Here is a 288358-nt window from a genome sequence, read left to right on the forward strand (position 1 = left end):
CTCCTGTGACTCCTGCTGATGCTGATCTGTGAGCAGATGGGCGCTCACACGTTTCTGATGAAGCCAGGCCCCGACAGCACCAGGAGCACAGCGTTGGCATCTCTCCCCTTCCCTCAGCCTGGTTGTATCCAACTGAACTGCAAACTCTGAGCAGCATCTTTGGAGAACCTTTCTCTTTGTATCTTGACAGCTTTCCTATTTGCCAAGAGGAAGATCATAGGGGAGCTGCCTAAATGACAACTCGGTTTGATACCTGAGCAGTAAATGAAGGGAGAAGGGAAGCCTCAGCCTGGCCCACGGGAGTGTGGGTGTGAGCAGCTGCTGGGGCTGTGGCAGGCGGTGTGATGGGGGCAGGAGGGAGATGGGGCCTGGTACCCGACGGTGGAGGTGGCGTTCACCAGCGGGAGACCATTTTTGTAGATGTGAGCCCCGTGCTGCCTAGCGTCACTTTGCAGGTTGATGTTGGTTGGCTTTTCTTTCTTTGCAGCAGGGGCTCAGACCGTATCTCTCAAAAGGCGCGTTAACAATGAGCAGGAGGACCGACGCCTAGGCTTTATTCCTTAACTACAACACAACCCGCGTGTTTGGATGCAGAACTCCTGCTTTACAGATGCTGGGGTCAGGAGGCACAGGCTGCTGGAAGCGCGAGAACGGCACTCGGCAGGCGCGCGGCCGGAGCTCCGACCCTCAGCCCGACCTGCGGCCCTCGGCCCCGCTCCTCCGGGCCGGAAGCGGGCGCGCGGGGACGGGAGGAGGGCGGCCGGGGGGAGCGCGCGCATGCGCAGGAGCAGCCGCCGGCCGCGCCCCGCCCCCGGCGCGGAGGGGGTCTGGCGCGCTCCCTGCCCGCGGCGCGAGGCCGGGCCCGGCGGCGGGGAGCGGCGCGGAGGAGCGGCGCGGCGGGAGGGCGTGAGGGAGGGCGGGCGTGCGGCGGACGGTCGGACGGTCGGGGTGAGAGGATGTGAAGATGGCGGAGCTGCAAATGCTGCTGGAGGAGGAGATCCCGGGGGGGCGCCGGGCCCTGTTCGACAGCTACACGAACCTGGAGCGGGTGGCCGAGTACTGCGAGACCAACTACATCCAGGTGCGGCGGGGCGGGGTGCATAACGGTCTCCGTCCGCGCGACGCGGTGCTGAGGCGGCGGGCGGGCAGCCGAGTGTCCTCCCCCGCTCGGCGCCGCAGCGGGCCCGGGGAGTCTGAGGGCGGGGGAGCGGGCGCTGAGGGAGCGGGCCGTGCCGCCTCGTGCCCCTCGGCCGCGTGCGGCTGCTAAGGCGGCTGACGGCTAACGCGAGGCGCCGCGACGAGCCCAGGAGGCAGCTCTGTGCTTTATGTTCGGCGGCTGCGCTCCTTAGCGCTCGGCACGGCGACACGCGCTCGGGTCGCGATCGCGTGGCCGAATGGAAGAGCGTCCCCCGATGCAAAACGGGATCAGTAACGGCCGAGGGTCGTAACGTCGTGGATTTGCGGTGTTGGTGCTGAGCCGAGTGCGAGGGCTCCCGGCGTTTGTGCATTCCGTCCCCGAGAGCGCTCGTGTGGCGGCTGGGGGCGGGGGGAGCGGCCGTGCCTGGGTGGGCGAGACGAGGGGAAGAGGTGTGCGTGTGGGGAGCACCGGCGGTGTGCCGGGCGGGCTGCTGGGGCGCCGACCGACCGCTAGTGATCTGGGGTCATTCACCAAACACAGGGATGCAATTAATAACGTTTCAGCGTGACTTAGCTTGACTTACGTTCTGTAAGAGAAACGCAGTGAAGTATTATTGTCATAAACGGACATACGTGCGTTTAAATTTGTGCTGTTTTAAGAAAAAGGAAAGGGATCTTTTTCTGGAAGCGGAGCATAAAAGGCAGAACTGGATAGGAAGAGGTGGATTTAGCTTGTTGATTTGCTCTTCCCGTGACCTTTTTTATTCCCTTCTTGTAAACCAAAGACTATAAAATCTGTATTGAACAGCTCCACTTTCATTGTTTCAGTAAAAACTGCAGAGCAAGATTCCGTGGTGTTTTATGCAGAGAATGAAAAGAGAGGGTTCTTCCCACAGCCGGCATACAGCCCATAAGGACAGCCTGAGCTGAGGGCAGCCAGTTGGTGAGGGAAAGCAGGGAGTGAGGCTTGGTTGGTCAGCCCACTGGGTTCTGGCTGCTGTACAGCACTCCGCGGTTGTTGGCAATTTGTCCAAGCATCACTGCAACACAGAGCTGTAAGAGGGAGATGAGAATGGACGGCAGAAACTGTGCTGTGGTGCTGACTGTGAGGTGCTGTATGGGATCACAGATTGGAAAAATAAAGATTTTAAACAAATGGGAAGCGGATGATCGTAGCTAGGTGATGGCATTGGCCTTTGGAGTTGGCAGAGACTGCAAGGTGACGTTGTTGCAGAGGAGTCCAACTTGAGGGATTTAGTGACATGAGCGTCCTTGTAACAAATCTGATGGAGAACTCACCCCACATTCTCCGTGCTGGAACTGCATAAACTCTTCATTGGGATAAATATCCAAAGCTGTTTTGTTTTTCTTCTGCAAGAGTAGAAATAGGTAATACAATTAACATCACTGGGGATTTTGTTTCTGATAATAGTAATTCCAAAAATCAATGTACCCAATTAAGTCTAAATTATATATTTTTAAAAAGCTTGGATTTAGTGAAGATGTGCAGGTAATTGCTTGGAGATGCGTGGGAGGAGTAATGTTCCAGAAAGTCAGAAAATCTTCCAGAAGATTGACTAGTTCTACTGTAATCTGTTAATGTTCCATTGTTGACAGAAGGTCTTATCGTGGATATTCTTGAGGCCTCCTGGCAGGGGCTCAGCGTATGACTGAGATCTGAGTTTGATCTGCTAGATGATAGGCAGCGCAGCAATCAGGGCTTGCAGGAATTGCATTGGCCTGTATTTGTCAGTAGACAAATCCATTTGGTGCTTTGAGGTTATTTTATTGTCAGGTACATAAATTGTTGCAAAAAGCAGAGGCGTGGGTCAGTTTTTTAGAGAATTTGAAGTTCAGCACTAGGGTAAATGTGTTTTATCTCTGCCTCCATTAACAATGACATAGCAGCTTCAGAATAATGGAACAGGTAATCTCTTACATGTTGGGACTGACAGGCCATAGTCAGAGAGCTGTGGTGGTCACAACTCATCTGATTTCTACTTATGAAGTGAAAAATGTTCCTTAAATATTGGTGGTTTATTGTAGAAATTGTGATTGATACTTAGAGAGCTCAGTTACTTTAGCAACAGAAAATGTTCAATGAATTGTTATGGCTCTCTAAAGTCTGTGATACAACAGCATATCAGTGCACATCAGCTTAAAATTTTGTGATTAGTCACTAGGAAATATAGCAAATATGTAGTAAACAGAACTGCAGCAGTGAAAGATGAAAAGCTACTTGTTTGGATCAAAAAAAAAAAAAAAAAAAAGCTTTTTCATTCAATATTTTTCAACCATGATTGTTCCTTTTAAAGTTTCTCTTGGGGTAATTCTGTCTCCCAGCTCCCCAGTCAGCCAGCTGCCCTGTGATGTATTTATCAACAGGCACTATCCAGAAATAGGAAAATAATTTGCAAGAAGAAACCCTAAAAGAATGATTGTCACCTGCATAGTACAACAGTTAGTTCAATACCTTTTCTGTGATTACTTTACTTTCAATAAGAATATCAGTATATATCTTTGGAAAGTTTTAAGTGCACAAATCAGACAGTTCAATCTGCTTCTGTTACTACTAATATCAAATAACGTTGCTTACCAGGTAGCTCTTCTCATTGCTGTAGAAATCACAGTTACTTCTCTGTGTACTTCTTAAGGAGGTGGTAAATATGCATTTTTATTTCAGAAGAGATTTTTGTGGGATTTGATACAATGTTAATCATAGGTTAAATTGTATACTGTTTGTATTTGTGTACTAATGCTGTATTCTGATACTGAGTTCTCAGTGTAAACTGCAACAAAGTAGTTCTATAAAATCTGATTATTTGATGCGCTTGTTGCTATAAAAACATGTTTACAGTCTGTATCGATTCACGTGTCTTCCATGCAAAGCAGGAATGACTTAACGGGACAGTGCTCTGTGCTTACAAGATTTTCATATTCCTGCATTATTTTTGATCAGGACTGTCCTAAAGAAAGTGTCTGGTTATGATGAAGTAAACGACGAATACCCTTTTAAGCACTGGTGTGACTTACTTGGTTTATAACTGGTAAACCAGTGTAAGTTCCAGCACTGCATTGGCCTTTCCACTTTCTTGAAGCTTGTTCTGAGCAAGTCTATTTTGGGCTTATCTCTACCTTGTTTCTAATGATCAGAACTCTTGAAAATGAAATCAGTTTTCAACTTAATGCATTGAACTTTCTAGAGTAATGGAATGCTTGTGCCTGAACCCACTGTTTTGAAAGAGTCAGGAGGAATTCCCAGATGACTGTTTTCTGGCCACTGGATATCTGGCAGAACCAGATTCAGGGTGGTGGGAAGGCCCAAGAGAGCAGAGCAGCATGCAGAGCTGGGTGAAAAGCTGTGCCCTGTCCAGCTTGCAGAAGGTGTGTGTGCTGTGTTCTCCACATTCTTCAAACAGGATCTGCATTTCTTAGTCTTTCAAGACTATTATGCTTTGTCTTCTGAAGAGGAAGAAGGAACTTCCCGTTTCCCCTCACTTCATGGCCCTCAGGTTGCTGTGGATATTGAGTCTTGTACATAGAAATACCTTTCTCATATTTGGAGGGGAAAGACTAGGAAAAGTATTTTTATTCCTGTTCTGAAGTATTCCATCCTTCTAGTATTGGAACTACCTGCTTTCAGACCTGCAGATAGCTGTATTTAAATAAACATAATGGTGAGAATTACCTGTTTCTCAGTAGCTTTATTATAGTCCACAGGTTGGTTGGTTTCTTTGTTGTTTTCCACGTGTCTGTTTATTTTACCTGGTCCTGTAAAGCCAAACCAAGTCATTGTGTCTTTAACAGCGTCTTCTAGTAGGGCAAAGAGGAGAATGGAACATCCATTAACATAGAAGTTGCAATTTCTGTAATTATGACAGCTTGAGTCCCGAAACAGGAAACTTCTGTTTCTGTGAACTGTCAATACTTTATATACTTATTGAAGTTCTAGAATGATCTGTGCTCTCTTGACTTGAGATACATATCACCTTAACAAAAGGTCACTATGCTGAAAGTATTAAAAAGTAACAGAAGAGCACTGCTTATGCATCTTGAAGCTGAATTTTCTCAAATAAAATTGTCAGGCAGTAGTTTGGCACACACTGTACCTTCCTGGGTTGCAACTATATGAAATGGTTGCATAAACTTCTACAGCACCTCTCTGTGCTCAAGGCTTATGAAGTACTTGCTAGGAGGTTGGTGTGTTTTGTGGGTTAATCAAAGCATGGGATCAATCCTCTGAGTTTTCTTCTGAGAGTCAGAGTAGCTGCTAAGGTTGGTGAAGGATTTATGTCACTACTTCCATCTGCTTTAACTGCACTGTGTTTTGCCGAGAAAGCAAATTTAATTCATTTAATAGGGTCACGAGTTCAAACAGGGGCTCGGAAAGAGTGGAATTGATTTTTTATTGAGTAGTCGTGGTAATAGGGTGAGCCATTTTATCAGCGGTAACACGAGTTATAACAGTAACACTGCATGTAGACAGAGTAAAACTTATGAAACACAAGTTGCCATTAAGTAGTAAGTCTTGTATCACCGTTAGTTACAAGTTGTGTTTTTGTAGTTCCCTCCTACAGCTTGTTTTCTGATAGTAGTAATTGAATGCCATTAAATAAGATCAAATAAGAATTGTAATTCAGGGTAACAGTCTCCTGCATCTTGCTGCTAATAAGTTTGCTGACACTTGTTTTCTACTGCTTGTGTTTGATTGGAGTTTGCAGCCATTAATCTTTGTGGCTTAGCACTGTAGTTGTTAAGGAGGAAGTGGTGTACCACTGTGGGGATGTACAGCAAGACCTCCAGTCAGTACTTGAACAAATGAAGTCTTACCCACTTATATTCAGCACATTATTTCATTGGAGAAGAAAACAGATGAGTTTTATTTGCCGTGCTTTGTAACAAACATTCAGTAGAAAGTACATGCCAAACCCTCATGGCCTGTTTTAGTGGGCTTTTTTTTCCCCACACATTCTGTTTTTCCCTTTAACTGTGCACCTGAAATTAACACATTGGTTAGTAAGCAAAGTTCTGTAAGTTCTGTTCAATACCCTTGTTCTGCTCCCCTCCAATCCCCCCCCCCGAAAAAAAAAAAAAAAAGCCCCAAAAAATCCAATTGCTTCTAATAGGCTTTTGGTGACACTAGGGAAAGTATTTACAGGTAGAGCAATAGCCCTGTTCAGAAAGAATAACGGCACTCACCCAGCTGGTGAAGGGGCTCCTGGCTGTGCAGCACTCCTTAGCAACAGCCCAGGTCCAAGAAACGCTCTCCCTTCATCCCAGTGGCTGGCTCTTATATGAGCCCAGGGGCTCCACCTGTGCCACCCCTCCTGGTCAGCTGGGGAGCACAGATGCAAACCATCTGCCTGTGCTCCCTGGGCCAGACACAGCCCTGCACCAGGTGCTCCATCACCACTTCAAGTCCTGCCCAAACCGGTCCCCTGCAGCTCTTATCTGGAATTTTCAGTTCTTGAACTTCTCGTGCTTTGTGAAGCAAAGCTGTGGATTGGGTAATGGCACATGAAGGACTGAATATTGAACTTGGGTACGTTTCTTCCCATAAGGGCTTTCAAAGGTTAGTCTAGCAATTTTTTATTTTTTTTTTCTTGAAGTGACTAAACTAATGTGTTCTTGCAAATGAATTTTGCCTGTTTTGATAAGAAATTTTGATTTTCTGGTTTTTAAATACAACTGACAAGTTCTATCAAATTTACAGCGATATGCTCTAAACATAATTCTACATGTGTTCACTTTTTTGTATCTTATTTCCTAGTGGGTGTCATTGTAATATCTACTCTTAATGACCTTTCAGTTTGAAATACACGTGTTTGTCTTTTTCGTACTGTTGGCCTGCTGTTACCATTGTGAAGGTGCGTTATGTTCAGTGAATTTCAGGGTGAAGGATGGAAGTTATTAGATTTGGGGCTTTGTTAGCCTGTGTGTCTTGGTTATGTATATTGTCAAAGCTGGTTTTGTGCTGAACTCATAAATCAAGCATGTGTTTTTCCCTTAAAGTTAAAAAGTGTTATAAGTAGTTATGAATGTTGGTATTAGGATACTTTGTAATGTAGTTATGAATTTACTGCTTGAATTTTTGTGAACTCTGTGGGAGTTCTTGGAAATAACTCTTGGGCTTTCTATCTGTTCTTGAGCTGGCTGCTAGTTTAGCAAAGTTGATTTATACTGCAGGTTGTACCAGGTGTTTAAAGCTGTACATTTAGAAGATCAAACCGTGGCCATTAAATTGCTGTTGCAACAGATTTTAGGGAAAGCTGAGATGGTTTTGTTTGAAGATGCTAATTTCAGTCTGCGTGCCGTGATTATCAAAGTGCTTTGAGTTTGTTCCTTTCAATTTTCAAACTGATATTTACATAAATACTATTTCCTGTATTGTGAAGTACTGTTCTTTTGTATCTGTATGCCATCTGTCATATTACGTTGGGATTATGTTGGAAAATAGCAATAAGCAAGCTGATGGCCCTCTCCTTTTTTTATGTGTTTTTTGAAAGAAAATTGTTAGGCAACTTACTGGGAGGTCGATACGATTAATTAGATATTACATTACTAGATGCTATTTTCTGTTGTTTTGGCCAATCTTTTTGGTGAAGTATTAGGATAAACGTTGCAAAAATTTCTGTGAGGTTTTGTATTTTGATGTTAGTATAAATAGATTCACTGTATTCAGTGAAGAAGAAAGTGGTTTCAATTTGCACTTCAGAGTTGAAGAAGTCCTTACTACCTAGAATGAAGTAAATTTTGCTTCAGAGTGGCTTAGGAGAGAGAAGTTTGGGAAATGTATTTACTTGCTTGTTGGTGTTGGATTCCAAGTTTCCCTGATGGAATTGAGGGTTTGAGACTGACTGCCCCGATCTGTCCAGCAGTGGAGGGCAGATAGCAGTTCTCTGCATTAGCAGCTGGTGGTGGCCCTGCATTTTGTGGTGGGGGCAGGAATACTAAGAGGCTGAGGTTTGTGGTGTGCCCTAGGCTTGTCCAGTTCTGAAGTGTTGGGGTTAAATAGGCTGCCTGTTGGATCATCGTCATGAAAACTGAGTAGCTGGGGCTGAACCTGTTAAACACGGAAGGATCATGACGGATAGCCTTTAGGTTATGTGTGACTTTTGAAAGCAGAATGAGGGCTTGTCCTTGTGTACCAACTGTGTGATAGAGCAATCTCAGTCTTCTTGAGGTACTGAATTTGTATTCTCGAGTCAATTTCCGAAGAGAAAATTTTAGTCTCTTTCCCAAACAGAGTATGCAAAGCCATTTACTAGTGAGCAGCCTACTGTCAATTCAAGGCACACTAGTTTGTTTTGATTTGAGTGAAGAACTTATAAATATTGTGTGTTTACTGAATGTACAGTGCCGATTCTCAGAATGACTTTGGAATGTGTCCTTTCAATGTTGTGAGTCTGAGAGATAGTGGATATTGCCATCTTTGCAATTTGTGCTGATTTTTGTAACTAGGTGGTAAGTTTGTGTGTTAGTACGAGAAGTGGAGCGGTTTGTCTTTTGCCTGAGCAGAAAAGCCGTAGGCCTCTGCATCTTGTGGGAAAGGTAAGTATGTGAAATATCCCTAACTGAATAGCTCTCTTCTATCAGTTACTGTACGTGTATCTGTCTGGAGAATGAGTTGAGGGGGACACGAGTGCAAAGTGCTTAGCCAAAAATACCTCTTATATAACATATTACTAAAGATACCGTGCCATTATGGAAATTGTACAGTGTTGGTGGTTGTAAATATATCTAAAAGGAGAAGTGGTTAAAACAAAAACCAACCTCTTATTCCCCACGCTGGTAGCAGCAAAACAAGAGGCTGAGGTGGGTGACAGACATCAGAGATGTTGAAAAACATCTGTGTGAATAGCACCTGGAAAACAGGGCAGTTATTTTTGACATATAATAAATCAAGGAGTCTGATTATAGTAATATGCAAATAAGCTTGTGAAGAGTATGAATAACGTACACTGGTTTTCCACTTTTCTTGAGTAAAGTCTGGGCTTGCGGCTTGGTTTGATAGGTAGTGAGTGCTGCTCAGTGTAAGCTGTGGAATTACTGCTATGGCTGAGGCGTGGTGTTTAATGGGATTCCAAAAAAATGGTAAGACATCTTAAATTATAAATAATAGATCAGAATAAAAGCAGTTTTATCTTTTGCTTCTGTATGTTTTTACTTTGTATTTGCTCTGAGTTTGTCCACAATGGAGCTTTATGCCCATTATATGAAGTGTTTGCTGTCCACTGTAATCTCTCTGTATCTGATGCCCATCTGTAAGCAAACAAGTCTGGGTAGCAGAAGGTAGGAAGGTATCTGTGGACTGTGTACCTCTGTTACAGTTGTCTGCTGGTAGTGAAAGTTACTTTAAACCATCTCCAACTTGGGAGCACTTCTCAAATCCCTAAGAGACTTCATGGAGTGAGTTAATAGAACTGTTGTGATCTGCTTAAAATTTTAATGTTGCATGTCTTTTATGGATATTATTTACATTGATTTTAGTAAAACATTTTAGAGAGACCTTGAGGTTTGAGGGGTGTGCCTGTGTAAACCTCATGAAGCCCATCTGTGGCATATTTTGAAATGGTACTATGTCTTACTGTGGCATTTCTTGAGCAGATTTGACATCAGCGTTGGGCCTTCTTGGCACTAGCTCATGATAAATGCTATGTTAAATGAAACTCACACGGCTAAAATTCTGTAAATGACACCTGTCATATAGATAGATGTAGGGTGAAAGCTGTGGAGATTGAAATGTGAGGAGCTGATTTTTATTTCTGATGAATGCTTAGAGTCTTTTGTGATGCCGTTTCATTCCTTACATGCCTCCTCATGCCAAATCACAACTTGCACAGCCATAACTTGAGCAGTCTACTTTTTATTTATTTATTTTCCCCCCCCTCCACCACCTCCCCCCCACCAGCTTTTTAGACTGGATCTCATATGCACTTGTGGCTGTGTTTGAACACAGTCCTTTAAGGATTGTTTTCATGTTTCTTCTAGGGAATGGGCTGGGGGGGAGGGGGGAAAGAATGATATTTCCTGTGTTTTAGGGACAAGCTGTTGAGTAAGATGGTTGGAAAACGGCGAGTGTTACAGAAAATCAGTTGTCAGTGTCAGGGAGGTGAAGAATTAGACCTCATGCAGTTGGCTGGGCATCCTGCAACATGAATAAGAAAATTGCTTGACTAAAAGCAGCTTGGAAATTCCTTCTACTTCTGTGCCTCTTTCTGTCTGAGTCTCCCTGTCATTTATAACATGAAACTCTTCTTTCCAGGATAGTTTCATTTATTGGTACAACTAGGTAGGTGTGGAGGTGATTTTATTTAAACATATCTTGTCAAGTTAAAAGGTCATTTGTGCAGCTGTCTGATTCAGCAGGTTTTAGGGACAAGCTGTGTTTTTGTGATGGTAGTAGAAGTTGCTGATGATAGTGTTGTAACAGCCTATTTGGATAACTTGATAACAAGTGAATTAACATCCAGAGAATGACAGAATGTGAAGCAAGAGAACCTTTTGTGAAATAAGGAAATCATTCAGCATTTGAAACGTTATCTCTTGTGTGGTTGCATCTCCCTGCTGTTTCTGTTTTTGTACTAAACGAAAGCTCAGAGCTACCCAAACAATAATGTTGGAATTGGATGAGTAAGCAAGTTTGAGACTTTATGTCAGAACTATGGTGAATGTAAAATCAAAGCTGGGGATTCTTCTGAACTGTAGTAAAACTGCTGAGAGAAATCTTGTATTCTTTTGCTAGTTGGCAGTGTCACTGTTTGAAGTTATAGAAATGAAAGACTATGGGATGCCATGTCGTGCTGCAATACAATGATGTTAATTAATAACTACATTAAAATACAGTGGGAAGAGCCTCATGATTTTATATCTTCTTCTAAACCAAGACATTGCTGGAAGACCGGTAGCAGTAATGAACAAACCAGCAGTGATGCATGGATTCCTATCTATGACTTGATATTTGAGTGTGGCTTCTTACTTTTGTGGGTTGGCTTTGGCACATCCCTGTGTGCAGCTGGGCTGTGCTGCTGGCTGCCACGTGGTCCTTCACTTTGGCATGCAGGGCATCTGTTTTGCTGTCTCAGATGCGGTAGCTCATTCTGCAGAGGTTTCTACTGGACTGCCTTTGCAGTGCTGTGAGTCACAGAATAAAAGGTGTTGAGGTTGAAGACTGCGTTCTCCTTAAGCCCAGATTCATTCGAGCAGAGATAGCAGTCCTGCAGGAAAAAGATTCTGGTGGCTACGTGAATGCCTGTTTTGTGTTACTGTGCTTTTGTGTTAGACTTTGGGCAGCTTGTTTCTTTACCTCTGCAGAGGTGTCAGAGCACTCTGGCTTTTACTGTTTGCCCCCTTCCTTTTGATGATTACTGTTTCCTTAGCTCTACAAAAGATATGGAACCATTTGCCTGGGTTTAAAACAAATATATAAATCTAAGATGGTAGTGCTTCTGAATGCAGTCCTCACACTTGTTTACCATACTTAATTTATTTGGCTAGTTCATGAGTCAGAGACAGCTGTCCTTGGATTTTGAGCTTGTGGGAGAAAAGTAGGCGCACATGCTTGTAAGTTGCAGGTGTGCTGGGGTACAGTTCAAGTAGGCTGGCTTGAAGGCTGCTCATAATCCTTAGCAATGTGTTTTGTGGCTGAGATCTCACGGTTGTGAGAGTTTCCTGAATGCGTAAAAATATCTGATATTGCTGCTGTGATTGAGTATGATGAAATTTGGCCTGTATGGGCAAAAAGGTAGTAGTTCTTATCTATAGGATTAATGCTGTTCTTTTACTGAGGTATTTGTGACCTGATTTAGAACGTATAGTGGGAAGGAATTGTTTTCCTTTATTTGAGGCAACCATAATCTGTATCTGATTCTTCTTTGAAAATTGTATGTAAAAAAAAGTATTGATTTTTGGGAGGAATATTGCGTATGAAAGAATTCATTAGTAGGAACTTAGGTGAAGAAGATAATAATGGATTTATTTATTTTGTGGAAATTCTGAATTGAAGTTTTATTGGACTGAGGATGTTCTGAGGGAAAAATAACTGTACATTTCTAGCTTCTGCTGAGATGCATGTGACAGATGGTGTCTCATCTGCCCAGTATGAGTTCTTTCTGCTATATAAATATTGATTGGAGGAGGAAAAAAGGTGCTCCATAGCTTTGAAAAATGTATCTTTGTTGATGCAAGAGCAAGTAGGGGATATCTGTACAGGACTTGGGCAGAACAGCACTGGTACACGCAGAAATCACTATTTGAACAAGTCGAAAAGGCTTTGTGAAAGTCTGTCTCTTTAGTAGAGAAAGAGAAGAAAAAGAAATGTTTTTGGGAAATAAAGTAAACGTGGTCCCTGCAATGGCATTTGTTGTTTAAAAAGAAATTCTTCAGTAGAGTGTTGGTCTAGAACGTGCTTAGTTGCTTTGTAGAGAGATGGTCAGCTGCTCATCTTTGGCAGTGCAGGAGCTTTATGCTGCGTTTGGAGAGGCTTGGTGATAACCATCTGCTTTTGTGACAGAATTGGTAGAAGCTCAGAGCCTTGTGCTGATCCTAAATAGCTTGATCGTGTCATGCTTTTTGTAAGGTAGGTTGATAGAACCATGTTCTGTGGTTGCTCTTTTTACAAGGTCCTGCAGAGAGATTTTTCTTCTGGATGTTGTCTGGTGTGTTGTTGAAATTGTATTTTTTCAACTCCATGCATATTAATTTTTTTAGCCTCCTGTGCTCTTGGTATTTGGTACATAACTCACACACTTTGGGTGCAAGAATAGGACCAGCCATGTAGAATTCATAGGACTTCCACTGAAGTGTCTGTTTCTGTTATTTTGACCATCAGTTAATGCCAGTGCTGTGGTTTTTTTGAGCACTTCATTGATGTTGCTGTTCTGTTACGTTTTTCCTTTGAATACAGAGTTGAATTTGTACCTTGGGTCTGTCATGTGCACCTTGCAACATAGAATTGCTGTCAGTTATTATCACTTAGGTACGGCTTTTGGAGATCTGCTCCAGATAGGTTTTCTTGGAGTAGCAAGCCTGTACCAATAAAAGCACTCGGTTACAAAGCATCTCCTCATGAAAAGCACTAACATGAAGTCTGCTGCTGTTTCTTTGGTCTAAGTCTGTCCTCTTTTCCTTCTGCAGGGATTAGTGAAATATTTTGATAGAAGAGAGATCATGTATTGACCTGATTTTTTTTATTTTCTTCTATAGAAATTGGGTAAATTTGGCTAATGCATTTTATCTTCAAATGGGTTTGAATTGTTTTGTGTGCTCAAACATAGAAAAATAGGTGGGTGGGGATCAGGCATTTCTAAATATCATAAACACTGAGTAACTACTAATAAATTGGCAGCAGTCGTATTAAAAATTCATTATCTGAAATCCTTGGTATTATTCTGAATGAACATTCGGAAAAGTGTAATCCCTTCAGGCTCATCCGACTTGGTGTTCTGAACCATGGTTCTTGGTAGCTGAGCAAGAAGCCCCTTGCTGCTGTTACATTTACATCTCTCAAGATCTGGCTTTTCTATGGCAGAGAAAAAATACTCTATGTTGCTAGAGAGAAATTCTGAAATGACTCCGTGACCTGCAAGAGAATCTTTGTGTTTTCCAGTTTAGGAAATGTAAAAGTTACTGTATGTGGAGAATTGCTGCCCAAGTTACATTTGTTTACCAAGTGTATGGTTTTTATATACTGCAGCGTGACACTTGTTAATTCCTAAAAGAAGTAATGGTGTCTAATTTGCAGATGGAACTAGTATTTAAATTGTGTGGAGGCGACTGCATTACAGGTATGCTGTAATTAATATGGGAGTTTAAATGCTCTTTGTTTGATGCCTGTAAAAGGCCCTTACACTACATTGGAAAATGGAGTTATTGCTGGCATGAAACAATCTCTGGGCAAGAAGCAATGTAATTAGTGTGAAAGTAGGTCATGCTTAGGAAAATCTGTGTAAAATACAGATCTCAGTGGAAATAATTACAGAAAACTTGATGCTGTGGTGTGAAGTTACATACTGCAGGTTGAATAAAGTCTCTGCTTGCTGTTCTGGAGCTACATACTGACAGAAGGCTTACTTCTAATTATGGAGCACATGGACCAAAGGTGCTGGTTAAATTCAGGGGAAAAAAAGAGAATAGCAGCTTGTTATAGTGCCTGCAAAAATGAGGGGTTGTTTGTGTGTTTCCTTCTTATCTTCCCAGATACTGAAATTGTAGAAGCATAGCAAAATTTGAATCTGGTTAAAATGGAAACTCTCCTGTGATTTTCTGTGTTGGCTTTGTGTGTGTGTGTGTGTGTGTGTGTGTGTGTTGATAATAAACACAAATAAAATGGAAGGAATTTTGAAAACTGCTTATTTCTAGGAATCTACCCTTGAGTATTAAGCTGGGGCTCCTCTCTTGCAGAGATGACTTAGTTTATCAGTTGCTCACTCAAGGACTGTAGAACAGATGCAGAGCTTGGCCCCTCTGCAAAAGGGACTTGAATCCCACTCTCACTCTGCCAATATTGTGTTTTTTCCAATGCTATGGTAACAGGAGCAAAAGGTTGTGAAAACATTCTCTGCCAGAAGAGTGAGCAGATACAGCGCTGGGGGCACGCAGAGAACAAATCTGTTGAATAGGAGGGAGTGCTTTTGTTCAGCACTTTTTAGAGTGAACTTTTACTGACTTTGTGCCACTTCTTTTCGTTGAGGCTGGTGGTTAGTTTAGTTAGATGTGATGCTTGACTCTTTGATGGCTGCCTGTCACTGAGTGTCACTGCCAGCTGTGGCAGAGCAGTAGTGCAACAGAGGTTGGCTTTACGCAGTTGGCTGTAGGCATTGTAGACAAGTTGTTTGGCCTGTGTGCTACATCTGCTCCCAGTCTGGTAAACCCTTCCAGTGGAAGAGAGGAAAAAGGCCTGCTGGTTGTGTGCACTGCTGTGATTTTTCAGTTGGACAACAGCGTATTTGTGTCTGGTCATACCTCAATAGGTACAGGTGTGTGTTTTCAGTCGTAAGGCTTGGCACACATGACAGTGTAGCATTGGAGGAGATGGGGGCTTCAGCCTTTGGAAAGTTCTGCAGTAAGCAGTAGAGGCTTTCTGTCATTTTAAGACAGAGGAGATTGGGGAGCTTTTTGTGGGTAGACGTAGGGAAGCCTCTTGTTTTCTGAGTTCTCTTGTTTGTGTTCAGCTGCAGCTCTCCGAGGCTCTGGTAGTCCAAGCATATATTTTTGGGTGCTGTCAGTGCCTCTGCTGCCTTAGAGAGGAACATTGTATGCTTGTAATGTTGTGTGAGGGTTTCTTATTTTGATTTCTATTTTATTTTGTGAAGTTTTTTTTTTTTTTTTTTGTTATTCTGCCAGCCTATGTATCTGATAAATTTATTCTTTTCTGTATGTTCAGGTCGGTAGCAGCTTTAAAATGTAACAAATAATCATTTCAAATTATTTTCAAGTTTAGAGTTAAACCTTTCCACAATGATCAGTTGTGTAATCGAAGCACACTTATTTACTGGAAATGGAAGAGCACTCATGCAGATTCTGGCCCATGGTTAGTTTAAGGCCTGTCTTTCCAAAATGGCAAACTTCTGTCACTGCCTTATTTCTCTTATGGCACTTTTTAGCCACAGACACAAAGGTGGTTAATTTAAAATATGATAACTTCTGCACTGAAAACAGTGTGGGGCCTGTTAATGTGACGAGGAAGTAGACAGGGACCATGGAAGCCAACTGAGGGACTGTGTTCCTGGCTTGGCCGTGTGAGCAGTTGTGAGCTCATTTGTTGTGAGCAGGCAGCAGCGGCTTCCAGCAGCCTGCTCCTGGGGCTGCTTGCATCTTATACAGTGCCCAAACACGTGGCACTCTGCAGCACAGCTCGATGGCAGCTGGATGTAAGCTGTGGTAACTGATGTGGTTGTCATCTCCACCTGCCTCTTTTTTGGGATCTGCTGGCTGAATAGTGTGTATATCTTACCCTTACATGCTGCAATTACACTCTGGCAATTACAGGCTGTCCTGCCATCTGACTAATTACATAGGCTGTAAAGTATGATGGTGGATGACGTGGCTGTGTCCTACTTAGCTTTTCTTGCTATGAGATTGTAATGTCTGGCAGTGGACACTTGGAAGCAGAACCTGCTTCTACTGCCACATCTCTCTGCTTGTGATTAAAAATTAAAGCTGTTAGTTGACCTCAGTCATCGCCATGTACTGAACCGATGTCAGAATTTAGTGTTGAGTGGAGAAACTGGCAAAGCTGGGAAATAACTGAAACGTTACATAAACCCTTATGTGTTGGATGTAGTTTTGGGAAATAGGCGTCCTTTCTTAGAAATGGTTGATTTTTGTCAAATTTCTTGAAAGAGGGGAAAAAAACCTGCTTTGCTGATAGTGCTAAGAAGGAAATGGTATGAATAACGTTTTCTGCATAGTGGAGTGGGATTGTGGTCTGACTCTTAGTTTGTTACAAATTCTAGGGCCACTTTGATTCTGAAAAGTGATCTTTGCAAATGTTGCAATGATGTCATTATCAAGTAGCTGAAAAATCAAGTTTGAGCTGAATTGAATCAATCAGTGATTTTTTTTTTACCTGTACACTCATTGAAAATTAAAGCTTCCTCAGTGAGTGAACAGCTGTAGGACAGCAGGTGCAGGAAACAGAGGCAAGTCTACAGAGCTTTGCTCTTTTTTTTGAAGATCTTCACTCAACACATCTGTGTTGGAGTACTCTCTGATGGCAACAAATATGATGAGCTTGTACTGATACTAAAGCTGAAATTGGCCTTGTATTTGCAACTCTGATAAGTATGTTGCCTTATGAAATAGAAAATTATCCACTTCTTTCAGCTGTGTTATTGCTGGAGGGCTAACAGAGTAAGAGAAAGGATTCACTGATGAACAAAAAGAGCAGTGACAACTTCAAATACACATGGAGAATAGGTTTCTGTTGTTGCTGTTGCTTCTCAAGGAAGAGCTATGTTTGATGCTGTAAGGCAGTTATGAGTAACTATTAATATAACTTTATTAACTGTATTTCAGATGCAAATGCATTTGGATGCTAGCATGCTGTTCAATTTCTACCAATAAGTCATTTTAAATATATTATTTCTGTGTTGAACAACCTTGTCCCCTAGATTTGTATGAATGCAGCATACTGAGGTTGTTTGTTGATTTGTTTGGCACAAACAGGACTTTGGCTCTACTTACAAAGAATAGGAAGTTGCGAGTTTTGATGGGAGCAGGATATTTGCATGTGAAAAGCTTGCTTGTGACTGTGGGAAAATAAATTCTAAATTTGATCCTGGTGTCATTTAAGGGGAGCAGAGGACATTTCTTGCGGTGGTGCTGGTGGCGTAGAAACAGTGGTGCAAGTGATTAGATGTGAGGGAAGCTGTGCTTGTTCGCGGCTGTCATTTGTTACCATCTTTTCTGGATGCGGCAGACTGATAGTCTTGTCAGAAATTTCAAACTAGTGGCTTAGTTTTTGTCCTTCCTGGTAGCCTTGAATGCAGTACATATTTTAAAATCTGTTTTCTCATCTCAGGGGCTAGTTAGGATTGGAGTATCGTTTCTTCCTAGCTACTAACCAAACCTGTGTTTTGGGGCTTAATACCAAACAATTCAACTGCAATAGAACCAGAAGATTTTACCATAATGAGAATGACCTGATACTGACTACAACAGCTGTCTGATTCTGAGTTTCAACTACCTTAAAAGTTAGGGAGTCATGTTTTTGATCAAGAAATTCTAGTAATGCTTAGTGTATTATTAAATGTTTCATTAACCTGAAAAATGGAGCAGCTTGATATCAGAGACTTTATGAATGTATAAGTAGTAAATTTCTCAGCTGGCATGTTTTTATTGGCGTTCAGATAAGTTAAACTAAATTATCATCATTTAAATATAAAAATGGAAATATGTTTGTATTTATAATCATATCGGTAAAATGACCTTGCATTTGGAAATGGCTTTTTTTTTTTTTAACATTGCATTTATCGCTTCCTTTCTGAATGTTGTTTGAATGATAAAATCTAACGATGGGTTTTATTATATTCTTAATTATAAAAGCAGTAGCTATGGTAATTACTAAGTTTAGCCTAGATGCCAAAGTTCCTTATACAGCCTTTTAATGTACTTGATGTACTCTAAATTACTGTGTGATCTCAGATCAGAAGGTAATATGTTTGATTAGATTTAGAATATTCCCAGTTCACAGTGCAATGGCAGTGCTTTTGTGGAAGTGTGTGCATTAGCAAGAGCTTCCCATTTGCTTATGTTTAACATTTGCTTGATTCAATGGGTGTACAGTATGACAGTAAATGAGCAAGGTGGCTGTCACCTTGTTTTTAAACTAAAATGTAGATATTTCAGTAGACTCTTTGCTAAAATAATGGTAACAGTGATATTTAATCAAAATGAGTAAATCTGTAGAGAAAAGTGTGTATGTGTAGAGAGGAATAATTCGGAGATTACAGGATTACAATTGGCAGAAAGGAAAGAAGTTCCCCAAGCTCCAAGTACTTTAGCAGTCTGGGTATACTGAAAAATAGGTGAACTGGATTTCCTTCTGTGTTCAGTGTATTAATAGAGCGTATGGTTCCTCCAGAACATCTGAAAAGGAGATACTGAAGTTTTCTATTTGTTCTACATTATTAATTTTTTTAAGAGTTCTGGAAGATCTTATTTTGTTTTGTCTGTTGTGCCTCTTCTGCTTTTTCATACCCTTTTCACCTTGCAGACCAACTACTTACAAATTGTGAGATACATGCATTTTGTATAGGAAATAGGCAGATCTAGTAATGGAAGGGTAAGGGATGTTCTTTATCAACTATGTGTTTATTGAGGTATTTTGTTAAAACAAAGCTATTGTATTTTTCACTGGCAGTTACATAACTTTTTGGCATGACTCTGTGTTGTTATTGGATTAATGATGCTCAGTTTTCTCCTCCATCATTTTTTCTCACATAACGAAGGTCCTTGGAAAGCATTTAGATAGACTAAGCAAATACCATCTGGGCAGTTGAATAAACATGTGTAAAATACTTAATTACTTGTAGGGCACATTTTGTTCTGAATAACAAAAACTTGCTGAATGAACTCTGTGTCCTGCAGCTTTTGTTTTTGGGGCTTCTTGAAGCTGCTACAACCTAGAGAGAAACCTGAGGAGTTTTGACTGCTGGTCACAGGCAGATGTCCCTTTTGGGTTTTAATCAAGGGAAACCACAGCTGTCATATTGATTAAATGCAAAGTCTTATTCTTAACATGTATGAAGTATGAATGAAGTCTTTCACTAGCCAGTCCTATTTTGAATGATATCAAGGGATGCTGTGTATATCAGAGAAATGATTATGAGATTGTGGGCATACTTCAGTGTAGTTAGTCCCATATTACAATACAGAGCCTCAGCTTTCCTTTTGACACTGAAGTACTGCTGCGTAAAGCGTTACACTGAAGAGAGTCTCCCTACCTTTAATTTAAAAATAAAAAATATTAAGCTCAGAACAAGAAGTTGAAAAAAATTGTCACATCGATATTAATGGCAACAACTGGTGTTCTGAGAATTGACCAGTTTATCAACTCGTAGGTCTAAACTTTTGGGCTCTAATAACAGAATTTGTTATGTAAGTGTTGTTAGCCCAGCTGAAAATTTTGCAGTCCCAAGCTGATGATGGCCAGTGGTTGGATAGCCAGAAATGTTCGGTAGTAGGGGAGAAAAGGTAGCTGCATTGGCCAAATAAGCTACCCATGTCTTTTAGTACTTCTTGTGATACACCGCTTTCAGACCTCTCTGAATTAGCTTTTTGTTGCTGTCTTTCTAAATTTTCTCCTGGTAGCATTTCTTGTTTTATCTAGTTAGGTTGATACTGAGTAAATCTTACTATAGTGCTCATGCTGCCTCCATCGTTAGTTTCCTTCTAGTACTTCTTTCTGCATTAGAGGCTGCCTTTATGCACAGAACATTCAGGTTCTTGCAGTGGCCTGGCGGATTTCATCACTGCTCTGGCTGATCACACTTCAGGCTGGGAGGATGCAGTAAATTCTCAGGTGTTTTCTGGTCTTTCTTTTTTGAGGTCTGTAGGCATTTAGACTTTCTTTTAGCTTTCATATAGCTTAATTATGTTGACATTTTCCATACATACTGTAATTTTTTTTCTCACCTGTCTCATGCTTTCTGTTCAGTGTTATTTTTTTCTTCTTTGCAATTGTTATACTATTGCTTCTATAGCATAAACGTTGTATTTCTCTAGGCAGGAAAAAGGCCATGGAGAGGTTTAATTCCTGAAGGAAAAGGATATCTTGTATAGTTAGCAGTTCAGGCCATTTTGTGTTCAAATCTGCTAATGTGATTGTGCTATGTAAATGGAAATTTCAGGGTGGCTCAAAAAAGTGACGCATCGGCACTGCATCCTGCAGTGAAAAACGGTCAGCTTTGCTCTTGCTGCTGGTTGAATTTTACATCCTTTCTACTGTTGTGCACTCTGTTGTACACTCTGGTATGGAGGAAAAAAAAAAAAAAAAAAAATATTTTCTGGTGAAGATTTGCACTGTCATTCCTGAAGAGTGTTAGGCTTAGTTTGGACTTGCATATTGAAGTGGTAACTAGTAATGACTTTTTCCAAGCATGTACTGTTGCACCTTTGCTGACTGAATTTGTAGTCTAGGTTGTAGCTCTAAGGCAATTCATCTCATGTAATATATCAAGCTTATAATTTTGTTTTGTTTTTCAAGGAAGCCAAGCAGTGTATTAGTAGTGGGTGCTTCCTACAAACTGGAAACTTTTTCCACGGATTACTGGGCAGTGTTATGGCTGGGGCTTCGGTGCTGGATCCTGCTCCTGCTGCAGTGGGGCCGGTGGCTCTTGCCAGCAGGTGGCACATCCTTCTTGGAGAGCTCTGTGCTGAGGGAAAGCAAAGCTCTCAGGGCTGAGAGCTGGAGGGAGGTACACTGTGCTATGGCTCAGGGGGGACTGCCTGGGGTGGGGTTTGTGGGGGAGAAGAATGCTACCAGGATGGATGCTAAGCTGCTGCTTGCAGATTGGTGATGGCACAGCAAACATAGATGATCCAGAGGTGGTATCTCCTGAAGGCTGTATCTCCTGGTGATCCAGCTGTGATGCTCAGATATCTTCTTAGTACTGCTTGTGAGGTGGAGCTGGAAGTTCAAGGAAAGTTCAAACTTTGTGTCGGATAACTGGGGACTCTGTATAATGGCATGCGGAGCAAATCATATTTGTTCAGGTTATCAACCAAACACCCAAACGTGGCTCTCAATAAGAAGGGATTTTGTGTGTATAATGGATCCAGATGTGTTTGTAGGTTTTCTTTTGAGAAACCATTTCCTTGTTGAAAGGGTGTAAATGGAAGTGACTTGAATTTGAGTATTGGGTGTACATCAGTGGAAGAACTAGGTTGGAACTTGGATTTATGTTTGAACCTCCTGAAGCAGTAAAACCATAGCAGAGGCTCATAATTTCTAAAACGATAGATTGCTTTCTTTTTGTTCTCAAACACTTTGGCTATTAATGAAGTAAATTGTGCTTGCTGGCTTCTACTCAGCTATTCTGGATGTAGAGTGTACTAATGTAAATCAGCAGTTTTTGCTTCTATAAATAGGCTTCAGTAGCAGCTGCAGAGCAAAACTGACACTCTTCTGGTCATTTTTATTATTGCCATTCAGAAGTTGTTTGAATAGCTGTGAAAATGTCCTGTGGTGTGTGTGCTCACTGATGTGGTATTAGCAGGCTGAGCTGAGGTTACGAGTGGGAAGGGAGCACGTTTTAGATGCTGATGGTGTGAGAGTTGATGCAGAGAGTTCTGTATTCCTCTGTTTGGGAGTTCCTAAGCTAAGTTTGGAGTTCTTTTAGATAAGATATATGTTACCCAGATGGCTGAAAGTCAGCAATTCTTAAATGGGGTTTGAAGACTGTACTTTTCTAAGGGCTTTATGGCTAGGTGTGAGCCATTACATGCATCCTTGCTTGGAGATCATCATCATATTGTGCCCTGAGAAGGCATGATATGATGATGACTGCCCCTTCTGCAGCCCATAGGAGCTCTGCTGCTGTCCTCATTTTGGGAAGCAGAATGGAAAGTGGTACTAGTGGGTCCGGCAAGGAGGAGGAATGTTAGCAGGCTGACCATTGCCATGACTGGTTTGTGAAGAGTACTGAACATTTTTGGGCATTTAATTGAAGTCCTATGCTTGTGTTTGTGTTGTGGTGTTGGTATTTATTTATTTATTTATTTATTCCTTGAAATCTTGCTTTTAAGGATCTTAGTGCAAGGTCTGATGAAATACTTCGTACTACAAGAATGACTTTCCTGTAATAAGGGTAGGGTTGCTTTCTGTGCCACCTTAAAGCACATGTTGTCAAATGGATGGTAGATTCAGCTTGTGCTGAAGCATGCAGAATTACTTTAATTTCCCTCTCTAATAAAAGCATGTTTCTTGAACCTTGGTACTCAATGTTTGTGAAAAATATATAAAGGAAAAGAAATTGTAGATGGAGTATTACAATGGCACGTGGGTGTAGAGAGCACTTGTTACCTGCTACTTCAGCAACAGTATCATTGGCCTGTAAGGAGGATAAAGATGACTGAAGTGAAATTCACTGTATCCCTAGCCCTAGCAAACCAGGAACTGAATTTTATTAGTGTCTCATTTGGTGTGTTTTAGCATTGGATTAAGCTGTATTCTTTATGCTGAGTTAGCTTCTACTGATGTTAACTAATTCTAGGAGAAATGCTTTGAGGACTAGGCTTTTAGCTCATTAATTCTCATGGTATTTGAAATTAAATTTGTTTTTATATATGGATCCTCTGGTTTGACAGATTATATATTTTAAGTGCTCTTCTACTAGAATCGTAGGTCATACAAATTCTTTGCAGAAGAAAATACAAAGTGAAAATGATCAAAACATTTAGGAGAACAACAAGAACTTATGTGATTCCATTCATGTTTGAATTCAGCTACCACATCAAGGGAATAGTAGTAATTAATTTACAGTGGCTGAGTGCCTCCATTTTTAATGACCGTTTGTGGCAATAGTGGGGTCAGTATGATTGAGAGAGATGAGGAATATGTACAAAGTTTAAAAGGGAGCCTGAATTCTGTAATAGGAATGTTTTCTTGTCTCATTGGAGAAACAAACCAAATTGCAACTATGATGAGCATTAAGTATTTTGGAGTGATTTTAAATTTTTTATGGAAGTGTGATATAAGAAGTTGTGCTTTAAAATATGAAAATGTTCCTAGAAAAGATCAGCATGTTGTATACTATCCTAATTCCTTTTATAAAGTCCTGAAACTGTTAACATACAAAGTTAATGTCTTTTGTGTAGTGGAAAAAAATGTAAAGGAGGAAAAATGGTAGCTTTTATGTACAGTTAGTTTGAATTCTGTAATTCATTGTCCTTTAAAGAAAGGCAAAATGAATTAATTCCATGAATCTTTGTGCGAGAGGCTTACTGAATAAACCTTTTATTTCTGCTTTCAGTCAGCAGATAAGCAGCGAGCCCTAGAAGAAACCAAAGCCTACACAACCCAGTCATTAGCAAGCGTAGCCTATCTGATCAACACTTTGGCAAACAATGTTCTTCAAATGCTGGATATCCAGGCATCTCAACTTCGACGCATGGAATCTTCGATCAACCATATTTCACAAGTGAGACTTCTTTCCTGATTTTTCTTGTTGTCTTTTCTTGAAATTATACAGCAAGTAAAAACTCACAGTGTGCAACTTACCTGACATTTTGTGAAGAAGAAAAATGGTTAGATTTACAACTGGGGGATGCATTTCTCTTAGTATAAAACCTAGGAATGGTGTCTGTGTGATTTTATTATTATTATTATTTTTTTTTTTTTTTTTATGCTTGTATTATTGTGAATATTTTACATAGGATATGTAGCTGAGGCCAGTTTATTGTTTGGAAATGGGTTTGTTTGTTCTGTGTATAAAGTGAAAAGCACAGGTAAACAGCTAATGGGAAATTCAGAAAACTATGCTAAGAGATGGATTATCCTTTCCAACTCTTGTATTCCTGTATGGGGTATTGAATAGCGGCAGATTTTTAGAATAAATTTTAAAAAGTGAAATAGATGGTGGAAAACAATACTTGTCATCTTTTCCCTTTACCTGTTGCTGTCATACTGGTGGCATCTGATGGTAAAAGCATATGTGGCTTTTCATAATTTGTAATGGAGCAAATAGATGGCAAAGTTAACGTCTCAAGTTTCTGTACGGCTACAAAATGCCTGTCACTGCAGTTTAACAGAGCAACAGTAAAGTGGTTTACTGTTATCAAGAAGCCATGTGTGACCACAACACTGATGAGGGAGTTTTGATAACAAATCTGTAATTCCTTCTCAGTTTATTCTTGTTGGAGGTTTACGTGTCCAAGATGGGTTAAAAGGAGAAAGAGTAATGATGCAGAACTTTCTGTTTTTCTACTAGTGTACAGTTACTTGGTTTCCTTACTGAACTGTATAAAAAAAGAAAAACAAAAACACACCCAACAGATGAGTGAAGTTTATTTTTATCAGTAGGTCAGTGAGAGTGGGTGGATGCAATCTATTAACAAGAAAATGTTGTAGCTGGCTGCCTTGTTCCTTTATGGTTACGTTTTCTCCACCTGAGATTCATCTTCTCTCTTGTGGATGATCTCTCTTATAGTTCTCCAAAAGTTGAAACTCTGTCTGTAAAGTGGATTGAGATCTGTTAACTTGCTTGTGCTGGAAGGGCTGCTAAACTGGTGGAGGACTAGACCAGCAACATTTTGTGCTCTCTTAATGAGCCGAGTTGATTTACTGAGGGGTCAGATGAATTCCAAGCAGGTGCAAAGAAAGGGGCAGCCTGAATTTTCCCTCCTGCTGGTGGCACGCTACTTGATGGCTTCAGCCATCTCATGTGGCTGCATCTTTAGAAAAAACCTCAGAAGTTTCATTTCTTCTGCTGCATAGTTCTTGTAATCCTTAACTCAATATATTTTTTTTTTCTCCAGAAAATATCACAAGTTACTCTGCGTGACTGTATATATATGGGCCGTGTACATGCTGTGTCTGACATTGCTGTGTATTTCTGTTAGGATGTCAGGAAGAAGTTTTTTACTGAGAGAGAGATGAGGTGCTGGAACAGACTGCCCAGAGAGGCAGTGGATGCCCCATCCCTGGAGATGTTCAAGACCAGGTTGGATGGGGCTGTGGGCAGCCTGGTCTAGTGCCAGATCTGGAGTTGGTGGCCCTGCCTCTGGCGGGGGGGGTTGGAACTTGGTGATCCCTGAGGTCCCTTCCAACACAAGTCATTCTGTGATTTGGATGTGTGTATATACTTCTGCGTGTGTGTGAGGTCAGTGAGCCTGGGTGCATGTATACAGTTCTTAGGAGGCTAGTGCCAGCTGACAGGTATTTTGGCTATTTGAGAACCTAGCATGGAATACAGAATAAAACTACTTGAACTCAGTGGATTTTCTATTTTAGAGATACATGAAATATATTTGTCACACAGTTTCTGTAAAGCAATTCTGGGGAAAGGTTCGTGGCATTTTTAACTTTTTCCTTCTGAGAACCTGGATTTTATGCAGGTTGAGATGTTTAGATCGCATGTTTTTGTCTCTTGCACAAAAGGCATGGTTACTAAAAATGGAATACTAAGTTATCAGTACCTGTTACAGTCTGCATTTGTACAACTAAGCAAAATTAAATCTTTCTGATTTGTTTTTTAAATATCTCTGTAGAATTGAAAACAGAAGGTTGTTTTTATTGCCTTTTTTGTTTGTTTACTTTATTATCCATATATAGGATGCTCCCCAAATCTTCATGGAAGAAGTGATATCAGAACAGACACTTATATGAAGTGTGCTGGTCCTAGGAACTTAAGACTAAGTTGTATTTAATGCCCTCAGAAATGGGTCCTTCTGACAATACTGATGTTGTGTTATATTCTCTCTTCAGTAGTTACTTTTCTTTAGGAAACTTATTTTTGTCACAGTTGCTATGTAATAAATAATTTCAGTTCAGTAACTTTGACTGTACTCCTGGAACAAGTCAAACCTGTGGGAAAATTTCTGCCATCTTTTTTTTGTTGTTTGTCAAGTGACATTAAACATTTCAGGGTATAATAATACCTCATGGCCAAATTATCATTTCTCTCTGACTTGAAATGATATCAGTAACATAGAACAGATTGGTGACTACCATCTGCTCGCATTTGGCAGCGCATTACTGCACTAATACTTTGGTCAGTACACAGTGAGATTTAAATTTAGAAAACACTAGTTCAGGTTATGATATGTAGTTGTGTAGCCCTGCTTTTGATTCTCATTCAAAATCCTGCAGGTGCTCCAAAGAGGGGAGCAAAACCCAAGTCTTTGGTGTTTTGCTAAAAGTGTTTGGGTTTTAGTAAAAAAAAAAAAAAAAAAAACCCAAAACTTTTTCAGAAGTGCTTGTTTTGCTTAAATGTAGCTCCAACTCAGAGTCGCAATAACTTCAGAGGATAAAGCATTCTAGTTCTCTGCTCGTACATAGAATGCAAATTTATGTCACTTTTTGTGTTTCCTTATAAATGTCAACATAATCAAAGAACCGAGACAGAAACTGATGACCATTTGTGGATGTTCAAATTGCATATAGGTCCTCCATAAGGAAATCATTTTAATGAAAGTGATTAAATCCTGTTAGTCTAAAATCTAGATTACTTTGTTTTGGTTTAAAGCCTGATGAATCTATCTGTTCTTACTTGCTTTCTTGATCTTTGTCCAGTAATAGATAATATGCATTGTTTTATATTTGAATAATTTCAATCCTAAATACAGATCATCTGTATAAATATTTATACTCATTAGAAAAATTCTGTTAAAATTTTTTCAAGTTAGCAGATGCTGTGAAACATCATCTCCAAATTCTTTAAAGTAACTTTGCAGATTTTCAGGTTTTACTATTCATATGATTTGGTCAGATTTAGTTATAAAATACTCTTAGTGAGAAAGTTGAGCTTTAAAGCTATTCTCTGCAGGTAATTATATAAACAAGTGTTCTGTCACAAAGAGTTCAAATAAAGTAAGAGTGATGTGTTGTCCCCAGTGGTGCTGTAGGATGGAGAAACCTGCTTCATCCTCTTCTTGTAGAATTTGTCTCCCATGGTGCTGCCAGTCATGAGCAGCGAATGGATCACAGGCTGAACTCTTCTGTAGTCAGCACATGGTGCTTGGTTGAACTGCAGCAGTGTGCGTGAGCCAGGTGGTCTCTGCATGGAAGTTCCCTTGGATCTTCCACTGAGCTGTCGGTGAAGGCTGGTAACTGTTTTCAGTTGTCTTTTTCTTGTGAATTATGTATAGCCAGACATTTCTAAAAGTGGCAAGTTCTAAGAATAGACAGACTTGTCTGAAAATGGCATTGCAAGTCTAATTTTGCACAGTAGATTTTACCACTTAATTGGGTAGGTAGCTCTTCAGCATCTTAATGTCATTATGATCTCCTACTGTACAGAACGCATTGAAATATGTTGAAGCAACAAAGATGTCACATTTCTGATGTCAGTTCTTCATTTTAAAGTAATAGTCCACTTTTCAAGCTAATTTGAAATAAGACAGTTATATTAAAAAAAAAAACAAAAACAAAAAACAAAACTCACCAAACAACTTAGCATCATTGTGCTTAAGCAGCCTTTTCTCAGAAGGTGTTTTTAAAGTGCATTTTAAAAGCCCAAACAGACTGACAGTATATTGATAATTGAAAATTAGAATGTTTTGAGTAGTGGAAAAATTGAAGGCTGTGGAGACTTTTGTTTCTGAAATTTGACAGCAGATTGGGCTTCCAGTGTGCTAGCTTAGTATTCTGGGAAATTTCATTCACAGCAATAAATATTTTTTTTAAACTCTGACTTCTAAGTAAAGTGGTGAATAATATTAGTTTTGTTTTTCTCCTTTAGCCATTGATTGCCCTTTGCAGATGTTATGGAGGGTATTTGGAAAAAATGGTAATGATGAGTCTAGCCTTTAATGAACTTTCTATTACATAAGTGCTTTTGCCTACTGGAGTGATGGGGGGAAAAATGCATAACACTGTCAGGAGTTAGAAAGTTTTTATCAGACAATAATATTTTAAATTATGGAAGTACAGAGTGTATCCCATCTGCTGCTCCTGCTGGACTTCACAAGTTCAGTGTTCTGCTAATCCAGCTATAACCCCCAACGATGAAACACACTTTGTCATATTCTTGGAGATTTTCTGAAGAGAATCATTTGAAATTGATGCTTCTCAATAGAAGTTTCTATATCAGTGAATATTCTTTTGACATTTTTCTTAAGGGATTTATGCTAGTATTGGAGACAATAATTATCTGTGCTGTAGATAAATATTTTGATTTTTAGTAGCAGGTTAATCTTTGTTGTTTTTTCCACTAATTAAATAGCTTAATGTTCTTTTCTGCTATTATACAAATGTCTTAAGATCTTATAATTCCAGTAGTCAACTAATCAAGAAAATGAAATTTTTTGAAAAAACCTTCTGACACAATACAATTTGGGTACATATTTGAAGTAGATGCTATTTTAATGAGCTTAGTCATCCCATTGCTGCTAAAGATAAAGGAGATGTTCTGAATCATAATGCAAGAGAACCCCTGTTAGATGAGCTTCACATTGTAATCAGGTTTGATGCTTTTTGTTGCTTGTTACTGAAGTCGTGCCTCGTTTATCACAGTAGTCCTTAAGGAAACTGAATGTCCTTACAATTCCTACTTAATTATTAATAAAACCCTCTCATAATTCATGGAAACAAGTTTCCACAGTGCCAAGATGCTATCTCTACAGTAACACGTGCATTAAATATCTTCATTCACCTTATGTTTGTAGATAATTGTGTAATATAATACTAAAAGTGCATGATTAAGTTTGCTGAAGAGATGCACTTGAAATGCAGGGTAAGAAAAACTTCCCAACGCTGTGCTGAATTACTTTCTCTGTTTTGTAGATTGAAGCCAAAGCTCTAAGAACATAGCATCTGAGGTAGAAATAAACTTCTGATTCAGAGCTGCAGGACTGTGATGTTGCTGTACATCTGAAACATTATATAGCAATTGAGAGGCAGTTGCTCCGGCAGCTGGGGTTGTTTAACTTTTCAGCAAATGTGGTCAGAGGCCCATGAGACAAAGAACATAAAATGTTTCTGCGCTTCTCTAGTGTCACGTCTAGATCACAGATGAAGTCTGAGATAGCAGTAAAGAATGGAATTCTTCTGTGGTATTAAACGTAAAACTGTCTTTCAAGTTGTTACAGATGCATGCAGTTAGATTATAAAAACCAAGATGAACAAAACAAACAGATGAAACAATTTGTGCCAAGTCCCCAGCTGCTGAGGCAAAGTTTTTGTAGACCACCTCTTGGGGATAATGGTGATGTGAACCTCTCCCTCTGCTGAACTGTCAAAGTGAAGGTTTGGCACAGGGTAGGGACTAAAATACGTCAGAAGATGAATAGTAGATTTTACTGTGATGCAAAATGGTACTTTTTTCCTGTGTCGGATTGGAACATATGCATGTGCTGTTTGCTCTGGTGCCATAAGCACTGTATGAGACATGAAGAATCTGACTCGCACTGTTCCCTTGGGGGATAGTATCTAGACCTGGTCATCCCAGGAAACTTCAGAAGGGACTTCGGCAAAATCAGTTGTGGAGCAGCTTAATTCTTAAATTAAGCTTGCACAAACTGAATTTCTGCAAAGGTTCATGTGTTGACCAGATTTGGGTGGGTTTTCGTAAGGGTGGTGGAGAATGTATCCCAAGTAGTTTAACTGCCCTAATAGATTTCCAGTCGTTACCCAATGAACTTGAGCTTTTCCAAAGACAGGATTGCCAACATATTCCAAGATTAAATAATCTGTTTACTTGGTAGCTTTGTTTGAAGAAATAGCTGTGTAGCTTTGGTAGAAGCTTTATTGCTGTAGGCAGGTGGTACCAGAAGTGGCAGAAATGGACAGGACAAAGCTGTAGTAATTGATTCAGTTTAGCTAAGGTGCAAGATGTTGAAAATAAGTTGCTGGGAAATAATAGGTAATCTTGATAGATTGTAGTTTAAACTTGCACGTTGTACCCTGAACATTTGGGGAAATTCTTCTCTGGAAAGAGTTTGAAGAAACGGCTTTTAGGAATTGTTGTTTGTTTATTTTGGTGGGAGTTCTGTATGTTTATTTTGTTTGCATGCTTTTGTTTGTGGTTTTTTTGTTCATTTGTTTCATGTTTTAGAATTACTTTCATAGATAATACAGACATACAAGGTTGTTTTTGCTGCTTCTGTTATCGTTGGCTCAAGCAGAAGTGTAAAACATTGTAGCCAACCCTGCTGTTCCAGTGCCTGCCCACAGAAAAGTAAAATTCAGAAAACTTTTGTTATGAAAATAATTTCTCATTTGTACCTGTTCCTTCATAATTGCTACAGAGCGTTTGTGTTGGCTACAAGAAGTCTCTCTGGTACTGTTCGCAATCAGAAGAAATTTTATGAATAACAATATTAATGATGGTAGTTCTGAGTGTTTTCTTACTTTAACCTGTCACTAAAATGTTCACATCTGTGAAGTTTTTTGTAGGCAAAGTTGTTCTGTCAACAAATGATGATGATGATGATCTTTTTGGTTAATGCTGCATGCAACTCTGTGCACCTTGCTTTAAGAGGGTCGTTTTTCTCCCTGCAAGAGATGGGTTGTTTTTTTTGATAATGTTCTCTTTTTTCCTTCTCCTATTAAAATAAATAAATAAAATTCAAGTACATGTTTTCAAAGAATGAATTTTCAGTAGGACCTTGTTTCTGAGGTAGATATTCTCTGGTGGTACTCATGGTATGATTTTTGTGTTATGGGAGGGATGGCTTTTCTGTGCAAGCCTTACCCATTCTAAATGAAGGCACTGGGCTTAACGACCTAAAATTTCACCATTGCTTTTTGATAATGAGTTTGTAATGATTGAAGCACCTTGTCTGATTTGTCTGAGAGAAGCTGTGTTCTGCTGTATAGCTATCAGTGCTAGCTTAGCAAACTCTCTTAGTGTGAGAAAAGCAGCTTACAGTTTGTTTTTCAGGTTGTAGAAGTTCAGGTTTGGGAAGATATCCTTACGCTTCATCTCAATGGAGGGTATTTCAAAGACCAGCTGAGGAAGCAGTTGTAGAATTTAAAAAGATAATTAATAGAATTGTATAAATCAGTGTCAGTAAATTCATAGGAAATAAAAAATATTTTGCTCAATTGTTAAGAATGAGAGTAATAGAAAATCCAAAGGACTTGTGGCCGTTAGTGTAGGTTTGGAGGTGACAAATTCAACAGTAAATCAAAGATGATGTAAGCAAGTATATATAGTGATATGTTTAGCTCAGTATCAAAACATTGGAACTGATTTAGAGGTTTTTTTTTTTGTCTACTGACTCTGTATTCAAATGCATACCACTGTTAGTAAATACACTGCGTCTTTTGTAGACGGTGGACATTCACAAAGAGAAAGTTGCTAGAAGAGAAATTGGTATCTTGACTACAAACAAAAACACCTCAAGAACTCACAAAATCATTGCACCAGCTAACTTGGAGCGACCAGTTCGCTACATCAGGAAACCTATTGATTATACAATTCTAGATGATATTGGACATGGAGTGAAGGTAGGTGATATTGTTAAAACAGCCAAACTGCAAATACTTTGTTTATGTGTATTTACAAAATAACCTGATGTTTTTCATGGTAATATACCAGTTTCTTCTTGCCTGGCCAGTGTGTCTATAGGTGTAAGAGGAGTTCTGCAAGACTGCAGTTACTCTTTCCCCTTCCCTTTCTCCTTGAACCTCACAGCTCACTGAATCTTATTTCTGAGGATATTTGGGACTGTACATCTCAGCTTTTACAATGCTTCTGAATGTGTTCTTGTGTGATGCTGCTCTTACTATTTGGGTCAGTTGTCAGGATATACCTGAGTAATGAAAGGTTAATGACTGTCTCTCACTTTTCTCTCTGAATTAGCAACACAGAATATGATCCAGCTTTAATTGGAAGCTCATCTGAAGAAAGTGTTTGCATAAGTAGTACTAGTTGCTCTCTTCTCTAACTTGTGTCAATCTGTCGTACCCATATCTTGTAATGTGCTTTGCTAAAGTGAGCTCTCTACAACTTTTTTGACACATAGGGTTTCAGAATAGTGGTGCCAGACTCAAAGCTGGCTGATCCTGGTCTTTTAAGACTAGGATAAGTGAATTTCGGGGTAAAGATCAGAACAAGACACAATTGGTGGCTGTTCTGTACAACTCTTAGAACAGCACAACAGCAGTCATGTCAAGTGTGGGATTACATGTATGTAGATTTTCTTGAAGCATTTCCTGAATGCAAGCAGAGTCTTAGCAGGCATGTCATTGTCTTGTTGTTAAACTGTGCTGCCAGGAAAACAAATATGGAAATGAGAACACTGGCTGAGTTAAAGTTCCAGGAGAAGAAAGGTAAATAACACAAAGCTGTGTCATTTGTATGTGACAAACCTACGAATCTATAAGCCTCTGCATTAGCGGTACAGTAAGATGTTTCTTCCAGTCAAACTACACAAGAATTTCTTTTTGTTTGATACCTACCTGCATTGGATTGTCTGTGATGTTCAGTTCAAACTGTCACCTTGGATTTAGGTGACAGCAAGTTGCTTAACCTGACTTTTAAAATTCAAATTCTTAACAGTCCTGTTTAAGTATTTCTTCAGAACAATTTTACTTAAAGTCTTCTTCACATCCTGTTAGTCAACTGAAAAGATTTTTCACCATTTCTTACCAAAACGTTCAACTTCAGTTTGTGACCTTAATCAGATTCTCAACAGACAATTAACTCCTTAATTTAGAGAAAAAATATGAACAAACAAAGAAAACCATAACAACTCCTGCAATATCAATAACAGCTCCTATTTTATAATTCTTGTGTTTAAGATCTACTACCTATTCAAATTCTGAATATCTGCAGGTCGACAAAACTCTGTCTGGATATTGTTCTTGATAATATATATGTAATTATGATCACTTTAATGAAATTATTTTAGAACTCATTAAAAAAAGTTTTAATTGCTCTACAACACAATGTTACTTCCCACTGGCTTTAAACCCTTATAGTTGCTATTCTACTTACCTCAGTGTAGCAGAATCAGACCCACTGTGATGCAGTGGCTGATGAGTCAAATGTGTATTGGCATCCATTTGTTCTGCTTGTGATATACTTGAAACAGCATCCAAATGTACTGTTTGCAATGTACTGTATTTATCTAGAAAAGAATGTGAAAAGCCTTGGAAAAGCATTGTGTGGTTAGTGAAACATTAAGCAAACATTAAGATATGGATCCAATCCTGTGTTCAGTACTGAAGAAGGAACCACCCTCTTGTTGGTAGGGCGAAAGTGTCCAGTTGTGTTATTATGAGCTTCTTAATTTTGTTCTGCTTGAGTAACTGCAGAGTAGTTTACTAGATCTCCTGCTGGACAAGAAAGAGAAAAAAGATGAAAGTTAGCTTTAAGTGTGCTTATTTATAGTCATTTATTGCTTGAGCTTAAAAGCAATTTTGCAATTGAGCATTTTCCCTTAAAATGAGTACTTGACAAGTTAGTGAATAAATAGTGTTGAAGTTCTAGTTATCATTAATCCTCTGTCTACTTTCCTGCTGTAGGGCTTTCCCTCTAGCACTGGGACACAAAGTTATTTATTATCAAGACAATGGAAAAAGTAGTGTAGCATGCATTCATTGCAGTCCCTGAAAATGATTGTGAACTGGACTGAGAGTAAAATAAAGGGAAACAGGAAACAGGAAACAGGAGCATCGTTGGCCAAGAAATCCAGCATGCCAAGTTGAAGTAAATAGTTTAACCAGTTTATTAACTAGCTATGTCACTTTCGGAAGTTCAAAACGTTGGTGGGTGATTTCTTTGGGAGAAGGTGCTTTACAGAATGATGGGAGAGAATTTAAATATCATTCTAAGTGGTCCCTCATCATCTTGCTTCTCTGAAGCAACAGTGCTGCAAAAATACAAAGAACTTCTTATCTGAAAGGGACTTGCTTTATTCTTTTTGAATGTTTCTTGGGTTACGGAGTCTTCTGCTTTTCCTTCCATGAGGTTTTCTAATCAGGAGGATGGAAAAGAAAAAAGTTTGATCCATTTGAAGTGATGTGTAGTTGTATTAAGGTTCTGCAATTACCAAGCAGTACTGCTGAGGAGAGGATCACCCCCTCCTGGGCCCTTTCATGGAATTGACAATCTTTTTGGCCACTACAAGGACACCTGGCTTTCCTGTGAAGCAGTGATTTTTTTTTTTTTTGTTAATATCAACACGGAATTTTGAACTTGAAGGCTGCTTTCTAGTAAATCAGATTATGCTTTCTTTGCTACATTAGGTTCTTGTTATAAGCTAAGTGAATGAACCAGATTGGTCCCGGCTGTTGAGATTCTGCCCTGTTTTACATTTGGTGTTACAAGAAATTGAAGTAATGTGATGTGCAATGTGTTCAGATCAGCTGAACTGAAAACAGATCAGAAGATATTAAAATGGGAGGATTACTTGTACTGATATTTTTATTATGGGGAAAGAAAATATATGGTATTATGCCAGTGAGATATTGTGTGACTTCATGCCAAAAGCACAAGGCATGATGATTTACTCTTGGTCTTTGTTCAGGAGATTTCTCATTGGACCAGATTAAGAGTTAACTACTAGCATTGTCTAGGAAGCAGCATGTATTAGATCATTATTTAGAGGCTTTTTTTCAGCTGGTTGTGAGTATGCTAATGCAGGTAACTGAATTCAGTTGAGCTCAGGGTATTGATATGTCCATTCTTTGATAGCTCCAAAAAATAATCTCTGAAATTAATCCATCAAGGTCTTATTTTTCATTCTGAAGGATGGTGACTTACAGTTAGTACTGTAAGAACTCGAGTAAACAGTGTACTGACAACTGAGCTTTAATTTTGAAGTGTTAATGTAAGGGCTTTGTGATCAACATATACTGAAAGTTTCAGCTTGAAAATCTTTTATTCATGACACATTCTGCTTTAGCCACTCTTTCTATGATCTACTGATACATTATTTTGTTGATGCTGAATGCTTAACTTTTTTCTTTCTTTTTCCTTTCTCTTCATATCCTGAAGTTCCAACTAACCTTTCAATGCTTTTTTTCCTTACCTCTTTTATTTGCTCCATTTATGCATTAAGTGGTTGCTTAGATTTAAGGTAAGAAATCCCAGGGCTGGATTCCCATTCTTATTCTTCTGAGACTATTACACACGGGGAAATGGTTATGTGAATATTACAGATTGTTTAAAACAACATTGCTCTCCTTCCTGTGTATCAGACAATCTGTTGAATGATTTCATTGCAGATAAACATTTTGTGATGGAGATTGACATATTTGCATAAGGAAGCTAGCAGTTCATTTTAAAAGCTTTGTGGCAAAATATTGAGTATCTTAAATGTATCCACCAGATCATTTATAGAGGAGGAATATTGTGCTAACTGCATTTTAAAAAAGTAGTGACGACCTAGCAGCTGGACATGAGCCTCCCCCTGTGTAATATTCTTTTTATCCTATATACGGTATGAGTTATTATTTGATTGGGATTAATGTTTCAGCTTAAGCATTGCTCCAATAAGGGGGCTCTAAAGGTGTGTAAAATAAAAGAATAGTAATGATTGAAATCTGTACGTATTTTTTAAAGTTGCAGTATCCTTAATTTTTTCAGAAACTGGTAGCAGTATTTAAATATGAAGAGCCACTCGGTGACTGGTAGGCTATTAATTGACTAATGTATCAGAAATTCAGACTGGAGTATGGCAAGTTGCTGAGGATCTCAGAGATATTCAAACTGTAGTGTTAGTGGTTGCAGTACTAACAGCAAAAAGCCTTAAAATTTGACGAGAAGTGGATGAAGTTGCATGATCCAGCATTGGGATGCATTAAGTAGTAAATAGGCTGTAGCCTTTATTGAGCATTTTGGCATTGTTGTCTTGAAGTGCATCTGGTTTGTGGATTTGGGTTAGAGGGAGTGAAATTTCTTTAGTGGCAGTCATGGTTTTAAAGAGGGAACTGCATTTGAAAGCGTAAAATACTAAGACATCACGTGGAAAATATTAATTAAATGAAGTTCCAAGTTGATGTGAAATGTTTTTCATTACTAAGTATTTCCTGTGACTAAAAAGTTAAAAGAAAACCCTGCACATTCCTGTTAAATAGCTGCTAGTGTAGATATCCTAATGATGCCCCTGTGGGGTTGACCAGCTGATACCTGTGGTAAGGTATTGCTGTGTATGTGGCACATCTGACTGCAATGAACATTTTTTAATAAATAAAAGGAGACTTCTCACGTCAGTGTAAGGTGTAGAGTCGTGTAGTGTTTAATTGTTTTTTGAGGGTTATAAAATAGATCTCCTCCCTGTCTGTTACTGTCTGTCTGTATGAAATGGATACTTCTGGTGCTGATCAGGCCTTATTCTGCATGCAGCCCATGCTAGATGATGCTTTTAGAATGGGAATGGGCAAACTGTGGGTTCCCTTTGTTGCCTTCTGCAGTTATGAACCAGTAATGACCATCCTAGAAAAGTAACTACAGACATGCGTGAACTGCCATTATCTGTGCATTGTCTGCCGTGGTGGAAAATCTCTTCTACTTTTCAGATTTTCTTAAAAATTCTTTTTATGGGTTTAGAATGAAAGTAACATTATTCGTTATAACACCAGTTGAAGTATTTATCCATTTTATTGGTATGAACCTGATCATAAATTCCATTTGGCAGCTAAAATGTCAGGCATCTCCTCATTACCAAAACTGTGAGGGTTTAAAAAGAACCCCATTAGTGGATGTATGTTACTCTTCAGGAGTCCTTATAGTCGCAGTGCATCAGCCTGAAAGGAGAAAACTGAAAGAAGGCCACTAACTGTAGTTCCATGTGGATATGAATTTTACTTCACTTGAGAGACTTCATATGAAATGTTTGGTCTGTATTTATTTTTTATGGCTACAAAGAAACCTTAGTCTTGGCTGAGAGCTCCAGCATTAAACTGACTGATGAGGCAAACCTTGCTTCTGTCTGCATAGCTTGCTTTTAAATTTAAGAGACACTTTTAAGAAAACTACAGCTACCAGTCAGAGGAGTAGTATCTGCACCATCTCCTGTCAGCACATGAATTTAGAACAACATTGTTGAAGCCTTTTTGTTCTTACTGGACTTGGTTCTTCAATTACTTTATGTAAGTAAACATAGTATAAGCAGGTAAACTTGTTTGCTGAAGCTTTTACTTGTGGCTGTTAGCTAAGACAAGGTTGAAATATAGACTTTCTCTTCCATATCAACTTGTTTATCAACTGATGGATGTACAGCTTAATTAGATTTCTAGAATAACTACTCAAGTAGCCAAGCCCAACCTGGCAAAGCGTTTACTCTGAGGGAGCAGATGATAGGCAAAAAAGTGTAGTCTGTCCTCTCTGGACCTTTCACAGGATGAAGTGAGGCATGGGAAGTTTTTGTTCAGCATCAGGTGGTTTTTGCAGTGCCAGGTATTGAATTGCTCAGGAAGGCTGGATAGCTGCTTGGGTCATCGGAATGTAGTCTGTGGAGCATCACTATGAGGACTCTTTATTAGATTTGCCAAATCTTTTGCTGACCTGAAAGATCTAGAAAATTTGGTTTGACAGTAAAGCAGCTCTTACAAAATTTTGGGCAGAGTCCAACTTTAGGTTTAGTTCTTCCTGAGGTTTGGAATATATGCTCTTCAGTCTTTAGGGGGAAATCATTTTATCTTGGTAATGAATCTAACAATGAGATGCTTGGCCGAAAAGTGAATGTGTTCTGGATTTGAATCTTTGTTGCAGTGAAGTTTTTTGAAGCTGTGCGGATCAGCCATATATCTCTGCAGTTCTTGTTCAAGCAATAGTGCCTTTTTTTTTTTTTTTTTTTTTTTTTTTTTTTATAACAGAATGGTCTGTTTCAGGCACTTGGGGACCTTTTGTTTCTTTAAAGTTTGTTTTACTGCTGTTACTGTGGAGCTGAGTCTCAGGGCATCCTCCAGGATGTGTTGCTAGCAAGGAGCTGCTTGTTTTAGGTTGTTTATGCAGTTTCTTCCTCAGCAAAGCATCACATTTTAGATCCAGCACTGCCAGACTTACAGCTCTGGTCCTTAGAACTTTTTGGTTGTAGCCCTGTAGCATGCTACTGCATGTTAAAAAAAATAATAATTTAAAAAAAAAAAAAAAAAAAAAAGCTTCTGTAAGGTACCCAGTCAAAGAAATGCTTTCTGAGAGTACTTGTGTCCTCTCCCTAGAATTATTTGGAGTCCTTCCATGTAATTCCAATGGATGATGTTTTCTGTGTTTTTGCCTCCTTGGAAAGAGGCAAAACATTGAAAAAATCCCTTCATCCATTCTGTGTAGACCACGTGCAGTGCTGCTCTGGGTTCACAGGCTTGTCTTTCACCACAGTCAGTGTTTTTTTCCAACACTTTGTGCCTCGGTCATTATTGCCTCTCTTAATTTTTTCTCATTCTTAGCCCAACAGTGAGCTGCTTTGTGATTTTGGTTGCAGGCTCTGTTTTGCCATGCAGTTTCCTAAAAGAATTTGCAAGCTCTTAGATCTGTGGTTGGTTTGTATCTGTGGAGACCTGAAGTTACACAAACCACCAACAGGCAGATGTGTTCCTTTGCTTTTCCCTCCAGTAAGCTAGTTGCAGCTGGATATGTAGAGCTGTGTGGAACCAGGGGAAATGTCATCAGAAACAGTGCAACTTTTATCTAGAAAGCTCCAGCTTACTTGGGAATTCTGACTGGAACACTGATTTTTGAAAACTGACAGCAACTGTAAATGTGACCATGAGTTCTGAAGCTTCCTTTGGATTGTAGAATCATCTATGAGGGATGATTGTGGATGAGGTTTTGTCTCAAACTATATTTGCAACCATATATGCAAAATGAGAAAGGCAGTAACGATAGAGTAAAAATTTGTTAGGGTCAGGGGGTTGTTAATAGCTTTATTAATAATTATTCTTTTTGCCTCTTAGTCAAAAGGGGAAAAATTTAAAATCTGACAGTGTTTGTATCTCAACAGAGGTTACCTATAGTACGGTTCTAAAAGTGATTATTTTCTTGAGTTAGTCTGTAGCCTTTCAGTGTCTTGTGTAATAGCATTTCCAGAGATCTGTCCATTTTGATTGCTGAAATAATTTATTTGGCTCTAAGTGAAAGGGGGTTTTATTCAGATGGAATTGTCTAACTTTCAGTAGCTGGTCTTCAGGTCATCAGTCCTGGCAGATTTGAAGACAGTCCTGTAAACTTCGTTTTCTCAGCATTTCAGTTTCAACCGTGAAAAGTCATTTCAAAGAGCCTGAAACTGAGCTCACTGTCAGTGCATTTCCCCATCTTTCAGCTTCTTTCTGAAGAACGGAGTCTTTGTGACTGAAATTCCTTGTCTAACAAAGGGTCACTTTTTCTTCAGCCATGTTTTCTGAAGCTTTCTTCCCTTCCTGTGCCAGGGATATCTTTGTTAGCAGTAATAACAAAAGCAACTGTCAATAACTGGAATTGTGCATCCATCAGACAAGTATTGCTTCTGCTGACTGTTGGCTGTGCAATGTCGCTGTAGTCTCTAACTGTGCTTTCCTTCCCTTCCCATGTTACTGTAGCCCAGTGGAAGACTAACACTTCACTTCTTGTATGCAAGTAATATTACTTTTGAAAGTAAGGTTACATACTTGGGATGTTCTGTTAACTGTAAAGTGGTAGTTGGTGCTGGCATTATGTAGGGAGAAGCCAGAGTGTCCAGCTGAAACACCTGCAGGGACTGCTGGGATGCACGTGCGTTGGGCTGCTGGCTGTCTAAAGACACCCTCAAGCCCTGTCCTGCTGGGCCTAAGGGGCTCTTTGGAAAAGCTGTAATGAGTGATGTTGCGGTGACTGGGTTTGTTTGTTTGTTTGTTTTGTTCTTCTACAACTGAAGTAGGTGGGTGAAATAGGTGTCTCTAATGAAAGAGGAAATACAAGGGCTGCTGCAACTTTAAAAAAAAAAAAAAAAAAGAAAAAAGAAAAAAAAAGAGGATTTTGTGATACCTATTAATATTCCGTGTATAGAATAAAATATTCTTCATTTTACACTTTCCATCTTCCCTTCAAGTAATTGTAGTTCAGTGCTTACCCCATTCCTCACTTGAATTAACTTTAGAATTCTTGTTGCTTAGAGTTGGCTTAAAGGACTTTATAATGTTGTTTAAAATACTTTTTTCTTAAATTGACGTTGGAAAGCACTTTTGCACAACTAAGTCCAAATGTTTGGTTTTTGAATCTGACACGCAAAACAGAAAAGTCACCAAGCTTGCAGTACTTGGTTTTCTTTTCCTCCCAGGTAATTCAAATTGTGATAGAGTGGGGTTCTTTAGAGCTAGGAAATCAAATTTGAGAGTTAGAATGCTGAATGTATTTCTCTTTATGCTGTCTCAGTATTTATAAGTTTAAAAAAGCGAGCATTGTTAGTGGTTTAATGCATTGTTATGGACAAATTATGAAGGAGTAATTTGCCTTTTTAATAATATTTGCAAATGTTCCTAGTGTGTTGATCACTGTGCTTTTCTTTTTTTTAATGGGACCTTAGACAAGATTTACCTTTTGGAAATGAGAAAAACTATGAAATCAAACACAACAGGAACAAAAGAAAAAGAGACATGAATGTGTTTACTTTAGTTTGTTGAAAATCTCTATATCCAAGCAATAGTCTGAGCGTTTGTAGATCAAAAGCTGTTTAACACAGACTTTTAAGAAGGCTGCATACAGATTCCTATAATGGTGAATGCATTGAGAGAATTGTGCTTGGCTGACAGCATACAGGTAAACAAAATGCCATTGGTGGTATTTGTTTATGATACCGAGATTGAGCGGTCAGCTAGGAACGCAGATGATTTCTTTTTCTCTGGAGGTTACAGTAAATTATTTTATATAAAAGTTTCTTTGTTAGTAATTAAACCTGAAAGAATGGGAAGGGGTGACTACAGTCACATCACACCACTGCAAATAATTTTTCTCCCCATACATTCATTTATCAATTATTAGAGATTAATTTGCTACAGATATGATGTGGGAAAAAAGTGCATCTTTATTTTTGTCTATATAGCTTTCTTTATAATTTTAAATGTGTATTGGTAATATTTATAATAAATACTATATTAAATAAGTGAAAATGTTAAAACATTAATGAAACATATTGGAAATTATGTTGACTTTTGTGCATTTTGTATTAATATACTGAATTGTGGCCTACTAGATAAGCTTTAATAGTTTTAAAGAGTACTTAAAAATATTTTTGGAAATTTACTACTGAATAGGGCAACATCAACTAACTGCCTTTGTTCATAAAGGTTGTCTGGGAGGTTTAAGCAAGTCAGATACAGTGCCTGTATTGTCACTGATTTAATGTTTGTGATAGCCTAAAGGCAAATTCACTCATTTTTGAAAACCCTGAGAAATAAAGAGTCCTTTGAGCACAACTCTTGACTTTCAGCAGAGTGGAAATTACACATAGAATGCATGGCCTCTCAGTTGATCTTTTGTTTGTTTAAACCTTCCCTTACTTGGAGTTAATTGCTGAAGGCATCTCTCCCCCTAGATGCTGAGCTTAGAGAAGGCCATTTCTCTCCTCGTTCTCTCATGCAGGTCAGCACACAGAATATGAAGATGGGTGGGTTGCCACGTACAACACCACCCACCCAGAAGCCACCAAGTCCACCAATGTCAGGAAAAGGAACTATTGGGTAAGTGCAGTTACCAAGCATGTGAAGGGCTTAGGTGAACAGGAACAAAAGATGATTTTCGTGTGGTGTGTTTTGATTGCCTGGTTCTGCTTTAACCATCCACAAAGGTCAACAGGTGGTACATCAGCATCTTGCACTGATCACGTCACTGGTTACATACTGTTGAACACATTTCTGCCAGAATAGGCATCATCAGCCCTTCCCAACAGCAATGTTTTTGTGTCATTGCAAAACACATAAACATGCTTTAGAGAAGAATCATCAGCTGTGTGGCTTTGAGAGGTGATGCTAAACAACTGGAAAGTTGGTACATGGCACTGTTGATTTGTGCTGTGTAAGAAAAATAATTCCTTTTAAGACTCTGAACTTGAATTTGACCCAACTTCTACAGGCAAAGTCCTTAGGAAACTTGCTGTAAGCAGAAGGAACGCTGCTTGCTAGTAAGTGATTATGTATGTATGTACAGACTGCAGTGCTTTACCTTTAAAATAAGATACGGATTACTTTTAAAACAAGAATGGAACATGCATCTGAGCTTATGAGTAGGAAAACATCTGGAAATAGAACTACATGAAGAACATTCTTAAATGTTTTTGTCATCCTCCAAAGTAGGTATCGAAAACTTACAGAATAACTTTTTTAATTCTTGATACTGATTAGGATGCAGCTAACTTTTTAAAGACCAAAAAGTGGCTTTGTCTGTACTATCTGATTTGCTTCTTTAATATGGTTTTTGTTGTGCAGGCGTCACTCTCCTTATCGTACGCTGGAGCCAGTACGTCCCCCGGTGGTACCAAATGACTACGTGCCTAGCCCGACGCGCAATATGGCTCCCTCACAGCAGAGCCCTGTTAGAACGGCTTCTGTGAACCAGAGGAATCGCACATACAGGTACCTAGCGTAGTCCTGAGCCAAGCGTGGCTGGTGTTACAGAAGTGTATGGATAAAAATGCTACAACTTGAAAGCCATTTGTGCCTTGAAAAGCGAAGCTTTTTCTGATTCATGATATGGACAGGCAATGCCATTTGGCGTGGCAAAAATGTGCTCTAGTGAAACCAGAGTAGTGAGTTGTGTTAACATCGTTAACGTAATCCTGTGATTGCCTTGATTTTAATATTAAAACATAGTGGTAGCACTTTATGTTTTACTAAAATTATGTACTGTTTCAAGTAGGTAATTTGCAATATTCCATTAAATGTTTAAAAACTGGGAAAAGGCTGGATCAAAAGAGACTTGGCCAGCAGATTGAGGGAGGTGATCCTGCCCCTCTGCCCTGCGCTGGTGAGGCTGCACCTGGAGTACTGCATCTAGATGGGGAGTCCTCAGTACAGGGAGACATGGACCTGTTGGAGTGTGTCCAGAAGAGGACCACAAAAATGATCCCACAAATGGAACACCTCCCTGTGAGGACAGGTTGAGAGAACTGGGACTGCTCAGCCTGGAGAAGAAAAGGCTCCAGAGAGATCTGAGAGTGGCCTTTCAGTATTTTAAGGGGGGAGGGGGGTGGGAGAGCTGTAAGAAAGAAAGGGACAGGGTCTGTTGTGATAGGACAAGGAGGTATGGTTTCAAACTAAAGGAAGGGAAGATTAGATAGGATATAAGGAAGAGTGGTGAGGCACTGGCACAGATTGCTTGAGGATGTGCTGGATGCTTCATCCCTGGAGATGTTCAAGGTCAGGCTGCACGGGGCTCTGAACAACCTGATCTACATGCAGGTGTCCCTGTTCAGAAGAGTTGGACTAAGTTGGACCTTTAAAACGTCCCTATGAACTCAAACAATTCTGTGATTCTGTGAAAACATGTGTCCTTCACGTTGAAGGACCTTGTGTTGAATTTATATTTCACATCTCTGTTTGAACAGTTCTTGATATTTTTAGATTGAACAGTTGAAAAAGAGTGTTGCATTTTGAGGATTCTGGTAGTGGCAAACAGAATGAAGCTGAGCTGTGTTACCAAAAGTTATGGAAAAGGTCAGCCTTCTTTCTAGGATAACAAGAAAAGTTTCTTGACACACTAGTTCTTTTGAAATCTTTCCGTTTTGAACATCGTAAGTATTTGATGCTAGTGAAATAGATGGGCTTAAAGCATAAGAAAATCTGACTTTATCATTTTAGAATTTTTGTATTTGCGTGTTTTATTTTTGGGCAAATTCTCTAGGACTAGCTGAAAAACATTCTGCTGTGATCAAAATGAAGAGGACTTTTTGGAAAAGTTAGATGTATATAGGTTTATATCATCATTTCTTTTTTCTTGTTTCCTGTTACTACTCTGAATTAGCGAAGTGCTTTCTGAGGCCTTTGTGTTTCAGCATGTAGAGCAGCATATTCATTTTGTGCGTTACTTTGGTTTCTTACAGCAGCAGTGGGAGTAGTGGAGGAAGCCACCCAAGCAGTCGGAGCAGTAGTCGTGAGAACAGTGGAAGTGGCAGCGTGGGTGTTCCTATTGCTGTTCCCACACCATCTCCTCCCAGTGTCTACCCAGGTAAATGGAAACTTGCTGTTCCTCTTTCTGTCTCAGTGTTAACTTTAGCATTTGCAGATGTGATGAGGAAGCCTCATGAGGAACCTCTGAATTCATTTTCCAGGAGCATGCAATCATTGAAAATTGCTTGCTATTGGTAACGTGAATTTGAATAATGTAATGTATTTTCTGAAAGTGTGTGAGGCACTTTAGTGTTTATTTTATATACTACTTCTGAGCATTTTTTGCCTGGCTGCCTGCTTGGAACCAGATAGGAACAATATCTTTTTTGGTGGGTGGGGAGAAACTTATCCGTTTTAAGCAAATTGATGCTTTTTCATCGGCTGTTCATGCAGATCTATAGCAGCTTGCTTTTAGACAATTAGATTAAAATAGAGGCAGGCAGAGAGTAAATCCTTAGTACACAATGCAAGCCTAGCTGACTTGTCATGAAAAGGCGTTCATTTACTGTAACTACACTGGTCTTTCCAGAAACAGGAAGTGATCTTAGTACTCCTTGCTCGGCACTTTCAGTGAAAAGGAGCATATCGTTGTGGCTAGCTTTGTGAGCTGAAATACATGATGCTTCTGAACCAAAGAAGCACTTTTGGCTTTCCTCTTTTGTGTATTGTCTAATTTGTACAAAAACTCAATGTAGCTATGCTACAGATTGCAGCCTAAATAACAAAGATTAAAGACATCTTTCAAAAGTAATGGCTCTCCCTGGAAAGTTCTAGGTTGTTACCTTCAGTCCTGGAAAGAAGCAGCAGGTTTGCTTGACCCTCATGAACTGTCTACGTAAGAATGAGTCTTTCATTAGTAGCTTCATTTTTCCCTCATCTCCTCGTGCATTCTAAAATACTATGCATCTAGTAAGTAGCTAACACTGAAGAGTCAAAGGCTTTCTCTAATCCTTGCTAACATATCTCCTTATTAACTCCACCTCTTCCTCCTCTCTTCACTTAGCCCCTGCTGGCTCGGCTGGCACTTCTCCCCTTCCTTCTACCTCTGCTCCTGCCCCCACCCCTCCTGCTCCAGCCCCTTCCTCCTCTACCCCAGATGCTGCTGCTGCTGCAGGAGCCCAGCCCCTTGCTGATGGCTTCACCTCTCCAACTCCCCCTGCTGTTTCTTCCACGGCCTCTACAGGTGAGTGTCTGCTCCCTTGTGCGGGCAGATGAGCCCAGATGTGATCACGGTCCGAGGCTTTTCAGAGCAAGTTTTCAAGGAGTTGCTTCAATGGGTAACTCCTTAATAACAGACCTTTGAGTTTGATTTCATTTATTCCATCCATTCAAGCAGTTTCTAGCGTTCTCTTCTCCCCAGATGATTCTCTGTATATTTCATGAGTAGCAACAAGATACTTAGTACTGTGTTTTTCTTTGAATAAGAGCAGTTTGTACACGTTGTGTTGCTTGACAGCTGGAGTGCAAAGTGATATTTTTTTGCAGGTTTATAAATGAGAACTTCTTATAAATTCAGTTATTATGTTTTATAAAATGGGTAAATGAAAATGATTTACTTTGTGTATGTATATATATATACACACATATGTATATATTATATGTCTGTGTACCTTTGCCTTTTCTTTTTTTGTATGTGTGTGATTAGTGCTGATTACAGGCAGTTGGAGGAATGTTGTTTGTTTGTTTGTTTGTTTGTTTTTTGTAGTGCTGCTGAGACATCCAGTGTTCTGGCAGCTGCGCTGACTGCTTGTAGGATGTAGATTGACTCTAAGAGAACAGAAACTTTTCCTAGCCTTTGAATTTTGAATGGAGCTTTTAAAAAAAAAAAAAAAAAAAAAAAGAAGCAAGCCTAATTCTTCCCTTGGTAACACATTTCTCTTTCTCATCCAGGCCACCCAGTTCAGTTCTACAGCATGAACAGGCCTGCGTCTCGACATACACCACCAACAATAGGGGGATCTTTGCCATATCGGCGTCCTCCTTCGATCACGTCACAGACGAGCCTTCAGAACCAGATAAACGGAGGACCTTTTTATAGCCAGAACCCAGGTAAGAAAGGTTGCCTGCTGTGATGGATGCAACACAGGGTTGAATTGACTGGCTTTCAGATCTCTGAAATCCCATGTTCTGTCTCTGGTGCAGCTCTTGCAGTCAGTCTGAGGTAACTTGCAGTACATTGCTGGAAGCTGTGCTGAAGCGGAGGTGTGAGCACAGAGCATGCAGCTGTTGTTATGGCATGCAGCTTGGGACAATATGGCTTTTGTTGTCAGATAAATTCCTTTTGATCTCCCAGGACTTGCAGGATCTGTTGGACAAACTTCAGTCCTTTACTGCACTGTGTGTATCAGGTAGCTGCTTTGGTGTATAATAGGCATTTGGTTTTGCAGCAAAACGCTGATTCTTTATTAATCAGTCTGTGTGCTTGCGTGCTTTTTCCTTGTGATTAACCACCAGTTCCGTAAATTGCTTGTTATATAGAGGTAAGTGTTAGAGATTTTAGACATCGGTGGTGCTTGGTATAATGTGCAGGGAAGCAATCCTCTGTGAACTTCCATATGTGATGGAAGTTATTCTGGTGGCTGACCTGTCCTCAAAAGCATGATGAGATTTTAACAAGCAGTATTGTCCTGTATGTTGGGGAACTCAGCAGCTGTTCATCTCTGGTGTCCTTCTCCCTGAGCTTGTGAGGGGAGGTGAAGGTATTGATATGACAGTAAGGGACGCCTTTTCTTACAAAGCTACAGAAAGATGCAAGGGACGCTGTCGACCTTGTTAGCAAAGGCAAGTCTGAAAGTTGATTTGAAAGTACTGTAGTGCTATTGTGGGGGTGTTTTTGTTGGTGATGATTTGTTTGGCTTTGTTTTAGATGAAGCGTTGAATCAGGAATTAGGTTAGCTGTTACAGTTTGTGTTTAAAGGATCTGGTCGGGTCCAAATATTACTCCTTGTGAGTCAGTCTGCAAAGAGATGTGTGTGATTAAATTGAGAAGGAAGCGGATGGTACTGCTGGGGGCAGAGAGGGTAGAAGAGTTTGATCGAGTGAAGTGCTGCTCTGTTGCATGGAATATGTGGTGTTTGTTAGGCACATTATATGCATATTGAAATCTGAAAGGGAATAAAAGGGAAGGAAGGGAAAATAACTATAAAAGAAACATTTCAACATTACTTTTTGCAGTAAAGAGAATTTTCACCGTATTCAGACATATATGCCATTTTAGACAGCATATATAACAGTATTGCAGGTAATAATAAAGTTACCAAATAGACTTTACGTAAGTTGCATAACTGCAGTTCAGTCTGTGGACCCAAAAGGAAGGTAATGATTATGGTTAAGATAAACAAGGAACGATGTCAGCTAGTGTTAGCATCACCATTTTGATTAAACTGCGTGATCCAAACAAAACAAAGGGATTTTTGTTGTGCTTGTCTAGGGTGATTTGTCTTTCTACCTGGAAAGCCTTGTTATCTCCTTCAAGGACTTGTATGCACAACACAATGTGCACAGAAGGGACCCAGGAGACCAAAGCAAGTCTCATATGGTAGATAGGAAGTGTATGATTTCATGTGACTTTGAGTAAAGGAAACATTTTGAAACTAAGTATTTTTATAGTATATGTAATTAAAAAGGAGGCGACTTCATAGTCGGACAGGAGCGCTGTATTCTTGAATGCTGTTGCATTTCATTAGTGTTTCAAATTCACGTTCCCTTTTCCTCTTTGAGAAATGCAAGACCAGATCTTTTCCCCGCAGTTGTGGTTACATTTGAAGGAATATATTCTCTCCAAGGTCACCTCACTCAAGTCAAAGAAGCTGTAATTAGAAATGTATTTTAAATTTTCTCAAGAAATACCAGTTAAGTGGTGAGGTAATGGAGCCTGCTTTATATGGAGGTACACGGATACTCTTGCAACAAAAACAAACGTTGCTCTATTTTGGTTTTTGTGTATATTTTTTGTTTGTGATGTGAGGTAGAAAAAAAGAAGGTGGAACATGACTGGCAGAAGAAATTTAAAGCGCTAAATAGAAAACAGTTGCTAAATGAGCAAACAGTGTATTTTGAGATGTGAATTTGAAATAACTTAGGTTGTTTTTTTTTCCATTTGCTGTGATGAGGTGTACTAATTCTGAATAATGCTAAGTCATACATTGCAGCTGTGGGACTAGACTGAAATTTAATTAGCTCAGCTCGGTAAGGTAAATAAACGTACTGGTACAGGAAGTGTAGATTTTTTTTTTTAAACTTTTTTTTTCCTTGTTATTCTCTTGGACATGATTTAATGTCTGTGTACACCACGCTAACAAGAAATGGTTGTGCTTTTCCTGAGGTGTGCTTTCTGGAAAATATTCCAAGAACTTTCTTAAAAAAAAGAATTGTCTTGCATTATCCTTACAAGGTGAGACTACAGTTTTGTTAACTAGAATTAACTAATTTTTTTGTACTTAGACAATACACTTGCTTATCTAATTAAGTGTAAAAATTTGCACATCTTGTAGAAAGACAGCACTCTCATTAGCAGTAAGCCAGCTGCTCAGAGTTCAGTGTTTTGCAGAATAAGGCAGAAAGGGAAGGCAGCACATTGGACTGGTCTCTGCTGCTCTGCAACAGCAAAGTGTGCTTTGTTCTACCAACAAGGCTTCTGTCTGGAAGTCTAAAGTTTCTCAAAGGTACCTTTCTGTTTCACCTAAAATTGCCTCATTTAATTAATTTTCTGTTTTATCTTTTTGCCTGTGTTTTGTAGAAAATTAGCTGTATCTATTTTCAGGAATAAGGGTTTGTGGGTGTTTTAATAGAAGAGACATTCAATTTATAAACATAAATCAATTTAAAAGATGGGAAGATTACAGGGGTGAAACTTCTTGATATCTTTGTTAGGTAGGCCAGTTTGTGGAGTCCTGTGCTGCTGTAAAGAACTTGATGGAATCTTTTCGTGAGATCAAACTTCTGCTTCAGCATAGATTCGTGATCTTAGGAAAAGAGACGGGTTGGAAATGGGTTCAGTTAAAAATGTGGGAATCTCCTTGAAGTAAGGATTGGGAATGTGCTTACACGCCCTAAACTATTTTTTGGTGAATGTTGTCCTTTTTATCTCAGCTTCTTGGCAGTGTGCTACATTGTCTGAGTGTGATGATGTCTACTTTCCTGTTTGCTGCTTTGTGTTTCTAACCGAATGCCTCTTTTTTTAATTTCTGTGGCAGCATCCCTTGCTCCTCCTCCCCCCTCCATCCTACAGGTAACTCCGCAGTTACCACTAATGGGATTTGTTGCCAGAGTTCAAGAAAACAGTAAGTGTGCGCTTTCTTGTGCCATGATTCAGTTCTGCACGTGGCTTTTGTTTTGAGTGGATGAGAGATGTGTCTGTGTGCAGCCAGAATTCTTCGCTGTCTGCATATTTGTCAGAAGTTCCAAAGAAGCAAGGGGGAAGGAAATACTTTCATTGCTTTCACTGCAGGAATGTTCAGTGAGTTCCTTCATTGAACTTTATTGTCTCTAGTGTATTTTCACCACTCCTTACGCGGGTGCTGTAGCCACTAGCCTGGATGTGAAGCATTTCTTTAACCTGCAGCCATGGTGGTAGGGGCCGTTTCCCAGGTACAGGGCTGCTCCATTTCAGTTTCAGATACTCCTCCCCCGCCCCCACCTGTGGATGAGCCAGTGTTTGATGAGTCTCCGCCGCCACCCCCACCTCCAGAGGACTATGAGGAGGAAGAGGCAGCAGTGGTGGAGTACAGTGATCCGTACGCAGAGGAGGACCCTCCCTGGGCACCGCGTACCTACTTGGAAAAGGGTGGGTTTAAAATTGCAAGGAACAGTGCGATTCTTTTTGTACAGGCAATTTGTATGCATGGCCGTTCAAACTGCTTCTGACAGATGCACAAAACTGGTGCCCCTCTTCCTAAGGGGCAGCTGTGTGACTCTTGACACTAAGACAGTGGGTGTGCTCTCTGTTCACTTACAAGGGGGATGAGTTTGACTCAGGCACTTATCTTTTAGAATCATGCCTGTGCCTTAGAGACATGCATGGACCCCTGGTACAGGGCCTGGGAAGTGCACCAAGAATCTTAGAAACGTGTGGACGTGCAGCCTCTTATAATGGCCTCATTACAAGGGGTCAGTAAGCACAGCATCTGCAAGGCACATGAGTTCTTCCTTTTAGTGGTGTACGTACGTGATGCATCTCTTGGGTATATTGTATATCTTCTTTTGTAGGTATGTGCGTATGTAGATATGCTGTATGTATTTATGTATGTAGCTACTTATATGTATGTATATATTATTTTTCCCTATAAAACTTCTTAACAACTACACAGGCAAGACTGGAAAGTTCGCTGTATGTGATGTGCACGGACCTTCTGTGTTTGGTATTTGCCAATGTTGTTTTACTGCATTTCTTTGACTTTCTGAAGCAGCTTTCATCTGTTTAGTAAGATAAAGTTCTTTTGTTCCTGTATAAAAAAGATGTTGATATAGTAGGCATGCATTTTATTTTAGAGAGAGGCGCTGCCTTTTTTTTTCTATTTCATAATTTGTTTTCACTTACATTGCTATTACGTACCATGGGAATGACATTAAGTAAGGCAACTGCATTTGAGCAGTGTATAGATCTAAGTGTGGAGGTGACTGAGATGTGTGCTTGTACTTCTTCTAACAGACCATCCTCTGTTCTTTTCTAGTGGTAGCCATCTATGACTACACGAAGGACAAAGAAGATGAGCTCTCATTTCAGGAAGGTGCCATCATTTATGTCATTAAGAAGAATGACGATGGTTGGTACGAAGGGGTCATGAATGGAGTGACGGGGCTCTTCCCAGGGAACTATGTGGAGTCCATCATGCATTACTCAGAGTGAAGACTAGAGGACAGAGCGCTGCGTCTCCTGCAGGAGCTGTCAGGGCTTCCTCATCTCTACCAGCCTCTGGGGCCCCATCCAAAATAGCAGAATGAAGGATAATTGTAACAACCACTCTTTTTTTTTTTTTTTTTTTTTTTCCTCCTCATTATAAAACAGTAGTGTTTTGAGTTGTTTGAACAAACGGCTCTTCCAGTTGCCAGCAGAGGCTATCGTGAGCAATCTGATGCTGAAGTAAGCTGACCCATTCAGATCTAACAAACTCATTGATTAGCTATTATGTCCTTCACTCCCATTCTGACTTCTTGACAGGCTCTGGGATCTCTCTCAGGAATCCTGTGCACCATGGTGGCACTACATTTGGCAGCAGTGCCTGGCACTGGGGATGTCCTGGATGCTTGTGGTGAAGGGTTGCTGGCTGGTGGATGTCCTTTCTTCTACACTACACTCCTGTGCAGCTGGAAAAATGCTTGTGTGTTAGCAAACACAGGGATTTGTATGCAAAGTTGTTCATGTATCTGACTTCCTTACAGTTGGTTCCATCTTTAGCAAAAACACTTCTGCAGCTGCTCTGCTTTTATAGGCTGACACAGGCACGCAGAGCTGGCTTTGGTTCACTCACCCTTTAGTTTAGACAATTCTGATGGCTGCAGCCCAGAGGACCCTCACCCCCATCTCCTCATCTTTTGAATGCAACAGGTTTGGTTTTGGTCATGCGCTGATGTGAATGTGCTGCTCCACACCAAGCTACCTGCCATGGGTGCTGCTGGGTTGTCCGGAACTCACAGATGCCATTGACAGTGAAGGTGAAATTTACAGGTCCTCCTGGGGTCTGAGGATAAACTCTAGGAGCTGTGATCTAAGGTTCAGATCTACTCACACCTGCTTGCACTAGAGAAACATACCCCCAACTTTAGTCTTATGCACAATATAATCTTAAAAATCCAATCAGGTATTGTAAATTGGCTTTTTTGTACTTGATGACTAGATTTGCATATGTACTTTGAGAGCCCTGTGCAGAGGCAGGACAAACGGCAATTGTCGTCTTCATGTCTATTGCCAAAATCTCTTAAGTGGAAGTAAAAAGGGCTGTTGTTGTGTACTGGTTTCCCATGGAAATCCAAGCAGTAACTAGAAGTAGTCCTAGCTCTTCTCCTAGTCTTCTCCAATGTTTATTATGAAGAAATAGGTATTTTAACTGTACTTGTGGATCCAGGGTGGAGTAATAACAAGTGGAGGCCCTGGGCTGATAGTTTGCTTTTTAAGTCTCTGTTAAAAATGCTGCTCGGTGATTGTCAGTGTAATATGATGGCTATGCTAGTCTGCCCTCAGGAAGGACTAAATGCTGCCTTTGGTTGAACGTCATGCATTATCAGGACAAACCAATTAAACCTGCTGTTGTAGTCCTGCTGCTCCACAAGTGGAGCTGACCTCTGTACTGCCGGAGCCTCCTGGGCCAGGGACACAGTCCTGACTGACATCTGACCAGGTTCCAGCCAACACTAACTGTCAAAGGCAAGGTAGTGCTGCAGCTTTCTTCTGAAGCCTGTGTGTAAAACAGCAGTACAGAGAGCGCTGCCGGCGCTGAGTTTGTGATGATATTGGCAGTGGGGCTGGGTACTTGACACGAGCCCCCTGCCCCTCCTTGGTAGGCAGTGCAGTGCCAGTTGGAGGCACACGTTTGGTACAGACTCGCTCAGGGAGAAGCGGTAGCTGCTCAAGGGGGAAGAAACAGACGGTGTGCTTGTAGGAGGTGAGTGAACTTGATCACCTGCTGTGAGCTCGCAGAAGAGCGTGTTAATCCTGTGACAGTGAGTAAAGCTCAGTGGAAGCCTACAAGAAGTACAGCTTTGAAGGAACCTGTGCAAACATAGAAGTTACTTTCTCCCCTGTTCAGTCCACAGCTGTGTAGCCAAAACACTAGTCTTTTCTTTCTGGAAGTTGGCAGCATTACTGTTTGGAATAGATGTTAGCCAGGAGAGATGCTTTTCTACTTTCCTTTGCAAAAGCTTCTGTCTTACAGCAAGATCAGCAGAAGCCACGTTCAGTTCCTTCAGCCCATCATTTCTCTAGGAGCACACCTACAAACACTGGTTGTGCTGTAGCTGGGATGTGTGTTTCCAGCATCACAGGTTGTGCCTACACTTTTTGCACAGGTCAGTGGTTCTTGCAGCCTGGCTAGAGAGTGGGGTGACTGCACTGCAGCAGTGCTCCAGAGCCACCCCCTAAGCACCAAAGAATTGTGTTTTCCAGGACCATCAAAGCTTCCCTGGCTTCTTCTGTCCTGGTTGTGTTTTTGGTGATGACAGCACACAGTGCTCAAATGTACTGAGTTATGGCAGCCTAATGAGTCTACATGACAGCTAATATTCTCTTCTTGTGCACCCACATTCCAGCTGGGAGGTGATGAATTGGTGGAATGTGTCTTTAACTCAGTCTGTCAAGAGCATGTGCTTGTTGAATACTTCTGACAGACAGGTGGTGGCTGTGTTTACTTGCATAGTGTGTGATACACTCACCTGGTTGTGTATCATGTAAGTTTCGTGTGTTGAGAGCTGCCAAAGCAGAGCAGTGTGAACTCCAGAAAGTGCTGCATACTTGTTGGAGCTCAGGACAGAAGATGAAACTGCAAAACCTTGAAGGTGAAATGTGGGAAGCTCCATGGAAGGCTGGTTTTGAGAGGTTAGTCTGGTCTCTGTTGATAGCATTTAGTTTTTTGTTCTCTAAGAGCTGCTGTGGATGGAATTTCTGGGTCACCTCCTGCTGGTTTTATGCTTTATTATGCAGTACTAATGCAAAGAAAAGAGTTTTATGCATACTTTTTATTTTGTACAGATCTTAATTCCGTAGTTTGTTTGGGGATGATGTGATGTTATGTTCATAGACCAGGCCAAGGTAAACAAGCTTTTTGTATTAATGTTGCCTAGACTGCATGCTTGCAAAGTCAAAGTCAGTGAGGGTTGTGTTTTTAATTTTGTCCCTTGTACATCTCCTTTTCAGAAACCTTCCTTCCCCACTTTGAGGGTTGAGGGAAGTGGAAAAAAAAAAAACAACATCCTTGTAGGTGCAAACTTCTCTTCATTGAGTTCTACCACACCTGGAGATGTTCAGCATCAGCTGTCAGTCAGAGCAGAGGGTATGCATGCCAGAGAGCTGGCAGAAGGAGACACTACAGAATAGCCCAGAGTGCTACATGGCCAAAAGAAACTTTTCTCCCTTCTTGAGAGCTACATTGCCTGCAGCCAGCTGCTTTCATTGTGCTTAAACAGGCAGGACTCTAGCTGCAGCTTCTGCTTTGATTTGCTCTAGCAGAGATTTTCTTCCTTGCTGTCAGCCCTCTTGGGACAAATCTATTAACTAGAGCTGCCCCTCTGACATGTGCCTGTGTGGAAAGGATGTCACAGACTGTCCCCAGATAGTGCAGAAGCAGGCTATTTTAATATCTGTGTTCAGCATCAAGGTTGCATGTATCTCACCCATTGATTTTTATCTTTTTCTTCTTTCTCCTTGTCCTTATCATCTTTGTTTCTTCTTCCTTTTTTCTTTGTTGCCTTAGAGGGGTGAGAGGGGCAGGAAAAGCAAGCAGCCTATTTTATGCTTGACATCCCTATGGTGCTTCTATGCCCACCAGCTGGAGCAGGCACCAGAGAACAGGCACTAGGAGCCGTTGCTCCCTGTGAAGGACAAGAGGTGGAGCATGGCCCTGGGACTCAGCCTGTCTTTGTGGTATGCGCTAGCAAGGAAGCAGCTGAGCTGGAGGTTCCTTGAAATGGCTGGAGATTGCTGCTGGTTTGCACCTCAGCTCCTGCACAGTCCACGGAGGCTATGGCAGGATGGATTACCAGAGAACTAGTGAGCACTCGCCACAGCGGTTTGTTCACTTCTCACACCTCCTGTGAATGTTCTTTGCTGCCAAGGGCTCTCTTGGTGCAGTGCTTCTGTGACTAAGAGGATGTGCATGTCTTCTACTTGCACCAGCACACTGGTCTTGTCGAGGTAGCCCTACCTTACTGTTTGCAAGTAGGCAGAATGCTTGGCCCCCTGCCTGGTGTGGTTCTCCAGCACTTTTGTGACAGCCTATAACCAAAGTTCAATTGGCAACAATGCAGCTTCTGCAAAGTGGCATTTTTATTTAGGATGCTTTAGATGGGCTTGAGAAGGGAAGCAGTAGCAGGACTGATGGTCTTTTTCTGGCAGAGGGTGTGCTGCCTGCTGTTTGCCTGATGGAGGAGGGTTGTGCTGGTGCAGCCTGCTGTGCTTCTGTGCTATCTTGTGCCTATGCCGGAAGGCAGGTTATTGCTGTGCTTTTCCCAGCAGCTTCCACCAGTTCCTAGCAAATGCTGCAGATGCACCTCTTCCCTAGAAATGAGCATCAGACGTAAATCAAATGCAAAACTTGACACGAGCCCCCTGCCCCTCCTTGGTAAGCAGTGCAGTGCCAGGTTGGAGGCACACGTTTGGTACAGACTCGCTCAGGGAGAAGCAGTAGCTGCTCAAGGGGGAAGAAACAGACGGTGTGCTTGTAGGAGGTGAACTTTTACCTCTTCCTTCTGGCAAGGACAGGACTTTTTGTTGATTGGTACCCAGCAGCAGCATCAGTACAACTTTTTTGGAAGCTGTTAGAGGGTGCTGTTGGAAAGAGTGTAGTGCTGTGGCTTCAACTGGGTTTGCTGAGTGTGGAGGACTGCAGTATTTAATGAAATGTTACAAAATCCATGCAGAGGCTTTAGTTCCTATGTTGACAACAACAGTGGCAGTGGGAAACGTGCAGAACTGTTGCATTCACAAAGGCAAATACTTCATGTTGAGAAGAGGCAGTGTTGTAAAACAAACAGCATGGGAAGGTAGGTGATGGACTATAGCTTATAGGGAGCCATGTTCAAGAATTTATTGTGCTTACAATGTATTTTCCACCTACCCCACCCTTTGGCATCACTCAGTATTAGGCACTGCCACATTTTGTGGCTAAAATGGTATGTTATACAGAGGTCAGAATAGGGCAAGAGGGAACTTTTTTTCTTTTCAATAGCTGGTTGGTGCGTAGCAACAGTCATCTTGATTTTTACGATTGTGCAACTAGTGTGACCCTCATCTCCTGTCTGTGGGAAGGTTTGCTGAGCACTTGATGCAGCCAAGTTTTGCCAACTGCTGTTGCAAGTAATTCAAACCATGATGTTCTGCATTAATTCAAAGCAGCAATGTGTTTTGTGCAACTTTCTGCAAATGCAGGAACTGTTTGTTTTCTTTGGTGCTCTGAACATCCTCATTAACACCTTTGCTTATTCCAACATGGGTTGCAAGAAGGTAAAAAGACAGCAGGAGCCTGTTGGCCAGAGGTAAGCCTACACCCAGCATCCTGCTGGACAGGTATGTGGTGGCAGTACGTTTCCTGTTTCTCTATAAACCTCAGACAAGTCCTTCTATTTACAAAATGAGGAAGAGCTGTGTACAAATTCATTTCCATTACAGCGCCTTGCTAAAGTGCTGACATCTGAGTTTTGTTTTGGTGTTTTTTTTTGTTTTTTTTTTTTTGGAAAGCCCAAGTGCTTCTTTTCACATTTGAAAAAGTGTCTTTTGCAACTTGCATGGACAAGTAGTTTCTATGAATTCTCTGGAAATGTTGGTGTCTAACATGGATTTTTTTGGTCCATGTACTTTTCTGAAAGCAGAACCCCCCCTCACACACATTTGGGTTGCAGTTGGAAGGGAAGCACTCTGTGCTTTTTGATTTTTGGTGCTGCTGATGCAGTGGAGAAGTGCAGAGCCCACTGTAAATGATCGAGCCTGCAAGAGTCTGGGGAGCTGCGTGCTGCCGGTAACATTTTATTGTGTGTGCCATTTGAACCATCTTCCAAGTGAGTGCAAAACCCAATTTTTAAATTTTTTTAATTGTACTTGGAATTAACTGTTGCTGTGTACTAAACCCTCTTGTTACAAGCCCTGAATAAAAGGAACAAAGCACACACTGTGTTCTGTGAGTGTGCCACCACTGCGTCACTTTCCTTCTCTTGTTACAGGCTTTTTGAAACGTGTTGAGGGATGGGGAGACGTGGCTTGTGTATGCAGGAGCCCTGTTCAGAGAAGGTGAGCTCAGCTCTTCCCCCAGCCTAGGTTTGAATACTGGCATCCAGCTGGCAGCCTTCAGCAGCTCATGTCTCCACTTCTGTGACTGTATTTCCTGTAATTGGCCAGTGCTAGGACACCAGCTTCTTCTTCCAGCACGGATGCCCATGTTGCATTCACAGCTCTGAGCTGCTGTTCACTAGTAACAACTTTACTTTTAGGCTAAGATTCTTCTGAGCTGACTGGAGTGTTCTTGTTCACCTTTCCTAAACACCACTCTGCATCTCCAGCATTCAGGCAGAGCTTACTTCCTTGAGACCTGCAAGAACAAACAGCTTCTCTTCTTTCAGTGATGACATGAGTGACCTGGGGCCATGACACTCCAATTGATTTCCCTGTGGTGCAGGCAGCTCTGCTTGTGGTTCAAGTTCTGTTCATGCAGCTGAGTTCTGGTTTTGGTACTGCTGTACTGCTGCAGCTTTTGGCTCAAGGCAGAAATGACTTCAGTTTTACATGTAAGCCCAAGTACCTCAGAGCCTCTCAGAATTAGTGCCCTTCCTACATGAGCAGGAATTCAGTCTGAGTTCTTTAATCTTAATTTTCAAAACCCTACAGTAGCAGCTCACAAGTGCTGCACAACCAGCCTCTGTGCATCCCCCATGGTACAGCATAATCAATTCCCTGCAGTGGACCCCAGTGAAGGGCTGCACCAGCATTTACCAGCCATCAGCTGTTTGAGCAGAGCTGAACTGAGTAATGCCAGGACCTTGCACATCTGAGGGAACAGGCAGATGGAAAAGGTGAGCTTTCACTCTGGGTCTTCTTTAGACCTGTGGCTGCTATGTACAATGCTACTGATACAGCCAGCTCTGATCCACTGGAAAGAGCTGTGCAAAGGAACAAACAATAAATAGTAATTTTATCAAGAATGAGCAACCTGTAGCGAAGCAGGAGCCCTGTAAAAGGGAGCTGCTGCTGCCCTGAGAACAGAAGGTGGGTTCTGAAAAAGGAAAAGGGCAAGACAGAGGATTAAAACAAATTATTAAATTTAACTACATCTTTATTGAATTGTGCATATTCCATTGTATAATGATCTATATTGGGTACTCTATAATGTATTTCTTTTGTCCTCTCTCATGCTTAAAAAAGTATATTTATACATATATTTATATATATTTATAATATGGCAAAGCTCCCCCCAACCTGAAGCTAGCAGTCTAAAAGAGCTTTGATATTTCTTTTTTGGAAAGGGAAGAAGAGGGGAGGCAATCCCATTGAAAGACAGAATGTGCAATTTTCTTTTTTAAAGCAGTAAACATGAATGTATTTACAGCACTCATCACAAGTTTGCTGTATAGACAGATCATCATTGCAGTGACACTTTCTTCTTACATTTGCATCCCCAGTATCGTACAGGATATCACTAGTGGCTGCTACCAGTAGTTACTGTAAGCCATAAAACAATCCGCTGCTCCAGTTAATTTCTGCTCCATGGCAGTCCACTAGGACGAAAGCTAAGATTACAATTGTAACTTGTGAAAGTATTGATTTTCCTTTTACTTATAATTTAAAAAGTGCTGCACCAAATTAGCAACAAGGGAGTCTTTGAGCACAGGTTCTCTAGCTAAACCGGCCTTTGCCCACACCCCTTGCACGTCTGTACTCTGTACTCACTTACCTACAATGGTGAGTCAAAGCAAGGGCTGCAGGGCAGCTGACAGCAGCAGCCCTGCTCTCCTGCCACACAGCAGCTGCAGCCCCTGGCAGCTTAGCCTCAGGAGCAGCTGCTGCAAGCACATCTGCGTACCTGCAATGTAGCTCTGAATGCATCTTTGGCATCTTCGGAATTCCTGAGTGAGAGAGAACTATTTTCCACTCCAAGGAACAGTTGGTTCAATTCCAAAGTGCAACAGACAGGTTGCCTTTAAGTGTTAACACTTAAGGGGGTTTCCAAAATCTGTTGTTCCAGTTTCTTCTCACTCATTCCCCTCACTAAATTCCTGCTGTAGGGGACTGGGCATAGATGCAGCACCAGCTCCTGTTCCTTCCAGTTCTTCTCTAGCTCTCCTCATTGAGGACATACAATTCCCACAAACAGAGCTCACTGAATCCTTGTCCTACTTATTTTTCTCACATTAGTGGCAGTTACTTTAATTTTACATATGATGGCCAATCATTTGCAATTTAGTGGCTTAAAACTTTTCAAAACTAGACAAAGCCTGTGTCTCATTGGATTGCAGTATGCGATGTGCTGACCCCTGCACTGTAATGCTGGTTTTGTCACTTATTTTTTTTAACTGAAGGAGAAAAGGAATTCAGAAAGGAAAATTGCTTTAGAAAAATGTACTTATATTTCTAAAATAGAAAGTTTAAAAAGCACCAGCATTTTATAGAAGCTTGTAAGGGAAAGCTGTAGTGTTAAATGCTCTCTGGATTGCAGTCTACTCCAAGTGAAAAAAGGAACACAAAACTGAACACCAGGAGCCACAAATAAGGAAGCTCCTACAACCAAAGAAATAAAACTGCCCTTGTCCCCAGGTCAGGAGCACTGTTTGAACAAGAATATAACTCTACATCTTCACAATGAGAGGGAAAAAAAAAAAGGAAAAACCACCACCAAGAAAACAAAAATGCTCATATGTTCTGATCACATCTTCACTGTCTTTACTACATTCTGGCAGGAGTTTACATTGCTCATGTTTGGACTGAGACAGAACTGCAAGAAAGCACACGTGTGTGACTTCCATCTTATCAGCATATTTATGCCAAACAGAAAATACCTTTACAAACTACTGCTGCTACTTGGAAGTAAATACTAAAAACCAGGAAGAGCATCAAGTGTTGAAAATTCTGCAGGTAACAAATTGAATAAAAATACCACTACAGGTCTAAGAATTTGGCTCTATGTTAACAATATTTTCAGATGGTAAATCTTATTCTCTACCACAGCAAATGTACTCAAGATATAGTTAAAGCCATACAATGTCCCAATTAATCAAGGAGATGCAACTGATTTTAATGTGACTCACTGCTGGAAGTAATGCTCAAGTAAGACCTGTTTATCTTACTTTGAATAAGAGAATTTTACCAGTAATGGCACTACTGCATTGTAGTACTGCTTTACTACTGTACAACAATTTAAATCTATGCAGTTTTCTGTAATAAGCAGAAAAAAAATCTTTTTTGCCCTTCTGCAGTTGAAACAGCACTTTTGGTTCCTTTAACTGTGTAAAGAAATAATTTTAACCCAGAGCAAGACTGGCCACTCTGATCTGTGCTACCTGGTTGCCTAAGAGCACAGAACAAAGAAATTAGGAAAACAACAACAAGAAAACTCCACACGTGCAACTCCACAACAGTAAATCTTAAAATGCACTTGTTAAAAAATTGCTCCCTCTCCCATTAGTCCTGAAGACAAAGTGATTCAGGTACCTTTGTTGTCTCTCCCTGACGCTTCAGTTGTTCCCTGGTGCTCTGCAGGACATTGCACAGTAAGTTCAGGAGAGGAGCTCTTTGGCTTTGGGGCTGTGCACCACGTTAGAGCAAGTAGTCTTTTGTTGCACGAGGAAGCTACTGTGCAGAGGAAAGCAGGTAATTTCCATGTAAAGAATTGAAATAACTAGATTACTTTCTTTTTTGTGGGTCTTGTGCCTCCTTCCTGGTTTGAAAGGCAAAACAGAAGACTGGCACGTCCATCTCAAACGTATTACCAATTATTTGTTTAGAACCACTTGCTAAAGAGCTTTCTTGTTACATCTTTTCTCTCCTCTTGTTACTGCTGTTAGGAGAGCCTAGTTTTTCCCTTCAAAAGCAATTCCCCAAGAGCAGAATGAAAGGGAAGTCAGTGAGCCCCTGCTTTCTATGCCCACAGCGCACGGAGTGAACTCTGCTCTCTGCTGGATGAACAGAGCCCAGCTACCCGTAGAGGCAGATGTCACCACTGGAGGAAATCTGAAAGAACAGGCACTGGAACAGAGTACAGAATGCCACTATCTGCTTTCACCAACTCCTGCAGAAGCAAGGCTTTCCCTGACATTGAGTCAAATTGTACACATACATGTAATTAGGGCTATCCATTTTCAGCATTCTAGGATGAAACCATGTACCATCTTTGTGTACAGAGGGTGCTAGCTCGGCCCTCACTTGTTCATTTGAACAGTGCCAAAACATAGCCCCGCATTTGCAGCAAGAAGCATCTTCCTGCATGTCTGAAATTTGGCTCCTTTGTTTTCTGATGATTTTAGCAAAGAAAATGGTAGAATTCTGAAACCAGTGCACAAGGGCAAAAAACAGCTTGTAAATAAGGCATGCACATGTGCTGTCATAAAAGCAGTAAATACACTAGAAAAGCAAGTTATGTCAACAGGTCTCAGAAGGAGAAAAGGCATCCAGATTTTCCAAACCACTCTGTATCCAGATTTCAGTGCTCATCAGAAGGAAAGCTGCAGCCACTTGCTATATTTCTATATGACTACTTACTAATGAAGGAAGCTGTACTAAGAAGGGTGCCACCTTTGCTGATGCTCATTCTTTGTGCTGTAAAGTTGGTGTTCAATTTCTGTCTCCCAGCAAGCTCTTTAGTAGCCTGCAAAATTAAGTATGGATTTACCGTCTCGTGGGAGATAGTGGGTAAATGAACTCGGGCACAGGAACATTAAAAGAACAAAGCTCAAACACCTCAGAAAAACCTGCACTCAAAACATTGCTCTGCCAAATGCAAATCCCAGAGGCACCTGCACTGAATGAACAGAAGAAAAAAAAAAATGGAACCATCACACACCAACAGAACTGTTTTGCAGAGAAAGAAAGAGAGGAGATAAGCAGAATTCCCTGATTGCTCTTGTCTGGGAGCACGCACTGCATCAACTCATGTTTGCACCCTACCAGGAAGCAGAGAATGTGCCACCTGCCTACTGCCAGTATCAGCTGGGGAGTTGTAACTGTGTCTGCACACATTTTGCACCACTGGTGGGTACGAGCCCCTGGAGCTGTATACAGTACAAAGCAGCAGAAGGACCAACGTAGAAAATTACAGCACCCATGAATTCCAGTATAGCTTAACAATTTTTCTATTAACTTATTAGCCAGCTATACTGACCATGCTCAAAATCAACAACATAAATGCTTTTAAGGACACTTCATAAGCACAAAAGTAGTAGAAACAGAAATTTGTGAACAATCTGAAAGATAGAAAAAAAGTGCCTTTCCACAGCAGTGCTTTAAAAATGCACACAATGGTATATCCTTATTGCTCAAAAAAACTAGTCTGAAATACTAAAATAATTTCCAGAGGTGCTGAAAGAGATTTCAAGAAGGGATATGAAACAGGAAGGCAGAGACAGCACCATTGATTTTTCTCTTTTCATGATGCACTTATTTAAAATTATATAGTTATAGATGCGTCATTTTTCCTTCTAATTGGCAAACTTTTTCCTATTGATAAATTATTCACAAAGACATTTATTTTATTATTTAGATTTAAAAAAAAACTATAAAAAAGGAACAGCAAGCCCTCTCACAATATTTCTATCAGCCAGAATTTCTCTACCACGAGCTTAGCTTGTACCTTACTTTAACGCTTGAAGACACCGCCAGGTTAAACTACCGCCTTTGTTTCACGTTTTGTGGGAAGGAAAGCATGTAATAATACTTGCTTTTAGAGAAAAGGTAAACAATAATAAAATCCTTTTGACATCTGAGCCTTGACAGCATCCCTGTCGTGACCAAGGAAGTTGTAACAACCAAGGATGACCTGGGTACAGGCCCGATATTCTGCTTAACCTACATAGATTGTATACCACTACCCTGTACGGAGCATGCATAACACACAAGAGCACTTACGCTAACTGCACTAACTTACTGTGTCCAAACCATGGCTAAAGCAGCATCGTGAAACTTCCAAAGTACAAAAAAAGGACTGTGGTACCTGATGCCGTGATTGTGACTCTGTGGCAAACAAAAAAAACACCAAAGCAAATATTTCCTACTCATGCAGCCCCTTAAAACTGTCTGCAAACATTATTGCCTCTCAAAGATTTTTTTTTTTCCAGTCCTCCCCTTGGCTGTTAGAAGTGCAACTTCATAATTAACAGCTCTATGTGTTGGTCACAGTTCCTGGCACGTCAAAGAAAAGAGAACTGCAGCTGTGTTTGCCTCAAGTTACCAATACTTTCTCTTTCTAGAAAGTAATATTTCCTGACAGCTACTAATGAATTACAAACAGTACTTTTAACTGTTTCCAGACACTTGTTTCTGTAACGGTAACACATCTTACTGGGCACAGACAGCATGAGACTGTGCTAGGTATGTTCAGTTGAGAACGTAACACTGCCAAAACCTACCTGTTTGTTCAGGGAAAGAGTTACACGTACAAGTGGTGCGTCCACAGGGGTCAGCCTTGTGGGTCGGCACTGGTTGCAGGAGTCCTGGCAGCTTTCAGAAGGGGTTAACAGAAATAGTCACCTTGTGTCATAAAAACAAATGATCAAGCCTACTATAAAGTCAAGATGCATAATGGATTGGAATAGTATGTACTTCTCCTAGTTATTCATGGACAAATAACTTCAAATTAATTTGTAGCAGTGTATACTTTTAAACTATTTGGAAGGAAGGGGGAGGTTCTTTATAGTATAAATATATTTCACTCCAGCCCACTATATATAAAATCTATTTTCTTCCTCATAACATACTCGTTTTCAGTAGTATTATGACCAGAATGTTTTGGTATGTTGTGTTTGCATTTTTAATCAATGACCAGCGTGCAGTTACTAGCAGACTCAACTCTGCACCATTTACCCATCACAAACTGCCAAATTGTTTGTTTGTTTGTTTTCCCTGCTTTTTTTTTTTTTTTTTTCCTTTCTTCCTTTCTCCTTTCTTTAAAGTGCCCCCAACAGTTTCATCTTTACAATCAGATTGGTTACAGAGTCCGATTCCCAATAACATAGCGACTGAAACAATAAATACGGATCTACAAAAACATTCTGGTTATCTTCTATAATTGCAATGAAATATATCACAATATATTATATACCTACACTTATAATACATGCACAAACATGTCTCACATGGACAGACACTACAAAAAATTATCTTCCCCCCCAAATGCAGAAAAAGTAAGAAAAAGGGATTTTGGTCCAATCCATATGAAGGGTAAAAGAAATTGAAAATGTTAAGTCAACACCTCTCTACCCACCTCCCCCAATAAAATACTGACAACCCTCTGCCCCCAACTGTTTTGGCCTAGCCATGAGGGGGGAATGTCTATCTTTAGCCTTGACTACAGTTTGAGATCACCTCTTTTGACAGGGCTATTATCCACGTCCCCATATTCTCTCCAAGTGCACAACATCACAGGTTGGCTGGTCATAGAGCAGCCACAAGTCATGGAGAGCACCGGCCCCAGGTGACCGATTACCAGTCCCGTGACAACTTAGTGTTCTGATCCCTCTTGGGAGGCGCGGGGGGTGGCCCCCTCCGTAATGTTGCATAGCCAGATATGTGGCTGCCCCCGAAGCTGCTCGTCTTCTGCTGATCGGCCAGAAGCTCCGGTGGGGGCGGCGGCAAGGCCATGTCGTCCATGGTGGCAGTGGGCTCTGCTCTGGACATCCGGGCAGAGGAGAGGGAGCCGTGCCGGGTGATGGATTTCCGCTGCAGCGTCCGGTTGAGGTCTGCCAGGAATCCTGGCTGAACGCTAAGGCTAGACTTGGGTGAAGTGGGCACTTGGGGGCCAGGTGTTGCCGGTGACTCTGCGATGTCTGCCTGTGTCAGCCGAGTGCTGTCGTTCCGCTTCGGACGTGTGGGTGGTGGAGCTTTTTTAACTGATGGTTTCGACCACGCCTGAGGCTGAGGGTTGACCACAGCAACTTTTGGAGAAGTGCTGCCTGAAAACACAGATGGTATCTCAACGGGGGGGAGAGGAAGATCTATTTCAGGTGGTGGTGGTGGAAAGTCTGAATCCGACGGCGGAGAAGGAAATTCAACCATAGGTTCCTTCCCTGATACACCTGGAGCAAGAGCCTTGGCCGGGATCCCTCCCTGCGGAAGGACGATGGGCAAGCTCACACCAGAGAGATTGAGCTTTCCGGGCTTTGGAGGGGCCACAGGAGGTGATGACTCCTTTGATGGAGACCCTGATGGCTCTGGTGGGTGTGCAAATTTGCTGACAAGGCGGTCCACTGAAGGTCTCTTGGACTCACTGTACTCAGTGGAGCTGGTGGACTTGATGCTGGAGTTCCGCTGAGGTGTTGGAGGCGGTTTCTTTGCTCCAGGGCTTGATGTCTTGCTGGTCTTTTTGACTGGAGACCCTGATTTGTCAGGGGGGGGAGAACCTGCAGAGGTAGCTGGGGAAGGAGGCGGAGGAGGAAACACTAAGCTGCTCTCTGGTGGAGGAGGTGGGAAATCCGGTGAGGGAGCAGAGGCAGGCTGCCATTTGGGTTTTGCTTTCACCGCTGGAGGTGACTGGGGAGCCACACTCAAAGGAAGGGGTTTCAGAGGCTGGGGCTCAGTGGCAGGTGGGGTGGGAGGAGGTGGGAACTGGCTGACTATCTGCTTCACTACTGACGGCACTGGGGATTGAGGTGATGGGGGAGGCTTCATAGAAAAACTCTGCTGCTTTGGAAATGTTGGGGGAGGAGTGGGGCCCAGAGGGGCCGGGGGCAGCGGAGGCACCTGGGGAGATGTGACACTTGGCTGTTTCTTACTTGCAAGAGGCAAGGGAACTGGCACAGGGGAGGTGATGTGTGAGACCCCTGGTGATGCTGCCTTCTTGCTAGGCTGTGGGGGGAGAGCTGTCATGAGAGGCTTTGGGGGTGCTTGGGGTGGTGGTGGGGCAGGCACAGGGGGAGGAGGTGGTGGCAATGGTGAGGCAGCAGCAGCCACCTGACTTATATTTGGTTGAACCTGATGGATTTTGGGAGGGGGTGGTGGAGGTGTGAACTGTGGTACAGAGGGGGCAACAGGTGCCGGCTTCAGTTGTGCCATGGCTGAGCCCGGTGTGGGGGGAGGAGGAGGAGGGGGGGGAGGTGGCATGACTCCATTGGGCGGCACCAGTATCTGAGGCTTGCCTGAGGATGGAGGGGGCAGGGGGGGCTGCTGTGCAGCAGCAGGGGCCTTGGAAAAAGGCCCACCGTGCTGGGCAGCATTCTGCAGCCTGGTGATGGTGCTGTACTTAACAAACATGGCAGCAGGTGAGGCAGCAGATGGGGCGGCCTGGCTGGGGAGCGGAGGTGGCGGAGGAGGAGGAGGAGGTGGTGGCGGAGGAGGAGGAGGGGGTGGAGGGGGTAGTGGGGGGGATGGCTGTGATGCTGAATAGGGGGTCACCACTTTTGTCTGTGGGGACACAGGAGGTGCAACAGAGATGAAGGGCCGACCTGCAGGCTCCATTCGCACCTATTTAGAAGGGATTTTTAGTGAAAGTAGAGAGGGAGAAAAAGATAGAGAGGAAGGGAGGGAGGGAGACAAAGAGATTATGAAGTCAAGATCTAAATGAACCTATCATTAAAAATTAAGTGGCAGGATTATAGCATGCAGGAATATTAGGAAAACAATGCAGCAAGAGATAGTTCTTTACCCTGACAAGCCTGAACTGTACAGTATGGCCAGCCAGGCCGGTAGGGGGAGCTGGCAAGAATCACCGGGGCCAGTCTACTTCAATCTATGCTGAACAGCAGGAAGAAAATAGGTTTTTTTTTCTGGGGGACAGGCAGCTGTACCAAGTGCGAATCACTGATCCTCCTGTGAGCAAGCATAATGAACCAGACTGAACGTTGCCCAGAGTGCTCCTGGCCACAACAAATGACACCATGCAGAGCAAGAGCCTGCAGGCATCTTTTCACTCAGTAAAACTAGAGTTAAACCATACCCAGGCCTCCCTGAGCATCTGGCAAGCCTTCGTGTTGTTAGCTTAGGCCTTAATACTGCTTAGCATTACAGAGCACAGAAATCCTGAACTGCTCTAAAACACATGAAGAGCAAGCTCTATGGAGATTCTGAGATCCTTCTATTCCACATGCTCTGACATCAAACGCTGTCAAGAGAAAAAAAAAAAGAGCAGAAAGAAGGAGTAATGAAGTCTCCTAAGAAAATTTCCCCAGAAGGAAACGCTTAGAGACAGTTAGCTTGGAAAAGCTAGGCATGCAGCTATTATGTCATTAGAAAAAAGAAAGACTGGGGAGAACTGTATAAGTGAAACAGCAATGGAAAAGCAGCAGGCAATGCTTTAGTCTACTTATTGGGTTTTCTTCTTGTTAAATTGTTTCTCTAAAACTGTAAACCTACATTCTTATTAAAAATTAAAAAGGTAATGACATTATTCAAGTTTATCAGAACTACAATCACCTAGTAGAAAGTGGTTTTGCTACAAGCCAAGTTGTCATCTTCACAGTGTACAGCTTAAAATCATGCATTAGAAACATAACACCAACACAGCAACTAAGCACACTCCGTACCTAACTTCACTGGTATGTATTATGCCACAAATTAGCCCAATTATGCTCATTTGTGCTGCATAAGCTTGCTTATAGTTGTTTTAAACACAGGTGCGCAGTTTCTATATGCACAGGAATAACACAAATGTTAGAGTAAGAAACAATAAATAGTAATTTACAACTAACGTAGGTGTGCCTCTACCTGTCATATTAAGCATGTAAAGCAAGAGTGTACATAGTTCGGGAGCTACATCAACGTGTTCACACAAGCAAGGGGAAATCTTGATCTCTTGCACATTGTTAGTCTGTAATTACCATTCTCCCAATCACTCAAGTTAATGTATTTTCAAGTAGCAGCCCCTGACCTTAATTCTGCCCTGTATAAGGCACCACGGGTGTGCTGACCTTAGCTGTGCTGAGCTTCGCTTTTGATACCTGAGACAGCAAAAGGCAACAGGAAAAATAAAAGCAGCATAAAACAAATAGGGAGACTGAGACATAAAAGAACTCTGAACAGCAAGATTTTAGAGAATCTGAAACAGGGAGCTGTCCCTCATGCCTTGTCACGTAAACACACAGAGCACTCACTTTGACACCATGTGTAGCATCTCATTTGAAATAACATTTTCAAAATCTAACAAGAAAAACAAGACAATGAGATTTTCACTGCCCAGCTGTGATGAATGTGTGTGGGTGAACACAGCATTCTTTAGGCAGAGTAGCCTTTCAAAATATTAACTGGACAGACTGGCATTTTGGAAAGGCAGCCACTTAAGTCTTAGGTTTACCTCATCCATTGAAGACAGTCATTTTCACAGTGAGCAAATTGAGCACGCAATGGGAAAGATTACTGTACTGCAGGATGGCAATCTATTCCCACTCTCATATAAGCAAATTGCATTTCCACAATCAGAAAAAAATTTCAATCAGACTTTGCTTATAGAAAAACCTTGAAACAGATAACTGTGTATCTTAAAAACGACTTACTGCACTGCATACTATCTCAATTCATATTTTTATCATATATCACCATGGCTATCTGGAAATCCCCAAAATCCTATAAAAATAACAGTAACTACTGTTTAAAATAGTAACTGTGAGGTTTCTTCAGCTGTTTTTCCTAAGTAAACAAGCTTTTGCATTTGAATTGTTTGCAATCTCTTCCTGTGACAGTTGCATTTGGACTGGTTGGCCAATTTCAGCCAAACATGACAGGTGTAAATCTCAGTATATTTTCAACTTCAAAAAATGGAAGTGAAATTATTTGCACCTTTAAATGGGGGAAAAGCAGGCAGAACCAACCAGTGCAACATCCCGACCAGCCTCAATGTCATCAACCTGCTGAGCCAAGAGGTGCTCTGTTCTGCCCTGCTTGTTGAAGAAGGTAAGAAAAGGGTGACATGGGGAAGAGACAGTTGCAGAAGTGGAAAGGACACACCGAACAAGCCAAGCCTCCATTAATTTTGACACTTGCAACAACCTGCCTTTATATATTTCTTAAGCAAGCTCTGTCACCAAAAGCTAAAGCACTGGACAATTACTAACTCTGAAGATACTGTTCGGAGACTGATCTCCCTAAACCAGCACGGCTCAGTATCTACAATTGCAGGTGCCTTTTCACGTCAATTACATTGTATCAATACTGTTGTTTCCTTTCTCGTAACAGTTAAATATTTTCTGTTGTTAACCCTTCCTTGGGCCAGACCTGCACAGCTTAAAAAAAAAAAAAAAAAAAAAAAAAAGTACTGTAGTTCTACTTAAGTTAAATTTGTGACCAATTTACTTGGGATTTTCTTAGCGTGGTTTCAAGGTTTTCAATAATTTTACAAGGTTAATTTCATTTGAATTCTTTGGATGTTTTGCTTTGATCCCTTCACCTGTGCTATGTGTGAGGAAGAGAAATACACCTTGTAGTAAGTTTGTACAAATAAAGGAATTAGAATTGATGAAAGCTTGAAACATGGATGGCTCTTAATAGGGAATAGTCTGAATATTTTATTTGTAAAAATGCTTTAATCAGATAACAAAAATTATTGGGGTTTATGTAAATAAATGAGCAATTGCCATTGGCACTGTGGACTGGATAAGAACAGCGGTGGTCCAAGGTGCTAAAATTCAAATTTTCTCCAAAATTTCATAGAAGCAAGAAGCAAGATCTCGTATGAAAACCAAAACCTCAGAAAACACTGACATTACAGTCTCATAGCAGTACTCTTCCATCTCTGTTGGATAACATGCTAGACAGACTCACATGCCCTGTCTTTTTGATCCACCCAGCCCCTGCACAAATGATGCATCCTGTACACATACACAAGCCATGTGCTGATGAACATGCAGCAGGTTTTGCACACATGCAGCAGAAAAATCTGGGTCAGAGTTTAGCAAGCTATGTTCCTGGGCTGTGTACTACTTTGCTATTACATTGAGATAATTTCCAAGCCTGCAGACACTACAGAAAATTTCCAAGTCTCAAAGAAAACAGCCAAGTCAGTTTCACATTGCGCCACCTGTACTTTTTCATTTGTACATGTAATTAACATTGTGTCTTATTTCTAGCTATTCATCTGATGCACCAACATCAGGTGTAGTGACCCATGGTTTTCTTTTAAAAAACCTGCTTCTCTGGCTTGAACCTACAGTCTGAGAAAGATTCAAAACTGCATGAGTGAAGGTACCTTCCCGCAATGTACATAACTGCTGCACTTAATACCAGTATTATGGCTGTTCAGGAAATTCCTTTGAGCCTCACAACCAACCAGATGAAAGGACGGTTCTGCCGTCTGTGAAGGCATTCACTACACCAGTCAACTGCTAGACATAAAACTAACCAAATCACCACAGGCCCCAGGAGTAAATGGATTAGTGTCTTTTGTAACTTTCTATCAGCAACAGGAGATATCAAGTCTTTAACCTCAAACGAAGTTGATTTTAATACTGCTGCTTAACAGTACTTGTGTCTACCACCTTCATTTCCACACAATATAATACCAAACGTTAGAATCCAAACTACTAGAGTGCGCCTTATACAGGCGTGCCTGCCTTCAGGTCTCAGTTGTCTGTGGAATTTACAGTGGAAAGATGTGGCCAGTTAACAGAAGAAAATCTTAGCGAATTAATTTCATGTGTTAGCTTTTAACAGCTGATCTTTTTATTTGTTCTTTATACAACGCTAATTAATAAGATTATTGTGAAGGGCCGTTGCATGCCTTCAAAGACCAAAAGGCTTCTGTGCACACTAATAAAAACAAGAACAGAAAGTTCTATGAGTGAATTCGCTGAAAAAGTGATTCCTGGGGGAAAAAAAAAAAAACCCAAACCAATTACATGGCAGTGTATGTAAATAACATAGAGTAAAAAAGATGAGAAAAATCCATCCCCACTTCAGACAGAGGTGGAAGAGGTAATGCTCTGTCTTGTGCATTCTGTTGTGTGTTGATTCTCAAACTAAAGTCTTCTTGTTACCTTGCTGGATTCCTCCAGTTGCGTGCCTCGCTTCCAGGCCTCAGAGAACATGGAGCTGACAATACTTTGGGAACGGACATGTCCAGTTGGCTGGGTGTCAGAAACTCCACTGTCAGATTGATTAGAATGATTTGATTGAGATTCTGTTTAAAAGAAAGTGAAGAAACAGCATATGTTTCTGAACATAAGAGTGAAGCCACCATGCTTACAATGGAACTCTATGTGACATTTACTAGTCATGCTTGTTAAACATTTAATTCCAACAAATGACACTGTTCCCACAAACAACTCTGTATGTTCCCACTCACAGCCAGCCCACTGAAGACTGCTGTCTAGACAACAAAACAGAATAACAGAGCATATTCCTGCAGGCACACAAAATTTGCCCCAGAAGCAGAATCCCCATTTTGAATCTCTGACGAGACTGTCTGGAAGTTTCTCTTTGGGCAGTGATTCTTTCCCAATTACCAATTTTAAAAATGTCAGTCAGCAAAAGCCACTTGCATCATTAAAGCATAGAGCTGGATTTTTTTTATTATTTTTTTCAAATACATGAAGATAGACGCATCACAAATTTGAAATGAAGCTTCCTCTTCTCAGTATCAGAAAAACAAACTCTTCTGGAGGCTCATGACAAAGTACTATAAGTTCTGAAAACACGCCACTGCAAGTAACGTAAAACACATTTTTAGATTAATAGTCCATTCCCCCCTCAAATAGCTTCACTTACAGTCTCCAAGTATTTGGTAACAAAAAAGAAGTAATTAAATCTTTCTATTAAGAGACAAGTCACATAATTACCTGGCAAACTAGATGAGCTGGAGCCTGACTTGATACTGGAGCTAGACAAGGAAGTCCAGTCATATGCCGATTCTGTTCTCTTTAGTGCATCTTGATAGTTCATATACAGTTGCTTCCCATACTAAGTGAAATGACAAACAAATTTAACTACTCCATAGGCTAACTACTATATAGGCTGTGTACCCTTTTCGGTCTGTTGATCTTCAACTTTAGCTTCTTTGTTCCACCTTTTTCCCCCCTCAGAAAAAGGAGAAACACCCAGAGACAAAAAAGCATGCTCTCTGTGAAGGATTTCACACAGAATTAATTCAAACTTTTTCTTTTTCAAACTTTTTCAACAAACTTTTGCATTTTACTTAATGAATTGCTAAAAGAAAATTAAAAATTGTTTATGCTAGAACAGACAGCATCAAACCAGCTAGATAATGCAAGAAGTGGGCCTAACACAAGCTGGAGATACTAGAAAACAATTATGTGAAACCCAAAAGGGAGCTGGCTAACATTAAGCCAAGATACCAATTTTGTCATTTGACAATTAAGGTTACCAGAAATAGAAGGAAAGGATTTGTGTGGATTCAGCACGTGTTTTGCCAAATAGTTTCATACAGACCATGACAACAATGGAAGACTGGCTGGAGGATGTTACCTTAGCAATGCGGATGCCATTGATCCATTGGTGTAGAGTTCTTACATCATCACAGCAAAGATACTTGATATACTGGGATTTCTTCTGGATCTGAGGATGCTGCATAAAAACATTAGCAATTACCATTATTTTAATGGGTAGGAAGGTAAGGAGAGCTATTTAACTGCTAAGTTTTATAAAGACAAATTTACTGCTCTTGAATGGTAGTACATGTTTTGAGTTCACTTACAAATATTTGAAAGCATTTCAGGAGGTAGGGGAACTGTTTTACACAGAGATTGGCAGCGTGTCAGTGAGCACTGACTTCGGGTATGAAACACTAGGAAAGGGTGAGTCTTTCAGTATTTTAGTTCTGCACCTTTTATCTACCTACAGAGCCTTCTGTACCCTGAGGCTCTTCATACATGTTTCTACTCTCAAACCAAGTGGTCAGAACAGTCTCAGCTTGTAAAAACATTGCAAGCAAAAGACAGCCAAAGTGCACAGAGTTGTCTCCTTTACTGCCCCCCTATGGACTAACCACCACTGCAGGGAGACAAATAGTATTTCAATCTTCCCTCACGCCGACATACAGTATCGTGGAGGACACTCTTCTTCTAATTTTTAACTAACGTTAAAAATTTAACTTCAATATTCTCATGTCTTCCCTTATGCTCACAACAGTAATAAATTACTTTTTAAAAATCTATTGACATAAAACTTTGGTTTATTCTGGGTGATCAATACACTTGAAAAAAATAATTCATCCATAAAAATGATACAGATAGAAAGTGGCATACAAACATAAGAAATCAATTTTACACAAGTAACTTATAATTATACCTACAAACAGTGGTATTTTTGCATTTAATTGCATTCAATTAACTATTCCAGTGACTTATAAGAACAAAGAAAATATTTCCAATTTTAATTTTATGCCTTCCTCCTTAATCTCATATCCCAAACTTGACACTCAATGTCTACCTGTCAGTGGGCCCAAACGTTATGCCCTCTGTTAAAAGAAGGGCAACATGTTTTCTTCACATCACAGACTGGCAGCCACACACTCCAGGCACAACAACCATTTTAATGTACTGATGTCAGTACCCAGCACCACTTGACACAAGATGATATAAAGTTAGAAGGAAAATTTAAGTCTAACTGTAACTATCTTGTTACTTGTGCCATTTTCAAATTCATGAAAATACTTTACTTGCTACAAACATACTGTGAAAATATGTTAAATAGCTTTGTAGCTAGCTATCTTGCAGGAACTAACACTATTTTGAACAATGTGTGAGAGTTAAGGAAGGTTTTTGTTTTGTTTTGTTTTCTTTGTAGGGGCAAATAGTGACAGGAGGAGGGAAATGGCTTTAAACTGAAAGAAGGTAGATTTAGACTAGATATCAGGAAGAAATTCTTTACTGTGAGGGTGGTGAGACGTTGGAACAGGTTGCACAGAGAGGTTGTGGATGCCCCCTTCCTGGAAGCATTCAAGGCCAGGCTGGATGGGGCTGTGAGCAACCTGGTCTAGAGGAAGGTGTCCCTGCCTATAGCAGGGGGGTTGGAGCCAGATGAGCTTAAAGGTCTGTTCCAACTCAAACCATACTATGATTCTATGAAATTGATGCAATCTAAAACAACCAAAAGCATTAATTAATAACTCTACAGTTTAAGATTAGGTCACTGATTTCATAATGTTTTTTTCTACTTGTACTTCTATTTGTCTTAATACTAAGAAGTTTCTTCCCTTACAGCATCCCTGTCTCCCCAGGTTGGGCAATATGGGTGGGCTTGGCACTAATACCAATTTGTGCACTACTCTGAACATATGCTCTGAGAGGACAGGAAAACCCTGACATTAGTGTTTCAAAGAGCATTAAATCCACTAAATCTGCATTCCTGTAAGGCAGCTGCCAAAGATTTTGGTGTAATACTTGATAACAATTAAATAGAACGATTAAATAGAGTAGGAATCGTCAGTCTGGCAATTCAGAGCAATATGTAAATATTTACCAAGTCATGAGGAGCACAGAGAACAGGCAACAACTATTCTCCTACCTTCAGCACTAAGCAGTAGTCTGTGGGAGCTTTGTATTTGTTCCGATAGTCCTGTCCGTAGTAAACGTTGACATGATCTAGCTGTAGAAAGCACACGAGATCCCGCGAGACCTATTGAGTACAAAAATACTAATTTACAAAACAGCTACGTAAGAAAACCACAAACACTGAAAAAGAAAAAAAAAGAAAAAAAAAAAAAATCAAACCACTTTAGTGTTAAGATTCAATACTAATATGATACTATCATTAGTTTCAATCTGATTCTAACACTACCAGTACAGCAAGGGAATACAGCCATGCATAAACTCTTCCATCAGACCTTTTTAATCAGGATATTCTTTTTCAAATTCTGTCTATTGTGTGTTCATTTGTATTTTGCCTCTTGACAACCAATTACAGCAGACTGCTAATAATTACTCAGCATTGCTATCAGAATGGATTAAATAGGACTGATTTGGCTGGGAACTTTTACATTTGCTGTTAATTAATCTCAGTGAATCTTGGGTGTTTCTGACCACCTAAGCCCAAACTCACTCAAAAAACAGACCTCCGTTGTCTTGCATTTTTAAATATGGGGTTAGACAATTCATATCAAGTGTTACCACAGTAATTTGTAGTAAATCTACAATTCACTTGCACAACAAAGCTGCACTTTTAATTAAAGGCTCTGGGCAGGGCACACAGCTAATAAAGCTGAGTCTTGTGCCCGAATGATTTCTCAGCAATAAACAAGACAGGTAAATTGCTTTAAAATAGCATACCTTTGCCTTCCCCTTAGGAACATAGTAGATTCCTGAAGCTCGTAGAAGAAAGTAACGTTTCTTCCAAGATTTCTTACCATCCTCTTTCAGCCACAGAACTCCTTCAATTTCTGGCACAGTTACAGAACTTCCACAGAAACATTCCTGGAGATAAAAACGGTGGTTTGAAAAGTGACAGAAAGAGAACGTACAGCATGCAGTGTTTTGTTTTGCTTTTTATTGAGACTGAAATTCCACATCTAAGGAATGCACACTGATTAAGGAAAGGCTTTTCTCTGTGCAATATGATCAAGTGGAAGCTATCACACTTCAGCATAGGTATGTCTCTACAAAAACATCTCAAAATTATTCTGTTTTCAGTTTATGAGTGCTACAATTTGTTTGATCTCTTTGCTCCATGCTTCCTTTTTTGTTGTCCTTAGTTCTGTGAATTGTTCAATACTGAACACATTACATAACTTCCCTTTCTGTCACTCACTTTTTAAATCTAATTTTTAATGGTTTATTTTAAAGTGTAACTGAAATTGTTTTTAACTACTTTGCTTACTAACAAAACTCAAGATTCTAACATGGAACAACTCACTGAACCAACACTACAGAATTTCGTACTGAGTAGCAATTCGGAGGGTGCTCAAAAAAATTCTGTCATCTCAGGTCAACAGATAAGCAGTAGTTCTCCAGATTTCAACTGTTTAACCACCACTACAGGTAACCTCATTTCGGTTGCCAAAGAAAATAAAGACACATTCAAAGTAACCTATTTTATATGAAATACAGTGACATTAAAATAGTTATTTTTCCTCAAATGTAACATATTCCATTTTCCCATTCAGATCCATCCATTAGATTCAATAACCACAAAGTTTTAGAGTTTAGTTTCAAATGCTGATGTTCTTTTTGTTTTGGCAGTCTCACCTCTAGCAGCACCTCTTTATTTCTGTCTGCCATCTCAGAGGTTTCTTTTTTCCCCAGGAGATAGTTCTGTAACAAGAGAGAGGTCAGGATTTCTATAGGCATTCTGAAATAAAGCCAAATAACATTTCTCATTTGCCTTTCTATAGGAGTAAGAAACAAGGTGTTAAGAATGATACTCTAATTAAAAACTTTATAATCCAGATGAAACTATCAGATGGCTACATCATACATGGAACTTAATAAACAACCAGCTCTTCCAGAAGTACCAATCAGTCCCAATTCTTATCCTAAAGCAATAGTCTCATAATATTTTCCTGGCTTTCCACACAACAAGCTGACTGGTGTAACATATCCAGAAACAAAAGTAGGGTGAACTTGAAAATGCCACAGTATCTTAAAACGTGTTAAATCTTGACATTACTGGTGTGTTGACAGAAGCACACGCAGAAGAAATGCACGTCTTTTCACCTTGTGCTGATAGTTTCTCTGAAAAAAAATATTTCACAGAGCTACTAAATACTCCTTGTCTTATTAGAAGGAGCTTTTAAGCAACAGGTACTCTATCTTATTTAAGAACTACTCCTATGCTTTTCTTCAGCTTGGAAAGGATAAAGACGATGAAAATCTTCTTCCCAACCTCTAGCTCTTACTGGAAAATAAAGAAAACAATATTCGTAAGTTCCAGATCAAGCCTTCAAATAAAGGTGAAATATGTGTATTTAAAAATTGGTTTTATGCTGGTGTCTTGTGCTCTTGACAGTGCATACTACATGTAATGTAGTAAATGTTTATCAACACAGTCTTAAAACAATTTTTTTTGCAGAGTTTTGCAGCTTCCTAACAAAGCACTAGAGTAAGACTCAATTTTCAGTTTTTGCTTGAAAGTAAATTTACAGTGTACAAAAGGATGTCCATGCAAAATTGCTACTCAGCTTGCTAGGTAAACAGGGAGTCCAGATCCAAGAAGTTACCACATAAATGCCATATCAATATAAAAATAATCCATGACCTCAAGTGGCAAGTCGTTACTAAGAGTTAGAAGAGATCAAATTATAGTATATACAAAACTATTCAGCTCCAAATTCTTCAAAGAGCTGCCTCCTTGGTAATGAACTGCTGCTGGATATCAAATATGTAGTTAACATTTTGAAATCTCCACTATCATCCCTCAATAATCAGTTCCCAAGAGAGAAGAGGACCCTTTTGTTTCCTAAACAGGGAACATGGATGAATAGAGGCAAGTCCCAACTTTCACAGGGAAGTGTAAGTCCTCCTCTCGTGTCACTTGACCACAGTGTGTGGATATCCTCTTCAGAATGTTCACCTTGTCAGCAAACAAAGAACACAGTGGAGCAGCAATACTCTCAGCAATACCTGCCAATACCTTGCTTGTATACTTATTTTTGTGAACAGCACTAAGTGCAATTGCTGTGAAACTGTTAGCCTTTATCACTATTAAAATTGCTCATGAATACATTAGGAAACAGCTTCGACTTGGGTTTTTCTGTTACACAGCTGATCTTGTATCAATCACAGCATGTATGTATGCGGCACTGAGATGTAAGGTTGCCTGGCATTTTTATATGGACACAAGTATCAAAATAGGAATATTAAAATGAATGCTAACAAAAGCATTATGAAATTGCCATCAGACATACACATACATACAGTCAACATACGCCTCAGGCTTACCTGGGGATTCTTAAAAAGTGCGTATTTCTCTATACGTTCCACGAACATTAGCTTGTTTTGACTGTCTCTTGTCCAATTGAGAAGATTTTCAACTAAATTTTCATGATCTTCAAAGATCCTTTCTGCAGCAATAATAAAAGAGCAAACATTTTAATCTGTCACTTTCTGTGAAATAAGCTACACTGTAATTTCACCAGGGAGATGAGGCACGTATGGAAAAAAATACACTTCAAGACCTACTAAAATGAAGAAGAAATTTACAACACAAACTAGAAAGAATTTAGTGAACGTTTGCAAGTGCCCAGCTTAATTTTACACAAACACACACACACACACACACACAATTCTCACTTCTCTCTGTTCAGGCTTACGTAGCCATCTGTATAACAAGCCTGAATAACCCATTTGTTGAACTTGACAAAGCTAACTACCCCACATGAATACAACAAATTCAAATAACAATATCTGACATGTTGTAAGAACAAATAACAAAACCAAACACATTTATATATACTCTGGTTAACAGAGCTCTTAGAGGAATTTCTTAGGTGGCTTTTTCAGCATTAATTTTGTATCTACATCCCCAGTTGCTATCTCACTCAAAGTGTCAAAAAAAGTAATAAACAGTGCTTAGAGGGAAAACAAAATGTTTCTGAAAGGTAGAATAACCATAGTTAGTAGGAGTATGGTAGAAGAATTTGGAAAATGGATTATGCCTCTGTGTTGAGATGGTTATCACCAGTATGGGACAATGAAAAATCAGCAAAAAGGAAGAGGGGAATTTTTAAAAAGACAAAAATTTACTGAAGTGGTAGAGAAATATCTGAAAATTCTTATCCTAAGTCTTTGGGAAATCACTGACCAACACTCTTCTCTAAACGATTCTCATGTAACACCTTGCTCTCAGCAATTATTTCCCCTTTCACATAGGCCATATTGTCACTCAGGCAAAAAAGTTTTCAGAATTCTTTGGGACTTGCTTAACATATAATTGCCCTGTTAAAACCAAACATATTCCTCTCCAAATCAATTACACCACGTTTTTACAGAGAGCATATGGCACTCACCATATCCAGATCAAGGAGCTCTTATAAAGGAGCCTGAGATGACATAGGACAACTCAAAATCCTCAGTAATTAAGAATACTAAGAGTGAATGCAACAAAATGCCATCTGTAGGGAATGAACTAAGATTTAAGATAGCAGAGAAACAACACAGGAAGTTAATAAGGTCTGGGTGAGATCTTTAAGATTCATAGGGTAATGAGTTATCCTCTAACGGACTTATTTGTATGGTGAGATTTATTTTTTATTCCTCGTCTCACTCTTACATGAAGAACACATCAAAACCAAGAGGCTCAGTCAATAGACATTACTACAATTCCTCTATCAAGCCTTCAAATTTAGACATCGTTTTAATACCAAGGAAGAAAACATTCCCACGTCCATTTGAAACAATGCGTAGTGAAGTTCATGCAGAATTATAGTCTGGCAAACAAATTCACAATGATGAAAGAAGATTACTAGCCCTGGATATTAAATACTATGAAGTTAAGAATTTAAATTACTCTGAAGACATCAATATGCATAAGTCCCACATCAACAGATAAGAATGACAAACGTTTATAAATAAATTACTTACCCATCTGCAATTCAGAGATTGTTTCCACCAACGACCAGTCTAAACTATAACCACAATGTGATTTGTCCATCAGATTGTCTAATACTTGTCTCACTGTTTGCCTCTCATCCACCATCATTGTTTTTGAGCTGTCATCAGACATGTGGACTCTGATCACCAACTATTGAGCAGAAAATCAGAAAAACACAAAGAGGTTCAACTTACCACATTTTCTACATTTCAAGTAAAAACGTACTTTTTAAGGCCTTTTTCTAAGATTTTGTTAAATAACAAAATATTCAGATCATTCAACATTGTCCTCAAAACGTAAAAACCCATAAACATCTGAGTGACAATTTTCTCACAAAGAGAAAAATATGTAGGTGGCACAAGCATAGATCGAGAATTATACCAACTTACACAGAACATATTTCTTCAGATTTGCAAGTCAAGCTTTCTGCCTGCTTTTTCTCTATTTTCTAACGTTATCATATATGCAGCACACCTATACTGTCTTATTTTCCTGGAGACATAAAGCATTAGTATACAACAAATATACTTTTAAAACACAGTGGCTTTTCAGAGTCCACTTTAAAGAGGTCACTGCCCAGAAAGAAAAATGCACTTATTTTTTCAACCAATAAAAAAATCTGAAGTCAATAGATTTTTCTTGCTAATCATTATGCTGCTTGCTTCCATTTTACTTCTTGCTCAGCTGCAAAAGTTAAAATGCAGTAGTTGTAATACACTAGTACTACTGAGTTTTAATTCCCATCTTCCAACTCAGGACATTTTTTAGGTTTTGATTTATAAACACTAAATGTAGAAGACAAAATTACTGGAACGCTTCAAAATTAAAATAAGAAGGCTAAATCTGGAAGGAACACCTTAAAATCTTTGATGTTGCATCAGGTGGTGTCAGACTTCCTTCACTTTGTAACCTCTCTGTGTAATCTGAAACGTTTGCATTCTATTTATCGCTGGAAAATCTGACGACACACGTGTGCAAAGAAGGGATTTGTGAAGAAACTCACATTTGAGGTTAGAGTGCTTAATACACAAAGACAGTCTCAGGAGGCTAAATCTTTGTTTCAGCTGTGGTGGCAAACTATTCTAACAGCACGCTGGCTGCAAAATTCCTTAAGCAAAACATATTTGCATTAGATATGCTAGGATTTTTTGACTGGCGTCCAGATGAAAAGGTACATTATCACTCTAGATCAGATCTGATCACTACAGCGTTCCTGTTTTCTTTAAGGTATCGCAATGGTAATAGACACAAATGAGAAGTATTATGTCTGCATTTTCCAGGTGAAAAAGTGTAAAAAAAAAAATCTCATAAAACAGCATAAATAATTTACCTTTTTCACTTGTGCCTCTTTAATCTTCTCTAACGCCACTCTAATCTTCTCAGCTTTCAGTTTAGCAGCCTGTTCCTCCTGAGGGGGCAAGACACACCAAATTACAGTTAAACACACTCCAGGTGAGCTTTAGTGGATTTCATTTTGAAGCTACCACACTTGAACACAACTGAAACTCACCCACCTATAATTCCACAACTTATTGTCAGCAATGATGAAGACTTATTTTTTAGAAAGTGTTACTTTACGTGTCTGACGCTTAGAAACACTAATGCCATTGCCTCCAAAATAACATATTAGAGGTATATATTTTATATATGCACACAAGGTCTATTCTCTTTATTTTAAGTAGCCTGGCACATTATTACCAGGTACTTTACCATACTTATTTAAAGTCACTCTTTTGGACAAGACACATTCAACAACAGTTCACAACTGAGTGCAACCAACAGACATACGACAAATACAAGAGCATAAAGAAAGTACTGAAAACAAATCCTTCAAATAGAGTTTCACACTATGCACACGGGTTTAGAAGAATTAGCAATAAGTAGCCAGGACGCTTTACTAAAACTAGACTACTCAAAACCACAGAACTATTTTTTTCCACTTCTCAGTGAGCTACTAACATTCCTACCAACTGCAAAATGCTATTTCCTCTGCCACCTGTATTATTACTTAACAGCTTTTACTCCCTCACATCTGTGCCGATACTATGCACTGGAAAGAAACATCAACTAGGTAAGACAATCAGCTGCCCTCACAGAAATATAATGTTTGACAATAAAAGGAACCAGTAAATTCACGTGAGCAGAAATAATATTGACTTGAAACTCTATTTGGGAAGTCAACTACCTTAAAACACATTTTTAATTAGTCTACAGGGAACCAAAATTCTTATTTATCGTAAGAATGGTGTCACAGAACATGGAAAGGTTAAATCAGAATAGCATTCTATTAAAAGAAAAAAAAAAAAAGTGACACTTCAAATTGTTTCAATGCAAAACACATCTAGAATTCTACAGTACTCTTTCTTGGTTGCTTCCATCTACAGAAATAAATTATTACCAAAACCTGAGGTTTAAAATATTTCTAACAGTGATGGTATGCATCCATGCATTTAAAAACGCATGGATGATTTTACTGATTTAAAAATCAACAAAAGATTTTCTGAAGTTATCACATATTTTTTGAGAGACTTGGCTTGCAGTTTAAAAAGCTGCTCAGTAATTCAACCATAAACTTTCATTGCTGTACAAAGGTTGACAGCACATTTGGTTTTGCTCCTCGCTAACAACAGGCAGCACAATTTTCCACCCCATTTCACTGTGCACCTGTGCAATGCAGCTACTGAGAGCTCGTCCCAGCAAGAGCACTTCATAGTACTGAACACAGGTACCTGCAGCAACAGCCAAGAGAAAGCAGCAATCAGCTGGGGACCTCTCATCCACCTGCGCCAGTACAACCAATCTCTCTGCTTATCTCAAAGTTCATAATCCATTATTACTCCCTAAAATGCTTTTAAAAATGCTAGAATATAAACAATTCCAAGCATTTACTATTCTACCATCAATTACTTTTCAGTTCACTACACCTACATGAGGATTCGGAGATCAGGAGTTCTTATACTGTGTTACATTTTAACAAAGTCAGTTCAAATTTAATCAAAAAACAGACTGAAGATGTAAAACAAAGAATTGTTTTTAGCCAGCTATATATCATAAAGAGAGGTCTGGATGGAAGAAAGAATTAGAATGTTTGAAAGCACAGGACAGTCAAGCATTTTAAAGTATTTCATTTTGACCTTGTAGTTAGTTTTAAGACCAAGGCCGCAGCATTGCTGATACAGCACATGTTGTTTCAGGAGAGCAGCAGAAAGAACTATCTATTTTGATCACCTAAATGACAGAGTAACTACTGCATTCTTCAAAACTCACAGTGACTTACTCTATTCTTAACTGCCCAAGTAGAACCACTCATCCATATTTCCCCATGAGAGCCACTCCCAAAACCTCCCCTTCACCGCTAAATCCTTTTAGTATCAGTGATATGAGTCATATTGCCAAATGGTCAATAAACACACATATAAATGGCAAGCAGAACTGCTGCCTAAGTCATTTCACAGGTGACATGTACAAATGTAAATCCCTGGGATGGCTGATACGTCTGCCTCACAGTGCTGCTGCAGCCACAAAAACAATGGGGGAGGTGACCTTGTTGAAAATTAACACAGCATAAATACTGCTTTTCAGCAGAATTCCCATTTAGACAGGACTGCTTTTACAGTCACGTTATATAAAAACATGAAGGACATACAGAGGTCTAAGACCACAAAACATGGTGTTTTCTCTCCACCTCTAGTGGGAAAAGGTCACTGTTTTAGCAGCAGTACGCATGACTTCAATCACTACATAAATTCCTTCTTCAAAAGACAACTTCAGGTGTACTGTTATACTTGCACTTAGGTCTTGAGCCTTCATTGGCTTTAAACCTTGGTGAGTTTACATGGTGTTACGGACAAAAGTAAACCTGTTTAAATAATGCTTGGTAATACATTTACGCTAAGAACTAGTTTATTTTAACATACTGCAAACTAAAACTAGGAGAACAACTCCACAACACACTAGTCTTCAATTTCAAGACTTTAAATTATTTTTTAAACTAGAAGTCAGTTTATAGTTATTTTACCCTATACTTTAACACTGGAAAAAATAACTCCAAAAATCTCAAGTTTAGATTTCATTAGTATGACAGTTAATCTCCTGCTCTAGTTCCAAGTTAAATGTGCAGTAAAAGATATTCTGCTTGCGTTTCAACATTAAGCATGCAACGTACGTGCTACGGCAGGGGTGAATTTGCTCAAATTAAGCTTACTGTTTCTAGGTTAGGGATTTATTTTTTGTTTCATTGTATGCTTTTAAGAGGTCATTAACCGATTTTTCTTACTTGCCAGGCAGAACAGAAGGAAGGAGGAAAATATCACTGAAAAAGTTTACAGTGCTTAGAAAAGCTAGCAGTTAAACAACAAGAGGTAAACAGCTAAGTCCATACCTCACTGAAGTGACATGGAGGATACAGAGATCATAAGATGCACACAAGAAGAAATGTGTTTAATGTTTAATTTCAAATTATTTCAGTAAAGTCTTACTTGAATAATTAGATGTATATAAGCAATATTGAAGAACTAGAAGCACGTATCCAGTGTTTGTTTTTCCAACTATAATCTCACCTCAGGTAGAAAGGAAATCGCTTGTTTAGCAAATGATTTTCTTTACTCCAGGGTTTTAACTAAGGCAGAAGCTTCTTTTGCCTCAAAGCATCATATTAACATCTTAAATTCTGCATGTTCCCCAAACCTCAAGACATCTTTATTATTCCTATATTTAGCCTATATCAATCAGAATATCACTGAAGAGTTTTCTGTTTATTTTTTACTAGAACAACTGTATATGTACTCAGCACTCGAAGGCAAAAGTTAGATGAGTGCATAAGCTAGCAGAATCATCCTCTGCCCCAATTCAAAAAGTGATTTTTAACTACAGCTTTGGATTTCCTGACAAATTCATTAAGATTCATAAAACACAAACAACGTGCAGCAATATTCCACTTATAAACACTGAATTTGTGTTTGCAGAATTAACTTTTTTTTTTTTTTTAATTGTATTTTCGCCTCAAAGTAACCAAGAATAATCTAAATCCACGGAAAGCAAGAGGGAGAAAAAAGACACTCCTCTCTTCTAAAGGTCACTTACTGTTAGAGAGTACAGCACCCTCTTCCACAGTGAGAAGCTCACCATGCTAAGGTGGCAGGCCCTTTCTCCACATACTGCCTTCTCCCTTCCCAACTCAATACGGCATTTCCTCTAGCTCCCTGTCACAGCATTTCTATCACATTAATAAGCATGGAAACGCACGTGAAACAGTAGGGTGGTTTTGGGGATTGTGCCTGAGACTGTCTGAGACAACAGTTCACCTGAAATGCTTGAATTATGATGATGATACAACACACAAGAAAACAAGGACACACAAGATTGCGATTTTTACTTTAACTGAAAAGGGAGGAGAAAAATTTAGGAAGACCACTCAGTGTCCATCAATCATTTCAAAAGCAGACAGACCTGTTTTCTCAGTCTCAATAGCTCCCATGAATGCAGGTTTGTTTTGTTTCTTTTTTCCCCAAAATCTATGCACCACTCACAAGCTTTTTGCTATTAGAAGACCAAGTCCAACACAGATGATGGCTTCTGAAGGAAAAGTGGAAAGCAGCAGTCACGTTTTAACTGCATCTCAAAGTCACACTGTCCCTTACCAAGAGCTCTTAGAAAAGAGATCTTTCCCCTGCCATCTATTAAGGATAAGAAGGAAGGGAAAGAGATAGACAGCTGTTGTTTATGAACTTCAGTGCAGAAGTGCGTCTACAAACCTCTCCAGAGCCTCCCACATTTGATCAAAATTTACAAGTATTTAAGTGTTGTGGGCTTATCACTGGTACACAGCTAAGCCTCACATAGCTCCTTGTTCCTCATCCCACTCAGAGGAAGTGAAGAGAAGAACTCGTGGTCAGAGATAACAGGAGCTTAATAGATAAATCAAAAGTTGTGCGTGCAAGCAAAGCAAAATAAGTTCATTTATTTGTTACTTCCCATCTGCAGGAAAATGTTTAGTCTTTCCCAGGAAAACTGTGCTTCATTATGTACAACAGTTAACTGGGAAGCTAATTCCAAATATCCCTCTTCTTTCTTTGCCTTTTCCCCCAGCTCTTACTGCTACACAGGACATCATATAGCATGAAACAATTAGTTTTGTACAAAATGTGGAAAATGTATCTCTCTACTTCTGGGAAACCTGCTTTTCCCACTTTTCAGAGAACAACAGAATGGTTGAGGTCAGCTTATTCAACCCTCTACTCAAACAGGGTCGCCTACTGCTGATTCCCCAGGACCATGACCAAAAGGCTACTGAATACTTCCAAGGACTGAGACTTCATAACCTCTCTGGGCAACCTGTGCCAGCACTCAGTAAACTTCAGTGTCTACCTGATGTTCAGAGGGAACCTCCTGCATTTCAGCACATATCCATGGTTTCTTGTCATGCCCCAGTGAAAAAAATCCCACCTCCATCCCGTATTATATACTTCCTTCAAGTATTTGTAGACATTGATGTGATCACCCCTGAACCTTCTCAGCTTTTCCCCTTAGAATAAAAGCTTCAGTCACTTCTTCAGCCTCAGAATCTTCTAATGGACTCCATTCACTATCTCCATAACTATCATACATTGGAGAATCACCCCAGTGGGTGCGGCCACCCCAGTGCTGGTTAAATGGAAGCATCATATTCCTTAATGTGCTGGCAACATTCCTAATCTAACCTAGGATATTGTTAGCTTTCTTTGTGGCAAGGGCACACTGCTGGCTCACTGTCAAGATGATGCCCACCAAAACCGCCAGGTTCTATTTTGCCATGATGTTTCTCAGTTGTGCAGCCCCCAGCATACACTGGTACCTGTGGCAGTTCCTCCCAAGCTGCAAGACTTCACACTTCCCCTTAATGAACTTCACAAAATTCCTGTCAACCCACTTCTCCAGCCTGTTGAGGTTCCTTCAAATAGCACCATGACCGTCTAGTATATCCTCCCTTCCTCCTAGTTTTGCTAAGGGTATGCCTTACCCATCAACCAGATCATTAACAAAGATGTTAAACAGTACTGGACCACTACTGAATCCTGCAGTGCACCGCTGGTTACTGGCCTCCAATTAGACCTCATACCATTTTGAAGGCATACTTCAATGTAAGACAGAGGAGAATCTTATGCAACAGGGACATATGTTATGCTGTCTCCCTGAAAAAGTGCCTATACTAGGCTTGACAAAATCAGTAGTGATTTCAGAGTGGGGAAAAAAAAATAGTGCAAAGGATTTCACTTACACAGATTCAGTAACAAGCACATCTGAACCAAACTGACCTGAGATGCATGAAGATCACTTTGCAGCTGATTTATTCTCAAGTCTGGAGGGATTACACAGTGTAGTAACCAAAACCTACAAAACCAGGGCAATCTGCACTCATAACAAGATTATTTGCCACTCAGTTAAACGAGAAAGACATTACTAGACATTTTCTGAAGATGCTGACATTTGTATCTGCAGCTTTACATCACTAAATCACCATCACCTGTCTTCCTGAATGTAGTCTAAGTTTCACATACATCAGAACAGTTAAATAACTGATAACTCAGAAATGTGACATGCAATTTTATTTCCCATTTTCATGTCCTAGGCTAGAATATATTCTGAATACTCTCCCAAAATTATTTGTGTCTGTGTTGCTCTGTATTTCATAGCCATAAAGAATTACAGACTTCAAAATCTATAGCTTAGTTAGATGGCTTACTTCCAAACAAGCCTGAAGCTTAGACTTTAAAGATTAATTGCTTTGTTTTCAACATTCTGTAATTTACCTCACTGATATATATTCACTTCTGTTTCATGAAAAAAAAAAAAAGAAGGTGGGATGTGGGGTAAATGCTGTGAGCAATAAAGCACAGAACTACATTTAAAAATGAAGAGACCAGCACAATGAAAAAATATATATATTTTGGGGGGGGGGGGCTGTGACCTTCCATGTGCTGCAAAATGAATTGTGTCTAGGCACAAATGCAAAGCAACAAGAACCTAGTTCATTTCCAGAATTTTTAAAAAGAGTTACATTATCAGAGAACAAGATTTGTATTTTTCTCAAAATCTCCTTATTCTGAATATAAGGAGTAGATAAATGAAGGGGAAGAATACAAGAAACAGTAAGACATAAAACAACTAATTGGCAGGCCAGAGCCACCAGATTAGAGCTGTAACGTGATCATACATTTAACAGATCTAATACTTAAGTACAATTGCAAGTAAAAGCCCTATTTCTTAAGATGGCGTCTCTCATAATGGGGCTTATCTAACGTCACAACGTCACTTATCCACCATACTTGAAAAGCTGTGGCAGTCCAGTGACTAGAAAAAGAGGAAGATAACCCCTATTTTTAAAAGGGAAAAAAGAATACTTGAGGAACTACAGGCCAGCCAGTCTCACCTCTGTACTTAGCAAGATCACGGTGCAGATGACCCACAAGGCACAGGGAAAACAGAGGTGACCAGAGGCAGCCAGGAAAGCATCACCAAAGGCAAAAACGTGATTGACAAACTCAGTAGCCTTTACATCGGGATTACAGCATTAGCGGAAAAGAGCAAAGGATGAGGCCTACCTGGACTGCAAAGCATGCAATGCTTTGCACCACACAACGTCCTTCTCTCTAAAATGGACAGATGTGGATTCAATGGACATGCCGCCTGGTGGATAAGGAATTGACTGGATGGCCAAATTCAAGGTGTTGTGGCCAAAGGCTTCACGTCCAGGTTGAGTGGGATCAGTGATGAGCAGCGTTCCTTGGAGGTCTGTACTGACTGGTATTGTTTAACATCTCTGTCAGTGACATGGACAGTGGGACTGAGTGCACTCTGGACGACATCAAGCTGAGTGGTGCAACTGATATGCCCAAAGGAAGGCATGCCATTGTGAGGGATCTCAACAGACTTCAGAGATAGAGAGAGATAGGTCTGTACGACCATGCTGTTCAACAAGACCAAGTGCAAAGCCCTGCACCTGGGTCGGTACAGTTCCAAGCACAAATACAAGCTGGACAGTGAGGAGGAGTTGGAGGTTTTTGAGATGAAGAACAGAATTGTTTTCTGGAGAACCCATGGATGCCTTATCCCTGGAAGTGTTCAAGGTCAGGTTCGATGCAGCTTTTTGGCAACCTGATCTAGTGGAATGTAATCACTGCTCATAGCAAGATGGCTGGAATTAGATGACTGTTAAGGTCCTTTCCAACATAGACCATTCTATGATTCTATGGATCATATCATTTTACTAACAAAACTTCGCTCTACAGGAGGTCAGATGGGAACCACTAAAGGTATTCACACCCGAACTGTATGCTCCATAGTCAGTAGAGGGCTCAGCTATACTAAGATGATCCTATGCTGAGTTTACAAGAAATACTATCCTTAGAATGTCAGGAAAGTCATCATAAGCACCTGACTCTAAGGGCTTTGAAGCCAAATAAGACAAAGATTTAAAAATCCAAAAAATTAACTTCATGAGTATTGTTAGAACTACTCATACGAAGTAGTTTGTGCTCACATAATCTGATAGACTTGATATTTTGTCTTTTTTTTTTTTTTTTTTTTTTTTTTTTTTTTTAAATAAGCCTGAAGTTCCATATGGTAACCAATACACATTCAGTATTTAAATAACCTAAAGGGAAGATATGAAAACAGATGGAGGCAAAAAAAATATTATGGCTTCTGTTTGTGTTGCAACAAAGCAAGATTTGCTGGCTTGATGGCTGTTTGCTTCGTTACTGATGCTAGAGTTATGGAAGTGTGTGTATATATTGATGGAATGGGGGAAGCTGACAGGCTAAAGGGAAAGTAGCATAGACTTGAGGTTTAGAAGAAACAGTCACAAAAGAAGAAAACTATGTGGCTTCATCTGCTATTTAGAGAGCCAAAAACTGTTGCATAAGATGCACACTGGGCATTCTGGGAAGAATCTTCAGATATCTAAGGAAGCAGTATTTCCAAACTTTTATTGGAAAATACAGACTACTTCAGCTAATCAAACATTCTCTCTATTGTTTTGAAGTGATAAAATCTACCTTGGCAAATTCAGGTTTGTTCAAGATATTTTTTTTTCTCCATGTCATCTTTTAGAAAAATAACACAGGGAGTGTTAGATAAGTAGGTAAATAGCATCAGACATATCTGACACTTCAGATATCGAACAAAGTTTTCTCACCAATGTGAAAGTGCATACACTTCATCTCAGCATGCTTTTTGTTTGTTTTTCATCTGGGAGATTTTTGGCTTGCTCTGTCTCTCCTAATCTAGTTTCAAAGGGAAACACATATGAAAATTGCAACTTTTAAATTGAACCAGAGGAAATGATCAGCAATTTGTGGACTCTTAATAGATCACTGACCCATAAGGAAAATGTATTTATGATCAGGCTTTGTCTACACCTGACTCACTATACCATTGTCTTATTATAACACTATCACCCTATATTATATCTAAATTGCCTTTGTTTAAAATAAATTAATTCTATTACTTGCTACATTTTATCTTCATAAAGTGACTGAACTTCCGTACAGGATACTAGTGCATTTTAACAGCATAGAATACTCTCACCTATGTTCTACCACTGCAGCTCTTCTTTATTTTCTTAAAGTATTGAGTGGGAATAGGAACAAAACAGCTCCTAGCTCAGTATGTTTCCTTTGTAGCTAACGCATTTTTAACCTGCTGATATAATTATTAAGTATTTGCCAAGAAACTGAACACTTTGATAAACGTGCAAAGACAATAAAATGCTCTTCAAAAACACCTTGGGCAAACAGGAAAATAATCTAAGTAAATGCAAAAGTTCCTGGAAAGGGCAGGGTTGGGAGCATACAGCATACCGCAAAAGCTACTTTCTACATAGGAACAGTCACATGCAGGTGGAAAGAAGAAGCATCACCTTGGTCAGCAAATGAGAAGGCTTTCCTGCAATGTTTCTCAGAAGGAGGGAGGTTTCCCTGTCCAAATAGGAGTGCTTGTTCAGAAAGAAAGAGAAAGAACATAGGTCAAAAGTAGTCAGTAATTTTATAGCATATTGACTACAGAAGATAAGCAGAGTTTAAGGGGAAAAAAAACAAAACAACGCACCTACATCTTCTGTTCTTTTCCCTCCCATAAAAATGTGAACATTCCCAAATAATACAAACCTAACACTCATATAAAAGCAGTCACGCTAAGAGGACACAAGTTTAATCAACTTTCTCTGAACAAAAGGTCACAGAATAGAATTAAGAGCTTTGCTTACCTGCTACTGGTTTCTTTTCTGCAAGAAACAACTTATTTTTAAAGAACATTTAGAACAAAAACATTCATTTGTCAAAAATCCTGTACAGTCCGGTAAAACTGAAAATTCTGCTTCTGCTGTACAAAGTTACTAAAAGCTGGTCACATGGAGGCAAGGAACTGGTTCCATGCCTTCTATGCTGACTACTACTTTAAAAGATGTCACCATAAATAATCTAAACTTTACTGACAACTAAGCTTTTTTTCCCCACTTTTTTTTTTTTTTTTGTAAAAAATAATGCAAGTTTCTCAGAAAATACACTTTAAACTGTACAAAAAGGAAACAAAACAAGCAGCAACCTGTAAGGAATGCTTCTTAAACATAGAAATTGAAGAATAACAGAGTTAGAGATCATCATCTGCAGCATCTATTACAGAACAGCAAAATCATCAGCTCGGTCTACAGAATTTCAGTCACAAGTCTGCTGAGGAAATCAGATTGATACCATGGTATTAAACAAGAATATTGAATGTATCTCACGTACCATCACTACACTGCAAATTTCCTCCCTTGTGGCTGCATGTCTCAGCTGTTACTACCATGTTGATTGATTTTACCATGTAGAGAGAGACAAGTTCAAGCAATTCTTTCAAAGACTTTCTGGATGGACTTCTAATCACCGATCACAATCTCTGACAAGTTGCATCACTTTTTCTTAATGAATTGTGCAGTAGGGTAAAAAGAACATTACAGTGCACATTCACAACCTCTTTCCTAGGGTTTAGTATAAGGAATATCTATTTAAAAGCAAATACCATTTCCCAGAAAATACTTATCCAATAGAGAATCTTAAGGGAGATAATTTAACCTTTGTCCTATCACTGTTCCTTTCGGCTGTTCCCATCTTATATTGAAGAACAGCACCATATTTATCCAGTAATAAGTTTTTATTCTATTCTAATACTGCTTTGCTAGACTTGCAACAAAATATGAAAACAGATAACCACAGTAAAATTATTTGGATGTTAAGAATAATGGTCCTTCATAAGAACAAGTATTGCCAATAAAATGCGTAGTCTGAGCTAGAGAGAAACATGTAGAGTCATGCACATGCATCTTCTGACAATGTCTTCACAAATTCCTTACTACTATGTAACACATTTCTACAGTACTCCAGATAACCAAAAGTTAGAATGGTTAGATGGAGTAAAGCAAACCAGCTGAGTTCTGAGATATTACATAGCTTGGCTAAACACGTGCATATCACTTCAAATGTTTGATCTACATAAATCCAGAGGAAAAAAAATTAGTTCATGCAGTAAGCAGACAGGGATTATAAACAAAGTTTCCTTTAAAAAAAAAATTAGAGGATGTTTCATTTTGGAACAACGTGCTATTCCTTTACAACTGCAATTGTAAAATATTTTGTCTATTTTAGAGGATGGACCAGATCAAACGCCAGAGGGGAACTGATGCTGCCTTTTAATACAGGCTTCCCAGGAATACTCCACTGTTCAGAGGTAGATAAATATTCTGTTCAAAGGAGGGCAACAAAGCTGGTGAGGGGTCTGGAACACAGGCCATATGAGGAGAGGCTGAAGGAGCTGGGAACGTTCAGCCTGGAGAAGAGGAGGCTCAGGGGAGACCTCATTGCTCTCTATAACTTCCTGAAGGGAGGTTGTAGTGAGCTGGGGGTCGGCCTCTTCTCTCGTGTCAGTAGTGATAGGACCAGGGGGAATGGCTTCAAGCTACGGCAGGGGAGATTCAGGCTGGACATGAGGAAGTATTACTTTTCAGAAAGGGTGGTCAGGCACTGGAATGGACTGCCCAGGGAGGTGGTGGAATCACCGACCCTGGGGGTGTTCAAGGAAAGGCTGGATGTTGTGCTGAGGGACATGGTTTAGAGGGAGCTATTGGGAATAGGTGAACGGTTGGATTGGATGAGCTTTTAGGTCTTTTCCAACCTTGGTGATCCTGTGATTCTGTTATAATGCCATAAGATAATATGACTACACTGAACTACAATGAGGATCTAAATGGCTCATCCCTCCTCCCTACTCGTAAAGTTCAAATTCAAATCAAAGTTCTGACAACATAAATGCCTAATTTCTATAAATAATCTACTTTTCCGTCCAAAGTACTTTCCCTGACAAACAAATAACATCAATGAAATCTAGGAAAACAAAGCCAAAACTTGAATTACTACTTGAGAGACCTTCTTGGTCATCCACCGTGAAACCCATCCAGTGTCCTTCCACCTGATCCCACCACAATATTGGGATCTCATGTCCTGGCACAAAGCTGTCTCTCTCCCAGCACAATTTAATAGTAACTCATATCTAGTTAAACCAGCTGGTGGCACTCTTGTGCCACTAATTTGAATTTAATTGATGACAGCTAAGAAACACAATAAGACTTTTTTAAAAAAGCCTACCTCTTTCACCAGGAACCAAACTTAAATAAGGAAAATACAGAATGCAGTGAGCAGTGTCTGATAAAAACCTCTAAGCTCACAAAACTTTCTTAAAAAGGAAACTACCACAGTTTATGACTACATCGGTATATTGAATTCTTTAGACAATCAGCAGAAACAGCTAGAATACACTATTTTTAAAACAGAACTCAAGAATTGTATTTTATTTTTTTGTATATACACATACACACTTTTTTTTAAACGTTGTCCCAAAAAGAGTACAAAGAGGGGACAGGAGAACCAATTTTTTTCTTTGCAAATTCTTTGAGATTGTGTTTTCGTGTGGAACATATAAGAACACACATTACAAAGTGATTAATATATAACTTAAAGATTTCATTTCATGCCTTCCTTTGCAATGGACTGCCAGGAACAATTATGCTTCCAAAGAAAAGAAAAAAACTTTTAAGTGTATTTCAAGTAGGCTCCTCTAATTAACTAGAAAACAGGTAACAATCAACTTCAGATTGAGAAAGTCTAACTTTAACAATGTACTTAGTGTAGTGTGCTATCATGGTGCCAGAGGATTCAAATGAAGTTATTAATGTGATTTTTTATATTACAGGCAAATTGATGCAAATGCCAACAAACTGAAACTATACATAGATGTGACAGTAACTTACAGGAGTCATTTCAGCTTCCTCTTCTGAAGAGTTAATGGGATGCTTGGACTGATTAATGGAATGTCCCACAGAGAGAGAGAGTAAAAAAAGCAGGAAAATGAGGAGGAAAAAATGCAAAAGGAAAAGAGGGGAAAAGAAAGGGGAAGAAAAGAAAGCCTTTATTCTCAGTCAGGAAAGGGAATAAAAAAGCGATGACAATTAATGAAATTAAAGGAAACCAAACTACATTTAAAAATTGCAGTGTCCCTTATGCCAATTTCTTACAAATGATCAATGACTTCAATCAGCCGTGACTCAAAGATGAGATTCAGGTTTTTTCTCATGCTATTGGAAGGGAAAGAGATTGGATGCAAGGAAAAGTGGAAATCATCATTAACTTAAGATAAAACACTGCAGTAAAACATTTGTAGACACACACAAACAAACCCAGGTAGTCCTTGTCCATCAAGAATGCTAAATAATAGCTGTGTGTTAAAACCTCTAAATAAAACAACACAACAGCCTGTCACTTCATGTAACTTCATATACTTTCTGCATCAATTTCTTCATACTAGGAAGTAATATAAATATGCTTTAGTGACAATTAGTAAACATAACAAGAAAAAGTGGATACAGATTCACCTCTTCTTCAGCTGGATATACTGCTCTAGACCCAAGCAACCTCATACCATTATTTATTTAAAAAAGAAATGAAAGTATTTTTCTATTTCCCTAATTTTTTTCTTAAGAGGAAAGGTTGCAGTGTCTTAGGATAGGATATATGTGTCTCCTAAAAGTCAGTGCCTAAAGTGTCTAAAGATTTCCAGTGTGGCATTCAATGCTTACCCTTTTTATCAAAGGTACAGATATTTATTTCAGGCACATTAATTTTGCTAACTTAGTTACCGAGTTAGGGATTGATACATACAGAAATGAAAAGGAAGTTGCAGTTTATTCTTATCAAAACTCCAGAAAAAGAATACATATGCTTAGAATGATAGAATCATTAAGGCTGGAAAAGGTCACTAGGATCATCTGGTCTTACCATCACTTAGAAACTAATGTTGTACCATTAGAGAGCAGAATTGTCTGACATTTCCACGCATACAACGTATTTTCAGCTCTTTAAACACATTTTGCCAAGCTATAACCAAGACAGAAATTTTCCATGATGGTTTACTATTAAAGGATGGTTACTATTAATTCCTTCAAAACAGAATTATTTTTAAGGCTTTAATACCTCTGTATGCCTGACCATGAAATGGATTGTTGTCAATGACATCCTCAAAGACCATTATTCTGCTGGTCCATGGGAACTTAACTAAATTTTTCTGAGCAGGAGCCTTCAGAATTAAAACTGCAATCTACAAAGCCTTACCGAAGCCTAGTCCATCACAATTAAAAACCTCAAGGCTGAATTCTTTCATATGGCACTGCCCAGTCTTTCAATTGAGCTGCAAACAACTAACCATGAACAAAAGATTGGCCAAGTTCAGGAATGCTTGGGCCACGGTTGGGAGAATACCAAAAAACTGCAGAGTCTTCTTACAACTGCAATGCCTGGCTGCTGCAGAGCATATTGGAGCCAGACACTGGAAGTGACAATCCAGAACTATTACTCTGCATTCCCAAGTGGCCAGCCCTCCTGGAGCTTGTGCAACTCCATCTCACAACAGGCAACTGGAATTTCCTAACTCCAAATGTTCAGTTTAGAAGCTGTTTTTTACATTGTTGTTGTCTTGTTTTTGTTACTTTTTTTCCTCTGAACTGTATCAGGAGTAAAAAAATGAAATAAAATCTAATTTACAGCACATATTGCTTAACTGTTATGGATCCTTATAACTTTATGTCAGTTCTGACTATTATAGCATAATCCTACTGAAATATGCTGCAATTTAAGAAACAAGTCTGCAGACATTCCACATCAACAAACTGCTGAACTATGCGCAGGAGAAGCACTATTTGTTCATCTATGTGCCTCTCAAGAGAGAGAGCAGACATTCTAAAGGTTTCTTGTTGTACACAAACTCCTTGGGAAACACAGGAGGACAGAGAGAAAGGATTGTAAATGCTGGTAAACAGTTCAATTTTAGTTTCACTACCAGTGAAGAACTTTAAGGCAGAACTGCTTCAGGAGTCAATTCTAACCTTCCTCAACCATAGGCTCATGCACCTCTCATATGGTCAACAGCGATTCTGACCACATCATCCAAGAGATCAGGGAACAACTTACACAGGATTATTTTTCAGGGAGACCACAAGCTGATACAAATCACTGGGCAGCTGCACAAACACTAGTGCCAACACAAGGTGGGGCAAGACTATCTAACTCAGCAACAGCACAAATCGAAATGAGCATAAACTGAACATGAAATCCCAAATAAAATATGTCTGCAGGAAAGAGGTTTCAAGCAGTGGAATTTTCCCAAAAGAAAAAACATAGGAGGAAAAAAAAAAATAAGGTGAAATGTAGCTTCATGGAAAATAGTCATCTGTCCTGTCCAAAAAGAGATGATTACTTAAGCGGAACACTGAAAGGAAGGATAAAAGCCCACAAACTTTACTACAATTGACTGATGAAGGACTGCTTTAATTACAGGAAGAATTATGAAGACATCACCCCATGGATGATTTTACTTACAACACAGGAAAACAAGACAAAGCAGTTAAGAAACCCAAGGAATGTGTAGCTTTTTTGTTTGTTTGTTTGTTTTTACACTATGCAGTAACATTTGCTTATCTTCCATGTTTGTTGACAACTAAACTATACCTCAGTTCTAAAAAAAACTTATTATAGACATCAAGTCATCAAAAATTCCATCACTAGAAGACAATGGATGTGCATAGCTGGGGAGCTGTTCACCCTTTCAATTAGGAGGGTACAGGACATATGCCAAAAAAAAAAAAAAAAAATCTGAAAACAATTAAACGATAAGAACCCACTAATATGGATGCTCTAAAACCTAGAATAACTTTTAAGAACATGAGATTAAGTAAAATGTTCAACATAAAGAAATGTAATCAAGGCTGTAAGTCTGGTTAATTAAAAACAAAACGTATGCAATTCTATTCACAGGCAGTCATCATTACACCGTTAGGGACTGAACACCAACCAGCATGCACAATACTGACGCAGCTAGAAGATCACTTCTCAGCTGTTTCATCAGAACACAAAGTTTTAGTCTGTGGGTTCAAACTCCTTTGCTAATACGACAAACCCTAGCTTTTGTCCTATATCATAACAGTATATGCAACTGAAGCAAACTGCATAAATTCCTTTCTCCTCTTAGATTTTAATGCCCCACAGTTGACTGCTGTGTTCTCAATTTTTGTCATCTGTTTCAAATTTGATTTTTGGCAATCTGAATTAAAGACAAACAAGTCATCTGTTGCATATTTCCTACAGATGTGATATTTCTGTTCCCTAGTCTAATTATAAGTTTAAAAAAAAAAAAAAAAAAAAAAAAGAATTTATCTTTGTTTCAAGTAGACTGGTATACCTACAAAAAAACGTACAGTTTCAAAAGCTCCACTAAATCACAGCTTGTAGTTTCCAGTGAATGTACTGCTCTACAACAGAAATAGAGTACAACTCCTACCAGCGTTTTTGACAAAATTTGGTACCATCATAGTGCAAGCATGAGAATTTCCAAATCCAGGTCTATTGGCTTCTTCTGAGATGTTTGTTGTCTACATATACTTTGTCACTGATCAGGTTTTTCTTCCTCTTGTAGATTAATCAATTAAGAGTTCTAGCCTCTAATCAAGCATTTTCTCAGCTTGTCTGTACTAACGTTCTATTTTTTTTCTTAGTAAACTCTGCCACAAAAACAAGGATCTCTCTAAAACTCTATGGAATCTAAATGAAGTCAATGAGATCTATTAAAAAAAAAAGTTTCTGAGGCAGTACCTGGTTTAAACTGCCTTCCACAACTGACAGAAGTCAGTGATGGTGATTTCTCTAAGCAATGCATGTGAAGACGAAAAAGGAGAAGCTAAAAGGATAACAAAGACCACTGGACTGCAGATAAGAAGAGCATCCCTTTAGCATTATTCATCAAAACAGCACACATACACCATCCTCCACAGAAGCTGGTAACTAGAAAGTGGAGAATGATGAAGCTTGAACTATGTGCCTTCATCTTAAGAAGTCACAAGAGCTGCACCTGAGAAACTATCAAGCATCTGCTATCTTCAGAAGAAGATAAAGGAAGAAAGAATGAGAATATTAAAGGCAAATTTTTACTGATAAAGCACTACTTTTCTGGAGACAAACAAAGGGCTACCATGAAAGTTTCTGTGCAAATCAACAGGCAGCAGAGGCAGCTGATTCGGTAGTCCAAAGAAGACACCAACACTACAGAACAACACAGAAGAACAATGTTTAGGTATAAACAATGCCTTTTGTTTTCAGTGTTGTGGTTTTAGCTACGACAGAGTTAATTTTCTTCACAAACACTCATCTATGGTGCTGTGTTTTGCATTGTTGATGGTGTTGAGAAAATGCTGTTTTTGCTGAGCAGAACTAAGGACTTCACAGCTTCTAATGCTGCCCTGACAGCAAGGAACTTGGAGTGCACAAAAAACTGGGAGGGGACAGAACTACAACAGCTGACCTACACTAACCAAAGGGATATCCCATACCACTTGGCACCATGCTCAGCAATAAAAGCTGGGGTACAGAATGAGGAAGAGAGGGACGTTTGAAGTGACGGTGCTTGCCTTCCCAATAACTGCATGCAGTGAGCTCTGTGACTGAATACCCACCAACTGATGGAAACTAGCAAATGAATTCCCTTTTTGCCTTCACACATTGTTTTTGTTTTCACTTAGCAAACTGTCTTTAACTCAATCCATGAGTTCCTTCATTTTTACCTCTCTAATTTTCACCCCATTCCACCCAGCGAGAATGGGCAGCAACTGAGTGGTCAGGAGCCGCCTGCCAGGGTTAAACCTGATGATGGTAACAAAATAACCTATAACTGAAAGTTTTGTGCTGATAGCAACTTTGCTAGCCAGCTGCATCAAAGTACACAATTATACTACTCCTTTTCCTGTTCCTTCTGGGGAAGAAATTTTTAAGCTTAATCATCAGTGTCAGAGAAATTTGACTAGAAATCTCAGAAGGTAAATATATTCTTCCTTCTTTTACACTAACCAGCTTCCTGCTACAATTTCATGAGTCTCCTCCTACATGGAAAACATTGCACAAGTTCTAAATTTGCAGCCTGATGAAATCATGAAATCAACCTGATACACCGATCACACAATCAAGAACTACCAATACAAAGATAATGCTTATATCCTTATTTCTCTTTCACTTATTTTAATTTGACAAACAAAAATTCCACACAATTTTAGCCATATTTTTGTGCAATACAACACTTTTAGTGATCACACAGAAAACATGGCCCATAATACTCTGTTATGGTTAGAAAAGCTTCTGTACTCCTTTGTGTGGAAACTAAAATAACCCATATGAGAATCAAGGCAAAATGGCTGTGAAACACAAACTTTGTTTTTCCTTATATCCATTCCAAATTTTCTACTTTATCGCACAGGAGTTTCTGGCCAATACAGATTATGGTCTTCTCCAACCTTGGTGATTCTGTGATTCTATATGGGAAATACTGTGATAGGGGGATGATTGGACTGGATGATCTTGGAGGTCTTTTTCAACCTTGATGGTTCTATGATTTATATAAATGTACAATCAGCTAAATTATTATTACATCAAATTAGAAGTTATCTTTGTATGCAAGTCAGGATCTCTAGTTATGCCAGTTGGGTTACAAAGAACTATATCATGTTCGGAGGGAGGTGGTGAGGGATGCTGTACTGAGTCAGACCAGATAGCAGACTTCAAACTTATCTGTGATGCCTTCATTAAGCATATGCAGGACAGTAACAATGACTGATCATGAACAGGCCTTTTTTTTTTTTTTTTTTTTTTTTTTTTTTTTTAAATCATCAGACATCTTGCTAGCTACACAAGCAGGATCAACACAGTTCTCTATTCTTTCCCCACTACTTCTTTCTCCTTTTGTTCTACCACAGCTCACTGCAAAAAGAGAATTTCTGGTAGCAGGGGTACAGAAGGAATGGAGGGCAGAAACGATTAGTACTGGAAGGTGAAGGGGACAAGTTACTCATGCAGCCATCGCTTCCTCTTACTTATTCTTGCTACTGCTACACTCATTCAGTTCTACATTCATGTAAAATGTCTGATAAGCAGAAATTAACATTTAAAGTGGATGCCACTCATTATAAATTTACAAACATGGAAGATGAAAAGCAACCTACCAATTTAAAAAGAATACAGTTGGAGCATGGATTTGGGGAGCAGTTTTGTGGAAAACAATTTCAACTGAGTAAAAACTGCAGGGGACAGAGCATTGAGAAGGTGGAAGCAACTTTTCTCACTCAGCAATGCTGAGTGTAAGAGCACAAGTGCAGACAGACAACACATAGTACCACCAACAAAAAATCTTGAGACTACAGAAGAAGTCTTCGAAGTCAGTAACATTCACAGTATCCAAATAGGTAACATTAAGAATCATTAACTAAGGAAAAAACAAATAATTACGGCTACAAATAAAACTGATTTTAGACAATTCAGGGAATTTCAGTCAACTCCCCTGGAAGCAGCACACACAAATTCAGGACATTGTGAACCAACAAGGATGGTTCTGGTGAACAGGATCATTGAGAGTCACTATTTGCCATGATGCTTCTGCATTTTCCATAACATGAAGTCCATACATGACAGACTGCTAGGACAAGTAAGAACGCAAGTGCCATTCCTACTGCTCAGTCAAGAAGATTTGAAGAATCCATTACCACGAACAGATGTACTCCCTCTAGCTCTTGCCTACACACTCCCCCCTTTCCCCCCCCCCCCCCCAAGTATCTGCACACATCAGCAATCCTCCCTCATTCCCTCTCATTTTTGGTGGCTATAGAACTGCAGATCTTTACATAATATCTATCACTATTATCGGTCAGAAAGGGTGCCATGACTATCCATGACTTCAGTCATGCCAGTGCATGGTCGTTCCTTCACAGCATTTCCCTACATTTCCAGGCCAAGTGGCTCAAACACATTGCAGAACTATTTTCCAAGATAGAACACTGAAGTTAGTAACTACAAAGCTTAATTTTCTTTTTCACGCAAGCACATCTTCCTGTCAGAAGTCCTCTATTTTACTTATGTTATTCCCTTCCTCTAGTGATTCCTATAAAACTAAGTTGTGGAAGACAATTTCTATTATTATTTCTATTATTATTATTTTTAAATTATTACTATTTATTTTTAAGTCCTTACACTGCCTGGAGAGGACAGAGTGGATCAGTCAAAAGGGTAGAGCTGCCAAGTCACTGACTCTTTGACAAGAACCATAGCAGCAAAGAATTGTAAAGGTCAGCTCAAGACCAGAAAGGCCACAAGGAAGACAGGCAAAAAGAAAAGAGCAAACTTAAAGTATTTGGTGGGAATAACAAATTAAAAATGCATCTGCTAAAGCCATGAAGTATAGCTTCTCCCAGTTTCTCCGTAATAATAATAATAAAAAAAACCAAGTGGTTTTAGCGTTTTGCTGGTTTTCTTTTCCCCCACATTGGCAGCAGGTCCTCTCCCAAAGCTTATATATTGAGTAGTTAAATATAAATTCTAAAGCTTGCTGTAAAATCTCTCAGAGATAAATACTTTCCTCAGACTACTGAAATTAAGATGACAGCTCAGACAGTGTGGAACAAAGCAACACTGTTGATCACTAGAAAGGTTTTCGCTCTCAAGTAGAGAGCAGAATTTGGCTCTCAAATTAACACCACTTTCTGGTTACCTCCCTTGAAGGAGTCATTCTTAGCAGCTTATCTGAACAAAGAAACAATAGCCACAATTCTTCCGAGAAGCAATCACCGAGTTTACAAAGACAGCTCTCAAATGCCTCTAAAGCTTGGGGGGGGGGGGGGGGGGGGGGGGGTGGAAGTGTTGAGCCTCTGAGTCAATGACTAAAAGAGCTCAGAAAGCAACTGAGAAAGCAACTGCAACACTTGAAGCAATATGGATTAGCTTCCTGTGAAGACAAACTTCTGGAACCGTGCCTATTGATTCAACAATATCCAGTCACACAGGCGGAGCAAGTGGTTTGTTGATCGTTCATTTCCATGCAAAGAACTGAAAAATGGGAGACTGGAAGGGTAACCTTATTGATGCCTCAGCATATCACTTCTTAAAAAAGTGAGGCTGATATCTAGACTGATACCTGCAAAAATCAACTACCAAGAACAGCTTAAATTTTTAATAAGTGAAATAAAGATTTCTTATACCATGCAACTCACTGAAGAGAGGAACTCAAGAAATAGAAAAGTCATTTTAGCTCGAGGAGAGTGCATTATCATACGAAGTTAATCATTAAAAGAGATATCTCCATGACTGTCAGCATGACTGTCAGGGATCCAAAAGAAAAGTAAGTCTTACATCACAGAAACAAGATGACTGACAAATGAAAACCAATACAATCAGACTGTCACAAGCTGGGCTCTAATCTATAGCAATATTGAAAAGGTTTGCATTTCAACTTTTGAAAGAGAAAAGAATACATTTCTATCTACCTCTGTTTTTCTACACTCAATACAAATCCAAAAATAATAGAAAATACTGATAATCAGCTTTTTCTGTAAGAAGCTGTAACACATTTCTCACCATTTCAAATAAAAATTTAAAGTATCACCTTGATGAGTTATCATGAAACTGATAAGTCTGCATCACTCTTTGCATCAGCTGAAATTTTGGTGCAGATGTATGAAGACGTGGTTTAAGTGCAATTCATTCAAATTAGTGTTTATTATTGATTTGGTGAACTTAGCTTGTTCCACTTGTCTTTTTGGTAGAGAGAAAACTGAAAGTGAACATTTGTTTTAGTACAGCTGTCTTTTGACTAATAAGTCAGGTTTTTGTTTCTCCTTAAATTCTGAAATTCAATGGAAAATGTTCCATTTCTCATGTAACACACCAGCACTTCTCAAACATTTCTCAAACTTACTGTGCTTTTACTGAGGAAAAAAAAAAATTGCTGTCTGATTATTATTAACCAATGCACACGAACAAATCTCAAATTTGGTACTGCTCTACCATGAACCAATTGGTTTTCTGTGTTGGGCATTGTTTGGAAGAGTCCTCCTTGCCACACATTTAAGAGGAATATTAAGAAGTGGCGAACTGTTGTTACAGCTCCAGACAGACATTCACAGTATGTGTCACACATGCAGTAGTCTGAGCATACAGTAACACAACTGTAGTAATGTCCTTCAACTTTTCATTCCCTTTTTCAAAGCTGTATACTTCTTAGATTTAAATTTAAAAGCAGCATATAGGATTTACTTAAAAGAAAAACATTACATATAAAACATTAAAACACATGAGTTGATATGGAAGATGAAAAGCTGAGGAAAGTTCTTGGAAGAAAAATAAAAAGAACTGTAACAACACCTTTTACATTAAGATTCCTTGCAGATAGACAAAAGCTAAAAAAAAAAAAAAAAAAAAAAAAGCCACAGCGTGTAGCCCATGTGCAAGCAATCCTGATCTGTAATCAGTTTTGTTGTATGGAACATGTTTAGCAGGGAGTATCAGCCTAAAAGAAAGGGGGGGAAAAAAGAAGAAAAAAAAATACTTGAAGAAAAAACACCAAAAGAATTATTAAATTAATGACATTACCTCGGTGATTGGTTGCCCTTGTGATGTTAAGTCCAGTTCTTGAGGTCTTGTCACCTTATCGATATCCAAAGAGTCCATGCTGGAAGCTGCAGAAGTTATGCTGGAACGGGAGGAGTTACTGATTGAGCGCACCTCAGCATCACTCACTGTGCCAGCAGATGCTGTCCTCCTGTGCTGGGCATTAACTACTGGTTTGGCATCTTCTGCTACAGACTGCTGGGCTGCCTCATCCATGCTCAAAGAAGCTTTCTCTAATTGTGCAGTGATGTCATCCAAAGAAACGTTGGCATGTGATGGTTTAGTAACCTTACCAGATGAAGAGGATAATCCTTTCATACTGCCATGCTTAGTAGAAGGACGGCTACTAGGTGGTTTCTGAACTTTGGATTCTGTGGCAAGGCGTTTCACTGCAGTATTATTTGCTGAATGAGACCCAATGCTGCTGAGTTCCTGCTCTATGGAGCAGAGATCAGCCATGAGTGCATCTAGATCCACAGTCTCCCCCTGATTCAGAGCTTCTGCAATGAAGAAGAGTTTTTAGTATGAGCATGGTTGCTTTATTTCTCTAAGCAGCTCTTCATTTTATGTTACTGAATTTAATAGCTGAAAGACAAGGGCCAAGGAAACTGTATTTTCCCATCTATATTGCAAAACCTGTCCTCACTGATAAACACTAAGTTTATTTGCACTAGTATTCTGGACTGGTCTAAAAGAAAAAAAAAAAAATATATATATATATATATATAGGGTAAATATACTTTCTGATAGGAGAAACTCGTGAATTTTTAGTTACATTTGAAAGGTTGAAACTGCTCTGCTGTAAACAGAATTTAAAAATGTATACATCATGCTTCAGCTTCTCAATGAAATGTGTTTTGCTAGGCAAATGTGACATTACTTTAAAAACAAAAACAAAAAACCAACACACGACACTAAAAAAATACTATACACACACTCAAACTCCAAATTACAAGCTTCCTGTATTACAACTTATTACAATACATATTAATTCCTTTTTTCACGAGACCAGATCCCAGTACAAGTTTTCTTTATAAATATCGGACTACAATTCTTAGATACTAGGTGCTATAAAAGACAAGGTTGGAGAACATTCAAAGTTCTCTGCCATAAGAAAGCAAGGCTGTTATCAAACACATTCTCACTTCTAGCTACAGTGTATTTTAACATTCTTTGAAACCATTTCAGAATGTTCTCATTTATGGTTAAACAACTTTTTTTTTTTTTCCTAAAATAATACATTAGAAGGTAAATAAGTCAACGAACCATTCAAATTGTACATGGAGAAACGATATGAGAAGTTGGCAAGGTTGGTTTCTTGATGGAGAGGTGATCTCTTCACTGGTGCCACAGGCTTGTCTGAATCCAAACTCTGAAAAAGATAAGAAAAGGTGGAGAATATAATTTGACAAAGAAATCCTCAAGGTTGATGAAAATAAATTTTCTCTATAACCAATTTGATATGCTCCTGGCATATCAAAAGCGTGTTTGTTTTTTTTTTTTTCCAGGATTTTGGCTGAAAAACATGTCACTATATCACAAAGACTTAGCTGCAGAAAAGATATTAATCTTTCTTGTTACTGATTTAAAAGGGAACAAAATCTGAATGCATGTTTCAGCTGTGTTTCAAAATGAGCTAATACGTAACACAGCTGATTTATCCATAACAACTACTCTGCAGAGTTGTGCAGGAGTTAAACACATGCAAACTGTGACACCCTAAGAAATGCGTCCTTTGATTATGAGCGTATCTGTGGTATAAGCACAGAAAAGCGCTCAATGGAGAACTCCTTTTTTATAAAAAAGATTTTTAATTACTAAATTTAGGTATTTTTCTCATAAGCCTTTTCCGTAAAAAATACGGAGTTGTGAAAGTGACCCCCTCCCAAATATGATGGTGTTTTGAAAAAATATATATGCAAAAACAAAAAAAACAACAAACAAAAAAACAACCAAACAAACAAAAAAACAACCAAACATCTAGTAAGGGATTAAAAAAAAATAACACAAAACAAAACATGAAATCAAAAGACAATTAACGGACACAGAACTTTGCAGTTAATCAGCAGCAGTAAGAAGCAACCAGCAGGGCACTATGATCCAACGGGTAACCCAGAAGTTGCATGACACCTGCAGAGTGAGAAGTGCTATGTGGTGAATCTAGCTCCTGGCATTACTTGACAGGCCTGCAGAGGGTGTGAATAAAAGCAACACTTCCAATAATAAAGCTTTCCCAAATACACATTTGTCTAAAAGAAGAGCATCTTCTAGCACAAAAAGTTTTTTAATCCACACTTTTTTTATTTTCTATGTCCTTGCTTAAGGAAGGCAGTCATCAGTTAATGATCACAAGGCAGTGATCCAGAACTATTTTCTATTATGTGGAAAAAACAGCTCTAGTGGAGCTTATATATCATTCCATACAGAACTGTTGAAAAACATCAGATTAAAACCCTACAGGCAGCAAAGAAAACTTGAAACAAAGCAGGCACATTAGGGATCATTCCTTTCAACTGAACCAAGAGATTGCCTGCAAAGCAAACATATTCTGGATAAAAACATCTAAAGTATGTTTTATTAAATTTAAGAACAATTATGTTAGTACACAGGGTTGTGGATGTCCCCTTCAGGGGAGCATTCAAGGCCCAGCAAGATGGGGCTGTGAGCAACCTGGGCTAGAGGGAGGTATCCCTGCCTATAGCAGGGCGTTGGAGCTAGATGATCTTAAAGGTTCATTCCAACCCAAACCATTGTATGATTCTACACCTTGAAATAACTGGGATATACTCTTACTATGTAGACCACTCCAAACATTATGCCTCCTATGTATTTCCATGAAAGTAAAGAGCACAATAACACTATTTGATCAAGTAAATTCTTGGCTACTGAACACTGTTTTTCAACACAGTCACCACTCTTAGCTATGCATTTTTAAGTTTTTTTTTTTTTTTTTTTTTTTTTTTTTTGTTTTTGTTTTTCTAACCAGCAACCAACAGAAACCTGCATGCTGCGCTTGTAAAAATCTCCTCAGCTGTCTGGAACATCACTGGTTTTTCATGTCATTTACATCACTGCTGAAATGCAGCCCCCACTGCCTCACTGCACACACATCCACTGCTTGGTCTCCATAAACATTCAGCAAAAATGGACAAATGTCAATGGGTGCCATTTTTTCCTGCATGGAAGAGTTCAACACACCTTTGTTTCATACGCAATTCCATGTCAGACACCATTTTGTAAGGCTGCCATCTGCTACACAACAACAAAATTTAACTGAATACTGGTGGGAAGGTTCAACCCGACCACCATACTACCAACATCCACCTCTGACATTGTGAACATAATGAAATAGGAGGCATTAGTTTCGGAATAGCCCTTGTATTATTAGAGAACAATCTCCAGAATTAATAATGCAAAATTTCATTTTTGGAAGCTGCTGAGAACTGAAACAGCACTAAAAGACTAGTTCTGGAAAATGAGAATACTTCATTGAACAGGGTAACCAGACACCAATTGCTAATGCAGACACTGCTCACATGTGTTGAAAATTTCATGGTTGCATTTTATAATGCTTTTACTAGGCAAAGGGTTAAAAAGGGCAAAGTGAATTCAAATTATCTCAAAGGCATCTTAACAATTTCATCTCTTTTAACAAAGAATTCCTGTCTGGAAAGGAATCTAGGTCTTACTTTCAATCTTCCCAAAACAAATACACAGAAGTAGAAAATTTGAAAAAGAAGTTACAAGTTCAAGGAACTTGGGGACAAAATTCTTCTTCCACTGTTTTCAGAGTGCTGCTGATAAACAGCAACAAATGCTAAAACTACACCAGAACGCTCTTTGGAGCTCATTAAATTTAATCACGCCCCTTTACTGGGTCCTCGGCTGAATCAAGACATAACTATTTACCAAACAAGCAATCTGAGACACAACAGACTGCATTAACTTGTTTATACAAAATATTATGAGGTTATTCAAAGTTCTGGGGGAAATGTCACTTCTCAGTAGTTACAAAAGACAGAAGTTCAACTGAATGGCTAAACTGTAGACTGTGTTGCATAGCAGTACATAAGTGAGAAACAGCTTTTAAGCATTCTGCATGGATTAGGACACAAATTCAGGTATCAGCAGAAAGTCTGTATATTAAATGTACAGCTGCGAGCCCTAAGTAAGACACACATATTTGGAAGTTACTCATATTTGCTGAAGTGAAACCGAGAACAAAAATCTAATACTAATTACCAATTGTGCTCCTACATGAAGATCCCCATTAGAGGCAATCTGAAGGCATAGGGTCTTTGAAAGGACTCTCACCATTAAAAATCTTTCACAGGGAGTTAAAGACAATAAGAATTATGATATTTAGACTTATTACAGGTTACCTTCTATTCATTTGAAAAGGTAGGATTCCTTATTGCCCCATTTTCCCGTATTTTAAAAGGCCATCTGCATTTAGAACTTGCAGGTAGTCCTTTAAACCAAAGATAACGTGCATGAGACTGAATCTGAAATGTTCTGTTGTATGATTAACTCCATTTTATGTCAGTCTTCTCATAAGATGAAGATTCTTCCTTTTCCCCCAAGCATACAGTAACGAAGTGATGAGAGAAGCCTCTTCCCATCTAGCTTATTGAAACTTGGAGCATCACATCATTACTTAAAATCTATACAAAGAATGAGAAAATGAATTATACTGTTCAGGAGAGCCAGCACACATGGCTGGAAAAAACAAAGCAGGAGATCACAGAGAAATGGACTTCTATCTTGGAACTCTGTCATACCGTGCAAAATGTAAGATTTGCTTGTGAAGAAAAGAAAAAGCACTAAAAAAAAACGCCAAAAGGTGTCCTGTTAGCTGCCACTCTGATGCTGGAGAAGCACTCTGGAATAATGGTCCTCTAGGGCGTATCAGGTGACCTTAGCACATCATCATTGACATCATTCACACTTTCTTGTTCCTTACTGCTGTTCAGGTGCAACAAATAGATTCAATTACATTGCCACTAGACAATGCCCAACTGTGTGTTTGGAGATACAGCCTAGCACTAGCCAGCTGAAGTCTGTATTTCTCTATGTACATGAGGACAAAAGATCAATTCCATAGTTTTCCAAATGGATTGTACCCTTCGGGAGTGGTGTAACTATCAGGTTGTGAAAAACAAATTTAACAACTTGGAAATGGGGAAAATAAGTTAATTCAGTACTCTTTTAAGAACACTGAGTTGGTCATATGCTACATCTAGTCTTGCTCCAAGTGGTAGTGCTAATGAACTGAGAAGAGAGGCATCTTCTATCCTCACACAATAAAACAGCTAAGGATATATACTTGACCCTGACAAAGCACCACAGCTAAAAGTCTTAATTCATACTCACCTGAAGTGTTCAAAAAGATCCTCGTTAAGGTTAAAGTAGTTAGCTTTCAAATGAAAATAAACATGTAATAATTATTTATAATTATTCACTGACATGACTGAAACCTCCCCAACCTGTGTGAGTTTGTCCAGTTCTCCTAGCCAGGCTCCAAACATCTTGTCCAGATCCTGATCTTCCTTATCACTGTCTTCTTCTGCACCATGGTCAAGCTCTTCATCTGATAATTGCTCCATCTGAAAAAAAAAAAAAAAAAAAAGAAAAGAAAAAAAAGAGTAATACTCAAACTGTATCTGTGTCCAAGAAAGCTAGTGTCAGCTGCTATACTCCTGAAAAAACATTCTGAAGTCAAGGCATGTTTGTCCATAAGCTCTACAGAAATTGCACATTCACACTAAGTTGATGATAGTGCTCACTTCTGAAAAGTAAGCATGAAAGTTGCAATAGATAACTAGCCATTCTTACATTCCACTTCATGTCAGAATAATGCAAAAAAAAAAAAAAAAAAAAAAAAAAAAAAAAAAAAAAAAAAAAAAAGATGAAGAACAAAGTCCAGAATACTCAATACAACAGCTAACCTTATAGAATGCCTCCAGGGACAGGGCATCCACGACCTCCCAGGACAGCCTGTTTCAGTGTGTCATCACCCCCTGAGTGAAAGACTTCCTCCTAATATCTAACCTAAATCTCCCGTCTCAGTTAAAAACCATTCCCCCTTGTCCTATCACTATCAATCCCTGTAAACAATCGTTCCTTCTCCAGACTGCACACTCCCTTTAAGTACTGGAAGGCCACAGTGAGGCCTCCCTGGAACCTTCTTTCTCCAAGAATTCTCTTCAACTTTGCACATGTATTCATTGCCAGCTATTATCAGCAAAGTCTACAGGCTTTACATTAAAAAAATTTGACTCTGTTCCAAAGAATTCAGCTGACCTACAGGAAGTGCAATCCCACTACGCAACAAATAGCTGACTTTACACATCTGTAAACAGAAATGCTTAAGCAAGCTACAGAGAATATGAGCAATCAAGTTGTTTAAATCTTGGACACTCTCCAGATCACTTCAGTGATAGTACACAATTTCCATCCGACCAAGAAACCCCTCACCTATTAACAAATGGTCACCATTACAGCCAGCTGACTCTCCTTTATTTAACAAGGCTGAGCGACCAAAGTAGACTTAACATTCTCCAAAGGTTACCTGTTATGAACTGAAAGAAAATTTGTTAAAAAAGCCTCTCTACCCCAAACACATCCTCCAAGCCCCTTCTACTGGGTTAAGACACAGACACCTTGCTTGGTATATCCACACTTTTAAACCCGGGATTTGTTCATTACAAGAATTTAGAGATATTTTAACATACTCTGAGAGAAAATGATACAGGTAGCAATTCAGGAGTGATTAGGCACAAAAAAAAAAAAAAAAAAAAAAAGAGTAAACGCTTGCAATATTATATAGAACACTCAAAGAGATGTGAGCAGACCATTCAAAGAAAAACCCCAACAAACCATAGATTGCAGTGTCCCTTGATATGGTCAACCCATGGACAGCATGGAAATTTGCTATACAGGCTTTCAAATGCACCACTTTAAATTTTGTAAACTTAGAAGCAACGTTTTAAGTGCTAGTCCTCAGGAAGACAAATCTTGATCTGAAAGACATCACTGTACTGCAGAGTTGAACTGATGACAGAGATTACCAAAGACTACAAAAGTGTTCTCTGTTCAATCAGCTTTAGACTATTTATAGCAGTAGTTCATGCAAAAAAAGACCTCCATGATTTAAAACAATCTTTACTTCTATTCCTGTATTATTTATATTTCACTTCACCTTAGTAATCAGGCAACAGAAGACCAGAGGCAACCTACTACTCTGAGGTCAGCAGAAGACAGAGCCTTCCACATGTACAAGATACTGCCATCCAGGTGCTCTAGATAAAGCAGCTTCAAACTCCTACTGAAATTTTACTTTTGTGGAAGAATGCAGGACCTTATCTTAAAGGGGCAATAATATAGACAGGCTTGAGCAGTGGACCCAGGAGAATCACAGAGTTGTATGGGTTGGAAGGGACCTCTAGAGATCATTGAGTCCAAGCCCCTAATTCATGTAACAATTGTGTTTCACAAGGAAGAGAAAAAAATGCTGTCTTCATCAGCATGACATTTTTTTTTTCTGTGTTAGGAAGTGTTGCAGCTCAAAGAAAGCAGAACTGTCAATACATCAGACTTGCTCTTCTTTACTCCATGACACTAGATCAGTTTGTAATTTCACAACACAGAGAAGGCTCTTTCACAGTCATGCTCTCAACAGAAACAGAAGCACATCTTTGTAAAATTGCAAGAATTTTCCCAATACCCATTCACATATTGTCCTCAGCTTAATTTTAAAAATGCCAAGCAACCAGGTTTCTTCGTTGGAAAGATTCACTCCATCCAACGCAAGCCCTCCCTGGGCTTAGCATTTTCTAATCATGCTTTTCATTTGCATTTAATCCTCTACATTTTACCACGTCTTTCACACTAAAACATTCTCTTTTCCTCTCAGAGTCTTCTAAACATTACTTAACTAAGCTATCCACATTGCAATCTTAAATCTTTTCTTGTAAATCAAGTCCTTTACCCTTTCCCAAAAATAAAATTGCAAGTTTCTTCAGGTTAAGGTGCTCAGATGCAAACATGACAAGCCTGTCTGGAAGCTACTATACCCTGTTCTAGAAGTATTGTGCTGTTGATGCAGCAAAAGAATGCTCCACTGCTCCCCAAAATCACAGCAACCACAGCAGCAACAGGTTTAGTGAACAAAGCTGTTCTGCATAAGCATCACTTGAGACAACTTTCTTCAACTCAAAATTAAACAATTCTGCCAAGTACAAAATTTTGCACCTGGGTTGTGGCAATCCCTATTATCAATAAAGGCTGGGGGATGAAAAGATTGCATACAGTCCTGCCAAAAATCTCGAAGGACTGTAGACTGCAAGCTGGACATGATCCAGCAATGTGTCCTCACAAACCTGGAAGCCAACTATATCCCAGGCTGAATCAAAAGCATGGCCAATAGGTCAAGGGAGGTGATCCTGCTCCTCTACTCTGTACAGGTAAAGCCTCACCTGGAGTACTGCATCCAGATGTGGAGTCCTCAGTAGAGGAGACATAGACCTGTTGGAGTGCATCCAGAAGAGGGCCACAAAAATCATCCCAGGGATGGAACACCTTCCCCCCTGCCCCCTGTCCTGTGAGAAGTCTGAGAGAGCCCTTCAGAGGACAGTCTGAAGGAGCTTTTCAGACTGGAGAAGAAAAGCCTCCAGGAAAATCTGATAGCCGCCTTCCAGTATCTTAAGTGGGAGATGTAAGAAAGAAAGGGACAGACTCTTTAGCAGGGTCCGTGGTGATAGGACAAGGAGAAATGGTTTCAAACTTAAAGAGGGGAGATTTAGATTGGATATATGAGAAAAGCTTTCATTTTTTTCTTATGATAGGGCTAGTGAAGCACTGGAACAGATTGCCCAGAGATGTGGTGGGTACCCCATATGTGGAGGTGCTCGAGCTCTGGCTGGATGAAGCTCTGAACAATTTGATCTAATTGCAGATGTCTCTGCTTATTGCAGAGGGGTTGGACAAGACCTTTAAAGGTCTCTTCAAACTCAGACTATTCCATGATTCTATGAATATTTAAGCTAACATAGCATGGCATACTGCAGTGAAGCTGCAAAACAGATTAAATTCACCTTCTGACTCTTATTTCTCCCCACACTTCTTCTGAAACTATTCAGTATTTCAGGCACTCCCGGAAAGGGAAGAAAGTTCTTCTGAAAAATCTACAAGTGATACTGAAATCCAAAAAATATTGATATGCTCATATAATCAGGCAGCATACTTTCACCAAGATCACACCAGTTTCTATGCCTTTTAAGTCAGGCGTAGACATACTTCCACCACCACCACCTGACCACTCAAAGGCTCTGCTCTATAATGTTACCCCAAAACCCTCTCCACATACAGAACTGGAGACAGGGGGGGATATTTTCTACCTAACCTTCTGCAAAACAAACAGAAGCTGGATTTTCACATCCCTTGAAAGCTTTATTAGCCCCTAGGCTTTTTATGAGGACCAGAAGTATTGTAGATTCAAGCCAAAACACTTTATACTTAAGGTGATGTGGTAAATAAACTACAGCAACTGTTCTCATTTGAGAATATATCATTTCTCAATGTCTGACTATACTCGATGTTAGGAATTTTTATGTGAAGGTTAAGGGAAGCTATTAAAAATGTGCCTTAGGAAACACGGCTATAAACTGGTGAATCAAACAGATACTGTGATATAAAACAGACAGAGCTCAATATTTACAGACATTCTACACAGCACAGCTAGCTTTTCCTTCTTCAAGCTGTTTATGACACTCCACAGTTAGATGGAATTTGTTCTGCAGTGCATTCACTCTATGACACTGTTCATAATTCATCCTTTCAGGATGAGAGGAGTTCGCTGGTTTCTTTCCACAACTCAAATCTTCAGAAATAGTTAGTAATAAGAACATTCTCAATTTCCTATAAGTTGTTCCTTTTGCTATATTAACTTGGCATTAGAGACACTGCTTCAGTTCCAGTTACTCTGAAGACAGAATTAGCCACCTAAAGAAAACTTTTACAAGCAAAGTACTGTTGTGTCAGCAAGCCTGGCACTAAATCCTGTAGTATTTGCCAGCTCCCTGTAGTCCCCACCCAAGCTTTATAACGTCAGCTGCATATCCTCTAAGTCTGTCAATGTTTGCTTGCAAAAGGCACACAGAGGACAGTGTCTCACTTAAGAAATGGCAAATATTAACTTGCTAGTCCTCTAAAATGGATCTCTTCACACAAGCTCCACTAGCGAATTAAAGTGAATTAACGCAGAGGAGATAAAACACTGAGCTAAGACTTCCTGAGCTTTCCAGTAACAGAACTAGAAACAGTAACTACTCAAAACCAGTGCACATCCCAATCAAAATTAAGAAGTTCAAACTTTTCCTGTTTAGAGAAATCTTCACACTGCTGTTGAACACAGCATACATAGGTCATACTTCAGCAAACTAGGACCTTTCTAAGGCTATGACATTTTCTTGTATAACAAGAAAGGACAACTGCAGATGTTTAAATGTTTCTTTTTTCTTTTTCTTTCTTTCTTTTTTTTTTTTTTTTTTTTTCAAGAAATCATTTGGAACCAAGTTAATCTAAGAAATAGAGAACAGAAGCCAGTTACAGTTCTAAAGCACTTGCAGGTTAGTAGAATTTAAGTAGCTCATAATTCTATTTAGCTCATACTGGGAGAAATGACAAAGTACTTTTAAGATTTAAGCCATTTTTCAACACTTTTGTCCTATTAATTTCAAGCACCTGTTAAAACAGAATTTAATGGAAATGAGCAGCTTTCAGGTTTTATTTGAGCAATCCGTAATACAGAACAATGTTTTGAATGCGCCCACTGAAATTTCAGTCAAATGCTCATCTGTGCTTGACTCCTCAATGGCAGCTCAGCAGTAGAACGAACTGAACAGACTCAGTAGGACAAAGCACTCAAGTCAGAGAAAGCACAACAAAGGCTCGCTGCCCATGTGTCATTTGTATAACAAGGTTCTAACCTGTTCTCTCACATAATACCCTGTTATGATTCTAGTTGCACCCCAAATATGACACAACAAGGCTCTTTAAAGAGATTCTGACATTCAAAATTGTTGGCTATTTCCTCCCCTAAACATATTCAGTGACTAAACTTGGTGCTCAAACACTTACACAGTAACCATCATGGGAAATTCTCAAAACTCTGTCCTTGAACTGGGGCACTTGATGGCAGAGACAACTTCACTTTGACCCTATTTCTGGAGTGAAACAGCACTGACAGCTTTCCTTTTCTTTCCTCTTATTCTTCCAAGAACCCTTGCCAAGCAACAATTCAAGAAAGACTTTTTCTAAAGGCGTACACAAATTCTGACCTTAAGCATTTTTCTATTTCTACCTTAGTAAGATCCATCTAAACCAGTTACAATAAACATGACTCCTGGATGTCTGCTTCTCTTCAGCACTAACGCTCTGTCAACCCTCATTGGTTTTGTTTTGCTGTCATAACAAATTGGATAGGACTAACCTGAATGAGAATAACCAACACACTAATGAGATTACGTTAAGCTGCAAATATCAGGTGCCCTTTCAAGGAACATTTTTCATTGCAGCACTTTGACTCTCATTTTTCCAGAACATCAACTGTAACATATGAAGACATCACAGACTGTAAAAATACTTAGCTTTCAGTCTTTAACCCCTCATGAAAAGGGCTTCTTAGCATGTCATTTTAGGACACCTATAAAAATGAGGTCTCAACATGGTGTAGCCTTCCACACACAAGTAAGGCTTCCTGCACTGAAGTGTGATCTATGTATTATCTTATTATCCAGTCTGGAGTGCATCAGCCAGCTTGATCCGTTTGAAACGTTATTTAAATAGGCAGATCCATAATCTGTGGTAAATCCCCTCGTTTCCAAAACAATTCATTAGGTTTGATCACCTTTGAAAGCAGGAGGCCCAGTACTCCAGTGTTATTTATGAGAACGCAATAAGACTTTCAGTAGAAGCCAACAGTTGCAACATTTAAACATAACACTATGTTAAATACACAGTAAAGCAAAAAATTATCACTCATTTAGAAAAAAAAGCATTTACTTTTTTGAATTTTTTCTTTGCAATCTGTCAATTTTGTATGCTGAGATGAACATAAGATGATGCAATATAAAAACAAAAAACAAAAAACAAACCAAAACCAAAACAAAAAAATCCACAAGCCCACATGTAAGGCAACATGAAAAGCCCACGAACAATGTTTCAGACATACCCTTCTGACATCTGCGCAACCAGACACCACTGCAGAATTCCAAAGCTAAACTGCTACTATCAGAAAGCAACAGCCCATCTCTCGGACACCAAGAAGTTCTGAAAGTATTTCCAGTGTCTTTCACTGAGGCCCTGTACTGAAGATTTGCACTTCAACACTGCAGTTCTTACCTTAAACCTACCCAGCCCAAGACAATAGTTAAGTTTCATTACATTAAATGGACTTCCTTTAATAAAAGCACTTTGCATTGAAATAAGTCATTGTGGGGAAAAAAAAAAAGGAAAAAACCATCAGAGAATTTGTGCGTGCCACACTTACTCAATGATGGAAACATTAAAAAAAAAAAAAAAAAAAAAAAAAAAAAACCAACAAAAAAACAGAAAAAAACACCAGAATTGCAAACACAACTGGAAAAGCCAATGTCCTTAAAGGCTCAAGATTGTGTCTATTCACTGTACTTCTAGAAGCAGCATAACACACATTTTGTGCTAACAATGCTAAGAATATTCAATGAAAACTGGTAGCATAAAACCCTAAGATTTAAACCAACTCTCTTCCATGCAACTGATGTTTTCTCCTCCACCCTTTCTTATTATTCATGAACAACTTTGTACAAGCTTATGCTTGTTACTGAATTAAGGATTTGCTTCTTCAAGGCAACTATGGAATTTGGTTTAAAAAAAAAAAATCTACTCAAGGGATAAACAATACACAAATGGTCAAAACACCATCTGAATAACCAACTGAACTGCTGCCTTTTGAAAACCTAGTCTCCTGAACACAGAGAACTACACAGAACACACAAGGATATTTTCAGAAGTTAGAGCTCTGTGTCCACTTGTGACCATGCCAGCATCCACTACCCATTCAAGAAGTTACACATGACAGAAAACCACTTTAACGCGCCACACAAGAAACATTCTAGCAGGTTTTTTACCCATAACACTCATTTGTCTGACTGCTTAAAGAAAATGTAAAATGTAACTTCGGGCTTGAGGGGTTACTTGTAGAGGAGTAAATGAATTTGATAGACAACTGCAAAGCAACCAAAACACACATTCACAGTTCTCCACATCTCCTTGAAGTTACAGTAAACAACGAAAGGCGGTTTGAGCAAACAAGTTATTTCTTTCATATTGATCCTCTGCTCGCATGCCAAAGAAAAAATCCTCATGCCCTTCAGTTAAAAAGAAAAATGTATATATATTTATATATATATAGAATTCTTATGCCATAATTGACACTAACATTTCTCCTTTGATTTTAATACTGAATCAATAAGCAAGTGATGAACTGTAGATCACGCATTTTAGTATTTCCATGTTTCCTCTCAAGACTCTTAATTTCCTCTTAACACTTCCTCTTAAAGCATTCTGAAATCTATTACTCTCAGGGGAAAAAAACTAAAAAGGAGGAAAGAAAAGATCTGGAACAAGATTAGAAGTTAGAGACAACATACATTGTTACAGTTTAAAAATCATTTCTGTGAGCTCTTTTTACCAGTTAAACGACAAATTATTTCTGCAAAGTAGCTTTGAAATGAAAGAAGTAAGAACAATACCTTGCACTTACAAAGAGGCTCATGTAATCAGAAGCACTGTGGTGACCCCCTGAGGTCCCTGGCAGCCATCTCTACCTGTCTCCGTATAAGATCCAGAAAGAAACAGTTGCATTTAATCACATCAATAGTCACAAGAATCTATTTCAGTAGTTTGTTACTGGATTATAAGGGAACGTGACAATCTCTGGCCCAAGTTTATCTGTTTCCAGCTCATCCCTTTTCCCTGACTCATCAATAATGTTTTCATTAAATTAATCAACATGATCTGCTACAACTCTGTTCACTTGTCCTGTCAAATTCAACTTCTCCCTTACTGCTGAACTGGGGGAGTCAGTATTACTTCAGGAAACTATTTCATTCCTTACTTATTTATTAAAATAGTTAGTAGCAATTTGAAGACAGAAATGTCTGCACTGAGTTTTCAGTAATGCATGAGGTTCACCTTTAATCTGTCCTTCAAAATTAAAACGTGGCTTTGCACTTCAGCAAAAAATCATCATCTTCAAACATAGGAAGTCAAGATCAAAACACAAGATGCATAACACTTCACCATTCAAGGAAACTGGGATAGGAAAGACAGCATTAGGCAATGTGCATTAAAAAAAAAAAAAAAAAAAAAAAAGTCTAAAAAGCAATATGCATTTTGAATTTACTTCATTTCCAACTCTTTTACTTGACCAGGCAGTTAGCCTGAGAAGTGGAACTCCACTAAATCTGAAAACCAGGCATCCTCACTGCAAGGCCTTATTCTCAGCTTTAACTGGGAGGCACAAAACAGACAGCATGCAACTGTCCCTCCTTTACCCAGCAATGTGAGTAATGTGTAAGAAAGTCTCTGAAAAGAAATCCTCACGACTGGAAGTGCATGTTTTGCATTGCAGATGGGCTGAGATTTCAATAAACAATCAATTAAAAACTGCTGAAAGTAACAGTCAATCAAGCATACACAGCACGACTTCTAGCCCTACTCCTAAAATTAAGCACATGCCTGTACAAGAACCTGGCTTTGCCTCCAGCTGTTTGTGTTTAAGCCCGGTCAAATAATAACTTTTTCAGTAAGCCCTTAAAAAATATTTTTCTTTACATTAACTATCAGTTTGGAATACAAATATTTGTGCAACACAACACAACTTTAATTAAGAGTTTCTAAAATTCATTTAACAACTGTCTGAATAAGCAACTGGAACAAGAGAAGTCTTAATCAGATATCAGACATCAAAGCAAACTGTCTCAGTGTTCTTGGAATCCCCCAAAATACATCAGTGCAGTATACAGTAAACAGAAATTTTCTAAACAGCACAAGGTGTTCATGCTAGAGTTGCAGCACTCTTCAGATTATAACAGCCTGTTCAACTATCCCAGAGATTTGAACTACAAAAACACCAAACGTACCATAGTTGCTCCCTAATTTTCTTCAGATTCAGAACCAAAAGTTTCAATTAAAGCAGTCAGTCAGTTGAGCAGGAATAAGAAATCACAGCACTCTTCACAGACAAAAAGACAGAAAATAAGTTCTTTCTGGCTAATGGTATCAAGGAATAAAAACAATTTTCCACATGCACACCCACTGCAACTACTGATTCCTTTTGTATTTAATCAAAGTTTTAATCAATTTAATCAAACATTCTCTAACTTTAGTTTACTGTCACCCACCAATTTCCTGAAATAAACTAAGTGAAGATCCTAGCATGTTTACTTCATCATCTCTATTTCCAACAAACAGGAAATTCCCCTAATGTGCCACAGCAAGAACACCTATAAAATATCCACCCCACCCTTTCTTTGCTTGATAGCTACAAGAGAGAGGTAAAACACGAAGTGGATCAGGTAGAAGTCCACCCTGTATTCCACATGATTAGTTTCTCATTAAGACTGTAGTACTTTTAGTTTTAAATATAATATATATATAATAAATATATATTTACATATATACAAAATATATTTATATTTAATATTTATATTTTAAATAATATATATTATTTAAACATTATAGATATATAATATATATTATATAATATAGATAGATAAATCATATAATATGAAATTTTAAATCAGCCTCCATAAAGTGACCTCCTATACACCAAAATACACTTAGAAGATGTTTCTTCTTGATAGGGGACAAGCCAAAATTGCTGAAAAGTCTACCAAAGAATTTATCTAATTGCATCTGAAATCAGCTCTGCAGAGAAGGCACACAATAAAACCTTTATTTCCTCCAATACATTTCAGTGCCCGTCTCATATTTAGCCAAACAAGCATTGCTTTAAAAAGACAGGGCTCCATCCATCACTGTGCCCAATTTCCAGAACCAAGATTTCAGCCAGAGAACCCAAATGGTACTAAGTTCTATATAAGGAGCATCCTTTATAACAGAAAATTCTTTACAAAGACAGCTGTAAAAAGCTGCATAGAGAGAAATCATATATACAAAAGTCACATCTGCTAAAAATACAGTTCCAAATAACACAAAGAAACCTAGGTGGTATCCAAAAGAATGTAATTCATCGCCAGCTGCAGGAGCCAACATCTTCATATTACCAGTTTTTAAAATTTTAAATACGGAAATAAAATGAGGTTATACAAGCTGGGAAAATGTATAGCTTTGAATCTGTATTAGAAGTACAGCCTGCCTTCATTAGGCACAGCTATGCATTTAAAAACATACATTAGTTCCCATTTCCCAGAGTCTTCTGTACGCAGTTAATTGTAGCACACTTACAGCATCTCTTCCAATTCAGTTTTAACTCTGACACCTGACACCCAAAAAGAAATACTGAATATTAACAAGCTGACATACAAACAGAGAAGCAATACTAAGCCTTACACAACAACGTGAACAGGAGCATAAGGCTGCAACCTCTAGGAGAATAAATCTGCATAATTCATCTTTGTAAGAAGTAGACAGAAATGCGTTTTGCCTTGTAAGTGAAACAAAGTATCTCAGAGTAGCTGCAGCCTTGTCAAAAAAGGTTCCATCGTTAAGCTAAGCTTTATTATGCATTTCAAGAAGGTACAAATTCAAGTTCTAAATCGGGGTTAGTTACATACTTGACTCCAACAAAGATATACTTCTAATACAACCGTGACAGTATTTCCAGAAGGCAGAAATACATAACCAAGTCACCTGGTCCTAAAGGTTTCCAAATAAATGACAAAATTTAAGTTAATAAATAATCATTAAGAAGCATCTTTCTTCCCCACTGAAATTCCATAAACAACTCACAACAACTTATGCAATTCCACCCGAGTTTTTCTTTCAGAACCTTCCTCAAAGTCCTCAACAATGCACTTCCTAAATCTTGCAGACCCTTGATCTTCTGCAGGTATACTGACAGCAACAATGTTTTCATCAGAAAAAAAGAGATGCTAAAGGTTGCTGAAGCCTCTGCAGTAAGAATTGGCCAAGCAAAAATAGTTCAGGTGCTGCCTCTACGAGGTGATTCAAGTCTATACTGACTTGAGAATGAGAAAAGCCCTGTGACATTTCTTGACAATTTGATCTGAGGGACAGAGCTAGAACAGAGCTAGTACAGCAGGCACGTTGGAAGAATGAAGAAAAAAGGCAGTTTCCAATTTTCAATTTACAGATAAGAGCCATGTTAAAGAACACAAAGCAAACTTGGCATTGTTTGGAAAAACATTTCAAGGAGAACTGCTCACATCCATAACTGCATCTTCAGAAACATCCTGCATGTAACAACAGAACATAAAATGCAACATGCATGGTATTTTGCATAAACAGTTTAAGAATTCTGTTTTGCTATAAAGGCAATATTTCCACACATACTATTTGCAACAGTCCAAACAATTCTTCAAGAAGTCTAACAGCTGGTAGTTTCTGCTGTGTGCTATTTGGCCTTCTCTTTCTTCAAGAGCTGCTGAAGTTAAACGAATTAGAAGAAAAAAAGAATATATCAAAACCAACCAAAAGCAAACAACAAAAGCAAAGCTGTCTTATTCTACGGATGCACCATACAACATCATTCAAAAGCAAAATTCAACTCAAATATGGACAAAACATTTTCATGATGCATAAAACTGCATGAAGGGATGTGTATTTTGGTGGGGGGATGTTTTATTATGTTTAATAAGCTACAGTACAGGTGAGCATATTTCCTCCTGAGGCTCTCAGCTAACCCATCAAAATCATATGTAGACAGCAATGCAGTACTTGGATTCAGTACACTTAAAAACTATCTTTTGCCCAAGGGACCCTCACAAAGGTTAAAAATAATAATTATGCCAGTGCTTATTTAAGATACCACACCAAACACCAACAATTTGTAAGATGTAGTTAATATCTAGTAGGACTCAAAACAAGTTGCCAAATCCCTTTCCATAAGAACAGTATATCAGCCACGGTTCAAAAAATGACTGAGCAGTGTTTTAACTATGATAAAAGAAACGACACTGTTCACAAGTTGCTTTATATAAAGTTTCACACCATGTTATATACTCTTCAGCTACAATAGGCTGGAAGGTGATTTAGGATTTCTGCTAAGAATTAAGACTACATTATCACAAAGGTTGGAAAAGATCTTCATGGTCACATACGACCAGTATTTCCCCACTACACCATGCTCCTTAGTATAGCATCTAAACATTTCTTGAACATCTCCACGGACAGAGACCCAACCACCTCCCTGGGCACTGTGTTCCAGCACCTGACCACTCTGAAAGAGAGAAATTTTTCCCTGATGTGCAAACTGAACCTTCCCTCACGCAACTTGAGGCCATTCCCTCTAGTCCTACTGCTAGTTACGCAGGAGGAGAGGCTGATGCCCACCTGACCAGAATCTCCTTTCCCTCATCCAATGGGAAGGTAATGTGATCATGGAAGATCAGGTTGGTCAACCAGGACCTTCCTTTCATGAACTCATGCTGGCTGGGCCTGATTCCCCAGCTGTCCCACACAAGCTGTGTAATCTCACTCAAGATGATTTGCTCCATAACCTTCCCTGGCACCAAGGTCAGGCTGACAGACCTGTCCTTCCCTGGATCCTCCTTAATACCTTTCTTATAGATGGGAGTCACACTGGCAAGTCTACAATCCTTTAGGACCTCTTTCCTCGATCAGGAACACCGCTAGATGGTGGAAAGCAGCTTGGCAATCACCTCAGCCAGCTCCCTGAGTACCCTTGGGTGAATCCCATCTGGTCCCACAGACTTGAGACAGAGACCTACAACTCCATCTGGACTATTTCCACATGAACTGTGGGGGTTTGTTCTGCTCCCCATCCCAGATTCATAGGTCAGACGGTAGAGTACCTCAAGGATAGTTGGTCTGACTTTTAAAAACAGATGTAAAGAAGGCACTATGAACAGCTGGAAATACCATCTCCATAAAACGTCCTCCTATTTTTCAGAAAACTCACAACTTAAATTTGAAACCTGAAGTACACTAACATTTCATTATTAGCATTTATGAGTCAGCACATTTTGAGCACGGTTTTATCATTAGTCATCAAACATTTGAAAAAAATGTTTTGAGGATGAATAGGGAAATAATCTTTTGGCTGAGACATTATCAAAGAAAAGGAAAAACACAACTTAACTTACAAGACATCTGCTTTACTTTAAATCCCTTCCTAACAAGTTGAGCAAAAGAACAATAATAGTGAAACAAAAACTACGCTTATCTAAACCACAAGCTATACCAGAGCAATTAATTTTGCATTTTAAACCACTAGCAAGACAAAGTTATTGGGAATTCAAATTGGCAGTCAATTTCTCTCCCCCAGTTTCAATGCAAACTGCAAGCAGACACATAAATCCACTTCTACACCCATTATTGTTTCAACACCTACTTCAATGCAGAAGAATGTGTAATTTCTTTAGGTACATGGCAGAGAAGGATAACTAATTTGGCAGGGGAAATCCACAAGGACATTACCAGAAAATACAGATACAATATGTAAGGAGTTTTCCATGGAGAATCTGCATCCTGACGGAGACTTGGAAGGACTGCATTGAGGAGAACACAGAGTCTAGGAGAAACACCAAAATGGAACACGGCAGAGAGAACTTCCAGGAGCCAAGACTGGACAGAAAGGCTGGATTCTAGTAGAAATTCTATTATATACATGTTCTAATAGTATTCTATTATATGAAAGACTAAGAGATCATTTGGAAGTAAACAGGATTAAGCAAAATTTCATTATCACTATTAACCTCACATGCAATAAAAACAGAAGGTCAACTTCCTGTTGCATTAACTACAGAACTACAGCTCACTCTTTTGTTGTTGATATGGCAGAATCTAAGCTGTTTTACTGACAACCCTATAAAAAGAAGGAGAAAAAAAAAAAAAAAAAAAAAAAGAAGTCCCATACTTATACAAAAACTCTTCTCAGTACTTGCTCTCATTCTCCTCAGAAAGAGAGGAGCCATTCCAGAAGTGACCTCAAATCCCAAAGGAACTTCTGTGAGACACCTGGTCCAGTAAAGTATCAAAGTCTGTAGTAATTCCACCACTATTCTCCAACTAAGCCTGTATGAATTTCTGAAAATGAGAAAGCCTGGGCTGATACAGAATGGCTCACTCATCACTGATGAAGGCTGAAAAGTATAAAGGTATCAAATTTGACATGGCCAATTAATAGGCATGAAAGTGCTGTCCACTGAACACTGTTCTTATTTTCCAATTTATGTCTCACAAAACTCCAAATTTATTAAAATATTTTAAGAAATTAATTTTGTACACTTAATATGTGCTATACAGATACACTTTCATGCTGAAAAGCTGCATTACTTCAGCTTCTAAATAAATCATGGCAGCAGAGCCTGAGGAAGAGAAGAGGGAAGAACACTAGCAGTGGACTCTACTTCCCGGAAAGAAAAGCTTAAACAATAAAGCACTCTCAACATAAAAAGGTTTTCGTTATGTAAAAGGTTTGAGACCTTTTCTAAAAGCCAGTTAAGCACCAACTGATGCACATCAAAATGACTTGACTTAGGATTTAATTGCGGAGATTAAGGCAGAATGTAAATATTTAACACAGAACCAATGTTTTAAAGCACGGATTCCTGACAACATAAAAAAAAAAAAAAAAAAAATCAGTTTCCACTGGAAAAAGAAAGTGCAAATCTTATCACCAAGGACGTGAACATGACATTTCTATACAGTAGGACAACTATGGAGGACAAAGCTGACAGCTGAATCTTGTTAAAGAAGGACTTACAACAGAAAGATTTTAATTCACAGGGATCAGGCCAGCATTCCTAAGGAAACACTGTTCAGATCCTACACTGCAGAGGCCTTGTCTAAACGGCTCAGCACCCGAGTCAAATAGACAAGTACTGTCTGGAAAGTCTGCTGCCAACACACTCCACAGCTTTGTGAATGGAGTTTTTCTTGCACATGGAAACTAAGACAGTAGACTGCTTTGGTGCTGCACATCAAGAGGAGGTGGGAGACAAAGGAGAGGGGAATTGGCAAAACAACAATAACAAAAAAACCAAAATGTGAGCTGATGGACTCTGTATTGCCATTCACAAACAGAATAATTTAAAAAAATCTGAATTTTTTTTTTTTTAAAGTTTCTTGGTTAAAACTAACTACCCCAATTTTATTCAGTGAAGGAACATAATCCAAAGCAAGTGATTGAAGGCAGCCTTATACTGGGGCATATGTACACTGCACACTGTGTTCCACATCAAAAACAGTATTTCAAGGAGATTATAAGTTCTACCACTCCGTATCCTATTATTCTCGTTTGTCATCTAAGTTTAATGCTGCGTGAAAGTGATAAACGGAACTCAGATTTTAGATGGCAAAGAGAAAATTAATGCCAAGAGTTGGCTAAACTAAGTTTAAGGTAAATCAAACTTTTAAAAATTTTTTTCACCACTTGTATGATTTGTGGCTACTCTTAAGGCCACCATCTGAAAGTGGCATGGCTAACAAAATTTTTTCCATTCAAACTTCTGGGTTTTTTTTTTTTTTTTTTTTTTTTGCTTGTTATTTGCTTTAAATACTAAAGGTACACGAGCAGTTTCTAACACCAAGGTAAGACCAACTGAATAGGACTGTATAATAGTCTAATTTTCACATGAAACACAAATTTATAGGGACCAGGAGACAATCCCTGGCATTCACCCATGTGGGGCATTAATACCCTTTTACAATAACTGAACTGCGATCACAAAAAGTCTGGAGCTCTGAAGCTCTCAAAGATATTAAGAATGGTACCCTACAGTATGGCTCAATGCCTTCACCACATAGCACCTTCCCAAAGAGTCCTCAGCAGCCAAATACAGGAACATTGATAGATGTATGTTATTTACTATCAAAACATGCTACCTCCAATTTCTTTCCCACAGACTGTAAACAGCCACATCCTCACATAGACATAATTACATGTAATTTCTAAATATTAAAGATGAGTTAGAAAAATCAGTGCTAGATGCAGACTTATACTGTAAGACACGCTGATTTTGCATCAGTGCTCAAAGAGCCGTGCCCTTCTTAAGTCAAAACATTACCTCAGCTTACAGTATCACTGTAGTCAATCACAGTTCCTTTCCAAACTACTGAAGCCTGTGCCCGTAAGGTTGATCACCAGTGCTGTCATTTCCTCCACTACAATTTGGAAAACAGCAGGAAACATGGCTTCACAACAAATGCAGGAACACCAGACATACACAAAAGAAATAGTATCTACTAACCACTCTGAGCCGATTTTTTAAAGTCTAAGTAGGTTATATTGCAATTTCACCACAGCAAACACCTCCTGGAATTAAGGGTATTCTGTTCAACAACTGTCACAAATGAGTATTTTTCTGCTGCGTAAAACCAGGACATACATTCCTTTGGTGGGACTCGGGAAGAGGTTATACCTAGTTCACAGAAAATTGGGTCATCCATTTCAATCAAATATGAACTGTGTATGTAAATATGTAAGCATTGTATAGATGCTCTACCTCAACAAAAATTCGGAAAAAAATTTTCTCTGCCTGCAGCTACATTATTTATAAATGCAGGCGGAAGGAAGTTCATATTTACAAACTTAGTCAAACAAAAAAGCCATTATATCATCTTAACAGCTGTGTAACAATTTGGCAAGCTTGGCAGTAAAGAGTTTTTCCTCAGTGTCCCAAAAGAACAATTATTTTTGTTTCCTCCAAAATATCTTCTTGGGTATAAAGGCCTCCCTAAGAATTGAGCCAGATGAATAAACTACAGAACAGAACAGAACTCCGCAAGCAGAATGTGTGCCACAATGGGCATTTTTACTGCTGAAAGCAGCTGAACTGAGTTGACCACACTGCATACGGAATGTCATTTGTGACACAAGAAATGGTAATTAGTTGGAACACATTCACATCTTGTTAAGGACAAGGGTTGGCAAGACAGAACTGATTTGCATTGATTTGTTGTAGCTGAATAAGCCACAGAACAGAAACGTCTACTATTTCAAAAGTAGATGATGGGCTAGTTTAAAAGCCACATTATAATACATACTTTAATTCATTAGCACCTTAATATTTAAAAGCAAAACAATTTCTAATTGTATTTGTCTCCTGCATTTTGTCCAAATTCAATCAAAAAGTGCATCCAGATGCTTGTGGAACACTCCATTAACATACAGTCTTACTGCTACTGATTGTTAACAGTGAGGCGTCAATTATCTGGAAGATTGCCATTGGCTGAAATTCCATTCAGATTATTTGACAAACAAAAAATAACCCCACAAGTATTTAATTGCTTTAACTGTTTTTATATTTGTCTTTACATCTCCAAATGTCCCTTTAGATCTAGAAGTTGCTGGCAACTTATTCCTGTAATCTTTCCAAAGTATTCATCAAGTTTTGCTGACAGGAGCTATAACCTAGCTCACCTTTAAGGGTCAGTTTGTGACAAATCAAAACAGTTTTTACGATCCAGGAAAATAAGTCTTTTGGCAGCATTACAGATTTCGTTCAGTTTATCTGGGATTTTCGCATGTTCTAACTGCATCCCAAGATAACCTGGCAGTAATAGCAGCACTACTAAAATATGCAATGTAATTTTTTATATACATGCCTATTTGTGAATAACTTCTGCCATGGATCACATTCAGACTGTAAAAGAATGCCTCATTTTCTTGTGCCACACATCTGTTTCCATCTGCAGGAGGACAACACTGCAATGCAGTGAGGTCCAGCACAAGTGCCATACTCTGCCTGTCATACTCCATATTCAGAATTAGAGACATCGTTCCATGTCAAGAATGATGTACTACTGCTCTTGCCCCTTTCATCCAGGTTGGGGCATCTCGACTACATACATCAAGCAGGTAATTCACCTGACTAACACCAGGGTACGCAGAGGGATGGCTACAGAACATAGTTGTGCAGCTAAAAATGCAGCTCTTTCATTAAGGTATCCCTTGAAATTAATCTCCCCTCTCCTTCTGTACAATAGTAAAAATAGACCTAAAATTCTTGACTCCCAATCTTCAAAAATAAACAAGAAACTTCTTAAAAGAAGAAACATCAGAACAAAGTAAACTTCATCTTTTCAATTAACGTGACACATCAGGAGAACCAACAAACATAAGAAAATCTGATTTTAAAATAAATATTCTAACTTATGTAAAGTATTTTCAGAACATGATTAGCACTTTTTAATTTTAAGTCTAACATGCAAGGACACTTTCATTGCTCTTCAGGATGACAGCGTGGCACAAGTACCATTATAGAGCTAGATCCTGGATGAAATATTTCATGAGGAGAATGAGTTTTCACACTGCAGCCTGATGAAACAGAACTTGATTGGCTTTGAGCATAAGTGAGGGAAGTTAACTTTGCATGCTAAAAATAAAATAATAAAGGAAACAACAGAGTCAACTTCATAACATACAAGGCATCTGAATTTTCATAGCACATAGCCATATCAAGAGAAGAATGAGAGATTAAATTACAGTATGTGTCACTCAGTGGCTGAAAGGCTTGGACATAATTCAAAGCTACAGTTTTAAACAGGTCAAATAATAACAAACCATTACGCACAGAAATTATCCACCAATATCTGAGCCATTTATAGAATCACCAAGGTTGGAAAAGACCTCCAAGATCACCCGGTTCAACTGTCCAGCCATCACCAATATTAACCACGGCCCTCAGTTCAACAACTAAACTTAATGCAGACTTAATGGTTTCTAAGGAGTTCTGATATATCTTCTCCATGCATATTTCTGTATAAAACGGAACTTAATGTCAAATTGATATTGCACGTTGGGGCAGAAAAAAGAAAGAAAGAAAGAAAGAAAGAAAGAAGAATCAGACTGTGAAATCAGGTCAAAGACAACAGAAACATGTAATAAAGTTTAGGAACAGAAACAGAAGAAAAGTGTAGGAAGGCCCCTATTCCTGTTGATCGCTAAGTAAATTATTTCAAATGCCACAAAACTAACCTTGGGACATAATTTTTTAAAAATATTCTAGTTAACAGTGTCATGCTTAAACACAAAAGATCGTGCACAAATTCAGTTTGTAGGTTATGCGAAGTTAGAATTAGATGAAAGATGCGAACGAGGCATTTAGCATTATTCCTAACTTCTTCTACTGATATTTTCCCCCCACAAATTAGGTTTTTCCCACTGCAAAGACCTTCAAAAAACTGCTGAAATGACTAATCCCAACCACTTCATTTTGGCACTGGAGATTTCTCATGCAAAGCTCCCATGTAAGTATAAACACATCAAACCCCTCTCATAATCAACTACTGAAAGAAACCAGATGATTTCTGCTTCCCATCATAGGAAAAAGGTTAAGACTAAACTATATGCAGGATGCAGGAGACAATCCATGGACTTGCACATGCGTAACCAGAAAAATCCAACATTCTCTATGTAAGTCTTCTGATTGATCTAAAGCAACTTAGGTCTTCTTTTTCCAAGAGGAAGTGATAGCAAAGGGAAGAAAAGTGGTATTAAAAAAAAAAACAAGAAACATTCCACTTACAATAGTTAATGCTGAACTGGATGATGTTATATACAAGGGGAAGTATTCAATTTAAAATTTGATTTTACAAGTTGAAGACTGGGAAAACAAACATTCAAAATATATATTAAACAAACAAACAAACAAGATAAAAAACCTTCCCTTCTCAAGTAAAGAAAAACAACTGAGAAAAGCCCACCTTCTGTAGTTAAAAGAAAAAGAAGCTCAGAAATTAGTAGAAGAAAGTTCGGAAAGATTTCCACACACTGGTATTATTGCAGTGCTAAACACAGCTGGTCACATGGACCAAGGGTGAACTGTTAGTATTCACAACCACCGCTTTTTAGCAGCAGCTGTATTAGAGAGATCAAAAAATTATAACAGCAGAACGCTGTTGTTTTCACTACATATCATATTGGGATACGTTGACTCTCATGTCTTTGTTGCACATCTGATAATAAAATGCATAGAGGCATACGGTAGTATACACAGAACATATATAGTAGTATATAGAATATACAGCAGCATAGCAAAAGCTTGACAGAACCATAATCAGTGCAATGCCAGTATGGTAGCCATTCCTTAAATTAATGATCAAGGTAAACACGGAAGTTTTAATCAAGAAACTCTCCGAAATTCATCACTTACTTCCTGGAAAGTAGCTAGTACTATCAGCAGTGGGTGACTCCACACCTAGGTGTTAGTAAGCAGGCAGAACAGATGTAAGTGATGCTTCAGAACTGCCAGCGGATCCTCTTGGGTATTAAGGGAACGGACTGGCTGGTCCCACAGCAACAATGCTGAGAATTACTGCCAGGAATGCACACCTGGCAGCACTACTTGTATATCACTGTCACTACCCATTCAGTGCAACCATTTACAGGATCTGGAGACAAAATGGTTTAATCATAAGCCAGAGAATGTCCCACAACCAGTTGCATCAGTTCTATAAGGAAGGGAAGCAAAAAGGCAGGGTGTAGCATCTGCAGCTGGGAACTTCAGACACCAGCATTTGAGAAACAGATCTAAAATTAAGATCTCTGGCTCATGCACATAACAGAATACCAGTATCATTCTGCAGACCAAGTATGCAAGATCCAAACTCTAGAAAGAAAATCCTTTTATCAAGAATCCACCATGTCCAAATCAAGACTCTTCCAAATACCAAAACTTTCTGCATCAGTAAGGTATGGCAGAAGAACAGAAAAATATTCCTCAATACATTTACAACTTAATGTTACAGGTAGAAAATTCTCATCACACTATACAAAACTTAGTAAAGAAGACACTCTTTTCTAAGTGTTTTCTAAGTTTTCTAAGATTCCATAAGAAAAGCCAAAGACATGCTTAAAAATCTGGATTCATATTTCTAACTTGGGGTGTCATTATTAAACAACAATATCAATCTTACTACCAAACCAACTCAAGCAGCTCCTGAAGAGTAAACATGGATAAAACAACAAAGGATAGTCTACTAATTATTAACTGCATGCATGTCACAAAAAGGACTCTGATTTCAGATGATATAATCTCCACTGATGGGAAGTTTTCAACCTACATACAGGATAGCAATCTTTAAAGTTACAATGTTTCACATCATTCACAGCTCTCTAAGCTAACTAAGGTTAATTCCCGGCTCCATTTATTCCTGAAAATTGCTATTAAAATAAATAAATGCAAGCAAGTTATGGGTAACACGTTGCTAATCCATTTCTCAGTTGTAGTGTGTCAGAAGGATTTCTCCCAGTGGGAGAGGACATGCAGGTAACACAGTACAGGAATACAGCTAATCATACTATCCAATCTCCCTTATGTACATTTTGAGATGGGGAATGTAAGAACAACATTCTTGTCCAACTCTCAGCATTCATAGTCTCTCCTGTTGGACACCTCTAGCCAAAACTTCAGAGCACACACGCGAATATAAGATCTAATACAGGAAGCAGTAGTGAACAGAAAGAAGAGTACTTTTCTACCTATCCAGTTTCAAATTGAGAATTGCAGAAGCAAACATTCCAAGATCAATAGCTGAAAAGAGGACCAGAGAACTACACACAGAATGTCCCAAACTAATACAGCTCTCAGCAACACAGCTGAGAAACTGTATAAAGAAAAAAAAAGCATACATGTAACAAGAGAGACAGTAGAAAAAAAGACAAAGACAGCATTTAATCCATAATATAATGCTTCCTCTGTGGCAGACCCAACTTCCTCTTTTTAAGTAATATCATATTCCTCAAGGCACTAAAAAAAGATAAGCAATATACTGAAGGTACAAATCAATTATTTAGAGAGTGGAGAGCCATAGGCATAATTTCAGTCCCATCTTCGGAAAGAGAAAGACCGGAGTTAGTTACAAACAGATTTTCTAAGCATGATCTATAAAATGTATTAAGTTAAATGGTAAAAAAAAGTATGAGAACTACACAGTTCTTGATCTGTATCCATTAGATTCTCAATCCGTTAAATACCAGGCTGCATGACAGCAGTGTCAGGAAGATCATCATTTTTTTAATACTGTTAATAAAGAAGCCTCAAACCAAACTTCAAACTAGTTGCACGTATACAGACAATTCTCAATGCACACAGGATCAGACAGCTGCTACCCTGCTGGCTCCAGTGAAAGGATAGTAGTAACACTGCAGAGACAAGCTGAACTTCAGAAGTGACAAAAAATACTGAGTAAATGCAGGGCTTCTTTCACCTTCAGTTCCCACATGAAGCGGTCTTCCTTAGCTTAATAATCATGGCACTAACAAATAACCATAAAGACTAGTGTCAAGCAAGATTAAAAGATTTTCTTACCTAAAAGTGTACAAATCAAGCATTTTAACTGGTTAGCCACCTACATTTTCCAAATTATATACTATTAGAAAATAATAAAAAAGCTTCCCACCCCAAGTACTAGTTTTGAACAACAGCTATCACTGCCCCAATGATTTAGCTTGAGTGACCATATTGCTGCTAAACACTGAACCTTGCTTAAATACCAACATTTTAAGGAAAGCAAACCAGCAAAAGTCATTTTAGGAATGAAGAAGCAGCTGCCAAATCTGCTGGCAGGCCATGCCTTCTCAACTGCTATGGCACATCGTAACACAGAGAAAGCACGCTCAGTTGTAAAATCAAGTATTTAAAACCATACTGGAAGGCAAAAAGAATGCAGACAACATAAGGTCAGCTGTCACTTTCAACATTTTCATGAGAGCACAACCGGCCATTTATCTCACTTCCCAATTCAGTCAAAATAGCAAAACAAAAATTCAGGTGGCATTACCTGGAGTAGGAGTCTAAGCAAAGCCTTGCAACATTTTATCACGTTTTATCAGATACATGGAAATGTTACTCTTAAAGTGCTCACAGCCTGGCAACAGATACATCAAAGGGAAGACAAACCTCACCTCAGACAGTTAACAATGATCACAAATACAAAATAAATTAAAAAAAAAATAAAAAGGGGGGAAAGGGGATTCTGACCTTCCAGTCTCAGGCGATTCTAAACAGAAGGAAGATCTTGTGCCTTCAAGAATCAAAAAAAATTAAATGGATGGGAACCAACTTCAGGACGTATGGAGGATTTTATGCCCTGCAAGTCCAAGAAACTAAAAGAAGGTCCTGGTAAAACACTGCAAACCAAACCAGCACATTCCCCATTGCCCTACTAACACCTCTGACCTACTATATTACTGGTATGGGACTCCTTGTTTCACAAATGCTAATGCAATGTTACAAAATGTAGCTGGCCCACTGTCACGGCATGTAGCGATGCAACAATTCATGCAGACATCCTCAAAATGGAAAGCATGCAGCTCACAAGAATCAGTCTAGACCTCCACCACCAGAAGGTGCTACAGATAGGAGGAATAACTTCAAATGTTACAAATAATACAGTAATGTTCCTCGGGTAGTGCACTTAGATTAGCCCTCAGACTAGAAAGCAAGCAGCAACAATTAAATATAAACTCTTTTCATGACAATTACAACAGCAAACTGCCTGTGCTTTAAATGAAAATAATTTGAGTGAAAACATTTTTCCTATATTATGTGTATTTTAAATTTGAAGGCCATGCTCATCTAGTATACTTTTGAGAGATCTAGGCCCAGAAATAAAGACAGAAACTCACACCCAGAAGCTTGGGGAGTAACAGTCTACCCAAGCTAAGTTCCTACATGACAGCTGTAAATATTACCTGGTACTTCAGGAGAATGAAGATTAAACAATCCGTCTCTTCTAAGAGAGACGCTTAAGGCATTGCATTTCAGAAACGAAACACCACTGAAGTTGAAAGTGCACAGTCTGAAAATACTTTGTTTGCTTTACTCTGAACTTTCAACCCTTCAATGCGCGTTAGTCATTCCAGGAATATTCCATTTCACATGATAAAAGATAATTTAGGGTTTGTCATTACAAAGCAGTAGTAAGTCACTCCAAGGGCTTTTTTCTGTTTATTTGGTTTTGAGGAGCTTTTTGAAGCTCTTGCACAAATTGAAACTAAATAGGAATAATCAATACAACAATAGAAAGTTTCATTCAATCTAACCACAAGCTTTTGAGTGGTTGTTTCTTGCTGTTGCTGCTGCATTTTAAACAGGAAACTGTGATTTATCACTAACTAGGATAGTAAGCACAAAAGCTTAAGCTGTATGCTGCTCTACCAGTGAGAATTTAGTTAAAACAGAGCAGTCTTCATGAAGACACTGCATGCTTCACTTTCAGAAATGTGACATGAATATGTGGTTCTTCTTAAGAATTTCATTCATTTCCCTATTGCTTCGATTTTCCGCTCTGCCAGCTGCTAGAAAGGAGGACAACAGTCACGCTTTTCTATGAGGCGCTCCTTTCATGTAATTACTGAAAATAAGACTTCACTTCTGCTACGCACTTCAGAGAGGATCTCTGAGCTCTCTAACCCAGAGCAACCAAATATTTAGTGAGACCTGCTGTAGGGAACCTGCTTTGGCAGGGGGGTTGGACTCAGTGATCTCTGGAGGTCCCTTCCAACCCCTACAATTCTGTGATTCTGTGAATTTATTGTTGGTACTCACATCAGTCTGACAAAAAGTCTTCATATTTCACAGAACTGATTACAAGATATCACTAAGTTACTTATTGATAGATATACCTGAGTCGAGGTGAAAATAAGAGCGATCGTCTGTTATCCAGCTTCAGGCAGAACTGTTTTCCTGACCTGTGACATGCTGGGAGATGGCCAAAGGAAGTGACAAGTTCCAGTCACCATTACCACTTTGCTAAGTTACTAGTGAATGAAAACTACTTAATTTCCTGTTGCTTAACTAAAATACCACTATTTAGTAGCTACAAATATTTTTCTAAAGCCATCAGACAACTACAATTCAAATGACTAGACATTTTTAAATGCTCTATTAAACACATTTATACCGAATGTCTTTAGTCAACTGGCTGCAGGCACCTGGGAAACCCAAAGCTTTCTTATTGTATCAAAACAAAACAGATTCTGACAAAAGTGAACTCCGGTTTAGAAGGCGCAACAAGATTACAGTGATCCTTCTGCTAGCAAGAAAGACAGCAGGAAACAAAATGGCTAAACAGTAAATTAAAAAGAGCTTGGAATGTTTGGCTTCTGGCACAGAACCAAAAATCCCATGCAAGATGCTTCATCATTATATAGGCATGAACTAAGCGAGTCAGTCTGACATGAAAAGCAATTGTACATGAACAGGAAACTGCCTAGGAATAGTCCACAGTGTACTACCAAAGAGTGAAGGGTTATTTTAAGTAGAGATGCAATCCGGCAGCAATGTGCCTTACGTAGAGCAACTGGCAGGAACCTCCCTGAGCTTTGAACCCTGAAGAAAGTTTGAATAGATGTGACCTTTTTTCCCTACACAGTGCCTCGTGCTTTAAGACATCGGCAGAAGAGTCTGTATCCTTTAAGCAATTACTCAGCAAGTGCTTTTAAAGAGGCTATAATAGACTCAGGAAAGTCATCTTCTCTCAATAGAAGAAATTCAAGACTGTTCTCTTGACCACCAGGCTGGTCTAGAAGAAGAGACTCTCATTCCTGCTGTAGGAGTTTGGCCACTTCAGCAAAAGATTTTTTTGACTGAAGAAGAAATGAATTACAAATTGGACAAAGAAAAACAAGAACAAAAAATATCATTAGCAGCATCAAATACCCAAAGGCTGATTTGTTAATGCACTGCCACCTTCATTTATTTCAAAAGCCCAGGAACAAAAGGTAACAGTTACGCATGACAAGTGGATGAATTTACACAGACATCAACGCTGCACGTGAGAGGTGGTTGCAGCTACAGTTCAGAACAGCCCAGTACTCAGCATCACTGTAAAGCCACTCTAGGTAAATTTTCTACTGCGCATTCCTGAACCTTTGCTGGGGGCCATTTCCAATTACAGAACTACACAGAGACAAATCTGCACTTGACTACCTGTTTGAATTACTTAGCAGGAACAGCCCCTTGTCAAGAGCTGATAGAAGATTTCACAGAATCACACATCGCGCTCACTGCTCTTCAGTATCTGGACACAAACTATTACTTAATACACAGTTATGGATAACCGTACACTAACTTCACAAATACCCAGATAATATGACTTCACTATTTATTTTTTCGGTTTTATTTTGATTTTTCTTTCCCTCCAGGCTCTTCCATAACAGAGTCCACATTCTTACAGCAACACTTCAGAGGTAACTCAAATTTAAGAACTTCTGATCCTTGTACCATACTTTCAGACAATAATATGAGAAAACCAGAGCGAATGCTATCATGGTCACAATAACATGCTTTCAACTTTGTGGTGGGAATACAAATATTCTGTAATTCTCTTCTTCTTGTTCTATGCCATAAAGGAGAGGAGTACCCAGCAGTGAGTTCAGAGACGAAGCAGAAAAGCACAGGATTAAAATTAAGGCAATTGGTATGCAAGTATGGTGTTTCTGCAGAACTAATAAAGCTCCCCATGATATTTTCACCTTTGGATGATTATTGTTAGGCTGCAGAAAGCAGCTTCATTCATGAGATGTTTGAAAACATCTTGAACACTTGTTTTCAATATTCAGCTAGAGTAATATTCAGCTTCAGTTTCATACACCAGCTTTCACAAAAAATAAGCGTAGATAATATTTGTCACCTGGATGTGCAAACAAATGCAATTATGAAATTGTAGTGCATTATTATTCATTAGGACTCTGAAATTCTGGATAAATACCTTTTAATGACCTTAAAATGCAAACAAAGGCCAAAAAAAAGGAGTTTGTCTTTCTTTAAGTAATGCTTTCACATCCCAGGCATATAAGAATCATTCATTTTGACAAAGCGTACAAGCACTGTCTAAAAAGGTACAGCCTCTCTACCTCTCTCAACAGCTTCCCAGTTAACTTCCATCTTTCACCACAACTCACCACCCCTTCAATTTTTACCAGCCTGGCATTTCATGGATCTGAAGCGGATTACAGAGTGTACAAGGATTAAATCTCCCCAGCCTCTTCTTTTCAGGAGGGTACTCCTAGTGCACAACAGTTCAGCGTTCCCTAAAGCTAGGTAAGATCTCAAGATATTTCAGCCAAGAAAGGAAGAAAAAATCTCTAATCTCATCTGCTTCCTTTTTGCTCTTATTAACACCATTTCATAAAGAACTTGCTAGGAAGATATTGAAGGGAAGGCAAACTTCTCAAGATTAAATCAGTACCACCGAGGATACAAGCAAACCTGTGGCTATACCAGCCTAAATACAATGCACTGGTATAAAGATTAATGACTGGAATTTTTAAAATGATACAAGAAGCAACTTTATTTCCTCAAAAAAATACATAGATTTGTTTTTCTAACACTATCTTCTGTAGAGCCTGTAATGAAATCTAACCAGTGACATCTCATCACAAAGAGAGAGATTGATGGAAAGCCAACAAGTGAGACCCTTCTGAAGGTTTCCTTCTGAACATTTGTCTTTTCAGTACAAGTATATTGGCAAGGATCAATTCAGCTACTTTGGAGTCAAATCACACTTCAAGTCTACCAGCCCTTTAACAGAGAGGAAAATCTGCCTGTTTCAGCATATTTTCTCCACGGTTAATCACACAAGCATTTTAGAAAAAAAAAGAAAAAAAAAGAAAAAAAAAAGGATTTTATCATAACAGTCAATAGAAAAACTGAAAAGAAGACCAGAAATGTGAAAAAGAACCTCAACATTTTTTATTACTGATTAAAACAACTTCATTTGGGAAAAACTGTCTCAATACCAGCTGAATGTTCCAAAAAAGCAAAACTCCACACAACAACACAACTCCAAAACACAACACTTCCACAGATTCTATTTTGTAAAAGATACCACTTTTCACAACATGCAGTAACACACTCAATTTTTAATATTGCACTTACCCTTAGCAGGCAGGTCCACAATACACATTGAAGAGATTTAAATGCAACAATGCTATCAGACAACTGTTTCAGACAAAATTATTTTACCAACAATTGAATTTCATCCTTTGCACTTCTAACACTTCAACAACTGCAGGAGACCGGTTTGGGCAGGACTTGAAGTGGTGATGGAGCACCTGGTGCAGGGCTGTGTCTGGCCCAGGGAGCACAGGCAGATGGTTTGCACCTGTGCTCCCCAGCTGACCAGGAGGGGTGGCACAGGTGGAGCCCCTGGGCTCATATAAGAGCCAGCCACTGAAGGGAGAGCATCCCTTGGACCTGGGCTGTTGCTAAGGGGTGCTGCATAGCCACAAGCTGATTCCCCAGCTGGGTGAGTGCTGTTTTTCTTTCTGTACAGGACTATTGGTCTATGTGCAAGTGCTTTGGTATTACCAAGAATCTGACAAAAAGCTTTTTTTCTTTGTGAGCAGAATAACAGCTTAGCCTTTGTAATTAAGTTTTACATGCAGATAAAGTAAATTTACCAGTTACCATTGCATTAAAATAGTAAACAAGTGTTTAGGATGCTTTTGAAAAGGTTTTTGTGATGAAAAAAGATCTCAGAAAATTAAAAAAAACTTGCAGTAGAACTATTAAAAGGATCCCAGGACTTCCTGGAAGAAACTGTGGTTTTCACAAACCACTGATACACGACAATATGATATGATGTATCACTGGAAAGCTACAAGCTCCACCAGGAGCTTTTCCTTAAGGAGCAAACTATTAAACTGTTCCACATGAAAAACCCCTAAAGCTACAACAAAAAATTACCAAAAGTAACTGTAATACATACCAACTCAGCGCAGAGTAGTTGCAATCCTGTTTAATCCAGCTAGCAAGGGCAAGAAAGGTATGACAGAACAGCACAGGGCCTATGAGCACAGCACAGGGGGAAGCCTCTGGGGAGTGGGAAAGACCAGAGAAAACAACCCTAGTGCTGGCAGCAGGGAAAAACGCCCTGCTGCCATCACTGCCCTCAACTCTCATGTGCTCATGAACAATCACTTCTGTCAGTCCCTGTGCAACACTTCTTTAGGCTTCATAATGGAGAAAATATCAGAGAGGATGAAGGATAAAGGAGGCTGGAAGGAGATGTGTGTACCTGTTGTATTTAGCATATTTTTCCACTTAATACATGCATTTGAGAGAAATTACACTGTTCTCCAACTTCCAATAACCTTCTCTAAATGAAAGTACAACACTGACATTAAAAACTGATCAGAACTGGACAACATTGTTACCCATCTTGCTTTCATAACTTTCTAATCCTCATCTGCTAGAAATTGGCTATACATAGGGAAAAAAAAAACTTTCAAGTTACACTCTGCTCTCTGCAAGACAAAAATCAGAATAATGAAGGCTCAATCATCTTTCTGACTACAGCATCTTATATGCATAAGATGAAACTAGAAATATAGTGACACATAAAAATATTTCTGTGGCTAAACAAATTTCCAAGCTATTGTCATAGTAGCTCTGGAATTCCTAGCCTTCCCCCCACACTTCTTCTTTCCCTCCCTGGTATTTTAAACTAGGTACTTACTACTCCTTCCTGGTATTAGCCTTTTGAAAATAGATGCCATTTTGAATGAATACTGTTTTTAGGTGGTTATATTGCTTGCAGAGGACCAAGAAGAAACATTAATTCCTTGCTAATCTGATTAGCTACTGTAACAGGTAATTACAGCACTACTTTCTCCAATGACACTCTCTAACCTTGTAGACATTCCTAAAGATGGAAAGCATTCCAAGTGTGTTCTCATTACCTGTGACAGCTAATCATGGTAGAGAAATATTTTGAATCCTTAGGAGGATTTAATTAATAACATAACACTACTTTCTAAGTTACCTTTCCTGAAAATTAACATAAGTTAGTTATATTCCACGTAGAAATATAGTAAACTTGACTACTCCTCAGTCTGCTGTAGTTTCTATGCTACCTTAAATCTTCGTCAGTAATAAAGACAAATTGATCACCTATTTTGTAAAACTGACTTGATATTGCCTGGTTCAGCTGTAAGCCAGCATGTCATCTTCCAGCAATTGTACAGAATGGTGTAAAGCCCCTCAGTGCCAGCATCCGTAAGTCTTTATTCTTAGGGATGAAATACAAGTTGACCATCTCTCACTCAGCTGTGTGTCTGTAACAAGTTCTAGATATTACCAGCAGGATTCTCAGCGTGAACAGATATTAAGAAGAAGCTGGAACATTGTTTCAATTCTCATCTATTTAGTTCAGTAATAAAACTACTGGTGAATGGACCAGAAAAGATTACTTCTGCAATTTTTTGCTTCATTTGTTGAGATATTTGCATTTTTCTACTACTTAATGGTGATCTAGTTTATTTCATGCCTGGAATCCATCTTCATTGCTCATACTATTTGCCTGAGTTAGATTTAACTCTGTCCCAGTTTGACAGATATATTTTTTTCCCCTCTAGTGGCTGAAAGACATTTTAAGAAGGAACAAATTCTAGCAGCCATAGAGCGTGAAGATGTTCAATACAGAGCACAAAGAAATCACACCTTTTCTGGAGGGGGGAAGAAACCCTTTATTAAAAAACCTGAATGCTGAAGGAGAGGAAAAGGAGCACGTGTTCATAATGGCACACACAAAAAAAAGAATCAGCAACAGACTGGTTCTACAGCTGAAATAATTTCAGTGGCTTGAGGAACTGGAAAAATAAAGACGTTCACAAATACTGATAACCAAGATATCATGAGATGCGCTCTTGAGAAAACTAAGCCTCTTAAAATCAACTGTGTGAACCATTACCTATAAAAGGTAGCTGTCTCATACATTCCTGTAAATCAACAGGTGTTCTCTGTACCAAGGTTTACCTTACTAAAAAAAAAAAAAAAAAAAGCAGGATGTTGTAATACACAGGAAGTTCAAAAGCATTCACATCAACTCATCACTCTGCTGGAAAATAATATTTTGAATTAAAAACTGAGAGCAATGGCTTCAAGATACGCAAGGAAAACAGAACCAAAATTTCAAAAATCTGTCAGTGTTCCTTCTCATGTTACTTTTAATAATCTTTTGGGAGATTAACATCTGGCAAACTATGCTTTTTGTTTTGTTTTTTTTTTTTAATCACTGTTATGCACTGTTCCTGTCTTTCTCTGATGCTGAGTCAGAGAAACACTGGCAGAAGGACCCTTCACTGCAAGTCATGTGAATTACTTAAAATGGCTTGGCTTTTTGATTATCTAAAAATGAAATTTCTAGAAAAAGTATCAAGTCAATTCCTTCGTACTGCTTACCTCTTTGTTCTATTAGAGCAAAAGTCCTCCCTAACACACTTCAATTTGAGTATCATCCACTGAGATAAAAATCCTATGTCAAGTTAGGTGCGATATACCAGCTCTGTATTCTGCTATCTGCCACACCCACCCAAGGGTATAAGCATATTAAATACGGATACATCCACATCTTTAAATCTTACTGTTTAATGCATTCCCAGAACTTACATTCATTTCCGAGGATGATTTAGCTAGTGATTTTTCTGTTTGTGTTCTTATAAGAAATTTCTTAGTCAAGAAAAGCTGATTAAACAGATAGTAAAAGATAAAGGTTTGCTGGTTTAGATATATTAAATGTTATTAATAAATATCTAACTTTATTTTTTGTCCCAATGGAGTTTTATAAGTAATTGCATCCCCGATCAGAGGACAGGGGAGTGAGGGGGAACAGATGAGAAGAGGCCTTTCTGGTTAGCATGAAGCTATGTGTGGGTGTGATTCTTCAGTCCCACATACAGTAGTTCTACTCCACCATGTGAATGACAACCCAGACATCGTAGCTGTGTGAATACTGCTCCAAACTGAGCACACCTCTACCCCTCCAGCAGAAGGGGTATTACACATACTGACAGGTTCCTCCCTTCTCAGTAGATATAGTCAGGTTAAAAAAAAATAGGTCACACTACCAGTAAAAATGATGAAATAAAATGGTACAACAGCACCCAAACACTTAAATGGTTATTTTCTGCCACACAAGACAACATATCCAAGACAAATGGTCCAACATTGACAGCTCAGTCACTGGCTTCTTGCGACAGTTAACACGAATGCAGGAGAAAAGCAGCGTACCTGTGTCAGGCTCACGTGATACACACGTACGCAGACACTCCTTCCCCTCCCAGCACCAATGATCGCCCAGACGCAATTAAGTGTGCAGATACATGTCTATATGAATACATACAAATACGTACACGCACATCTTCACGAGAACCAAGGCAGACAACAGCCTCGCCTTCCACACGCCAGCCCGCTTTCGCTAAGCCCTACAGCTAGAAGGACTAATAGACGCGGGACTTGAAACCACCAACCAAACGAACAAAAAAGCCCCGCGGCGCCGCGACGAACCCCGAGCGCTCGCTCCCTCCTGCGCCGGGAGAAAGGACCCGAGCGGCCGGGCTCGGCAGCGCCACGCGGGGGGAACCCGTCCGCCCGCAGCTCCGCAGGGTGGGGACTCGCTCACCCAAGCTGACATTGTGTGGATGCTGCACACCGCAGCCCCGCCGCGCCGCCCAGCCCGCTCCGAGGCACGCCTCACGCGGGGAACAGCGAGCCCCCGCCGGCCATCGGCGTGCAAACGCTCGCTTTGAAAGAAACGCCCCCGGCACCGCGCGGGGCGGCTGCCGCCGACTCGCCGATCCCCCGCCGATCCCCCGCCCCGCTCCTCCGCCCGGCGCGGTCCCTCCGCACCCCGCGGTGAGCCGAGGGAGGCGGCAGGAAAGGCGCTGCCCGCCCTCTCCCCCTCAGCCGCCGGCCCCCAGAGGCGATGCGGCGCACCCCCCGGCGGAGGGCGGCTCCCCTGCTCACCTCGCCCCGGCTCGGGGAGTCCCCGGCGGGAGGACGGCGGCGATCCCCCGCAGCTCAGAGGGCAGAGACGGCAGGCACGCTCTCGCTGGCGGCGGCGGCACCGGAGCTCCGCTCGCGCTCCGCCTCGCAGCCCCCCGCGGCTGCTGCTGCTGCTGCTGCTGCCGCTACCCGCCGCTCCTCCTCCCGCCGCTAATGGTGGCCGCCACCGCCGGCTCTCCGCTGCCGCTCCCTTCCTTTCCCGTTCCTTGTTTCCGCCGAGCGCGGAACCGCCCGGCAGCCGGAGCACGTCCCTGCCCGGCAGCGGAGACGACGCTCCCGCCCCAGTCCCCGCCGCCGCTCCGGGCTCTCCCCCCGCCGCTCACTTCCGGCGAGGCTGCGGCTCGCCCCGCCCAGCGGGCCCGCCGCCAGAGCTCGGGGGGCGGCTGGGGCCCCGCGGTGCCGGGTGGCCGCCGGCCGTTGGGCGGGCGACGGTTGGGCCGGCGCGCGAGCGGCGGTTGGGCGATTAGCGCGCGGGAGCCGTTGGCGCGCGGGGGGCGGTCGGGCGATTCGCGCGCGGTCCCGCACAGCGCCGCCGCCCCTCCGCGCGCCGGGTCGCGCCGCCGAGTTCCGCGGAACGAGAACGGAGCGGGGCGGCGGGCGGCACGCGCGGCGCGAGGCGCGGCCGAGGCGGCCTGGAGCGGCGGCGTCCGCCTCGTGCCGACCGGCGGGTCTCCCGCGCGGGGACGCGTTCTCCCATCTTGGGAATGCACGCCATTCCGCGGTCGCGTCTCCCGAGGAGCCGGCCGCGGCCGCGCCCCGCGGGCACGGTGTCCCCGAGCGGGAGCTCCGCAGCAAACCTTCGTTCCGCGGGGCGCGCTGCTTTCCGAGACTGATAACAGCCGTGCACGATGGTGCCTGGGCTACCTGTGCAAATACTGAATTACCGATAAGTTTATAAGGTGGGTTAAAAGCGGTGTGAAGAGGCAGCTTTAAAACACAAGCTAGCAAGCAGGGAAGGTATGTTCATGTATACGTACTATTAAGTCGTTTGAAAACAGAGTCCACATGGAATTGCACTGCAATGGAAACGAACAAATCTGCGCCATGTGAACCTGCTGCAGCACAAGAGTGCTGCTCAGATCTGGACAGCACACAGAATGTCAGCTGCAAACATCCCGGGAGAGCTGAGATCAGTGCTATGGGTGCAGAAACACCTTGCCTCAATTGCACCTCTGAACTTCTGTAAAATATCAGTGTGAAATAACAGTATGAGCTTATCCCTTAGAAACTGCAGCAGCCTCCTGCAATTGCAAAATTTTCATCTAACCATGCAAAATAATACCTCACTGAGGCTACAGTGCCCCTGTTCACAACGAGTGAATGTGTGGGCTCATGCTGTTTAAAAGCAGCAATAAGGACTTGAGTACTGTTCTGCAGCTGCTGAGTGTCAGCAACAAACCCAACGTTACAGGCAGGTTGGGGTTGTCACCATGTGCATTAATCCCACCAGGCTATGAATGATCCTCCATGGTCCTACTGGGATCAGGCAACCACCACCCTCCCCAGAGGCAGAATGGGCTCATGGTGTCAGGCACAGCCATTGCAATGCCACTGCATGGAGCAGCCAGTGTGCACACTGAACCTAGCACGGCCACAGTGCCAGCTCACCTTCAGCTATGGAGCTGCATGGCCATGGGGTGTGCAAAGCTTCACACATTCAGCTGTGAAAATGTACAAGGAAAAAGAGGCCATGGGTGATGAATGCAAACTTTCTGGCATGTGGAAATGTTGTTCTTGTATATCAAACTTGTTAAAGGGCCTTGAGTCAAAGCAGACAATGCAGTTAATTTAATGTAGAGTAGAAAGCAGAGCCAGACCATTTTAAGTGTGACAGTCAGATTGGATCTCTGTGCATCCTACAGAACCACTATCCAATTACAGCAGTTACTAGCGTAAAGTCATCCCCCACCTGGGGAAATAGCAGTACATGGTGGGTAAGGTCTTCAGAAAAGCATAGGGAATTTACTCACACATCTCCCAATAAAATTAACATGAAATAATGAAAGTAGTTCAGTCTTTTGAATAAGTTAAAAGCTATACACATTTCCAGATAAGAAAAGATAAAGTGGATCGCTGCTTTTAACGGGCTACAGACCTGTTCTCCTTCCTAAATGTTGTCTATCAGTCTTGATGTTAAGAATGGCTGAGCGGCACTGGAGCTGAGCTTAACTTTGAATCCTTGAAGAAATACTACTTTCTGTGTATATATAATTCTGAATTAGAAAACAAAGACGAGGTAGACTTTTGGATCATTAGACAGTTGCAGGAACTTCTGCAAAGGATATGTCAGGTGAAGGCTGAAAATCAACATCATGTAATTCACATCTTGGTTGGTTTTTTGGACCCAAGAAAGTCCAAAGACTCCTGCAGCAGAAATCCATACTTTGGTGATGTGTCAAGTTTTGCCTCCCCAGCACAAGAGAAAACTTGGACATACTGGTAAGAGTCCAACATAAGGCCACCAAGAGGCTGAAGGAACTGGGACTGTTCATCCTGGAGGAGGCTCAGGGAGTGTCTTATTAATGTCTATAAATACCTGAAAGGATAGAACCAGGCCCTTTTCAGTAGTGCCAGAGATAGGGCAAGGGGCAATGGCCACAATCTAGAACAAGAGTTCCAGTTCCATCCAGCGAAAGTTTTCTTGTGCATCAATGACTTGCTCAACCTGTACTTTATCTTTTTCTACTCAGCTAGCTATAATGGATTTCCAAATGGGAGTTATGATGAAGTATTGCAGCATTTCTTAGCAACAGGTATAGCACCCATAGCCATTAACATAAATAATTCAGCTCATTCAGCCTATACTTCAAAAATGTCTTTTCTCAGATTTTATCTACTGCTCAAAGTAAACAAGAATATCTGAAAGGCTTCTGACCTTGGAACAAGAAGGTGTAATGACAACAGTCTAGAACAGGAACAAAGACTTGGACATGAGGTTGTGGGGCTTCAAGCCAGCCATCGTGATGCACAATCCATTGCAGAAACTTCTGTTCAGGGTTAAGGCTGCTGGACTTTCTTGGGGCTACTGCTCTTTCTTAGGATGGGCTGCTGTTATTTGCATGTAGGAACAAGTCCAAACCACAAGCACTGGAGTGAAAGCACTATTTTCTGGACTCATTTCATCAGTGTAAATTAGAAAAATCTTGAGTAATTCCAGCTGAAGATTTACAGAAGGATGGCAGGTCTGTCTCCAAAGCACACAGTGTAAATGAAAATGTGACCATTCTCTTCTTATGTACTTTGCTTTTGTTGTGCTTCTGGAAAGTAGAGAAATACACCTTATTATGTCAAGGTGATAATTTAAAGCACAGAGAGACTAACCTAACCTACAGTTAGTGAGGAAGTCTCTTTTTGAGACAAGGTCAGATTCCTGTTCTCACTGGTCCCAAGCCAATCTCTTGCTTGGGAAATCACTCTTCATCAAGACTTATTGACTGAGAATCTTTTTATAGAAGTACCAAGGTTGCCATGATACAGACGAGCAAATAATCTACCTATAGCATTCATCATCATCACTTCTGTTAGTGAAAAGTCAAACCATCCCATCACACAGCTCAATAAACCAGCAGGGCTAACACATGGCAAGAAAACATTCCTTCTTGACTCTCAAAGCAATCAGCTTATGCCGCTGAAGCAGGAAGCTTGTTTGTCCCCTGCACTGTTTTAATCTAGCACATGCAGCTGCAAATGTTGTCTTTGCTCACAAAGCTTCCTAAATCCTTTTTTTTTTTTTTTCCTAATTCTACTAAACTCTTTGCCCTGATGACTGCCAATGGCAACTGGGCCCCATAGGTAGACAACATACTGCACAAAATAATATTGAAAATGTGTTCTGGAAGGTTTTGCTCTATAATTTGGAACACGGAGGCTGCCATTAGCTGACTTCACTAGGCACTTGATGAAGTTCCATCTTAAATGAAGTTCCCCTTTCCTCCATGATTTATATTACCCTCCATGATTTATACCACTTTCCTTTATCCTTTATTCTTTATTCCACACAGGTGACTTACTGGTCCTTTTTTAGGTCCTCTGAGGAAAATGATGGCTTTCACAAATGTATCTGAGTATATCTGTGTAGCCATGTGTGTAAATACATGGAAGCAGCAAAGGTTAAGATCTTCCAACCTATAGAGCACCACAGGGACTCTCTGGAGTCCCCTTCTGTGCTGATGTCAGTAAATGATTTTAATGGGAGCAGGTCTGAGCTAATGCTGGCACTTTGGAAAATCTCACCCAAGGGATTCAGTGATGTTGAAAGTGCTTGAGGCAGGTTAACTGTAGGGCATTTCCACTAATGAGGAATGGCACAGTTGTCTTTATTAATTTTCCTTCTCTCACAGTACAATTAGAGAGTATATATTTTATATCTAGAGGAAAAAAAAAAGTTTAAAATACTTTTATTTTTAGGATTTCTTACTGAGAAGCAGACCAATGAGTATCTTTTTGCATCACAGCTACAGGACTTGAGATCTACTATTGTCCCCAAGCTCTAGTAATACTCCCTAGTTGCCTCTCCTCTTCCTTCATCTGACTTAATATGATTACAGGGGAAAATGATGTGACTGTGGTTCCAACCAAAGCAGTTTTGTTGGCCTTTCATAGAACTTCCTCATCTCTGTGGAGGTGGGAGGTGCCAATACTTTTCTGTAAGGCAGTACCTTGAAAACCAACAGAAAAAAATCTCAGTAGAGACTGATTGGAAAAGGCACATCAGCACAGGAGACAGGAGAAAAAGAAACAGTGACAAACTGGAAGGAGGTGCCCAAAGCAAGGTAGATGTTGTAAACAAATGCTAATGTAGGAGACACTGACTGTGGCACAGTATTTTTCTGGGAAGTCACTACATGGTGAGTGATCAGTCTGAAAAAAAAAAAAAAAAAAAAAAAAAGCCAAAGCCACAGCAGCAACTTTGCAAACAAATCTGCTAGTCAATATGCCCTGGAGTGTCTTTGTTTTCCTTAAGCTATGACTCTTAAATTGTGTTGTCATTAATTCATAAGAATTATGAAGATCTGGCCTTAATTCACTTAAAATACAAATATCGATCCTTTCCTACACTTTCATCCAAACAACACTAGACTTTTCCAGAGAGGAGCAAACATCCCATGCAACTTCATAAACATTAAGTCATCCCATTTGCTAAGATGTAATGTTTGGTCATTAACATCATGGTGGAAAGACAGAAGTATGCCAGAAGTTCTGTATTCACAAAAATAATTACATTAATTAAAAAAAAAACAAACCTAGTCCATAGCACTTTCAAAAGATACAGTGAGGTAAATGGCAGAGTGGGATAGGAAAACGTTCAACATGCCATCAACCAGAGCCCCCAGATCCCTTCCTCCAATCTGTACATATACCCAGTGTTACCCCATCCCATGTGTACAGTCTGGCCCTGCTCTTGGCAGATTTCATACGGCTGGTGATTGCTCAGCCCTGTGATTTGTCAAGATCTGTCTGCAAGACCTCTCTGCCTTCGAGGCAGCCAACCACTCCTCCCAGTTTAGTGTTGTCCATAGACTTACTTAGTATACATTTGAGTCTTGCATCCAGGTCCTTTATGAAAACATTAAAAAGAATTGGGAACACTAAAGAGATTTAATCCTCATTACAGAATGATTACTTGCTATATCTGATTTGATAGTTATTAAAGTATAAGTGATTTTATCAGCATGCAATAAAGGAGACACTGAAGTTTTCTGTCAAGTTGCTGTCTGAGATAGAACAGTATTTTGGAGCTTCTCCTGCCACAATGTGAAAATCCAGTATACTACAACTAATTTCTACCCTTCTTCTTGGAGGGACAGACATGAAATTCAAACTCATTTTTTGCACTGAACAAAATTGCAGAGGGGAGCTTTGTGTGTGTGCACTGCAGCTTTGTAGTATAGTTTCTGAACCTAGGGGGATAAATATACACAACTCTGAGAAAGCCTTGGCACTACTGTTTGATTCTTTAGTTATCATCAGCTGTTACTATCTTCAGCCATGCTTTGTATGCCCAGATCCCATTCTGAACAGTGCCATGCTGAAGTGGTCCTTTTTCCTTTCAGGAGCCAGCTGCCACCAATCAAGTTGTAAGACTGGATAGAAAGTACAGCTTTCACCAACAGTTCTGTTATTTAACCTCATCTATGTTTATATAGCTGCACTATTTTTTTTCCATGTCATTTTTGTGCATATGTGAATTATTTGACATATGCCTTGTAAGTCATAAATTAGGATTTACTGGAATTTCTCTCTTGGCCACTTGAAGTGACACTGGCTGGACTTGTCACATTTTTTTAGAAGCTTAGAGTAGTGCTGTTCTTTAACTAGCAAGTGGCTGACAACAGCTTCTGGGACATTCCAGATTGTTTTGAACAGCTGTACATGACAACAGATTTCTGAACTGCAAAATTTTGCTTTTTTACTGATGCGATTTTGAAACTTTCACAGTTTATTTCAAAACTGTAGTTTTGAAGTAAAAAATGGAAAATAAACATTTCTCCATGTTTTACAGGGCTTGTGCAATGTTTCTGGACTTATAAAAAGAGGGCATCATGATTTCTGGAATAAATTCAAAGGTGAGGTAGAAAGTACTAAATGGCACTTCAGAATCACTTTCAAGATTTGATGGGCAAAAATGCAAGCAAAACTCATTAGTAATTCAGAGAAATTTTCCTTTTTGAATCTTAATGTGTGCTTCTGAGGTAGACTACTCATGAGTGTTTGTTTCAGGAAAACTCATCTGTCTTAAATACCAGTGTGATCTCTTAGTTTGATACTGCACACATATGTAATGTTATATATGGGTACATACACACTATATGAATGCATACAATTTGTACTGAAGCATTCAGGGATTACCTCTAACTAAACGAAGAGTGAGATTAAGTGAACATATGGTGTTAAGAAAGCTGGAAATAAAATCCCCCTCCATCTTACTCTGCCACACTTATATTGCTTGTTAGAGGATTACTTCTGAGTCAGAACGGACAACCTGCTGTAGGATTGACAGGCAGAACATTTGACAGACTGGTACAGGTTCTGAGGGAAATCCAGCACAATAATACTACTGTCTAGGTGAAAGGTACTCTGTTTTCTGTCAGCATCTTAAAACTATGTACATACAGAGGAAAAGAGGACCTAGTGAATGTTTTTTGTTTTTTGTTTTTTGACTCAGCATCTTACTGTGACAGGTAGCTTTACTGTAAGTCACACTAGAGTCATAACTGGATGCTGTTTTCTTATTGAATGTCCTTTTGTATGCATATTAAATAGTTATGGGAAAATTTAGAAGTCCAAACTAAAAATAGTTATTCAGCTATAAGATCTAGAAGTCACAGAGTAACAGAATAGCTTGGGTCAGAAAGGACCTTAAAAACCATCCACCTCCAAACTCCTGCCATGGCAAAGGCTGCCCCCCACCAGCACAGGCTGCTCAGGGCTCCATCCACCTCGGGCTTGAATGTCTCCAGGCATGGGGTGTCCATAGCTTATCTGGGCAGCTGTGCCAGTAATTTCAGTGTATTTAGGGGGTTATTTATGACATTAGATATAAACCTGATGATTTTTCTGATTACTTAACTGACAACTAGTCCTAAAAGAGATACAAAAAATCTGGCAACAACTGTATATACAAACAAGCAGCAAACTAGAGATCACAGAGTGAAAATAGCTTCAAAGGACAGAGCCTGTTGTTTCCTAGTAACTGTAAACTTGTGCATTGAATAGTATTAGTTTACATTTAGCAACTTCAGTGAGTTCCTCCAGAACATAATTTGGAAAGCTTTTTAATGGTACTTCTCTTTTTAGGGCTGTATGCTAGGCAATTCTGTAGGCTTGCTTCATCCTCCAGATCCTCCCAAAGGTCTATTCATGCTAACTAATTTGCCCAATAGACCTCTTCCCATAAGTTTCAAATTCTTGTACAACCCATCCAAGTCTAAATATTTCTTCCTCCTCCACTGAACAGTTGCCTTCTCCTAAAAGTGCAATCTGTCTTCTCTTCTGTATCCTAAAATAAACTCTCTGGACAAAAATATGAAACCACTGCATGGTCCCTGAGAAACCTATTCCATATGCATTCCATTTTGACATCTGTAACCACCACCACTGTAACCAGTAAGAATCCAGATGTCTCAAAATAGCAGTCTGGCAATGCTTACAGTGCACAAAATGTCATTGCCTGTTCTTATCTTTGCTATTCTTCCCCTTCCTTTCCCATTTCCTCCACTGAATGTTCTTCCACTTTTTCTATTGTGTCAAAACTGACTGTCAGCTCTTTACTAAGATGTAGGCCCCCTTTTACACATGTGTGAATATCTGGCATAGAAAAGCGCTGAAAGTAGAGGCTGGATCTGTGTTACCACAACCCTACTATTCCTGGGACGGCAATATTGGCACACAGCAGGCAGCAAATCCCATGTATTCAGGATGCTTCAGCTGTACTACAGTCCTGCTGCCCAGTAGTCAGCCTGCAAGCAGTACACATGCTGCCCTTGGGCACAGGGAGGAGCAGGTCTGGTTGGAGTGCCTGAGCTGGAGACATCTGGCCAGCACCTCCAGACAAACATCAGCCTTCCACTACAGAGACATTTCTGCACCGCAGCCTGTGTCCTTTAACAAGACAAACAAGAAATGGTACAAAAGAAGCCTGGTCTTCCCAGGGGCGTACTCCTGCTGATTCACAAAATGCTGGAGAAGATGCATGCTGCCTGCCTGAGCTCCCTCCACACCAGGCGAGGAGCCAGGCTGCAGCTGCAGGCCTGCCCCAGGGCAGCCAGTTGTGTTGGCATGCAGGCTGCGGCTCTAGGTCATGCTGCACGTGCTGCAGCAGGTAGGTGTCCTGATGCTCTGCCAGGGCCAGGGAGCAACACTGGCAATGCCAGACCTTTGGGGCTGCAGGAGGACGTGGCAAGGCTCTTCAAGCAGCCACTCTTTCCTGAGCGATTCTCCTCTGTCACAGCCAAAAAACAGCAGTGGGCAGGGTCTGTGCTGCTGGGCCAGGCTGGAGAGCGATGATGCATGTAGCTGTGTCTCCTGTACATAGCCTGTGAGCCGTGCTCATTGTTTTGGTTGTTTTACCACCAGTTAGAAACTGGCCTCAGAAGAATCCCATATGTTCTGACTGTTTTGCTTGCTTGGATATGTCTATTACATTGGTTTATTTAGGATCTAATTAAGACTCTGTCATGGGTTTTCTGTAAATGCTGTCAGAGACATGAAACTGAGCCCACCACCCATGTTTAAAACATTATAATTGTGTCTGGAAAGTCAGAAAAGTGGGAGTATAATTTGTTCTGAGCTATTCTTACACCATTGTAAACACATCCAACTAGCTAAATAGAAATCCTGCCACTAAATACCAGTGTCAAGTTGCAACCAGATCCCCAACGTGCCAAGGCCACATCCCCATAGTTCCAGATTTCCCTTTCAATGAGTAACCTGGTAGCACCTGGCATTGCGCAGCTGACAGCATAGGATTGTGTTAGCTACGTCCTGCTCAGCTGCCTCCCCATGTACAGCTCCACCTCACCGCATGTCACCTGGGACGGAGGGAAGACACACAAGCTCTCTTCCCCAAAAGAATATAACTACAGCGTGAATTACTGCCGGTCAGAAAGTTGGATGCAAGACGGTGAAAGATGCATTGAAGTTTAGTCCAACACCCTGGGAAAAGGTGTTCTTCCATAAAACCTGCATATATTTCAAAGAGCCGAATTCACTCTGCTACATCCTTAGGTCTCCAGAATTTTCCCTAATCCCATTTACTGCCTCACCACCTTACCTTTGTTCATTGAAAGGCATTTCTCTATCATTTTCTGTTGCTGTTAAGACTATGTTGAAACCCCTTAGTCTGCAATATACACTGCCATGTGAGGGTTCAGACTATGTGCAAGCTCTTGTAAATGCTTCCTGCTTTAAGATTTCAAGATCCAAATTGCTCCCTAGGTGCTTGTGTATTTGTTGCTTCCTTTGAACCTGAAGGCTCTACAGATAACAAGGAGATGTATACAAAAAACACAGGCTGTTAATTCTTTCTGGAAGTCCAAGATTAAAGCTAATACTGCTAAAAGCCTGTGCCACTGTCTCACAGAAAGAAATTTCGGCAGTGTTTATAACTCTTACATACATGACAGTGTTCTAAGAGGAAAGTGTTTTGGTCATTGTAACTAATGCTGGACTAGTGTAAACTATAAGGGTTAAGTCTTACCTGTTTTCCAACTGTATTGCTTGCCCCTCCAGTAGGAGGAATTGTTTGAACAGTTGGCAAACTCAGTCTAGCATTGACCTGTCACGTTGTTTCAGGCTACATGCGTTACTGTTCCTTTCTTATCAAGCATCACGTGGGATGAGCACCATAAATCTAGATGAGAGTTGAGAGGCAGTGCTCATTTTTAATTTTTTGTGTTCTTTAGTTCGTTATACAGTCCAAATATGGATGGAACTCAGTGTGTGTATTTAACTTGCTATGTATTTAACTTTGCCTTTCCCACTGAAATGTGTCATCTGTACTGAAGAGTTCTGCAGCACAAATTCCCTTCTGTCTAAGTAGTTATTGCTGTGCAAAAATGAGGTCGTGCTTTGTAAGGAACATATTTTTAAATGTTTATGAAATCCTGCATTAAGAGAATAAAAACGGATATTTCAAATTGATGTGGTTCTGTTGTTTGCTGCTGCAAAATCAGTCTTGAATACTTACAGCAGCATGCCAAATAGGGCTGAGACGGAGTAGGCCAAGAATATTTCTTAACGGAAGGGATTTTTTGCTGAAGCAGAGCTGCATGAAGCAAGGGAAGGTCTCAAACCTGGCTGCTTAAATTTAGGCGTCTGTGTGTCGATGACTAAATAAAATGGCCTGGTTCTCCAAAATGCTTGGCAGGCGCCCACATTTCTCATTGAAATCAACAGGCATTGCATATGCTTAACACCCTGGAAAATCAGGCTGCTTATATTTAGGAGTTTAAATATGACATTTGAAGTTTAAAGTTCATCTCCTAGAGTTAAAATGATAAGCTAGAGTATCTAAAGCCTATTTGGAAGTAGCATGTTGTTGTAGTGGTTGAGATTACAGTTGACAAAGATTAATAATTCTCATGCTGACGTCCACACCCTGCCATAAAAACATTATCTATAAAGTTCTTGGAGACCCTTCTGTCAGCAATGTTCTTCATGGACATGAGCACTAGCAGTTAGTATTTTCTTAAGCAAAATCATATTTGAATGCAACTTTTCAAAATAAGGACTTTGCTACTTGGCACATTTGGTTGTAAATATAGCAGAAATAGTACCTATGCAAGTTTCATCTGGGGCAGATGTACTACTGCCCTCTGAGAAGAGCTGGCCACCTGAGACCTTAGTGCTCTGCTGCTCTGTTGTCTGAACTTCCAGACTGGAGAAGACAGGTTTTTGAGGAAAGCATCTCTCACAAGTGGTGCTGAATTGGCATGGACATTCAATTGTACCGCTCCAGTCCTTTCCCAGCAAATATTTAGTCAAAAGCAAGCACAAGTAAAAGAGTTTCCTTGCTTCTAATTCATTAAATAGAAGCTTAATTTGTTTCTTGCTGCTTGGCTTGGGCTGTTAAGAGGGGAACCAATTTGCTTTTGTGAGTAACCACTATTATAACAACACTCCTCTTGAGAGAACAGAGAGAGTGATGAGGGTTTGTGGTTTCCTTTTTGCTCTAAAAAAGGATGAAGCACCCCTTCCCTTCAGTCCTTGAGATCCCTGTTCCTGCTCTGGTAACAGAAAAAGTCATTATGATAGGTTCCAGTTGGAATCTGGCTTAATATATTGAGAGTGCTGAAAACCATGGCACCACTTTGCCAGTCACCATGGATGCTAAAGCCCATCCTTACGTCATTATGAAAAAATAGTTTATTACTTCAAAAAATAATCTGAGCATCATACATAGCTCTGCCCATTGTAACATCATGGATGTAGAATCCTAGACTTCTCTCAGCACTCTGCCTGTGTTAAGGTACTGTAAGGACCAGCACAGCTCTGGGCAGGGATCTGGAGTTCTATGCAGCTAATTCGGGGCCTAGCAGCAGCAGAGAGCAGCCATGGGTATGTGGAGCTTGTCCTCAGTAGTTACATTAAAATTGCAGCTGCAGAGTTTTGCAGTGATTTTCCTGTGTCTGCATAGCTATCTTTAGTATGCACTTCCAGCATGTAGCCCATTTTTTTTTTAATGTTAGGAAAAAATCCCTTAAATAAATGTAAGCTCTTTCAAAGAATTTGTTATGTCATCATAACTCCATTTCTAAATGCCCTAGCAAGCATAGGATTCCTAAAAACAGCATTTTCCATTTCCATTTACCTTCCTCCAGCCACAGGCAGTGGTTGCAGCCCCCTCTCCCTGGTTTGTCTGGCAGAAGGGAATTGAAGAAAATCACTACTCTGTGGTTTGAAAGAAGATCTAAAGAGCAAATGCTACAGATTGCAGGAGTCTAAATGTTATTTTTTAAATACCGTTTGGACAGTGCCCATGGTGGAAAGTCCTCTATCTTCTAGAGGCCAAGACTTCCCCAGTAGTGTAAACACTCTCTCAGAAGCCAGCTGTGTGTTAGATCGTTACTGTGTTTGTGAGTTCTCCAGAGCTCTGATTCCCACTCACTTTAATTAGGAAAGACTCTTGGACTCTTTGGACCAGATCTTACCCATCAGCAGCAGTGAATGTATGTGTGACCCAGATTCGAGAATGAGATCTGATAGATGTATTTTCCAGATAAAGACTGAGTCCTGGTGGGGACTGTGGTGACAACGCAGCTCCCTGGAGCCAGCTCTGAGCACTGTGTGTGACTACAGTCTGCCTCAGGCCATGACCTGCATCTTCAGAAATCTTTCTGCCATTGTTTATTCTTTCAATACTTCTGTAGGGAAAGCTCTAAAGATAGCTTATTGCAAAAGAAGAGAACAGAGAAGCAGGGCTGCATTTTCAGGTGTTGAATATGAGGATTATGAAAAAAAGCTAAGATACATTTTCTGGGGAAAACTCAGGCTTCTGCTTACTTATCCTTTTGTCTGAAGGCCAGAACTAAAACTTAAAAGTTCCTGGCTTAGACCAAAAACCCTTTATGGGATAATGTTTCATTATAGAAGTTATTTATCTACTGAAACTATTTAAAGACAGGAAGTGTTATCTGTGGCTAGGATTAATCATCTCTGTCACGTTGTCTGTCTCCTGAATGGGAGATTAATGTAGAGTATAGCTTCCTGACAGGCAAGTAGCAATGGTATGGATTTTCTTAATTTCTGTGGTAAGAAACAAAGCCAAGTAAATTGCACAATGCATGGCACGTTGGGACACAGTCAGCCAAAAATATCTCAGTTGAGACTGCTCATTGTGCTAGATTTCATAGCTGGAAAAGGGCAAAGAAACCTCTGTCACTCTCCAACATCCAAGTCCACTGTGACAAAAAGGGAGAATGACCATTGGACATCTGCAAAGAGGAAGTAGCTTCATCTTTCCTGCCAAACTTCTGCACTCCTTCAAGAAAAATGGGAGACCACAGAGAGATGGAGCGAACATGTGGAATGACAATAGTAAAGACACCGGCATAGAAACAGAGACAGAATGGCAGAAAACACGGCAGCCTGAGTTGATATTTGCTGTCCTGTGTGTTCAGCCAGTCCAGGCACACTCATCACACACATGCAAATAGGGCACAGTGAGAACTGTCTGCAGAACATCCTACCTGAGCTCTTGTCATGCTCTCAAAGCTGCAGATGTAATGCTTTGCCCTTTGTGCATTTTCACACAGGACGGGAACCTGTAGCAGTGAGCTGGATAGGGTCTTACTTGTTTAACTTGATGGAAGGAGGTCACCACACGTACGTTTTGTCTCCCTAGATGAGGCTGCCTCATCTGCTCTTCTATTTGTGTAGCCGTCTACACAGCTGAAATGTTTGCATTTCTTTTTCTGGGCCCTGCAGACAGTGCACCATTTGAGCTGGTAAGAAGCCAGACTTTTACTCAGTTCTAAGAGTGAGCTAGTGATCTAGTTGGCTTTGTTATGTTACTGTCAGCCACAGCAAGATAGCAGACACCACCATCACCACCATCATCAAAGAGAACACTCACTTGCAGAGAAAAAAAAAGGAATGAGTTGGGTCATTAATTACACTGTAAATCTACTTCTAGCCCAAAATAATATCTGTCATTATCAGAACACATATGCTAGAAAAAGGTCAGTGCTTGACCTGCTCTTGTTGGACGATATGGTGGGCTGCTGTTAGTATGATATGACTGAAGCCATATGGGATCTCTAGAAAATTATGTGCTAATTACACATTAATGTGATCAGCTCATACATGTCTAATGACTGGGTCTCCAGTGCTGCTGTACCGTGTATGCCCCAGAAGACCTGCTTCATGTGAGAACTTCAGTGGTGAATATAGGAATTTGCTATTTGAAGACACAGGATTCTGAGCCTGACTCTCTTTTTTTCACCTTAAATTGATGCTGGGATTGTTCATTTCCAATGAGAATTGCTCTCATTTTTGAAGGGTTTTTGAAGTATAAAACAATAGAGCAGTGCCTTGCGCATTACAACCTGAGAATAACAAGATCAAACCAGCACAAACATCCCCTGTTTATCATAGCAGGACATCCAAAGATTATTTTTAGTCCTTTGAGTGCTTTATACTGTTAAGATGTTTTTTTTCTGAAACCAAGAAGTACCCTGTAACCTTATGTATTGATTACTTACAATACAGCTTGCACTCAGAGTGTTTTTGTGGTATACTACTGAATTAATGCAGACTGTATTTTCATGCTACTCTTCCTTAAAGATCTCAAGTTTCAATGAACTGATGGGCAGCTCGGAGCTATGACACACGTCTTTTCCTCTGTCATCGTTATACACTGTTTGGAAAGGCTGGGCAGTAGCTAACATCCTGTCTGGTCCCTGGTGACACAGGCTCAGACATTACAGCCTCATCGGAATAGGCAGTAAAATGACAGGGCACTCGCCCTGAGCGCTTTGAAGGGCTGCACCCTTGCAGTAGAATTGCTTAGTATGTTCGTGACATGTTACTTTGGGAGAGCACACTCAGGATCTAAGGGCACTGTCTGGCAGCTCAGCTTCACTTCATCCTCAGCATGATTAAAGGAAATTGGTTGTATCTTTCATACTACAGCAGGCATGTCAGCTAACACTGTGCCTCAAGACACAGCTGGCCTTCTGTGTGTTATTTCTCTCCCCCCCCATGCTGCTTTAGTCTTTTCATCCAGATCCTTGTGGGCAGCAGGCTGTGTGTTAGCATTTCTCTGCAGATATCATTGTTTCTTGCCTTCACAATGCCTGCAAGTTTGCTCTTTTCTTTACTCCTCCCCATGTAACTAGAGGGGTGGATGCTTTCTAGATAAGGACTGGAAAATGGCTGAATGTGTATCTCTGTGAATCACAATCAACCAAAATGAAAGCTGGAACTGACCCTTGGAATTTCACAGCAAACATTCTCATGCATGCGAGTGGCTGAGCTGACTTCAGAGCGGCTGTGAGCGTTCATAAAGGACACCTGTGCAAATGAGGCAGCAAGATAGACACTTGGTTTACTGTTATGATAGCATAACTAGCTTGAGGCTTCTTTGAGATAATAAGGATGGCTCAGAATGATAGCAAGTTCATAAAATATTTCATTTTAAGGCACACAGAGAATTATTAGCAGAGCAGCTGTAGCTTTTTATATCACTTCATAACGTGTGTGATGTGGCATTTTGAAATTAAAACCTTCTTTGTGGCTGATGTTTTTTTGCATACATCGTGACTACCAGTCCACCTTTTCCAGAGCATTCTCAGACTGAGTCTGCACAAAGGCCCAGGCTCCTCTGGAGGGTAAAGACTTTCAAAGTATGGAACTGTTTTTCAAGAAGAAAGTTAGTTGTTTGCCAGACAGAACTAACCTGCTCTGTGAAAGAAACAGTCTGTGTTTCTGCATCTCTGCAGCGGAAGAGCTGAGACATTCCCAGGCGTGGCCCTGGCAAAGTCCAGTGCCCATGTATTTCTGGAATGAATGCCAGCTGCCTCCGCGCCTTGCTTGCACATTGCAAAGCTTTGCAGCCAGAGCCACCAGGACTCATAGAGAGTTCCACAAATGATGTCAGGGGAAAGTAATCTAGGACCCTCTGCTGCTAAAAAAATGCGATCCCTGAAACTGGAGTGCTGTTACTAGAGGAGAAAAGAACCTTTTGACTGAAGGACAGAATCGGTACGTCCTTCATACTTTGGTCCTCAAGGAACAACCAGCCATTTCACCTCTATAATTCCTCCAAACACCATCACTGTAAATTTAGAACTCATCCTGATCTCTTTAAACAAAAAGGTGGGCACAGGGAAGCACGTAACTGTAACATAACTCCTTCTAGGTCAAGGAAAGGGTAAGGACTCAGACCTGAGTTCTCCTGCTCTAGTTTCAGCCATAGAAGCTGCCTTCTTCCATTGGAGACACAACATTGGTTCCGAATCATTGCATGAACTTGGGAAAAACACTGAATCATTTCTTCTTTTAGCTTCCTCATTTCTGAATAAGGAAACCTTTTTGCAGGGAGGGATTAGCCTAGAGATTCACAGAAAACTCTTTCCACCCTGATGGAAAATGTGACAAGCATATTACTATGTTGTCATATACAGGAAGAAAGCAGCACTAAGCCCAGCTCTCCTGAAGGAAGCTTGTAAATATAGCAACTCAGTGAAGATACTAACATCAGTGATATCTTAACACATACAGGAAGGCCCTTTTGAGGCTCACCAAACATGACCTCGCAAAAAACATACATACCTATGAAAAACAAGTTTGGACACTGATAAGCACTGCTGGAAAATTACATGCAATCAGGCAGACTGAGAAATATTTGACTGTTAAACTGTTAGCCTCTTATCCTTTCAGAGGTCCTTCCACTTGGAAATGAAATTCTGTTGTTCCAAAGGCAGGGAATTCACCTTTCCAGTGGATTAACTGTTGGTTAGCTAATGTCTTTGTTCATATGCCAAAGCCTGCATAGCCAGGATAGCATCCTCTCTTCTCCCTCTCCAAATCCTGCTGAAGATAAAGCAAGCGACTGCTTTCTGAGTGCTTCTCCTGCCTGCAGGCCATCCGCTGCTGGAGCCACCTGTGAAACCAGTCATTTTACCTTTTCTTCTACTTCCTGCAGCAGAAGGCATGCTGATACAGGCACCCCCAGTCTGCCCCTGCATATCACTCTCCCCTCTCTGAGTGTAGCAATACCTGAGTCTGGTATTTCTGTTTGGGTGGGTACAAATCATCACACATCCAGCCCAGGGCTGGGTCCTAGCACCACAGCCGTGACCCTCCCTATTCTGGTGCTTTCTTGTTTAGCACAGGGACACTGGTGGTCCCTTCCCTCACCTCTCCTAGGCTCATTCTAATCCCTACCCACACCTTGATCTAAAATCTGCCAGTTAGATGTGACTGCCGTTCGAAGTAAATGGGTCAGGTTAGTTAGCACAGGCTGCAATCGCAGCTCTTCATGTGCTGAGTCACCCTGGCAGCAGATGTCATCTGCTTCTTGATTGAGGGAGAGGCACAGGGGGAATTAAAAATGCAGTGTGCACTGCTGCAGCCTTACACAGCCTTACATTCAGCAGGGATGAGAGAAAGTAGCCCGGCAGCCAAATTATGGGGGCTCAACTATGAGGGCAGAAAGTCTGGGGGAAAGCTTTGTGTGAACCCTTAGTTCAATCCTCCTTGTGTACTGCTGTGAACCGGCCAAATATAGAACACCCAAACCACTGGAGAAGGAGAGGAAATGGAGACCTAGGAAAAATAAGCCACTGATTGTGATGCAGGAAATACTTCTGAATTAAACCCTTTCCACTGTAGCCATCAAAATGTTCTCAGAAGACCACAGTTGTAAAAAATGAGTCACTCCTGGCCACGAGTGTAACATTACTGACTTTACATTGTTGACAAGGGATAGTGACGGGTCTGTAAGGCAGTCGGGTAAACCGTATTTGTTTTTGCAGTCATGTATAAAAATACACATCACTAGAAAATCAAAGCAACAGTCACAACAGACCAAAGACTTTCCATAGGAGACAGAGAGCCTGGTTCTCTGAGAGCCAGTGACCCCAGCTGCTCCCAAAGCTGCAAACGTCACTCTCTCACAAGGCTTGACCCAGGAGAAAGAAAATCAGAGCTGCAGTTCATTACTTTGGCACAACATGTTTCAACAACTGCAACTGGGGTTAATGGACTGCAAGTCAACTTGCTGAGAAATAAATTGCATCAATCTCCCCTCCAAATCAGGCACATTTGTTTCCTGGAAAACCCAGCAGAGCCACTGTAAAAGACAGGGGTTCTGCCTGTGGTTCAGGCTGCTGAAGTGGAAGAGCCACCCTCAGTAAGCACAAGTCAAATGAGGTTAAGCTATTTGTCTCCAAAGAGCTATCTGGAAAGGATTATGAATCCAGCAGCAGCACCGGCCACCAAATGTGCTCAGACATCTCAGCTGAACTCATGGTATCTTCCAGCAAAAGGCTTGTTTTTTGTTCCTCTAGATGTATTTGTTCTTGTAGGTGTTTATGGCGCTTACTGGCAGTTGACATTGGAAAAAAACACGCTTCTAGATTTGTACTTGTTGAAAAGAGAAACGCTTTTACTGAAATATTTGCTTCTGTTTTTCAGCAGTTTTCTACTAGACTAAAAGCCTCTGCAAGAGGACCCAGCTGGCTGCATTCAAGGCTGCGTCCCTATGCCACTTTCCCTACATGGCACTGCATATTCTGACAGCATGGGGTTTTAACCTTAGTCAGTCTTGGCTGTAACTATAGAAATTCCACCTCATTTCCTGCCCCTTTAAATCACCTTCAGCAGGGCACTTCACTCAGATTTACGTCAACAGTATTTCAGCTGAGGGAGGCTGAGCACCATTTTCTCTTTTATGACCTTTAAGACAAAGATTTTGAATGTTTTCATAAGATTAAAGAAAAAGATTTGTGGAGCTAACTAGGGGATTTGGAATACCCATTTCCAACAACCTTCCAGTTGGATATGAGGCAGCATTTTCTCAGGAGGTGACTTGGCAGTGTCTGGTGGGAGTGGAGGAGGAAGGAGGCTGTGAGGTGGAGCACAGGGTCCCCCCAGCACACCTTGACACCACATGTTTCCCTACAGCCTGACTCTCCAGGCTTCCTGCAGGCTGCTAGGAGGCATGCTTCTCGAAGCAGAACTGGAAGGCACTTAAAATCATACCATGATCTTGGGATTATTCTAATTTTGTCTTTCTTTTTTTTTTTTTTTCTACTGAGATTTATTAATTAGACTAATAGACCAGACTGGAGAAAAAAGTCATTTTCCTAGAAAATAGACTCCGGGGAGCTACCTCATCTTAGTTGGGCAAAAGAACAGATTACCTCATGGGTGACTTCTGTCTCCTTTTACAGTGATATTTGCTCTCTCAAGGCTTGGGAATTCATTTTGTATTTAACAAAATAAAAGCTATGCTATTAGTGAAATCAAAGTTCTTATAAATCATTTAAGAAGGTGTACCACCGTTTTCTTTTTCCTTAAAATAGTCATGAATGATATGGTCCTGCCTGTTACATTTCTCTAGAGAGAACGGCATGTCCTGCAAACTTGTCCAAAATTTCCAGCATTTGATTCTGCCAAGGGTAGGGCACGAATCTGACCACAATCTCACTCCAACCAGAGAGCTGCCATCATTCTTGGCCCTTTGGCAAAGCAGAGGCCCTTACTCTAGGCTGACCATAAACACAAGCTGGAGCAGCCAGGAGGTGCTCACCTCCAGCACTTCTCTGGGGCCTTTTCTGAATAGTAAGACTTTTAAAAAAAATGTTGCTTGCATTCAGTAATGAGCAGCAGATGTTAAAAATGACTAGGTCAGTTTCCACTGCACTCCCCCATGGTGAGATATACTGTATGTGGTGGTGTTAAATAGCTTGATTACTGTAGCACAGATGAGTTCTGTGACATTATCCGTATTATTAGGAAAGGCCCAGGCAACAAAAGGCTGAGCCATATTCAGTCCTGGTGTAAGTGCTTTCATCTTCATTTTCTTTCATTATTTATTCTGCAGTCCAGAGTAGGAGCTTTCATCAGAATTATCTATCCTTGTTCCTTATATAACAACTCTCTCCACTCCTCCTCTCCATCTGTAGACTAAAGGATGCAAGTTACTTGTGCCTTGATACCTATTTAGGGGATATGGGCAGTGTGGGACTGCATTCTGAGCAATCGTGGCAAGTATAGAGAATCTAAAGACATCTGGATTCTGCTTGATGGCACTGATTTTGACTTGGGCATAGTTAAAGCAATATACAATGTGTTTCTCACATTTTTTGTTGTCATTTTCTTTTCTCTCTTACTTGCCATTTGATTCTACGCATCTGATTGTTTTGAAACAGCCGGTGGGTGATTTTCCACATTCCTTCAGTTCTCAAAGTTAGATCACTGAAGCTATTTTCCTTGAATAGGTTTCATCCGTATGTACGTTTGACTACCTTCTTGATCTGGTTTCCTGCCAGCACAAACATTTTTGTCGAGGGAGCTCCCTCCTGTTGTGGTGTAAGTGTTGTAGGTGGGTGCTGAGTGGTGTCTAATTAAGCATCTTCTATGAAGTAATCAGAGGTGTCAAGGAAAGAAATTCAGGCTACTCTGAAAGCAGCCTGCACTGTCAGTAGCAAATCTCAGACAAACTGCAAGCTTAAATGTCTGCTTTCTTGTGAGAGGGCTTAGTAAGAACATAAAGATTCAGCCAGGCAGGAGATGAGAACACCCCTGGTGCCAGGAAACTGGGGTAGCTTATACAATGGGCTCAATCACACTCACTAACTTGCATTACAGATACTGAGCTTACAGTTTTGCAAATGTTCAAGGAGATTATGCTGTTCTCAAGAAATAATAGCATTCAGTAAAAGTAAATTGGCCCTAACTACTACTTTCAGAAAGAGTTTTTCCCTCTCCTCCCTTTTCTCTCCATCTTACAAAGCCAATATGGCCAAATTTATGATTAGTAGTGAGAGGCCCTACATTAAATTTACAGCCATAGAAAGACATCTAATCCTTCAGAAAAAAAAAAAAAGAAACACTGGCTGACACAGTCATCATGGGTTTATAGGGCAGCACCAAAGCTAGCACACCAAGTATCCAGCGTTTCAAATGGCTCATTCACAAAATCTGTGTACTACATTCTGCAGAGAGTTGAATCCTGTTTGCCTTTTGGGAGTTGTCACATTGAAGCCAATTGGATTACTCATTTGTTTGAAGCAAGCAGGATTTAACCCTCCAAGAAACAAAATGGATTTGCTAAATGAAAGGGATTAGCATTTTCTTTATAATACTGTGCTAGGGGAAAAAAAAAAAAAAAAGACAAAAGGCATCTCTTTTCCCTCTCTTTGTTTGGTGCAATATGAGTGGGAAGCTGAACAGGACTTTTCTGCACCCTTTGATTCTTCATTTTAGTTGCCATCTTCTTTGTCTTGGCATGTTTAAATCAGCATGCTGATGCTAATGGCTGTTTTTCAGCATGCTGGTCATATCACACTGAATTGGTTCTGGGGGGCAGAGTCGCTCTCCTGCTTTGGTATTTGCGACAATGGATACCACTTGGTCTCTGATCTAATTTGTGATGGATGCAAGCTGGGCATGGTTTCTCATTTGGCAGTGCAAGAAGCTGGTGAGCCAGCTGCAGGCTTTTGCCATTCCTGTAATGTGCTGACGCTGGAAAATAGTCTGCCTATGGCGGTGGCTTACAAGATCAGGTGCTTGACCCCTTCTTGAAACCAAGCTTGCTTTCAAGGTCTTTGAGTGAGCACTGTGTTTGGATTCATTCAGCACAGAATGAAACCCTCTGGCAAAGATAGGCAACAGGTCCTGTTGAACTAAAATAAGTTTTTATCTCCTGAATCATGAGGGAAGAATGGTGCCCTTCTATGAGTGCACAACTTCTGCATGACTGGAATTAAAGAAAAGCCACACTGCAATGCATCTCTCGCTTCTTGTCATCCTCCCTGTGCACCCAGAACAAGAGTCAGTGAGCAGTCCTAGATTTCTGTGATCTTCATCTGGAGATCCTCTTTCATGGCCAGCATACACTGGGCTTCTGCTTCTGAACTCTGCTGCAGCAGCAGCAGCCTCTGGTTTGAGAAGCTGGGTTCTGCATGGAGACAGGACGAGACAGACACAGGCTTCTCCTCTCATTCTTTACAGGTGCCAGAAGGGGCAGCCCTTTGGGGACAGTTCTGGTGGTCAGGGTAAAACCAGCCAGGCTGAAGGTCACCACTTCAACTTTGCCTATGCAGATGAAGACAGATTGCCTGGTACTGCCTTCATGTGTACCCCTATGTGGCTCAGTATTATTCACATTTTCTTGCCTGATCTGTGTTCTGTCATGAATATGTTCCTCTTACAATCTGTTCTGAAACCTGAGACTCTCAGCATACACTTGGAGCATCATCTGTATCACATGTAAGGAACATTTTCTGTGGGGTAGAGATAAGCTCTTACAGCAACTTCAGATTTACACTTCCTAAGATGGGGCAATATTCAAGAGTAGAAGATGGGAATCTGGCAGAATTTAAGGCTCCTTGTTTGGAAAATTCCCCCACACATACAGAAATGCTTCTCTTCTGCCAGTGTATCTAACAGGAATTTCACAGAGAAAGAAACAGTCTGCAGGCTTTCAGTATGATTATTTCTGAATCTGACCAGTGTGAATCTATAGCTGATTGTAACGCTGTCTCTGATTTGATTTTATTCCTTCCCCAGTTCAGAGATCCAGTGGAGGAGTGGCTTCACAGCAGATAGTCTCTTCACTCAATGTTAAGAAGCTCTGGATATTATGACAGCTCTTACCAAGGCCAAGATTCAACACAAGAGGTGGCAGAATCTATGAGGAAGAGATTTACGTGCACTTTAGTTCTCAGCATAAATCTGTCTGCTTCCTAAAAAACAGCTGTGAGCTCCACAGGCCCAGGATGCCCATAAGACACAAAGGATGGAAGATTTATTATTTCTTTTAATACTTCAGCAGTGATGCTATCTGCCAAGTGACAGACCTCTTGGTGGGAATGATTTTGTGTCCCACCATACTGCCACGAGAGGTAGCCTAAAAGGCTTGCAGTCAGCTATGCATACAGAGGGAAAAGGCTGCTCAGGAGCAGCTGTAACCTATGAGAAGTAAAACAAAACTCACTCTGGCAAGAAGCTGCCTCTAAGTCCAGATACTTCAGCCCACACAGCAGGCTGGTAACCTGTTTCCCTCTCCAGAAGGGCTCTGTTTCATGCATACTGGTGCTGAGGAGCAGGAGGCACTAAATGAGAAGCAAGTGAGGTCAAGGACCAGTATTATGAATGAGCTGAACTATCAAACTTTGCTGCAGGCTAAATTCAGGTTAGTGTTATTGGTCCCTTGGACTATGCCACTCCTTCATATTGCTGCTCAGGTAGCCAAAGTACAAGGCTTTTTTTTGCTAGGAGCAGACACTGCAGAATTGCTCAAACCTCTTTTGTACTAATTATTCTTGCTGAGCTGCTGCAGAAGAACATCTGCCCTGTGATGACAGTCCAGGTTGTCACATCATCAGACTGGGCATCCAAAAAAGGCAGCTTTCCTCCCATGAATTTCTAAATACCAGAGTGCAGAGGCAAAGAGATTTGGTTAGGAGAAACACTGCCATTTGTCATAACATGCAGCAGTGTTGGTGAGTGGATTTTCCACCATTAGGTGGGGAGCCCTTGTCTTGGAGGCAGAAGGACTGTGTGTGAGGGCATGCAGCAGCTGCTGGGAGCAAGTAGAGAGGCTCTGCTGAAGGAAGGAGATGCTCTGTCTGGCTGGGTGCTGCCCCTAGCCTGCAGTAGGTGCTCAGGGAGAGCAATGGCTATGCCCAGCAGTACAGATGGGCTCCTGCCAGCCAAGCAGTGACCTACCTGCAGCGAGACTGGGCTCAGCACTCTGCTTGCACAGGATTTCCCAGCTCAGCTGCCCAAGGCACAGGGCACTAGCCACTGTACAGTGAAGCTGACTACAAGATTGGCCTCATCTGCATTCAAAGCCAGGTGTGGGTGATGCATCTGGGAATGGCCTTACACTGTTTACTTTCTCCTCTAATCAGAAGACTTTGCCAAGGTATCTTCCAGTGCAGAAGAAATATCTGTTATTCTTGGACATAGCAGTGTCTTTAGCTCATATAAATTGCAGGCAGGGTGAGCGACACAGTGTACATTATCTTCTAAAGAGGTTTTCTATTATTGTAGTGCCAAGCTAGAGAGAGAGCATGAAAAGGACAAAGCAGGCAGTGACAATTATTTGAGTAGTTGCGCTGTTCAGGACTGGAAAAAGGTTGCCTCGAGCCACTCTCAAATGACCCCTGCTGTCAGTGGGGCTGGATGGGTATTCCCTAGCTCAGTGCTGCTGGGCTGAATCCAGCCTCAAATCTTTTGGAATGGGACTGCTGTGGCACATGGCTTTGTTCTGTCTGGGAGTATTGAGACAGGAGCAGCTAAAAAAAATAGGTCAGAGTATTTCTATTTTAAGTTCCTGCCAAGCATTAGAGGGGCCCAGCATGGTGCAGAGCAGGCACTATAGCTCCCTTCCTGGGCAGCCCCTGGGGGGCAGCTGGGAGCTCACTGGCTGGCACAGCAGCGCAGCACACCCGGGAACCCCTGGCAAGGAGTAAAACATGCTCCTACAGACTTTGTAAATGCTGAGCATCTGCTGGCCCGCTCTGGAATAAAGTTCAGTATTGGACCAAATCTACTAATAACAAAATCCTATTAACTGCATTTTCTCACCACGAAGGCTAGTCATGGGACCAGGGAACAGCAGCGTCATTCTGCAGAACAGATCTAATTGTGCAGTCCTGATCTAAAAAAGCATACCTCTGAACTGCAGAATCCTGATTTATACTGGTTATGATGCTGACTTGCTGTTAACTGTGGATGTTACAACTCTCTGGAACTTCTCTTGCCACAAATTGCAATAAAAAAGCATTGTCTGGTGGTGAAATGTCAGTAAAAAAACTGAAATGTAAAAATCTCTTTGTGATTATGGTGATGCTTTAAGAATGATTTTGTCTTTCTGCAAACATAATGTGTGGTCTGCATGGGAGTTTTGAGCAAAAATGGTCATGCACAATGACTGCAAATAAAATAATAAAGAAAATTGTTTCCACTGTCAAGCATAATTGTTACTTATGGCTTTAAATCTGTCTTACTATAGGCAAGTCATCCTCCTAGGAGCTGATGATGATTAGTTGCCTATTTCCTTCACTCATGGCTCATAAAATCCTCCCCAGGGCAACACCCATTAATTTCTAACTTAGCCTGGTTCCACTATCCCAGTTATGCTGCAACCCTAAGTTAGACAGAACTAGATTTCTGGACCTGCTTTCCCTCAAGTCAGATGCAATCAGGTGGAAGGTGACAAGAGCACAATCACTGAAGTGCAATATCAATTTTCAGGCCCGTACCTCCACATTTCCAGCAGCTGGATATGTTGGCAGTGGGAGGTGTGTTCCCAGTGGCAGGGCAGGGGCAAGCAGCTGTTCCAGCTTGCACAGGACACCTCATCCTTCTTGCATGAACAGCTCTAGCTTTTCACAGTCCAGTGTCCTTGTTCCAGCCTCATCTTCTGTTTGTGCACAGCCCCTTCGAATGCCAGACACTGTCCCATTCAGAGCTTGCCAGCCCCACCAAGCACAAGGTTATGGTGCAATCAATATTCTGTGTTCCTTTTGCCCTGCATGTCCCTGCTCAAGCACCAATACCTTTTCATAGTGACCAGAGCCTGCTGCAGATCTGCAGAAGCCATGTATGCAAGTGTCTGTCAGCCTGCTTGCTCAAGCTTTGGACCAGGAGCTGTTGTTTTGTTCATCTGTTTCCCAGACGCTGACCTTACCAGTAGCATTTCTAGTGACTACCAAGTATCTCTTGTAGCACAGCAGAGGGGGCAGCAGAACCAGAAGCAGACCCCTTGTGAGGAACACAAACACACACACACACACACACACACGCATTCCTTAGCCTTCAAAAAGAAATGAGACCTGAAATCAGCAGCAGACATTAGTATTCAAAGTTTCCTCCCTGGACTTCTAATTTGATAGTACACAACAAAAAAACAGTGCACAATTGAGAACAAGAAGAAAATAGGTGCCTTAAATTATTGCATCTAAACTGATGCAGAGGCTATCAACAACTGTGTCTCAAAACTCCACAGGTACCAGCAATTTCAGAGCCACTTCAGACCTTACAAATCACAGAGTCTACTCTGGATTTTCATCAGAAGCATCAGCATTGATTTCTTACTAACCCTCCATCCGGTTGCATAAGAGATTCACATAAAGTTCATATTCTCTCTCCCTCTTTTGGTTTTTAGCCCTTCCGCCATGCTATGTGGTGGCAAAATTTATGTGCCATTGTAAGAACTCAGTTAGTGTCCATATTAATCACATCATGTTTAACACGGCAACTTGTCTTTGAAGCTAAGGCATATGACACAGCTGAGACTGCACATGCTTTAGCGTTATATGGGAGGAACTTACGGGAGATATTTGGAAGCAGAAATCAGATTAATAGAATTATTATTATTTTGCCTAAATATGAATACAAATAAGGCTGTATGTAGGTGTTCTGCATGAGCCGAGGCAAAGTATTATACTTCTACTAAGGGATGGCATTATTAAATGTTCACTTGACACGTGAAAAACTTTGTTCTCTGACTTAAAGAAAATGAGATGGTTATTTATATCATAAATGTTTGCCACATACTCAAGAAATAATTAAAAAACAGTTTAACACAGAGCATGCAATTTAAGTATGAAGGGTTTGGGATTCATTATTTGGGTTAGAGTTGAAAAAGATACTAGAGTCTGTAATCAGAGTAACAGAAGAACTAACTCTCAAATGCAGCGGAGATGGTACTGGTTCAGGTAGTGCAAACACACTTGAATATGAAAATGCATTTCAGCCTCAGACTTCTAAGAAATGCTGACATAAGATGGGAAGAAAATGACTGCAAAGTGTCAGCTACCTAGACAGTCTTTTTATGAAGTAAGGAAGTAAGCAGCATCTGTTTTGCCTGCAGATCTGGATTTACCTCCATCATAAGAAATGACGGAAAGCCTTGGCTGGGAGTTTTTCCAAAAAAACACAGAGGCTGAATTCAGTGCTTTTCCTGTCCAGTGCTTGCTGAGACTTTATTAGCCAGCATTGTTCACATCTGCTTATAGGTAGCACACCAGAGGAGCATGTGATCCAGCTGTTGCTATGGTATCTAGTGGGATTTTAAGAAAACAACAGCAGAAACAGTGGCAAGAGCCCCTCCAGCTGACACCTGAGTTAAAGGAACATTGCCAAAAATGATGGGTTGAACATACTTCACCTTTATTTAGCATACTTTTTTCTGAAGGAATCGATAATTTAGAACTCCAGTGAGAATTATGAGCACCTGGAGCGTCAGGGAGCCTTGGGGAGAAAGAAAAACAGCACCAATAATAACACCATCCTGTGATTTCTTTTTTAATGCCTCCTTAATTTAGCAGAATGACATCTGCTTTCAACTGAGCTCTGAAAGCATTCAGAATGCCTAGTGCATCAGCAATCCAAGAGAATAGACATTTCAGTCATTACAGAAAGCAGCTTGTAGGAAATGGGACAACAATGAGCAGCACTCAAACCAGCCTTCCCTCATCTCCCCCTCATGCATGCCAGGCTATAGATAGTGTATCAAAACCTTGTTCCCAGATGCTTCCCAAACAAGACTGGTCACCCTAACGCCATTCTGCAGTAATGCACATGCAGCCCATCAGAAAAACATAGAGCTCCACTGAGACCTGAGAGCTAACAAGCACAGAAATCCCAATGAGAGTTTGGCTGAGCTCAATACTCAGACTTTTGCGAGCCAGCCAGCAATTTGGAGACTGCAGAGTCTCAGGAGACTGGGCTTTCCCTTGCTTCTGCTGGTACCTCCCTTCAGTGGGTTGCTCAGAAATACTGAGATTACTGTTCTGGCCTGCAGACAGCCAGGCGCAGACTGCGAATCTGTTTTGTGACAGCAAGAACAATGTGCTATGCAGCGAGCACCCCTTGCTCTGGGCTCTGGGAAGCATTCGTGGATAAGAGTACCCGTTTGAGATTATGTTATATTCAGTCATAAAGTGTCTGAGAAACAACTGGCCTTGGATCTGGGGAAGGTTTCTTCTTTCACCATTGCACCCTTGAAGACTAAGAGGCAAAAGCCCAACAGAGGCCAGAGTGACGAGCAACCAGGCAGACCAGCCTGCTGTGTTTCTCTGCCTTCCAGCCCAGGGGAGGCCAACTCATGTCCTCTCTGAGTGCTGTTCTTGCCCGCAGGCATGGTGCAGTTGTGGGTAGCTGCAGTAGGCCAGGACAGCCTGCAGAGCTACCTCTGTGCAGTGCCCTGACTGCCTCCTGGGAATTGGTGTCCAGCATCCCCCAGCTTGAGAGATCAGCAGTCTCTTTTGTGGATGATGCTTTGAGTATGGCTGATTTTGTCCCAATGGTTCTTCCACTTCTAATATTAGGCTTGGAGCTGATAACATCTGAGAGCCAGTGCCATGTCCACTTGTAGTTACAGAACTGCTGTGCGCCACTGGCAAGCAGGCACGATGTTAATGCAAGGACAATGGGCTTTGTGTTGGAGGAAAACTGTCAAGAAATCTGCTTTCCTGACTTCAGCTCAGATAGTCTGCTCTGCAGACTAACTAAGGCTAGTAGGGGGCTTAAACACGTGTTTCTTCTCCCGGGTTCCTCTTGAATATTGCAAACTTCATGAATTAATCAGAAGAATACTTGGTGCAGTAGGTGGAGATATGAGAAACTGTTTATGTTCAGCAGGAACACAACCTCCTTTGTAAAACTAATCTATAAAACAAGGTCTTGCAAGAACTGTAGGCAGTTTAATAGCTTACTTATAGAACCTGATGATAAAATATGCATAATCTGATATTATATAGCTTTTTTTTTCCTGACAGAATATGAATAATTCAAGATATTTTTTTCAACTGCAAACCTCTAAGCATGACCCAGTCAAATCTTTTCATCCTGAAATGCATTATCCTGCAAACCAAATCTGGAGACATCGTGCTCTGCACATGCAAGAGATAGTACATCAGGGCTGGGCTTAAGAGCCTGGATAAGAAGAGACTCCAAGGTATTTCTTAAAGATGACCTGTGAAAGCTCATGTGCTAAGCCCGCAGTAGAGAAAGGCTTCAACATTAGTGGGCAGAAAGAGGCACTTCACCGCGACAGCCCTCAGCCCAGGAGTGCCAACAAGCTGGCTTATCAAAACACTGATAGAGAAGCAACAGATGAGAAGTTTGGGAACTCCTGCTGAGAGGCTGGTCAGAGCACTGGTGACAGCAGTGAGCACAAAGCAGGAAACTGCTCCTAGGTCGCATCTGCCTTGTGCTCAGCCCTGAAACATTTGACCCCTCTTCTACTGTGTCTGGCCCTACGCCTTTATCTGTTTGCGAGCCTCTTCTTGTTAATTCCCACAGAATATTAGCATCTGTCTTTTTCCCTGTTTTCATTCTTTCTGGTCAGCCAGGATCAAGTCCTTCCTTCAGGAAGAGAGGTATTTGCCAGGAACACTACTGGAAGCAGAATTTTGGCCTCGATCTCCAGTTCTGATCTTCTTTTCTTTATGCAGAAGTTACTTAGTTGCACTGTCTAAGGGCACAAGAAACTATTTCCAGTTCATTTTTGTCTTTGACTCTGTACCTGTACATCTTTTCCTCAACTTTCTTTGCCCAAAACTTTCAATAAGCAGAAGAGTTTTTCACTATGAGGAGTTATTTAAGACGCAAATATTTGCTTTGCCTGCTGCTTCAGTGCATCCCATTAACTTCTCTTCCCACATCCTCTACACCCTTGTATTTGCCTTTCTGTTTTTCTACCACTCTGCTTGCATACAAGTGTGATCTCACCTCTGCTATAGCTCTTAGTCATTTCCTCCTGCCCCTTGCAATCCTGTTTCCCTTCATTCCGCAGTTGCCAGCTCTCTGTAGCCTTACATATGCAGGAGGCTCCCACTGCCATTTTCACATATACAGGCAGAGCCTACAAAATGTATTTATCGACCTGATTGGCTTGTTTGTGGCTGTAAAGCTGCAGAGATCTCAACCTCTCATTGTTCCGATGGGCAGAGGGAACATACACCCATGGACTTGGGAGAATATGAAGTTTAATTAGTTTGCGTGGGCAAACTAAAGGTGATTCTGGGCATGCCCTGTATGCCCCCAGGTAAACCCTCACGTAAATTTTTAATTCTTGCTTCATTTAGAGACCAAGAATATTTCTATTAGTAAGCAACTTGCTTGGAAAACATCTTTTGCAGGGTTAGTAGTTTTGTGATCATTGCTCAGTTACCCTAAATCAATTCCTTAATTTTTATTAAGATGCCCAGAGTGTCTTGAGTATGGTGTAGGTTCCCAGGAATTAAAGACTGACACCACCAGAGTTTCCCTGGAGACTTCAGAATATGAAAGGGCAGATTACTGATGTTCAGAATGCAAACTCCTGTTCTGGCAACATGTTCACAGCTGTTATGAAAGGAGGCACAGCCTTGCAAAGTGAGGTCAATAATCCAGACAATAAATCAAGTTTATGAAAGTCATGACTGGTGGGACTACATTAAAACATTATCTGTGAAATGTATGACAGCCATGGATGAAATTACTTTTGTCTCTGGAAAGCAGGTGGAAGCAGATTGATTTCATCTGTCAAGAAACACCGAATATTGATACTGAGGGAACTGTCTGTGAAGTGACAGTGAGAGTCAAAGGGATAGCAATTGGTGGAACACACACAACAGTCTAAAAGTTCCTGGAAATGGAAATGAAGCTACACAAAGAGGACAGATCTTCTGAAGAATGTGAAGAATCTCACACTTTTTTTCTGCATGTTATCATCACTAGAGCTCATAGTGCTTTATTTGCTGAGTGTGCCTGGTTATTTATTGTCCATTGAGAAGAAATTTTTTTCTGAGTACAGACAGCAGGCAATATTAAGAAAAGATTCTGAGCATGCTGGCAAGGAGCAACATTTGTTGAGTCTCTTTGTACCATCTTTCACATATGGCTTTCAAATTAGCTCCAGTGAACACATACTTCTGTTTGGAACCTGAATTCCAGTTGGTTCAATTTACAATAACTAAGAATTACAGAGAGAAAAAAGAAGTTAGGCCTAATTATTCTTTTATGACTATTCTAAACAGGCCTGAAATCTGTAAACTGATGGTGGTGGTGAACTTGAAAATTAAATGGGCAGCTGACTGAGTTTATCAGAAACAAATGATCCTTTTTCCAGCACTTGCTAACTGCCTCCGAAAGCTCTGTAACTATTGCTGTTTTGCAGCCAGACACCTTGAACACAAAGAATAAAATGTTAAAATGTCTGTGCTCCAAGCACACATGGTAAAGGCTTTGTTATGACCTAACTATCCCAACTGCAAGGCAGCATTTTTAAGAAGCAGTAATGACTTTTATTAGACCAATATAATCAGAAAACCAAGTATGTTTCCTTCAGTCTGAAATAAAAGCAGTTATTCACCTAAAGAGAGGCTGAGAAGAATTGATGTGAATTCAGTTTTCAAACTTCTGTGAGATTCTTTGTTTGAAGTTGCCTAAAGATGTGCAGCTCCTTAGTAGATAATTAATAAATGCTCCAAAGGTGATTGTCCCCCTGATTTTTCCACAAGCAATAGCTTTGCCACCAAGCAGCTGTTTTAATCTGCATGTATTAATAGTATCTGTGATATGCTGTGTTACAAAGGCTGCTTATTGCACAGCACTTAAGGTGAAGGTACTGGTGAAGATTTGAGTACCTTCAAGGATCTCAGATGCCTATCCATAAAACTTATTCATTACAGCCATGGCTAGAAGTACACTGCCTTTGTTAGTTGAGTTTGAGTTCAGGCTTGTTCTCAGGCTTGTTGTTTCTCTTGCTTGCTTTGGAAATCTATGGAAATCTATGGAAACAAGACAAACTGGAAGAAGCACAAATTAGAAGAGGAAAACAACAGATACGCCAGTGCGCTCTAACCTGCTTCTTTCCTGGAGGGTATCTGAGCTGTAATACCATGGAGAGTTCACTGCTCTGTAAGCATAGAAATTTCAGAGATGTTAAGTGTTGCCCTCGGTTACTGGAAACCTCTTCTAAAGCAGAGGAATCATCCATTTAAAAAGCATTAACACCATCAGACCAAGTCCAAGTCCTTTGATCAAACAGTGATAGTGCATAATATTACTCTGAGCGGTGCCAGTTTTACCCTGTGCTTCAGGAGAACAGCAAAGCATCATTATTTGAATTACACGTGTGGTCCCCAGGCTGCATTAAACCCTTGAAAAAGGCTCTCAGACTCCATATCCATAAAAATAGTAGATGAAATAAGGAGAAACATGAAGGAAAAAGGAATGGAAAGAGCTCTACCAAATGAGAAAAGACATTCGATTTTTCTTCTCCTGAGAATGCTTTCTACTACATTGGTATAAAATGCTGACGTTCACAGATTTACCCATTTAGAGCTCAGGCTGCACAATAGCCCTTAGCTAACAGATGTTTCCAAATGTGAAAGGACACTATTGTCTTATGAACTTGCATGCTCCAATGATATCTAGCCATTCAAATCAAATTATAGAATCAGGAAGAACCAAATCTCATGTATCAACATCTGTAGGATCCTGAAGTGAGACACGAACCATTTATAATCATTCTGCTTGTCCAAAGAGCTATATTATATTACACCAAGGTTTTCAGAGAGGCTCCAAACACAACAAGGAAACAACAAAAGCAAAGGAGAAAGGAGGCAGCAGAACTTTAAAAACTGTGTACAGCAACATCTGCTCTTTGCAGCAGTCACTCATCTTTGTCTCTCCGGAATCAGAGTTTAAATCAGAATCAGCCAGAAGGTGGCCTAATTAGATTGCTTTTATATTCAAGGTAATACCACCTGGAGTCATTAGCACTATGAATTACAGGAGCTCTCTCATGACAGAGCACTACAATGTTGATGAATAGGAGCAGTCAGAGCTGAGTGGTTTTAGAAATCAAGACAGAAGGAATCAGGAGACTAGGGCAGACTGCTGGGGCTGCATCTCAGTAGATTTTATGCAGCATCATCATGTATTAAGAATAAGAGGGTGGATTAGACAATAGAAAGTGTCAGCATGGGCTGACATGGATTCTTTATGGATTCCGTATAATTTTTTTAGGCTGTAAATGCGCATTCATTTTCAAAACAGAGAGGAAGGAACTGGAAAGGTTTCCAGGATACACAATATTGTTAATACTAAACAACACTGCTCTACAGATATCTTATCAAAATGCCTGGGTCACATGTTGTTCCTGGTTCCTTGTTTCTTTGGGAAAGTTCCAGTATGACACAGGAGCAGAAAAGAGAGAGCCTGACTGCTATTGCTGGTCTTTAGTACCTACAGAAGCATGAAGTTACTACACAGCAACTCCCTCAGTAAGGACTGACTGGTGATACAGCACAACCAACTTTAAACACTTTTGCATGTATGATTTAAACAGACCCTAGCACTTAACATTCTGTGAAAATAAGGCCTGGTTTTGATGCATCTACTTGGGCACTGAGAAATCAAGGTGCTATTCAAACCATCCTCACCAGGAGCTTTATCCACAAAGGGCTCATGCAAAGCACAGCCATCACACGTCTGATGTCTGGAAGAGCACAGTGGCAGCAAACAGATGTGCAGTCTAGCCCCTAATATATGAAGAACATAGAAAGTAGAGAATTGAGGCAGACACAGAATAGTGTCTGGAAGAAAGGGAAAGGTGTGAATGTAGGAGTGTGCCTGAGAATGGAGTAGAAATCACCTAGCCAGATTATTTCAACTGGTATTTTTTGATTAAAAAGCAAACACATCTATAGAGCAGAGAACTGAAATTCCATTTACATGAATAGTTTGCATAATCAAAGCTTCTGAGTGCCAGAAATAAGGGATCTTTTTAAAATTGTATAGTATTGTATGACTCTGACACACTTACTGTCATGTGGCAGATGAACATGCATCAGCCTGGGCAAGAACCTCTGTTTTTGAGTTCTGGTGATTTGGAAATCAGAAACCAGTTGATCTAGATGCCTGAGGGAATAAATGTATATACATATATATACACACATATATATATGTATATACTTTTATATATACATATATATATGTTTATATATATATATATATATACATGTTTGCTGGAACTTCCCCCCAAAAAGATATAGATATATAATGCTTGGGGAAGCAGCTTTAGTGTGAAATTACCTTTCTTTCAGAACAGAATGGTCATGGTCATGGTCAGAACCAGAACAGGAATGGTCATGGAGTCAGCACTGAAGACTAAACTCTGCAGCCTGTCTGATTAAGACACAGCATTGAGGGAAAGAATATGGATTTTGAGAAAAATGAGGCATTTTCAAGATGAACAAACTTCCCACATAATGAAGGAAGTGGTCATTTTGAAAATTGTCTGTAAAGAAAATGGTACAAATTAGCTCCTTTGGTATTTTTTTTCCTTTTGATTCCATTTTCATTTGCATCTCCATTGCTATGTGTTATATAGTTTGAAATAAATAACAGTCAGTTCTATCATGTTCACCAAAGGTATTACAAGGCACAGGAGGGTTGTCATGGAGACAGATATTCATAAGAGAAGCGATCAAATTCCTAAAATATTTAAGCAACACTCACTCTTCAGGACAAACAGTAAGTAGGATATATGTGACAGGAAGATAGGATGGAACTTCTCACGTTGAAATTGAGAAAGAAACCAAAATCCACTTTGGGAAATAAAGTGTGTTTAAATAACAAAAATTGTGCACAGCTACTTTAGTGTCTACATGAGGACAAAACTCATCACAGAATAAGAAATAAGCATAGCTACATCTGTGACTTTCACCTGATTCCTGTGTCTGAAATGGATGATGCTTTTTTATGATCAGGAAAGTGGATTTTTTCTGGGCAGTTCAAACCATGAAAAGGAAAGATTAACACTTCCATTTTGCATGCTGTTTCTTTTTGTGTGGCAACTTACTGAGCTGATGCAGTCAGCCAGTGATGTGCAAAGGCAGATGTGCCTTCTGAGGATAAAATAAAGAGGTAGCTCGGACCTACAAATATCTAATCCCTAACAAGTGTTGTTTTAATACCAACCCTCAGACCTGGAATAATACAAGCGGCAGCTGCCAAAGGCAATCTGAAGATTACTGTTTCCATTTGGATTTAACGAAGTTAGCTTTGAACTAGTAATTACATCTTCAAGCAAAATGGATGTGTTTTGTGAAATGAAAATTGGACAGCTGAACTCAAGTCATAGCACAGCCACAACTGTGTCCAGGGTTGCTGGGAGGCATTGGGAAACAAATTTTGATCAGATTTCCAGTTTTTCCCATTACTCCTGGCCCCTACTGCTCCTTTTTGCCTAGTTTCTTTTTCTTCTCCTCCCTTTTGTATCATCTACTCATTTCCACTCTGCACTAAGCAGCAAAGGAAGAATGACAAGGAGAAAACATTGCATGAAAATAAGCAAATAGAAATGGAAATCAGAACGGATATCTCAAGCGAAACTCCCATGGACCTTCACTGGGATATCTGCCCATGTGAGGGAGCATGGGGAAGGCAGGAAATGGACTAAAGAGATCTTTAAAATATTGCAGAGCTTGTAGTTAATTCAGATCAAATGTTCCTGGAGCCAGTTCATGGTAATGAAGAGAATGCTCTGATGATGTAGGAGAGGCACATAGTTTTTGCAGTACTGCTGCTTTCCCAGGCTCTCCTGAGTCTGTCACTTTGTGAGCTCCATGTTTTAACCCTCAGGAGAGTACCGACTGGGAACTGAAAAGGTTTTGTGTGAGACAATTTATGGCAGGCCAAATACCATGAATGTATCTATTTGGCCTTACAATAAATCCCCCACTGATTAATGCGGCTTCCTGAAGGGTCTGATAAAGGAGCCCTGCAGTTGGGGGTGGCAGGTCTGACAACCAGTTCCACTGCAGGCATCACACAAGTGCCTCACCCCTCCGGCTGTTAATTAACAGAGACAAGGAGGAGATAGCATTAAGTAAAGGTTTCTCTCTTGGTTACTAGCTTAAACCATGAAAACCACAGATCCTTGTCACTGATGCAGGGCACCACAGGATCCTGACCTTGTCACAACTTGGTATCCCCCAGTGAGCTTTTGTCCTCTCTTAATCTTGGCTCCCTCTCCCTTCTGCATCCAGCTCCAGCTTCCTCTCCTTGTGTGCAGTGCTCTGAACCATGTTTTCTAACCTTGTTTCCCTTTTTTCCCTTTCTCATTCCTGGTAAGATCTCCTCTAGGTCATTCAAACAGTGACTTCTGTTCAGCCAGGCACCAGGAGGTGTTTACATCTGGTAGCAACTTGCTTCTCCTCTCCTCCTCTCGTGGCAAACTTCTGCCTCTTCTTTCTGCACACTCTGCCTGACAACTTCTCTTTCCCAAAGCATTTAGAGAAATGCTACTCTCCCAAAAAACACTCCATGCTTCAGCATGCACTCTGTTATTTTGTAGGATGCTGCTGCAAATCTGAAAAGTCAGCTCAGGAAACTGGATGGCTTCTTAAAACACTGACCTCTGTGTACATGAAGATTAAACTTGGGATCCACTTTCTGAACCACGTACCAGTGCATGAGGAGAACAGGCAGTGATGAAACCATGACTACTCCAGCATATCTTTAGCTGTTACATGCGCTCTGGACTGCATGGGTAGTCCAGAGTAATTAGGGTGCACGGTGCTCTGGTACAAAGGCCTCCCTCACACATACCCTTGCCCTGGGGGCTGAGCAGCAGCCTGGAGACATCATCCCCTTCACCATCAGCCTCAACCTCAATGACATTAACCCAGGCAGCTCTGTGAGTATGGCAGACTTGTCCTTGGGATGTGCAGCCCACACAGGACACTGCGCTCAGGGCCAGCTCTGAATTTCACAACTCACATGAGTCTCTGCAGTCTTTGCCTAGCCTTGAAACTGAAGGAATTTCTGGGCAGGGTCATACTTTGTCTGAGCTGGCCTTAGCACAAAGATGGCACACATTAAACAGTTATGTGAATAATAACCACTTTAGGGTAGTTAATCAGCCTAGATAACATATCCAGCTCCCACACAGCACTCTCTTCTCATCCACACAGCAAACACTGCAATTCTAGTACAGTTGCTGATGCAGTGTTAGAATACTCGGTAATCACTAATTAGCTGAAACACTAACATCTGACAGCAAGCAGCATAGCATCTCAGCTCTGCATTCCCATAAACCTTCAAGAGGTTATTAAAAATCCCCAGTTCCTCAGAAATGTCAGTCTGGGAATCCCTTTGTTTTAAACGAAACGAGGCACTGGTCCCTTCCTTGACACACCCAGCATATTCTCAGTGCCTGTTTAAATCAAATACAGATATGCTCTATTCTTTCTGCAGACCCATCTGGCTGCTTAAAGGCAAAGAAAAGAATGCTGCCACATAAAGTGCATACACATCTCCGGATAAATTAAACCCCACTGCCAGGACAGCGACCAGCCGGGTAACCTGGGGGATGGGAAGGTATTTTAACAGTGTGGTAGCTTGCTGGAGGAGAAGGAAGGAGAGGAAGTGGGGAAGGCATAGGAAACCAAAAAAGAGAACACATTTCTTATTAGAAAGTTGACATTTACAAATACCATCCCCTTTGGGTGAAGTTACATTTAAGCCAGATGGCTCAGACAATATTAAAACTGAGATGAGGCTTTATTTCTGAAGTTCTTTTCTTCTGAGGAACCTGAGACACTTTCAGAGAAGCATGAATTAAGCCTCACAGCAGCAGTGTGCATGAAGCAGTGATTATTCTCCATTTAGTAGAAGGGGGACACAAATGCAAAGAGGTCACGTGAGTTGTTTGAGGGCGTACAGGAAGTCTGTGGCACAGCACAGAAATAGAATCCAGACCTCTTGACTCCTAGACTTGTACTTCAACCACAACTCATGCTTCTTCCTTTAAACAATCAAGAAGTTGAAAGCCAAGCAGCATCAAGTCAAACATCTGAGCAATGCTTGTCTTACATTTGTAAGTATATACCTAAAATAGCATATGCATACGCAGGAAGAGATAATTACTTGGGGCATTACATAGTTATAGCAAAGTATAAATAGCAAATTTGTTTTCCTCCTCGCTGCTACTGGAATGGGGCTCTGAGTTCATTCTTGTTCCCAGCTGGGAAAGGATTTCAGAATGTGGAGCTGGGGAGGACGCTGTTAGTGTATGTTTGCTGACCAGGATATTTCTTACTTCAATCAATAAGATATTTACAAGAAAAATAAATAAACATGCACGAGTGCTTTGCTGTCTGATAAAGATGAGGCTTCAAGGAATGCAGTAGCTGAGAATGATTTTTTTATCTGCAGTAAAAGCTTTTACAGGGTTTCCTTTCCTTTCACTTACTGCCTAAAATCTAGTTTCAAATCTGTGTTCTATTTCCCAACTTACAGCATCACAGAAAGAAGGAAATCTTAGACAAGTTCACTTTCTCTCATAAATAAGTTCTGAAAAATCCAGCCCTGTTTTCCAGTGTCTGGTCACCGCACAGGTTTGTGTGACACTGCCTATTTCCTTTCAGCCGCCACAGACGGGTGTGTGCTCTTTCCTGAGGTATCTTTGAGTCCCAATAGCCAGATGTATCTCCAGTAGTGTTAACAAGGTCAGAAGGCATTCGTATCAAAACCAGAGAGAAAAAACCACTGACGGGTTATAGCAGCAAATTAAAAGGAGATGAAAAAGCAGAGACCTCTAGTTATTCTTCTGTTTCTTACCATTGTTGTTTTGTATTCTAGCTATGGTGGCCTATTTGTCTGAATGTGTGCGTTCTGAGTCCTGATTTCTAGTTTCACTGCTTTACAGTGGTACTTTGAACAAACACATAATAGATTCCTTTTAATTGCCTGGCTCCCATAGTGAGCAGCCTATTGCGCTCACTAATTGAAATACCAAATTAAACAAGACAACAACATTTTACAAGCAGTGCTCCAGCTATAAGACATACAGAAAGAAGGTAATTTCTGCACGGGCTCTTGGACCTGGAAGAAGTGCTCCTCAGACAGGAGTAAAAACAGACTTGGGTTTTGCCTCATTCTAAATTAAAGGAGAGCTCTGTGTGCTGGCGTGAGATTGCAGTCTGAGCAGAAGTGCTGGATGCCAGCCTTCTTCCCCAGACCACAGCAGTTCCTGCTTTTGTCTGGACATATTTGTGACAAAATACAGACCAAAAAAACATGAAGAGAAGACAATCAGTATGAGAGCAAGCTACCAGAATGGCCACATCCATTAGTCTTCTCCCTAGAGCAGAATTGCTACCTTTCATTAAGCCATGGCCATTACTTGTTATTATTACTGAGTTTATATTTCTCCATTAGGGTTTTCCAGCTGGACAGGAACACAGTGCCTGAGGATTCGCTTGTGGCTGGGTTAGGCTCATTTTCAAATCACAACTAATCTGTGCTGAGCAAACTGGCTGTTGTGTGTAATGTATAATTGAAGGAAAAAATGCATAGTCATATGCATCCAGATAGCACCCAAGAAAATGAGACTCAGCCATCACTGACATAGGAAATTTTGAGCTTTTTCCAAAGCCTCTGTAGCTTGAAACGGCACTGTAAGTGACATAAGACGTGAGCTGGGCTTGTGCTATGAGCTGTGTGATAGCAAATGGTGCCCTTTTGCTGCTCAGCATCATTTGTATCTTCAAGCTTGATGCATACTATAGTTCTGCAAGCAGGTGAACCTGTAAGCTAGGGTCTAGAAACCGACAGAGGCAATTGGTAATTTGCACAAAAAATAATCCGCTTAGATAAAATAAACATGGAGTTTGATCTTTGTACAAAACTCATTGCAAACCTGAAACAGGCCTTTTGTCCTACATTATCTGCTTTGAATCAGAGAAAATACAGGATAGGCAAGCTTTTCTAAACAGCATGCGCTTTTCTCTGTCTTATAGATTAAGTACTGTGGTTCCAAAACAGATTAGAATTTCACAAAGCTGAACAGAAAATAAGGAGACTAAAGACATTCAGAGAATGGTCTATGTTCACATCAGGAGAGGAAATGTTCTTTGCTGTTCTGAGGCTGTGACTCAAATCACTAAGGTGCTGAAAACCCAGCAGGATTCTCTTGTTGCATGGGTCTGCACTTACACCAGGAGAACGATGGTACTGGTGTATGACACATCAGTGTACTCAGAGGCAGCATCAACTAGTGAGAAAAGGTCACCTTGTCTATGATTCAAAACTGGTAAAAATAGCACCTTGAAGATCCCCACTGAACCCAGCAGAAGAGAGCTGAGTAGTTCATGGAACACAACAGAGCTCTGACAAGAATTAATTCCCCAGCTAAAGTTATTTCTCTTGTTTGATCCAGTACCAAAAAGAGAGTTAGAGCAGGGATTGTTTCCTGTGGGATTTTCATTTTGACCTTTAGTTACACAAGCACATTCATTTTAAAGACATCTGATTGATTAATTTTTTTAGGTAAAAGCCAGTGAACAATAAACAAGTGTTTAATTTCTGCGTTGCAAATTTAACAATTATTTTCATTGTGTTAGTCATTCAGAAAAAAACTCCCTCGGTATTGCCAGTAGGCAGCATTATTTGCTTATTGCTTCCAGAAGTTGTAGAACAGCTAAAATTTATCTGCTACGTGTGATTACCTGTTGAGTCCTATTTGTTGTGTTGCAATCATGCCTAGGTGTTGTAGCACAGACTGTGTTCCTTCGGGCTGGCTAGAAATTGACACAGAAACATCACTGCCTGAAGGGTCATGAGAAACGGAAGAAGACAGAGGGAAGAAGACTACTGAGACACTGAGACTTTGAAGCCCATCTTCTCAGCCTTCTCCTTACCATAAAATGACACAGCAGTGTTTTCTCCTGTTACCATGGTGTTCTGCAAACGACTTCAGCTCACTAACTAGAAATTAAATGGGCAAACCTCTGAAAGCTTGGCAGTTTGAATAAACATCTGCAGGGATCTGGCTGGACTTGGGGACAGGCTGTCCTTTGCAAAAGAAACCACAGAAATTGCTCGAGATGCACCACTCTTCTAAGGGCTTGTGCTGAGTCTAAAGGAAAGAGTGTGAAACTTGTAATGTCTATACTCAGAAAAAGAGAGGTGAGAGAGTGGCTGAGAGAAGTTTCTCATGGGAGAATCTATACTGTGCAGAAGGCTACAAGTGATCAGAAAACGGAGCTGCAATTTGAAAGTAGTGACAATCTGCAGTCTAGGCAAAATCTAGGAGTTCATTTAGAAGACCACTGGGGGCAGAAAGAAGCTACACAGATTCTGCTAGAATATTACATCACAAATAGCTGAAGTTATCTGATTTTCCCAAGGCTATTCTTACCTCTGTTACTAAAGCTTCCTGATGTGGGTTTTGTGAGAATTTAAGGAAGCCTCTTGGGTTGGGATGGGCTTTTTTTTCTTTTTTCTGACTAAGCACTCATACAAGAAGACATAAATTGTTCCCTATCCAGGGAGAAGAGCTATTTGGAAGGGACACCTGGTGACTGCAGTGGCCATGGGGCCACCAGCCAGCCTGCTCTCCTGGGTGATGCAGCCGACTGCAGCAGAACAACATGAACGTGCTGTCAGATGCCTTGCATCTGTGTGCTCTCATTCCTGCTGTATTGTGCAACAATTCCACTCCAGTCTCAGCTGAGGCTTCAAGTAGGAATAGCCCAAAATACCACAACAACAGCTGTTTTGTTGGATTTTATGGAGCTGAAACCCAGGAGTCCTGGAAATCTTCAAATAAAGCTTTTTCCCATAAAAGAAACTTCCAGATGCATGAGCCTGAGTGTTTGTGAACAGCTCGTGTCTGTGTAGTAAGCTTGCATTTTTTATGTCTTCCCCTTGTCATTTCATTTATAATAAATGTGTAATAACTTGTTAAATACTGCAGTAACTCCTGAGAACATTAATGCATTATTTGGCAGTGAAATTTCATTGGAGGGCCACCATCAACTGACTCCACATATTTTAGCAGGCTTTCCTTTACTCAATAGGTTGTCTTTGAATAAACAACTCCAAAATTGAGAGCAGTCCCTAGTAAAAATTTTCATGGCTTTGACAAGTCACTGCAAGGACTACAATGCTCAAAGCTGCCTCTGATATGTAGCATGTCATTTTTACCAGGCGGTGAAGAAGCATATTTCTACATGAGGCATTTCAAAGAAAACCAGATAATTTTTTCCACAGGCAGCAGGATGCTGTGCGCAAATATTCACCCTACGTTTGTCATCTTACAGTAAGACGCTGAGACTTCACCTACGGAAGCTTCACAAAGCTTTACAATACACTGTCTGCTCACTGTGATAGCTTACACACTTTCCAATGGCTATGAAAAGGGTAAAAAGGCAACTTAATCCTAACAGAATTTGTGTAACAACTAAACAGCTCTAGGTGGATGTCGGATGAGATCTTTAAAGCCTCCAGAAATGGAGCTGGGAGCCTGGGGTCAATTTGCTGCTCTGCTCTTGTACTTTTGCTATTAGAAAGCTTTTCCTAGTTCCAAAGTTTCACTTGCTGCCATGCAATCCCACCGTGACTTGCTTTGCTTAGCAGAGATGTGGAGGACATGTGATTTCCTTCCCCTCTGCAGTGGTATACTGTGTTCCACGACTTCTGCTCTCTACTTGCTCCCTTCTCTGAGTGATCACACACCCTTCAGCCCTTTCTGGCTGATCTCATTGCTCTGCTCTCTCCTCCTTACAGCTGGACACATCTTTTTGGCTACATAGGGCCCTAGTCACTACCTGCTACTCTAGCTAAGGCACTGCTGATGCTGAACCAAGCATAAGGATGATGTTACAAAACTTTCAGCCAAGTCACCCAGTCTGCACAGTTGTGTTGCAGACTGTTCCCATGTGAGTATTCAACCATTTCATTCATGGGTTTTGTTTAAGATCAGCTCTAGAGTTGTTCAGAATTTTTACAACCCTAACCCTATCTTCCAACATGCCTGCAGTCTCTTCCACCCGGGACTGTGTGGAGATTTAAAAAGCAGGCTCTGTTCATTACTATTAATGTAAGTAATGAAGAGCACCAGGCTAGACCAGGCTCCTGGGAGCTCAGCTTATCTTTCTGTTTTGACAGCAAACTGCCTGTAACTGCATGGTTTCCAATCAGTTTGATAACCACATTTCAGTAGTTTCATCTGGCTGTTTTTCTCTTCCCTGCTTGCATAAAACTCTGCCAAAAGACTTATGAAAATAAAGATATCCAGCATTTACTACTTCTTCCTGTCAGCATGGTAAGGATTACCTCATCAAATGATGAAATTAGGTGGTTTGACATGATCCGTTCTTCAAAAAGCCATGTTGTTTTTCTCTACATATGAATAATGTCTTGAGTATTTTTTCCAGTATTTTTGCAGGAACTGAAATTCAGCTGACCTCTCTGACTCTTCTTTCTCCCTTTTAAAAAGAAAAGTGTATTTGCCCTCTTTCCATCTTTGGCATCTCACCCTTCTCCTTGAGGCAAACACAAACAGTTTCACGCTATCACGTCAGGTAATTCTTCAAGTATTCTGGTATCATTCATCAAGACCAGTTCATTAAAAAACAAATGCCCTTTCCATCCCATTATCTCTTCTTATCCAGCTCATCTGAGGAATAGTCATGCTTCTATTTTTTCCTTGTCCTAAAACCAAGAGACCAGCCCTTCACTCTGTGATCAGAAGATGAGAGAAGAAAAGCAGGAAACAGGAGATATTCACACCCGATCCTGCTGAGCATTATATTTCCAGAGAAGTCCATGGAAGCTGGAAGCAGTTAGGAAAAAACTGGACTTCCACTGGGTTTTTACGGTGTTAATCACAAGACCCGCATTCTAACTGCACAGCAAGAAGAGCCCTAGGCCTCCTGTTTCTTCAGCAGTACTGTAGAGACATTTTCCACCACACTGCATTACAGTGTGAGTGCATCTCAAACTGTCTTATCTGTGCATGGAATCTGACACAAGGTGCACTGTCTGCTTTGTGAAAGATTTCAAAAATTGGCAACATCCGCTCAAGTCTCCTGCATTTCTAGTCCCCTTTAAAGAATACTGTCTCACGTTATCACAAATGCTGCAGAGAGAACTGATTATGCCAGATCCAGATACGTTCAGACTTTCTGGGTAAGATATAACTGTCTCCATGTGTTTTTAGCTACACCCACTAAAGTGCATTTACCCAAGTATAAATCACAAATACCAACTGCCCACTGTGTAGCACAACTACATCTTTCTGAAATTGTATTCCATTTGAACACATCTGCTACCCAGTAGCACAGACAGCTTTGAAAATGAAGATGACAAACTAGAGAAGACTTGTTCATCTGCTTCTGTAGTGAGATAACACACTTAGAAGGCCCTAGGCCTCACTGGTTTTAGGAACCAAACCTAGCGTATTTTTCAGTTTCTGAAATGTTTGGATTTGAAACTGATCTGAGGCCTTTCAGCTGGTTACTACATCGATGACATGCAAGAGAATATGCCTGGAAGTCATCAAAATTCATTCTCCATCTTACTTGAACAATAGCGATGCTGATGGAACAACCACAAATGAAATAACAAATCAACAACCTAATCTACATTTTTCAAGTATTACTACTAAAATGTGATGTAACCACATAAGCATACCACAGCCTGCAGCTTTCATACTAAACCTAAGCACCTGCAAAGTTCAGGGAGTGTAGATGGAAGGGTAGATGTTGCAGCTCTGTAATAACTGAAGATCACATACATCTATTCTCTTGCTTTCTGTGTAGGACTAGAAGTGGGATTAGTTAGATGTAGAATTAGCTAGAAAGTTTTAAAAGAGGAAAAATCAAAATAAAAAAAGTCAAAATAAAAAATCCCAAATGTGCCAATTAAAAAACAACAAAAAGTCTTCTTAACGTTTCTGACCGGCATAGCACGTAGCAGAAGTCAAAATACTAGTAGACAGTCTTCTCACATGGCCCTCTCAGTCCAGGCTTGCCAGTTTAATGCAGTTCAACAGGCCAAATAACAAACTGGCATGAAATCCCAGCCCAGTGTGCTTCATGGCAAAACACCCATCGATTTTGCTGAGGCCAGGATTTCAGTCTGGCCAAACTCTGTCCAAATGCTGACCCTTTTACAAACTGGCAAGTGTCATGCAATATTTTGTACAGGAATATATTCATATCCAGACAAACAGGATATGAAGTTTTAGGCCAGGAAATATATATGAAGTGAATTCCATGGGGTGACAGACTGAAATGAGTTTTGTAAGACACTGTCCCCACTGCAGCTAAAAGGGTGGACAAGGGACTGCTCTGCAGCCCTGACTAAGGTGCAGTGAGCTCAGACACCGGTCAGTGATGGAAGAGGTTCCCTTAGTGTGTGCAGTAACAGAGGCTTGTTCTGTTGGCAGGGGATGAGTGAGAACTGGCTTTTCTGGAGCTCACAGGCACCTGGCTGCAGCACTGAAGCCCTGCATGGTTTGCTCTTTCCCAGCTGCTTAGCCATGACTGCTACTCCTTCTGCTTTGAAACCTACCCTAGTGTCTTAAACCAATGCATTTTCTCTTCAGCTGATGACAGCCTTAGGCTGCCCACTTAAGCCAGACTTGCATTCATTGTTTGCTCTTTGCATTTCCTGCTGCTGTTTACAGCCAGGTTGCAGCAATAACTGAAGTGCTCCTTCACTGTCTCTTGCTCTTGATACAATTGGAGGCTTCTGCCTGTCCAGAGCTGAGGTTGGCTGCAGAACCTTTGCTACTAGTTTAAGTAGAACACTTTTTGAAACTAATGAAAGAAAGCAGTATAGCTTCTCATAGCAATGAAAAGAAGAGTCAAGAGTAGATGCTGAAATGTTAAAGTAATGTCAGTTCAAACTTTTTATAAAACAGCCAAGTGGAAAGAATGGAAAAGAGGCTTGCCCTTTTCCTCTGACGGAGGTCAACATAAGAGCTAAACATTCCATCACTGCAAGTGTTTATTTCAAACAGTTTTTCTGATATAAGCAAATATACTTAGCTTCCTTATACATTTACTTCCTCCACACTGTTAATCCTCTCCAGGCATTCATGCAAAGAGGAGTCTATTTCTACTATTTTCTTGCACTTCTGCAATTTTCTTACACCCAGGGTTTGTTTATGACAGTAAGTGATCCGTTAAATTCAGCCCGCTCTTCTTATCTGTGCCTTGATCTGACCATAAGCTTGACTTAAATGTTTGTAGAACTAATTGCAAACAGTCACCAAATAGATTATACACATGCATTTCAATTGATGAGTTGTTTGCAGATGAATGTCTTTGAAAATACCCAATTTATTTTTTTCACCCAAGGATATATGGCTGGTTGCCCGATTCACGTCATCATTTCTGGCAGCAAAACTGAACTTTCAAAACAGAGGAATAATGATGAAAGCATATCAGTTACTGAACAGATATCAATGCTCCGCTATGAAGAGCTTCCAGACTAATACTACTCTCTGTTTAAAGTTGTTTACAAAATGTTTAGGACTCACAAATATACTGATAAACTAACAGCTTGAATAAACATGACCCCTGGACCCCAGGAGAGAGATCTATTCATGAGAATAGTCACAAATCACTTCCTTCTAATTCTACCAGCTCTTCTACTTACAAATTTGTCTCTTATCTTACAGAGCTGCTCTGTGAAGACCTCCCATGTTTGGACATCATATACAATACAAAACTTACGTGCAATTTATTGTGGAAATTTGACTGAAAGGCAAAATGCTATACAGAATACTTTGTTCTGTAAAAACATTTACAAAATTGCTTCCAATTATTAGAGGTGATTATAATTCATGATTGCCTTTTGATATATCACATGGATGTTTTGGAGACCCATGAAGATATTTCTTAACAAAAAGTATGTACAATCTTCTATCTTAAGAGGGAGAAATAGGGCTGATGTAGTCATCAACAATAATCTGCTGAAGCTGAGAAAAAAATAACACTTTATGTATCTGAAAACTTGATGCATCTGGGAAGACATTATGTATCTGAGGCATTGAAGCTCATAAATTTAACCACAACTTCCAATTTTACCAAAGCCAATAAATTCAGTCATAAATTCCAGTTTTATCATAAAATCTTAATAGATTATGACTACAGAAATGTATTTCAGTTTTTATAAACTCTAAGCCTGTCCTGAAATCAGAAATCAAAACCAGAGTTCTGATATTGCTTTTAATAACCTTCAAACCTAGCGAGATATTAAAAGTTCAGTTTACTTTAGTATCATCTGAAAAATTATTCAGAAAGCTGTAATAAGCAATATGTAGCAGGACCTCTTCAAGGTCACTACTGTGTCTATAAGGAAAGATGGGATTATTGTGGTTTTGTTGCAAAGGAGCCCACCCATATGTGAGACAGCAGCCACATGAAATGGAAGCCTGGATACATGTCTTTCTGAACCTAATAATCGCTCACTGGCTCACAGAAATGTTTCCTAGGTAGTTCTAGCACGGAGTTTAGTTTTAGGATAATCTCTGATTTATGGCCAGATTTAGCACGTCAAAACAATGTACTCAATCTGTGGTCTGCTCTCTCTTCCCCAGGAGTCCTTTAGCAGTGGTTATGCAGGCCTGCCACATTAATCTGCAGTGCAACATGGCCATCTGTTCATGTGCTGAGGGATAAGCTTATGCTTTCGTGTGCCACACCTGGAGTACCAATACTTGTCGCTCTGTGGCCATACATATGGCAAGGGAGACACCTAAATATCCAGCACAGGTGGCTCCTATAGACGTATCACTTGCACCAGTAGACATGGTAGGTGTTCCTGAAATAAAGCGGGGAAGTTTGTTCTTGTATGGATGTGATTTTTAAACTGTCATATGATTTTTTTTTCTTCTCTAACCTCCTTTAATCTTTTGAACTTCTAGATTTCTGTAAAGAGCAAAATGGTTATTTTTAAATTCCTATTCAAAGGAATAGTTAAAAGTAATGCTGAAATGTTGAACAGAAGCAGGATTTCTTTTCTAAGAGAAATCCATTATAAAATGTATTATAAGTACTTGTCGTGATTCGCATGTATACCCAAATGATAAGCAGATGCTTTCTCCTGCTTTAAGTTCTTTTCACAGTTAAAAATCAGGAATTTTCGTTCCTAGCTTCTCTGTGGAAATATTTAATACTCTTTCTAACATATTTAGAGTATTTTTGCATGCAGCCCAGAACAAATATTTCCAGTGTGCTGTGACTCAGTACTTTTTTTGATGCAGAAACACAATGAAAAGCCTGTTTCTCATAGTGTTTTGGCAGAAAACAACTCTGTGGGCTGGTGTTGGCAACACCACAGTCTAAGAATAGGGCACTTTTCAGGCAGAAAGTTGTTGAATTTGGACATAAGGTTTGTCTAGATGTAGAGAAGTCATTGTCTTCAGGGAAAGGAGTGATTTGGAAATGCCTGCCCTACAAGTTAGAGTGCATTAGAGTCTACCAAAATGATTGTTTCCTGTGAGGGCTATTCAGAATGAAGTAACCCCAAAGACTATATTCCACTGTACAAGTGAGGTTCCTGGGCAGACCCTGAAATGCTTCTATAAAGGGGCTCTCATTGTATGGAGTGCTCTATTCCGGTTTCAATTGTTCATAAACATGAGTAATGCTTCCTAACGCTCGTGTAAATGGGAAGAACTGTAAATGGACAGTGCTTCACCATACATGCAACATGCTGATAGCACTACTGCTGTCTTTGTAAAATATAGCGTTCTGGTGAAAAATGTAATACAGCGAACAGGAAGTGAAAAAGTCAAAGCTTTTAGAAATTTATCTTGTTATGGGAGCCTTAAAAGATGATATTCTGAGCAGAGTCTGCACTGTCCTGATTCTGCTGAACACAGTGGATGTGTTTTCGCTTGCGGAGGTTTTACACATAAATATAGGCTATGTGGATTGTTCTCTGCAAATAAATGCAGTGCAGAAAACTCCCTTGAAAGGCTACCTACAGCATTCCCTTACTACATATAACATTTGCCAAGCGACTCAAGTGTCTACACAGCCAGTTTGATTTCCTTCTTATTTCACCCCACAAGTCTGGTTTCCTGGTTATCCATTCTGCTTTTGGTAGCAATAATTTTTGTAATTTATTTCTCACCGAAATGAAATGCTGGCACAGTTGGCAAGTCAGCCAACTCCACACAGATCACATTAGATATGTACCCTAGGTTTGGCTTTCTTACTGTGACAGCCTCTCAACAAAACCCCAGAAAGTCCAGAAACAAGGACCAGGCAGGGCAGTTAACATAAATGTTCTGCCACTTGGTAGAGCAAAAATGATTATACTCCTAACCTTAATCTGAAAACCTTTTGTCTGGGAACATTAAGCACATGTGTACTTACCTGTGTGCCTTATTTCAGGTGTTCCAACCTAAACATATGACCTCTAATGGAGCAGCAGACACATGTCATCTTACAGCAGGTAATAGTTGCAGTTAATCATGTAGCTTTGAGCCGTTCCCTTTCCACCCGTTAATCTACTGCCTTTGAGACTTGTTCTAACAGTCCAAGCCATTAATAGGTACAACCAGAAGAAAAAATTGAAACTTGGATGAGATTTTTAACTTAAAAAGGGTCAGGAATGTACATGTGTGAACTCCTGCCCCTTTCCATTTTTTCCCCAACAAACACTAATGAACAGCTTCCAGCTATTGACATTAAAAAATAATCATCCTGCCAAGGAAATGTTTCTTTACCCAAACAGGGAAGGATTCCCTGAAGCTGTATCTCAAAATTATACATGTTTGATGGTAGCTCTTTGTCCTAAATTAGTGACACACTTATGTCTCTAGGGCAGGAAACAAAAAATTCACATCTTTCTGAAAAAGAAAGCTCCCTTCTTTCACGACATGCAATAGTATGGTCTGGCCCTGAAAGGCTCCTGTGTATCAGACATTAGTTGTAACAATTTAAAATACAGAAAACCAACTTTAAATTCCTCTAAAGGAGTGTATTGATTTGTGTTCATTGTATGAAGATCTCTGGAATCATGAAAAAAGTGGAAACGACTCACAGCATAGTGAAAATTTGTATGTGAAAAAGAGTATCAACAATACAGAATGGAGGTCATCAGAAAACTGATTTGGGCTTGGAAACTAGAGAGCACTGTGCTCCTCACTGAGATGCACAGTTCTGGCACTAACCTGAGGTATGTCCTTGGGCACGTCTTTTCACCTTTTTGTGATTCCAATTTCCATCTGTAAAGAGAAAATAGCAACAGGTAACTATGAAGAACTTCAGATGACAAATCTTGCAGGATTCCTAGGATTGTTTACTCCCTAAGTTTAGCTTACAGGTCACAGTAGGGAGAGAATAATACAGATCATGCATTATCTCTGTAGTTAGGGGTAATGACTATTAAGTGCTTTCTGTCAACTCACTTCTGCAACCCTATGGCGGCTAGAGAAGAGCACATTCTTCCTGTAACACAGATTTGAAGGTATCAACCTTCCATCTTCACCAAGTTATTAGCAACAAATCATTACTTGAAGCAGCAATGGAAGAATAAATATGTTTTAAGACTCACAGTTGTGCAAATGGAAGCATTTATCCTAGTAGCTGACAACATGCAGAATAAGCCTACCTAGACTGCTTGCTCAAGATCTGTGTTAACGATTATTCATGGTGGGGAAGAGAGGCAGCTGTTAAATACTGTCTTTGTATGGAGTTATAGGAATAGCCCAGTGACAGAGAACTTTATTGTCAGCAGTAATTAGATGGGAATTTTAGGTACTTATTGTTCTCCTATTAGACTGAAGTCCTCAGGAATAAGTAAAGTATATTAGTAAGTAAATAATAGTACATTGTTGCAATTTGAGCATGCAAATACATTTTCATTTGCCCAAGGGTAGGAGTACATACTGGGAACAACTGTGATACTTCCAGCGACAGAAAGGAGATTCAATGTCTTTTAAAATAGGCTTCTCTGCAGAGAAGGACCTAGAGGTCCTGGTAAATGACAGTTTGGCCATGAGCTAGCAGTGTGCTCTGATGGCCAAGAAGGTCAATGTTTTCCAGCAGTGTATTAAAAAGAGCATGGTCAGCAGGTTGAAAAACTTGATCCTCCTCCCTGGTGAGGCCACATTTGGACTACTGTGTCCAGTTCTGGGCTGCTCAATTCAGGAAAGACAGGAACTTTATAGAGAGAGTCCAGAAGAAGGCTACAAAGATGATTAGGGGCCTGGAGCAACCCCTTATGAGAAAAAGCTGAGAGATCTGAGACTGTTCAGCCTGGAGAAGGCTGAGAGGGGATCTTACCTATGATTGTAAATATCTAAAGGGCAGGTGACAAGTGGATGTGGCCAGGTGCTTCTTAGTGGTGCTCAGCAATCAAACAAGGGGCAAGGGCACAAACTGGAACACAGGGAGTTCCATATCAACATGAGAAAAAAACTTATTTACTTTGAGGGTGACAAGGCACAGGAACAGGCAGCCCAGAAAAGCTGTAGAGTCTCCTCTGGAGGCATTAAAAATCCACTGGATACTTTCCTCTGCAACCTACTCCATGGAATCTGCTTCAGCAGCGGGTTAGACTAGATAATCTCCAGAGGTCACATCCAACCGCTACAAGTTCATGATTCTGTGATTCAAAATTATCCACTCATTTAATCATGACAATTTTGTAAACGTAGCTCAGGTCAGTACTTCCTAAATCTTTGGAATCATAAAATCATCTAGGTTGGAAAAGACCCTCAAGATCATAGATTCCAAACTATCAACCTGGCTTGCTGAGTTCTCTCACTAAATCACACCCCTTAGTGGCATGTCCACACGTTTCTTAAATATCTCGATGGTAGGGGATGCTACAACTTTCCTGAGCAGCCCAATCCAATGCTTTATCACTCTTTTTGTGAAGCACTTCTTTCTAATGTCCAATTTAAAGCTCCTCTAGCACAACTTCTGACAGTTTTCTTCTATCCTGTCAATTGTCATCTGAGAAAAGAGGTCAACACACTCCTTGCTGTGATCTCTTTTCAGGCAATTGTAGAGAGTGATGAGGCCCCCCCCTCAGCCACCTCTTCTTGACCCATGGATCTGCCGTATCAGATCGCTCTGCAGAGCCTCCTGCCTTCAAGTAGACCAAACACTCCCATCAAATTTGGTGTTGAATGTGAAATTACTGAGGGCAATAAAGGATAAAGGCAAACTGACAGCCTGCTTGGGATTTCTTGGGTCTATTTTAAATAAAATCAGATAATGCTCTAAGAAACTCACCCCTATTTCTCTAAAATTCAGATCGTAGCTCCTATCTGTGTGTGCTTGGTTTTCTAACAGTAGGACAAAAAGCTACAATCAAATATTTGGTCTGTTATTTTATCTACATTTTGTGATGGGTTGTTGTGGCTTAACCTAGCAGGTGGCTCAGCACCACACCCTCACTTGCTCATTCTCCTCCTTCCCAGTGGGACAGGGGAGAGAACTGAGGGGAAAAAAAACCCAAACAACTTGTCAGTTGAGATAAAACTATTTACTAAGATAGAGAAAAGGAAAAGGATTATAGTTATTGTTATATATCTATGTGTGAGTGTATATAACAAGTGATGCACAAGCAATTGCTCACCCTCCCTGATCGATGCCGAGACAGCCCCCTGAGCAGTTGGAGAGAACCAGATGAACTCCCACCTCCTTCAGAACTCCTTCTGTATATGGTATGAAATATCCCTTCAGTCAGTTTGAGTCAGCTGTCCTAATTCTGTTCCCCCCCAGCTCCTTGGGTCCTTCTTTGAGAACTGGTTCTGTTTAGCAATCCTTAGCAGCAGCTATAAACACTGGTGTGTAATTAACATTATTTTTCTCCCAGAACTAAAAACATAGCAGCATACCAAACACTTCAAAGAAAACAATTCCATTCCAGACGAAAGTAAGACATGGGTAAAAACCCCAAGCCCACAGTTCAGATTCCCTTTTACAAATCTCTTACCCACTTACTTTGGATTGAAATGTCAGCTGTTTTGTGATGAAATGGAAAACTGTTTCCTGATCATGGCTCAATTGTGTTTTTAGACCTTTCAGTACTCTCAGAGTTCTATCTCCACTGAAATTGTAATAGTTTGGATTTCCATTCCTGTGACAGCAGACTCAAGAGCTCAAAGTTTGATTGAAAAATGGGGTCAGGATAGGACTGAGTGGTGGCTGAATTAATTCTGCAGCAGAACACCCTCAGGTAATGCTTAGAGTGTAGGACAAGCTCAGAGTGCTTGTGAGGATAATGAAAAATTAAGGATGAGGGTATACTGGGGGGCATTTTCAGTTTCTTTTCCGAGATAAGCTTTCTTGTGGTTTGCATTGAGTGCAAGATTGCTTGTTGAAAGTTTAACAATTTCTTCCCCTAGCCTCATGATATCTTTAGTAATAGGAAATGATCATACTTGTGAAGTGACAGAGTCACACATTCAAATATGATTTAAGGATATTTATCCTTGGAAAGAGAGGATGTAATTTTTTTTTCTCTCTCTAAAGAACAAGGGAATTCCAAAACTTTCAATATTGCAGAAAATTTACATTGATTGCAATCCTTAAGAATCTTGTTAAAATTCCTAGACTACAAATGAGTACGCCAGCTACAGCTGCTCTTAGATTATCCAAATGATTTCCAATAAGACACAGCTTAAAGACCTCAGAGGCTAGGAAGAGCAGCTTCCAGAGCAAAGACGAGTAAGTATCAGTGAGGCCAAGAGATAAACTTGAAATAATAGGACTCTAATGAAAGCACTGACTGAGAAGTGTGCTTGCTGCATGCTGTATTTATGGAGATGCTAACTGGATTACAGAAACACTCATTTATAACTCAGGATTTTTTTTCCAAAAAGAAAAGGTATGGTAGATCAAGTACTTCTTGCACTGGTTAGTCTGCATTTAGGTGACAAGCTGACACAGAAAACTGAAAATGCACAGTCCAAAATCACTTCTCTCACAATACAGTGGCATTCCTGGGCCTAGGAGCAGGTAGGAGCAAAACAGCAAGCCAAGAGGGGAAGAGTGCTGCTCCTAAGAGTGAGAAGAGATGAAGCTCACTGAGTGTAGTTTCCTTAGGGACCAAGCTTGGCCAGCAGGAACTCAGAAACTGCTGTTTGCACTTTCCATGGTGATGGTATAGGAAGGTGGCTATTCCTATATGTGCTCTTGGTAAAGGAGCATTTCACCTCTAAGGAAGTCCATTTCTCCCTCTGATGGGAGTGGCCCTGCAAAGCCCCAAGCATGAGAAGGCTCCATATTTCAGAGGGTGGGCTTGCACCGTCTCATAGGTGTTCCTGAATGCTGCAGAGGCACAGAGGAGGCTTCCCAAGGTTGAAGCCATCAAACAACTGAGTTTCCTGTTTGAACATTGCCATTGTGGTTTCACTCGACTGCACATCACGTGCCACGCAGGGAGGAGGAGAGAAGCTGTGTGAGCTGGTGATGGTGCAGATTGCCCTGTGTGGACGCCCGTGGCGTGAAGCCCTGGGGGACTTGGCAGTGCCTGGAGGGTGGGGACAAGGCCACAGGCCCACCATCATCACCATGCTGGGGATCCTCGTGGTGCTCTGCCTCATCCCTGCTGCAGATGTAACAGGTAACAGAAAAAATATGATTGTTTCCATGATTTTTCAACATTTGTATCATGGGAGAGGGGAGACAGTAGACAGTAGACAGTCTTGTACAGATCTGGATTAGTTTTGCAGAAATTATGGTGCGTTTGAACATGAGAGAAGAGACAAAGCATGCTGCTGAGACTGCTTATGGATCGACTCAGTATAACCAGGAGGTTGATTTTTTTCTTTCACGAGTATCCCTCCTAGACAAGACTCAAGAGATATCTATTTAATCTGCAACCTTTTCAGATGCATTTGGAAACTGCTTATTTAGAGAGTTTATTTCACCTTTCCCTAGCCTGCACGGATTGTGCTTTGTGGCTTTCAACATCTGCTGGGGGGATCCGAGCAGAGCTGGTGCTGCGCCCTCTGGGGCCACTTCCAAGCCTGCTGTGGTCAGCCCTCTGTCCCATTGTGTGCCAGCTTGGTGTGACGGGCTGCAGAGCTGAGCCCACCTGAACTCTCATAGCATCAGCAAGTGAAAGGAACAACAGTAGAGCTGCTTACTGAACTCAAAGTTAGGAGGATAGGAATTGCCGACTAACTGATTTTTGCATTATTTAGTAGTTTATTGATAATAACTAGATATGTTGCTTCTTTCTGAAAATATTTTTGGTAACACAAATGCCTAGTTGTGATTTAGGAATACAGCATCTTAGTAAATCCTTCTGAATCTTCAGTTACCTGGCTGCTGTCTTTCGCTGATGCAGTGTTAGTGCGTTCAGAGCTACCACGTCTCTCCAAGCAGTACATCAAAACGCAAAGCAAGGCAAAGGGTGATGGGTTTTGCTAGGATAATCTTGACAATTTTTCAAATCTCTAGCTTGTGAACTGTTGTTATTTGGTGTCCTCCAAATATCAGCGTGTTGTATTTTATGAGGAATTTACAGGTAGGAACAAAAATCTGTTTTCCAGTACAAATCTTTCACATACAGAATATCTTTAAAGAGTTGCTTTTCTAATACAAGAGATAAAACTCATTATATTTTTCCTAAATTGCATGTTGCTTTTCTGTAGTTCTAGTCCTCATGAAAGGCAATGTGATTTGCATGAAGCCTTGATCTATATTTCTTTAAGAGCTGATAGGCTCTTTTTTCCTTGTCCTTTTTGAGTTTTCATAATTCTCTGCTTGCAATATGGTAATTACTTTCACAGAAGGCCACTGGGTTGTCTGAGAAGACAATAATTCTAGGAGGGGATAGGAAGCAGTGATAAATTAATAGTTTTAAAACCATTTCCATGAGAAGTGAACATCTTTTAAACAACTCTTGAATTGCAAGAAAATACAACGTGTGTTTATCAGACACATGCCATGATTCTCTAGACATCCGTTTACTTGCTTTGGGTTAAGAATTTCTACAGCAGCTTCATTGAAACCATTCAATTGCTTGAACAGAACCACGAGTTAGCTTACTTTTCAGGGCTTTCACCTATTTCCTTGTCTCTTCTTTTCATTTTGATGCTGAGATGAATGATCCTTGCTACACAGACAACGTTAGGACAAGTAAAAGCCCTGCAGAACTTCCTCAAACCACAAAATGTACTTTGTTCTGGTGAAGACAACTGAATCTATCCTGTCGTGCTTTTATTAGGCTGCACCACTGAGTCAAACTCAACGGCAAGTTGAGTTTGAATTGTGGAACCGTAAAGCTGGGAAGAGACTTACAAGATTGGATTGCTTATTCCCTCTTTTCAGTAGTATTGGTGTTTACAAAGCCTGTCCCTCTCCACCCTCATCATCCGCTTTCTGTCAGCTAAGTAACAGAAAACAGAGAGGCTGCTAAATACTTGGCTATCTGCTTATTTTGTGAAATAAAGTAATGTAAGAATGTTCCCACTGCAGAGGACCCCAGATGACCTCATCTTTTCAGTGCTTGCATAACATCCTGGCTGGTGTTAAAATCAATCTCTGAGTGCTAAAATCAGCCTCAAACCCACCAAGGTTACCAGAATGCAAAATGCAAGGCTAGCTGAGATTAGGATGACATCAACAAATTCTGGCTCAAAAACATCACAAACAGACAAAAGAAACCCCTGCGTTCAAACTAAGTTTAATTTCAGCAAGAATACTTTGCTTGGTGCAGTATTTGCATGAATGGAGTAAAAGTTAGTACAAAGCCAGTCTATCACATTAGAAAGGGTAGATCCCTCCAGCTCTACACATAGACACAGCGTAGACACCTAAAACTGAAGTAACAGAGGAAGACTTTCACCTGGGAAAGAGTAATGGCAACTGAACAACAAACCAGCAGCTGAAGAAACAAACAGCTTTGTTTATAACGTAGCTGTGTGTCTTTCCACTTGTGGACTAAATAAGCTCTTTGCAGGTTTCCCTCTCCACCCCCTCCAGCAGGGACTTAAGTGGGCCATTTCTTTACTGTGCTTAGAGAAATCCCAACTTATCCCAGATTCCTTGCTCTGGCAAATAGCTCCCTGAAGCCAACTGGCATGAAAAAGAAAGAGAGTACAAAATATTTTTAACATAATATTTTTTTCCAATAACTGATAATGATTCATGGAAAGTTCTGGAAAAAAAAAATACAACCAACCTTCAAAATAGTTAGTTTCCATACTCTGTCATCTTTATTTCACTTTCTTGAGTAAAAAAAAAAAAAGTAAAGAAAAAACCTTCAATGGAGCTTTGCTTGCATGAAGGGTCTGTGATTGAGGAGGTAGTGTTTTTCAGAAAATATATATGAATTGGACCTCTTTCATGAGGCAAAAGAAACCCCACTTGTGGTTATAAGATATGATTAGCATGACAACATACAGAAAAGCTTAACAGAGATCTTGCACACCGTTGCTTATAAAACCTACAGCCTTGAGACACATCAAAATGTTCTTACATTTCTAGACATTACAAACTTTTGAAACTGGACAATGATTTTCATAACTGCCATTTGCTGCCTGAGGCCAAGACAGATATTTATTACTATATAGAACAACTGAAGACCGCTCTGGAAACAGCAGTTATAAACCTATTTAGGGGAAAATGTGCACTATTAGAAACATGTACTGGATGTTTCAGAGTTTCACTATTTTCATAAACCCAAAGAGACTCAAGAAAAACTGTCTTTGTGAAGGCAAAAGCAGCTTCAGCTCAAGTTTGTTCAGAATGATTCAGATTCTACTAAGAATACGCTCAAATCCTATTCAGATCAGAAATCAAGTAAGGGTTGTTTGGCCTTACTTTGTTTTCCCCACAAAATGGGGAAATGACTGACTTTCTTCAATTTGAAAAACTGTGAGCTTGGAGATGCAGGATAACAGCAGGGCCTGACATGCCTGTGGGGCGAGCTTGCCTTGCCTTAGCCCTGCCCTGTTCACTAATTAGTTCCTATAAATGGAAAACAAAACACCTTCAATCCATTCAGATTTTACATGGCAGCGCCACTTTGCAAAAGCAGATTTGGTTTAAGTTTGGCTTAAACAAATCACTTAGGAGCAGCCCTTATTTAACAATCCACAAATAAACTTCTTCCCATTGTTTAGTTATCTCAGCACCAACATTATGGGGCTGGGTCATCAACACTCAGCTGCCATTGTGAGGCAAACAGGCTGGGCCAGAAAGCCAAGATGTAAGGTGATGGAAAGCATTTTTTTGGTGGATGCATCAAAAAAGTTTGTTTGCCAACAAACAAAATATCACAGCAGGGACATAAATAGTCCAGAGCTGTAATTAAATAGCAGAGCTCATGATGTGAAGCTATGTACTACTATACACCAGGAATCCAGACTAGCAAAAGTTCAAGGTAAGTCTCTGGGTTCTGCAGAACAGTCTAAAAAACATCTGGAGGTGGTCCCTCACTGACACTATTTTCAGTGTTGTCTTTCTTCTGGCCTTAGTGATCTGATCAGGCTATGTGATAAACGTCCATCTGTTTTTCTGTAAGAACTTGCAGTGACAAAAAGGTACTTATTTGTAAGTACCTACAGCAAAAAACAAGCAAGTATTTTTTTCTGAGCCATAGTACTTCTGCAACTATCTCTTCAAGGCTGCCTGTTTCGGATATAAACTCTGAAACAGAAAAACCCCTTCCGAAGGTGTATTCAGCTGCAATAGCCAGAGCTGTAGTGGTGGGCACTGGTGGGGTAAAATTCAAAACAATTCTGTCCCAAGTGAGATGCTTTGAGTTCTGCTTTTTTAACCAAAGAACAATTCTGCAGACTTGTACCTTCCCACTTGGGCTAAAGTTTGATTTTCTAGAAAAAAATGATATGATCAAATAGCCTGTCTAAAGAAGTAGAACGTGAACCTCACTCTTTACTAGAATGCCTTATAGGCCTAGGGGAGAGCTTTTGTTGGAAAATGCTGATTCAATGAAACTGAAATATTTTGCTGAAATGTCTTCACTGCAATGAGAATCCACCACAGGCAGCACCTTCAGTAGGAGCCAGCCTTGTCTGCTGTTACTGCCAGCCTGCTCTGGGATTCCAAGATCCTGGGGCCTTTGTACTGGAAATGCTCACTCTTCCCCAAAACAAAAAGTTTTAGTGTTTGGATTCCCTGCAAACATGAGATTTCTGAGCTGTGATAAGCTTTGCTGCAATCCTCAAGCTAGCTACACTGAACAGAGGGACACAAGGAGGTTGGGCTGCGAACTCCTTCTTTGCTAAAGATCCCCTGTCTCATATCTTCCTGCTCTTATGAGAAGAAAGGGCTGGTAAACATGAATTTTGGTGAGAAAATGAACAACTTCAGCAGTTTCATGGGCTGGGCTGGTTCTTGGAGAACCTGTTGGGCATGGTTTGTTTTTACTGCCCACACCCTGCAACTAGTTCTGACCAACTCACACATCTCTGTGTGTTCACTCCCTGTTCCAGTCTTGTGCATTTCATGTCTTACAATTATTGCTGTGCCAGGGCATACCTTAGCAGAGGGCTTCTGGCTCAACCTCCCAATAGGCCAACAAGTGGATGGAGCCAAGGTTTTCACTTCAAATTTGTTAGACCCACATTCAAGTCCGTCTTTTATTTTGATTCAGAGCAAGGATTACACCCGAATCTCCCATGTCCCTGTGAATGCTGTGACCACCATGTAAGTTCACCATCTTCACTCACAGCTCTCATAATGAATGCTGTGCAAAAAGAAATGGTTTCAAAATGGAAAATGTGGCTTCACAACACTTGTGGATATACTTGGTAGTATCTGGTGTGGATATTTTCTGGATGTATGTAAATAACATGTCAATTTTATGAATGCATTTGTTTCATATGTCTTTTGGTGTGTGTGTGTCTCTGAAAGCAGAGCATATGACTAGACCACATGACTTCAGTGGCCTCTTTCAAGCTAATGTTCCTGCTGCCCTCTAGAAGCCTAGGCTCCCAACAGCCTTAAGGGAGGCATGCTGAAATTCTTGACCTGAAACTGAGCATGGAAATAAACCTGTGTACCATTCACCCCGTAGGAGTGTCCTCCCAAGAGGCCAGGGTGGTCCCTCTTCCTGTACATCTAGGAGCACACTAAGTGCATCCATGTAGTCCTAAATATTAAGTATATTGAAACACTTGTTTCCTGGGCACTGTAAATCTGCCCTCCTTCCTGCTCTGTTTTCCTTTCTATCCTCTTAAAGTATCCTCACATGGATTAAGTAGAATGAATGCAGGTTTTACAGCAGATTTTGGAGAGACATACAGTTGCCATTGTCTCAACCACAGCAATTCTCTGTGATCCATCAAAGGCTGCTAAGAACTCCTGCAACTTGGACTTGCATGGAGACATATGCAATGGCATGCATACACAAAAGCACTGTCCCTGCTTCCGGCAAGTTCCTAGCTTAAGAACCACAGCTCGCTTCCTCTTATTTACAGGTCACCATTTGAAAAGCCTCATTTGTACAGGGTGGATTTTCTGGAAACAGTTGTCTTTCTGCACAGTCTGATCAATGGTTTATTGTTTGGCAGTTAGTAGCACAGAGTTCTGCATGTCAGAAAACACTTTCTGTTTACATATCAGTTTGGTCAATCCAAACTGAATTGTATCTTCATGTGACATGCTTTTTTACAGGCCATTCAAGTGCTAAGCGCCAATACAGTGTCAGATTAGTCAGCCTAAGTCCTTTGAGTGATTAAGAATCTGCTACCACTGATAGCTAGAGAAATGACTTTTTAAAAATTGAAATTATACCAGTTCTTGCTTTTGTGCTTCTTGTCCAAGGGCCAAGTACTTGAAAAATTTCACAAAATTCCACTTGCAAACTTTTCAAGTCTGTCCTTGAACTAAAAAGCAAAGGTATGAATAATATTCTCTTATCTGATTACTTAACTGAGCATTTAATTCATGGCATTTTCACTCCATACTGCTCCCTGGCATTCTGCATGCTAAGGAACAGATATACCAAGATGGTCTTACACATGTATGCACACTAACAAACAAAGCAGCCTTGTGACCCTTGACTTTAAATCTTCCTCACACGGGCCACTTTCTCTCATAGCGTTCTGACTCTGTGGAAGAACACCCTCAACCTCACAGTCTCCCCTGGTAACAGTGAAATTACTTGTATATAGAGAGAGGATAGTTGCAATCAGAGCTTCCTTGAGTAACTGCTTCTACCGCATGGTGTTACATACTGCCTAGCAGGGAGCGCCAACAGAGAACAAGAGAGATGGAGACAAGCTGAACAGGAGGCTGTGTGGTTCTGAAGTCTCTTAATATATCTTGCAAACAAGTGTTTTTCTTCCCTCCCTTTCAGAAAACAAGATTCTAGTGGCTCAGAGTCCTTTGCTCATTGTAGCCAATAGGACGGCAACTCTAGTCTGCAACTACACATATAACGGAACAGGGAAAGAATTTCGAGCCTCACTGCACAAAGGAACAGACAGTTCAGTTGAAGTCTGCTTTATTTCATGGAACATGACCAAAAGCAACAGTAATTCAAATAAAGAATTCAACTGTTGGGGAAATCATGATAAGGACAAAGTAATCTTCAATCTTCGGAATATGACTGCCAGCCAAACTGACATCTACTTCTGCAAAATTGAGGCCATGTATCCGCCTCCATATGTCTATAATGAGAAGAGCAACGGGACTGTCATTCATGTGAGAGGTAAGCTGAGAACCTGTACACCAGTGTCCTTCCTATACACACTCCCTACGTTTTGGATTGAGGCAGAAAAAATAGCTGGGTTGCCTCTCAAAATGAGAATTCCTGCTCCTGATTTCTTAAGAAAGGCATCTTAAGCAGCTGTATGATAAGATTAATACAGGTGGTGTGCTGGAATGAGGAGTAAACAAGCTTTGAAGTGCTTAAAAGTTTTCTTTGTTCTTTTAAAGAGACACCCATCCAGACACAAGAACCCGAGTCTGCAACTTCGTACTGGGTTATGGTGGCAGTGACAGGACTTCTTGGTTTCTACAGCATGCTTATAACTGCAGTCTTTATAATCTACCGGGTAAGAAACTATTATCCTTTGCTTTCTGTGCTCTTTGCCCCTACATGCTCTTCAACTCTCATGTTATTCTTCCCATACTTACCACAAATCCGCTGATATCTCTCACATTAAGATCACAGTGCTTCTTCAGCCCAGATACATACTCACACCTGTGCTATGCCCCAAGAAAGCTGAAACGCCAGATGCAGTCCTGATAGGCAGCCAGCCTCTTCAGTAGAGTCCTATGGCAATGTCAATACCTCAGCAAAGCTGGGACTCAATCTCCAATTCCAACTAGTTCTCCCTGTCAGGGAAATATCTCTCTACAGTCACTCCTGCGAAACCCCTTTGAGATGGGAGGAGCTCGCCTACAGTGAAACAATCTTCAGAGAACCCTCAGTTGGCCCCAAAACATCCACACCAGTGTTTTGTGCCTATGCAGCAATTCCCTCTCGTACACACTTTTTCTGACAGCTTGATTTCAATAGAACAGGGGCACCAGTGCATTGGTAGTAATTTACCCTAAGAAAGCAGAGAGAGTCTTGCAGTTCTTTATTTTTTTGTCTAATCCCTCTGGAGATTTGTCTGGCCCAGTTTGCATCCAGTCCAGCTTGGTTCCATACACAGCCCTACTGGAGTAGGGAAAGCACGAAGTGTGGTGCAGAGGTAGCAGAATGCCACCTTCTAGCACTGGTCTTAGGGTCACCATCTCCCAGAGATGACTTCACACTTTCTGCTCCATGTTGGGAAGACTTGAAATATGACCACAGAGAGTTCTGTTCCTTGCACTCTGTCTCTCCTTGTATCACTGCCATTAAATAGTGTCATTCAACACATTATGAGGTAGTCTGTATAAAGGGTGCAGTCTTTCTGACAGGCCACATGCTGCACATACACAGAAAACCACTCACACTACTAGCTGAAACTTGAGCTTTCTTAAATGTTTCACAAAAATACACTTGTTCAATATATACATATTTCTAATGGTTAACAATCAAATTGGACATTGCCATAGGAAAATACAAAGGCAGGTTAAGCGGTCCCTCTTAGTGCCTTGCTGTAGAAAGGAGACAGGAGACAGGAGAGCTGTGAAAGGATTACAGCAAACAGCTGCTGGTGTTACCGTGCTATGCTACAGTAGCTGTGCCTGGATGAGATACCATAGCTTCCAATCCATCCTTTAGGATCTGAAACCATTTTCTCTCTGCTATTTTCACTTGGTACCTAATGGTTATGCACTGCACTACTAAGATGTCTGCTCCCAGCATGACTGACAAGGCTGCACTGTGATGCATGCTGCTTCCTGCATCAATTTCACCTGCTGTTATCACTGTTGGTGCTATTCTGATAACGTGTGCTCCAAGTGTGGATGTACTTGGAGTGCTGTTGAATCTAAACAAAGCTGCCTGGAAGACATTGTAGATGCTAAAATGAGGTCCTTAAAATGGTATTTGACAGCCAAGGCAAGTCTGTTTCACTTAAGTTCCTGAAAGCAACTAAAGATGTGCTAATTCTTACAGTTCTGTCTTCCCTGGAGGAAAACTTCCTCTCGAGAAGCAGCTGTATTTCATCCTGGAATAATCCAGAACTCACTCATGCTTGCAAAATATATTTCTCTCATGTGAAATTACCTCTTAGATTTTAATAGATGAATTAAAAATGTTTTTATGGAGGTAAACACAGAGAAAACTTTTCTATCTAATGATTAAATGCACCAACTGCACTGCATGGCTTAAGTAGCACATAATTTCCATTCAACCCCTTGCATATATATAACATTAACATCAAAAAGCTCTAAGTGTCTCATAGAAATTAACTGCCTCCCTCTGCATGTACAGCTGTTAAGTTTCTGATACAAGCCTCATCCAATTCCACAGCATCACATGCATATTGTGCTATATGCAATATATTCATATACTATGTATGTATGTGTATGCAGGAAGTGTCAGTTAAAACACTGTAAGAAAAAGTATAATCAGCATTAAGGAAAAAGAATGAAAGCACTTTACCTAGTTCCTGTAAGAAGGCCTTCATCTGTGCAAGAACAATAACCTCATGCACAGCCTGCAGGAACCACAGGTTCATACACTGCTGTAGCCACAAACTTCCTCTATCATGATAGGCAAATGATTTCATCTGCCTTCTGCTGCTCTCGTTCCTGACGGGGATGCTTCCCATGTCTCACAGGGGCACTGCGAGGCAGGGATTCAACATTGGAATGAGATTTTTAAGGCTCTGTTAATGAGACATATGAAAGATTAACAGCAGCTCTGGTTCTTCAACATCTTCATCAATGACCTTGATGAGGGGATAATGGCCACCCTCAGCAAGTTTGCCAATGATACGAAGTTGGGAGGATTGGCTGACACGCCTGAAGGCTGTGCTGCCATTCAGCAAGACCTGGATAGGCTGGAGAGCTGGGCAGAAAAAAACCGGATGAGGTTTAACAAAAGCAAGTGTAGAGTCTTGCATCTGGGGAGGAATAATTGCATGCACCAGTACAGGTTGGGGGATGACCTGCTGGAGGGGAGCTCTGCGGAAAGGGACCTGGGTGTCCTGGTGGACCACAGGTTGGCCATGAGCCAGCAGTGTGCCCTTGTGGCCAAAAAGGCCAATGGCTTACTGGGGTGCATTAAAAAGAGCGTGGCCAGCAGGTCAAAGGAGGTGATCCTCCCCCTCTACTCTGCCCTGGTAAGACCTCATCTGCAGTACTGCGTCCAGTTCTGGGCTCCCCAGTACAAAAAAGACAGGGATCTCTTGGAAAGAGTCCAGCGGAGGGCCACGAAGATGGTGAAGGGCCTTCTTCAGCCTATGAAGAAAGGCTGAGTGAACTGGGTCTGTTCAGCCTTGAGAAAAGGAGACTGAGAGGGGACCTGATCCAGGTCTATAAATATCTAAGGTGTGGGGGGCAGAATGGCGAGGCCGGACTCTTTTCAGTGGTGAGTGGAGACAGGACAAGGGGAAATGGCCAGAAACTGGAGCATAGGAAGTTCCGCACAAACATGCGCAAGAACTTCTTTACAGTGAGGTGACGGAGCACTGGAACAGGCTGCCCAGGGAGGTGGTGGAGTCTCCTTCTCTGGAGATGTTCAAGACCTGCCTGGATGCCTACCTGTGCGACCTGCTGTAGGGAACCTGCTTTGGCAGGGGGGTTGGACTCGATCTCAGGAGGTCCCTTCCAACCCCTACAATTCTGTGATTCTGTGATTCTTTTTCCTCTCAAAGGGATGCCCAGAACAACATATACATTATGCATTTCTACTGTGGTACTTCTAAGTGGTAGGCAAGCCATGATACGTAGGAGTAGCTCCAAAAGTAATGCCTCCAATTTTATTATTGTCCAAAGTTATTATTATCCAAAAGTAATGCCTCTATTTTATTATGTTGGCCCACAACACCAGAGGCAGATGTTGGTGGTACAGCAGTAGAGGTTGAACCTTCCTGTCATTTCATTTTGTTGCCATGAGACAGATGGCAGCAGAAGGACAGTCTAACAAAATGGTGTCTGACATGGAAGTGTGTATGAAGCAAAGGTGTGTCACTGAATTCCTCTATGGGGAAAAAATGGCACCCATTCACGTTCATTGATGTTTGCTGAATGTCCCTGGAGACCAAACAATGGATGTGAGCATGGGGAGGTGGTAAGTTTCAACAGAGGAAACAGTGACATGGAAGAGAGGCCACGTTCCGGACAGCAATACGCAGCTGTCACATCACAAAATTAAGGTCATCTTGATCAGCTCATCAGCACTAATTTGGTGGATTACAATCTGGGAACTGCATACAAAGCTGAATATCAGCCTCAATGCATTGGAAGCAATGGTGGCTGTGTTGAAATACTGCAAAGTTTGCACCAGGTGGGTCCCACAAATGCTCACACAGGATCACAAATAACAGCGTGTGCAAGTTTGCCAGGATCTATTGAAGTAATTTGAGACTGAAGTGGCAGCTTCCTGGACACTTCACTACCAGTGATGAGACATGATGACACTGCTGTGAGCTGAAGTCAATATAGTAGACCATTGAGTGGAGATATGAATTATCCATAGAATAAAACGTTCAAGGTACAACTCTCTGCAGGAAAAGTGATGTGCACTGTCTTTTGGGGTAGGGCAGAGGTGATCCTCTGGATTTCCTGGAACCCAGACAAACCATCAACTCTGACCACTACATCATGACACTGACTAAGCTGTAGACTGGAGCTTCCAGAGTCAGGAGAACAGAAAAGACGACAACCTTTCTCTTGCAACACAGTAATTCCAGGCCCCTTACCAGTTTGAAGACTGTAGAGCACATTTCTCATCTTAGAGGGACTGTCCTATCACACCCACTTGTATAGTCCAGTTTTGATGCCTTCTGACTTCCATCTCAGGCCAATAAAAGATGAACTATGTGGGCAACATTTTCCTAACAACAATGCCATTGTAGTGGCTGTGAAACAGTGTGTCACCTCTACTAGTGCTAACTAGTGGTGACTGTGTTGAAAAACAGTGTTTTGCAGCTGAGAATTTGCTCTATCAAATAGTGCTATTGTGCTATTTGTATGTGTTGTAGCTTCCATGGAAATAAGCAGAAGGCATTGCTTTCAGAGCATACATACATAGCCCAGGCTGATTTTTTCCGCTCTTGTTCTCTTCCAGTTAAGCCAATTTCTTTTCCTTCCTAATAAATTAGGGCAATCTTCACTGCTCAAGGCTGTATTGTTTCTGCTGAGTCATTACCTAGCTGAGAACTTGCGGTGGGAGAGATCAGTTTGTATCCTTTGCCTGCAGCATTTCTTCACCTGGAAAACTGACACTACATCCCTCAGCAGATTAGCTGGACACTTACACTCAGGTTGGACTTATTCTACAGATTATTTTACGAGAACGTGTGTTCTTTTATAACTGCTTTCAAACTGGAGGCTTTCTTATAAATATGTCTGCTTCCCTGAACCAATCCAGGACCAGGACTGCCAGCAGCTGAAATATCTGAAGGTTAGGTGAGATGACTTGTTAACTCGAAGAAAAAATCAAATGCATTATTAACATTTCTCATGTCTTGTTAACACTCAAAAGTTCTCTGCTCTCCTCCCTGTTTTTTTCCCCCCTTTTAGGATGTTCACCACAGATAGGACAGACTAATTGCAGAAATGGTTTCATGCTTCTCTCACCCCTTCTCCCACAGCAAAAATCCAAGAGGAACAGGTACCGTCAGAGTGACTACATGAATATGACCCCCCGGCATCCACCTCACCAAAAGAACAAGGGCTACCCATCCTATGCACCAACACGAGACTACACTGCGTATCGCTCCTGGCAGCCATGATACCCACCAGCATAACACCACTATCCTCATGTGCTTCTAGGCAGTCACCTACTCTTAGAATGGAAGGACAGCCTGTCATTTCCTCATCATGTTTGTTACAATTGACCATGGATACCTACACCACAGCAAGTATTGGCTAAACTTCACTATTCAAAGATAAAAGATAAACATAAAAAGGGGGGAAAAAGACAAAAAAGGATTGTTTTCCATGATGGCTGAAAACGTGGTGTAACTTGTTTTGAGGTTTGTCAGTGGGTAAGAAAGAAGGATGGCACTGGACCTCAGAGCAGGTCTCCTCCTAACGTGTGTGGGTTTTTTTGAGCTGCTTGAGGAACCTGAACCAGAACCACAACTTCTGACCTTTCCCAACAACCACTGCCTTAGCCTTAGCCTGTTACTTCTTTTCCTGCATGTTTAATCCTCCGAAAGCATTGTTGCTGTGAAATAAGAAAAAATGAAAAAAAAACCTAAACAAAACGCTTCCCTCTGAGCCCAGAGCAGAGTTTGAGATTTGAGACAAATGTTCAAAAGAGTTGGAAAAGTCAGTCAGAACGTAGCCGAGCAATTAGGCTATAGCACAAGTGGGCTGTCAGAGCAAAGCAAGATTGAAAGAAAGCTACTTAAGCATTCAGCATGTGAGTCCTTAGATTGTTCACTTTCGGTTTGTAAAGAGCATTTGAAGTCATAACTCTACAGAGTGAGAAACCAATCCACCTGAAGAAGAAATCAAGACAAGTTGGACTGTGAGAAAGATTTGCTGTGACCACAAAAAACCCCAGTTCCTATGCTTGCCTACAGCAAGATGATTGAAGTCATATGGTGAGCATTAGATGACACCAATGTCATATTTGGAGCAGAGCTTTACCTCATTTATGAATTTTTGTTTCTATCAGTAAGGCACTTTGTTGAGTCCTCCTGAATATTCATCCACTTCTTCTGGCACCTATGTTGTACCAGAGCTCCTTTGAGAATCAGAGTTCAGTTATGAGCAGCTAAAGACCACCTGAACCTTTTTTCCCATAAGCAAGTAGTGTTTTCGGTGTGAGAGTGTCCTCAGGTCCTACCACTGTGACCAGCGCCCACGTCTGCTCATTTGCTTGCCGGGACTGCTCTAGGCACTTTGAACTTCGTGCTCACTGAAGGTTATTTTTTATCTAAATATGTTCTTCAGGGATGCTCCCTACTGGAGTAGGGTAAAGTCTTCAACAAAGGCCTGTATCATTCCATTAATTAAGCATGTTTACATTAACAAGGCATCCTAAACTGTAACTGGGGTTGTTTTAGCATAAGACTCTTTTTCATACAGAGAAGATGAGATGTATTTTATAGGGATTACTGAATAAACAATTAAATGAAAATTACATCCATACTTCCACTTAGAAATAAAATTGGGATTGTTCAACATTTACATTCCTCCAAATCAAGATGAGAACATTCTTCCTCTCTTTGAGGGGAGATGACAAAAAAATAGAGATGTGGAAGTGTGGCAACAACTCGCTTTGATGTCTTAACCCAAGTAAAGCTTTAGGCACTTCCAAATTGGAAGTTTTATTTGAGTTTGCTGACCAGGCCCTGGGCCATTCCTGCAGAGTCACATTACCACAAACTGTGCTCCTAGCAGATGCTGTGGTCAGGTGCTTGCTGTCCCCAACTGGGTGAACTCTGCCAAGGAGGCCCTGGGTGACACCACAGGCTGTATGGCTGGCCTTGGCATCACCAAAGGCCTTCCCAGAAGAGCCATGCTTGGCCAGCCATGCAGCTCATGGTGGCACTGGTAAGAGAGGCTTAGATGCCCACTGCCAGCAGCAGTGCTGAGTGTCTGGTACAGGACCACTGTCTCAGACCCAGCAGGCTCTGAGACTGCCCCTCCCTATGGCTTTGCACTGCAGCCGTGTCAGTAAGGAGCATGTGCAAGGGTGGAGGGGAAGCAGCCAAGCAGAACCCACACAAGACCCTACACAGTCCTAGATTGACCCTCCTCAGTAGCCCTGGCAGCAGGATGCCAATGCCTCGACACATCCCTTCATGCTCTTTGCAGGGAGCTGCAGGCAGGCACAGCCCTCTGCCAGGGCACAGCTTTATCTTGCCTGGCTCAACACTATCCACAGCACCCCTGTTGTGTAATGCAACATTAACAAGTGCTCAGATTGTGATGCAGTGTGAAAAATCACATCTTCCAGTGCAAATGTAAGGTGAGATTGCGCATGTACACTGGAAACGTAAGTGAGGGTCAATGATCTTCATTTAATCTGGGTATGTATATTTTTACATGCAGATGTGTCAGATCTACATTCCTTAGAGTTTTATTATATATTTTGCAGTCTCCCTTTAAAATTATTAAGTGAATATGGTAAATTAAATCTTAAATAAATGCAGTGTGCCTGAGGCTTGTCAGTGGAAATTATTACTTTCTAAAGCAAATGTGGTATAATTTGTTTTCCTCCCTCTAACACTTTCGTACTCTCCATATTTAAAGTGTATCAATAGCTCCCAAGGCATGATACTGGAAAGTAAGACATGGAATATGTGGTACAAATATCAGTTCTATTGATTGACTGAAAAGAAAGGGAGATACAGGGAAACATCCTAAATGAATACTGAAAAAAAATGAAGTGAACTGGGACAGGAAAAGCCTAAGCTCTATGTCTAAGTGAACACTATCACTATTTTAAAGCACTGCAGTGACACGATTGCAGCTTGTTGGAGATGAGATACTAGTAAATACCTTTTATCCACCATTGTGAGGGACTGAGAGAAATGGTTTGCAGAGAAGCAAGCCAGTTAAGCCTTAAGACTGGCTCTGCATACGTGGATTAGCATATATGACAAACAGCCATCCTAATTTATTCCATCTGTCTCAGGCACTGAATAACGTGCCAGGACAGTCCTGGCTCTCCCTGACCCTGTCTTTGGGGTCTATACGCTGTTTACAGGATGATGTAAAGAGAATCCTCCCTCTGCTGCTGCTCTGAACTTGGAAACTGGCCCTCCTGGAGGGCAGTGAGAGATCTATAGGGTTTTCTGCCTTGCAGACAGGGCTTAATACAAATGCAAATATCATCCTGCTGAGCAGTGATTTAATTTTTCATCCCCCTATCCTTCATGTTTGGATCTCAGCGTCAAATGAGCATCTGAATTGCAGTCATTGTAACTGAACAGCAATCAACATATGCTGCAAGGGGTCAACCACGGGTTGTGCAGCTCCAGCCCCTGCACGCTGATTCCTGTTCTGCACGTCTCCAGTGTAGCACAAACCAATGGTCTGACTGTGCATCACTTCCAGCAGCCAAGCCCCTAGGAGCCCCAGGAGGAGGCCTGTGCTATCATTACAAGTATTTTGAACCTACACTGCAGGGATTGTCAGGTTTACTGAAGCCAGAAATCTTGGGCATCCCTCCTGATTTGAATCCTCCCCCAAATTCCAATATTCTCCTCTTGTACCAGATGCTTCAAGATACCTCTTCTTTCTTCTACGGCTGTAAACGTGACCCCTGTACATCTGTCAAACAATATCACCTTCCTGCTTTGCATACAATCTCTTCTACTTTCAGTTCTATGCCAGACATAGCATTTCAGAGACTCATCCAATTTGTTAATCTCTGACACTGTTGTCCAACCTTCCACATGCAGCCGTGGCTACTTGCTGGCTTTGAAGGCTGCCTTGTATGCCATGCTCCTCTTCACTGTTGGGGAAGGAGTTGCCACAGGAGATTGGAGCCATGCAGAGATTTGATATGCTTTCGTCTTCTGTTTTAAGGATTTGGAGTCTTTCATCTCTTTGATTTTCCCAACATCTTCAGTTTTTCAGTCATGCCAAACAGCCACATGGGAATCCCACACACCACGTGCTTTCCAAAGGGCATTTAATTTCTGTACGTTTCATTTCCTGTGCATAGCAGGCTTTTGCCTTTTGCCGAGTTCACTGTGCTTATATACCTGCCCTAATAGCAGAAGCAACTTTGACTCTTGATGATATGTTTGATACTGGGGACAAAACATTTGAGCTTTAGGAGCACAGAGGCCAATCTGCAGAGCTAAAGATCAAATCTTTCCACTTTCAGCAAGGCTTTTTCTGTGTGACTGGAAAACAGTTTATTCAAGATGAATCACAGGCCAAGACAATTTTGTTAGTCACTCACACTAACCAGAAAACAGGTTAGGTTAATGAGTATAACGGCAGCTTTGTTACGGTCCAATAAAGAGTGGGAAAGCACTAAAAACAGTATTAGGCAGTAAACCGTAGCCAAAGTCAGAGTCTGTAAGGGTCTGTGAGAGGGAAACATTACTAGCTGCTTATCTTGATGCAAATGGATTGTTCAAAATCAGGCGCTTTTGTTAGAGCATAGCATTGCAGCATGTTGCTACTCCAGCCTCAGGGGCACACAGGTAGCCTGGTGTGGTCAATTTGGCAGACAAAGTGTTTGGAGGCTGCCAATTATATACAAACCTATTTGCAAACAGACATAAAGTTGAATGGTCTCAAATTCTTTCTTATTAACTGTATCTTCAGGAGCAGAGCAATGGATCTTTGTTCCCCTGTATGTTAATAAAAGCAAATCACAGCTCTCTTTTCAGGTCTCATAAACTCTCCAGGGTCACCTCAGGTTTTGGGAGTTGTCTCTGTCTGATTTATTTGACCAATTAAATGACCAGGAATTTTCAAATGTCACCATTTTCCTAGCCATTATAACATTTTGTAGCCACACCATTCCTGCTCCTCACTATTCTTTTGTTCCTTCAAGGAAACTATTCTGGATCAGTTCGAAATGTTCTAATGGGCTGGAACAACTCTACTTTTTCAGTCAGGAAGGATCACTGCAAAACCAGCAGAAACAAAGGGGAAAACAAGCAAATTGTAAGAGTACGTTTGTATGGAAATAAACATCACAGTTGGTTTCAACCTAGTAGGAGGATCAAATGTCCTTTTCACAAAATTCTCAAAGAAAGACGTTTAAGAAATGACGTACTGAGGCACCTGACAGGAAGAGACAAAGTTGCCAAATGAAATATCCAAAGCCATAAGGAAGCTCCCACTCAGCCTCCTCTGCTCCTGCTTAAGAAGGAGCCAGCTCTCTCCGCACAGTGGCACTTAGCACTGCCTGCAGGAGCCATGCCCCCTGACCTGGACACACATACCTGGAAGGTGCGGCCCCCAAACTTGTGCCCAGCAAGCAGCAAGAGGCCATGGTGCTGCCTCAGCACTTTCTCAGCACCGATGCTGCAGGCTGAGCACAAGCAGCAGCCATTGGCAGCCTAACTGCACCACAGCCCAGCAGCATGGTGCACCCACGCTGAGCAGCACACGCATCTGTGCAGGGTGAGGGAATGCAGGAAGTGGCTGCGCACTGCATCCGTACACAGCCATGGAGGGAAGGGGGCAAAGGCAGAGGCAACATGCATGGGCGAGGTGGGGGTGAATAGTAGCTCAGTTAATGCCTGACAGCCTGGTCAGTGCCCCATTAAATTAGATCATTCTGTTGTGAGTCAGAATGAACTCATTTTCCTGCTATGCTTGCTGCCTGTGACAGCCCTCGGGCTATTTTAATATTCAAACACCAGTGGTCAAGATGAGAGCTGTTGTTTTTTCCTTTGCTAGTGAAAATGGTGAAGTAGGCTTGCATTTCTTTCTGAGCTTCTTGACCCAGCCAACTCAAAATTGGCTGGAGAATGGAAATTGTTCCTCTCTTTGCACAGCTCCTGTGCATAGGGGCAGAATGTCAACTTTGGGAGCAGTATCCCCAGCTAGCTCTTCTTCTCATTAGCAGCATGCCGAACTAATGCCAGTGTTTTCTTGTAACAATAGCACATGAAACTAAGAAGATACAGAACTGGGCAGCAAGGGAATAGCCAGCTCCCTGCTGCAGGCACACAGTGTTGATGCTAATTTCAAGTCCAGTCCCATGATGGAGCAACCTAGCAGTAAATATGGCAGAAGCAAAAAGGGGTTAATGGAGAAACCACTCTAAAACCTCTTTAGTGGAACACTGGAACAGTCCCTCAGGGAAATGGCAGTGAAGAAACCAGCCGCAGTATGTGCTGCACAAAACAGACTTCTGCTTCTCCCTGGCTGTATACTGGAAATAACAGCATTAAAAATACCTAGGTTTTTCTTGCCTTAATAAGCACTTTCTACAGCATGGGCTGCTCTGCACCAATGAGGAACTAGCAGCACTGGTGGGGAAAGCCATGCTGGGTCCCATGAGCTGTCTGAGGCACAATGTTGAGACCCAGGAAAATCTTGAGACAAAAGCAGCAGATGATATTCAAAGGGCAGCGGCCAAATAAACCGCGGCAGGCTGGAAAGGCAGGACAGCTCAATGGCAGATTGCAGGAATAGTGGAGCTAAGTGACTCCAGGGCTTGTCTCCAGCAGCTAGAGAAATGCATTAGTTTGGATTGAAGCTCCAATAAATTTCCAATAAAAGCAGTCCTTGGAAGGATGGAGGTTCTGTGGTTATTTCCTGAGATTATTCAAATTAAACTAACAATGCATATACGCTTGATCAAAAAAAGGTTTTTAAAACATCCCTATTTCTGCCTTTTCTCCTTTCTTAACTAAACAATCTGTTGCTTACAGCCCATATATTTCATATCCAGTAGAAGGCTTTATCGTCAGTATCCCTATTAGGTGTTTTTTGTTGTTGTTGTTGTTGTTGTTGTTTTTAATTTCTGCATTTCTGTTGAAGTTCTGCAATTCGATTTCAAACCACTGAAGCAGAGAAGCAGAACGAGAACCAGGATATGAGCAGAGGATATGTGTACTGCAGCTCAGCGCTGCATGACAGCACTGACATACTGTGAAAGTACTGTGAAAGAAGATGAAGTTCAAAGAGTCCACAGGTTACATGAGCAATCTGATCTGTGAGGAAATGTCAGTTAGAAACGAGCAGCACAAAACAGCTCTGTTTTCCTATTGCTGTGGCTTTGCTTGGTGACGATGACATACAAAGATTAAGTGTAACTGCATGAGCTCCAGTTGTTTATCTCCTTTATTATCATCGCCAGTAAGTGAAGGAGATGTGTGGGTGTCACCTGCAAAAAAAGAAGTTGCATTTCTGAGAGAATAACATCTGCAGATCAGAGAAGGCGAATGGTCTTGTTTAATTCACGCATATTCAGTTTCCTTCCTGTCACTAATCTGCAGCACTGAATTTAGTCTCCTTGATTTCCCTAGCTTTACTATGTTGGGAGAGAGTTCATGAGAGTGGCAGACAGAGTGACTTGAGCAACACCAGGAGTCCACAGCAGCTACAGATCATTGAGGTCATTCACAAATCACTGAGATAGCCTGGCTCCCACGGCATGGAATTTGATTTTTGCCCCCCTCACTTCCTTTCTGCAGATCTGTGGGGATTTGCAATAAGAAAAGCTATCTGCTGTGCAATCAATTTAAAGAAGAACATTGTGTTCAGGATTGCTAGCAGAATCTGGAAGCCCTGGGTCATCACCCATGACATAAATATGAGCAACTGTGTAGAAAATGTAGAAAATATGGTTCTTCTGTACTTGCATGTTTATGTCTGTGACAGAGTGAACCTCTGCACACAGTTAAAAACCGCTTGCTGCATGCATGGCATGAGACATTACTATTTAAGCAAGGTTTAAAGAAAAGACATCTCCTGGATTGGAACTACAGAGAAATACTTTATGTATGAACATGCAAACAATTATACTAACAGAATCATAGAATCACAGAATGGCCTGAGTTGAAAAGGGCCGCAGTGACCATCTGGTTTCAACCCCTCCGCTATGTGCAGGGTCGCCAATCACTAGACCAGGCTGCCCAGTACCACTTGAATGCCTCCAGGGATGGGGAATCCACAACCTCTTAGGGCAATCAAGCTTCCATCTTTTCTCTCCAACAGTATGTACGTACATTTAAAAAATAACAATTACACACAGTAGGTGAAAGTGACATCAAGCACAGTACGCTCATTGGATGTAAAATATCTCTAGATTTACGACGTTTGATTTGGCTGTGTGCTGACTTGCTGGGATCAAATCTGAGATACAAGAAGTACCATGAAACTGAATCAAAATAAATTCAGAGTAACTGTATTTGAAAGAAAAAGGTTTTGGTTCTTTTTTTCCAGACTCCATATTTGCTATATAATTTGTTCTACCCCTGGATCCTGAGATATTATTGAAAAGACTCCTCAGCACTAAGTGGTGAAAATACTGACATTCAGTTGAAACATTCAGTTTCAACTGCAGATCAGGGAGTGGTTTCCCTGTGGTTCTGCTATAGCTTTTCATTAAGCAAAAGGGCATTTTATATTTTCTGCACCAGCTACAGCCCAGTCAAACCAAGGACCTGGCTAATTCTTCTCAGCCAAGTGCAAAATATGACATTAACTCTCCCCACTAAACAGACCTCTTTGCAAAAATTAAACTCACTTTTTCTTGATAGCTGCCATAATGAATGCTTCTTGCAAACAAGTTCTTGTGTCCGTTTACTGAGGAGAGGAATCCAACTGGTGGTAATGTGATTAGTTGGGTGAGAAAGTTGCACAGCTGTGCAACCTGCTGTGGGAGTGTCTTCTTTCCTCATGTAAATGCTGGTTTGCAATCTGGGTCAACAAACTGATGGTTAACATGTCTAGCTAGATAACAGCGCAAGAAAAATATTATAACCAAAGACCCATGAAATCTGAGGCACTGAGTTGCCCAGTGTTCCCTCTGGTTGAATGGCAGGAGCACTAGAATCTGAGTATCATTTTCAAATTTTTTAGGAGTGAGTTCATGCTGTAATCCCTCTGGGCTTCGGATCTCAGATGCATAGACTGCTAAAACACAGCAGACTACTGAAGAATCCAAAGCAGGGGGAATACTACAGGGGAGCAAATTGTTTAACTTGCTAAAGGCAAACAGTGTTTACACTGGGAACAGAAAACTGAGAAATTGTGGAATGGATGTTGCAGGTGTTGGAAGTGCTGCCAATGTAGTTACTGTGCATCCCTGGGGATTCAACCTCATTGTGAATGCCAGCTTGCATGCAGGTGTCCCTCCTCTTCCTGCTGGAGCCAGTGGGGCTTGGCCTGTCTGGCCCCTTCATCTTCATCTCTGCTAGATCATCTGCAAAGCACTTGTTCTGATGCTATGTCAGGCTACAAGCTGTATATGTGATGTTCACAAATCATCCTTATGACAGCAAAGGAGAGATGTGCCACATTCCCTTATTGAGGATATTTAATATGAATTTTTTTTAAAAAAGGAAAATTTAGGTGGAAGCACAAACAGGGAGGTCTTCATCCTGTGTGTGAAGCTCAGCAGCTGTGAGAGCAGAAAGGAGATTTGGAACTCTTCATAGTGTTTGTGAACTCTGCCTACTGCACCACACCAAGCTGGAACTCACAACATGTGTGTGTGCATCTTGGGGGGTCTTGGCCCCACAAAAACAGGAAGAACTAATGATTTGAGCCAGGAAATGTCCAGCCTACTTACAGCTGCTTTTTCACTTCTACATTTCATCCACAGCTCAGATTTCGCAGCTGGGTTTCCCAGGTACCAGCTGCAGAGCACAACAATGCTTTTAACAGCCCATGGCCTTCTCCTGTCTTCCCCAGCCTTGCACCACCATAAATGGCCAGTGGCCAGAGTGTGTCTGTGTGTCCTGCATGGACTGCCTGCTTCTCAGGTCCTAGTCCATCTAATCAACAGTAAGGTTGCTTTGTTTCTTTTCTTTCATGGTGAGCTTTTCTGTGGTCACAGAGTTGTCCATCTCCCACAGACTTTCCATAAACCAAGCTGTCTCCTACATTTTTGGGCAGAGAATCACAACATTTGATTACCAGGAAATGAGGTTGGAAATGAAAACGAGTTTCATTTGAAAATGCTGCTGTGGAAGTGAAGAAGTAAAGGAGCACAGCAGTATACTGTAGTAAGGGAGCAAGGCAAACTGAACGCAGCAGAAAGCCAAAGGTCCATAAGGCTGGACTGTTGTGACCATCACCTGTTCCCATCACTCTTCAGGAAAGATCAGGAATATACCTCATTTCAGAGTGAGGAAGCAAATGAAGGTGATGCATCCGGATTGAGAGCAGGTTCAGACTAATTCACATGTATTATTTCTTATGAAGATCGCCAGGGAATAGTCAGACATTCCTTTTGTAAACCATGGAACTTGCTTTGCATACCAAGATTACATTTATCTGCAACTTATTCTTGCACAAGTTGGAAGCATGTTAATATGTAGCAAGAATAAAGACATGTGACCAGCAAATTAAAAAAATTCATACAACTCTGTACATATTGTGATAAAAATGACTGTTAAGTTTAGAAGGCGTTACATCCTTAGTCTGTTCCTCAGCAAACTTCAGCACTGAAAGCCATGGAAGAGAAAGTATTAACAAAACAAAAGTGAAGTTGTAAGGACTGGGACCAAAACAAGAGCAGGTTCTTGTTTTCTTCCTTCCACACTTCTTTTCTGATGGGCCTTGTATTTACTACTTGGAGCATATCTGGCCATCACAGATTTGGTCTTATCAGAGTTTATTTTTCATTTCTCTTACTTATATGGCTAAGCAAGTCATTGTCAAAGAGAAGGCAAGAAGGCAGTATCAAGACTGCTCTATAAGGGATATCTCTTATTTCACAACCTGGAAAACACAAGTAAATCCCTCACGCTGCAATTAAGCACTGTGCTGCTCTGAAGCATTTGCACAGAGAGAGGATTGCTGATGTTTGATTCAGCTTCTGCAAAGTCACAGTATTAAGGGTGATAAAAGGAACAAGAATAGAGTGAGTTTCAGGCAACCAACACAAGCCAGAAGACAAAATAATGTATCTCAAAGGCAAGAAGATCTTTTATGGTTCTCTAAAAGCCACCCCTGTTCTCTGGTTGGCAAGTGTGGCCCTTTCTAATGGGGAAAACATGCATGAGAAAACTTGTTATTTGAAATCTGCCTTCTTACAAACTTCATCCCACTAACTCTCTAGTCTCATCCTGGGGGACCCAGAACTCTTGAGGCTTTCTACATGCATTTTGCATCAGATCATAAGCACACAGACTTATGCTCCATCTGGCAATGGTATCTTGTTTCCAACAGACCTAGCTACTCCAAATGAAAATATAAAGCCTTCATGATACACTAACTTGTCCTGAAATAAATGTGTTTCTCTCATTAGTTAGCAATCATCTTACAGCCTTTAACAGGAGCTTTGAGAAATTATAATTTCCATTCTTCTGTAACTACAACCATTGTGATCACAAATATACACTTATAGGAATATCCAAAGATGTATTTTTTCACACAAAGATGTATTTTTCAGTACAAGCTGAAAACTGATATTTCTGTGTCCTGATGAGTTTAAAGGGCAAAAGTAAAACAGATGAGGTCTGATTGACCGAGAAATAGAATACAAGAAAATATTAAAAAATTGTAATGTGATGGGAATCTGTGCCTGTTTTGCTTTTACACTAGGAGGCATATATATTGTTACCACCTTCTGTGCTTAGCTGAATTTATTTTCATTCCACATCTCTTAGCTGCACAACACTGAAGTGTCAGTATTGACTGTATGGGATAAAATAGCATAACATCTGGAAGTGGACCCATCTGTGGCTTTTTTCATAACAATACATATAACTTAAATTTACTGTAGCCAGCAATCTGCAGAGAAGCATCTCAGATTTCTGGCTAAGTGGTCAAACAATCGCTCTCCTCCTGGTTACTTTCACTTTCATTAACTTCCTCTCTGTTCCCATGTAACACTCTTGAAGAGTTTTGGTAGGAAACTGTCAGATTCATGTGATGGAGAGATTTCTTGGCACAGGGAGAGGTGATAGCATTTCCTTTCCTTGTAAGATACAATGCCTTCTCCTGCCAGTATGTGACTCAGGCCTAGAACTTGTATTTTATATCTCACTCTGGCTTTAATTGGAGCACTGTAACCACTTCATTCATTGACTGCAACAGTCTTCTTTATTACAAGCTGTAAAAGAGCAGTAATAAACCCAATGGCATTATGTAGTGTAGTCTCCAACTCATGTTGTTATTCACTCTCTCAAAGCTGACTCTGCTCAGGGGAAGGGATTGCTGCTTAATTAACCTTTCTGCAAGGAAGAAGTCTTAGTGACTGGATCAGGTTCATTTAGATTTCAACAGTTATACTCTATTAAGAAAAAACCTTATATTTCAAAGGATCAAAACAAATGTCATCTACAGCCCATTGGCCAGGTTACAGTTGTGCTTGCATATATCGACTGAGAGGATACTTGGTTGTAGTGATGCTGAACAAAAGCTGAAGTACTGCGCCCTTCTTGCAGCATCAGCATGTGCTGATTTTGTTTAGCAAACGCTGAATCTCCCTGATAACACTAACTGTAGAAAGGGATGCCTCTGTATTACAGCAGAAATCTCATTCCCCAGAGAAATAATATGGCAACTCATAAGTTAATTTGCTGCTAAAGCAGAGCCCTCTTGATGTGGCTTGGTGAGTCCTGCATGTGGATAGAACAGCTCTGTGAAGAAAAGTTCCTTCGAAGCCTCAGAAGAAGCTCAGGCATCTGCTTGGCAACAACCTTGGTGCTGAGAACATGGAAATTTCACTGTGAAGAGTGAAACACACAAAGAACATCTGCATCTTCAAAGCAACCTTCTGTTACAAAGCAAAGAAGGACAAGAAAATCTTCAAGGGATCAGACACTGAAGCAACAAAACCACAAATCAATATGGTATCCCTATCCCACAGAGACAGGTACCTGAAAGTGATTTAAGTAAGTCATTCCAGCAAAGACCAATTCAGACTGAACCATAAGGCTGAATTATATTACATTAGGGCTGAACTACATATGCCACATAAATAGTACATTAAGTTTTCCGGTCTTGAATTCTTTTAAAAGCCTTTGAATTTTCCATATACTTTGAGAGAGCCCCATATGAGGCCAAAATGTTGGATCATCTTATCTTTTCCTTACTGCATAGAGGAAATCATTTTTCCAACTGTTTGCAGATGCTCTTACTTGAAAACTTTCAGGAGCTGTTTTAGGAGACAGCTTGAATCTTTCATTTAAATGGAGAGCCTGACTGTCAACCTTTTTTTCTTTCACATAAGGAGGATGGAAAGAAAGGAGGGATGTTCATTTTAATTAGAGGGAAGTAGAAGTTTATCCACTATGTCAAAGCTAAAATGGCACTTCTTAACTGTGTAAAATCTGTTTCCTGTTCTAGTGAGTTCTTTTAGGTTCTGAAGGACTACATTACCAGTATAGGGCAACTCCAATGTTGCAGGAAAAAAAGGCCATGAGATCAGTGGTGTCAATGTGTCCATACTGTGATTTATCAGAAAACCATACTGAATTATGTGACTAGAATGTGTGAAGTAAGAAATTGAGATCCTGTGCAGAATCCATCTGCTAGCAAAGCAATTAAAAAGACGGACTTCATAGACAGCAGTGATTGTCATTACTGCATGACACTATGATTTCCTCACAGGAAACTCACCCACTGTAGCACCTGGTGAAGGCCATTCCATGATCATTATGTAACATTTTCAATAGTTAACATCAGTGTAATCCCGAGCTAAAGTACTTGATGGGTGTGAAAAGAATAAGGACTTACTCTGCACATAGAGACAGTGGGGCAGAGAAACACTTATGTGTTTTCTATTTCCTGTAAATGTGTTTCTCAGAAGGTTTGTGTGCGTGTATCTCCCTCCTCTGGTGCACAATAAAGTAACACCCTGGTCGAAGAAACAGATCTGTTGTGGCAAAAAAGAAAAACTGGGAAAGAGTCCTCAGTGAAGTAGCACAAATACTTAATAAATCTACATGAGAAATACAGTAATCCCTTTGCTTCTCCTTTTCATTTTATTACCATCATATACAATAACTATTGCAGCTGTCTTCTGCACCTGGGCACTTTGTATCCATTAACATTTTGCCCTAGAAATAGCTCTGCCCACCCTGACACAAATGAAACTGGAATTGCACCTCTCATATGCCTGCATGATTTTAATTTTTATAACTGCTAGGAAGGTATTTCTTTCTTCTTGGTTCTGCCACACTGTTGGCTTATTAATCTGTGATTAATACACATAGTTTTGTATCTATGCAAGTACCCAATCTCCACATAGAAACCCCAATTTAGAGCAGCAATTCTTGTTAGAAATCATGGGTGCCAGAAGCACGTTCCTACTCTCTTTTCCTATGTGTTCATTTGTTTTTTGTGTGTATATGTAATGTCTTAACAATGTTATTATGCAGACAACAGGCACGTACACATCAGGTTGTCTGCACGTTCATGACTGATTTCTCTTGTTGATTTTAATTAGTAAAACCTTGATATGTACTCCCGTAAAGTAAAGAAATTCAAAGAACTGATTAAACTGAAAATGTACAAACAATATTCCTTGTGAGTATGTATATTCCTTCTGTGGATTTCTGGTATGAATGGGAGAGGGTATTCATAAGAGGCTGCTAGATAATTATATTCTGAGTTGTCCACTCTTACCATCTTTCATTAAACATGTTCAAGTTACTTGACAGAAATTAATGGCATGAACTTGTAAACATTTGGCATTTCTTTCTCACTGGCAAGTTTCAAGCCTGTGACTGGCCCATTATTGTCCATGTAATCCGCAGCAGAGCTAGGACTTGGAGCTAGACTGCTATGCTTAGTCTTAGAGTATTAAATCAGTTGCCATGAAACATTTGATCAAAATAACAAGTAATGACTTTCTGAAATAACTGTTTTCATAGGATCTGCATCCTAAACTGATTTAGCTGTGCATGTCCCTGTTTATTGCAGAGGGGTTGGACCAGATCACCTTTAAAGGTCCCTTCCCACTCTAAGGATTCTATGATTCAATAGTTAAGCTAAGAAAGATGAGTGAATTTTGACTGTTATTAAACACTGATACTGGATCTTCTCTTAACTATGTTCTTTTGCTCCTACTAAATTGATCCCAGGTTCTATTTGCGTACCAGAATTATACCAGAATTTCTTTCCAGCATTTTCCTAAATACTTCGTTTACTTCGTTGTAAGATTTCAGTTGTATGGTTAATAATACTTGCATTTCAGACATTTTAACTAGATCTACAATTGATAGTTACTGTAGTGTGTTAACAGTCATGGCTTACAATAGAGCCTAAAGAAATGGGATTAATCTCATCTAAGTTCAGATATGTCTAGTAAATAGATGATTTCTCTCTGGCAATTTGAAAGAGGCTCTGGAAAATAACCCTAGATGCTGACATCTGCTTCAGCTAGTGGCCTGCCTTAGGCAGTTGCAAGGGAAAAATATTTCCATCTCTTGTATTCAGCTGTATTTTCTGTTTGGTTCACCTTCTGTGCTGGCTATTCTGCCAAAAATCCTAAGTAAATTACCCACTTGCATGGCTATCAACAGCCTAGACCATATCACCAGTAGGAAAAGAAGAGTGATCTGGACAGGCAGCAGCAAGATATCACACTATCATACATGCGTCCTTCCAGTACCTGAAGGGGATCTACAAGAAATCTAGATTCTTTAATAGGGAGTGTAGTGATAGGACAAGGGGTCATGACTTTAAACTAAAAGAGGATAGGTTTACACTAAATAAAGGGAAGAAAATCTTTATAGTGTGGGCGGTGAGGTGCTGGAACAGGCTGCCCAGAGAATCTTTGGCTCTCCAATCCATGGAGATATTCAAGGCCAGGCTGGTTGCAAAAGAAACAGCCTTCTCTCATTGGTGGGTAGAAGACTGCTTGCAGCTCCTCCAAGAGATACCTCCACACCCCACTGATGAAAGGAGTGGGACATTTTCTATGCAACCAAGAAGGTTCTATTGGAGTGTTCCTGACTTCCTCACCTGAACTTGGATGTCAGCCATGTGCTTGTAATACGAGAACTGGTCTGCTTCAAATGTTGAGTGACTCTTGTCTAAGCCAGACTGATCATGGTGGTGCAGAAAATTCACATGAGAGGAGAAATGTTTCCAGCACAGACTTTATTCTTTGTCATGGTTAAGGGAGCTATCTTCAAAGGAGGCAGTGCTCCTTGCCTCTCCCCCACCCTCTTCTGGATAAATCCATCTTGATCAACAGCTTCATAAAGAAAATGCTATTTTAAGAATAGAAGTGTCTCATTCCCTTTTGGAATTTGATGTTTAAATTACTCTGACATCGGTTTATCTATTTGCCACGCTAACAAAATACAAAAAAGAAAAACCAACACATCACTATAGCATAAAGAGAAGGCATTAACACAAATGTAATTTAAACCAGGAAAGCTAGTCAGTACCTCAGTTAAGATTTCCTAATGGATGCTTCATTGTCTAACCAGGGAAGCCATTCCCTTCTGTTGTAATGGGTGTGTATTTTTAACACACACTTTACAACAGCCAGCAGCCAGTTCTGTGAGCATTTATATAACATGAAAGAGGCAAGTATTTTAAGTTTTTGAGACATTAGAATGATGCTTCCAGAGAAACTGCTTCTGTCCTAGTCATTCATTGCCATTCTATCAAACAAGAACTTTAGACAGACCTTGCTGGGCTGTTAATGGTGTCCTTACACATCTTACTAAGATCAGACCCTGTGTCCCCATTGGCAGCACTGCCAGCAATGGGACTCTGCCCGCATGGCAAACCCCTGGAAAGAGGAACCTGACCCAGCTCCTCTCACAGGCTTGTGCTGTTGGGCTCACAGCTTTCAAAGGCTTCACAGAGGAAGATGAACGTAAGCTACAGAGGCTACATTCAAGCTCTTGGGGAAGAATAACTTTGCTGGCTTGAGTGCTTGCTAACATAAAATGAATGAAAATGCTTCAGCTAGAGCTTCACAGAAGCAGACAACTGCCAAGGTGCTATTTAGCTCAACTAGCCTTGCAAAACTCCCTGTTTCTCTATGATGACTGCTCAGCTAACCGTATCAGTTGTACAAGAACTCACACAGGATCATGGGACCATTTCACATGGAGGTGGTTGAGTCACCACCTCAGAATGTATTTAAAAACCATTTGGATGTGGTGCATAAGGACATGATTTAGTGAAGGGTTGTTAGAGCTAGGGTAGTATGGTCAGGTTGCATTTGGACTTGATGATCTTTAAGATCCTTTCCAACCTGAGCAATTCTATGATTTTTGGGGGTAGAAGGGGTACAGGGCTCATGTACATGGATGCTCAGCCATCTAGTAGCTACAACACTTAGATATCTGAGTTATTGACTGAAGTAGCAGTTTCTCTCTGAAGGAAAGGCAAAAGTGACAACTCAGCTCTGTTTATCAGTTTTTATTAGGTTTTACAGACATTCAACTTTTCCCTTGAACACAGGGGAATTCTAATCCTCAGAGATTTCATCATCTCAGGTAGAAATGTTATCCACCCCAGTATTAAGGAGTCATTTGGACTCATGGTCTGGCTTGACCATGTTGGAAGAACAGATGAAAACTGGAATAGTTGGATGATAACACAGGAGATTTTTCTTCAGTATGTTGCTAACTATGGTAGAAAGAATGAGTGCTAGGCGTCAGACGGTGGGCTTTTGTACAACAGCGATCTTTTGGATGTAAAGGCTGAGTATTTGATAAGTAACAGATAGAAACTGACGTAAGGTGGATATGTTTTTGGATAAAAATATATATACACATAGCCTCAACCCAAGCCCTCATAATTAAAAATAAAACTTGAGTCCAGAGAGTGGTGCTCAATGGTGATGAGTGGTGTCCCCAAGGGGTCAGTGTTAGGGCCAATACTCTTTAATATCTTCATCAATGACAACAGTAGAGTTGAGCTCTCTCTCAGCAAGTTTGCTGAATGACACCAAGCTGTGGGATGCAGTCAACAAACCAGAGGGATGAGAAGCCATCCAGAAGGACCTAGGCAGGCTTGAGCAGTGGGACAAGGTGAACCTCAACAAATCCAAATGCAAGACCTTTCACCTGGGCGGAGGCAACTCCCATTACCAATACATGCTGGGGGATGAAAGGATTGAGTGCTGCTGCAAAAGACCTGGGGTTGCTGGTGGGTCGGAAGCTGGACATGAGCCAGAAATGTGCCCTTACAGTTACTGCAGAAAGCCAACTGTATACTGGGCTGCATCAGCAGGCTGAGGGAGATGATCTTGCTCTTCTACTATGTACTGGTGAGGCCTCACTTGGGGGAGTCCTCAGTACAGGAGACATAGAACCACTGGAAAAATGTTCCACAGAATGGAATGCTTCTCCTATGAAGATGGACTGAGAGAACTGAGGATGTCCAGCCTGGAGAAGAGAAGGCTGTGAGGTGACCTGGTATCAGCATTTCTGCATCTAAAGAGGAGTTACGGGAAAGAAGAGGACAGCCTCTTTAGCAGGGTCTGTGGTGACAGAACAAGGGGAAATGATTTCTAAATCAGGGAGGGTAAATTTAGGTTAGATATAAGGAAAAAATATTTTACAGTGAGGATGGTGAGGCACCAGAACTGCTTGCCCAGTGATGTGGTTGATGCCCTGTCTCTGGAGACATAGAAGACAAGGCTGGATCAGGCCTTGGGCAACATGATCTAACTATTGGTGTCCCTGTTCATTGCAGGGGAGGTGGACTAGATGTCCTTCAGAGATCCCTTACAACTCTAAGGATTCTATGATTCTATGCATAACAAAACATACTATGCATCTGAACATGGGTATCACTTAAGCTATAAAGAGATAAATAAAACGGAACAAAATGAAAAAAGAATTAAAAGGAATATCTAATAAGAGAGGAAATACAGAATATGATCCTAAACATAATACTCATCAATGCCCTTCTTGCTCTGAGAATAAAATGTGAACCATCATCTTTTTAAATAGATCACCATGTGTACCCTATGCCTCGAAGTTTATTCGCTTTGATAACTATGACAGAAATGTGCAAGGCAGAGTTTTTTTAAAGGACTGAAATTGCATTTAAAAAACCTGCAAGCTGTTTTCCTGCCTTTGAACTTGTAGAGGTTGTACAGCACTTCATCGCTGTTCCCAGATTAAAAAAAGAAAAAATGATTCACACTTGCACAGAAGTCTTTGAGTCATGGATACGAGGCAAGAAGTGCTCATGTGTGGCTGGAGAGGTCATGCTTTTCTTCTCCCTTCAGCCAGAAGATTCAGCGTGCTCCTATTCACTCTACAGGCTGTGCTGATGGCAAGGCTCTGGGCTTCACAGTAGCACCAAAATTGCACAGAATGATGTATTTCACTCCCACATTCTTTTGCTCCTCCATGGCCTCAGTGTGGGTGAGGCTGCCAGCATGTGCTGCCCCAACACCCACACACCCATAGCCGGCTGCTGGCATCCCTCTGTGAGCTGTTTCAGAATGCTCCCACTGCCCTTAAAAGCATACCAGGAGGGACCTGCAGCTCCCCACAGATTTTGGAATGCAGCTTTGAGCCAAGCTTTGAGCCAAGCACCTTGCTGCACTACTGCAAGGAAAGGCTGATCTGGAGCTGGAAGCTGTGCAACCTGCTGGCAAACCTCCCGCTGCATGCACTGGGCTGTGCCTCTTTGTTCAACATGGGCAGCCTGCAACTCAGCCTAGGGGAACTGTGTGGGAAAGAGAGTTTGGAGATGCTGCTCCTGCTGAGATCTCATCTGTCCTCTCCCCAGGGTCTCTAGGAATGTGATACATTTCCGAAAGCACCAAATGCTCTTGCAAGCAGTAGCTTTATGTGCTGAGTAGCAGAGGTCTTGCCAGGACAGTTCCCACACAAGAGGTTGTGAGGAAGAAGAAAAAGATCAGGAGCCTATTTAGCAGTCCATTCTATGAATGCAAAATGAAGGAACTGGTGGCTCCAGGAAGTTCTCCACAGCTCCCCCAACATAGTTACCCCATAGCAATCACTCAGCCAACAGCAAAGCCCAAGGGCACAAAACGCAGAAACAAGTTTTGCATGATCTACTCAACTGTTCCTGGCTTAAAGCCATGCTTCCTCACTTCAACATGTGCAAGCCAAACATGACACCTTCCCAGGAGGGAAGGAGATACTTCTCACACTGCCCTCTAATTCCCACACTACTGAGAAGCTGTGGGGTGCTCTTCTCACATCTGCGTGCACTGATGCTTCTTCAGCCCCATAACTGACAGCTCAGAGGTAAAATGACAGTGGCATCAAGCAGTGCATGGTGATGACAAAACATTTCCTGACAGCAGAATTAAGAGAATAGTGCTCTCTTGCCTGAGCAGTGAGAAAAAACATGGAAGACTGGGTCTGTTCAGCTCTGGGCTGGTCCCTGTGACAATGAAGCACATCTCCCTATCTCCTGCAGCATCTGACATAATGTGCCTTCTGTGCCCCACCCCGGGGACATGCGAGTATCTGCACTGGACCACAATGACAACGGTCACCTGCAGGAGGAATTCATACTTTCAGCTGTGCTTGGCTTGGTGCAAGATGTATGGAGGAGAGAAGACAAGGGGCACATTCCTTCCAGGGGGGATATGATCAGGGCACTCTGCTGTGCCACTCGTTAGCCACATAAAAACCAGCAGTGCTAAGGGTGGTTTGAAAGGAAAGACTTGGTTCACGTGTGTTTCACAGTCATGCTGGGTGTTTCGTCATCCCTGCAAGGGTGCAGTGCTGCTGGTTCTGAGAATACAGCACACCAAGCGACATTCGGCTGTGGTGGAGCTGTTTTACAGCAATGCTTCGTGCAAACCTGCAGCTCTCACACAAAACAGGGGGAGGGCTTGCAAGAAATGAATTCTTCAGGGAGGCAAGGCAGATGCTTTTCTAAGAATACATTGCATGACAACACATATCTCTCTCGCCAAAGTGGAGAGGCGTAAGGATCTGTATTGCCCTGCTCTGCTGAGCCTGATGAGAATAGCAGTGGGTACTCAGCTTTATTTGCTTTTAAGTTAATTTTTCTTTGGCATGCATTTATACCAGAATTTTTACCTAATTGACTATACTCAGATCTATTTATTGTTTATTTTGAGAAAGTTGAACTTGGAGACGTTCTACTGAGATTCACACAACTGCCTTTTCATATGCGAGAACAGCACCCCTGCCCTATTTGCAAATGCTAGATTCAGAGATTACTAAACCTGGCCCCTAAGGCAATGGTAAGGATGACCAGGCTATGACTGTGAAGAATGGATGTGTGGGTGAATTTAAGTCGAGGGAGGGGAAAAGCTAGTGATGCTTGTAAGATCTGAGGCCCACTCTTTAATGTAAGACATATGTTCTTCCCAGAAGAGGAGAATCTTGTGAGTTATTTATAAAGCCTCAGGGTGCCAAACCCCAGTGTTACAGGAACATCTGCTCAGAAAGCTTGCATAAGAAGTTCCCTCTGCACTATTTCCCTGTGGCTAAATCTCATTTTGGACTGCGTGACTAGTGTCTGTTAGTAAATGAAATAGGTGCATGAACAGACCTGGAAAAAGCCTGCAGCCTCCAAAACTGGGTGGCTGCATCCAGACAGCTAAACGAATCTACTACTGGAATGTCTTTGCTCAAATGCATGGGGCTGGCTGCCTCACCCTGCCAATGGAGCAATGGCTCATGCCTGGACTTTCACAGATGGCCCCCTTTCTGCCATCACTTCTGGCTGAGCCTTGCTGCTCTTTCCGCAGACGGCAAGCTGATAGCTAACACTTGAACTATTAACTCAAATACATACCAGTAAGGCACAGCTGCTGGACAACGTGTGGATGCAGCCAGAGTATTCCTGAAGTCCAGAGCCATTCATTCCAGAACAAGCACCTTATGGAAAACACTCAAAGCAGTGTCTGCTGCTCACACAGGCACATAGCAGGGTTCCTCACATCTCTTTCATTCCCATAGCAAATGGTCCAGCAGGATATACCTTACAGTCACGGAGAGCTGCAGTGAAAAGACCAAGCTCCTATCACGTTCACTTGCCATGCCCATTCTCTGGAATGACCTGTGTGGATCTGCCTATTGAAGACAGCCCCCTGTCCAAATTCAGTACAACTGATATTTCCCACAGCAATCATTCCATTCTCACCCCTTTCTATTACAGTAAATGTGGCATCTCCTTAGACTTTACTACTGCAGTAATTGCTTGAGGCCTTAGAGGTCAAAGTTGAGTAAATCTAAAGTTCCTCCCCAGGCAACCGTGTAGAAATAAGTTTCGATTTCAGAGATTCATTCTGTTCATTTATTCCCTAAGCTGTCAGCACTCACACTGCCCAGCTGTACTTCAGATTACATATTTAGGATTTAATTACCTTCAGTATACATTAAACATATTATATATCATGTGCTGGTGAGTCAAGACTCAGAAAGATTTAAACACAAAAGAAATGTATTTTGTTGAAGGGAAAGCCATGAGGAAACTCTAACTTTGCCTTGACTGTCAGGAGACCTTTCTTCCACATAGTCTTTTAGTCCATGTTTCCACAGGCTACTTTACCTGCTCTCAGTCACTATCACCAAGAAAAGGCAGTGCCATGCAGCCTGACTGTGGGCTCCATCTGCCCACCCTTCTTCTCTGTCATGCTGGCAATGGCATTACTTTGGCTGTGGGATGAACTTCAGCAGGGAAATGATTTAGTTTGCACAGCTGCACAAGTGCTGGTACTGCTACAAGGAAGGGGGAGGCATGATGTGAGGAGCTTTTTTAGTGAGAGTAATCCTGTCAGTATTGACAGCAGTTGCTCTTCCCTAGGGTCAGCCTGATAGGGAAACACGCTCACAGGATAGGGGCCCTTCCTTCTTTGGGTGGCCAGAAGATTCAGGCATTGTGTGGTGTATTCTCATTCCAATCACACTAAAAAAATAGAATAAAACTCCACAAGTTTACTATATTACAGTATAGTAGTATTGGCCTGCCTGAGAGAAAAGCTGAGGTAAGAGGACAACAGGCACTTTGACTTAGCAGGCAACAAGTGAACCCTGGCAGCAGCACACCTAACAGTTGCACTCACTGCAGGTCAATCCTCCCCTTGGCAGAGAAGGCTTTGTACTGTTGCTTAGGAAGCTGTTGTTACAACAGAAATTTTGTAGCAGCTCAAAAGCAGCGCAGCAATGACTAAACCAAACATGCATCCACAACATAATGGCAGAGGTGGGCCTGGCGTTGACAGTGCTGCTCCCTGGGGGTACCTTCCTCACTAAAGCTCTTGATTGCCAATCCAATTAAAGCAGCCTTCAGCTAAAGAGCACAAGGACAAACTTTCAGACATGTTCACTAGAAGTTAAGCCACACAAAATACAATTTCCTGTATTTACAAATTCCTGTAGATGTTGACTGGCCACATTGACTGACTTTGTACAGAAGAACAGATACAAACGCTATGGAATGTTACGAAATAACAGAAGGTAACAAAAAACAAAAATTAGCTGGCTCCTCCCAGCAATCAGCAACAGACCATGAAGAGCACAACTTCTATTCAGAGAGATGCTACTCCTCTGTTTGCTAACTCTTAAATGACGGTGAGAAGGTGTGGATCCAGGCTCCATCCCTTCCAGTCACTCAGGTGCATTACTTGCATGTGAGCTCCATGGGTTAGCCATACCTTCTCACTTAGTATTCCACCAGCTGTTAGCTGACAATTCTACTACAGGGCTTCACAGTGTCCCTGAAATGAACACAAACATCTCAGATGATAAGACATTGTCTGCAAGCCTTCTTCTTGTCTAATATGCTAAGAGTTCTTAATGGCATTGGGATCAAAGAACAGATGTGTCTTTGATAAAACATACTCTGGTATCTGTCCTCCCTTTCTTGCTACATGGATGCTGGCTCCTTCAGGCAGCTATACTTGTAGAAAACTTCTAGATATCTAAGTGGAAAAATGGCCAACAATCCTGTAAACAACTATGATAGGAGTAAAAATGCCAGCTATTGTCATTATGACATTTGCTGTTAAAGCAGATTACTGGGCAAAGATCATACCATATGTGAGCTTGATCAAGATAATGAAGCACCTGTGGGTTAGCACCTGTGGGTTAGCTAAAAACAGTTAATCCCTGAAAGCATGAAGAAAATTGATTGCCACAGGCACAGTGCATATTTGGTTTCTGTTGGCTACAGAGCAAAGAAAAGGATGTGAGTGTTGCAGGGAGTGCTGTGCTTGGCTGGGACAGCCAGGACAACACACGTGGGACTGCTAACCCTGCACATCAGCCAGGAGAGAGAGCCCAGTGCTTGTGCGAACTGCAAGCAGCAATACTAAAAGCAAAAGACAGGTGTGTTCCTTGTTAAGGTCATCTGAAGGGCCTGATAGTGTGTGGGCAAAGGAAGGCAGGGTTCTGCTTCAAGAAGGATGTTCGGGAGGGAGAAACTGTGATTCACTTCAGGACAGTGCTGTTTGACTGTGAGAAAGAAGCTGGCAGTCCTTACTTCCCTCCACGCAATACCTGCAGGCACAGAGTACAGAGAAGGGGGAAACAGAGAGGGAGGAAACAAAGCTTCCTCTTTTTCCTCCTCTGCTTCCAGCCCCTCAACCTGGGGTATCATTTCCACTGTGTTGCTCCATGTCTCCCTGGAGGCTCACCGAGGCAGTCAGGCCTCTGGCAGGAGAGCCTCTTCCTGCCATTGCCAGGCAGGAATACCCTTCCTACTTGGCATCCTGACAACCATGGCCTGCACTGCCTGTGGACCCTGCACATCAGCTTGCCTGCCTCCTGGCACAAGGCCCAAGCTGCAATGCCAGCACCCTGCTGCAGGTCTTTCCTTTCTGCTGCCACTGCTGGAGCAACAGCAAGTTTTACCAGCAGCTTCATGAGAAAAGTAATTTAACATTTTTGCAGTCTTGGCTGCTTTTGCCTTACATGATGATATCTCACATTTGATATCTTGAAAGATAAGGAATATTTTGTTGTAAGCAAAGGAAAAACAAAGATTGATGGTGGCAGATGGGGAGAAAATGAGCTGAAAATGATAGACAAGGCAAAAGCCTGAATAATCAAATTAGTGAGGAGGATTGCAGTGTACAAGTGAAGAAGCATTGAGTCACGTTGTGAGTTGGTACCATAAGATGATCTACACATATTTCCCAGAAGGTGATTAGTTTGCATAATTGAGAAGTTTTAAGAAGGGTGTTCATTGGAACTCGATGAATAATTAATTTTTTTTGGTGTTTCGTTGGCAAATTTGGAAAGTTAAAAGGACCCATTTCAATCAGACTGAAAGGAAAAAAACATAGATTTTTTTTTTTTTTTTTTTTTTGGTGAATTGAAAACTAAAACAAGTAATAATTTGAAGGCTTCAAATGAGACATTTGTTCCTAAAAAAAAAAAAATTAATGCTTCATTTTGATGGTGTCTATTCAAATATGGTTCAACTATTAAAATTAACAGAGATTTTAGAAAGAAGCATCGCTTTGAACAAAAAATCAGAGCATTAATTTGAAAAAGGTGTTGAGAAATATTCCATTGGAAATTCTGAAATGTTCCATAGGTTTTATTTTCTTGAAATCAAAGAAAATAAAGTACAGAACAGGCCAAAGTCCTAAAATATTTTTTCTGTGTCCCATCCTGAATTTTTGGTTGCAGTAGTTCTTTTCAAAAACAAAACGCCTTGTCAGTCTCAACAGTTTATAGTGCAAATCCAAACTTCCTGAGGCTTCAGAGTCGCCTGTGCATGCTCTTGTGCAGCCCAACTCTTTCATGTCCCAGTAACTTAGCAGAGCATTAACTAGTGACTTAGAGTCATCTGAATATAGACAGAAATTCGAGCTACACTCTCCTTCAAAGCCGGCATGTGCCAGCTCAGTGTCTTCTGACCTAATATACAGACGATTATGAAGTTGCTTGCAAATGAAATAATTCTGTTTCAAGATCCAGTATCAATAAAACAACAACTAAGGCATTCATATCATTTGAAGCTAAACTCCTCAGAAATGGGCACTGTCACAATTTTGTAGCTGTTAGAGGAAAGGAGATGTAAGTCAGCTGAGTACTGCTCAATCCGTGTAGTCCAAAGAGACACAGAGAAACAGAGCAGCCACTTATTTTCAATGAGTTTTGACACCTGGCAATAGTTAGCACACTGGAGTCTGATCTATCTACAGCTAGTGCAATTGCATTGATTCTAGAGGTGGTAATACTGCAGCAGTACTATTTGCAAGACTGTGGAAGCAAAACTTGTTGATGCATTCACATCCTTAAAGTAATGAGAACCAGGCCTTCTACTTAACACTTCTTTTACAAAACCTAATTTGGTTGCTGACATTTGAAAATCATAAAAAGTAGGTTAATACGATGGCCATTTAAACGAGCAAACATAGCAGAAAACTTTAGGAAGTGAAACTTTCTCAAGAAAGCTCTGTTTAACTGCTGTTGCTCTTGTTGCAAGGGGTTCCCTGCATATTGTTTCTTATTTCTCCTTGTACTAGTTCTAGGCAGAAACAAAGATAAATAAAATGTTCTGCTAAGGTGTAAGGCCTCTTTATTTTCTTTGCAACAGAGCTGATGATTTAAAAATGAAAAATGCTTTTGATAGGGACTAGCAAAAACTGTAGGAAATTTTGTACATGCGCTTCTCAAAAATTTTCTCCTTTCTTCTCTTTAAGATTGTAAAATTCAAAACATTTTTCTCCCTTTTCATGTAACACTTGATTTTCTTTGAACGGTATCCAACAAATTTGTTTTCTTTGTATGCACCAGATACAATCTTACTGTTATCTGAAAGAAACCTTCCCCTAGAGGTGGGTTACCCACAAGCCCATCCTCCTATTTATCCCTTCTTAGTGATTCTGCAGCCCTGTTCCACAAACTTTTTTCCCTAGGACTTCCTAGCTGGGTTTGCAGGTGATGTTAGTGGGAGGAGGCAGCTGGAACTGTGAAGAGGCACATTATTTGGATGCTCTGAGAGCTGCTACAGACATGATTTCTAAGAATACGAGGAAAGATAAAACTTGCAATGAGTGGTAATATGTCAGTAAGCAGGCATAGTAAGAAAGAGCTTCTGAACAAAGAGACATTTCTGGTTTTTCTTTTCATACTTAGACCTAGCGTGGACTTCAGGAAATTGTGATTGTAAACTAGTGAGGATAGCAGAAGTTCAAGTTATTACCAACTCAAGGGTACATGAGACCAGATTTTGTGCTAAGGGTGGGTTGAGCAACAAATCCTGATGCTGAGAAATTTTGGCAGACACAGGACCTGATTTCAGTTCACTGACTCCCACTGCACAACACTTGGCTACAATATCCCACTTGCAGAGAGGTCTTGGTTACAGGATGACAATTTTTTTGCAACTACTACACTTCAAAAATGTGAAGAATCTTGAAAAGTCTGGGATTTATTCTAATGACCTCTGCCAGAAATTCCTTCCCTTTGTTTTCCAGAGCCTCTAGCCTATTATTTAACACTTATTCTAATGCAAACTTACGAGTCTTGCACATGTGACTGTAAAACTACAGTAAGAAGCAATGGTCTGTGCATCATAATTTAGATATTCCCTGGAACAAGTTCTCTGACAAAGCACTGAGTAAATAATCTGTAATAAAAAGACTATTCTTTTGTTTTGTTTTGTTTTGTTTTCATGCCACCTTGCCCTGTCACGTACATTTTAAAGGTCTTTACTGAAGGGGATGCAGGTGATACACTATCTGGACTTTACTATTATATGTTCTTATTTGTGATTTGCTTCTACAAAGGTTTTGTCTGTGAACGTGTTTTATTCCTACCTTAACAGTCTAGCAAGCACTGAAAGGTTACATAAATGCTTTACTCATTCACCCAATCATATTTCTCCCCAAAATATTCTTTTCTCACTTGGCATTCTCATTTCCCTATTTTTATTTCACTGAGCCCTTTGAGACTTCCACGCAGAAGCTAAAGGTGTCCCAGACTTGTAGCTTATTCCCAGACTCAGTATGGAACTTCTGACTGTGCCAGTGGGAAGAGACACCCATGTTTCACTTCCAAGATCCAGACACAGCAGTGGTAAATCAGGCAGAATGTAAGGGCCATTCAGTGCAAGAAAATACCTTTTGGAGTCTTTGCCTGTGATCCCAAGTCACCTCTTGATTGCAGAAACATCCACTTCTCAAGCCTTGACCAACCATCTCACTGCTAAGTATTCAAAATGTTACTGTGAATTTGTCACTCTGAACAACTTCTCACTCTCTTTGTGCACACTATATTACTAAGACTTTTTCATTTCATTTCATTTATTTCATTTTCCATTCCATTCTATCAGCTCTAATTCACTCTTTAGAAATAGCCCCCAGACTTTAGCTGGCAAACAAAGCTGATCTTCATTATTTGCATGTTGTTAATTCAAAAAAGTCCTTTAAAATGTGCTCCATGCCATCTCTTGCATTTGAAAAGAACCTCCCACTGTGAGCTACAGAATGTGCTTTTTCTTGTCAAGTCTCCTCTCCTTCAAATATTTTGATTCTCTGTATGTCCACCAAGTTGGGACACTATCTCCTTTATGTATTATTTTTTTTCAGTGCTCTGCTTGATAAATGTTGAATGTAAAGGTTTAATTTGAGGTTTACCAGGAGTCCTGCTTTGATCTTGTGGTTTAAAATGTCATAAAAATTTCCAAACGAAACAAAACAACAAAACAGAACAGGGAATAATTAGCAGTATGAAAACTGGAAGCAGAATTTTAAGCTATATACTACATGTGAAATATACACGCCTGTACCCTTCAAAATATTTCTTAGGCATCTCATTTTTGAGAACAACACTCCTCACATGTCTTCACTTTATATTTCTTCTTCTGATTTCAGATTTCTTCTTCTGTCTCCAGTTAAATGCAAACTTCTGCACAGTCAGAACACAGCTGTCTTTAGCTGTTTTTTTCCTTTTTGCAATATTTTAAGAAGTGGAGGGAAGCAGAAGTAAAACCTCATCAGTATTTGTCCATCTCTCCATAGTAGCAGCTAGTCACAGGATATACCTAACAGGTTTACTTTCAGATGTTATAATTGAAAATTGGTAACCAATTTTCCCCCATTCGAAAACTACTAGATGTCCTGAATTTCAGGAAGGACTGCTTCATATAACTAACTTCACAGTAGGGGAAACAAAGCTTAGACTTCCAGAAGGAACTGCCAACTATTGCAACACAAGGAAAAGAACTCTCACACATCTGCATACACCTCAAACCCCCCTTGTAGCCCATCAACTGGTCAGCAAAAGCACACACAAAATGCAAATGCTTGGGAGCTCCTCAGTTAGTGTTGTCCTTGCCTCTGCTTGTCTGCTGAGGGCATGGGCTTAGGACAAGACATCGACATCTGCAAATCCAAGTTAGAAGCTCTCAGAAAGGCCACAGTTCTGAGAGATTTAAAAATCAGTAGTTTGATGATGTGAGCTGTGGTTCTTTCAGGAACCAAGACTGATCCACCAAACTTGGTCATATCTAGGACTTTACTTACACTAATCAGGTTTTAGTCCTTTCATGGTAATGAAACAATATTTTTTCCAGTTACGATGTTATTTCCTTTTCTCTTTACCTATTATCTTGTAGAAAAGATTTTTTTCTTCAGCCATACCATTTAGAGGTCTGGATTTTTTTTTCAAATGACAGTGCACTTCAAAACCCTGATAGGTTTGTGGCAAACTAACATGCTAAAAACGTGAACTGTTTAACATAGTGGGACATGATCTCACATTCTGAGTTTAAGAAAATATCCTGAAACCAGATACTTATGCAAATGATAAGCTTCTCTTCTCTCCATTACATCTCAAGCAATTCACCACCAAGAACTTTTTTAAGTTCCTGTCAGAGAAGAAAAAAACATAGACAATGTGAAGCAACTTCTTTTTAATGTGTGAAAAAAAAAAAAAGTGAATAATAACATTTTGCAATGGGAATTCTGACAGTGGGTCAGTAGAAGATTTGCCCTAACAAGTATTCAGTGAAGAAAAGCAATTGAGATCACTTAAATGTGAATAGCAACCCAATGACAAAGAAGCTTAGATGACAGTTATTAATCACAATATAGTAGTGTAGCCCAGTGTCCAGTGTAAATTAATGTCCTTCTCTATGCTAAGTTCACAGATGCCATGAGGCCAGCTGATTCCTCAGTTAGGGCTGAAGCTTAACTCTGCAAACCCCTCAGTCCTCTCCATTGTCCCGACTCTTTGCTATGGATGCACAGAGAGAGTAAAAAGGTTTCCTTTGACCTGGGACTTAATGTTACCCCCAGGAGCAAAGAGAAGAGTACTACAATATAAGCATGAGCATCAAAAGAAAGATTTATCTTACACTGAGATCTTGGACATGGCAAGTGCAAAGCACATGCTGTTGTACTCAGCCTGAGGAACATCCTTCTTTAAAGACCTTCTGAATCTCAGCATCAAAGGAAGGGCTCTTCTTTGACCCACTTCCTTGCTCTGACCCTAGGCCAGGTGTCAGGTTCCAGTTAAAGTAAAAAGTGGCAGAAAAGGAGTCTGAAAGATGAAGTCAGAGTGGCAAGATATCAGACTGCACAGACAAGAAGAATCGGTAACTGGGTTGGCCAGGTCTTTTCGCTGTAGACCAAAAAACCTATGTGGTGTACAGGGAAGGTGGACTGAGCAAAAGCCCACAGAGTCTTCTTCAGCTGAACAGTAGTTAGAAGAGTAGCAGAGCACAGAGAAAAGGCCTCCCTGACCATTCTTGTGGATCTCATTTTAGGGGGGAACTCATTTGGTTACTAAGACCTTATTTCATGCCACAACTTAGTTCAGTAGGAAAGGAATAGTGAAGAAGTCTTATTTGGAACAAGAACCCTATTTTGCTACATCTTCAATCTGGTATCTGCTCAATGTTAACTCAAGATCCAAAGCCTGATCAGCAAGAAGAAAGGACACTGTAGGAAGGTAATCTCTATGTATTGGAAGGGGAATAGTCTAGGCTCACCGCAGGCTGCCCTGGCCATGGAGAGACAGAAAACTTCAAGAAAATCCACAGGGTGACATACTGTGTCTTACTTAGAAGAGTAGTAATCGTGACAGGATTTTAAGGAGAAAGAAGAGTAAAGAGTAAGCTGTGGTAGATTTGAAAAGACACCCTGAGAATTAAACAGCCTGGAAAACAAAATGGGTAAGAATGGAAAAAGTGTTTGCCAGAGACCAGGCCTAGAGGGCTTTCTCTCTCTCTAGCTATATAGAATTCTGGAATATCCTGAGTTGGAAGGGACCCATAACGATCATCGAGTCCAGCTCCTGGCTCCACACTGATTGAGAACCACCAATCTGGCCATATGTCTGAGAGCATTGTCCACATACTTCTTGAATTCTGGCAAGCTCCGTGCTGTGACCACTACCCTGGGAGCCTGGTTCAGTGCTCAGTCATACTGTGGTTATGTGGGACAGTAAGCATAGAGTTTTAAAAGGAAATCCTTTCCAAATGTTTAGTGGTTAATTGCACAATCAATTATCTGGATTATATTATGAATGATGGGGAGGCTCAAGTGCATCATTTATTTAACTGCATACAAAGCCCAAGCCAAAAAGCTACATGGGATAGGCAATATGTTTACTACTCTGGATTTGAAAATGTCAGGCACAACCTGATAACTTCATGCCATAAATCTCTCTGATGTTCTGATATGTAATATTGCAATAGAATTTAGTTAATACTAAATTTATTAATAAAATGGATTTAAGTGTGTATAAGCAGTAATAAAATACAGGCCTGACTCATTATTTGGGTGCAATTTTTCCATTTCCCAGAGTTGTATTTTTATTTATTATCAGTTCTGTTTTGAAGGCTGGCTTTTAAATGCTAGATGAAATCAAAGTGGCAATGAATTTGTCATTAAAAAATTGTTGCATCACCTAAATTTGGAAGCAGTCAATTTATTTATATAATTATGTATTTATGTAATTTTTGAGATGAAGTATTTGTCCTGTATCTTTGGTCTGAGCAGGCCACTGTTCAAGAATTAATGCTATCTTTTTTCAAGGTCACAGTCCAGAAGTAGGTCTTTGTTAACGTGCAAATGATGAAGCATCTTCTAGAAGAGCTTCTCAAAGTAGATGGGAAAAAAAAAGAATGATGGTCTTCAGAGTAACTTATTTTTAAGAAATTCTTTAGGCAATGATTCATGGATGTGACAGACCATCACATAAAAAAACACAAGGATTTTCACACTTTTTTTTTCAGATATGACTTTTAAAAGGCCAATGGGTGAAAACTGTGTCACTGAGATTTGGTACGAGGCAGGTTCTCTAAGAGGAGACAGCAATAATCAAAGCTTCTATAGTGTTTTTCATCGGTTGATCTCAGTGTACTTGGACAGTAAAGTCTCTACGTAGAGAAAGTGTTGTACAGATGTGGAAGTCATTAGTTATAATCCTAGATAGATCATTTTTTTTCTTAGAAGAACAGAACAAGTTGGGTTACGATTCAAGTCACATTATTAATATTAAAAGATGAAACTATTGCAGTTGTAATCAGTATTTTGAAGGGGGCAGCACTTTTAAACATCAAAAGCACTAACATTAAAGGAAACAAAGATATTAGAGGTGGAAGGAAGTCCTCCATAAACAGGCTAGCTTGCACTGATTCACTGTGTCACATTAGGCAAAAATAGTTCTTTGTATGTTGTCCTAATAGAAAATAACTGATGACTGCTAGAATTTTAAACGTTATGGTTGTGTAAGGAAGCTGCACTAATGGCCCTGCATTACTCTATTGGATGATTACTTTCCTCCCCCCAGTTCTCAAAGCAGAATGGATGGCAGTTTCAGATTGAATATATATTTTCCATCTGCTGAATAGTTGTTTTTGTTCATGCTGTTTGAGGTTAACTATGCACGTACTAATCAAACCCACTACTTCCTTTCTCGTAAAACCAAAACAAAGCTTCATATTACTTTCAGGTACAGCATCTGGGATCACAGCTATATAAATACACACTGACTCTGTGTGGGTTCAAACATTTCGAAGATTCAGTATCCTGAAAGGTGTTACCTTTATTCCAGTCCTGAGAGTTCCAGTTTGTCTTAAAGTCTGAAGGCATCAGATATTTTCAGCTCCTACAGCATCTGTCTCGGCGCAGGAATGCTCTCAGCATGGGTCACCGTGAGCTTTCTCTGCGCAGCCACTGCCACTGCCAAAGGTGGGTAGATGAAGGTAGCTGGGGATGTCTACAATTTCTCATTTTGACACCTTTGCAGGACGGGGGCTGGGTACAAGAGGAGATGACATGGGGTCTCTCCATAGGACAGTCTGGGAAAGAAGTCTAGGGCTCTGAGAGGTGTCTGGAAAACCAAACACAGACTCAAGAGCAAAGACACCTGCAGAGAGGCTGGGCAGGACTCAGAGCAGCTCACGAAGGAAGAAATATTTTGACAAACCAGGCCTTGTGGGTGAAGTTGGCAGCTGACAAGGTGGAGATAGATGTTTGAATGGATGGAGAGATTTTACTTATCTCCTTCCCATATTCTTGCACTGCAGAACTGAAGAAGGTAAACTCAGCCCGGAAATGGACTGTTTTAATATGAAATTGAATAAATAATACTGAGCACTCATGGCTCACTAGAGCAAAAATGCATTCCCATCGTGTTGAGGGACAGAATACAGCAGTTGTACAAAACAGCCTGTGGAGACACACATGGTGTACAAATTTCCCCTTAAGATTTGTGAAGATTTTTTGCAGTATGTTCATCAGGCTTTGCTGTGTGTTGCTATACTGTAGCTTAGAACGTACATCTTTCTATCCAGTGACTTGGGAATAGCTTGAGTAAAAAGATCAGGAATAAAAAATGGAAACAGAGTTTTTATTCAGTATTACTGTCACCCTAAGGATTCTGTTCTATGTTTCGTACAGGATGTCAATCCGTTACTTTCTAAATGGCAATATGTTTATTTCTACCAGGTAGAAGTTATGGTTTAAATTCCTAACTTTACAAATTTCATCTTTACCATCTGAAGTCTATATATTTGTTTTCTTTTGTACATCTAAAAGTGTGTGTTAAGAAGGAAATTGAAGCTTGCAGGTCATTGCTCCAGTAAGTGGTCAAGTTACTCACTACTTGGGAACAAATAATTGCTGAGATTTCTAATATCACTTATAATAATGAAAGCATGTCAGTATTTTTCAGTATATTAATGCAGTCTTCATGTTAATTGTGGTCTTGAAGGATTTTTTTTGAAAGGATATAGAGGCATTTCTAGGAGTTATCCACACATGACAGGAGGTGGTAGGACTTCTTTCTTTTAGTACAGGTTTCAAGTTTTTTATATGTTATTAATTTATCAAGTTATTATATGGCTGCAGACCATTTCTGGACAGTTAACTTACCATGATGCTCTTTGTTCCTTGCAGTAATGGAAGTGACTCAGCCAGCAATAGTACTGGCCAACAGGCAAGGAGTTGCCAGCTTGGTGTGTAACTACAAGCACATTGGGAATGCAAAGGAAATTCGAGTGACTTTGCTCAAACAGACAGGTGACAAGTTCACTGAAATCTGTGCTTCGACCTACACGATGGAATTTAAAATGTTCAGTGTGGAAGAGGTTATTCAGTGCCATGTTAGCCCGGGCCGAAACAACGTGACCCTTACCCTCACAGGCCTGCAAGCTAATGATACTGGTCTTTATGTCTGCAAGATGGAGCGGATGTACCCTCCACCATACTTCATGAACAAGGGAAACGGGACACAACTCTACGTGATTGGTAAGCCAGGCTGCTTTCCAGTACTGTGATATTCCCAGCTTACAAATGTTGCTGTATGTCTCATAGATCTTCAGAGTGCTGTTTGTAGGAAGTGAGGTTGAACACTGATTCAGCCTTTGAGAATCATGCTCTTATTCCTGTAGACACCCAATGCAGATGTATTCATAGACATGCCATGTATTTAGCAATTTATGGATGTTTCACAGCATATGCAATACCATATAGTATAAATGCTGTGTCATGGAAGTTAGGAATGTCAGTGCAGAAACAGCAAAGAGTGAAGTGTTTGTTCTTCTGCACATAAATTCTATTTTCACTGGAGTTTGAGTGGGCAGGATAATATCCTGGGATAGTAAATGGTAGAGAAAAGAAGTGTGGATGTTAATGATTGACTCCAGGGTCTTCTTTATGATGGTCATATGTGATAAGAGTTGTATAATATGATATGTTTTAGATCCAGAACCTTGTCCAGACACTGCCATATATCTCTGGGTATTAGGAGCTACTGCCTCAGGATTCTTTCTTTACAGCATCATCATCTCAGCCATTGTCGTGGGCAAAGCGGTGAGTCCCATCAACTAATCCCATCCTGCTAATAATGCCCCTTTGTGTGCCAAGAACAAGGAGAAAGAAACAAGAACAAGAGAGAATGTTTGGAACAAATGCACTGGGATGCTCTGGCACCATTTTACTAGTGCACTGCAGTACTGATGCAATAATGCAAAAGGAGAACTTGCTGGATTTACTATTTAAACTTGTTTATGCCTCAGTTGTGTTGCCAGAGTAGCAGACAACTTATATCAGTTGAACTGATTCTTGGCTTAGGTTTGGGTGCTTAGAATAGGCTGGAGTCTTGGGTACTTCTGGTATCAAAGGCAACAGTCTTCAGGTCTACCCTGATTTTCACATGGCTGTTTCACACAAAGTCCTAGGATTTGATTTTTACTTTTCTCACTATTTATCTATGTACAAAACAAATGTAAAGAAGCTTCTCCCTGTGGCAGGAAGGAATTGTAACTTATAGCATATTTTAACTTCACAGCTAGAAACATCCGCATAAGACAAAAGCATGAGAAATGTAAATCTGGTTTGCTTATTTCAGTGGGGGTCTGGAGTGTAGAAATAAAACTCACATCAAATCATAAACCAAAATAGTATTCTTGCCCCATATTTTTCAATCACTCTTGTCACTAGAAGCTAAATTAAAAAGTCCGGTGTAAACACTGAGTTTTGAGCCAAGACTGGACTGTAATAAGAGCACCTTCAAAGTGCTGGTTGAATGGCAGGACTCTATCTTTTCTTAAATGGACCCTCTAACTCCTGATTCTACCTCAAGTAATCTTAATAGATGTTCTGCAAAGAGAGGTGACCACTCATTTATTTCCCTGTCTTCCCATATCTTACAGATCCAGAGAAGACGACGTCTCACGACTGGGGTCTATGTGAAAATGCCTTCTGAAAAGCTAGAGAAAAAAGTGATTCCATTTCACATCACTGTTAACTGAAACAAGGAGATGGAGTGTCTGTTTCCTAGCGGAAAGGAGAATCTGCTAATTGACTTAAGTCAAAGTAATAAAATGTATTGTCTTATTACAAAGGTGTACCGAAAAGAGAGAAAACATTTGTAACTTCTATAGTTTGGAGGAGAATAAATAGTTTATGCATTAATATTTCAAGGTTAATCCTGTCACATGTAAATGGCTATGTTAGGCCATTGATTTTTTGAGTTGTATTGTACCAATATGTAGTTTATATAAATATACATATATATGTATAGCATTAAGAGATATTGCTGTTGAGTTGAACATCTTATTGTCACATTGTGCCGTGTCTACTGATCAAATGAAATCCAAACACTATTACTGCAGAGGCTTTTGTATCATTGCAAAGTTAATCCTACAGGTCTGAGGGGAAGAGGCAGAAGGGCACACTAATGCACAAAGGAATGTTGTCTTGTTTCCATGCAGTGCTGTTTATTGGTTCGATTTCTTGTATTAGTGCTCTGTGCTTCCACAAAGGCATCACTGTAGGCTGGCACTGATGATACTGCTGCTCTAAAAGCCTGATCTCAGCCTTTTTCTGGCACTGTGTCTCAGCAGTGCAGTACTGGAATTAACACTGATGATATCTGAGGCAGTGCTGACAGCACGGTTGGAGAGAAAGTCTGCCCAACAGCAGACCTCTGGGGCTCTTGCTGGGAGGATATTCCAGCTCTGCTGGAGCCTTGAGTTTTACAAATGCTAAATTAGCATCTATCCAAGAGGCAGAAATATGTTATGTGTTTAACTGAGTCTATTTTCCATGAAAATACAGACACTGTATAATCTTGTTTATTAGTTATGTACCATTCAATAAAAATCTTGAAGCTTTGCCCAAATCAAGTTCATTTCTTATTCACCATTCTCAGAAGCAGCAGGAAGTGGCTACATGTTAGAAAGCAGTGATGACAAGCTGAACCTTTCCCCTCTGACCCTATGTTTTGCCCTTCTGAGGAAGCTTGTGCACTCACGGCAACACTTAGCTTTCTCAGCTCTCCTCCTCAGATGTCACCATTAAAATCTGCCAAGGCTTCAGTTTGTCTAGTTAGAGCTGACATGCTGTGATTGAGAGATGCTACCAAACACCCATACACTTCCAGCAAAGTTACTTGCTTGCAGAAGGTAACAGTTTCAACTTTGGTAGCATCTCCTGTACCTGTTAAAACAAAAACCTAGTTCTAGTTTCAAATCCTGTTTTCTTTGCAACTCTTCAATGCTCACTAACTTCTATCTAAAAATACAAGGAGCTTAAAAACCATTTGAGCATCCTCATATACTACCTACTATTCTAACTCTTTGCTTTCACCTTACACCCCAAAACATGACAGAATATATGTTTAATAGTCATGAATACATCTTCTTGGCTCCATAATTGCAATCAAATCCTCACAGCCCACTGTACCATATTCTTGCAGTGGCAGAGAACACCAAATCTCATTGCTTCCTCATTTAGCTTTTCCCCTTTTTCTGTTTCACCTTGCATGATTTCCCACTGTACAAACACATATTCACATTCTCAATTTGTCACCAACTCAGATGTCTGAAGGTTCCAACTGCTTTCTTAATGTTCACCTACAATTGCAGAACGTTAAGTAAAAGTAGCATCTGGTGACACAACGTTTTCTAAAGGTGTTTTATTATTATTCCATCATCAGTCTGGTATTTTTCCCCCTATTTTGCACTGATCTGGTGTTTTGGGGATTAAAAATTGCCAAAGATCACACAGGTGACCACACTACAGAATGAACAAATTTCTGCCTATTCACTTGCAGCCTACTAAGAGAAATGAGTTCTGTGACTGGCAAAAATAGATTTGACTCATATCTGCTTGTTGGAGCTGTAAAATTTTCCAGTAAATTTACTCTGGTAAAGCAAGAATAATTATTTAGGGCAATAATTTTTTTCCATTAGAGGAAGTAGTAGCTCAGATATTCCCTGAATTGTGTATTATTCCTAGTCAGGAATTGTTTCTTCTTTTTTCTCTCCTTTGAAAATTCCTATATACTGGAACCAAATGCTTCCTTTTCTTAAGCATAATAAAGCATCTCACGTAAATGATCTTCCAAATCTTTCGCTCCTGCATAAAGGGATACTTTGGGCTCCTATCAACAGTCTCATGACATCTGGCTCCAACTGCCATGGACCTGTGTTACCACGGAATCTGTGTACATTCCAATTCACATTCATTACTGACATGGTAAGTCTACCATGGTTAGGTCTTCTGCAGCCAATGGGACTAATCCTTGTCAGTGCAACAACACTTCTCTAAGATATTCAAACTGTAATGACCAGTGGAGAATTCTAACCTAAAAAAACTACAGGCTGCTAAATTAGTCAAACAGTGAAGATTATGGGACACCTGAGCAGAAACAATTATTTCATATATAGCAATAGAAGCATTTTGTGTTTCCTCCCGCACTTTGTAACTCCTGGTATGATATTTGTTAAATATTATATTGGAAATGACTTTGTTCAAATCTCTGGCTGTTCTGAAAATTTCTTTATTCTCAGTAGCTTTCAACCACGACTTTTTCCAACATTCTTTTATTTTTGCATTGCTGAATTTTCTCTGTCTTTCCTTACCAGTGTAGCATCCTCCTCTGAGCTTCATGATAGTAAGCATGCATTACCATCTTTGTTCTAAGTCAGGTTCTCATTTTGAATATTCTAGCAGAGTAGTAGGTGCACTTCTATAAGCAGATGTAGCATTGAAGACTAAAGTGGAATTTCAGTTCAGATTCTATTGACATATTACTCTCATAATTTATATCTGGTACTACATAGATGAGTGGTGTCTGCAGAGATGTTATTTTTGCCTATCTCCAGATGGTCCATACAGCAGCTAGCTCTGAAGAGTATAGTGCTCAGACCTCAGTGAATTCCTAGTCCTCTGATGCCCTGTGCTGCCCTTTAGGACCTTGAGCCCTGTGCTGTTCCCTAACACTTGGGAGAGCCATGAGCAGAACTCAAAAAAAAAAAAAAAAAAAAAAAAGACCTATGCAAATCAAATCAGATAATGCAAAACAGCAATGCCAATATGAAGAGTGCATACTCAATCACTGAACATCCCAGGAAATGCAATAACATAGAAATACAAACTCTGGGAAGAATATGAAAAGCAAAGGCTAAAGGATTTGGTCTCAGAAGAATTCGCAGCTCATTAGAACAGTGATTTTAAAAACATAACCAAATATCTTACCTGGACAGACAAATGATGAAACCACATTTCTTGGCGAGGTTAAGGAAGAATCTGTTTTGGTGTCCACTTTACCCAGACAGGAGAAAGATCAACCTGTTTGAGAAACAGAAACAGTGAGTTTTTGGCTACATCTGAGTAGGCATTCACATGTATACTTGTCTGCATCAAAGAAAATGGCGTATGTACACACACTGATATCCTACTTTCATTTTCATCTGATTTTTAAATGAGCAATTTTTCTCCCTGCCATTTTCAATCATAAGAGTCCTAGTTGATGCATTAAATGTGTGAGAACAGCTTCCCACTCGGCTATTCTATGAGTTGGCAATGAGTCGTCTATCACTTTAGCATTAGAGATTTTCCTGTGAAATATTCAGATTTTCCACTCTGTGGATAAGTATGTGAATCTGAAGTTATTACTTTGTTAGGCCTTGAAATCTTAGGGAAAACTCAATTATCCTATTTTCCACAGATCTTTAATAAAAATCAAGGATTCTCGGACCCTCTAGCTCAGGCTAGACCTGTTCCTGTCCTTAAATTCTTTGCTGAGGATACACCTGGACCTAATTTCTGTTTGTTTTTTCAATAACAAACACTTCAATTGGCCAAGTAACTCCTAGCTAGCTTATTGCAATTCACGTCTGAGTACTAACTTTAAACTTTGTATGAGTATCTGGGGGGGGGGGGCTGTGGCACAATTTGGAGGCAACGCTCATTGAATACTGGTTTCTTCCTTTTACTAGAGAAAAGCTATTAGTGAGGAGAGAGCCCTGGAAAAATGAAAAAAAAAAAAAGCACCAATCTTCCCCACGATGGGAATAATTTGAACCATGACTAAAGAGCCCTGCTTCTAAAGGGAGAGACATAAATAGGAATCATTAGATGTAGCCAAGAGTTATGTCATGAAATCCAAACCAAAGAAGGCTGGTGTACAGCAGATGGTTTTATGCATTACTAAAAACAATTTATTCTTGACATTTGTAAACTGCATGCTTGCTTGAGCTCATAAATGGTATTTTGAGCCAGTTTCTCTCACAGCTACGCTGTGGGGCCTCTACATTCCCTGGGAATAGAATGCGATTTTGAGTGCAGGCTTACGAATGGGGAGGAAAAAGAGGGGTGGGAGGAAGAGGTTAAATTCAGAAAAATGTTGAGCTGTAGAGAAAGATGGAAGAATCACAAATACATAGCACCATACTCTGATGATTCTGCAGATTCCTGAGCACAGTCCAGTGACTTATCATTTTGTTTGAATGTTTAGTGTGATAAAAGAACAGTCTTTGTTAAGGGTAGTTTTATATTGCATATCAAAGAAGAATGTTGAGGAACTGTGGCATGTTTGAAGATATTTTACTGATAGAAGATCTTAGTAAGTCAGGGTAGAATGGTTGTTAAAAATTGCCCCTGAAATTAGTTTAATAGTTTGTGTTGTCTGCTAGAGAGACAGTTTGCAAGAGTTCAGGTAGATGACAAAACTTCATTTGGAATCATGAACTGTTTTTGTTGATATGATCATATTTCCATGAAGTATAAGTTATTAGCTACTAAAAATGTCACAATTCTTTTCTTTCTTTCTTTCTTATTTAACTTTTAAAATTGAGATGTCTCACAATTTCCAAAGTCAGCTGTCTTAATCACAGTTGTGGTTTTATTTTAATTAACAGTTTTTAGAGATTGTAAAGTTACAGATAAATAAAAATTGCTGTTTCTTCACTGACTTTTTTTCTCTTTTATTCTTTTCTGACTTTTGCTTTGAAAAAGTACTTCTTTAACATATTCAGTTTGATCTGCTTCATTTTCTGCTCTGGGGTGGGATTTCTCTGCACAACAACAATTCAGTCCTGCTCAAACATCCACATGATTCAGACGAAGTACAAAATTGCTCAGGTTACTTTTGCTCACTGGAGCAGAAGCAGGCAAGCTTCTTATAGCACAGACAAGACTGAAACCTTTTTCAAGGTAAGTGTTCAACAAATTGAAATAGATGTGTGATTGTGGTCAATAATTTTGATTCAAGAACATGAATGAATTCCGTTCTAGTACAATATTTATTGCAATTTGCTTGCAAACATGCTACATAGTACTTCTTTATTCACCAATATAATTGATAATAAGAAAGCATATTTTACTTATTAGTAAGTAAGCAGTCTGGCAATTAATGAAATATTGACAACTGTTCAAAATGAAAACAAATGTATTGAGAGCTGTTTATTTTCGTCACGAACTCTTTACAAGTAGAGCAGCCATTAGAGTCATCTTTGGTATCGCTGACAGCAACAAGGCAGCTGCAGTTGAAGAAAGTTATCCTGGCACATCCATCCTGAGTGAAAATCATGGCAGAAACCAGAAGCCACATATCAGGATCCAGACAGCCATCAACTTCACTGGAAAAAGAATATACTGAGATATTTTTCTTTCATCGCTGAACTGCTTCTGGATTAGTTTATGGTGTTCTTTCAACAGCAAGCAAGACCTTGCTTTTAAGGAAAACTGAATTTCTCCTAAAATTACATGATTCCAATAGACAGGAACCTGTAATAGACCTCCTGTAATAAGATATGCATAAAAATGGAGACAGCTTGAATTACTGGGTAACACCTGGTTGGACCATACAGTGCCATGGGAGGTGTTCATCACTGTTCAGCTCTGCCTTGTGATGCAGCAGCTTGTGTTGAAAGCTGGACAAAAGCAACTGAATGATTTGTTCTTTCTAGCCAGGGCCAGCACCTCGGATGTGGCTTTTCTGTGAGAAATAAACTTTAATTTCTGGGCTGAGAACTCTGACAGAAAGGATCAGCATTTGCATGAAATATGTAGGTGGAATTGCTGTTTTTACGTAGATGCATAAATAAAAATAGTAAATACTGCATGCTTCTTTCAACCTGCTGTCTGAGCGGTCAGACCATGAAGACTCCAACAGCTCAAAACACTCAGACAATAAACGAATCCTGCTTTATGTGAAATGGGTTACTCTTAACTTACTACACCATAAGCAGGTCCCAGTTCTTCTTTTAGAAATTCTCCTTGGGAAGTGTGGGTTACTTGAAGCAGTAATGAAAGGGGCCAGCACAAGGATGGCTTGCTTTTGCTGTTTCCTTCCACAATGTGATTGGATTGGCATGTACTAACTTCCACAGTACTCAGCAATGGGCGTTTGCATCACCAGGAACTGTAAGAAATATCTCAACCTCCTTCTCTGCTGTGAAAATTCTCATGGAAAGTTAGTCTCTGCTGGCCTTCAGCCACACTACAGAGACCTACCTCAATGCACATGCATTTGAGGGAAACTGAGGTGTTTGAAATTCTGTAGAAATTCAGATAAGACTTCTTTTATTCTTCTATGTTTTTAGAGTCTGTACTCTTAGCTACTAGACAGAGTGTCTAGTTGCTGCTACTGACATCTTTTTACTTCATTTGAACCAGAGCAAATATAACAATTGGTGATTCCTTTACCTGTTCTGGAAACAATGCTAGGGGGTACTATGGAAACACAAAACCTGCTCTAATTTATTTGTGTCATGCAGATTAAAAACTTTGATGCCATTAACTTGTTGAAAATGAGAGAAATAATTTGGGGGAGAGGGGGGAAAGAAAGACCTAAAAATAACCTGCACCTGAAACTGTTATAAATTGTGGTATGTTAGCAGCACTTGATCAAGATCAGAAAGCAAAACAGTTCATTTCTCTGTAACTTATCAAATCCTTCTGGTAAATGACACTCTGGAAACATTCAATCGCTTCATAACCGGCTGACTTCTTGTTTTATATGCAGGAAAGATGGCTAGAACAGCAGTAATCAGCAGAATACATTGGTTTCATAGTTGAGCTTTGGTGAGGTGCTACATTGTGTGGGTAGCATTTATAAGAGCTCTCTCATTTTTAATTCTGCAGCAAAGATGACTGTCTGCTTCACAAATTAATAATATTTTCCTTTCTCTCATAATACAAAACTAATTCATTATATTGTATGCTATTTTATGACTATTCTTTCTGATCTGCTCTTTATAGTACTCTCTCACTAAAATGGAATATCTTTTAAATTCTACTCTCTACTCATCTCTCTTCAATAAAGTGATGTAATTATACCAGTAGGTTCCAAACTCCTGTTACTCCCTCTCATATGTGAACAACAGACACACGTCCTGTGTAAAAATTCTTCAGCTCAACATCATCATTTATACTGCATTTTTCAGATGAGCTGCTGTTGTTTCTCATGTTCTTACTTTATATTTTATAATTAAGAAAGACCAAGCTTCCATATCAGTTTTGTTAAATACAGTGATTGCTCAGCTACCCCTGATCACACGGTACTGGTTGTTCTGTCACGGGGGTAGATAAAGTTGCTTCACTCTCAGGTTTCAGATGCCTCAGAGTGAAATGTACTTTAAACATCTGCTTTCCAGTTCTTGGAACTCAAAGAGTCACAATCCTATGTGTAGACACATATTTCCTCTCTCCTCTTTCATTTATCAATACTGGAAGCTCCATGGGACCAGACTGCTAGTGAATATATGAAATAGTTAGGAGGACAAATGAGGGGACACAGGATATATCTTATTCAGTAGCATGATGGCATGCAGGGGAGGGTAACAACCTGCGTGGCACCTGAATGGAAGCCAGGCTGCAAGAGGATGCCTGCATGGCACGATCCTCATCTCTAAATGCAGTGCCTTCATAAATGGTTCTCCCCAAAGAAAGCCTTTTTGTCTTTTAAGTCATTTTATCCATGATGAATGGATGCTTTCGGTGTTGTTTTCTGACACGCAGAACAGGAAACACTCAGCACCCAGGTCTGCTGAAGTCAGATAAAGTATCTGAACTGAATACTTTTATCCTTTGATAAAATAATGAAATATGTTGATATTTCAAAATGATATACGTAGACTTCTTTGGAACAATGTTTTCCTTGAAAGTTGCTTTAACCATGTTGAATTGATAAAAATTAGAAAAAAAAACACAACTTGTTTGCAAGGCATGCAACTATTTTTTCTCTCAACTTTCTATTTTGCCAAAATTTCGCAGTGAAATTTAGAACTAGTCTCACAAAATCTGGTTTTTGCAAAACAACAGAAATTATCTATGTCAGTGAGAAATCCTAAATGAAGAAGTAATAAAGCTTTTAATATCACAAAACTGAGATGAGGGCACATGTAACATGTTGTGTTAATCCTCCCTTCCTACCTTATAATAAAACTGGAAACATTTTCTGTTTATTACAATATTTTAATGAGTAACAAAGTTGCAATGATTTTTTAATAATTAGCCAACTATCTTTTTTTCCTTTTTACACTACTAGATAGATGCCTTCATATGAGACTCCAAGTTCAATTCATTATTAGCATGAGTATAACTTTTGAATACTTCCAATTGAACCCAGCTGGATCTTTCCAACTCCAATTTAAATTAGTTCTTTCTTTACTCTATGAATGTAATTTCCCTGGAGGCCAGTATGTGAATTACAAACATTGACACTTGTAGCTAACTACTCAGGCTGGGTCTAAAAGCTTGTTCATGTGGCTCATTAATAAATCGTGAAATCTTACTCATCTTACAGCAGTAGCATCTGTGTAAAGTAAAGTTTTGCAAAAGGTTTAATGTTCTGGAAAACCGTTATTGCAACAGAGCTGGAAGAGGAGAATATGAAAACAACTTGTTGCATGTAGAGGAGATAGTATGGGAAGGTACAATTAGAATTTAAATCTATTGAACATACACAGCGAAATATATCGATATGGAAATAACATATGAAATACATACAGTTATATATTAAGCATGCCCAAAGGCTTCCCAAGCTAGCTGAGCCAACATTTCATTAAAAAAGTGAAAAAAGGTCACTTATTCACAGTCTTGCATCTCTTCTGAAATAAAACACAAATTGGCTTAAAAAAAAAATGTTGCCAGTTTCTGTCTAGTTACTAGAAAATAGTCTCATGTTTTGCTGAAATGCTGTTTTCAGATCTTTCAACATGAAACTGATGTTCTGATGATATGTGATCACGAGAGATACCACGGCAATTTCAGATCTGTAAAATGTTTAAAGAGAATATTCCAACAGAATCTCAAATCCAGTCATCTTACAAGTCATACGGAGTACACTTCAGTGCCTGACATAATTTGTCAGGACACTTGGGTTTGCATGAGCAAATGGCTGCCACTTTCCAGTGGTGAGTTGGTCCTATTAGTCATCAGAAGCTTCATAGAAAGAATAATTATTTATTTAAAAAGTGTGTGTGTGTAGATGTATGAAGCAGCTCAGCTAGTTTTGACAAAAATTTCCTGGAGTCAAAATTAGAATTTCTGCACATTGCCAGAGACAGGAACATGAAGAGCCACTAGCCTCAGGATTGTGGTAGTCAGCTGGGAAGAGAGACACGCAGACTGCTGCTTCCTTGCCTGATCTCACATCAAAGGGAAGAAGCACGCTCAGAACACTGACTATCATAGGAGGGTGCTCACCCTCTCTGTACTTTCAGTAGAAAATTTTCAAGGCTGGTATGCTTTCCTGATTTTTACTGCAAAACTATTGGTGGCTGCAATTTTCTTTGACACAGAATGAGAAATTCTTAGTGGCATGATAGGTATAAAAGTAAACACCATGGTAATTTATTTGTTGTATTAAAACTTTCTAAGTTTTCTTAAGAGAGTATGTTGTTAACGCTGCCCTGTTACAGCATGGATCAGCAGCAGATGTAGTGATCAGTACTATGAATCTATGTCTTGCAGAAGAACAAAGAATTGCTCTTTTCAATGATTTTGAGACAATTAAAAGTTCTTCACACAGCAGAAACTGGTTAAAAATGGTTTAGTGGTGGTGTCTCTGCCTATGGCAGGGATGCTGGAAATAGATGATCGTAAAGGTCCTTTCCAATCCAAGTCATTCTGTCACTTTATGAAAACTCTTAATCATTGTTCACTCTAATGCAAGAAAGGTCCCTGATCTGAAAACTCATACATATTGTATTGCCAATGTCTGTGCTGCCAGCTACAAAGGTTTGAATGTTATCTGTGCTAGTAATACTCTATCTACTTGTTCTTTCATCCTTTCAGGTCACACACGCTGAAGTCATGTGTATTATTTTGCAGTTTGCAGGTATTTAAGCATGAGATGCTGTAGATCATCTTTTTGAAATTTGTTCATCCCACAGATGCAAAATAAATCAGCCCATGTTAACACACTTGATATGAGAACAACAAAAGTTGTTTAGTTTTGTTGTTAAGCAGTATCTCTTGAATATATTTTATACGTGATAATACTATTTGCAGTAATCAAGAAGCATACAATACAAATGAGTACTAATAAAATAGTATTTGCTTTACAGTATCTCTAGGTCTGACTCAAGACCAGACATATCAGGCAGAAGCAAAGGTAGACCGACACTGCGGTAGTAAAATAGGTGGTGATTTCCACCTCCGGATTCCTAGGTGATGAAGCAGAAAGTCTTTCCCCTTTGTTGTTTCTGTTGGAAAGGGTGAGTGAGGATGAAACGTAAAACTTATACAGACACATCATAGAGAATTATGTGCACAGCAGTACAGATGTCTGGAACCAAGGAATGGAGAATCATGGGGTTGAGGTGGGAAGGCACTCCTGGGGTTTGCCAAGTCCAAACCCACCTGTGCAAAGCAGGGTCAGTTGGAACATGTTGCTCAGGGCAGTGTCTGGCTGGGTTTTGAGTACCTTGAGGGATGAACACCCTCTCAGGGCAGCCTATGCCAGTGTTTGACCACCCACAGCAAAAATGTTTTCTTACATTCAGGCGGAACTGTTTGTGCTATTTCTTGTCCTGTTGTCACTGAGCACTGAGAAGAGCCTGGCTCTGTCCTCTTTACCCATGTGTCTCGTCTACCCCAGTATGGATAACCATGAATAGGACACCTCTTGAATTTTCCCTTCTTAAATGCAAACATTCCCGGTCTCTGTGAAATCAAGAGTAGCCCTTGCCATATACACAAAACAACAAATGAATATAATGGACCACACGTCGAATTTCCACTTCAACATCTGCTCTAAACGCTGCAGTTCCACTGGTACATTCTTTCCTCACTGGAACATCTATGAATCAAATGTATTTGCATTTGTACTCTTGCTCCCCAGGTTTATATTAGGGAATTCATGATAATACTGGAATAACACAAATGCAGATTGCTTTCCTCTTGACAATTGCACCTGAAAGTGTTTATACATGTGTATTTGCAGATGTCTGAGTGTGTTGTATGTAACACAAACGGCATCTTGGCTATATAATTAACCATTTAGACTGTTACTAGATGATACTTTTTACTTACTTTAAGCAGATTGCCTGCAGGCTGCTCATAGAGCTCTGTGATCTTTTTTTTGCAAGGTTGATTGCTTCCTCTTTCTGTACAGAATACATCCAATTGCTCCTACCACCGGCTGTGTTGCAGGAGACGTTGCGTTACACAGGTGAGCTGGTTGGCCTAGAAGGCAAATGGCAGATCAGTTGAGAGCCTGGAGCTGTTGAGCTACATGACCCAAAAGTAGCACTTTTTCCCTACAAAGCAATAAACCCACCTGGAAGGCATTGCAATGCCACGACCTTCAAACAAGGTGGAGTACACTGCGCATTTTACAATTTGATTTTATTTATCAAACCAAATTGCAATTTGCTATCACAGGCAGCAACAATGAGAACATAAGAATATATCTGAGCCCACAGCAAGTCAGACAAATGATGTTCTCTTTCTACTATCCAATTTGGAACAGTTACCAAGAGCTGATACCCGTGAAGAGTATAACAGCATGGAAAGTTTGCTATGAAATGTCCCCAGTATACCTTTTCAGCTTTCCTTTACCAACAGCTCAGGAACTTCACAAGGTGATTTCTGAGTATTTAAAAAACTTGAGTGATTTCTCTTCCACGGATTTACACTGTCACTTTTTGAATTCCTGAGGAACCGTGAACCCAAGTAAACAAAAAATGATCAGCTGTTCTAGGTGTTCTGATCCTGTTCTGATCTGTTCATCATATTACAGAAGAAATGGAAAAACTTGAAAAAAAATACAAATGGCCCTGAGAATGGCAGAAAATATCTGAGTCAGTTTTCAAAGCTTGGAAACAATGAAATGTTTCTTTTTTTAGATGAAAAACTTTAATGTTTCCATATCAGCTAGAATTATTTGTAACTGTATCATATAAAGCTAACTTTAAAAATCACCACTTGCTCCTCAGTAAACCACTAACACTAATCATCCAACTACGAAAACATGACTAGAAGGAAAGATGCAAATGGACAAATTAATTTTTTCCCCTTTGGTTCCTTTCTTTCTTAAAGAAAAAAGGCACCAAAACCAGTCCATCATGCAGGTATTACAGAGCCCTCGCTGATGTCACTAGAAATCATAGCGTAACCACAGCAACCCAATGAGAAATAAAGTGGCGTGACTAGCTTAGATTTTTGTTGTTACTTTGTTCTTACTAAGCTCAGAAGAAAGAAAAAAATGGCTTACTTCCTGAATCAATATATGATGCCTAAACCAATACAGTGTGCCTAAATCAATTATATAATTAATTAAGGACTTGGTAACTAAAGAATCCCGTGTTTTGTGGATTGCATTTACAAACAATCCAATGCATCTGCACACTTCTCATCATACTATGAACGCCAACTAAACAAGCAACGGTCATGCATTCCTTGGGCACAACAGGCACCCCTCAGCATCAGATGGAAATTAACCTTAAAAAAGACCTGAGACCACAAATAAACATACAAACACACCCAAGGGCACCTTTGAACAGGTATGCAGCAGTGTCTAAAGGGATACTGTTGTTAAAGATGGGACAGTTCAGCTAATAAAAACATCAGTAGCAATAGTTATCTCTGTAGCACGTACTGAATAGCGCTTTATTACTAATGCCTTTCCAGTAGCCCAGCATTGCCTTTGCTGGTGTAATACAGCAGACTGTATAAGCAGAATTACAGAGACTGACCAAGTTAAGCAGTTGATTTTGAAGTCGAGGGAGAAAGGATTTATGCACTTGAGTTTTCAGTAGTCACCTGAAGCTACGGAAGAGCAGCAGATCCATAAACAGATTGATGGAGAAAAAAAAAAGGAAATTTTCACATCATATTTTCCAGGGCTAGCTGAATATGTAGCTCCATTTTTGGTCTGGTGGCAAACAGAAGGCAACTCCCAGCCAGAAGGGTATTCCTGGGAAATTATTAAGTTTAGCCTTGGGAAAAGTGCTATGATTAGATTAAGGATTAGATACTAAAATAACAGCAACATGGACACTTCTATTTCCCCAGCTTCGTTATGCTGCAGCAGGCTCCAGCTGATGCTTGATGTCTCCTCTGCATACGGATGTGCTGTGCTGTGGCTCAGTCAGAGCCGCTTGAGGCTACAGACCCCAAACAGAGGAAACACTTTGGCTAGGACAACAAAAGCACCCCTGAGCAAACTTTCACTTTTAACTACCAGTAACCACATAGCTGAGATTAGAGACCAAGAGTAAAGAGCCTCTTCTTTAAGGTTTGCTAGCAGTCTATCACAGGCAAGCAGGGAGCTGCACTTTTCTATATGATGTGTCCAAATCTCCCTGGGCCAACTCAGTACTAGCTGTGAACAGTTAAGGCTGAGCAGAACTCAATAAGGATTTATCCTGAGAATAAGAGAGCTCTCAAATCTACCCTGAAGTGTATAAAGTGTGCACTAAAGCCACAGAATGACAGCTGGTCAAGATAGGAGCTGAGCAGCTGCAGAGCTAGCTGAATTTGCTATGGATGCTCTGTCTTGGCCCTACTGACTTTCGTAATTGCATTCCCTGCAACTTATTCTGCTTGTTCTCTTAGGAAGTCCCTGACAATCAAACTGATGTGGACATGGTGATGTGTGAATATGGAGCACCATTCAAATAAGGAGGAATTCTATTGTTCTGGAGTTTTAGAAACGAAGAAATTGTACAAATCATAATGCTTGTTTCTCAGGGGCATTCAGAGGCACGTGATGGCTGGGAGCTTCAGTTATGAAGTCTGGAATCTTTACATAGAATCACAGAATGATTAACGTTGGAAAAAAATACAGTCAGATCATCTAGTCCAATCGTCAGCACATCTCCATCATGCCCAATAACCACATCCCCCAATGCCACAGCTACAAAATGTGGTACTCGAGTCATGACTGCTCCACTGGGATGTGAGCTGGTGCCCTTGGCCATCATACTTCAACAACGGAAGAGCCGACCAAACAAAGGTAATATCTACATTGATGAGGATTAATTACTCACTGGATCTCACTGCCCCGAGATTTTCTGAGACCAACTACTAGGATATATTTGAGGAACATTAGCCACTGAATATAAAATATCAAGGGAGGAGGTATACTCAAGTATCACTGTCTCAATGTTCATACTCCTTCACTGCTCGACAAATCCTGCAGTTGGTCCCGCTGCCTTTCAGCAGGTGGAGGAGGCGCATGACAGAGGCCAATTCATGAGAATATTCTCCGATGGCTTGTAATGTCATCAGGGTGAGTAAGTGATGTTTTAGAGTAGTCACTTCAATAGTTACGCTCTCTAGAAACACAGATATCTGATATCTGGTTGTTTTGTTCAGTGTCACTCTAATTTTTACTCCAAATCCTTTTTCTTGTGGTGACAGAAACAAAGCTGGGTGCAAAAGGGGCACCTAGACCCTTTCCTTACAGTGAACTCTGAAGGAACACAAAAGTCTCTTAACCAGACAAAAGGCTATGTTTCACTGGATTAGAGGCAATCTGGGACAGACAAAAAGAACATCAAAAGAGTTTAGGCAGCTCAGCACCTGCAGTGCCCTCGTGCTGCGGGCTCTGGGTCTGCCATGCACACAGGATGATGCCTTTGATCCCTGGAATCTCTATGGGACTGCACAGAACTGTTTCTGGTCAGGATCCGGAATCATGGTCACTGTAACAGAATTCATTTTGTTATCAATTTCTTTTGCACCCCCCCAACTTTATAGCAATGCCAGGATAAGGGCTTAGCATGATTTTCTTTCATGTTGTCTTGAGGATACTATTAAATTTGTGTTTTTCTGTGAGAATTCTGTTCTCTTTTTCAGTTCAACAAGTGCCACGTACCTCCTTTAACACGTTTTGCACAACAGAAGTTTCCAGATCTTGCACGGTCGCGCAAGCTGCACGGATCAGAAGTGAGCACCCGTTTAATCTTATCAGTTAAGTGCTCTGATTTCAGCAGGGTCGTCAACATAGCTGGACTCAGGACTCATTACTGACGGCGCAATAAGGAGCAGTACTCGTTCCTAACACCGCCCTGCTCTGGACGCAGCCCCTCCCCTCAGCAGCCGCTGCGCGGGAACCTGGCCTGCAAGGCGGGAGCGCGTGCCGGCAGCGCCCCCGTGCGGCCTCCTGGCTGCGGTGCGAGCCGTTGGCCGGGCTGCGCCTCGAGCCCCCGCCCGGGACACCCCGCCTGCGGCCGCTGCTTTCCGGCCGTGCGAGGCGCCCGAGCCTGGCAGCCGATCTCCGGGGCGGAGGGCGGGCTGTGAGCCGGGGCTAAACCGCGAGCACGGGCTGTGACGGCTGCGGAGGGGACGTGACCAAAGTCCGACCCAAAAGACTCGAAAGATAGATTTTCAGAACGGAAACAGGCAGCAGCATGGCTGTCCTAAGCCACCTCCGTGTTGCTGATAATCCAAGCCTAGGTTGCGCTGTTTGACCCGTCCTTGCAGTTTTCAGCGCACCGTTTGGTTTCTCCCTTGTCTACAAGCATGCATTGCAGCTTCGGGGGCTATCTCTGCAAGGGAGAGCTTCCCGTTGGTATGCTGTCGGTGCAAGCGCAGCAAAAATTTAGCTTTAAAATGTAAGCATACCAGTGTTGAGATAAAAGGCACACCACAAACCCCAGCTACCACTATGGCATGCAGATCTTTCAGCCCCGGCCCCTTCAAGGCAGCTGACCAGCTAACCACATTACAGGAGTCCCTGCCCCACTGCAAGCTTTGAAACAGTTGGGGTGTGAAAATGTTAAAGAATGTGTTTAATTCACTGCTGTCGCACTCACAGAGGATTAAATTCAAACTCAAGGGCAGAATCACTTTCATGGTCACCCTGCTCAGCTGCAGGTAGCTCTACCTGCCTTATAGCACTCTGCACAAGATAAAAACTGTCAAGAGTTCCCAGGTATGCACTTCATTTTCATTTTGCATATTTATTGCCCACTCTGGAGGACCTCCCTTCTGAATCCAGGTGTAAGCAGTGCTGGTGACAAAGTCCCAGGCAGCAGCACGTTGGCCCCAAAAGAAGCACAATGGCTTCAGAAGGTATCCTCCTTCCTGATACAGGCTGGCTTAGCAATGGGGATCAGCAGTGCACATGAGCACAGGCTGCCTGCAGCACGTCTATTCTCCTACATATGCATCTCCTGCACACTCAGGCATACAGCACTCCAAGATGCCTGCTGTTTACAGTCCACTTCCCAGAACAGAAGACTGTCACCTTGACAGGACACCTTCCACTACCATCCCAAAGACCTGTAGCCAGGCCACCAGCATATACATGTTGATCTTCACTGGGCCATGCCTACCTATGCTCATGCTCCCAGAGAAGTAATTAGGTACTTTGTTAGGTAGATATGTCCCAGGGGGCACTAGGGCTAGACCCACTAAAGCCCACCAGCTCTTGAGACCAGCTGGAGGGAGTCTTTTGCCTAGATAGCCCTCAAGACCTTCTGCCAGCCAGCACAGAATGAGCCACAGGAACTGAAATGGCAGTGAGACAAATTGCATTTGTCATTTAGCTCCTATTGACTGAATTTACTGCATGTAAATTATTATAGAATCATATCACAGAATCATACCATGGCTTAGGTTAGAGTGGACTTCAAAGGTCATAGAGCTCCAACCCCGCTGCCATGCGCAGGGCTGTCACCTACCAGATACCAGGTTGCCCAGGGTTCCATCCAATCTGGCCTTGAACACCTTCAGGGGTGGACACACACTTTTTTTTCTTCTTTCAACAAGTCTATGACAATGAAATATTCTCAAACACTAACTGAAAGTCAGTGATACATGGGTAACTGAGCTGCTGCCAAGATGCAAGGCCATGCACACACTCAAAGGGGATTTTGTCCCAAGGTCTACTTTGCAGGGAGGTGTCTGCGTGCCCTGGAGCTGAAATAAGTCCTGGTATTTTTCACTAGTGCGTTGCTCACCAGAATATTCCTGTGTGCCCCATGGACATTAGCAGAGGAGGCATCAGAACCAATGAGGGAGCACATGAGCTGCATTGCAGGTTGAAACCTGTACACCCTCAGTGACTGCAACTAGTTTACATACCTAACAGGGAGTGATGCTGATGGGAAGGAGGATTTAAATCATCATAAAAACTTAAAAATAACACAGTGAAAATCATTGCTCTTCTCCCCAGTTATAAGAATGGGAAAGAACAGCAGCATGGAGGCTTTCTGTTCCAGTGCTGAGGGAATGACCCAGAGTCATGAGAATATAGGCCAGACACTGAAGCATAGTATAAGAAGCAGCAGGAAACAAGATACAATTTGTGTGGCTGTGTCTCCTCACAGTTTCTAATGTGCCACCTGTTCCTCACTGGCATGGCAGTTTCAGAAACAGAAAATGTCTTGACTCTGTAAGAGCTGCTTGGCCACAATTAAAACATCTCAGTTATCTACATTGTTTTCATCTGAAATTCAAAGCATAGCACCATACGAGCTCCTATGAAGACAATTAATTCTACCCCAAACAAATGAAGCACACAAGTTAGAAGTGAGATATGAGAGAAGAAATTTATCACTGAGATAGTAGCTATGAGGGTGAGATCATATATAAAGAATGTAGCCTTGGGAAAGGAGGAGCCACATTCCAGAAAAATTCCTGCACAGGTGTGGAGGGAAGCCTCTGCCTAAGGAGGTGGTGGAGAGAGGCCAGGGACCATGAGGTTAGAAGAGGAAAGAAGTGAGATCTGAGAGGAACGTGTGGATGAAAGACAGTGAAAATCAAAATGAAGGAAGAAGTGAAATGAGTGAAAATGGAAAAAGGAAGCACGTGTTTGTGACCCAAAGTACTTAGTTATAGGAAGCGTGTTGTGGAAAAACAGACTGCTAACCCAGGTGGTTAACTGCAACCAACAGTAGTATTTATCAGAAACGTTTCTAGTTGCAGTCACAGTGTCTATGTGAAGTCGGAAAGCCCTGACAGAGGAGGGAGGCAAAGTTGGAAAGAGTAAAAAGGTTGAAAGGCAACAAAGGATCTCGTTAGTGTGCGACTACAAGGTGAGCATCTCTCACACTCAGCCCTGAATGCTGTGATTTTAGCTTTAGAACAAACACTGAGTGCCCCAAGCTCTGCTGGCTCATCATCAAACACCATCTGAGCAAAAAATATATATTATTGTGATCAGCCTTCAGAGTGCTGCCAAATGTACCCCAAAGGGTACCGTGGGCTGGATCATTTTGAAACAAAGTGAACAAATACAGCTTGTTTACTGGACATCAGAACTTGCTCCAGTTGTTAGCTTTTGCCAGTGAAACTCTGCTGGGAGCTGCTTTCACCCCAGGAAGGAATGTAATTGTCATTTCTGCACTGTTATAACTGATGAGGTCCCTGAGAAAGGAGGGCAGAAGTGAGCTGCACCACAACAGTGTTTTGGTTTTAAAAAAAAGTCACTATCAAAATAATTTTCCTGGCAAAATGTTAAATTTTGAAGGAAGGCACCATATTTTTGGATCCTAACAACCCTGATTTGTTTCAATTTTGTTTTTACTGAAAAAATAGCTAAAATTTTGCTTAAATGGGTATTTTAATCTGCACCTTTACTGGCCCTCCCAGTCGGTGCTATGCTTTGTAGCAACTCAGTCCTTGGTACATTGCCAGCAAGCTCCCCTAGAGATACTGGTGGAGGCACTTCACACATTATTCTCTTCCTCCCTTCACTGTGCATCAGCGGAAGTTCTTTTCATTAATTATCAGTCTCTCTGGCTGCTTGCCTCAGGCTTACTTGAGGGGCAATAAAAGTCCTGTCCCAGGAGAAGGGTCCTCTGCTATTTTAGGATTTCTCATATGTTGCTTTCAGGGATAGGAAAGGTGGTCCTACCTGGCACCTTCCTCAGCAAAGTTAAGGAGTTAGATATATCTTTCTGTATTTTTCCCTTTCTTTGAACCTTCAGATATACTACTCTTTAGCTTCAAAATTAAAAGTATACTGCAGAAACTTTCTGTAGCTAGAATTTTTTGAGATTGGTTTCAGAGCCCCAAACTGAAAATTTAGATCAAATCCTGACTTGACTCTGATTTTCATTTAAGAAAAGACAAAGATTTGCGGGTATTTGCAATGATCTGTATGAGCATTACAAAGACACCAACCTCAGGCACCAGAATTACTCTTTTGCGTTTACTAGCGTATGTATGACAGTCAGGAATGCTAAATGCATCTAATTTATTAAACTTCATTTAGAAACTGTTTTTCCAACTTGTTACCTGTATTACAAACATAATAAATAGCCAGTTCTAAATGGTTGTAGAATATTTTACCCTAGAGGGTCCTAAAGCATTTCCTGGATACAGATGGATCACATGCGAGAATACAGTGCGTAGCACAAAAGCAGCGAGAGGGAGGGAGAGAAGCTTCTGACCTAAGGCCCTGGGGCAATGAGTTAGTTCTTGCAAAAGTTTCTCAAGTCTGCACAGAGCAAGCCAGAACTTCAGGGTGGAAGTCCGACACAAGTGAGCCTCCAAGATGTCACAGGGATGGCACAGAACGAATCCTTCTTGCGACCCAGCTCTGTTCTTCCACCAAATTCCGGAACCGGGACCAAGAGAAGCCTCCTGCCCTGCTGGATATCAGCTACTATGTGGAGCAGTACCACCAGCTTTGGTGGGGGAAGCCTGGCCACCAACAGCAAGCAAACACACACGTACTGTAAGCTATAAGGTAGAAGTCTCTGATCAATGGCTATCTGCAGGAAGTGTGCTGATGATGACAGCAACATCTATCGTGACAGATTTAACCAGAAGTAACATTTGCGGAAGTGGACATCAAAGGTAATGTAAGAATGTCTTTCATCTTCCTGTCTGTGACAGCAAGCCATGAGGTAGGAAAAAAAAATAAGCAGTAAACTCCACAGGTGTGGGCGACAGCTAATGCTGACATAGCTGTAACGTAGTCAGGGGTTAAATAAAAAGGTCCTCGATTATCATATAATTTCCCCCATTGCCCACAAACCACTTCCTTTTCTACCCATGAATTCTTCTCCATGTTCACAGCAGACAGAAAGCTGATGCCTCTGTGTCAGGCAAGCATGAAGTCAGTTGCAGTAACTTTCTATCTCTTCTGCTTTCAGTTTGAAGCCTTGTGTGGTAAGTAGTATTTTGGATTATTGGATTATTCTCCTCGTAGTGATGTTTCTACGAAATATAACCTACCAAGTGAAGGGAGAGAGTAAATGAGATGTGATAGCAAGGGGTTGGAGAAACTGCAATAATTAAGGGAAACAGCTGCAAAAAGACTGCTCTCAACTTTAAGATCGCTAGAGCTGGTAGGAATACAATTCTTGCTAGCACAGGGTGTTTAGGCTGAAACAAAGAAGTACAGGTTTTCATTGTTCGTATTCTTTAGCTCATCTGCTCAGTGTTATCCTCTAGCTGTTTGGACTGTAGTGCTCTAGCCAGCTTCCATTGCTGTGCACAAAGTCTTACAGCAGCATGACAACAAATAGCTTAATAACAAAAGCTAACTTAGTGATATTAATTGCGGTCATGTTCGGGCAGGGAATTCTTGTACTGTGAAAAATGTCTCCTGTATGCAAGAGTGGATGAGATCATTCTGATGCAGGCTTGAAATGTGGAATGACTTAAAAGGAGGTGTAGCACTTCCAAAGCTGTGTTTAAGGGGCAGGGTGACGGTGTTGATCTCGTCCAGCTATAAACATGGATGTTGCAATGTTGCATTGATGTTTGCATTTTGCAAAGTTCAGTGTTTTATCACAGCTATACAAAGTAAAATACCAGAGGTCACATTTATCCGTGGCCTCTCTGAAACCTACATATATCATGGCCAGCATGGCATTATATGTGCTATAAAAAATCAAAAAGTTGGGTTAATTCACAGGGAAGGAAGATTGTAGCAATTATCTCTAAAGGGACATGAGCTGCTGTATTTTCTTCTCTCCGAAAAATTATCTTGAAATCTATCAACTAAAACATCCTCTCAATTTCTCAGGTAGTCAATTTAGCAGCTGTTCTTGACCAACATGTTTCTACATGTGGCTGGAGCCACCTACAATGCAATTTCCTGTAGGAAGAAGTAGGCTGCAATTCTAAGGGTGAAATGATTTTCTGCTTGATACCGGCATTTTCCCTTTCTTTCTTCCTTTCAACACAGAGGATACAAGTTGGGGCAGGGCATAGTAAGAAGAGATGTAGCAGGAGAAAGAAATTGTTTCCAATCTCTTCCAAATGTGAGGAATGGCATTTCTCACATTTTTTTCTTTACTGTGCTTTTGGTATAACAAGTACTAATTATTATCGTTATTTGTAAAAAGAAAAGAACTGTAAAACATGAGCTTGGTGTAATACATATTAGCACTATACCCTTTTTAGGGAGTGAGTTAGTGTTCTGGAATTGTGGCAGATTTTTGGGAGTAAAAACAGAGTAACTTATGAGGATGTTTATTTGTGTAGTTTTTAGCAAGCTTTACTTCTGATCTGTGGATTTTGATTTCAATGTAAATAGCTCACAGAAGGTGATATATAAGTGTGTATATGTACTGTGTAATTTGGTAACCCAACTGTGATCAAGAAATTGTAAGAGCATGAAGTCTTATACGTAATGAACACTGGCATCGGGATTTCAGAATATGGAGCTGTAGGACTCCACAGCGCATGAGGCTCTTGGCTCTGAAATGTTGTACGTGAGCTTTTGCAGGCCAACATTTGCAAAGCCTTTCCACTGTTTACCCGCAGATCTCTGGCAGTCAGGAGGAAACAATGGTCATTTCTTCAGTCATGTCTGAAATAGCACCAGCAATGGCTCCTGTGCTAGCGGTATATTTTATAACCGTTTCCATATTTCACAACAGATCTCATACTATAAAAATAATTCAGATGATAGTTTCTTTGAGTAATTTTGGCTGTTACTAGTTTTGCCCTGAAGCACTGCTTTCCTCTCTTAATCTCTGATTCTCAAATGATAGGAGCATGTTAATTTCAGCTTTATGACTGATTACACTGAATTGATAGTGTTATCTTTCCTTGAAAGGTTAAAAAACTGTAGCTGTATAAAATAAAACAATATACAAATGATATAAACAAAATTGTAAAAACAGCATGCAGTTCCATTATGTGTGTAGTAATAACATAGCAGAAGTGCTTGTTTTAAAAGCTGAGTCTGCACCATATTTGATCATTTTCAGAGGCAAACACATTCAAGTGAAATTATGCTTGTTCTTTTAATCAGATAATTAGCTGTCTGAAAGCTGGGGCAGGTAAAACAAAATGCAAGTAAACCAAGCAAGAATACTCTATTCTATTCTCCTACCCTAAAATTCATGTTTTAAAATTAATCTGTTACGACCAAAATGTACAGAGGATCTTGATGTTTGCAAATAGCATTGGGTCTGCCAAAGGGCAATGAGAAAGCTCAAAGTGCCATTAAAATGAAAATAACTTGCCTTTTGGTGGCTTCTGTGTCCAAGCACCATTACCACAGAAATTTCAAAGCTTCTGCCGAAGCATTTTCCACGGAAGTAAAGATGAAAGTAAGTAAGTCTATTAAAGCAAATGAGATGGACATATCTGTTATCCAGGTAACCTCTTACAGAAATTTACACGACTGTAAATATGCAAGTGTGTATGTGGGTGCATATGCACATATGCACACACTTTCATAGTTTAATGTAACAAGGTGTTACTCTCATATACATGTTCATCCTCTGGATACATTTGAACACATGATCTGCTTTACATGAGCTGAGCTAGGAACAGCTCTACACAACACCAGTGTGACACTTCTATAATATCAATGAAAGTTTTGTTTCTTCTTTTCTCAAATTCCTTGTTGTGGTTTAACCCTGCAGGTGGCTCAGCACCACAGTTGTTCGTTCACTCCCCCCCCCCTTCGCCCCCTCCCCCCTTCCCAGTGAGACTGGGGGGAGAATCGGGGAAAAAAAGCTAGAACTCATGGGTTGAGATAAAACTAACTACTAAGATAGAGAAAAGGAAAAGGATAATAGTTATGAGTGTATATCTACGTGTGAGTGCATATAACAAATGGTGCACAAGTGATTGTCGCCACCATCTGACTGATGCCCAGCTAGCCCCTTGAGCAGCAGAAGAGAACCAGATAAACTCCCACCTCCTTCAGAACTCTTTCTGCACGATGTCATATGGTGTGGAATATCCCTTTGGACAGCTTGAGTCAACTGTCCTAATTCCGTTTCCCCCCAACTCCTTGGACCCTTCTCAGAGAGTGTACAGCATTCCCTGCTCTGTACAGCAATGCTTAGCAGCAGCTATGAACACCGGTGTGTTAACAACATTGTTTTTCTCCCAGAATTAAAAACATAGTGCCGTACCAAACTCTCTGAAGAAAACAATTTCATCCCAGCTGAAGCTAAGACACTCCTTGTATTACAGTTGAATCTGTTGTTTTATGAAAAATAAATGGCCAAGTGCAAGTAGTTTTACTACTGAGCAGTGAGGTTCTTTTTGTTCATTTTCAACTATAACATGATGTAGTATTTTATTCACTTTTGTTTTTTTTAATATCTGGGGGGTGTTATGAATAAATCCCTCAATATTACTGTACATTTTAACCTCCATGTCCTATCCTCCCTTCCCCTAAATGTACATTTACTCTGATAGTGGCTTGACAAATGACATTGCAAAAGTGTCTGGCCATTACCCACGGGGTCCACAGGATTACCCTAGGAATGAACCGATATAAATGAGCACAGGAGAATGACAGTCAGCTGTTGGAAGGGGGAATAAGCTACATTTTAGTATGCAGAGAGGGAGAGAATTCACATCAAGACTGATGCAGAATAGCTAGTGAGGTGGAAATTCATATCAAACCTCACTTGTTGTGGTTATCCATGTAGATAATTTTGTGTTTTAATCTCAGGCACTGCTAATCTCATTTTAAAATGTGCTGCCTGTATACTATGCTAAACACACTCTTCTGTATGGACAGTTGTTTCAGGAGAATACTAATTGCATCACATTTTCTAGAATGCTCAATCACAGAAATACATTACTGAGATTTTCTTGAAAATAGCCAGTTACAGCTTCTGGGCCTGAGAGGATGCAAGATGATCTTTCAGCTTGCTGCAAGGTCACATGAACTCACCTCTCCCTGCCCTTTTCCATTAAAAACAAGGATTAAAACCACAATCTCTAACAAAGATTTCAAACCACCCAGTATGAAAAAGCAATTTCATTAGCCAACAGCAGAATTAAACTGTTCTGAGGCGATCAGAGGAATGAAATTCCAAGCTGTTGCTGTGAGCAGAGTATTTGGAGGCCTGTGGTACTGCTGGACTCTAACTGCCTAGCCCTGGATCAGCACCTGCTCCCTCTCCTTCTGCTTCTGCTTCTCTCTCCCTCTCCTTCTCAACTTTCCCTCTCCCCTTCAACTCTCCCTCTCCCTCTCCTTCTCCTCTAGCAGTGGTAAACGCAGAAGCCTCAGTGGTATCTGGCCAGCTTACACACACTGCGCTCTCTGCTTCTGCTGTATCAATCCACTTTCTGCTTTCTTTCTGCGCCTAAATACTTAGTCTGTTGTTGGACCTAATTTTAAAGGTATGTGTTATCAAACTACAGTACGCTGAAACTACATAGTGTTTTAAAACACCTTCATTTCAAATGTTGTTCTCATAGCAGATGTTTTCTTTCCCTACTCAATATACAAGTCACTGAGAGCTGTTTCCTTCTTTGACCTTTGCTCCTAGCTTGTCAGGCTGTATACTACTCTGAGGGCTTAAACGGTCTGTATCTGGGCCTTTATTGTGTTTCGGCCTATGTTCCAGTGCTGTTTGACAAGTTGTGTGCTTTTTCCATCTTATCTTCATGCTAGCAGTACAAGTTACCTTGTCTGTTATCACATATTTAAGTCCTGAAAGAGGTACAGATGTTGCTGTTTGGCACAGGGTCACGGGCTGTGCACTGTAAGCCAGGGAAGAAAGTGATAACTGGGAAGAGAGTGAATCAGTCAAAAAGGGATAACAGTTCGTATTGCTTTCCAACTGCGCACCAAAAAGCATCTTCCAGAAATCCATTATCTTTGCATCGCAATAAAAATATTTTAAACACCCATTCTTTGCAATGTCCTTGCCAGTGGTGATAATAAGAAAGCAAGAATTCAAAGCAGAAGAAAGCATGGACACTAAAGGATTAGCACAGTTCAGAAAGAGAATTGAGAACATATGACAGTGCATGCATGACAGTAATCTTCTGTCCCTGTGCATATGCAGGCTGGATGTCTTAGATTACAGATGTCTTGGGAAAAGGATTTTTTATGCTGCTTAATCAGTGCAATACCCAGTACAGCAGTAAAATGCTGCTGTGTGGACCTAGACTACCATGTAGCAGTAACAAGAATATGATAGTGTATCAAAATCTTTATATGCAAGTATTTGCCCACTATTTCCTTAGCATGATAAAATCCTAATATAGAGTGTATTTCAATCTAAGCAACTTCTGAAGAACTTAAACAACCAGAAGACAGGAAAAGCAGACATGAGTTTCACAAGTTTACACCTGTCTGTGTATGACACAAAGCTCTAGTTTTATAGCATTGTGAAAAAGTCTAAATAAAATGCTGCTAGGCTCTGCTATGCCTACTACTGACAAACAACATATTTCATACTAGTGTATGTCACCAATACAGACAGAAAATTCTCAGTGTTTCCACGGTGGATGGTGATGCAGGCAAAAAAAGTCCAGAATAATTACTAAAAGTGTGCCCCATGCCTGAGCATGATGGACTGAATGCAGCTTGATAATCATGAGTGAAATAAGTTTTCTGTTGAAAAAAGAACAAAGCTCTATGCACTGCATGGACATTTTCTTGCTGTTTATCTTGTAGCACCTTCCAAATAGGTATTCATCCAGCATGTGCCACAAGGTGTTTTGATGCAGTGTTGAGGTGCGGGGGAAACAGAAAAAACATACAATGAAGTGGGAAGTCACTAAGGTCTGGAAACAAAATGTAATGTAAGCTTATTGGCAATGCTGGATTTGTGAGAAAACAACAGTATGCTTTTTAATTTTGGGTGGATTTCCTCAGTATCTTTGGGGAAATTTTACTCTCATCTCAGTTATGATTTGTTAAGTACATCTATTGCTTCTACAGAAGTGTTTTATGAATTTCTAAGTGTTACATATGTTACCAATATTAATTCCTGCTCAACTCATTTTTTTCTACACTGATTTTTTACACTTGGAGATTTTATTGTACCATGGGATTTTACAAAGTAGCATTGAGACAAGATCAGATAGGCTTATGACACAGGTATGAACACTAGAATATAACTTTGGCATCTTAATATTGAACAGCTCAGCCTTTGTTCCTGCATCTCTCCTCTTGAATTTTAAGAAGGCAACAATTTTATTTTTCAGGAGCTGACACCTGCTCATCAAGATTGTGCAAAAATATAGGTAAGACATTTGCATTATTTGGCTTATGGTTTAAGTGCCTTTCTAGGCCAGAAAATACTGCCCTCAAAGAAGTAGATTGTCTTTTTTTCAATTTCAATTTTTTTTTCTGACAGTATTCCTATGCTACTGATTGTTGGCTTTACAAAAGTGAGATATCAAGAGGTCCTCAATTAGTTCATTTTTTCTTTTCCAAGAAAATCAAATTAGAAACATTTTGCAGAATTAGAGAGTTGCACAACATGCGTCAATGTTTTCTGACAATGTTTTTGAGAAGGTCAAATATGATTTTTGATTTGAGCGTGAATGTAAGCACGCAATCATATTTGTCCTCTATTTCTCTCATCATGTTGGTGATAACTGTCGTATAGCCATCTAAGAAAATGTGTTTAAACCATATCTCAAAAGGAAAATCTTGTGGTCAAGGCATCATATGTAGAATTTTGGGGTTCAAATCCTATTTCACATTTTCAGCTACAGCATTAGGGTTCTGATTACAAACCCTAAACCAGAAAAAATTATCATCATCTTCATCTTGTCTTACCTACAAATAGGACAAATAGGATTATATATTATATGACCATGCATTCTTTGGTCGAAGGAGACCTTTAAACATTATTAAATAAGTCACTGACCCAGTGCTTGTCCAGCCTTATAGCAAATAGTAGTCCAGCTGTTAATCTCATTTATTTTCTCAGTAGTGTATGACATGACCTGAATGATGCACTGGCATCTCATGATATGGGCTGCTTTGCAAAGCCAGATTGTTCTGAGTACTTTAAGCTCCGATCATATGGTTCACTTGCTTTGTTTTAATGAGTTTCTTAACATCTTTGAGAATTTCTTTGTTGCTGCTTGAGTGATTGCACTTAACTGTTCTCATCTTTTCAGATAAACTTCAGGTCGTGGACCCCCAGGGGATAGTAAAATTTGAAAATGGAAACTTCAAGTTAATATTCCAAAACCCCAAAAATGTGAATGAGTTCAGCATGACCCTCCTCAGAGGGCATGAAAGGAAGGCAATCTGTGCACTCCATGTGAGTAAGAATAAAGCTGTCCCAAAGAGTAACGTTACTTACTGCCAGGCAGAGCATTCAAATAGCAGCACCACCTTCATTCTGACAAATCTGGACAGAAAGCACATCGACACCTACACCTGCTGCCTGGAGAGTTTATTACCTCCCCCTTACATAGACTGCCACTTGAAGGAAACCTATTTGTACATCCAAGGTAAGTTTACTTTCCTTCTCCCCTCACTTCAGTTCCCTGATGAGTAGACAAAAAGCAGCAGTGAAATATGTGACTAAAGTTTGCAGAGACAGTTTCAAGAGAACGGAGAATACTCAGTAAGGAACTGGTGGCAGTGGAGCAGTATTGATTGAGAGCTCAACAGGACCTCCCTGTACTTATTTGTCCTACTTGGCAGGTTTGCAGCCTATGCTGAGTTCTGCATGTTGTTGGGGACGCCAAAGCTACATAGAAAAGGACTTGGACTAACTCCAGGAGACTTACTACACATACATTAGTTCTGAATGACCTTTCATTTGGTGGATCTTTAGTATATTAAGTTGAAACAGTTAATAGATTTTTTTTCTTGTTTTTTTTTTCTCTTCTTGGTTCTCCATATAGATGAATAGCAGTTCTGTACTGTCTGCTGTCCTTCCCTCTCCATCATTTCCCATTTCTCAACATCATGTATAAACAAAGACAGAAGCTGAAATACTGAGGCTAATATCATGTGGTTGGGTCAAATGATCTACTATCCCCCTCTGCACTTAAAACACACTGATCTCAGAATTAAGCTGTGACATCCTTTTTTTGTCAGCAGTGTTTCCCAGTGCTGTCAATTCCTGTTTGTCCTCATAGATGGGCACTCGTAGCTATTGCTGCTTGTTTCATGTCCTATTGTATTTTCTCCCAGACCTGAGCAAGGTTCATCTTCTGCTCCCCAGTTTGCCTTTCTATCCAAACATGAATATCAAAGGCCCCTCTTCTTTGGAGCAGGCCACCTTTTATATCACCCGTCTTTCTTTCTGAATAACCTTGTTCACTTTTCCAAACCTGAAATACCATCACATTCTAAAGGCTGCCTTGGTTTCTTTTCAATCTACTCTTTCAGCCTTCTGCACCAACAGTTAGGGTTTCACCTCTCTTTCTGGAAAACAACAGCGTTCTTTTTCCTGCTGTACAGTTTTCCAAGGCAGCTTTTTAACTCAGGAAAATCCTCCGGACACGCTTTGTCTGTTTCATCAGATACGAAAGAAAGAAGGGGGAATAATTTGAAAAGTCATCTATGGGAGAAAAAATGGTGCTGATTTTCAACAATGACTTATTTGCTGCTTTATCTCCAGATAAGGAAGACTGCTTTTCACAAGGAATCATGTCATGGATAATTACTGGCCTGATTGCATTTGCCCTGATTTCATGTGTCTGCTGTGTAGTAGCCTATCGTTTAAGGAACAAGGTAAGGAAGTTCATAAGATTCTGCACAACCCTCCTTCATTGAGGTCATGGATAGGGAACTTCATTTTATAAGATTTAGGGAGTGGGACAGGCACACACTCAGCGAGTGATGTATTTTTTGATGCAGTTGTTAATTTACCACTGGAATTCAGTCACGGATGACAGCAGCTCAGATTTAATTTTTCTAAGACAGAATTGTCTATTGATTTAAGGGTTGGGAATCATAGAATAGAGGAAAAAAGCTGCACAGGTCAGCAGAATTACTTTGGTAAGCAATTCACCTGATTGTTTTCTTCAAGGGGGAAAAACAAATCATCAGTGGAGCAATTCCAGCTGTTCTGGAGCAAAACCATTAACCAGTCAGCTCAGGAAAGAAAGGAGATCAGGGACATTAGTCATTTTTCTGGATGGTGTATGTTTTTCATTTTTAGTTTGTTCTATTCCAAGTTTTCTACCTTGGTGCCTGTCTATTCAGGTTTTAATATTTCCACTGAAAACAGTCAGATTAACTGCCCTCTTTAAAGAACAACAGCAGGAGTGGTGGAGGTTAGTGGCCACAAATTAAATTTATGGCATTTTCTGTCCGTTTGCAGAATCAGCAGTGTGAATCCAGCTCCCATGAATACAACAGTGAATATATGCCCATGGCAGCAGTGAATGCAGCTAAAAAGCCAAGAATCTGAGGTGAGGCTCTATTAAGCCTACAAGTGCCTCCACTTTGCTTGTATCTGTTGCAAAATTTTCTCTGGGAAGGAAAGAACAGCTCGCTGTGTCTCCCATTGATTCAGGCGGGTAGAAGGGTGGGAGGGGTTGGCACAGTACCTTGTTAATGTAGTTTTTGCTGCCGTGTAGCAGGAAAGGGAAAAAAAACAAAATCTTTGGGAAGCTTTTGAACCAGAATGGTGGGCTGGTTCCTAGAAATGCAATTGCTTCACATCAGTGCACGGTAATGATCTTATGCATGAGGAAGGGACGTATACTGTTCCATTCAGATTATTCAAATACTGTGCGATACCCAAGATCTCTCTGAGGAAGTGATTTGCTAAGATTTGCTCAGGGTTACTGGTTGGGAGCAAATAATCGGTAAGGAATGAGTAATTTATTAACTATTCAAACACTTGCCAGTAGCCAGAAACAGTTTGGATAGAGAGCAGAAGCAGAGGTTGGACTGATTCAAATATACATAGGTTGCACGTAACTTATTCTCCACTTCTCTTCCAGGTTTAAGTTGTTTATGGCATAGAAATTTTGGCAGCAGAAGTTTCTAGCTACTTGAACCTGGATAACAGGAAATCAGCATCTCCTCACCTTCCTCTGCCTCCCTGAGCTCTTATGATGGCCCTGTGCTCAGTCATGATACTGATGTCTAGTACTAGTACTGTTCCAAGCTGTTTTGCTCTCACCTTGCATGTTAACTAGCACACTGCCTGATCCACTGACTTGTGCATGAAGTGCTAACAATGTGTTAAAGATGTCAGCTTTTAGCTGAAGAAAATGTGTTTGCTTGAGAGTAGATTCCGGTAGTGCCACAACAGAGGGAACTTCTATTTTCTACAGTCCCTATGGTAAACTGAGAACAAAAGAAAAAGACTACCTCCAATGCCAGTGCCAGTGCGTTGCACAAGCCCTTTTGTTAGGGCTAAGCTATGATGCCATGAATTCATCCTAATATTCGCTGTCAGACTTCCTTGTACCACGCTAGGAGTGAGCAGCATGCACATGTTCTCCTGCACACTGTGAGACAGCAGGGAAACAAAACCTGAGAAAGCACAGCAGAGACTTTACTATGACTCAGAACCTCGAGTACACGCAGCTGCATTTTTTGTATTTGTGCTGTCAGTACGTCTTTGCCATTTGTACATTAGAGGGTCTCTTATTTAATTAAATTCTGGATTCTACTATCAGAAGAGGAATTTTTACTCCAACTGTTCCCTAAATCAGTTCAAACCTGCAGAATTGCTCTCTCAACTAGGAGGTAAGATCTCTTCATGTCTTAACAGCCCAAATACAACAGAGTCCACAAAACCAGTGTATTCATGGACTCTGCTTTGCATCTATCTACCAATTATCCACTTCCCTAGTGGATTTAGTGGTTACTTGACCAGTGGATTGCTCAGAGCCTATAATATGAATGAAATAATTGAATGAATGAACAAATGAATTAAATGATCAATCCTTCACTCTATTTGTGAAATCCACCAAAACTCTGGACCATAGATGGCCAACTGGGAATCCTACCTGAATATATTGCCAACATTTGGCTGCATGAAGCAGAGCAGTGCACTGTCAAGTCTCTTTGTGATTCTTCGGCAAAACAAATACTGGTCAGAGGATACAGTGCTGTTTGTCTGATAAAGGGAAGGCTGGTTTCAAATTTGATAGGGTGAACAGGGATCATCAAGCATAAAAAGGAAGTAAGCTGGTATGTCAAGAACAGAGTTTTCCTCAGCAGAAGTCTAAATTCATAGAGGTACTGCAGAGAAAAGGTGCAGATTGTTCACTGTGACATTAAGAAAAGTGAAAATGAGAAAGGTACTGAAAGAAGTGAGAACTGCCAATTTAGCAGGAGCAAATTCACTAAGACAACCAGCTCCTAGGTACAGATGTGGAGGGGCAGCCTGGCATGCTGGGTAACATTCTTCTCTGTTGTTCCATCACATAATTTTGCCAGTTTTCTTAAGCTCCCTAGCGAACAAAACTATCCCCCACAAATACATCCACCAATACACTGTTTCAATATTTTGAAAATCATTGGTAAAAAAATTGGATTTGAAAATTATCGGTGAATAATAACCTCTACTGCTTATGATAAATCCTTCATATAAAATACTGTGTAACAGAGAAATCCTACTCCCCGGAACTTCCAACCAGACTGAGAAAGAAAATCACAGAGTAAAGAACTTCTGAAAGAATGAAAAAACTGAGGTTTGCCTTGAGATGCTGCTGTGAAAAAGATACGTCAAAATATGTTGTACTCTAGAAAGAAAAATGGATTAAATCCACTGTAACAAAGCTTTGGGAAGTCTCAGTTTTCATCACTGTTTTTTAATTCTTAATAGAACTTTTATTTCTTATACTATATATTGTTAGAAACAGAATGGGTGCATACATGTCATATAAAGAAATAAGCTCTCCAACCTCCACAGTTGAAGAGGGAGATGGTGGGGCGGTTTATAACCATAATGGGAAACATAAGAAGAGGAAAAAAAAAAAAAAAAGATTAAAAAAAGATTTTAAAAAAAAGTGAAAAACCAAGAATTTGGAGCTGTTTCCATGCAGTGAGGTAATTACGCTGTTTTTATTGGTTAGTTTCCTGTTTTTTTTTCATGAAAATATCTTTTTTCTTCTTACCCTTGTTTTTCATTTCTTTTAATCCTTTATGCTATACACAGTAATATTCAGCAATATTTGGGGACATTTTTCAGTTTCTTTCTGCCACTTCAGTGCCTTTAAATTAAAAGAGAGGGAAGAAAAATGAATAAGAGCAGAATGAGAAACAGTCTGCGAAAAAAACCAAAAACATGAGCTGAGTTTACAGACTGAGCGACCAAAAAGAACTAAAATAAAAGAGAAGAAAAAGTAATTCAAGAAGAATAAACAACAAATCCAATATTCTTGTAGGCCAGCAACTCAAAGAGTCAGAACTCTTTGGAAACTCTCAGTTTGGGGAAAATACCATTTTAGCAGGAAAAAAAAAGATCAAATGGAAATATTTCAGCCAACTCTTCTACAAAATCCACTTACAGGCAGAAACATTAGTAACATCCAAACAACATCCAGGAAATGAGAGTGTGGGGGTGGGGAAATAAACTACTAAGAAGCAATCTCAACCTGTTTCCTTTGTTTGCAATGTAAAAGCTTAGGATTGTAATGGTAATTTTCCAGTTGTGCAGCAGTCCATGAAGGGAGTTCTACAACCTAGGCCTCTACATCTTCATTTTTGACAGTGAACAGAATTTAAAACGGATCTTGCTTTGGGCTATTCCAGGAACCAGGTCTCTCAAAAACATGTATACTAAGGATCAGTTTCTATCATGCAGGTAACAAGCTCCAGGATCAGTAAGAGGCTTTCATCCTTACTGATCGATCCTTGTCATAAAGTGTCAAACATTTATTTAAAGTCAGTAATGTCCTTTACATCCTCCCAGCCACTGCTTATGTGGACTGTCTGAAGTCGGTAAATCAGTAAACCCAACAGGTTTGTATGGCAAAGTTCTAATTGCAGGCTAAGATCAGGAATAAAAATTTACAATCTGAGCAAGCTCAAGTGAACCTTATTTTGATAAAATGGCAATACAAACTACTGTGAACAGGTGAAAGATATTATGGGTGGCAACCACAGCTACTCCAAAATTTAAGTATGGAAAAGCAACAAGAATCTCACAATTTGAACACCAGCATAGCTTGAGGTAATTTGAAATCCAAATCTCAATATATATTTTGTAAGTTTACCTTCTAGCCTGAATTATGAACACAAATCTATATGCTCTTGGATTTTAATGATTGAATTCAAGATTGCAGTTTTGTACCTAATATATAACACTGTGGAAGAAATGACTGTGAAGAATTGTGAATTGATGTGGGCCTTTTTCCCTTATCATGGGTATTTCATTATCTTCAAAGTTCAAGTAGATTTACATTCTGTCGTATTTCTCACAGGTTTTAAAGAGTTTGTTTACAGCTAGGGGAAAAGAGGCTCTGGAATGAAGGGAAAGCAAACAAATCATCAGAACAGAGATCAAAGCCGCGGATATGCACTCCCTGTTACTGGTCAAGTGTTTTGCATGTGGAGAGTTCATTACACACGTGAATCTGTTACTTGGCATGTACAAGAACATATCAATAACAAAAGCAGAAAAAGTACAGGTTACTGAAATTTCTTAGTTAAAAATAAATCCAATTGCTTACTGGGGACTTCTGCCCATACAATATTTACTGGGGAGCTGAACCTTAGTCTTTGCTTTTGGTTTGACTTCAACTGCAATGAAACTCTTTTCAGTGGTGTGCAGTGACAGAACAAGGGGCAATGGGCAAAAACTAGAATGTGGGAAGTTCTATATCAGCTTGAGAAAGAACTTCTTGAACTTCTTTACTGGTGAGGGTGATAGAGCACTGGAACAGGCTGCCCAGAGAGATTGTGAAGTCTCATTCTCTAGAGATATTCGAAATCTACCTGGATGCTTTCCTGTGCAATCTACTATAGGGAACCTGATCTAGCAGGGGGTCGGACTAGATGATCTCCAGGAGTTCCTTTCTGCCCTTATGATTCTGTGAGTCTGTGAAACACTTCATAAATCTAAGTCCCTTGAGTGTTCCAATCCTTCACTGCTAAAACAGTCTACTCACTGTCATAAAAATTTCCCATTTCCCTTCTAGATTAAATTTTGATTTGTATTTATATTCTATGGTTATGAGTTCAAATCAGTATTGGAGGTTTGTGAGGAATAGGAAGGATTAAACGGCTTTTCTGGCAAAAAGAGTTGGACAGGTATGAACTGGAGATATGGAGAAGAGGTCAGGGGGTGAACTTAATCTAAATGAGTGTGCCTTAGCTATTTAATTCCTCTGGGGAGTAATAAGATCTTGTATGACGTGAGATCAATTTTTAAGAGATGAATCAGCTCTGATTATCAACAGGGAAGATTTAGCTGCTGCACATGTCAAGCATCATCATTTTTTAAAAACTGCAAGCATTAACGACTTTGAAAAACTGAACATTGTCTATATATTAAATCCTGCATGAATTCTCCCAGTTTTTAGTATACTATTGGCAAATCCCTTACCCACCATATTTCAGCTTTATTTTTCGTGAATCTTGCATAGTTTATTGCCATCTCAAATTTGAGGCAAGGACTTAAGGCCTGGATTGAGCAAAGACTTACAAGCTGGCATTGCTTTCATCCTGCCAAGAAGGAAGGTATTTCTTGCCCTAAGGTTGTTCTGGCATACATCGAATCGTATGACAAAACCTTAGGCAAACAGTGACTTCGGTGGATTGCAACAGAGCAAAGCAAACAACTCTCAGGACATACTGTTAGAACAAAAAATACCTTTGCTTCCAATCAGTAATGCTGATATTTTGAGTGAACCTTGAGGTACAAAAACCAACTGTATATATTTCAATATTCACCAATATTGAAAACCAACTGTATATTTTTGCACATGTTATTTGGAAAGGGGCTGTGGCTTTTTGGTTAGGGTATCATTTTAGTTTGCTTTTTGTACTTGTACCTCTAAGAAGCCTAGACTCACAGTAGTTTGAGAGAAGGTCACAGAAAGACATGCCTTATTGCTAAGGGACTGATTGAATCATGCATCTGGTGGTGAACATGGATCTTTCCAAGCACCACATATATATTCAGTGAAACACCCCTTTTCTGGGGCTCCATGCCTGCACAGAGGGCTGGTGGGATGGGACACTGTCCTGCCCTAGCAGGGCCTGTTTCCCCTACCGGGGCTGTGCCATCACCATGGCTATGGCTGCAGCAGGAGTAGGCTGGCCCAGGTGCAGCATGGGGCAGTGCAGGAGTTGCTGATGAGCACTTCTGAAACTCCCCCAAGCTGAGGAGTCACCTTTTCTGAGTCGTCTTTTCATACAGCAAAGGCAAAGAGGTACAAAGCACTTCCTGCCACAACATCTGTCACACCAGCTTCAAAAGCTAAAGGAAACTTCATCTCCAACAGGACTCTGACTTAGATGAAAGAAGCCCTGTCTTTTCTGCTAAGTGTGTTGGTAATCTTTCCATTTAGAGAAAATATGTGTTCTTTACCGGAAAACAGACGCACCAGTGAAAATGGCTGCCCATGTTGAATAATAGCTTATGAATCATAATTTCCACTGAAAATTTGAGTTGAAGAAAATATTCTATTCATACAAGATGATGAAAACTTGCATTTTATTTGGTGAGAAAAGAGGAGTCTTCATTTTCTTGACAAAACTGTTAACACTGTGCACAGTTACTAATTCAAACACAAGAACACATCTCTTTCTCTGTAAGTACGAATATCCAAAGCAACTTTCAGAGACCTGAATTGTGTTCCAGTAATGGGGACTCATTTCCCTTTCCACGAATAAATAGCATTTGGTTCATAGGCACTGATAAAAAAAAAAAAAAACTGTGAAGAAAAATCTGAAGAAAAGCATTGCTACATCTTTGACAGTGAAATGAAAAGTAGGCAGTGGAATTTTTTTAAATGCAGTTATGCAGTCAATTGCTTTGATGCCAAACCAGATCATTACACCACATGATGATGGAATCAATTCTGAGTCATTTTCAAATGCACTTTCTCTGCTTTCTGTGGTGCTAGCAAATGCAGACAAAGACTGTGAATCTAGAGCAAGATCCACAAGGATCTCATTCTCCAGCCCAGTTGAATGGGTGTTAGGTTCTGACAGTGGATGCTGCAGCACTGACTGAAACACCACATCTCTTACCCCAGGTGCCTGGCTGCAGTAGGTTGCAGAGCAGGAGGCAGATACAGCACAGCCCTGCAACCTGATGGCTGCACACCTGAGCTACCATCTTGAGCATTGCCTATGAACTCCTCATGAAAAATTCAGGGGTGAAGTTCCAAAATGGATTTTGCATGGAACTCTGGCTTGTTCCTCCTCAGACTGACTGCCAGCAACTTGGAAACCAATGGATTTCTCTCTCCCATGTGCTTGCTACAGGATTCTTAGCTGCTTCTCCTGCAAGATGCCCTTTGGCAACCAGGAAGATAGTCACCTGCACAGCATTGGGTAAGCACATGCTGCTGACATAACTACAAATCACCTCAGCCAGGCATTTTGCAGCTGGATGCTGGCTACTACCTGTGCCTGCAGGGAGACAGGCATTCTCATCTGCCAGGGAGATGGGAACATGTGGAACAGTTTTGAGTTTTGGGAGGTTTTTTATGCAACCATCATTGTCTGCTATCTCACATCACCAGTGCTACCTGTGTCACTAATTAATACTGCTGTAAGAAAAGCATTGAGCATTTTTAGACCTACCTCCATTCACTGCACCTCAAACACACAAATAAAATTCAAGCCAGCAGTGAGGCTTTGGTACAATGAAGGTAATGAGAAAAATACAGCAGTTTAGAGGGAAGGAACTTTGAGCTTTCAGGAAAATGTAGGAAGAAGGAGAACCTTCCTAGCTCCCTGTTATTCTCTCACATCTCTTTGGGTTACAGAATTCCCACTAGGGACAATATGATCCAGCTACTTAGTTTCCTCCTCTGTAGGAATCTCCGCTCGTGGTGTTTTCATTGATTCTGGGGAAAAGGAAGAAGAGAACAGTTTTGCATGTAGCTCTGCTCATAAAGGAAGCCAGGTGGGAGAGGTGAAACCTGCTCTGCAAACCAGATGAAGTCCTCTTTGTACATGAGGGAAGATTTGCTCAATGTCTGTCAACTGAATTGTCTCATTTGGAGGGAAGAAGGAAAAAGAAACCAAAGCAAAGCCAAGCAGATGAAGAGGGTTGAATTCCTCTGGAGAACATGTATTAAAGTAATGCATTTTATTTCATTATATAAATTAACTTCACATTAACAAAACTAGATAACCCTAACTAATTTTGATTAACTTTAGCAAATCTATGCAGAAGTAACATGATCTGGACTTACAGAATCACAGAACAATAGAATTGTAGGAACTGGAAGGGGCTTCTTGGGTCAGTGATTCCAACCTCTCTGCAGAGACAGGTTCACTCCTGTAGGTTGCACAGGAAAGCATCCAGGCAGGTTTTGAGTATTTTCAGAGAATGAGACTCTGCAGCCTCCCTGGGCAGCCTGTTCCAGTGCTCTGTACCCTCACAGTAAAGATGTTATTCCTCATGTTCACACAGAACCTCCCATGTTCTAGATTTTCCACTGCCCCTTGATCTATTGTTGCACACCACTGAAAAGAGCCTAGCCCCAAACATTTGACTCCCACACATTAGGTATTTATGAACAGTGCTGAGATACCCTCACAGCTTTTTCTCCTCCATGATGAACTGTACAAAGTCTCCTAGGCAATCACTGCTCACAACTCACAGGACAGCTCCAGCACTGCTACTGCACAACTCCCCCCGAAACCTCTCCTCCTGCCCTTAAAAGCCCTGGGATCTTTCCTTGCATGTGGCTCTCTGGGGTCCTGTTACACTGGCTGTGTATTTCAGAACCAGCTTTTTTCAGGAACCTCCTCTGGCTCTTCAAGTTTTTTTAGGGCAACAGATGTCCCAGGCTGTCAGCAAGAGCTCTCAGCACAGCAAATAGCCTAAATTGACTATTGTTAACTTTGAAGAATTTACAGAGGGTTGAAAGTGGACAGACTTCTAAGAGTTTTCTCTGCTACATCAAAAAGGGTTGAAAAAAAATGAAAAGAACTTGAAAAGCAGTTCATCTCTGGCAGCGCATGTGGATTTGGGCCAACAGCACAGTTCTGCTGGCATCCACATCTGTGGATAACTCTAAGGGAGCAGTCCCACTGAACATATACAGAAAAATGTTTGAGATCCTCATGCAGTGGTGCAATACATGTAGCAGGCAATAACTTTCATAAATTTCAGTAAATCAAAATATCAGTAATGTGAACATGCACATGGAGGCCCAGGTCTCCATTTGGAAATCCAGTAGGCAAGGCCAAAACAGCATCTATCTGCTTTTCTGAGATTTCTTAGTGTGCCACCTCTCTGCAGGAGCTAGAAATGAGTGAAATATTCTCATAATGAAACAAAGTGTATACAACCTTAAATGCTCATAGTAGGCAGATCTGCTGAAAGATGATTCCCCCTGCTTGTGATCAAGACAAGCATTGGCTTCTTGTAGCAGTCTGCCTTCTGAACAAACCCAGACAGTGTCTCATGACAGCCTGGGATCAAAATCAGCAACTTCAGCAAGACTCGTCCTCGGGAAAGAAGGTCAGAAATCTTCTATCAAGATTGGCTGTGTTTTGAGAATATTGATTTCAGTATTACTAAGATAAAACTAGTGATACTGAAATGATTGGTTAAGCACGCAACTTCCAGGAAGTGAAGCTCTACGAACTAAGTCTCTTTCTGAAAGTTGTATTTTATCTAAACACACTGAGACTTCGGTGATCAAGTAGCTTAATCTATCCAATATGAAGAGGTGTTTCTGAGGAGCAAAGAATTGCTGCAGATTTTCTTATAAGCCTATTGTGTTGCCAAACAAATATCTATATTTCCTCACCATTTCTTAAATAAGAAGTGATACACACACAGAAGGATGCCAGAACCTGTTTACCACAAAGCAGAGCTTGAAATTGGTGTATCAAGGGCAAGTGGAGTTTGTGCACTTCAGGCCCAGACACCGTGGGTACTGTGGAGAGCTAAAAAGTCGCCTCTTTGTCACCATCAGCAGCTTGCCTGTGATCTTCCCTGGGGAACTCGGAAGATAGCAAATAGCCCCCAACAAATTTTTCATTCTGCCTCCTCACCACTGCGAGACACAAGATTATTTCTGCTTTCAGAGGTTTTCAAAAGGCCAGCACCAAAAACCACTGCTCCAGTGGCAGTTCTGAGGAGCATTCACGGAAGAACAGAAGAAGTTGAAACACAACTACCAGCTGCTGCTATGGTAACAACCCAGGCAGTGAGGGTAAGGCATTTTTTACTTTATGCCTTAGGGTGTTTTCATACTTAGAAGAGAAGGTACCAAGACAGTGCAACCATTAATCTGCATTTTGCATCTATCTCTGTGTCTCTCATGCCTTCTGGAGACGCGTTGAAGCACAATTATAGGAACAATCAAAAATGAGATATTGGGACGTTGTGGTAAAAAGATCAGCGCACAGAATACCAAATCATTTTGAAACTCTGTGTAGGTCAATATTTGGATATTTCCTCCCAGCAAAATAAAGGTCCTTTTCATTAATTTTTTATGTATGGTATTCCTACGAGATCCAAAAGCGTTTTCACCCTGGTGTGTGTGGATTTGTATCATGTTACTTGAATGAGAAATATTTGCATGTTGAGCAAAGCCACGGATGCTGGTATCGCTTTGTTTCTGATTGAGCGCAGATGCAGACAACACAGAGTGGCCTTTGAAATGCCCTAATTGCAGACAGTATTGTTGCTCTAGAAACTGCTTAGACACATATGTGGCTTTGACTTCTGAGAACTGAGCTGAACACTGGTTGAAAACTGCAGGTATCAATGCTACTTGTGCGTATATTAGATTTACAGGTGATAAGGAATTCATTATAATCTGTGTCTTACTATATTACATACAGATAAATATTATACATATAGAGAGTATATAATTATTATTGCATATGAACATACATATGTGCACAAACATTATAATCAGCCTGTTCTGGATGACATATGAACAATTGTATCTGTTTTACTATCTGAACAGAAGACCTGGAAGAGTAAGAAAATGATATGATTCTATATTACAAACATATGATTCTGAGTATATAAGGAGAGAGGGAGATACATATGCTGTTGTGTTTTTGCAATAGTCCCAGAACGGGACGAACATTGTGCTTTAAGGGTGAGCAACGTCTACCTGAATTTGGTAAAAGATTCATGGGCACAAATTTGGTGGGCTGTAATTTAAGAGTGACACATTCTAACAGCTACCCAGGCTATTTAAATTGTGGGTTAAGACAAGGACTTGAGCACTCAGGGAAAGGAAGGTGATCTGGTGTGCATGAAAACAAAGTCCCTGAGACTTCAGTTCGCAGATCAATCTTTTTCACCTACAAAAAATGACAGACTCCTGTATGACAACAGATATGAAGGCTCTAAAAAGCCTTGACACAATTTTTAGGCCATTATGATAGGAATTCTTGTTGGTACCTTATTGAAGGAGAAATACTATGGCACAGACAGCATGAGGCCTGGGAAGAAGCAGAGCTTCTAGAATGGTGTCAAGACAACAGGGTTAAAACTTGTGATCTGCAGAACAAGGTTCTTCAGTACTGCCAGCAGAATGATTGTATTTTGAGGTGAGCCTGAATCCTCAGTAGGCAACAGATCACATCAGTGATGAAGAACTGCTTTGTTACAAAAGAAGAGGAAAAGTTCAGGACAGGAAAAAGTACTTAAATCCTTACCAGTACACAGCTATGGTATTTCTCAGCATGGCTAGATACAGATTATGTTTTTAAAGTCCTGAAACACAGCACTTCCCCTCAGGCAGCTATCACAGACAAACATATTCAATCCCATCAATACCATTGTTGTTGTGTATGTCACACAAAGAGATCACTGATAACTGTCATGCACTGAAGGATGGGAGCATCTAGATTCAGTTGCTACTGGGAAACTCTTAGCCTTTGAAAATAACATTTTTTCCCCACTTTTTTTATCCTGCTATTGCAAAGTAGGGTGATACCCATTAAGGAGACCAATATGCAGTTTTCTTTTCAGCTGAACATGGTACAAAATTATTTCTTTGTAACTCTGTATCTCTAAGCATACTGGTTGGACCATTTATGAATGCCAGAGTTGGACACAAAGCCTGTGATTTTTTTAAAGAAAGCTCAACAACAGCATCTCTGGTACCTGGAGGTTTTCTTTTTTAAGGGAAACAATCAGTACTACGTGTTTGTATCACAAATCCAAGACCAACAGGGAAATTCATGATTTTAGCAGCCTATATCCTCTTCCTGGATGTCTCAAATTCAATCATCGTAATGTTGACAGTCTCTCAAAATAATCTAGAATTTCCAAAGCTGTAACATATCTTCTGAGAAGGCTTTTCTCCCTCACAACATTTATCAGAGTAGGTAACAAACTCACCTTCTCTCTCTAGCACATATACAAAAGGAGGTGTTGGGAAACACAGTTAGGAAAGCGCCCTCCTGGGGAATCAGAGCTAAGGTTAGAGGATAGCAAAAAATCTACAATATTGTCATTTTGAAGAGAAACATAACTTTCTTTTTCTTGTTACGAAAAGAAATCCATTTCAGGCAGAAGCAAGAGGCCTCAGGATTTCCCTCAGGGCATACAATCCTTCGAAAAGGAAAGGAGAACATCAGCAAGTTCATGTCAGGAAAGGAACATGTTAATATAGACACATGAAACTGGTTAAGTCCACTGAATGGCAAACAGTAAAATTATACAAGGCATCTATGTGCAATAAATTTGGGCAAAAATTCCTCTTCAAGTTCAGCACTGATGCTGGTAAGTACTTTTGA

At 40.5% G+C, this 288358-nt stretch overlaps 5 protein-coding genes across 26 annotated transcripts; 4 read left to right on the top strand and 1 right to left on the bottom strand.

Annotated features, from left to right (window-relative positions):
* Window positions 1-888: 888 nt before the first annotated feature.
* Window positions 889-54172, top strand: ABI2 (abl interactor 2). 18 transcript variants are annotated; one of them, XM_048953018.1, is made up of 12 exons: window positions 889-1081; window positions 23613-23780; window positions 31574-31750; window positions 35311-35328; window positions 41784-41881; window positions 42626-42772; window positions 44242-44363; window positions 45309-45488; window positions 46196-46354; window positions 49501-49587; window positions 49917-50090; window positions 50977-54172. In XM_048953018.1, the coding sequence occupies exons 1-12, from the start codon at window positions 965-967 to the stop codon at window positions 51150-51152; spliced, it is 1623 nt and encodes a 540-aa protein (XP_048808975.1). In that variant the 5' UTR covers window positions 889-964; the 3' UTR covers window positions 51153-54172. The 18 variants fall into 18 exon arrangements, with proteins under 18 accessions (XP_048808975.1, XP_048808978.1, XP_048808983.1 ...); XM_048953017.1 differs by having other exon boundaries at window positions 890-1081; window positions 44239-44363; XM_048953021.1 differs by lacking the exon at window positions 49501-49587.
* A 2467-nt stretch (window positions 54173-56639) lies between these two features.
* RAPH1 (Ras association (RalGDS/AF-6) and pleckstrin homology domains 1) lies at window positions 56640-142956 on the bottom strand. Of its 5 annotated transcripts, none has more exons than XM_048953002.1 (15): window positions 142609-142956; window positions 109129-109248; window positions 104909-105014; window positions 103625-104142; window positions 90508-90582; window positions 80941-81018; window positions 79601-79760; window positions 77960-78081; window positions 76268-76333; window positions 75353-75496; window positions 74592-74702; window positions 72552-72650; window positions 71906-72026; window positions 71105-71247; window positions 56640-66605 (listed from the first exon to the last, which is right to left on the bottom strand). In XM_048953002.1, exons 2-15 carry the CDS (start codon window positions 109246-109248, stop codon window positions 64629-64631), a joined length of 3840 nt encoding a protein of 1279 aa, XP_048808959.1. In that variant the 5' UTR covers window positions 142609-142956; the 3' UTR covers window positions 56640-64628. The 5 variants fall into 5 exon arrangements, with proteins under 5 accessions (XP_048808959.1, XP_048808958.1, XP_048808960.1 ...); XM_048953001.1 differs by lacking the exon at window positions 142609-142956 and adding an exon at window positions 137740-137870; XM_048953003.1 differs by lacking the exon at window positions 142609-142956 and adding an exon at window positions 133551-134100.
* Window positions 142957-197040: 54084 nt separating this feature from the next.
* On the top strand, window positions 197041-212306 carry CD28 (CD28 molecule). The gene is made up of 4 exons (XM_048953038.1): window positions 197041-197223; window positions 203935-204288; window positions 204516-204634; window positions 209780-212306. The coding sequence occupies exons 1-4, from the start codon at window positions 197070-197072 to the stop codon at window positions 209918-209920; spliced, it is 768 nt and encodes a 255-aa protein (XP_048808995.1). The 5' UTR covers window positions 197041-197069; the 3' UTR covers window positions 209921-212306.
* Window positions 212307-242617: 30311 nt separating this feature from the next.
* Window positions 242618-246753, top strand: CTLA4 (cytotoxic T-lymphocyte associated protein 4). The gene is made up of 4 exons (XM_048953040.1): window positions 242618-242841; window positions 244051-244401; window positions 244856-244965; window positions 245808-246753. The coding sequence occupies exons 1-4, from the start codon at window positions 242784-242786 to the stop codon at window positions 245904-245906; spliced, it is 618 nt and encodes a 205-aa protein (XP_048808997.1). The 5' UTR covers window positions 242618-242783; the 3' UTR covers window positions 245907-246753.
* A 19564-nt stretch (window positions 246754-266317) lies between these two features.
* Window positions 266318-278233, top strand: ICOS (inducible T cell costimulator). Its single transcript, XM_048953039.1, has 6 exons — window positions 266318-266463; window positions 272722-272760; window positions 273649-273987; window positions 275109-275221; window positions 275814-275904; window positions 276442-278233. The coding sequence occupies exons 1-5, from the start codon at window positions 266361-266363 to the stop codon at window positions 275901-275903; spliced, it is 684 nt and encodes a 227-aa protein (XP_048808996.1). The 5' UTR covers window positions 266318-266360; the 3' UTR covers window position 275904; window positions 276442-278233.
* The last annotated feature ends 10125 nt before the right edge of the window (window positions 278234-288358 follow it).

The sequence above is a fragment of the Lagopus muta genome, chromosome 8, assembly GCF_023343835.1.
Source record: "Lagopus muta isolate bLagMut1 chromosome 8, bLagMut1 primary, whole genome shotgun sequence".
NCBI classification, from domain to species: Eukaryota; Metazoa; Chordata; class Aves; order Galliformes; family Phasianidae; genus Lagopus; species Lagopus muta.

Excerpts from the sequence above, each read along its gene's own strand:
- ABI2 (XM_048953017.1), top strand. The coding sequence starts at position 965 with ATGGCGGAGCTGCAAATGCTGCTGGAGGAGGAGATCCCGGGGGGGCGC. Across the intron at positions 23,781-31,573 it reads CGATCAACCATATTTCACAA|ACGGTGGACATTCACAAAGA; the intron begins GTGAGACTTCTT and ends CGTCTTTTGTAG. Across the intron at positions 42,773-44,238 it reads CAGAGGAATCGCACATACAG|CAGCAGTGGGAGTAGTGGAG; the intron begins GTACCTAGCGTA and ends GGTTTCTTACAG.
- RAPH1 (XM_048953002.1), bottom strand. The coding sequence starts at position 109,248 with ATGGAGCAATTATCAGATGAAGAGCTTGACCATGGTGCAGAAGAAGAC. Across the intron at positions 104,143-104,908 it reads CTCCATGTACAATTTGAATG|AAGCTCTGAATCAGGGGGAG; the intron begins GTTCGTTGACTT and ends TCTTCATTGCAG. Across the intron at positions 72,027-72,551 it reads ATGGCATCCGCATTGCTAAG|TATGGGAAGCAACTGTATAT; the intron begins GTAACATCCTCC and ends CATTTCACTTAG.
- CD28 (XM_048953038.1), top strand. The coding sequence starts at position 197,070 with ATGGTGCAGATTGCCCTGTGTGGACGCCCGTGGCGTGAAGCCCTGGGG. Across the intron at positions 204,289-204,515 it reads GACTGTCATTCATGTGAGAG|AGACACCCATCCAGACACAA; the intron begins GTAAGCTGAGAA and ends GTTCTTTTAAAG. Across the intron at positions 204,635-209,779 it reads CAGTCTTTATAATCTACCGG|CAAAAATCCAAGAGGAACAG; the intron begins GTAAGAAACTAT and ends CTTCTCCCACAG.
- CTLA4 (XM_048953040.1), top strand. The coding sequence starts at position 242,784 with ATGCTCTCAGCATGGGTCACCGTGAGCTTTCTCTGCGCAGCCACTGCC. Across the intron at positions 242,842-244,050 it reads AGCCACTGCCACTGCCAAAG|TAATGGAAGTGACTCAGCCA; the intron begins GTGGGTAGATGA and ends TGTTCCTTGCAG. Across the intron at positions 244,402-244,855 it reads GACACAACTCTACGTGATTG|ATCCAGAACCTTGTCCAGAC; the intron begins GTAAGCCAGGCT and ends GATATGTTTTAG.
- ICOS (XM_048953039.1), top strand. The coding sequence starts at position 266,361 with ATGTTCACAGCAGACAGAAAGCTGATGCCTCTGTGTCAGGCAAGCATG. Across the intron at positions 266,464-272,721 it reads TCAGTTTGAAGCCTTGTGTG|GAGCTGACACCTGCTCATCA; the intron begins GTAAGTAGTATT and ends TTTATTTTTCAG. Across the intron at positions 275,222-275,813 it reads CCTATCGTTTAAGGAACAAG|AATCAGCAGTGTGAATCCAG; the intron begins GTAAGGAAGTTC and ends GTCCGTTTGCAG.